We start from the raw sequence: 237,310 nt of genomic DNA on the forward strand, positions 1-237,310 counted from the left end.
AGTAGGGTCTTAGACAGATATTTGTCTATATTTGCCATGTTTATAGCAGCACTACTAGCAGTAGCCAAAAGGTAGAATCAACCCAAGGATCATTCGACAGATGAAAAGAAAAAATGGTGTATATATACAATGGATTATTATTCAGCCTTAAAAAAGGAATGAAATTCTGACATATGCCAAAGACGGATGAGCCTGGAGGACATTATGCTCAGTGAAATCAGCCAATCACAAAAAGACAAATACTGTTTGATTTCACTTAGATGAGGTCCAGAGTAGTCGAAACCGTAAAGATAGGGGCTGAGGAGGGAATGGGAGCAGCTGTTTAACGGGCACAGAGTTTTGTTTTGCAAGATGGGCAGATGGGGAAGAGTGGTGGTGATGGTTACACTTCACGCCACTGAACTTTGCATTTTAAAACGGTTGAGATGGTAAACCTTCCGTTATGTGTGCCTCCTGTGAGTGCCTTCCCCACGGCCAATCACTCCTTCCTTCCTCAGACACTTTATTTTTTTCAATGCCCCTGCCCTGGGTGAGAACCCCAGCCATACCAGCATTTGAGAGCTTCTTGTTTGCTTCTTTGGCTCTCCAGGGACCCTCGCTTGGTTCTCCAGCAGCCAGCAGTGTGGGCAGCAGCCATCAATTCTGACTCATCTCTGTGGGCTCCTATTCAAATCCTGGGTGTCAGCTTCAAGAAGTGAAGTGAAAGTCCCTCAGTCGTGTCCAGCTCTTTGCGACCCCATGGGCTACACAGTCCATGGAATTCTCCAGGCCAGAACAGTGGAGTGGGTAGCCTTTCCCTCCTCCAGGGTATCTTCCCAACCCAGGGAGCAAACCGAGGGCTCCCGCATTGCAGACGGATCCTTAACTAGCTTAGCCACAGGGCTGCCCCCAACTACAGCCGCCTCAGATACCCCAGACTAGGGCACTACTCCCTTCCCACCTCACCAGCCTCCCCTGGAGGCCCTCCCAGGACCAAGAATAGACCTGATGAGACCACAGGAGATTGAATACCCCAATAGTCTATGCTTATCCCCTTGATGTCTGAGAGTCAGCACCTACCTGTCTCAGACCTGACCCACAGTGGCTGTTTGTTGAATGAATGAATGCCCCCATGGAGGCAAGCTGAGTTTTCCTTTCCAAATGAGTATCCACCCTTTCAGATTACTCTCTCCCTCCCTTTCCAGCCCTGCCTGGCACTAAGCCTCCCCAGTGTTAAAGAAAAAAAATGTATTTATGGAACTTGTTAAAGATGGCAGGGCAGGCTCTATTCAGGACCATCACCAAAGGTGTGGGGATCGCTGCAATATGACTTGCAGGGAGGGAGACTGGCAAGTGGGAATTTATAACCAAGGATCAGGATGAGTGGGAGTCAGTGGAGGGAAAATTACTAAGACGAAACACCAAGGATAGAGGGAACTCTAGTTAAACTGACTGAGCTCTTGGTGAATTATGAACTAACCAGGATTCTTGCTGAAGGCAGGCCAGGGAGCTCAGACATCACCCAGAGGGTACGGTAGGATGAGCAACCTGATCCGATTTCAAGGTTCTGGTTAAACTGACTTAGCAGAGTTCTGGCTAAAACTAGATTTTACAGGGAAGTGCTCAGACGGGCCCAGGAGAGTTAGGAAACCTGACTCAAGTCTGATCAAGAGACTCTGTCTCAGTAACAGGGAAACTTACATTACCATATGTAAAACAGATAGGCAATGGGAATTTGCTGCAGGACTCAGGGAACTCAAACAGGGACTCTGTAGCAACCTAAAGCGGGGAGGGATGCAGAGGGAGATGGGAGAAAAGTTCAAGAGGGAGGGGACATATGTATACCTATGGCTGATTCATGGTGATATTTGGCAGAAAACAACAAAATTCTGTAAAGCAATTATCCTTCAATTAAAAAAATAAGTTAATTTAGGGGGAAAAAAGACTGCCTCCAGCCTCTCCTGGGGTTTGTGAATGAAATCTAATCAGCAGTGCTTACACATGAAACCTGCCATGAGGCCACTCTCTTTTTCACACACACACACACACAAAAAAACCCCTTTGGAAACATAGGCCCACATCCCCTCAAAACTTCTGTCTAAGCAATGTGAATGGTCACCTCTCCACCCACTTGTGTCCCCTGAAAACAAGTCACTGAAGTCCTGAAGATGCTCATCAGTTCTCACTAATGGCCACTAGATGGCGACATAGTGCAACTGTAGAAACAACACAGGCACTCTGTATAAAACAAAAAGTCGCCAAGAGCCAGACATGATTGAAGCGACTGAGCTCACAAAGAATAGGAGAAAGGAGAGGAAGTGAAAAGATAGGGACTTTGAATTCCAGCTCCCCCTCCCGCTATGTGGCTATATAATCTTGAACACGGCCTTTAATCTCCCGAGCTTCTGCACCTATAAAATGGAGCTAGTGGTGGTAGCTGCCCCTAAGGCAGTGATTAGAGTCCAGGGGTGCACATTAGGGTCTCCTGGGGAGCTTTAAAACATAGTGAAGTCCAGCCCCCATCCTGATCAATTGAATCAGAGTCTCTAAGGGTGTCTCGCCTCAAACCAGCACTCAGGACAGAAACAAGACAAAAGCTCCCCAGGTAACTGCGGTGTGCAGCCTGGGGAGAAGCACAGCTCAAGGGCGGCAGTTCTCAAGCTTGAGTGCAACAGGACCACTTGATGCTCTTGAATAACACAGGTCGCTGGGCCCCACCCCCAGAGTCTCTGATCTAGCAAGTCTGCCTGCGGCCAGAGAATCAGCTGGTGCTGCAGGGCAGAGCCTACTTTGTGAGAGCCTCTGCCAGGAAGAGTCAGCCAAAGCATCTACAGCACTGAGCACCACGCCTGGCACAAAGCAGACCTTCAGTGAACGTCGGGTACTCTTTTCCTTAACCCATTGCCATGCTCCAGGCTATCTGTGGGTCCCCCTGGCACCAATCTGGGCCCATATTTCAAGCTAGACATCCCGCCATCTACTCCCTATATGCCCAGGAAGGAACTGAGCCTCAACTTCACATCTGTAAAATGGGAGTTAAAGTTCCTGCCTTGCCAGGATGTGATGAGGAAAGAGAATACATCCGTGGCACATGGAAATCTCAAGACGGTGGGTAATCTTCATGACCTTGGGTGAGGCAATGGTTTCTTTGGTTTGATGCCAAAAGCACAATAAATAAAAGGAGAATATATATATTAATATAAACTGGACTTCATGAAAACTAAAAGCTATTGTATCTCAAAGGACACTATTAAGAAAGCAAGGGACTTCCCTGATGATCCAGTGACTCCACGCTCCCAACGCAAGTGACAGAGGTTCAAGCCCTGGTTGGGAAACTAAGATCCTGCAAATGACACAGCACAGCCCCCTTCCCCCCAAAAAGTGTAAAAACAACCCAGAGAATGGGAGAATACATTTGTCAACCACATATTGGATATGTGGGACATATTTGATAAGGAACTTACATCTGGACATACAAAAAACTTGCAACACAAAGAAAAAAAGGGCAAATAACCCAATTAAAAACCAGCAGATGATTTAAGCAAACATTTATCCAAAGAAAATACACAAATAGCCAATACACATGAAAAGAGGCTCAAAAACACTAGTCATTTAGGAAATACAAATCAAACCAGAAGGAGACACCACTTCACAGTCACTAGAATGACGAGACTCAAAAGGACAGATATTGACAAGCGTTGGTGAGAATGTGGAGAAATGAGAGCCCTTCTACATTGCTGGTGGAAATGCGGAAGGGCAGACCTGCTCTGGAGAGCAGTGGGACAATTCCTCAGAGATTAAATCCAGAGTTACCATGTGTGTACAGGTGTGTTTAGTTGCTCAGTCGTGTCCGACTCTTTGTGACCTTTGGACTGTAGCCCACCAGGCTCCTCTAACCATGGGATTTTTCAGGCAGAAATACTGTAGTGGGTTGTCACTTCCTCCTCCAGGGTATGTTCCCAACCCAGGGATCAAATCCGTGTCTCCTGTGTCTCCTGCACTGCAGGCGGATTCTTTACCTGCTGAGCCATCGCAGAAGACCAAAGTTACCATATGACCCAGAAATTCTATTCCCAAATACATACCCCAAGAGAATTCAAAACATTTTCACACAAGGACGTAATCAAACTCACAAGCTATCGCACAGCAAAGAAAACTTTAAACAAAAAAAGAGACCGCCCACAGACTGGGAGAAAATATCTGCAAACAATGCAACTAACAAGGGATTAATCTCCAAAATAAACAAACAGCACATACAACTCAGTATCAAAAAGCAAATAACCTAATAAAAAAAAATGGGCAGAAGACCTAAATAGACATTTCTCCAAAGCAGACAAACAGATGGCCAACAAGCACATGAAAAGATGTCCAACACCACTAACTAACTGTTGGAGAAATACAGTCAAAACTGCAACAAGGCTCACCTCATACATGTCAGGACGGCGAGCATCGAAAAGTCTACGGTAATGCTGGAGAAAAGGGAATCCTGCTTCACTGTTGGTGAGAATTAATGCAAACTGGCACAGCCACTATTGAAAACAGTAGGGAGGTTCCTCAAAAAACTAAAAGTAGAGTTATAATATCAGTCAGCAATCCCACACCTGGACATATATCCAGAAAAGATAAAACTCTCAATTCAAAAAGATACGTGCATCTCTACGTTCAGAGCAGCACCATTAACAATAGCCAAGATGTGGAAGCAACCTAAGTGTCCATCAACAGATGGATAAAGAAGATGCGGTATACATACACAAAGGAATATGACTCAGCCATAAAAGGGAATGAAATAATGCCATCTACAGCAACGTGAATGGCCCTAGAGATTGTCATATTAAGTAAGTCAGACAGAGAAGGACAAAACATTATTTCATTTATATGTGGAATCTAAAAAAATGGTACAAATGAATTTATTTACAAAACAGAAATAGACTCAGAGATATAGAAGACAAATTTCTGGTTATCAACGGGGAAGAGGGAGGATAAATTAGAAGTAAAAGATTAACAGATTAATTATCTATATATGTGTGTATATGTGTGTATGTGCTTAGTCGCTGAGTCATATCTGACTCTTTGTGACCTCACGGACTGTAGCCCACCAGGTTTCTCTGTCCATGGGATTCTCCAGGCAAGAATACTGGAGTGGGTTGCCATGCCCTCCTCCAGGGGATCTTCCCAACCCAGTGGAAGGGAACAGGGATTAAACCCAGGTCTCCTGCATTGCTGGTGGATTCTTTACTGTCTGAGCCACCAGGGAAGCCCATGAATACTAGAGTCGGTAGCCTATCCCTTCTCCAGGGGATCTTCCCGACCCAAGAATCAAACCAGGGTCTCCTGCATTGCAGGCAGACTCTTTACCAGCTGAGCTACCAGGGAAGCCCACATATGTGTGTGTATATTTATATCCAAATCATGTTGCTAAACACCTGAAACTTATACGTTATTGTAAATCAACTGTATTTCATTTTTTTCAAATCTTTACACAAAAGCTTATGCACAGAAGTCTTATTCATAGTGCCCAAAAAAGCAGAAACAACCCAAATGTCCACCAACTGATGAATGGACAAACAAATGCAGATATCTACACACTGGAATACTACTCAGTCATAAAAAATAACAAAGTACTGATACATACTACAACATGGATGAACATTAAAAACATGAAGCTAAGTGAAAGAATTCAGCCATGGAAAGACCACATGTTGTGTGATTCCATTTACATAAAATGTCCAGGAAGGGCAAACCCACAGAGATAGTAGATTCTTGGGCTAGGGGAAAGGGGAACTGGGAGTGACTGCTAATGGGGTACTGGATTTCCTTTGGGGTGATGCAAATGTTCTCGGAATAGATAATGGTGACTGATAACACAACTTTGTGAATATATCAATACTAAAAAAAAAAAAAAAAACACTAAGTAAAGGTTCTTATATATATAAGTGTCCTAGAAAAACGCCAACAAATCTAAACCCTCAGAATCCAAACCAAACAGGTGTCTGAGGAGAGGAGACAAGCAGGGAGTGCGAAAGGGCCTAAGACAAGCTTCAGGAGCGATAAACATGCTCAGTATTCTGACTGTGGGGATGTTTCCACCATCACGTACATATGTCAAATACTGCCAGACTGTATACCTAAAATGTATGCAATTTATTGTGCATTAATTACTCCTCAATAAAACTTTAAAAAAAAAAAAAAAACAAAGCTCAGTAAAGCTGTTTTGATTTTTCAAAGAAAAGGAAACTATTGTTGTTTGTCATGGAGAAGATGAAGTTCGGATTGAGTTTCAGGGAGCTGGAAGATCTCGAGGTGCTTTGGGAGGTGGAATTCCACGGGGCTGGCACACGCCAAGGTCCTGTGGCCTGACAGAGCGCTGCGCTTGCCGAGGGCCAGAGCTGCAGGGTGAGGAGCAGGGCAGGCGGGGGCGGCAGGGCCTTAAATACCAGGCTGAGGCGCTTGGACCTTGTCCCAAAGAGCAAAAGATGGTGGTGGTTAAGCAGGAACTAGCACCAAACAGCTGACTAGTGAGAACGGAGCGTGATGTGGTAAGACTGTGTGTGCCCTCCCGCGTCACAGTGAGGGAGGGCCCGCGGGACCGTCCCAGAGCCGAGCCCTGCAGCCGGCCCACGCGGTGGGCAGGGGCAGCCCACCCAGCCTCCCTCGTCGCCAGGAGTCTGGACCCCTCCCCAGACCTCACCACCCTGACTCCAGTCTTCCTTCTCTCCAGCCATATGTTTCCTGTGAGTGACCCCAGCCGGGACTCACAAACGGAAGGAAACTTTTCCAGAAGTACAAATAGACTGGGAGGAGCTGTTCTCAGAGGTGGTTCCTCAGCCCAGGGCAGGGAAGCCCTGATGATGGCCCGATACTCAGACACAAGGGGGTACAGAAACAGCCTGAGCCTTTGAAGAGTCGTCCACACAGACCAAAAGATCCCCAGTTTCCTCCTCTCCGCTGGCAGGATTGCCACAGCGCCGCCCTGCCTTTCCCACCAGCATCCTTGTTAGAACTGTATGTAAACTGAGCCCTTAGGCTCAGAGATACCCCTGTGGGTGCCAGTTTGACCCAGGAGCTGGGGAGGGTTGCTTTGGGCTGGTAGAGCTTCTCTTGGTTCTCTCGTAGTTCTCAGTGGCATGGCAGGTGGGTGAGGCTGTGGGACCCCCAAGACCTCCACCAGCTGCCTCAGTTTCACCCAATCTGCCTTGAACTCTTCCGGGCAGACTCCTTCCCCAGAGCCAGCCCAGATTCCTCATCCCCTGGCTGGACTGGGCCCACAAGGGCCGCCTCAAGCCACAAGGGGTGGGGTCTGGAGATGGCTAAGGGGTCTGGAGATGGCTGAGGGGCCTGGAGACCGGCCGGACCAGCGCAGGCAGGAGGCAGACATCCCAGGCTGGCTAGGTTCTGGTCCTGCCGCCACATTGCCTGAGGCTGTGGCCTGAGCCGGGTCTGTTTACCCCATCAAGAGGCAGCCCCTGACCCACCTTCCTGCCCCGCAGAAGGCAAATCCTCTGACCCATTGTTCTCTGGGACAGTTGGTGGAGGGCGCAAGGAATGTGGGGCCCAGAGGCAGGAAGTCCTGGCTTCCGCGGGGGCGAGCTCTCTGCCAGACTCAGGCCTGCCCTCCAATCAGGGAGGAAGGGCCCTTGGTCCCATCCTGCCACTCCCAGCTCGCTGGGCCACCCTGGAGCAAAGCCTTGAGCTCTCTGGGCCTCTGCAGGAGACGAGGGTGCAGAAGGCTTGGTCAACAGGGTAATAGAAGCAGATGATTTCCAGTTAATAGAGGAGGAAGAGGCTGGCCCCAGGAATGGCCCTCCTTCAGCCCAGCTGTGCCCCTTGGCCCACTCATGCACATAAACACACATGTCACACTGATGTGGATGCCTAACACTGTCCACACGAGCTCTGGCACGTGCACATTAGCCACAGAGCGGCCAAACCAACGCCGTGCACATGCTCACACCTCACCCGTGCACATGTGCAGCTTCACCATCAACCTCTCTGCAGCATCACTGTCATGCCAACACTTATTGAACACCTACTGTATGCCAGAGGCAGCTTTACTCGAATCTTCTTAATGACTCCTTCCAGCAACCCCACAAGGAAGGCATGTGGTCGCTCCCATTTTACAGAAGGGGAAGCTGGGGCACTGGAGGCTTGTCCAGGATCAGCGGGACAGTAAGCAGCAGGTATGCCTGGAACATGACCACAGGCATCACTCTGAACCCTCACGTCGGGGTCAGGCGGCTGCTCCTGGGTACCCTTCAGCCCCAAGTGTGAACACAGCTTCCTAAGAGCCTGCCCGGATATGGTGAAAGAAAAGTGAGAAACAGCTGGGAAAGTGCTGTGCGGATGACCCATTGTTCTCACTGTCGGGAATTCAGTGCCTGCTCCAGTGGTCCCTTCCTAGCCAAGGCCTCACTTAGTCCAGCTCTAGCGACTGTACACAAAGCGGCCACGGCTCGTGGCTCACCAGCTAGGCCACAGACCATCAGACTAGCTGGGCGATTTGCCTGGCATTCAGTTTCTCAGAGGCCCTGCCTGAGTTCCCTCGTGCAGCTCATGAGGCTTCGGCCGCCTGGCTTCACCCCAGCCAGTCCTTGAATCCCCCTCCCAACAGTTCAACCCTTGCCCCTGGGGGAATGGCTTCTCCTTCCCAAACAGGCAGGAGACACCGGTTGGATTCTTGGGTCAGGAAGATGCTCTGGAGAAGCGATAAGCTACCCACTCCAGTATTCTTGGGCTTCCCTGGTGGCTCAGAGGGCAAAGAATCTGCCTGCAATGTGGAAGACCTGGGTTCAATCCATGGGTTGGGAAGATCTCCTGGAGAAGGGAATGGCTACCCAGTCCTGTATTCTGGCCTGGAGAATCCCATGGACTGTATAGTCCATGGGGTCACAAAGTCGGACATAACTGAGCAACTTTCACTTTTCACTTCCCAAACAGGCCTCCCTGCTTGGACCTTGCCCTTCTCTGTGGCTGGTCAATCTTTCCTCTTGCCTGCCCCTCCTTTCAGAGCAGCCTGGGCACCCTGTCCTCTGGCAGCTCCCCAGGCTACCTCCTCCAGGCACCCCCAGCACAGGGCACACACCTCTGTCACCAACCTGACCCCACCCAGTGCTGCTCACCCTGGCCTGACACGTCAAAAGCAGGGAACCCGGCCTGGGTGACGTCTGCGTCCTCATCCCCTCCCCCCTGCCCCCTACCCCCGGCTTAGAGCAAGGCAAAGCCTGTATATCATTAAGTGTATTTTTAAAATAATATACAAGCACAAAACATTGTCAAACAATGACACGTTGTCCAGATAGAGTGAACACTCAACTGGGAACCAGAAGACGAGGGTTGGAATCCTGCCCCTGCTACTCAGGAGCTGTGTGACCTTGAGCAAGTTACTCAGCCTCTCTGAGGCTCGGCTCCCTCCTCAGGGAGAGAGGAATATGGATAGTATCTACACTTTTCAGGGTTGTAGTAAGGAATCATTATGTAAGAGGGGAGGAGCCTGGCAGGCTTTGGAACTGAATGAATGGGGTGCAGGCAGGGTGGGAGCTTCCACGTGCAAAGATGCTTTCCAGAATGGGAATCTGGAAGGGCTGGGTGGAGGGGTGGTGCGCTGGAGCTGGGAGTGCAGGAGGATCGGGCTGGTGGAGGTAGGAAGGAAGAGCACTCTGGGTGCAAGGACAGCACAGGGAAAGGCCTGGAGGCAGGCGGCTGCAGCAGCTCAGCCCGAGCTGCCCTGCGGTGTCCAGTGGGGCTCAGCACCCTCACGGGAGCCCTGGCTTGAGGTGGGCAGTGCACTGGGTTAGTACTCAGCGCTGTCAGAGGGACAGAGTCAAATGACCTTTCAAGGTCACCCCAGGTATTAAAAATAAGGCACAGATCCTGGGACGGGTTAGACACGTACTGGGTTGCTGGCTGTAACCCAGGCCACCCAGTCTCAGCGTCTATCCAGGGACTGTCTCTTCCACTTCCGGGGTCCTCACCTGCAGCTGGCACAGAGCTGGGCACCCAGCAGGCTGAGAGGCCGCCTGGCTGACTGTGCCCTATGTGCTGGAAGGTACCGTGGACCCCAGGTACACGGGCCCGACGCCCGTGTCTGCCTCCACGCGCCAGGGACTCATGCACACACTCGTCCATGCATTCTTTCATTCAACGACCCAGCTCTGTGCCCACCCTGAACTCTGCTCTGAGCACCCAGAGGTGAGCCTAGCCCAGTCCCTGTTGGAAGTGGCTCTCCCTGGTCCTTGTGGAGCCGCAGCTGAGGGTGAGACCCCTCCCCCGCTCCTGAGACCCTGCAGCCTCCCTATGCTGACCCTTTGTTTGTTTCTGTGAAGGTTGTGTTCACTCCCCTTTCCACAGCCACGCCGCCAAAGGCTTTCCTTTCATCCAAACCTCTCAGCAGGCGACTCACATTGCACCCTGCGCTCCATTCCCTCTCCCACCCACTCCACCCCATCAGGCAGCCTGGGAGCCCCATGAACTCAACTGTCCCCTCTGACCCACCCCCTCAGCCCAGAGAAAGTCTGAGCCTCAGGTCCCCACACTCTTTCTGAGCCACAGATTTCAAGCAATTATCTAGAGAAAAAAGGAAGGGATTGAAAACTATTTCAGCAGACAAATCAAGCTACAGACAGGATCTCGGCATACATCCCAGGAACTTCTCCCAAGAGCATGCTAACTTCATCCCTTCCTCGTGCTCTGTGCTCACAGGCACTGTGCTCACATGCTCACTCAGGGCTTTGCCTACTGGTCCGGGCCACCACGCACTCCCAAAGGCCCTGCAGAAGGCGCAGGTCTGATCCGCAGCGGGCTGACTGCCCTTCCACGAGTCCACAGTTTCAACTCCACGTGAGCAAAGTGCTCACCCTGTGCTGGACGCCCACCAGGGACTGACAGGCACAGGAGACCCCATCACAGCGCAGGGAGGGGAGAGGAGCAGATGGGCGGGGCAGCAGGCGGTGAAGGGGGTCCATGGAAAAGGTCTCAGGAGCCCAGAGGAGGCAGAGGAGAGAGGACAGGGCAGAGGAGACAGCTCCAGATGGAGCAGGGGGTTTCGGGGGGCAGGGGGGAGGGGTCCATAGGCAGGCAGGCGAGGAGGCAGTCCAGTGAGCAGACCTGAGCACGGGCAAAGGCCCAGTGGTCTGGCTTCCCTGTGCCCTCCTTGGGTCTCCCACACTGTGGGGAAGAACGAACAGGATCGCCTCTTGATAAGCCCCTTTTGTGCACCAGACCCAGACGGACAGGAAAGCTTGGTGGGTGAGGAGACAGCCTCTGGAAACACAGGCTTGGCTGGGAATTTCCCATGTGCCACTAACGGGCTCTGTGATCCTGGGAACACTCGGTTCCCAGGCTCTGTTTCTCCATCTGTGTAGTGGGAATAACAATAGAAGCCCCCCACCCACCCCCTCCCCACCCCCCCACCCCTCCCCCCCCACCCCCCCCCAACAGCTGCAATCCTCGTAGTTATCCTGAGGATGAAGAGGGAACCTTATGGAGGGAGAGCTCCTAGGGCATGGCCCTCCAGTGTGAGTGTGCAAACACAGGGCCTGGAAGCCACAGATGCATAGGTCTCGGGGTTCCGTTGGCAGCCATTCTGCCTCCACTGCCCTGGGGTGGGGCCCAGAAGGGTGCATTTTCAATACATGCTTTTCCAGTGATTCTGAGACAGGTGGCCACACTCGGAGAAATACCTGTTCAACGAACGCGTGCTATTACCATCATTTATTTTCGTTGTCTCATCTGCTGCTCAGACAGCCCTGCAAAGTCTGAACTGGTAACTCAGATCACAGGTAAGGAAAGAGATTCAGAGAGGCAAGTCTGCTGGCCCAGGTCACACAGCCAGCAAGGGGCCCGCTCAGGATCTGAACCGGGTCTGTGCGCCCCCAAGCCTGAACCTCTCACAGCAGGATGTCGTGGGGCCACCTCCCTGGTCAGCATTTGTCCTGGCAGAGGCAGGGGGGTGTCCCCAGGCCTTGCTGTCACACTCCCCAGCCCAGCCCCACCACCTCCACTGTTGCTTTCCTCTCCAGATACTAATCAGGCCTCGCAGACCATCTTGTTTCCTGCAGGTCGACTGGCTGCCTCCTTTGCTCCTGATGGTACCTTCCTGGCCTGTGCCTTCCGTCACCTCCTCTGCCTCCAGAGGGGATTGGAATCGCGGTTGGGCAGTGGCAGAAATCACGCAGAAGACCCTCAGAGGTACCAGCCTCCCTCCTGTGGCCGGGACCACCACTGTGTGGGGGCCCCAGGCCCGCCCCAGGGGCACATGCCCAGTCAGCCCTTCCCTTGTTTACAGACACCAGAACAGTGGGTTTCAGGGCAGTCAACATCCCTACCACTGAGAGCACAGGGGGTCCTGGTGGGTGGAGTCAGGACAGACACCATCTCTGTCTGCCCCCAGCAGGAAGTGGACACCAGGACCTGGCCCGACCTCACGGGCACGTCAACCACGAGGGCAGGCAGCAGGCACGGCGGGGGTGAGGAGCACTCAGGCTGGGGCACCAGGGGCGGAGCCCTGGCTGGCCCTGGCTCCTCTGTGGCCACCCCACCCCCGGCAGGAGAAGGCAGAGTTAATCCTGTTGGAAAAGGAAGTGCGGAGCCTTTGTTTGTGCATCCCACAAACAGGGAGCGAATGGGCTGCATCCTCCCGCACAGAGGCCCGCCTCGGACCAGCCTCTCTCCAGCGAAGTCTGCCTTCCCTTCCCTGCCACTGGAGTCCCCTCTGCGCACAAACAGGCCAGCAGAGCTTTAAAACCAAACCTAAAAGCCTCCCATCTCTCCGTGCCATTCACTGCAAGTCTGGAGGAAGGAGCGGTGACCGCACGCCCCCACTTCCTGGTCCCCCACGCCAGTCCCCTCGGTCCATCATGCCTTCTCCTTTCCCTGGGTCTGCTCTGGTCACATCCATCAATGACCTCAAATGTCCAGTGGTCAAGTTTCAGGCCTCACCTTTCCCGGGCTGACACAGCCGACACCATCCTTCTTCCCTCCTGGCTTCAGACACACCTCCTGGCTTCCCTCTTCCTTCCCTGGACTCTCTCCTAACGAACCTACAGATCTCAGAGGCCGGGGCCTCCCCCTCTGTAAGCTCATCCACCACCACTGCCTCCGCTGCCAGCCATAATAAGCTCAGGGCTTCCAGACCTCACTTCAGGGCGGACTGCATCTACCTGTATCCAGCTACCCACCTCTCTCTCCAACTGCCAATCTGACCTGGCCACTTGCGGGTCTAAAAGCCATCTCGAACAGGCCTGAACAGAGAAATCTTTATCTCCCCCTCCCCTATCTCCACACCAGTGGCCGCTGACTTAGTGCCCCTGGGCAAGGCTCTCCCCCTCTGAGGTCTCATGTTTGTCCAGCTGTATAAGGGATCCCGTGCGGGACTTCCCAGCCATTCATCCATCCATGGAAAAATAGGGGCAACTATTCACAGATTCCCACTACCTGCCCTGGGAGATTCCAAAGTCAGCTGCACTGGTGTGGGGCCCCGGTCTCTGCACTTGGTAAAATCTCCCCCTATGACTCTCACGACTGACAGACTCTGAGCACCTCCTGCCCCCCGCTTCCTGGTTCTAAAAGTCCCTGGTCCTGCCTTCAGTTTCCCTTGTCTTCCACATCATGTTGGACTCAATAGCCGTGTGAGGCTGAATTTCTGATTATCCCCATTTTACAGCAGAGAAAACTGAGGTTGGGGTGGAGGTGCATGACAGGCCCACGGTCAGCTCAAAAGTGGAGTCAAGGAACTTGACTCCACTCGGTATTCCTAAACCCAAACAGGCTGGCACCTCACAGCTGGAGCCCAGGTCCACCTTCACCGGAAGAAGCCGATTCAGGGCACACAGCCAAGGGTTGCGGTCTGTTTCCTTTCTCCCACCACCCCCGGCCCCCGCCTCTGAGGCTCCCCCCAGGCCTCCCCAGCACCTTTGCAGTCGGCCCTCCCCCAGCATGTCATGGGGTCACCTGGGAAAATCTGGTCTGTGTCCTGAGCTATAAAAGGCAGGTGATGCCACCTGCCCTCGGGGTTACAAGGAGCTCATATGAAGGCCCTCGGCAGGTGCTGGGCTCAAAGCTCCAGGGCTGAGGCCTGGGGATGGGGTCCGAGTTACATATCCAAGGCCAAATCTCAGACTAGGCCTCCATGGGGCAGCCCGCCTGGGCAGGCCCATTGCGGGGACTGCCTCCCTGCAGCCAGCTCGGCCCTCACAAATGAACAATAACAGGAAACCATCCTGGTGGGGGCGGGGGGTGGCGGGGGGGACATGGGCTGGGGCCAGTTGGAAAACCTGCAGGGGCGGCGGCCAGGCCTCCCTTGCCGCTGGGTGGGGCTCCCCTCCAGAGGCTATCGGCCGAGCTCTGCAGCGCTCCACGGCACGCTCAGCCCCAGCCAGCCAGAGAGACAGAACAGACACACTGTGAGCCCACGGACACGGTGAGTGAGGGGCCTCGGCCTCCCCTTCTGCAGAATGGTCATCAGCGACTCCCCCAGGAAGAGCAGCTCCTGAGGTGGCCTGCGTCTCCTGGTAGAGCGGGGCAGGGAAGGGACGCCTGGTGGTGGTGTGGTGGGCACAGACGGATGTTCTTGGGGAGGGGGAAGCTCGGCTCTCCCACGGGTAGACTCCCAGACTTGAGGGCCCACGGGCATCTGTGGGTGCCGAGCTCCGATGCTCAGAGGACAGGATTCCACCTGAGTCTCCCGGCACACCAGGGGCAGCAGGCTGGCACCCAGGCGACGCCCCTACTCCCGTGAGAGAGGGCTTATCCAGGCTGGCATCCCCTCTCCGGAAGGCTCTGCGCTGGGAGTGGGTGAGGAGCCCTGAAAGGGGAGCTCAGAGCCTCGGCCCCCTCCCGGCCAGCCCCTGCCCCCATTTTCAGAACAGGCACGCTGAGGCTTGGCTCTGGGTGCTCAAGGCCCTGCCTGTGGAATCCTGTCTCCTCCCTCCCCAGACCGCGGGAGCTGTGGATTCTCCCCCCAACACCCAGGTACCCGTAGATCGGTTGCCAAGAGACCTGGAAGCCCTCGTATTTTAGAGAAGTTCTCCCAAAAGACTTGAAGGCAGGAGGTCTAAGGTGAGAGCCTGGCTTGGAGACCGTCTTCCTGGGTACAAGCCCCAGCTCGACCATCCGCTTCTGTGATTTTGGTTAAGTTACTCAGCGTCTCCCAAACTCAGTTTGCGTGTCAGAACAATGGAGATGGTGGTTCTTTCGTGAGAATTCATTGTGAGGGCTGAAGATGAGGGCCACAGAAGGCTCTGAGGCACTGGAGCCCGTTACTGTATATCACACCAGCAAGCTGATGAGTTAGACACAGCCCTTCTCCATTTCTCAGTCAAGGCAACTGAGATACGAAGCGAGATCTTGTACCCCAAAGCCCAGGTTCTTCCCAGAACCACACAGCTTCTCACGTGCCAGCCTCCTCATCTGTAAACTGGAAGAAAGGGTCTTCTCATGAGTCAAGGGGGGTGATATATACACTGGCACTAGGAATGGATCATAGGAGAGATGCTTTGAGAAATCACAGATGAATTTACCTTCCACCTGAACTGACCATGGCTAGAATGTCTTTAAGGTTATGACCCCTGGGGTTGGTCAGTCCCCAGCAGGTGAGGGATGCATCAGCTCGTCTTCCAGCGGGCACTCTGGGCAGCGACTCCGTGCCAAGCACTGTGTCTGTTCCCCACCCCCCACCCCGTGGATGTTTCTGCCATGGGTGGGGGGTAGATAGGATCCTAACAGGAGATGAAGGGCATTCCAGGGGAGGCAGGGAGCCTGGGCAGCTTGACGGATCTGGAGAAGCCAATGTGGCCAGAAGGTTTGAAGAGCAGGGAGTGGTGGGAGGGCAAATGACGCTGAGGACCAGGGGTGAGTACCAGGACTGAGAGCCCTGGTTCATCTTCAGGCATTGGGGAGCAGTAGGACCCTCCCGATGACCTGAGTCCAGCCACGTGTGGCTCCCAGCCTGGAGGGCAACAGGACATCAAGGGGACCAGGAGCTGCTGTGCCCCCAGGCAGCCCCGCTAATTCTGGCTTACCGTGGTGAGGGGGTAGGCGAGGCGCCCACCGGCCTGGCAGGGGTTAAGCTGCCCGCCCCACAGTCTGGACCTGAGCGATTGTGCTGCTGAACAAGGGCCGGACACGGGGGCAGGAAGCCGGAGGGGCCATGCTTTCTTCTCCCAAAGCTGGATGACTCACAGCTCTGCTGCTACCCCGAGGACGCAACGGACACAATGGCCACTAGCTCAGGGAAAAATCTTTGAGCCCCCTTGCTGATGGAACCCATCCCTGCTACTTCCACCACCTCTCTGCACCTCCGTGGTATCTGTGAAGCTACTAAAAGAATTCCCAGTTGAGAGACAGAACCACAGAGGCTGAGAGAAACGGAGCAGCCAGTCCAAGGTCACACGATTACTATGAAGTAAAAGCAGGATATGAATGAGGCCAGCCCCTTCTGACCCCATTGCCCTGCCACACTCCATAGGGAAGCCTGGAGGGGGAGAAGCCGGGGTGAGGATTGAACTGGACAGTTCAAACCACAGAATCAGGCACCAGACTGAGCCAGGAGCCCAGAGATCCTGGAGAAGGAATGTTCTAGGAGACAACTGCTGCCCTGAGTAACCGGCTTCTTGCTGGAGAGATACTGGCAAGCCCGTCCTAATCCAGCTCCAAGCTGATGTTGGGTAGAGAAAGCACAGAAGAGTTCCTGGAGGAAGAGCAGGAGCCCCAGAAGGTGCTGGAAGGTCTTGGGTGTGCTCTCTGAGCTTCAGTCTTCTCGTTTCTCTAGGGCAGGGAATGGACTGCATGGTCCCTAAACTCACATGAGGACCACTAGACCGTGCGCCACGGCATAAAGGTCGGATTCTGGCAGGTGCCGACACTGAGAGGAGGGCACAGTAGGGCCCGTGGAGCTGGGGCAGGAAGGCGGTGAATGAGATTTCCTCGCCCAGGCAAACAGAAAGGAGCAGCAGATGAGCCCAGGGCCGAACCAGGAAATGAGGTCAGACGTGAGTGCCCAGGGCAGAACCAGGAAATGAGGTCACACCCACAGCTGCCAGGCCAGGCTGAGTGGGTAAGGTGAGAGTTGGGACACCCACACACTTACTAAGCACCTACTGTGTGCCGAGCTCGGCAGCCATGATCTCATCAACTCTCCATTAGAGATGAGGAAGCTAGAGTTCAGAGAAGGCAAGGAATGGGCCTAAGGCTACAGAGCCCATGAGCAAAGAGGCAAGTGTGTAATACTTGTTGCCCCCACTGACTGCCTCAGAGCCCCAGGCAAAGTCAGAAATCCCAGAGGAGGAAAAGGCTCTCCCACGGGTGGGTTTTCTCTCCTTGAAGCTTGGAGCTGCCCCTTTAGGATATATCGGGGTGACCCAGAGACCCTAGCATACATTTGTTTCAAATCACAAACTAGTTCTGATGAATTGGTAGTCTCTAGCTCCAAGACTGTACTGAGGATTCAGGAGCTGAGTTCGAGTTCAGCAGGAATGAACACTGTGATTTATCACCGATGTCTGCCATGAGTATGAAAAAGGCTGAGTGGCAACCCAGGACTTCTGTTTTGTCAGTCCTGCCTTCAGAGGTGCCCTGCACACGGGTATATGGTCATCAGGGACCCATAAGAAGGATAATCTGATTGTCCTCAAAGGGTTGTGTGTCTGACAAAGCGGTGGGCTATCAGAGATGCTATTTGGGGACGGGGAGGAGCTTCTCTGAGTTGTTTCAACTATTGTACCTGCTCTGAGCACCCAAGGTGTTGTCTGCAGATGCGCAGATTTGTTTGAAATTCTGTGAGTAAGGAGGGAAGGAGACCAAGGCGGGCTCACAGGCAGTGGTGGGGATACTGGCTCCTCAAGGTCCTCCGGGCCTCTACTTCACACAGCTAGATGCTGAGATGAAGGGGACACTGGCCCAGGACGTGCCTGGTCAGAGACACTTGGGAGTCCGTCAGAAGATGTCGTGGAGGATACGGACTGGGGCTTGAAAAGAAGCAGAGCATTCACCCTGGGGCCACAGCAAGGAAAGGCATTCCAGGCAGAGGGAACAGCCTGGGCAAAAAGCCTGTTAAAGAGAGGAAGAGCACTGTGTACTGCAGAAACATCCAGTTCTCCTCTTGGCTGGGAGGGGCAGGGAGGGGAAGGAGAGGAGAGCCAGAGGGTGGGCAGGGATGCTCAGGGGCAGGGCCTCGTCCTGCTGGCAGTGGGGAGCCAGGGAGGAGCAGTCAGCAGGGGAGCGGCGTGGGCATCTCTGAGGGGAGCCGAGACAGGCGGGCTGTTGGCAGAATCCCGAGGGGAGGGGATCAGGTCTGGGACCCTCTGGAGCGGGTCATGGGGCCGAACAGAGCTCCAGTTCAGGATGAGGCCTCAAGGGGCCAGCTCACAGCTGCCCAGCCCCACACCCAACACTTCCCATCCCTGTGGCTCCCGGGGCCTCACCCTTCATCCTCCCAGTGTGGGTGACTGCCAAGGCCCAGCTGTAAATGCTGGGGCTCAAGGAGACAATTTGGGAATCCCTGAATGAGTTTGGGGATCACTGGCTCCAAACTCTGCCCTAGACTGAGGCTTGAGGTGGTGAGAGGGTGGTGGGGAGGGTGGTCCAGGGCCACACAGGCAGCAGGGGCTCCAGCGCCCCACCCCGCAGGCACACCTCCTGCAGGCTCTGGGCCTCTCCTCCCACCTCCCAGCCCCTCACCCTTGCCCCAGGGTCCCCGGGCAGGAGCCCAGAGCCTGCAGGAGGCTGGGCTGGGGTGGAGTGTCCAGTGTACCCTCCGAGGCTGTGCCTGGGGCTGGGCTCTGCCGCCAGGTCTTGTCCCAGATCACAGAGGTGTGAGGACAGGAGAGGGGCCAGCCCTGCAGAGAGAAGACTCTTCGGGGGACACAAGTGTGTGCTTGCATAGGCAGCACATGTCTGTGTCCATGTGGCCTGAGGATGTCGTGTGTGTTATCCCTGACCTGGAGTCTTTCTCTAGCCCACACCCAAGGGCCCTGCGGTCTGCTCAATAACCCCCTAAACCCAGACCCAACCCCTGAAACCTAAGGCTTGAACAGGTCAGGGCAGAACTAGCCTGGGCCTTTGCCAGGCTGTCTGCCGAGCAGCTCCCAGCTGGTCCAGGCTTCCTAGGGTCAGTTCAGCTACATAAAGCACAGCCTCTGCCTGCCCCATCTCTTCCTATATCCCCACCTTGTAAAGAGCACAGAGCTGAGCAGACCTCACAGCCCCTCCAAAGCCAAACCCTAGTGACAGATGGAGGCCTGTCACAAAGAGAAAGAGACCAAAAGGAGTTGTGCCTGCTGTCCCACAGCGGGTCAGAGAGAGGCGGGGTCACTCCTGGGCTGAGACCCTCCGAGGAATCAGGGGCCCCCACCTCCGCCCTCTCACAGCTTCCTCTCCTCCTCCATCACACCACACACCACAACCTGAAACCGTGTTTCTCATCAAATGGTCAGTGTGTCTACACGAGGGTGCAGGCTGTGTTTGCTGTCCATGTGTAGGTCAGTGCCTGGCATGTAGCAGATGCTTGATAAACGTTTGCTCAATGACTATATAACCCCTGGGCTCTACAGAGGGCTTCAGAGAGGTGGTGACATGTGACCCAAATCTAGGCAGAGGCGAGAGAACATCAAGGACAAAGGGGACTGTGACTAAGCCTGAGGGCCGTCACTGTTCTCCAGGCTGTGGCTACTCTTGGAGTACTTGGTGAGTACTCTTGGAGTACTCTTGAGTACTCACCAAGCACCCTCGAGGCCCACACAGGGAACTGGAGAGGGGCAGAGGCACCCCGCCACCCCACCACCCCCGAGCCCAACCTCCACCAACACGGCTCAGCCCTCAGAGCCACACCTCTGTCCTCGCCTAGGCATCCAGGTTCTGAGCTCAGTGGCCCCACACACTGTGGACACACCCAGACCTGGGGATTCTCCAAGGCCGTGACCTCCCATCCGAGCATGCCTGAGCCCAGCTGGCCCCCACATGCTCCCGGGTTCCCCTACCCCTTCTCCTGGGCTCCATATACCTGCTACGAGGGGGCCCCCTGGGCCTTCCCAGACTGACCGAGGGCACAGAGGGCCTGCCTTTGCCCATCAGTCCATTGGAAGCTGCCCCTAAAGCCTCTGTCACAGCTCCAGGGATGGAGCATCATCACAGATCCTGGATTAACAGGGACAGAGGCCGGCCCCTGGCTCCTGGGTGCCCAGCAGGCACCTCTGAGTAGCCAAGCAAATCCCCCATTCCCAAGGCTGTCATCAGGCAAGCTCCCAGGCTGCTTGGTGGGCATTTCTCAGCACAGACATCACTTCCAAACTCCTCAGTCTCTCTGCATATCTATGGTACCCAAACCCAGCCAGCAGCAGCCTGATCTCTCCAAAAACTTGTGAGAACCACCAAGAGACATGACTTCTGCTTACAGGAAAGGAAAGGGCTAAAATAAGCCTGACCCCAGCTGTGCGCTGACCGCACCTCCAGAGGTACAGGCCAGGGCAATTCTGTTTCCAGCTGTGGGTCCAACAAATCCTGCCGGCTGACTTCCTCTCCAACTGGAGGACGAGGAGGAAAAATTTCTTGACAAACCCTTCCCCTCAGAAACCCATTTAGGTAAATTTCTAACCGAAAAGACAAAAGACAGAAACACATGGGGTTTTTCAAAAGGAAAAGTCCCTCAGGGCCCTCTGAGATTGGGTGTGAAGCCCAGGCCTTAGAAAAAAAGACAGATCTGCATGAGGGTTCCAGATGTACGACTTACAAGTTGTTATCTGAGCCTCACTTTCTTCCTCTGTGAAGTGGGGGTGATAACTCCTGCATGCTGGGGATAGTGTGAAGACTACGCGAGATAGAATCTATGAAAGCCAGCATGGAGAACAGCTTCTTCTTATTACTATTATTATTACTACTATTATGATGATGATGATTATTACAGGATAGAGACAGAGTGTCATGAGGGAAAAACACTACTTGGGGTGAAAGGTAGCCTACTTCATATCTTGGCTCCACCGCTTGCTGCTGTGTGACCCAGGAGGACTCCCTCTACCTCTCTGAGCTTATCTGCAAAACAGGATTACTGACAACTATCTCACAATTTGCAAGGTTTAAGTGAGATGAAGTTTCAGTATGCCACTGAGGGGGTGTTCAGGAATGATGCCCCCGGCAAAAAGGGCAGATCTGGGCAAGCACGCCAGGGTCCAGCAGAGGAGTGAGATGGGGCATGTGGTCCTCCTCTCCCGAAGGCCCCACCTTCAGAGTCCTGGCCCCTCACTCACTGCTCAGAGAGCTGAGCATGCAGAGCCCAGCAAGGGACACTCCAGCGACATGAGGTGACTCTACAGGAGCAAGCACCAGTCCTGGGTGCCAAGGGATTTCTCTCCAGGGCTCACAGCAGAGAGTGATTCCTCTTCTAGACACATAATAGGATCCAAGGGGCTTTTCTGCACATTCAGAGGACATTTCAGGGCTGGGGGCCAGCCAAAGCCACCGAGAGGATGATGTCTCCCGTGAGCCATGCGGCCGTAGCCTGTGACGAGCAGCCTCTGCTGTACTGCAGGCCAGTGTGGTTATTTGTTTGTTTGGCTGTCACCTACTGGCAGCCCCAGGACCACTGCCCTATCCAAGAGGCTGCCACAGAGAGAAAGCCGCATCCGCTTCACTGTATCAGGTGGAGTCTCAGCTGGAAACATCAGCTACCCCTGTCATTCCAAAGAAGAGACTTTATAAAGGAAACATAGAGCTGTGAGCTTAATCATAGGAACAAATGGGATGTTGAGGCCTGTAGAGACAGGAAGCAGGCTATCCCAGGACCAAGGGGACTAAGAAGAGGGGAGGGTGTTTCCAGAACCCAGTGAGGGACTGATGAGAGTAAAGAGGCCCGCAGGATGGAGAGATGCAGCCACAGGAGGAAATAGGAACCAGAGCAGAGAGCAGTGGAGAAGAAGTTCCTGACTTCTCTCCTCCTATCCTCAAGACGCCCGCTGCAGACCCTACTGGCCAAATATCTGAAGCTCAAGCAAGAAGGCCCAGGGTCAGTCCCCTTGACACAGAGCAGAGGTCAGGGGAGGGGCAAGGGGAGTGGATCCAGCAGGGTGGGAACAAAGCCCCCAGCCAAGTGGCTGAGTTCTAAGGAGCAAAAGTGGTAAGCTGACTACTCAGTGGAGCAGAACAGAGCATCAGCAAGGATTCATATACACTTAGTTTCTTACCTACTCTTTTGGCCATGTTACGATTTTTTTTTTTTTTTAATTCAGGCCTGAAAACAACTCTGAGAGGCAGATACTAGTGTTCCCATTGTACAGATAATGAGACTGAGGCTCAGAGAGGTGAAGTGTCATGTGTACGGTCACACAATGACAAAGCGGCGCAACTGAAGTTCTCTGAAGCATAGAGCCTGCAGTCACAACCATCACCCTGCTCCACGTCACCCCACAGAGGGGAGAGCCATGCGCCATGTGTGACTGGGCCTTGGGGAGCAGTGAGGATGGGCACAGGGCAGGTGGAAAGCTCTTCTTCAGGAAGGGAAGGAAGCTGTGATTTGAGCCCAGCAGTGGGAACTGGTCCCCAGCCCTGGGACCAACCCCAGGTGATGATGTACTGGAAGATGCCCACGGATGCAGGAGGTGCAGGGTGGAGACCAGAGATGGCTCCCCAGAGGAGTCTGTTTGGGCTCAAAATTCCAGATGAGGAGCTCACCAGACAGAGAAAAGAGGAAAGACCTGTGGGGCTGTCCTGGGCCACTTCTGCTCCCTGGTCTCCTTCACGTTCCAGCCTCCCAGTCTGAGCACCAGCCACACGATACGACTGTCTGCAGCTGCTCCAGCCCCAATTTCTCTCCCACTCCAGATCAGGTCTCTGGCAGCTCCTGGCCACGGCCACAGAGATTTCTCATAGCAACTCCAACCTGACACAGCCCACACAGCCCTTGTGGCGCCATCACCCACCCATCTTCCAAATCTCAGCAAAAGCCCTGACCTGCAACTGCTCAGGCCAAAGACTGGGGAGCCGGCCTCGATTCCACACTCCTTGGCCTGGGGCCCTGTATCTCTTCAAGCTCTGTTTCCATCATCACATCTGCTTTTTTCTCGTTCTGATCTTCCTGCCTTCAACTTCTTAAGGACACTGTGATTGTACTGGGTCTATCCACATAATCCAGGATAACCTTCCTATCTCAAGATCCTTAACTTGACCCTATCTGCTACAAGTCCTCTGCCATGGAAGGCAGCTGGGGAGGGGGGCATGGACATCCCTGAGGCGCCACCGTGCACCCTGCCACCCTGACCCGTCACCTCTCTGGAGCCCCACAGATTACTCATTTCTCTCTGACCCAAGGGCCTTCTCTTTTGTTTCTTCAGACAACTGAACCATTTTCTTCTACCTCGGGGCCTTTGCACTTGCTGGTCCTTCTGCCAGGGATTCTCTCCCTTCCCCTGGTATTCCAAGGGCTGACACTCCGACGTTGGCCCAGCAGTCATCTCTTTTGAGAGGCCTTCCCTGGCTTTAGGAGTCTCAGCCAGCTGCCCCCTCGCCCGCTATGCCCCCCAGCGTAATTCCCTGAGGGCCTCTGATCAGCAGCTGATGCTTTTCCTCATGTCCTTACTTTCCTGGGGTTCCCACAACAATGTGCACTCCCCAAGGACATGTCCTGTCTGCTCTGCTCACCGCTCACCAAGCACACAGCAGAGGCTCCATTCACACTCGCTCAGGGCTTGGCCTCAGGACTTAGTCCTGCCCAGGGGCCTGAGAATTCTCTCTTCCCCTTTCTCAGTTTCACTTCTGTTTGTTTCACTTTTTTATTTTTTAAAAAAACTTTTCATTTTTATTGGAGTATGGCTGGTTAACAATGTTGTTATCGTTTCAAGTGGACAGCAGAGCGACTCAGCCATATGTATACATGTATTCATTTTCCCCCAAACTCCCCTCCCATCCATGCTGCCACATAGCATTGAACAGAGTTCCCTGTGCTATACAGTAGGTCCTTGTTGGTAATCCATCTATTTATTTTTGATTTTATTTATTTATTTAGGCTGTGCTGGGTCTTTGTTGCTGCCCAGGCTTTTCTCCAGTTGCAGTGCACAGGATTCTCACTGCAGTGGCTTCTCTTGTTGCTGAACACGGGCTCTAGAGCGCAGGGCTTCAGTGGTTCTGGTTCCTGGGCTCTAGAGCACAGGGCTTCAGCGGCTCTGGTTCCTGGGCTCTAGGGCGCAGGCTCAATAGTTGTGGCACATGGGCTTAGTTGCTCCGCGGCATGTGGGATCCTCCCGGATCAGGGACTGAACCAGTGTCCCCTGCCTTGGCAGGCTGATTCTTTACCACTGAGCCACAGGAAAGCCCGGTAATCCATTTTAAACATAGCAATGTGTATACGTCAATCCCAAACTCCCTAACTATCCCTTCCCCCCACCCTTTCCTACTTTTTCATTCTTGAGTCACTTCTCACTTGAGGGATACAGAAAGCAGCAAGACATGCAGGTCATTTCCAGGCAAAGAAGGAAATGACCTACCGGGCCTGAACCCCATGAGGCTGGCCAGGGGTCACAGCTGCGCTGCCTCTGAGTTAGGACGGCTTCCCGGCAGGACTCTCAGCTCCCCGTGCCTTTGTTCACTGCCTTCCTCCTGCCTGGAACAGCTGCCCTTTTCACAGCCCACCTCGAAGGGCATCGGGTCTCTTTCGGTCCAACTGCCCCATTTAGGACTGAGGAAACGGACACAAAAGCCTTCCCAGGCACACAGCACTTGCTCTCCAGGCACTGTCCCACCTCAGCCCTGCAAGCCCTCTTCCTCCCCGGCCGGCAGCAGGGGCCACAGGGATGCTGGGTGCTAAGATCAGCAGGCCCAGGAGCCAGTCTACAGACACCCTTGGCCCTCACTGAGGACAGCCTGGCGCCACCGTCTCAGAGAAAATGTTACTAGAGTTTAGAAACTTCCTGTGCTGTGCAGAATCCAGCCCCTCCCTCCAGCCAGAGCAGGGGACGGCCAGGGTGGCAGCCTCCCACCCAGCACCCAGTGGGTGCCTCCTCTCCAGATGGGAGCCCTGGTTCTCCCACACAGCACCCCTCTTCCTCTGAACCCTCCCAGGAGCTACAGGTCAGTGACATGGGTCCCAGCATGGGTATAGGCTGAGGGGTCAGGGCTGAGAGGGCACAGTGACACCCGCCGTGGGTCAGTGAGAAAATCCCCCTTCCTTCTAGAACTCAGGGTGAAGCCAGGCCCTCTCTCTGCGTGACCCCAGGTTCCCCATCCAGGGTAACCCCACACCCCAAGGGTTGCCTCGTGCTGGGTTTCATGTTCTTCTGTCTCCGTCCTTAAATTCTTAATAACTTTTGTAAAAAGGACCCCATGTTTCCACTATGTACTGGACCCCACACACTATGAAGCTGGTCCTGTGAGCCCAGCCTCTCAACACTCCCACCCCACCCCACCCCTGCTCTCGTGACAGCTCCTAAGCTGATCACCAACTGTGAGCTCGGGGTCTGGTGAGGGCCTGACCCGCTGGGTTAAGACATCCCGCTTTCTTAAGAGCCTTCTGAAGACAGCATCAAAGCAGCGCTGCTACAGGGGTTCTTGGGCCGGCCAGGGGGCATATTTGCTCAGACAAGCCTTTAAATCCCACCCCACAGCAGGTGCTAGGACAAGAGAGGGCAGAAAGAAAAAGCAGGAACTTTGGGGCCAGGCCAATTCAGTTTGAGTTTGACTCTGCAGCTTAGAGTCTGGGTGAGCTGGGAAATGTTACTAAACCTCTCTTTTCCTCAGCTCATCTATAAAGTGAGGACTACACACACCCACCTCCAGGGTTATTGGGAGGATTAAGTGAGATACAATATATAAAGTTGATATTTATCATTCTGGTGACATTTTTATTTTTTTACGACATTTATTGATAAGTGTCGGCTGAGGTCAGACAACTGTGCTCTAGTCCCAGTCCCACCATTTACTCCAGTGTGAAGGTCATATGTCTGTGCCTTGGGTTTCCCCCATGTAAAGCGAGGATAAGCTGGGCGTCCCCTGCACAAGGGGGGAGCTCTCGCTCATGGCAGCATCACCCTCTCCTCCAGCAAATCTCTCCTACAGCTCTCCTTTGGGCTCCCCATCACCCACACTTGCTTCCCCGCCAGCACATGCGACCCTTAAGAAGGAGTTGTTTCCATGTCCTTCCTCCCCTCTTGGACTGGGAGCTCTGTGGGGGCAGGAACAGGCCCTGGTTCTGCTGGGCTGAGTAGAGTGGAGGACGAAGGGTTAAATAGGTCAGTGCTCCCTGGGAGATGCTCGCACCCCACATGACCTGACGGTGTATCCCCTCCTCCCTCAGACCCGAGCCTCCCTCCTGGGAAGATGCAGGCACTCGTGATGCTGCTGGCCACGGGGGCCACCTACTACCTGGGCCTGCTGGCAGCAGCTGCAGCAGCCATCAACCCTGGCCGACCCAACACCCCCGGCTCGCTGCCCGCTCACCGGCGCCAGAAGAGAGACTGGATCTGGAATCAGATGCACATCGACGAAGAGAGAAATGACTCGCTGCCCCATTACGTGGGCAAGGTAAGCCTCAGACCCCGGAGCAAGAGAAGCCTCGGCGGCAGGCGGCCCACAGCGTTGGTGGTGATGGGAAAGACTCTGATGGTGGGGGGGGGTGGCTGTAGGGTTAGAGATGATGGCTGCGAGGGTGATGGTCATAGTGGGAGAGATGGTGGAGGTGGCGGTGGCGGTGACTAGGAGAAAGGAGACAAGGAGAAAGTGGTGGTGGTGGTGGTGGTCGGGAAGGGGAGGTGGCGGGGGCGATGATGCTGATCGTGGAGGTGGTGGTGGCAGTGGTGATGACGGCGGTGGTGGAAGTAATGCTGTGCACAAGGGTTCGTTTTTCTCCCAGACTTTGGTCCGTGGCCTGAATATCACTGGCAGAAGGACCACCCCATGCACAGTTAAGGAGGCCAGTATAGTCTGAGGGTTCAGGGCTTAGGGTGGGACCAGTAAGTTCAGTTCAGTTCAGTCACTCAGTCATGTCCGACTCTTCGCGACCCTATGAATTGCAGCACGCCAGGCCTCCCTGTCCATCACCAACTCCTGGAATTTACTCAAACTCATCGAGGCAGTGATGCCATCCAGCCATCTCATCCTCTGTCGTCCCCTTCTCCTCCTGCCCCCAACCCCTCCCAGCATCAGAGTCTTTTCCAATGACTCAACTCTTCGCATGAGGTGGCCAAAGTACTGGAGTTTCCGCTTTAGCATCAGTCCTTCCAAAGAACACCCAGGACTGATCTCCTTTAGAATGGACTGGTTGGATCTCCTTGCAGTCCAAGGGACTCTCAAGAGTCTTCTCCAACACCACAGTTCAAAAGCATCAATTCTTCGGTGTTCAGCTTTCTTCATAGTCCAACTCTCACATCCATACATGACCACTGGAAAAACCATAGCCTTGACTACATGGACCTTTGTTGGCAAAATAATGTCTATGCTTTTGAATATGCTGTCTAGGTTGGTCATAACTTTCCTTCCAAGGAGTAAGCGTCTTTTAATTTCATGGCCGCAGTCACCATCTGCAGTGATTTTGGAGCCCAAAAAGATAAAGTCTAACACTGTTTCCCCATCTATTTCCCATGAAGTGAAGGCTGCTTTAAATCTGCCCATCTGAGAGGTCTTCAGGACCTGAGCAGATGTCTACAAAATTGTGCTGGTGACAAAGCTCATCATCCAGGCCACAGTTTGCCATTTCTAGTCAAGACCTTTGGACTTCCTCAAAAACCCCTTTCTCTCAGACCACCCATTCTGAGTGGTCTGAGATTCTAAGACAGCCATAACAAGGTGCCTGACCCAAGCCTGCCCTCCAGGGCAGTGTCTATGACTCTAACCCTCACTTCACCCCTTTGCAAACACGTCCATCCTCAGTCACCTTCCTAGGGTTTGGAGCTACACTGAGTGACTAATGAACGATCTTTCTGTGTCAAAGGACTGCTGATGTCAAAACCACTACTGAACCTCTAAAAAAGGTTCAAAAACTAAAAAATCTCTATTGAAAGGAGAGGCTCTAATGGTAGAATTTCACACATGACAACAGGGAGATGGGTTAGGCATTCCAACAGTTTTCACTGAGGAGAAAAACTCCATTCAAGTGCTTTAAAATCTCACCATGTCAATTTCCTGGAAGCTAAGCAGGGTCAGCTAAAGAAAGATCAGTGCCCTGGAGAGAGGAGGGGTGGTCCCAAGCACAGACTGGGCTCTAGAAGATAACGGGGGGCAAAGACAGACATGATCCTCACTATCACGGAGCTTGTGATCTAAAACAGGGTTGGCCACATGTCAACCAGTAAAGTTAGGACACTCCCTCACATCACACTCAAAATGATTTATTACAGACTTAAATATAAGACATGACACCATAAAACTCCGAGAAGAGAACATAGGCAAAACATTCTCTGACATAAATCACAGGAATGTTTTCTTAGGTCAGTCTCCCAAGGCAAAAGAAATAAAAGCAAAAATAAACAAAAGGGACCTAATCAAACTTACAAGCTTTTGCGCAGCAAAGGAAACCATAAGTAAACAAAAAGACAACATATAGACTGGGAGAAAATATCTGCAAAAGATGTGACAGACAGGGGCTTAATTTCCCAAATACATAAACAGCTCATATAGCACAATATAAAAAAAAAAAAAAAAGCTAATCAAAAAACAGGCAGATGACCTAAATAGACACTTCTCCAAAGAAGACATACAGATAGCCGACAGGCACATGAAAAGATACTCAACATCGCTAATTATTAGAGAAATACAAATCAAAACTACAATGAGGTACCACCTCATAGCAGTCAGAGAGGTCATCAGCAAAAAGTCTACAAACAATAAATGCTGGAGATAGTGTGGTGAAAGGGAGCCTCCCTTTCCCTGTGGTGAAAGGGAGCGTAAAATGGTGCAACCAGTATGGAGAACAGCATGAAGGTTCCCTGAAAGGCTCAGAACAGAGTTACTATATGAGCCAACAGTCCCACTTCTGGGCATATATCCAGAAAATATGACAACTCTATTTCAAAAAGATACATCCAACCCAAAGTTCACAGCAGCACTGTTTACAATAGCCAAGACCTGGAAGCAACTTAACTGTCCATCAACAGATGGATAAAGAAGATGTGGAGACATGCATGTATATGGGGGGTGTGTATACGCCATACAAAGAATGAAGCACTGCCGTTTGCAGCAACATGGATGAACCTAGAGGTTAGCATGCTCTGTGAAGTCAGACAGAGTAAGACAAACATCATGTGACATCACTTATATGTTAAGTCTAAAAACATGATATAAATGAACTTAATTACAAAACAGAAACAGACTTATATAGAAAACAAACTTATGACTACCAAAGGGGAAAGAGGGGAGGAATAAATTAGGAGTCTGGGGTGAGCAGATACAAGCTATCATATATAAAACAGACAAACAAAAAAGTCCTACTGTATAGCACAAGGAACTATATTCAGTAGTGTGTAATAACCTATAATGGAAAAGAATTTGAAAAAGTGTGTGTGTGTGTATATATGTATGTATGTATCACTCTGCTGTACACTGGAAACTCACACAGCATTGTAACTCAGCTCTATTCCAATTAAACAAATATGTGCATAAATAGGGGCTGAGAGAACTGCCCCACCACGCGGTTTTGAAAGGGAAGGTGTGGTTGCCTTCATGCTACAATGGCAGATTTGAGTAACTGTCCAAAGACCATATGACCCACAAAGTCAAAAATTTTTACTATCTGGCCCTTCACAGGAACAGTTTGCCCACCCTGGTCTATAAGGGCAGCATGTATTAGATAAAGAGCCCCACACATGGCAGATGGGGGCTCCCTGAGATTATAGAGAAATGGGCCAGAAAGGATCCTTAAATGGGGGAGGGTTCAGTTGGCCCTGGTACCAGAAATGCCACCGAAGGAGGCAGTGGGGGCCAGCTGGGGCATCTCCACTCGCAGCCCTGCCCAAGGCCAGCTCCCTGGGCCCAGGCCTCCTCTGGCCACAAAGAATGGCTGGGAAATTTAGATCTTTCAGTCTGCCTTCAGAGGGGAAGAAGCTTGCCCCAGGGTCACACAGGGAAACCAAAAGAGCTCCAGGAAAGCGTAGGGCTCCTGACTCCCCACACTAGAGGAAAATGTCATCAGACCACCTACTCCTCCGCAGTGGGATGACTGGGCCATGAATCAGCTTCCAAAGAGGATGGCTGCCCCCAAGAAATAATGTTGAGCTGAGTCAGGGACAGTCAGCAGAAAGCGGGGCTACGAGCAGCCCTGACAGATTCTAAACAGCTCACCCGAGATTCTTGGCCCAGCAGGAAGAGCGTCAGGCCTGCTAGTCACCTGCCATCAGCACGCACTTGGCACATGGCATGGAGCACAGGGCAGGGAGGGAGCCCCGTGCAATCCCCACTCTGAGAAGCAGCAAGGCTGCCTGGAAAAGGCAAGGACAGGGCTCCATGGCTCACCTCCTCACTCCAAAGACGTCATCTGAGGGAAGGAAGTCCCTGTTTATCAAGATCAGAGCCATGGAGCCTTTGTTTACAGAGCTGTTTGCTGGACAATGGGAATGAGACCTGAACGGCCTTCTGAATCCACAAATATGGGTCAGCATAGCTTTCGGCATTGAGATGTTACATCCAAATATAGGGATAATATTAAAAAGGGGAGGACCCCCCAAAACCTATAACCTCAGTCTGTTTAATCATGAGCAAAACAGACTCCAATAGGGAGGCATCTGACAAAACACCCAAGCAGCAGTCCTCAGAACTCTCAAGGTCATCAAAACCAAGAAGAGTATCATAGAGAAAATAAGCTTTTGTTACCAAAGAGGAAAGTGGGGTAGGTGTGGGGGAGATTACTTAGGAGTTTGGAATTAATATCTACACACCAAGATATATAAAACAGGCGAACAACAAAGCCTTACTGTATAGCAACAGGGAACCATACTCAACCTCTTGTAAAAAACCTACAATGGTTTGAAAATAATCTGAAATAATCTGAAAAAGAATATGTATGTATGTATAACTGAATCACTTGGCTGTACACTTGAAACTAACACGACATTGTAAATTAACTATGCTTCAATTGAAAAAAAAAAAAAAAAAAGGACAGTCTGAGAAACTATCCCAGCCTAGAGGAATTTAAAGAAACATAACAACCATTAATAGATGTAACGTGGTATCCTAGGTGGGATCGTAGAACAGAAAAAGCACATTAGGTAAAAGCTAAGGAAATCTGCACAAACTACAGGCTTTAGTTAATAATAATATATAAATATTGGTCCATTAATTACAACAAATGTACCATACTAATGTAAGATGTTAACAACAGGGAAACTGGAAGCAGGATGTATGGGAACCCTCTGTACTATCATCTCAGTTTTTCTATAAATCTAGAACTGTTCTAATATATAAAGTCTACCTAAGAAAAGTTGGAGGGAAGGAAAACAGAAACTTACCTCCACAGGATATCTTTTTTAACGCTACTGATTTGATAATATTGAAAAATTTTTACCAAAGTTGTTGAAGTATGAGTCAGATACAACTGTCAACTGAAAAAAAAAAAAAAGGCACAATCTAAAAGTTGAGAGTCCTGTTTTTTTGGTAGACATTCTGAGGACTTCAAGCCTGGGAGACAGGACTCTCAAGTCCCTCTAAGGGACGTCTGCAAAGAGGCAAGGTGGGGAGCCAGGATCTACAGGAGCTTTTGCAACAAAGATCAGGTAGTCGGAACTTCAAAAGATTACTCTTAATTAAAGAAAAACAGACATCTCAAAGAACTTAGCCCTTTTTCTGTGTATGAGAAGATGCCAAGGTCAGGGTTCACTGAAATCATTCCTTTGATGCACAGCTCAGCTCTCTGGGGTCAGTATCCTGTGCTTTCTCATCCTGAGTCTCCTCGGGTGCACCATCTGCTGGGAGGCGGGGCGGGGGGAGCTGTAATATGATGGCTTGATGGCTGTAACATCTCTTGTTTACTAATATGGCAGCCAAAATTTTTTCCACTGGCACAATCTTAGAATTCCAATGACGCATCCAAGCAGACTCACGCCCCCCTGGTTACACCTGGGTCCTAATGCACCCACGCAGCCAGGTTTGGAACGACCATCCTATCCGAACCTTGAGTAACTCACAGGGCCCACACTGTCCCTCCTCCTTGATCCCCACTGCCCCCTGCCCAGGCCACAGGCTCCAGAGTAGGCACACCACTTCCTGCCTCCAGTCCATCCATTCATTACATGTCCTGGCTGCTGGGTTTAGGGGCCTCCCCATGAACCGCCTGCCCCCTGAACACCGTGCTCTAAGATGCTTCACCACATCTAGCTACAGCCCCACTTCTCCATCTCTCCAGCCCCCAAAGGGGAGGAGCCTCACTCCCAGTTCCCCCTTCCTCACCTCTGAGACTCTTTTCTAAAAGCCTTGTCAGCCAGCTTCTCAGTCCACCACCCTAATGCTGCTCTCCCCAAGGGCTCTGATGACTGCATCATTGCTAAGCCTAAGGATGCTTTCCAGACCTCATGGGACTTGACCATGCCCATCTTCATGCCACCTCTTCTGTCCTGAGACCCCTCTCTCTCTCCGGTCCTCCGCCAGCCTTTCTGATGTGACACCTTCACTTACGGTTCTCATTCCAACTGACCCTTAAATGCTGCCCATCCTCAAAATCTCCTCTGCAGCTTCAAATCAGGCTCTGAGAGCAAGAGCACAGTCTGCGCTATCTCTATGCTCCCAAGCTGGCACTTCGTAGGGATTGGATTATTTTTTTTTCTTTTACTGAATTGAACTTTGTTTTTTGAACATCCTAACCATCCATTAGAGAAGCATTCGACATGTATGAAATATCATTTGTTTATGCTCCTAGGAATTTCTGTTTCTAAGATTCTATAAATGAAATGTTCAGCAATTCTAATCTTCTAATATCCTTGAACACATGGCTCTAGCATGAGTAACAACTAGCATTTATTGACAGCCTGAGCAAATTCCTTTACATACATTATTTGCCAAACCTTATTCCTAAGGACACTAACAAGACGCGTTACAAAGGAAAAGGATTCAGTGGTCTAACGAGTATGGGAAATTCTGAGCTAAACAAAGCTTGCTGGAGTTCTTTTCTGCAGGACTAAATATTGAAAATATCCAAGAGAACATTTTTTTTTTCAAGAAGAGAACATTTTACGTATCGTTCCAAAACTAAATGGCTGGGGCCCAGTGATGTGCTGATAAACAGTTGACAACTGGCTTTTGAAGGGAAAAGACCCTGTTTATAGCCTTTGCCAATTTCCTTGGTGTAAATACTTTCCCTGTATCTGTTTCAAGCTACCAGCTCGAAGGCAGAGTGGGAAAGAGATGTGCATGAACACACCATTAGCTAGGATTTCCGTGATTAGACAGGACCAGCATAAAAACTCAAGAACATGGTGAAATGCAGTAAAACTACTAGGAAGCAATACATTTTGAGGTAATTACCTTCATTTTTAATACAATTCATTTAACTGTACGCTTATATAAGTGATTTTTCAACAATCCCATACACCCACACAGGCACACACAGCAGCACTGCCGTCTCCAGCTCATGGTGCCTCTCCTCCTACAGATTAAATCGAGTGTGGACCCCAAGAAGACCGAGTACCAGCTCAGAGGAGAGTCTGCCGGCAAGGTGTTCCGGGTCGACAAGAACACAGGCGATGTGTATGCCTTAGAGAGGCTGGACAGGGAGAAGATCTCCGAGTACCACCTCACTGCCCTTGTGGTGGACAAGGACTCCAAGAAGAACCTGGAGTCTCCTTCTAGCTTCACCATCAAAGTTCACGATGTCAACGATAACTGGCCTGTGTTTACCCACCGGGTGTTCAATGCCTCTGTGCCCGAGATGTCAGGGATAGGTATGTGCCTGGTCTGTCCCTCTCCCTCTCCCCTCACACATCCCTGATCCAGAGGCACCTCTCCCATCAGCAGCTTCGCTGCCTGGAGCAGGATTCAGTGAGTTCCAAGCAGCGATGAGGATGCGTGTAGTGCCACTTGCTGTGACTTGAAAGGAACTCTGGTCCCTAAAGACTAAATTCTGACCTGGTCCCAGGCAGAGCCCTGATCGTCACACACACACACCACACACACCACACACCCCACCCCACACACACCACACACACCACACACACACACCCCTCCGTACACACCCCACCCCGCACACACCACATACACACACACCACACACACCACATACACACACATCACACACACCACACCACACACACACACCACACACCACACACACACCACACTCCACCCCACCCACACACACACCACACACACACACCCCACCCCGCACACACACCACACCCCACACACACACCACACACACACACCCCACCCTGCACACACACCACACACACACACCCCACCCCGCACACACACCACACCCCACACACACACCACACACACACACCCCACCCCGCACACACACCACACACACACCCCCCACCCCGCACACACACCACACACACCACACACACACATCCACACACCCCACACCACATACCCCACCTCACACACACACCACACACACACCCCCCACCCCACACACACACCACACACACCCCACCCCACACACACCACACACACACACACACACACCCCACACCACACATCCTACACCACACACCCCACCCCACACACACCACACACACACATACCACACACATCACACCACACACACACCACACACACCACCCCCACACACACACCACTCACACACACCACACACACACACACCACACCACACACACACCACACACACCCCACCCCACCCACACACCCACACACACACCACACCCCACACACACACATACACCCCACACACACACACTACACCCCCCACACACACCACACCCCACATACACCCCACACACACACCACACCCCACCCCACACACACCCACACACCACACACCCCACCCCACACACACACCACACACACACATACCCCACACCTGACACACACACCACACCCCACACACATACCACACACACACACACATACACACATCACACACACACACACACACCACACACACACACACACACACACCACACACACACACCACACACCACACACACACCTTGTTACTCTTTGAAGCCAACCCCACCCACTGCTCTGACTCTCAGGGCTGGCAGGCCGAGAGCATAGACTTCACATATGAAGGAGGCCAACTCTGCCACCAAGATAAGGGGTCACCTTTAGGGTCCATGCAGGAGTCGGGGGGAGGTGGGTAGAAAGGGACATACCTCATCCCCAGGTATGTCACCAGCCTAGACCCTAGGCCCCCAGAGGAGACTATTTCTTCCTCAGTTCTACTCCCAGCCTCCAGGGGATGCAAGAAAAGAGCTCCCATCCCCACCCCTTCATCCAGGCTCTCTGGTCAGGGCTCAAGACCAGACCTTCTTGTTAAGCCTGGGGAGCCTGGAGTTCAAGGGGAAAGAGATGTGACACCCAGTCTTTTGGGACCCTTCCTATTCTCTTGTCCTCATGCTTCCAGGAGCAAAAATAAAGCAGCTTTTCCTCTGTTTCTCCCCATGACTGCAGACACTCGCCCCTTCCCTCATTTCCCCCATAAATGAAAACCACCGCTCTCTTCACCCTTCATGTTTGACTGGCTGGGCCTCCGCCACTGCCAGCACATCAGTGCCAGGCAGGCTCCTCAGAAAACGGGACCCAGGGGAGGGGGTTCAGGGGACAGCCTGAGCCCCATCTGCCCTCATCTGGGAATGGGGTGAGGGGCTGGTAGTCAGCAGGCAGCCACCCTGGATTCTCTCCCGCAGGGACCTCGGTTATCCAGGTGACAGCGGTGGATGCAGATGACCCCACGGTGGCAGACCATGCTTCTGTCGTGTACCAGCTCACAAAGGGAAAAGAAAATTTCGACATCCGTGGTTCTGGTCTGTGTGACTAACCCCCCTGGGCAGCACTGGCTTGGAGCGGGTGGAGGTGCAGGCACAGAGGGAAGTCTGACAGGTGTTACCAACCACTGACTTGCACTTTCCTGAGGAGGCGGTCAGTACCACGCATCAAGACAAGGGGGCTGGTGAGGGCAGGAGGAGGCAGACCGGTGCCCAGGACGTGAACTCAAGTCCAGGGGACAAAAATCCACCCAAGCAGTGACATGAGAGGCGGACGAGAAGGCTGGTTAGCAGCTCTGGCTGTGGAACCACACAGATCTGGTTTCCAACCCCATCTCTGCTGCTCACCGCTTCTAAAGACCTTGGGCAAATCAACCAACCTCTGAGCACTGGCGAGTCCTCATGGTGAAAATAGGGAAGGTTATATGCATGCACCCCATACAGGAGCTGTGAAATCTGAATTAGATGACGTATAAAGAGCATGTGGCTCGTTGTCATTAGCCATCACATGTGACCTAAAAAACTGTGAGGACTGAGTCTTTGGAGAAAGACAGAAGAACAAGTGGTCAGGCCTGGGGCATGCCACCATTCAGAACAATGGCAAATACACAAGGTGTGCGGCACTGAGGCATAACCATCACAGCACTGTGCTCACTCTGAGCCTAGATGCGGCCTCAGGCTCTTTCTCGGCCCATAGTGGACACAAGTGTTTGTGTGGCTTTGGCCTAACAGTGCAGGGCGTGGAGATGGGTGGTGGATCTCCCCTTGCTCTTGGCCCTGGCTGCACAGGGAAGTCACCCAGGAGCTCTGAAGTCACGGCTCTCTGGGTAGCATCTGGGCACCCATATTTTTTTAAAAGTTCCTCAGGTAACATGGTTCCTGACAGGACACATTTTGCAGGACTCATTGTCACCATGAACAAACACCTGGACCGAGAGACGCAGGACAAGTACGAGGTTGTGGTGGAAGCAAAAGATGCCCAGGGCCGCAGGGGGGAGTCAGGCACAGCCACCGTGTTCATCACGCTGCGGGACGTCAACGACAACTTCCCCATCTTCACCCAGAGTGAGTCCATCTCCCTGGGCCCTGGTGGAGGGCGGGGGCAGCTCTCAGGGAGGAGCCTGGCGTCCATCTACCTCTCCCTCCACCCCAGAGTGAGCCTGCATCAGAGATGGCTTCCCGGTGCTCCCCGTCTCTGCACACACTCCAGGGCTGCACACTTGGCCTGCCAGGGTGCCCTCTTGGGCCAGCAGCAGCTCACACTCCTGGTTGTGTCCCATGTGCCCAGAGTCCCACTACCAGACAGGACCAGTTTCACCCAGTTCCCATGAGCTCAGGAAAACCCACGAGCTGGGGAGCCGGGGTTCAGCAGAGCGCCAGAGCCAGGGCTGGGCCCTGACCCACCCACAGACTGATTCTCCCCACAGGAAAATATCCAACAAGAGCTCTTCACACGCGCTGGGCGGGCTGGGGAGGAAGGTCAGATAGATGGCTCACCATCTGCACCTCCAAGGCTGATGTCCCTCAGAGGCTCAGCCACTGCAAGGACAGGCCAGTGTACCCTGAAGTGACCTCACTGTACATGGTGAAAGCCCCGCAAAGGCAGGGCTTCTCTCTTGGCACTTGACAGATCCCCTAGCAAAGTGCCTGACACACAGGGGGTGCTTAATAACTATTTGTCAGATGGATGAAGGGATGAAAGGATACACAGAGTGGAACCTCTGTGCCTTGAGACCCAAAATTTCAGAGGAATTACTACTACTGCTGCTGCTACTTTACTGTGCCTGTTGCTTGTATCAAAATATACTGGGATAGTATATGCAACAATTACCTTGTCTATCTCATTAACCCAATGCCCTTTGGGGCGCCCCTTCTGCATCAGACAGGTATACATTTTCTGTGCCAGAAGACATCCGTGTGGGCAGCCCCCTGGGCTCTCTGTTTGTTGAGGACCCAGACGAGCCCCAAAACCGGAAGACCAAGTACAGCTTCGTGCAGGGAGAGTACAGGGACACCTTCACCATCGATACGGACCCCAGCCACAACGAGGGCATCATCAAGCCCATAAAGGTTGGCAGGCCTGCAGCAGTGGCATCAGATGGGGGGTTGGGGGCTCCTGGCATGCTCAGGACTCATCCAGGGGCTGCTCCCAGGTCAGAGGCCACCAAAGGTCCACGTTTGGGCCAGGTGGAGCAGGCCATGTGCTCGTGGATCCTGTGACCCCTGGAGCTGGGATGTGGAGCCACGAGAGAAGGGTCAGTCCCTTGGGCTGGGCTACCCCAGAACCAGACCTTGAGGCAAGGACTTAGGTGTATACAGCTTATTTGGGGGGTGATCTCAGGAAGCCCCCAGGAGCAGTGATATGTAAAAGGGAGGAGAGTTAAGTCAGGCTCCTTAGTGAGCAGGTGATCGCTGTGGATGAGTGGGATACGGTCCCACTGGGAACATCTGGGCAACTGTGTGCGATATGCTTCTGAGTCGCAGCAGTTGTGGGCTGCCTGAGGGCTCCTGGGGGCTCACTTCCTGGCACTTTCTGATCTGCCCTGGGTGCTGGCCAGGAGAGCCCTGGTAAATTACAAGTGCTTTCAGCCAAAAGCCGTCAGTGTGTAAGGACACAGTGAACACCATGAGGACGGGGTGTGCATTGGCAGTGGCTGCTGCAGAGACAGCAGTCAAACCAGCTGAATCTAGAAGAGGAGAGAAGGTCTGCCAGGGGCACAAACTGCCTCCAGAATGGCCATACCGAGGACTAGGGGGGCCAGGCCAGGGATCTCCTCCTCGGAGGGGACACTCAAACCTGTGTACCTGAGCCAGACCACTCCTCCAGCAGACCTCTCTGGAGTCCTTCTCTGATCCAGCCCTGTGCTGGGAACTGGATATGCCCAGGGGAGTCAGACAGCTCCCATGGTAGCAAGGCTCTCGGCCAGTAGGGAGGACACACACATCCCCACCAAAGGGACCCAGGCAGGGAGCAGAACTACTGTGTCAGGAGGGGCAGGAACAGGCTCTATGAGCACATCTGGTTACGTTTGGACAGACTCCTTGATGGGGTGAGGAGGAGTGTGGCAAGCAGGCAAGAGACCTGAGCTAAGGCACACAGAAAAGGCATGGCTTTGAGGAGCTGTGGGAAGAACCACTAGTCTGTGCTCCCCTTATAGCAAGAGTATGGCTGATCTGCTTGGTGTTCCCAGTACTCAGAATAGAGCCGAGGTCAGGACGAAGCTGAAGACAGCCAGGCCACGGGCCCCTCATCTGTTCAACAGGTGTCATCCCAGCACTACCGTGCAGGGCCTGGTTCAGAGCAGGAGCTCACCACACTTTCCTCCCACAGCCCCTGGACTATGAACGCATCCGGCAATACAGCTTCACCATCGAGGCCACAGACCCCACCATTGACCTCCGCTACCTGGGCAGCACCTCCCCCAAGAACATCGCCCGTGTCATTATCAACGTCACAGACGTGGATGAGCCCCCCATCTTCCAGCAACCTTTTTACCACTTCCAGCTGCAGGAGAACCAGAAGAAGCCTCTGATTGGCTCAGTGCTGGCCAAGGACCCTGATGCTGCTCAGCGGGACATCAGGTAAGGGGGTGGAGGTTGTGAGGACGCGGATGATCAGGGCCACACCCTGGCACCGAGGTTCTTACATCAGCTGGGCTGAGCCAGGACGCCAAGGGGGAAACTGGCTGCTCCCAGCATGGACACTGGGCGTGGGCAGGGGCAGGACAAAAAGCCCGAGCTCTTCCACTATACCCACGTGGCCAGGTATAATCTCGTCCTGCCCAGGTACCCACCTAACCTGGTCCTGGCCATTACAGCCGCCCATTGTCTGCTCTACCTTGAAGGGGAGGCACAGATTTCCACAGGTCCCATCTAGGGAGAGCTGATAGTCAATAAGACAACCAACTTGACATATGTGAAATCCCTTCACTAAATATGTTTCATTACCTGTGTCTTCCCAAAACCACAAAAGGGAAAAGTTTATTTCACACAATGAAACAACACAAAGATCTACAAAGAAAGCATCAGTAACCCTGACTTCCGGACAACTCATGTCCATGGTGTGCTACGATCCTATCACGCCTCTCTTCACGACCACACAAACACCCACAGACATTTATGGTGGATTTGTCCTTTGTTTCAGGGCTCTGATCGTTTTAAATTTTTTCTGGATCATAGTATGCCCATTTCAGCTTCCCTAGTTTCTCAGGGGTAAAGAATCCGCCTCCTAATGCAGAAGATGGAAGTTCAATCCCTGGGTTGGGAAGATCCCCTGGAGAAGGAAATAGCAGCCCACTCCAGTATTCTTGCCTGGGGATCCCATGGAGAGTGGAGTTTGGTGGGCTACAGTCCATAGTGCCAAGAGTTGGATGTGAATTAGCAACTAAACAACAATTATGACCATTTCATCACTACTTGTTCCTCCATCTCAACTAGGCACCTCTACCCTCTGTGACAAAAGATGCAGTTCCAGCCCATACTTTCTAGGGCCACATAACATTTGAGAGCATGGAGTTCACGCAGTCTCATTTTATTCCAGAGCTGGTAGCCAACTGTGCCGGCACCATTAATCAAATAAGTCATCATTTTCCACCTTTGTTGCATACTGAGTTCCTGTATATCCCTGAATCTATTTTTGAATCCTTTGTTCTGTAGCAAAGTCATTCTGTTTTATTGTCGCTGTTTTATGGTCGCAGTTTTATACTAAAACTTGGTGTGTATAAGGCAAGTCCCTCCCCCAAGTATTTTTTCACTTTATATAACTTTAATGCATTCTCAAACATCCATTCTTTCTTGTGAACCATAAAACTCGAGTTTTATAAAAAGCATTAGAATTCTAATGAGAATTGTATTTGCATGTCAGTTTGGGGAGAGTTAACGCTCTATTAAGGACAAATGTGTACCTCCTTTCTGACCACATCTTGTAAGTTTGGGGATGACTGTTTTCATAGCCATTCTATTTTAAATAGTCTATAATGATCATTTTTATTTCTTCACTGATCCAATGGTTTATTTAAGAGATTTTTTTTCATTTACAAGTGGTAGGGCGTTTTTTGGTTTTAACATGTTCTGTGGTGTAACGCAACTCTGCTTTTGTCCATTTTCCTCTGTAATATCTAAACTTTTGCTTTATGTATTTAAAATTTTTCTATTCAGTTAACAAAGGTTTATAATTATTTTACCTTCATTATGACGTGTCTCTTTCATCCTCACGACATTACCCAGTCTGTCCTGCTTAAGTATTCTGTCCTCCACTCCACGTTGCCTGACGTCAGGTTGGTCAATCCTGCTTTCATGTTACTGAGATTCGCCTGAATTTCCGACCTTTGCTCTTTTCATAGACAATTTTATTTATTCATTTGGCTGTGCTGTGTGTTCACTGCTGCACAGGCTTTTCTCTAGTTGTGGCCAGCAGGGGCCACTCTCGAGCTGCTGTGCGCGGGCCTCTCAGTGCAGTGGTTTCCCTCGTTGCGTGCAGAGCACAAGCTCTGGAGCTTGAGGGCTTCAGCAGTCAGTTCCCAGGCCCTAGAGCACAGGCTCAGAGTTGCGCACATGGGCTTAGTTGTTTTGCAGCATGTGGGATCTTCCCAGACCAGGGATCAAACCCATGTCTCTTACATTGGCAGGCAGATTCTTTACCACTGAGCCATCAAGCCCCAATCTTTACTTTTAATATTTCTAGGTCATTTGGCATTTAAGTTGTCTCCTGAAACTGGAATGCAGATGGCTTTGCTTTTCAATCAAAACTGAGAGGTGTCATGTTTAACCTATTTACATTTTTCCTCATAAATGATGAGTTTGATCTTATTTCTTTTAGCCTGTTTTACATTGGCTATTTCTCAAAACTCATGACTTTTTTCTCTTCCCCATCTTTGTTGTAGTCTATTTTTTTCATATTTATTCTCCTAGGTATTTGGATGGAATATATGCATTTTTACTTCTGCCAGTGACATTTATTTCTATCTGTAAAACTTAAACTGGTTTCCCAGACCAATATTTTCTACTTATAAATCTCTCTCTCTCTCATACACACACACCACCACCACCTCCACTGCTTTCCTATATATGATAAAGAAATCAACAATTTCCATTTAATTCCTCCCAAGCCAGATTTTTTACTTTATTTTGAGACATTTCTTAGATGAAGTGAGTTTTCACAAAAAGTTTTTCAGGACCCATCTTGTGGGTGATATACTTCCTGAGTTCTTTCATATTTACAAATCAAAAATATTATCAATGTGTTCTAGCACTTAACATTGTGCAAATGTCTAGGATTAAGTCTGATTTCTCTTTCTTTATAAGGATGTATTTTTTCTGTGTGGACTCTCTTCAATTTCTTTTCATACCCCTGAAATTCCCAAGTATCATCAGAATATAGCTAAATATTGATCTTTTTTCCACTATGCCTGATATCAATGATCTCTTTTAATATATAAACTTGGCTCTTTCTTCAGAGCAAGAAGTTTTCTTTTATTACATTGTTTGTTATTTCTTCTGTTCTCTTTGTTCTGGAATTTTCCTTAGTATTAGAAAAAATATATCTGGAACATTATGGATTTTTTTCATCTCTCTTCTCTTCATGCCTTTTTCTTAAGAACTTTTCACATTTTTACTTCACAAATTTAATTTCCTTTCAATCACTTCTTACCTCTTCTGGTTCCTTTTTTTATTTCTTCCTGGCTCTTACTCAACTATCTTTTCATTAATCACAAAATCCAATTCAAGCTGAAGTAAAGCTGGCTACAGTGCCACCTGCCTCGACTCAGAAGATACCACTGATGGAGTCTCAGGGTCCACCCTCATCTCAGTGATTGCAACAGTGCCCAGATCAAAGAGATTATCTCACTACCCTGACTCTCTCTGGGCGGTCGGGTGCAATGAGCAGTGAGCGAAGGGTGGGGGATGATGCAGGGGGACAGATCCTAAAGGGCCTCGTCTGTCCTTCTGGGCAGTCTGGACTCTGCAAAGAACAATGGAAAGCCATGGAATCCCTTGAACTCTTTCCCCTGGACAGGTACTCCATCCGCAGGACCAGTGACAAGGGCCAGTTCTTCGGAATAACCAAGAAAGGGGGCATTTACAACGACAAAGAACTGGACAGAGAAGTGTACCCTTGGTACAACCTGACAGTGGAGGCCAAAGAGGTGGATCTGAGTGGTGAGTGGCCCTTTTGCCAGAGGACCTGGGCTCTTCTCTTTTCCCCATTCTTTTAAAATTGGCATAAGCTGTCATTTGAGGCCTCCAGAGGTACTATAAGCGCTGCTGATGCACCACTTGGCTGGGATGCTACAGTGCCTCCATCCCCAAGTGTAGATGGACCAGCTGTATCCACGTCACCAGAGACTTTGTTAGAAGGCAAAACAGCAGGCCCCAACCCCAGACTGAGTCAGAATCTCATGCACACTACAGTTTAAGAAGCACTGTTCCAAAACAGGCTGCCATATGTCCCTGTGATGGGAATCACATGAGTCACCTCTTAAACACAGAGCTTCTCAGATGCCTTTCTGGAGGTCCTAGTCCAGAGAGTCAGAAACAGCAGGGAATGTGCACTGAACAAGTGCCGTGTGATTTTTATTATCATGGACATTTGGGAAAGGCTGCTTTGGAGACTTTATGTGCCAGTTAGTGGGTTGAATTCAAAATCTGAAGCACTTGCCAACTCCAAGATTGTTAGAGTCTCCAGAAAGTAGGGTAACTATTGCCAGAAGGAAAGGCAGGTGTTGGAGCTTTGCATTCTTAGCCTATATGAGAAAAACCCAACTGCTCTCCAGGAGAAGGATCAACATTCCCCGCCCTTCCCAGAAACCAACGGGGCCCAGAACAAAGGGTGACTTGGCCAAAGTCCCACTGGTCCTACCCAGGAGGGTCCCTGCCTCCTGCAGGCAGCATGTCCCCTACATGGCAGCCAGGCCAACTTCAATAGACTTCTGAGTGCCTTCCAGATCAATCTTTGCCCCTTTCTTACCCATCTAATCTCACTCATACAATTTTTAAATCTTACAGCAATAGCTTACTGTGCATTTTAAAATACAGAAAATAAAAAAAAGAAGAAGAAAAGTATCCCCCCCGCCATAACCCCACCAAACAGCAATAATTACCGTTAGCACTCTAGTGTGTTTCCTCTGGTCTTTTTTCTGCCATTTCATACAAGTGAAATCATAATTTCCTGAATTTTTACTTAACCTTATTCCAGAATTATTTTCTCATGGTACTAAAATGTCTTTATTAAAGAGATTACAACTTTAAAATGTAATTTACATGGGCATTGCCAACAGCCACATGATCCATTCTTTTAAACTGGCCGTGTTTATTAAAGCAATTTCACACAGACTGTTTATCTTTTCAACTGTTCTGTAGTGAATTTATTTAAATTGGTTTGATTACTTAAATTACTGCATTGACTTAATAATTACTTAATTGATTTAATGAAAACCTTTAAAAATACACTTATGCTGTTTCTCTTTTTGATTCTTACAAGTAATTCTCCAGCAAATATCCTTATGCATGAGGCTTTACCCCCGCTTCCTCTTCTGCTCCTTTCATTCAGAACGCCATCCTTGGCCTTCCTTCTAAATGTCCACAGCCCCCTCTTCCAGAAAAAAGAGCACCCCTCCAAGACTCCCACCAACACACCTTCTAATCTCAGGGCTGACATCTGCTAAGTCCACTGTAGTGACGAGTCCTTTCTCCTGCAGGGACTCCCACGGGCAAAGAATCCATTGTGCAGGTCCACATTGAAGTTATGGATGAGAATGACAATGCCCCAGAGTTCGCCAAGCCTTATGAGCCCAAAGTGTGTGAGAACGCCCCCCAGGGCAAGGTGAGTCTGGCTCAGGTGGGGGGTGAGGCAGCGCCTGCCGGGGTCAGACCAAAGGGGCAGCACCTCCCGGTCACAGTCAGCTGGCACTTCATGAGCTTAATGTAACCTGTACAACAGCCTTGAGGAAAGATGACATTCCCCCTACAGATGGTGAAACTGAGGCTCAGAGACAATGTGTAGTGAGCAGATTGGTGAGGAGGCGGGTGGTAGAAAGAGGGACTTTTTGGAGACCATTAAGATTAGTGTTACAGGTGAGAGGCAGCCACAGTCAGGTCTAAACGCAAAGTCCTTCACCATCACTGAAACCCCAGCCAGTTCAACACCACCACTGACCATCCCCCATCTTCCACCCTCCAGCTGGTCGTGCAAATCTCGGCAACAGACAAGGATATAACACCACGAGACGTGAAGTTCAAGTTCTCCCTGAGCACTGAGGACAGCAACTTCACCCTCATTGATAATCACGGTGCGCCTTGAAGCAGTCAGCCTGGCTCTTGGAGTGGGCGGGGTTGGGGGGAGGTGGCGGTCAGAGATGGAGTTATTTGAGTCTTGAGATGCCAGGGTCAAGGACTAAGCCAATGAATCAGGTGCCCTCCCTGGGGCTATCAAGTTCCAAGATATTGTATACAATTCCCACCACATACCTTATTGGTCTGTGCAATGGTCACAGCCACCCTGGCCACACTGCCAAGTCCACATGGCCTTGCCTTTTCTCTTAAGATGCCCAGGTCACTGAATAGGCACAGAATAGATATGGGGTGTAGACAGCCTGGTTCACAAACTAACTAAGGGACTCCTTCTCATGGGACCTCTGTGGTCAGTACAACTGCAAATTACTCTATGACATGGAACTTTGAGGTTGCTCCCAAAGAGCCAAAATGGGACATTTGAAACCAAAATACCAAGAATATAGTGTTTTGATTTGGCCACAATGACTACTTAACACTCGGTGTCCTCAGGACGGGATCTGGTCCACCAGTCCCGCCCCAGAGTCCTGCGATGTCAGCAGTGGCCAATCAGAGCTTCTGATGAGCATGTGCTTCCCGGAGTGATGAGGCTGAGTGGGCTGGATTCCAGCCAAAAACAGGCTTCCATGCTCTCTGCACCTTCCTCAGAAAAAAACCTAGAATATCCACCTTGAGTCTAAAGAGAGCAATCCTTCCTCCAGAATGGGGAGGAATCCCTGCCCACCCCTAACCAGCAACGTGGTGGTTGGTGAGGCTCCCACCATAGACACAGCCACTGCCACCTCTGAGGAAGGTCAGGGACTGGGATCCCTGAGAGTGAGGGGGAGACCCAGGGGACCAGCCACAGACTCCTCCTGAGGGATGGGGATGGTGGCCAGGGCACGCTGACAGTCAGTGCCAACCATTCAACACTCCGCTGTCTTTAATAGTAAATAATGTGGGAAAAGCACCTGTCACAACCATCCCCAGTGCCCGCTTCAAACCCACCTCACAGGAGGTCAGCAATGGAGTGAAAAGCTTAAGTGTCACCCCAAATACCCCCCAGTATGTGATCAGGAGATAAGCCTGTTGGTCTCAGACTCACTTATAACATGAATGTCCTGCTACAATATTAAATGAGTATAGCGAGAAATCTCATTTCTCTCATACAGCCTCAGTGGCCATACTGCTATTATTTTCTATCACAGTAGATATGGCTACTTAATAATGAAATGTAATTGGCTTCAATTTGAAATCTATAAGATGGCCTCCTTTGCTTTTGGCTTCCTGAGTGTGCCAACCCCGCCCATGTAGCTACATAAAGCCTAGAGTAGGGAGTCCCTGTACCTTTGACCATCATAACCTCCCAGGAGCCAGTAAAAGACACATTTTCCAGCCTTTGCCCAGGGCCACTGAATCAGAAATTCAGGAAAGGAGAGGGGGTGAAAGAAGGAAAGAGGAGTAGACGGGAGGTGGGTAGGAGTGGGGTCTGAAAATTAACATGTTCAAAAATCTCCCTGGGGAATTCTTACATGGACTGATTGGGTCTGAGAGGGAGAGCCAATATTTGGGCCAAAGCACAGTCCCAATTCCAGCCTGCCCAGGGAATCCTCAATTACAACTGTAATCATTCCCCCAGTGCCCCAGGGGACCTGTGCATTGTTCTTACTTTCTAATGCATTCTCAGGCATGGCAAAAACAGCCTTAGAAGTTAGCCTGATGCTAAGAGATTTTTTTGGAGAAGGCAATGGCACCCCACTCCAGTACTCTTGCCTGGAAAATCCCATGGACGGAGGAGCGTAGTAGGCGCCAGTCCATGGGGTCGCTAAGAGTCAGGCACGACTGAGTGACTTCACTTTCACTTTTCACTTTCACGCGTTGGAGAAGGAAATGGCAACCCACTCCAGTGTTCTTGCCTGGAGAATCCCAGGGACAGAGGAGCCTAGTGGGCTGCCATCTATGGGGTCACACAGAGTTGGACACGACTGAAGCGACTTAGCAGCAGCAGCAAGAGACTTTTTAATTTTGTTTTCCCCTGATTGTTCATAAAAGCTTGAAACAATGCATTAATTAACTGCAAGTTCCCTCTTACTGAAATAGGGTTAGGGGTCAGGTATTTCAGTTACCCATAGAAACAAAAAAGCAAGGATTTTAAGTACTGGCCAAATCCTTCTTAGAGGCCAAATCGAAGCAGCTGCCCACAATATCTCCTCTCTGGAGGAACAGACCTGTCCTCAGATGGCTAAAACACGAGGCAGGGGTATAAAAGGCAGACACATGGCCCAGGCAGCATATGAGCTGGCACAGTTACGAGGGCTTCTGGAGGAGGCGGCCACACTGTCGGTGGTGATGAGAGAATGCGCACTCCAACAGCAGAGCCTGACTCCGAGGCCTTGGCGTTTCTAGATAACACAGCCAACATCATAGTCAAGTACGGGTATTTTGACCGGGAGCGCGCCAAGGTCCACCACCTGCCCGTGCTCATCTCGGACAACGGGAGGCCAAGCCTCACGGGCACCAGCACGCTGCACGTGACCGTGTGCAAGTGCAACGAGCACGGCGAGTTCACCCTGTGCGAGGAGGCGGCCGCCCAGGTGGGCATCAGCATCCAGGCGCTCGTCGCCATTTTCCTCTGCATCCTCACCTTCACAGGTCAGTGCCTAGAAGGGTGGCAGGGGACGGCGAGGGGAGGCTGGGGACCCGGGCCCAACCCCGAGGCTTGCAGCCCAAAGCGCGGACCCTGTGCCCGTGTCAGGTCCACCTCCCCGGGTGCTGAAGGGTGGGGGGTGGATGACAGCGGAGGAGGAGGAGGCACGGCTCGAGACCCTTCCCCAGTTTAAAATACTTTACATAACATTCATTCATTCAACTGACATATTTTGAGCACTAACTGTGTGCCAGGCGCTGTTCCAGGCACTTATTTATATAAAATCTCTTTTGGAAAAAAGAGGATCCAGTCCCTCTTTTGGAGAGAAATGGAAAGTATAAAATTTCTAGTTTAAATTATCACCGGGGTCGGGGGGGGGGGTTCTTTCCTTTTTTAAGATTTCTCCAGCCTTGATCTCTCTCTCCCTGCCACCCCCCTCTTGTTTGGGCCTCAGAAATTTTAGAGGCATTTTAGACCTAACCTCAGTGTAGGTTCTCCAGGAAGTAGACCCTGGGAAAAGGATTGGGGTACACGTGATTTATTTGAGAAGTGGTCCCAGGAAGGCCCAGAAGGAAGAGTGGGAGCTTTGACAGGGAAAGGAAGCAGCTGGTGAAGGGCAAGTTGTCACACAAGTTGCCACCTCGGGCCACTGGAGCTTCTTCTCCCTGGGGACTGGGCGGCAGCACTCAATCATGTTCACCCACCAACGCCCACCAGCAGATGGCCAGGGTGGTCATCTGCTCCTGCTCTTTACGTGGGGCAGGAGCCAGCCGTGCAGAGGAGGCCCTTGGGTGGTCAGAGGTCACCCTGCGCACTCCAGTGACAGGGCCGGGGACACAGTGAGGCTCCAGGCCTTTCCTGCCAGTGGCTCCCCTGAGAGGCCCCCTGGCAGAGCCCCCCGTCTGTGGCCAAGAGTCCAGACTGAGATTCCCCTCTCAATAAAAATCTGTAATAATGATGACACTGGCATCCCCACCACACACAGAATTGCACCTAACCTCGCAGCCACTGTATCCGATGTAAACAGCAGAGGCGTCATCACTGGCATTTTACAGACAAGGAAACAGACTCAGAGGCCCATCCTGGCTTCCTATTAACAGTTTAAGTGACTCCAGGCTAGAAGGACAGAATCTAGGGATGTTCTGGGCCTACTTCCAGGAGCTCTCTGCCCCACACAGTCCACCCCTCCTAGGGCTGGCAACCCTTATGCAGTCATACCCCTCAGAGCTCTGAGCAGGGCCAACATCACACCACTGTCTGATCACGGGACTCTGGGCAAGTGACTCAGCTTCTCTGAGATCAGTCCACTTACGTAAAATGGGATAATAGTACCAGATGAGATGGTTGGATGGCATCATCGACTCGATGGACATGGGTCTGGGTGGACCCCAGGCGTTGGTGATGGACAGGGAGGCCTGGTGTGCTGCAGTTCACGGGGTCGCAAAGAGTTGGACACGACTGAGCGACTGAACTGAACTGAGTAAAAGAACATGAAAACGTGCCACCACCATGCCAGCATGTAGCACACAGTAGGTGTGCTCAAGAGTGGCTGCTGCTGCTGCAACAGGAGCCATGTCCACCAGCACCATCATGACCCACCATCATCATCATGGCTCAGAATCTTGGCACCCCAAATTCCAACTCCATCTTTTCCCCTCTTCTGCCCCAACCTCTGGCCTCCTGGCCTTTGCAGATGACAGAGAATCTGTCACAGTGCTAAGACGTAGGAGGAATTGAGGATGCAGTTAGATGGGAAGGAGAGTGGCAGGAGAAAATGAACTTGAGAGAACGTCCACTGTGTTCCTCTCCTCCCACCCCTACTGTGGCCAGTAACACCAACAAAGATCATACCCTGGGGTGGGGGTGGGATGGACATGACTCTGGGCTGGGAGTGAGGGTGCTGAGGGTGGACCCACCATGAGACCAGAGGGAACCAAAGCTTCTGTGTTGGCCCACGTGCCACCGGGAGCTGGGCTGGCCCAGGGATGCCCAGGGAGGAGAGGAGGGAGCAGGTGGACCTGGGAGGTAGAAGGGACCGGGGGGAAGCCTCCGCCCAGCCTGACCAACTCTGGCTCACTGACCGCAGTGATCACCCTCCTCATCATTCTGCGGAGGCGGCTCCGGAAGCAGGCCCGCGCCCATGGCAAGAGCGTGCCGGAGATCCACGAGCAGCTGGTCACCTACGATGAGGAGGGCGGTGGCGAGATGGACACCACCAGCTACGACGTGTCAGTGCTCAACTCTGCGCGCCATGGCGGGGCCAAGCCCCCACGCCCGGCGCTGGACGCGCGGCCGTCTCTTTACGCTCAGGTGCAGAAGCCACCCCGGCAAGCGCCCGGGGCGCATGCGCCCGGGGAAATGGCCGCCATGATCGGGGTGAAGAAGGACGAGGCGGACCACGACGGCGGCGGCCCACCCTATGACACGCTGCACATCTACGGCTACGAGGGCGCCGAGTCCATTGCCGAGTCCCTCAGCTCCCTGGGCACGGATTCATCGGACTCGGACATTGATTACGACTTTCTCAATGACTGGGGACCGAGGTTCAAGATGCTGGCCGAGCTGTATGGCTCAGACCCCCAGGAGGAGCTGGTGTATTAGGGGTCACAGGCCTCTGGGCCTGGGACCCAGACCACTTGCAGCTCAGGCTAGTCGGACACGAGGCATTGAGGCCTCCAGTTGTAACACTCCTGTCCCAGCCTAACAGCCCTTCCTTGCAGGTCACAGAGACTTCACCACCTTGGTTGGCAAAATCCAAGTTCCTGAAACGTCCCAGAACATATTTCAGCTATGGGTACTCCCCAAATGCTGGAAAATCAAGGCTGGTATGCTGTCTGGGTTAAGACATCCATATAACCCTGTCATCTGGAATCACGGGTCCAACTCAAAGATTCTCTCTGGCTCTTCAAAGCAGCTTATGCTCAGTTGCCGCAGGGGTTGGGGTGGGGGTCTTCCCTTGAGGTCCCTGAACCCCCTGGGGAGGCTGGGGAGCCCTGGTGCCTGTCAGCCTGGAAGCAAAAGGCTGGACAGCATGACCATGGGGCAAGACTCTCTGTAGCCCTGTCCTACTAGAAACTGGGACCACCCATCATGCTTGTCCCACCTCAGCTTCCTCACACGCTCCCAAGTACCCCCGCATTCCTCAGCCTCTCCCCAGGCCTGTCAAGAGAGAGAGGAAGGGCCCCTTGACATCTCCCAGCCTTGGGTCCCAAGGTGACCTCACTGGCCCGCTGTGCCTGTAACTATGCTGTACTGTGTATTGAAAATCCAGCCAAGGTCAGGGAAGTGGCTTGTTGAACTCTGAAGCAACTGTGAATTCTCCCTGGAGGAGCAGTGGAGACCACGTGTGACACCAGATCATAGGGTGAGGGCCACCTTCACACCCACTCCCTCCGGAAGGGGCTGGGGGTCACTGTGACCCCAATTTGAGACTCATGACACCCCTCCAGTTTTGCCTGGGAAGCAGGGCAGGTGTTCCCAGAGTGAAAGACCTCTCCCCATATCTCCTGGTGACTCGTTCATGCTCTTTTTTTCTTTCTTTCCATCTACTCTTGATCTCTTGGCATAGTGGCACTTAGGATGTGACCCATGACTACACAACAGAGCCGTGTCATTTGTCTTCACACCTCATTGCTGCCACATCTCAGGGAACCCCAGCAGGGCCCCCTCCCTGCACAAGGCAAGGCCCCTGCTCAAGTCCTGTGGTCGCCTGTGTCTCTTCCACTTTCAGCCACATATGGAACTTTCCACTGCACCACATCTTGGGGAAGGGGCATCACTCAACAGGAGAGGGGAGAGGAGAAAGGAGGCAAATCCTCCAATTCACCCTCTGTCATGGACCAAGGCTCCTGCTGTGGGCAAGGCCCCTCAATTCAGGGGACTGTAGATAATACTGACTTTAAATCCTTAACTAATATCTAGGTTTTTTATATTTTTTATACTAATAATACTTAACACATTTCTAGCTCTCATAGACATATAGAATAAGGGTATTTGCATAATTAGCAGGTTTCTATTTAGGTTAACAATTTTATTTCAGGTTTTTTAGTTGGATCAAGAAATTCCTGTAACCATCTGTTTCCTATCATTGTAGTAACTGCTCTACTAATAATGACTATATATATATATATATATAGGCTACACTGGTGCATGGAACATACTGTATTTTTTTAATAACTAAATAAAGAAAAATCTTGAAATACGTCTCTTTCTAGAGCTAAGTGAGCTCATGAGAAATCGAAGCACATACATGCCACCACCAGCACTGCCACCACCATCAGAGGAACCCAGAGTGCAAGGTGACACTTGCAGGCAGGATTTCAGACACATACTGTAGGAAAGTGACTGCAGCGGAGAATGACAAGGGACACCTCATCCATCCTGGTCTCCTCCCAGAGGTCCATGCCTTCCCTCAGCCTGCACATGCCCCCCAACCCCCCCTGACTCTACACAACAGGCAGGGCCTCTAGCAGCTGAGCTGCCACACCTTTTGCAAGTGGCAAATGGACCAGGTAGGTGAGATAAATCAGCAGTGAGGGAGGAAATCAATCTCTAATTAGCTGGCTGACAACAGTGACTGAGCAGCTGGCACTTCACTCGGGTGTGTGAACCCCAACATTGAGGTCCTGCCTGGAAATCAAAAATGAGAATAGGAAGCAATCAAAAATGAGAGTAGGAGGCCTCCCTGACAGACTTAGGACATGAATTGGGGAGGTGAGAGATGAAACTCACTTCAGCAAGGCCCCTGGCTCCTTTACCCCTGCCAGCAGGGTTTCCTGGGCAGTGTCTCTCTCAGGGATGGCATTTTGCAAACTGTGCTCTGAATAAACACTACTTCTTGGAGCTCTCAGGGGTCAATATGTCCTAATTCCAATTTTGCTCTAATTTCCCTTGTGATTTCTTGATCCATCGGTTATTTGAAATGTATTGTTTAATTTCCAAATATTAGGGAATTTCCCAATTTCCTTCCGTTATTGATTTCTAATTTCATTCCACTGTGGTCAGAGAATTTTTATGATTTAAATCCTTGTAAAGTTTATGATTTAAACTAGTAAATTTATAGTAGTTTTATACCCTAACATATAGTTTATCCTGGAGAATGTTCCACGTGCACTGGAGAGGAGTATGTATTCTACTGTTGTGATGGAGTGTTCCATAGTGGTATGTTAGGGTTGTTCAAGTCTTTTGTTTCCACACTGATCTTCTTTCTCGCTAGTATATAAATTTTATTGAAAGTTTAGTGCTAAAATCTCCAATTAGCACTGCTGAATTGTATACATCTCCCTTTGATTCTGTCAGTTTTTGCTGCATGCATTTTGGGTCTCTGTTGTTAGAGGCATATAGGCTTACAATTGTTATGTCTTCTTCTTGATGGACTGACCCTTTTAGCATTATAAAATGTACCTCTTTGTATGTAGTCATGATTTTTAAGTCTGATTTGTCTGATATTAGTAGAGTCACTCCAGCTGTCTTTTGGTTACTGTTTACATGGTATATCTTTCCTACCCTTTCCTTTTCAACCTACTTGTGTCTTTTAATATAAAGTATCTTCTGTAAATAAAATATAGTTGGATCGTGGCAGATTATCCATCCTACCAGTCTCTGAAATGTTGTCTTTTACTATAAAGCGTGTCTTCCGTGAACAAAACATAGTTGGATCATGGCAGTTTATCCATCCCTACCAGTCTCTGCTATTGAAGTATTTAATCCTTTTACATGTAATGTGATTACTAGTAAGGCAGGATTTATGTCTGTCATTTTCCTGTTTGTTTTCTATGTCTTGTCTTTTTTGTTCCTCTGTTATCCCGTTATTGCCTCTTTTAAGTTAATCAGATATCTTTTAGTGTACTATTTTAATTCTCCTGCAATTTCTTTTACTGTATTGTTATTTTCTTAGTGGTTCTCCTAATGATTATACTTAAAATCTTAACTCTTAGAACAATCCAGGTAAAATTTGTCCCAACTCAATTTAAGTTGTGTACAAAGCCTTGCCCCTAATACCTCCACTTCCTCCCGCCTCCTCTGTGGTGTCACTGCTGTGCGTATCACAGTGCTATAGCTTGTATGCCCAACCACACAGATGTGTGTTTATTGCTTTATGCAGTTGTCTCTTAAATCGTATAGGAGGGGAAAAGAGAATTTCAAGCTACATATATACTGTCTTTTGTATCTACCTATATAGTTACTTTTATCACTGATCTTTATTTCTTCATGTGAATTCAAGTTACTGTCTACCGTCTATCACTTCAGCCTGAATGATCCCTTTAGTATTATTCCGTAGGGAGAGTCTTCTAGTGAGGAATCTCTCCATTTCATCTGGGAAGACTTGATTTCACGTTTATTTTTTTGTAGGGTAGTTTTGCTAGCTACAGAATTAATAGTTGATATACCTTTTCTTTCAGCCCTTTGAATTTCATCCCACAGCCTTCTGACCGCCCTGGCTTCTGATGAGAAGTTGACTGTTAATCTTATTGAGGAAAATTTTATGTGATAAATTATTTCTCTCTTGCTGCTATCAATAGTCCCTGACTCTGTGATTTTCAACAGTCTCATTATGATGTGCCTAGGATAGGTTCTAGAGTTGATCTTACTTGGAATCCACTGAACTTCTTGAATGTATATATTAATATTTTTATAAAATTTGAGAAGTTTGGGGCCATGATTTTTTCAAATATTCTATCGCACTCTCTCCTGTCCTCTGTGTGTGTTAGTCGCTCAGTTGTATCCGACTCTTTGAGACCCCGTGGATTGGAGCCCACCAGACTCCTCTGTCCATGGAATTCTCCAGGCAAGAATACTGGAGTGGGTTGCCAATTCCTTCTCTAGCGGATTTCCCGACCCAGGTATCGAACCCAGGTCTCCTGCATTGCAGGTGGATTCTTTACCATCTGAGCTATTAGAGAAGCCCTCCCCTCCTCTGGGACTCCCATTATGCATTTGTTAATATACTGCTAATTTCCTATGGACATCTAGATTTCTATTCATTTCTTTCTTCTTTCTGTTCCTCAGACTAGATTATCTCATTTTACCTATCTTCAAGTTGGCTGACCCTTTCTTCAGCCAACTCACATTTGCTCTTGAGCTCGTCAAGTGAATTTTTATTTCACTTACTGTACTTTCAACTCCAGAATTTCTATTTGGTTCTTTTTAAAGCCTCTTTATTGACATCCCCTATTTGATGACACATCGATCTCATACTTCTCTTTCATTCTTTAGACATGGTTTCATTTAGTTCTTTGGACATATTTTAAATAACTGGCTTAAAGTATTTGTCTAATAAGACCAACATTTGGGTTTCTTTAGGGATAGTTTCTGTTGATTGCTTGTTTTCCTGTCAATGGGCCATTTTTCTTATTTCTTGGCATGCGTCATAATTTTTGTAGAAAATTAGCATTTAAATAATACAATATGGCAACTGTGGAAACCAGAGTTTGTTGTTGCTAGGTTTTCTTGGTGCTACAGCTTGTATTGACTTTCGTTTGTTGTGTGTAGCTACTGAAGTCTCTCTTTGACTGTTGTTGTTCAGTTGGTAAGTCATGTCTGACTCTTTGTGACCCCATGGACTGCAGCACACCAGGCTTCCCTGTCATCCACTATTACCCAGTCTGCTGAAATTCACGTCCATTCAGTTGGTGATGCCATCTAACCATCTCATCCTCTACTGCCCACTTCTTATGCCTTCAATCTCTCCAAGCATCAGGGTCTTTTCCAATGAGTTGGCTCTTCACATCAAGTGGCCAAAGTATTGGAGCTTCAGCTTCAGCAATAGCCCTTGAATATTCAGGATTGATTTCCTTTAGGTATGACTGGTTGATCTTCTTGAAGTCTAAGGGACTCTCAAGAGTCTTCTCCAGCACCAAAATTCAAAAGCATCAATTCTTTGGCACTCAGCCTTCTTTATGGTCCAACTCTCACATCCGTACATGACTACTGGAAAACCCACAGCTTTGACTAGATGGACCTTGTCAGCAAAGTGATGTCTCTGCTTTTTAACATGTTATCTAGGTTTGCCATCGCTTTCCTTCCAAGGAGCAAGTGTCTTTTAATTTCTTGGCTGCAGTCACCGTCCACATGCTACTCTCTTTGGTAGTAGTCAGTTAGTGACTAGACAGAGTCCCTTAAACGCCTGGAAGGAAGAAGTCTCTCAGCATTTGCCAAGGGTTCTTTGCGTGTGTTGGGGAACTTCTGCTCAGGCAGACAGTTTACAAGTCTGTCTTAGCCTTTACTTTCTGTTGCACAGAGTTTCAAGATGAGCCAGAGGTGAGAGCTTAGGGCCTTCCCAGGTTTTCCCTGAGAATGTGCACAGCTCTACACATATGAGTGGCCTTTTAGATTCCTAGGATATGCCAAAGTTTTTCAAAGCCCTCTGTAGACAGTTTATTCCTTAAGTTTTCCTTTAAAATTTTTGGTCGGCTTCTTATTTGCCTTGCCTGTTATCACTGCCTAAGGCAACTGTGACGTTAAAAGACTCTCACCAATCATTTTCAACAAATGCTCTGCAGGGGGGTGGGGGAAGAAACGCTTGTTTGCATTAAGCAAGCTTTAAGTTGGGTCAAATAAACACAGCCTTTCAAGGGAGCTCACCTTAGGAAGCACCAGATAGGTCAAAAGACACCAGGTATCTAGGAACTGAGCTTTGGAGGAGTTTACATTCTGTTCTGCTCCTTCCAGTGGTTGCCAGGCTGCTGGTTTCCACTACCACTGTGGAGCTACTGGGTGTCAAGGTGACTACTGGGCTAGAGAGAAGTGGAGGGACTAAGGCAAGTGAAAACAAAGCTTTAACTGCAAAGTTAACTATTCGTACCACAACTTAGCCATTTGGTCTTTGCCGCTTCCTTTTTTGTTTCGTTGTTGATGTTTGTTCTTGTTTGCCATGCCAAGCAGCTTGTGGGATCTTGGCTCACTGGGCAGTTCCTGGCCCTTGGCAGTGAAAGCGCTGAGTCCTAACCACTCCTAACCACTGGACTGCCAGGGAATTCCCTTAGCTATTTGTTTTCGATGAATACTCCTTGGATTGTTTCAAGCCTTTGGGTAATTTCCAAAGTTCTGAAAAGGTTGATTTTGATCATTTTTCCAGTGTTCTCATTGCTTTTATGGAAGAGAGGATTTCCTTATTCTGCCATTCCTGCTGATGTCACCCCCTCAGATTGGTTTTTGAACTCTATTTTCCTGTTTGAAGTGTCTGCCCTCTGAACTCACGGTTGTCCAACCCCTGAAGCCCATGAGATCTGTGTACGACCTTCAGCTCCAAGAAGTCTCCCAGGCACTCCCAAATCACGGAGTCCCTATCCCTCCAGCCTTCCAGAGGGGCCTGGCTCTGAGCACGATGCCACCCTGGCCACATTCTCTCTGACTCCTGTTTACCCTAAGGTGGCAGGAGTGATCCTCATGAAACCAGAGAGCTCATCTCTCAATTAGCAGCCTTTAGTGGATGCCATGAAAGGGCAAAAATCCATGCTCCCTGGAATCTGCTTGCCACACTGCACGCACCTGCTCCAGCCAACTCTGGGACCCCCACCAGGGCAAGGTGGGCAGAAGCTAAAGAGGTTCTGAGCCCTTCCTCAAGCCAAACGAGGCCAGCATCACTTTCCTCATTTCACAGATGACTAAAGTGAGGCCCTGGAGCAGGGAATGGCAACCACTCCCGTATTCTTGCTTGGAGAATTCCATGGACAGAGGAGCCTGGCGGGCTACAGTCCATGGGGTCACAAAGAGTCGGACATGACTGAGCACACATGCATGCAAAATGAGACCCAGAGAGGGATCTTTCCGGAACTCTATCTTTCTTGGAAGGCCCTAAGCTCTCCACTCTGGCTGACCTGAAGGTTCTGTGAAATAAAAAGTGGCCAGAGTCACACAGCAAGTTAAGAGAGAGTTGGGAGTAGCACATGCCTTTGGCTCCCAGGAAAGTATGGCTCTGCAAGAGATTTCCCTAGATCTGGGGGCTTAGAGGCTGCCGGAAACTTCATCCATGCCCATTGTGCTAGTAATGGAGAAAGTGACCACTAGGGGGCACAGGGCCTCAACACATGCTCAGGACTCTCCAGCATCCCTGAGATGGAACACCTGGGTATCCTAACGTACACCTCTGGTTCTGAGGGGCCTGGACCTTGAAGGAACCTAGATCAGACAGGGGGCTACAGGGTCCAGCCCCACAACTTGCTCTGCATCTCCCCTCATGCCAGTCTCTAATGGGAACAGAAAGGCAAGTACTTGGTTCCCCACCTTCTCAAGTAGATGGGTTACCTGTGACCTCCAGTAGCTCTGATGACATGGAGAATCTCAACTAGCGGGAGCAGCTGGCCCTGGATGTGCACCCCATTATCCCTTCATGCATCAGGAGCCTCTCCCTCCACACTCAGCCCTCCAGCTCTGTGGCACCCCACTTTTGGCAAGTCAATCCTAGAGCACTGATTCTTAGGCCAGAAAGAACAGCCATCCTTGAGCACCCTGGTTCCAGGTATCTTCCAGGTTAAGAATCCTTACCATAAATTCTACTGTCCTCAAAATGGCAGGCTGAATCTCTGATCTCTACAACCAAAACCACAGACCACACACAGTGTTAATTTCACATATATATACAGTAAAAAATAGAAAACAACAGAAATGCCCAACAATAAAAGACTAGTAAGGTAAATTATGGCAGATCCATAAAACAATACTGGGCAGCCATTATATCATGTGACATGGTCATCTTGAGCTGAATTCAAGGTCAAACCAAAAAGCTGAACCCAGTGCATTATTAACAGTCAGATCTCAACATTTTTACTTGCAGATATCCATCTCCAGGTTTGGAAATTATAAATAATTTTTCTTAATTCTGTGTTTTCTAACTTTCTTTAATTAGCATGCATTATATTTATAAGTAGAAAAGAATGGTAACTTGTAAACACTTTCTTCTCATTGAAAAATAGTAAATTTGATAAGCAAAGTTTATCCCCAATATCATTTAAAGTTTAATCTTAAAAAAAAGTTTTTTCGTTTACTATCTACTAATGCAATGGATAGCTTTTTAAAGTAATTGCTTCTGAACTCAGTAAAATGGTTGTTGCTGTTTTTAATCATTCCTTTTGGCAACCCACTCCAGAATTCTTGCCTGGAAAATCCCATGGACGGAGGATCCTGGTAGGCTACAGTCCATGGGATCACAAAGAGTCAGACACAACTGAGTGACCACTTTTCAATCATTCCTTTGAACTTTGTCCTGTGGGACCTGCATCTTTGGAGCTGTTTAACCCCAAATTTCCAGCAACTTTCTGGATCTGAACTATTATAATCTGTGGGATGAAGCAAACATGGTTTTCTAACCAAGTGACCCCACAGGATTCTGCAATGCATAGAAAATCTGACATTACTCTTATACTACATTATTCAAAGATATAAGAGAAAAGGCTGAGACCAATTTCCACAGTCCAACCAAAGACGATCTGGATGTGTCTGGGAAAGTTGAGTGTCTACCAACTCTCAGGGACTTCACAGGACTTTGCAATATGCTATTGTAGCATAAGGTGTAGGAAGTGCAGTTAACCTCTGATGCTCCTGAGTAACAGTTGCTGGTGGGATGTTTGATGATGTTACACAGGAAGCTGTGCAAGGAGGGGCAGGGGGGCGGGGGTTGTTTTCATATGGGACTCTAAGCAGGAAATGAGTCCTCACATCAAAGAAAGCAAGCAAAACTCTATCTTTGAGCCTAGGAAACCAACCAGAAAAGGCTTTTCCTGACTGAGCACAGGGAGACCTATAGACACAAGGTGTTCAGCAAGAAACAGAAATGCCCTGCCTGGGGTATCGCATAAAAAGTCAACACTTTGCAGAGTGTAGAGAATAATGAAAAGTGATCTGGGGCATTTTTTTAAAAAACATACATGTGGTACAGCCATACAATTAAATACTACCTAGCAATAAAAAGGAAACACTGATACATGCAAAAACTTGAATGAATCTCAAGTGCACTATGCTAGGCAAAAGAAGGCAGACTTAAAAGGCTGCTACGTGTGTATGCGTCTGTGTGTGTTAGTCACCCAGTCCTGTGGGACTCCTTGCAACTGCATGGGCTGGAGCCCACGAGGCTCCTCTGTCCATGGCAGCCCACTCCAGGATTCTTGCCATGCCCTTCTCCAGCTACATACCACATGATTCCATTTATACAACATTCTGAAAAAGGCAAACGGTCTGTCTAGTCAAGGCTATGGTTTTTCCTGTGGTCATGTATGGATGTGAGAGTTGGACTGTGAAGAAGGCTGAGCACCGAAGAATTGATGCTTTTGAACTGTGGTGTTGGAGAAGACTCTTGAGAGTCCCTTGGACTGCAAGGAGGTCCAACCGGTCCATCCTAAAGGAGATCAGTCCTGGGTGTTCTTTGGAAGGAATGATGCTAAAGCTGAAACTCCAGTACTTTGGCCACCTCATGCGAAGAGTTGACTCATTGGAAAAGACTCTGATGCTGGGAGGGATTGTGGGCAGGAGGAGAAGGGGATGACAGAGGATGAGATGGCTGGATGGCATCACCGACTCGATGGACAAGAGTTTGAGTAAACGCCGGGAGTTGGTGATGGACAGGTAGGCGTGCTGCGATTCATGAGGTCGCAAAGAGTCGGACATGACTGAGCGACTGAACTGACTGACTGATACCAGCAGAAAACAGATCAGGGTTTCTAGGAGTTGCAGGGGAGGAATGGCTTAACAAAGAGAAGCTCCACAAGAAGGACTTTTCATTATCTTAACTGTGGTAGTGGTTATACAATTCTACGCATTTGTCAAAATCATAGAACATATACTCCAAAAAAGTAAGCATTAATTTTTTTAATTATCAAAAAAATTTTAATGGAGAAATATTTTATCAGGGTCTCACTCTATAAGCAGTTAATTTATTGGTTACTTCACTGGTGCACAAGGTGCCTCTGGAACACATACTCATTCCTTCTTTCTCTCTGAACTATCTGTCGAACAATAACTCCCTCGATTCTAGTCTTGACACCTCTTGAAGCCCTCTCCTCCCCTTCTCTACTGTTCCAACCTTAGTTGGAACCCACTTTGTTCTCTGTACTATGGTACCCCCAACATTTCCCAATTGTTCTTCCTATCTCTAGCCTAAACCCCTGCCAGCCATTCTCCTGCTAATACCGAAATGATTTTTCTGAAGTGCAGATATGATCTTACACTTCTTTGCTGAACAGTCCTCAATAGAATTTTTCAAACCTGCCATGGCTCTCCACTGCCAGACATAAGAGTCCAAAGCCTTCAGCCTGGTACTCAAGGCCATGCATGATCTGGCTTCTCCTTAAAATTTATTTTCTTAGTTACACTCATATTGGACATTCCAGTCATATTAAGCTACTTTTCCTCAGACCATACGGTAGGTTGCCTTTTCAGTCAAAATATGCACTGCCCTTCTCTGTGGGAGGTCTACCCATCCCTAACCCACTGATGTCAAATTTGGCCAGGTGATGCATTCTCCCAAATGAGAGTGGAAGAGACATTTGCCTCTTTGGAGCAGTTCATGGTTCTACCATCTCTCCTCTTTGCCACCAGCAATGAACACATAACTTGAGTGAAAAATACACCTTAAGGGACTTCCCTGGTGGTCCAATGCTTAAGACTCCACCTGCCAATGCAGGGGACAGGGGTTCGATCCCTAGTCTGGGAATATCCCACATGCCATGGAGCAACTCAGCCTGTGCACAACTATTGAAGCCCGAGCCTAGAGCCAGCGCTACACAATAAGAGAAGCCACTTCAGTGAGAAGCCTGCTCACCACAACAAAGAGCAGCCCTCACTTACCACGACTAGAGAAAGCCCCAGAGCAGGAAAGAAAACCCAGTGCAGCCAAAAATAAACAAGCAAATAAAAATTAATAAATAAACCTTGACTGTAGTAAACCACTAAGATTTGGGGGTTGTCACCAAAGCATAATTTAGCCTAAAGTAACTAAAACTCTCCATGTAAGGTCCATAATTGTTCACTTTGAAATCTCTATGCATAGTACAGACACATAGCTGGTATTCAATACATATTTGTTGAATGAATAAATATAATAAGTGAATGAATAAACAGATGGCCCCTGAGTCTTGGCACATGATACTCTCTCTACAAAGAGTGACCATCTCTGCTTCTTTATTGCTCAACTCCTCCTCCAATCAAACCTCAAAGATATCCTCCTCCAAGAAGGCTTCCCTACCATCCCTCCCTCCTCCCTAAGGCACTATGTGTATTTGTGCTCTCATAATAACTGTGCAGCTCCCCACCCTGGCTGTGAGGCCCTTAGGCAAGGCCAGATCCGCCTCACCTCGGTGGCCCCGTTCCCAGGAAAGCCGGCCCAGAACAAACAGGTAGATGAATGAATGAAGGAGTGAGGTGTGGGGAGTCTTCTATCTCTTCGCTAGCCACAGGCTTTCTGCACTCCAGGCCCTTGCACGGGCTGTTCCCCTGGATGGAACATGAGTTCCTTCCCTGTTTGTCGGCCTAACTCTTCTAAATCCTTTAGCATCACCTGCCCCATCCAATGCACATCCTTGTCACAATTAAGTCACTCCCTCTCCCTTGTTCCCACAAACTTAATATATCCCTTCAACAGAGCCCTCGTCACATGGTGCTGAGGTCTTCTATGGCTTGCCTCCCTTATTCCTCACCCCCTCCAGCACTCTAGGGCAGGGCTTAAGTTGTATTCATCCCTAGGTCCTCATACTTAATGACAGCAATAACCAAAATAACAACAAAAACGAACCAGGCCTTACTCTGTTCAAATAAATGGGCAGATGAAAATTTGAGTGAATAAACTAGGTGACTGGATTCTAGGATGTTCCTCCATCATTCCTCAAAAAGCCCAGTATTGACTGAAAGTGCTGTGATTGAATGTGCTACGGCTGAGCTGACTGGCACTTTGGTACCACAGCTGCCTCCTCTCCCAGGCCTCTGCCCTTGTCCCTAACTTCATGGGCCACACAGCCCATCACTGGTGAGTAGCAGGGGGGCTATAAGGCTCAGCACATGGTCCCCCTACGCTATACGCCAGCCAGTCCCTGAGCAGACTTGGCAAAGGTGTCCCAGAGAGCATGACTCCAGGAAAGTGTGTGCACAGGTGTGCCAGTCCTAAAGCCTCCTCCTCTCATCTCTTATCAACAAGGACAACTGGGCGAGGGGAGATGTGCAGAGAAGGAGGAGGAGCAAGGAGTCTGTGCCATCCCAAGGTCAATGTGCATGGTTAACTATATAATTGACTGCAGATGTGATTGGGAACTCTGACTATGATGGTAACCACCCAAGGTCAAGAAACACTGGTCACCTCCACAGAATGGCTTCTTCCCCTGACTCCTGCTCCAGAGAAGCCCAAGAGAATCAAGCAGAATGATAAGGGAAAGGAAAAAGAAGCACTTATCTAGAACTCATCCTGACCACACACCTCCAGGACCTTCAATCACCTGGAAACCAACCAGAAGCAAAGGAAATGCTTCTATGTAACTGATCGGTACTCCTCAGAGATGCCAAGTTCATAAAAGCAAGGAAAGAAATCAGGAACTGTTATAGACCAGAAGAGTCTGAGGAGACACAACTGCAAGCAAGTTGGGATCCTGAAGCAGATATTGAAACAGAAAAGGAACATTAGGTAAAAATTAGAGAATTTCACATAATATACAATAAAAATATTCTACCCATGTTACTTTCCTGGTTTTGATCATTGTACTATGGCTGTATAACTCGTTATCACTAGGGGAATCTGAGTGAAGGATATACATGAACTCTTATGTTTGCAATTCTTCTGTAAGTCTAAAATTATTTTTTAAATAAAAAAGAGTACACTTTGTTTGACTTCCAAAGGACTGCTATGCAGTTAGCAATGTCCTGGTAAGAATGCAGTCCTTCTTACCAAACCTGGTTTGTGAATATAGCATAGTCCTGTTCTCTCAAGAAAGCTACAGCTCTTCTGTGAAGCTTATAACTATCAAATGGAAGGAGGAGGAAAGCTAGAAGAGATATCCTGAGAAGCGACAGGGAGGGAAAAGGACTAGAACAACACGAGAGCAGACAGGATGCTCAAGGCAGTCCCCTGTTTCAGCACAGCTGAGGGTATCTTTATGCTCCAACTCCACTGGTGCAACAAAGGCTTATGGAGCCCTTGGCCAGATCCTGAGCTGGGGACACAGGACTGAGTAACTCCTGCTCTTCCCCTCCAAAGGCTCATAAATAGGGTGGAATGTATGTACAAACACAAAAGAAAACCTTACACAATTTCAATCACTTTGAAATGTGAAGTGTGTTGTGGGGCCCCAGATGAAGGAAATATTAATTCAACCTGAGGGAAAATAAAGCCAGAGAAGCCGCTACAAAGGGGGCTTTCAGATGCTGGAGATGGGTGGAGCCCAGTGGGTGAGGGGGAAAGTGACTGAAGTAGAACCTAGAGAGGCAGGCAGGGACCAGATCAGAAAGGATCTTGACTGTCTTTTCTAATGTGGACCTGGCCCTATAGCAATGGGAAACTACTGAAGGGCTTAAGCTAGGGTGTGGTTTGATCTAAGGAAGTGCCAGCGCTGCAGTGGAGGGGTGTCCTTTCTTCCAGACCGAGCTGAAAAAAGCTGATATTGAGGGCAGCACGTGCCCTACTTATGCGATGCTTGTAGCACATTGTTCAGTTCAGTTCAGTCCCTCAGTCGTGTCCGACTCTTTGCGACCCCATGGACTGAAGCACACCAGGCCTCCCTGTCCATCACCAACTCCCGGAGTTCACCCAAACTCATGTCCATTGAGTCAGTGATGCCATCCAACCACCTCATCCTCTGTTGTCCCCTTCTTCTCCTGCCTTCAATCTTTCCCAGCATCAGAGTCTTTTCAAATGAGTCAGCTCTTCATATCAGGTGGCCAAAGCATTGGAGTTTCAGCTTCAGCATCAGTCCTTCCAATGAACACCCAGGACTGATCTCCTTTAGGATGGACTGGTTGGATCTCCTTGCAGTCCAAGGGACTCTCAAGAGTCTTCTCCAACACCACAGTTCAAAAACATCAATTCTTCGGTGCTCAGCTTTCTTTATAGTCCAACTCTCACATCCATACATGACCACTGGAAAAAGCATAGCCTTGACTAGACGAACATTTGTTGGCAAAGTAATGTCTCTGCTTTTTAATATGTTATCTAGGTTGGTCATAACCTTCCTGCCAAGGAGCAAGCATCTTTTAATTTCATGCTGCAGTCACCATCTGCAGCGATTTTGGAGCCCAAAAAATTAAAGTCTGCCACTGTTTCCACATCTATTTGCCATGAAGTGATGGGACCAGATGCCATGATCTTAGTTTTCTGAATGCTGAACTTTAAGCCAACTTTTTCACTCTCCTCTTTCACTCTCATCAAGAGGCTCTTTAGTTCTTCACTTTTAGCCATAAGGGTGGTAATATCTGCATGTCTGAGGTTACTGATATTTCTTCTGGCAATCTTGATTCCAGTTTGTGCTTCATCCAGCCCAGCGTTTCTCATGATGCTGTTAAAAGGAACAAGGCAATACAGTCCAAACAGAGAGGCTAAGAAACAGCTTATTCCCCAGAGGGTCAAATTCACAAGACTCTGCAGGATTTCTGCCCTACGTCCCCCAAGGGCAAAGGCTCAGCTAATCCAGGCTGGGGGTATACATCTTTCTGTACTGCATTTGGGGAACATGCTTAACATACTTCTGGGAGATGAGTTCTCCTAGCAGCATTTCAAGTCCACTCTGGTCAGCTCAAAGCAAAGAGCAGACAGACTCCTCAAATGAGAGGGCAAGAGAGGGGTCCGGGCTGTGTCTGCCTGCCTGCTCCCCTAGGCTCCTGAGCTACTGAGCTTGCTTAAGGGGAGCAGGCGCAGGTGCACTGAAGCACCCCCAGCCATCTTGCTGGGTTCCACAACTGCCTGTTCTTCTGAGTCCTATGAATGTGAATAGGTGGCACTGAGCGTTCCCAAGTTACCAAGAGTCCCCAGGAACTCTGGTGGAGAAAGCCAAGATAGAAAGAGGAGGCAGGGTTAAGAGTCCCCTTCAGAACCCTCATACACTGTTGGTGGGAATGTAAGCTGGTGCAACCACTGTGGAAAACAGTATGGAGGCTCCTCGGAAAACTAAATATAGAATTACCATATGAGCCAGCAATCCCACTCCTGGGCAAATATCCGGACAAAACTCTAATTCAAAAAAACACATGCACCCCTACGTTCACAACAGCACTATTCCCAACAGTCAAGACATGGGAACAACATAATTTATTCAATTTATTCATCAATAGATGAATAAAGAAGATGTGGTGCATATACATACAATGGAATACTACTCAGTCCCTTGGACTACAAGGAGATCCAACCAGTCAATCCTAAAGGAAATCAGTCCTGAATATTCATTGAAAGGACTGACGCTGAAGCTGAAGCTCCAATACTTTAGCCACCTGATGCGAAGAACTGACTCACTGGAAAAGACTCTGACGCTGGGAAGGATTGAAGGCAAGAGGTAAAGGGGACAACAGAGGATGAGACGGTTGGATGGCATCACCAACTCGATGAACATGAATTTGAGAAAGCTCCAGGGGTTGGTGATGGACAGGGAAGCCTGGTGTGCTGCAGTCCATGGGGTCACAAAGAGTCAGACACAACTGAATGACTGAACTGATATAAAAGAATGAAACAATGCCCTTAGCAGCAACATGGATGCAGAGATTATCCTACTAAGTGAAGTAAGTCAAGAAAGACAAATGCCATATGATCACTTGCCTGTGGACTCCAAAATATGACACAAACGAACCTATTTATGAGACGCAGAGAACAGACTTCTGGTTGCCAAGGGGAAGTGGGCTGCGGGAGGGATGAAGTGGGGGTGGGGTTAGCTGATGTAAGCTTTTATATACAGAATGGATAAACGACAGGGTCCTACTGTATGGCACTGAGAACTATACTCACTAGCCTAGGATAAACCATAATGGAAAAGAATATTAGATCACAGAGATCCATCAAGCCTTTTTAGATCACACATCTTCAAGATGACCACCCAGGCAAAGAAAAAAAAAAAAAAAGAATGTGTATAGGTATAATTGAATCACTCTTCTGCACAGCAGTAATTAACACAACATTGTCAATCAACAATGTTGTTTTTTCAGTCACTAAGTTGTGTCCAACTCTTTACAACCCCATAGACTGTAGCCCGCCATGCCCCCTGTCCATAGGATTTCCCAGGTAAGAATACTGGAGTGCATTGCCATTTCCTTCTCCAGGGGATCTTCCTGACCCAGGGGTTGAACCCAGGTCTCTCGCATTGGCAAATGGGTTCTCTACCACACACCAACTAGGGAAGCCCATAAAGTCAACTGTATTTCAACTAAAAAAAAAAAGAGTTCCCTTCATATTTGGTTGCTGCTCCAGGGGAGGGACCACAGTCTGGACAGGAGACTCAGGCCCCAGGCAGTGCCTGATGGAGACCTTCTGCTGGACAAAGTTTCTTAAAGGACAGGGATTTGTCCCAGGATCACAGCCCATGAAAAAGAGAGTGAATGGAACCCAGATTTTCTGGCTCCAAGTCCAGAGCTCCTGAACCAGGCCGGAGTGAACTTCTCTCTGCTTTCTGGCAGTTGGAGAAAGCAGAGGCCCCATGTGATCCTCTGTGTTCCATCCTTGCCCCGCTGGCCAATGCCTCACCAGTGTATTGCGTACCTCCTATGTGCCAAGTCAGCCCCTCCAAACCACACTCTTCCCCTGTAACATCCTCTGAAATAAGCGGTGGAAATGCTCAACACACGTAAGGTTGCTATCCATGTTTTCTGCACTGGTTTGTTTATTTCTACACCATTTTTCTCCAAAAAGAATCAAAGCCACTAAAAGGCACACATATACTGGGACTTCCCTGGTGATCCAGCGGTTAAGACTCTACACTTTAAATGCAGGGACCTCAGGTTCAATCCCTGGTTGTGGAACGAAGAACCCACATGATACACAGCACGACTGAATTTTAAAAAAGAAAAAAAAAAAAAGACACACACATACAATCACGTTTTCTCTAACAAATGAGTAACTAGGGGTAAAGGAAACACAAACCTCAACTTCTAAAAAATAAGTGAGTGAATCTGGACAAAGGAAACACATGCATTACAATTTTTTAAAACAAATAAGTGAATTGGGAAGGGAAAAACAAAGACAGGAAATAAAAAACTCAGGATGACATCTAAAGATACAATTCCTGCAATTCCTTGCCAGAGGCTGACCCCAAAACTTTCAGTAGCAGCCACTGCAGAGGAAAGCACCCCCTGTAGCAACATTTACGATATTCAAGAGATATTTTAAAATAAACAAAAAGAGAAAATTATTGTTCAGAAGACGTGAAACTCTTTTTGTTACTGAGCCTCAAAACAAAGTTCTCCACGGACAGAATAAATACGACTTCCCTTCCCTTTATCCCCCTGCCTGGAAATCTAGTTCCTTCTCAGTCACCAAGTAGGGAGCCTGCCTCTCCTGCCTGGGCTGTGCAGGTACAGAAAGAAGGGGCACTCTATCAGTTTTTAAAACTTTTTTTATCAAACTATATCAAGCATACATTAAAATGCACACAAGTGTGCTGTCCAGTAAAATTTTACAAAATGTACCTGTGTACCCAGCACTCAGCTCAAGAAACAGCATTACCAACATGCCTGGAGCCCCCTCCCAGCCAATGCCTTTCCGAAGGCAAACACTGCCCAGACTTATAATACCATAGATGTGCTTTTCCTGTTTTGGAACTCATATAAATAGAATCATTCAGTGTCTGGCTTCCTTCACTCAACCCTGTGTGTGTGAGTTGCCCATACATAGCTTGCGGTTGAAGTGTGTTCATCTTCATTGCAGAATTCTGTCGTGTGGCTATACCACAACTTAAGTCTCCTGCAGATGGGCAGATCTGTCCATTCTTGGTCAGGAAAATAAAGACAATCACACGTTGCACATGGGTATTTTTAACTTAGCTAACTCTTAATGATTTAAGTGCCTGCATTCAGAAGATGCCAGTGTTATTTTATTTGCCAGTTATTCCTAAACTTTTAATTCTGACATCTGAAAACTATCAGTCTGGCAGCTGACATTACTTGGATCAATAAAATCTATTTTTTGTAACCAAACATGGCTCAGTCCTGTAGCCAAGCGACCAAAAGACATATAGGAAAAAAATGTAAGAATTTGGCTCACTCTTTTTCAATTAGACTCAATACTTATAGACAACATTTACTGAAACATTATTGTGAGTTACAAACTGCACTAAATATTTTGCCTGTATTATTTCTTTCAACCCTGACAAACACCTCAACAGGACCTTACAGCTTTGTCCTAAGCACCTAGCATAGGATCTAAGAAACCACACCCTAAAAAAGTGCTTATTAAATAAGGCAATGAATGAATAATAGCAGATACCATTCATAGGGCTCAAAGTATATGCCAGGAACTGTGCCAACTGCCTACATTCATTATCATATTTAGTCTTCTCAACACACCTGAGATAACCTAGGAGACAACTTTGGAGGTGCTGCCCACCTCACAAGTCTCCACTCTCTCTGAAAATCACCCCCTGCTTCAGGCAGGGTCTTGGTCGACAACCAGACTAGGGACCAACCGCACCAAGCAGACCACCCACGGCTATCAGCTTGCCACAGCAGAAGGCCCCGCACCTAGAGTAATCAGCTCTGTGCCCAGAGGGCAGTGTGCTAATGGGACACACAGGACGTCTTGTACAAAAGGCCACTTCACCAACGTCAGGAAGCATAGCCAACTACAGACACACAGAAGTAAAAACAGCAGCTTAGGCAACATGAGCTGACAGAGGAACATGTCCCACAGGAAGGAACAATAAAACCTCAGGAGAAGAACCAAGTGAGGTAGAGACAGGCAACCTGTCCAATAAAGAGTTCAAGGTAATGATTATTAAGATGATCAAAGAACTCAGGAAAAGAGTGGACAATAAACAGAGTGAGAAGCAAGAAGTTTTTAACAGAGTTAGAAAATATATAAAGAAGAACTAAAGAGAGATGAAGAATATAATAATTGAAACGAAAAATACAGTAGATGGTATCAACAGTACATTAAATTATACTGAGGAATGAATCCATGAGCTGGACAAAAATGGAAATCACTGAAGCTGAACAGGAAAAAAAAAAAAGGACAAAAATCAATGAGGACAGTTTAAGAGACCTCTGGGACAACATCAGGCACACTAACACTCATATCGTAAGAGCCTGAAAGAGAAGACAGAAAGAACCGGGCAGAGAACATATCTGAAGACATAATACCTGAAAACTTCCCTAACCAAGGAAAGGAAACAGACATCCAGATTTAGGAAGCACGGTGTCCCAAATAGGATCAGCCCAAAGAAGACAGCACCAAGACACACTGTAATTAAAGTGGTAAAAATGTTTTAAAAAGAGAAAATACTAAAAGGTCACAAGGGCATGATATACTTAGAGTGATAAAAGGGGGAAACATACCACCTAGAAAACTGGACCCAGCATGGCTTTCATTCAGGTTTGATGGAGAGATAAAGTTTTACATACAGGCAAAAGCTGAAGTTTACCACCACCAAACCAGCTTTACAAGAAACGTTAAAGGGATTTCTAACTGAAAAAGAAAAGGCCACAACCAGAAACATGAAAATTATAAAAGGAAAAAGCTCATCAGTAAAGGCAAATATACAGCAAAGGCAGTAAATCAATCATGTACAAACCTGTGGTCCTAGTGTAATTAGATTAACTAGTTTTCTGTGAGTATGGTTTCAGTGTGTCTGCCCTGTGATGCCCTCTTGCAACACCTACCGTCTTACTTGGGTTTCTCTTACCTTGGGCATGGGTATCTCTTCACGGCTGCTCCAGCAAAGCACAGCCAATGCTCCTTACCTTGGACGAGGGGTATCTCCTCACCACCGCCCTTCCTGACCTTCAACGTGGGATAGCTCCTCTAGGCCCTCCTGTGCCCGCTCAGCCATGGCATGGGGTAGCTCCTCCCGCCCGCCGCCCCTGGCCTCGGGCTTAGTGGGGTGGGGTAACTCCTCCCGGCCGCCGCCCCTGGCCTCGGGCTTAAGGGCGTGGGGTATCTCCTCTCAGCCGCGCCCCCGACCTCGGACATGGGGTAGCTCCTCTCGGCCGTTCCTGCGCCGTCGCAGTCTGACACTCTCGGCCGCTGCCCCTGACCTTGGACACGGGGTAACTCCTCTCGTCGCTGCCCCTGACCTCGGACGCTGGGGATCTCCTCTTGGCCTCTCCCCCTGGCCTCGGGCGTGGGGTTGCTCCTCCCAGCCGCCGCCCCTGGCCTCAGGCATGGGGGCGTGGGGTAGCTCCTCCCCCCCGCCGCCCCTGGCCTCGGGCTTAAGGGCGTGGGGTATCTCCTCTCAGCCGCCCGCCCTGACCTCGGACGTGGGGTAACTCCTCTTGGCCACCACCCTTAGGGCATGGGGTCCTCGCGGCTTCTGCCCCTGACCTCGGACGTGGGGTAGCTCCTCTCGGGCTGCGCTTAGCGCACCCATCGCAGCCGCCTGCCCTGTAGCGCACCTGTTGGCATCACTGACTCGATGGACATGAGTCTGAGTGAACTCCGGGAGTTGGTGATGGACAGGGAGGCCTGGTGTGCTGCAGTTCGTGGGGTCACAAAGAGTTGGACACGACTGAGCTACTGATCTGTACAAAGCTAGTGAGAAGGCTAAAAGGCAAAAATAGCAAAATCATCTATAGCTACAATAACCAGCTAAGGGATACACAAAACAAAAAGATGTAAAATACGATGTCAAAAACAGTAATCATGAGGGGAGGAGAGTTTAAAAATTCAGGGATATTAAAATGCATTTGAAATTCGGAGATCAGCATCTTAAAACAATCATAGGTAGATAGATAGATAGAACTCATGGTAACCACAGACTAAAAATCTATCAGAAATACACATACCAAAAAAAGAGAGATAGAGAGAAAGGAATCCAAAGAAAGAAAAGAAAGTCTCGCTCAGTTGTATCCGATTTGTTGGGATCCCATAGATTGTAGCTTGCCCCACTACTCTGTCCATGGAATTCTCCAGGCAAGAGTACTGGAGGGGGTTGTCATTTCCTTCTCCAGGGGATCTTCCCTACCCTGGGTCTCCTGAATTGCAGGCAGATTCTTTATCAACTGAGCCACTAAGGAAGCCAAAGGAATCCAAACATAACACTAAAGATAGTCATCAATTCACAAGGAAAGAGAACAAAAGAAGAAAAACTCAACAAAAAAGAACCTACAGAAACAAGCCCAAAACAGTGAACAAAATGGCAATAAGAATATCACCTATCAATGACTTCTTTAAATGTAAATGGGCTAAATGCTGTAATCAAAAGACACAGATTGGCTGAAGGAATACAAAAACGAAACCCATATATATGGTGGTTATAAGAGAATCACTTCAGATCTTAAGACACATACAGACTAAAAGTGAGGGAATGGAAAAAGGTATTCTATGCAAACGGAAGTCAAAAGAAAGCCAGGGTAGCAATACTTGTATCAGACAAAATAGACTTTAAAACAAAGACTGTAACAAGAGATAAAGAAGGACATTACAAAATGATCCAAGGATCAATCTGAGAAAAAGATATAACAATTGTAAATATATATGCATCCAACACAGGAGCACATCAGAAAGAATAAAATCAGATCAGATCAGATTAGTCACTCAGTCATGTCCGACTCTTTGCGACCCCATGAATCGCAGCACGCCAGGCCTCCCTGTCCATCACCAACTCCTGGAGTTCACCCAGACTCACGTCCATCGAGTCAGTGATGCCATCCAGCCATCTCATCCTCTGTCATCCCCTTCTCCTCCTGCCCCCAATCCCTCCCAGCATCAGAGTCTTTTCTAATGAGTCAACTCTTCGCATGAGGTGGCCAAAGTACTGGAGTTTCAGCTTTAGCATCATTCCTTCCAAAGAAATCCCAGGGCTGATCTCCTTCAGAATGGACTGGTTGGATCTCCTTGCAGTCCAAGGGACTCTCCAAAAAAAGATGTCCTTTTCATTATAGGGGACTGAAATGCAAAAGTAGGAAGTCAAGAAACACCTGGAGTAACAGGCAAATTTGGCCTTGGAATACGGAATGAAGCAGGGCAAAGACTAATAGAATTTTGCCAAGAAAATGCACTGGTCATAACAAACACCCTCTTCCAACAACACAAGAGAAGACTCTATACATGGACATCACCAGATGGTCAACACCGAAATCAGATTGACTATATTCTTTGCAGCCAAAGATGGAGAAGCTCTATACAGTCAGCAAAAAACAAGACCAGGAGCTGACTGTGGCTCAGACCATGAACTCCTTATTGCCAAATTCAGACTTAAATTGAAGAAAGTATGGAAAACCACTAGACCATTCAGATATGACCTAAATCAAATCCCTTATGATTATACAGTGGAAGTGAGAAATAGATTTAAGGGCCTAGATCTGATAGATAGAGTGCCTGATGAGCTATGGAATGAGGTTTGTGACATTGTACAGGAGACAGGGATCAAGACCATTCCCATAGAAAAGAATAAAATACCTAGGAATAAATATAACTAAATGGAGAAGGCAATGGCACCCCCACTCCAGTACTCTTGCCTGGAAAATCCCATGGACAGTGGAGCCTGGAAGGCTGCAGTCCATGGAGTCGCTGAGGGTCGGACACGACTGAGCGACTTCGCTTTCACTTTCCACTTTCATGCATTGGAGAAGGAAATGGCAACCCACTCCAGTGTTCTTGCCTGGAGAATCCCAGGGACGGGGAAGCCTGGTGGGCTGCCATCTGTGGGATCACACAGAGTCGGACACGACTGAAGCGACTTAGCAGCAAATATAACTAAAAAGGTAAAAGACATGTCTCTCATGCGTGCTCAGTCATGTCCAACTCTTGAGACCCCATAGACTGTAGTCTGCCAGACTCCTCTGTCTGTGGAATTTCCCAGGCAAGAATACTGGAGTGAGTTGCCATTTTCTCCTCCAGGGGATCTTCCCGACCCAGGGACTGAACCTGTGTCTCCTGCTTGGTAGGTGGATTCTCTACCACTGAGCCACCTGGGAAGTCCCAAAGGATATATACTCAGAAACTAAAAGACACTGTGGATAGAAACTGAAGACTACACAGACAGAAAGATGGGAATCCATCTTCATGGACTGGAAGAATGTTGTTAAAATGACCATATTACCCAAGGCAACTTACAGATTCAGTGCAATCTCTATCAAAATACCAAAGGCATTTTTCACAGAAGTGGAACAAATAATCTTAAAATTTATATAGAAACACAAAAGATACAGAATAGCCAAAATCATCTTGAGAAAGAAGAATAGAGCTGGAGGTGTCACATTTCCTGACTTCAGACTGTATGATAATCAAAACAGTATGGTACGGACACAAGAAACAGACACACAGAGGAATGGATCAAAATAGAGGCCCCAGAAATAACCCCCACACTTATGGTCAATTAATCTACAACAAAGGAGGCAAAAATATACAATGGGGAAAATACCGTGTCTTCAGTACTGGTGCTGGGGACACTGGAGAGCTACACGTGAAAGAACGAAAATATCGTCTCATACTATATACAAAAATAAACCCAAAATATATTAAAGACCTAAATGTAAGGCTGGGAACCATAAGACTCATAGAAGAAATCATCTGCAGAACACTCTTTGATACAAATTACAGCAAAAAAAACTTTGGACCTGAGTCATAAGGCAAAAGAAATAAAAGGAAAAAATAAACAAATGGGATCTAATTAAACTTAAAAGCTTTTGCATAACACAGGAAACCTCAACAAAATACAAAGATAACCAATGGAAAGGAAAAACATATTTGATGGGAGAAAACACTGGTCAAACGATAATGACCAATACGGGCTTAATATTCAGAATATATATGCAGCTCATACAATTCAATATAAAAAACAATTAAAAATGCACAGAAGACTTGAATAGACATTTTTCCAAAGAAGACATACAGATGTGCTGCTGCTGCTGCTGCTAAGTCGAGTCAGTCATGTCCGACTCTGTGCGATCCCATAGACGGCAGCCCACCAGTCTCCTCTGTCCCTGGGATTCTCCAGGCAAGAACACTGGAGTGGGACAGATGTGCTAGCAGTCACCAAAAAAGATGCTCAATGTTATTAGTTATCAGAGAAACGCAAATCAAAGCCACAATGAGATATTCCCTCACACCTGTCAGAATGGCCATCACCAAAAAGACCACGAATAACAAATGTTGGTAAGGATGTGGACAAAAGGGAATCTGAGTTCACTGTTGGTGGGAATGTAAACTGAAGCCACTACTGAAAACAGTATGGAGGGTTCTTTAAAAACTAAAAATAAAACTACTATATGATCCAGCAATTCCACTCCTGGATATATATCCGAAGAAAACAAAAACATTAATTCCAAAAGGTACATACACCCCAATGTTCACAGAGGCACTGTTTACTATAGTCAAGATACGGAAGCAACCTAAGTGTCCATCAACAGCTGAATAGATGGAGAAGACGTGCTTCATAGACACAATGGAATATTACTCAACCATAAAAAGAAGAAAATTCTGCCATTTGCAACAGCATGGATCAACCTGGATGATACTGTGTTTAGTAAAGTAAGTCAGAGAAAGAAAAATACTGTATGTTATCATTCATTTGTGGAATCTTAAAAATAAAAACAAATGGAAGAATGTAACAAAACATAAACAGACTCACAGGTAATTGAGGACAAACTAGTGGTGACTAGTGAGGACAGGAGAAGGGAGAAGGAACAATACACAGGTAGAAGATTAAGAGGAACAAACTACTATGTTTAAAGTAAGTAAACTACGAGGATATCTTGTACAGCAAATGCAATACAGTCAATTTTTGTAATAACTTCAAAAGGAGTATAAACTATAAAAATGTTGAATCACTATGCTGTACACCTGAAACTAATATATTAACAACACTGTAAATCAACTGTACCTCAATAAACAAAAAACTACCCCCTGCTTATGCATATGTCCACCAGCTGCCACATCTGTGCTACATGCTCCCTCCCCAACCCCATCACAGCTGACTAGATCAGATGTGAACACCTAATACAACTCAGCCAACCAGATTATCTCTTGGGTATTTGGACTTTCGTCTGAAACAGGGTCAGTCAGATCTGCTTGCAGTTAAAATGAGCTGCTCTGAACTCACTCCTAAGCTGCAGTGTGGATTTTTTATACGGAATAATGGAGAAAGAGGGTCTGCAAGGTGAGAAAAATTAGGACAGTGAGCAGACAGATGCAGAGACAAAGAGGCAAAGACTCATCAAGGTTCCCATCTACTTCTCTGGTCTCCACTCCACTCCACTCAAAAAGCCCAGACTTGGGTTCTAGTAAATTTCCTTTCCGGCTTCAAATGACTCAAGTTGGTTCTCATCAGTTGTATTAGTTGCTACCTAAAAAAATCCAGACTAAGATAAGATAAATATTATTTTTCCCTTACTACATATGAAGAAATTGAAGCTCAGAGGAAATGAAGTGACTTCCCTAAGGACACAATCCAGTGAATGGTAAAGACACAAACGCAAGTCCACCCAATTCTGCAACCTGAGCTGTTTCTCATTCCATATGCTGGTGTTTCTTGGCCCAAATCAACGGGACCCCCAGAACAGTCTTTCATCCCACTGGCAAGTTTTTTGAGGGCTAAGGCCATGTCTGACTCCCAGTAGTAGCTCTGCTGCTGCTGCTGCTGCTAAGTCACTTCAGTCGTGTCCGACTCTGTGCGACCCCATAGACGGCAGCCCACCAGGCTCCACCATCCCTGGGATTTTCCAGGCAAGAACACTGGAGTGGGTTGCCATTTCCTTCTCCAATGCATGAAAGTGAAAAGTGAAAGGGAAGTCACTCAGTCGTGTCCGACTCTTAGTGACCCCATGGACTGCAGCCTACCAGGCTCCCCCATCCCTGGGATTTTCCAGGCAAGAGTACTGGAGTGGGGTGCCATTGCCTTCTCCGATTAGTAGCTCTGCTGCTGCAGTCAAAGTGAAGTCGCCCAGTCGTGTCTGACTCTTCGAGACCCCATGGACTGCAGCCTACCAGGCTCCTCCGTCCATGGGATTTTCCAGGCAAGAGTACTGGAGTGGGGTGCCATCGCTTTCTCCAAGTAGTAGCTCTACTTGGGCTAAACACTGTCAGGTGTCACTAGCAAGCCTGGTGGGATGGAGATTTCATGGGACCAGAGGAAACATCATGGTGTGACTGATGGGAAGTTAATAGATTTTGTGGATGTAAATTGTAGAGGCAAAAAAGAGAGGCATGGAACTGAGATCCTAGTAACCTTGACAGATCAGCCAGTGAGCAATTCACAAAAGTCCATGGCAGCTCTAAGCTGGAGATGGACTACATTAAGACTGGTGGGGAGTTATGCATGCCACCCTCGAAAATGCAGAACATCTAAATCTTCCTCATGCCACAAGCCTCAGCCTGGCTACCTTGACTTCAGCCTTGGCAGAGTAAGTGGAATGAGAATCAGGTTTGGGGCCAGGCCAAACATGGTGGTTAGGCCAACCTCGAGGGCTGGATCAAGAGCCCATCATGGGCAAAGTCCTCATTCTACACAGACTGGACCATCTGATGTCCTGAGCACAAATTACAGCAAAAAAATTACACATACCCAACCCCATCTTCTACAAGGTAGCCAGAGAGATCTTTTTAAAACACATACCTGACAATTTCACTCCCTCCATAAAGCTCTTACATACCCCCCAAGGACCTCAGCCTGTTATTCAAGGCGTTAGTCTGTCATCCAAGGCCTTTATTACCTGCTGCAGTATAACGAGAAATATATTTGGTCTCTATCCTGGCTTCCTGGCACAGAGCAAGTGAAAACCACATAATTTCTTGAATGTGAAGGGTGATATGAGCATGTTTTGTTATAATACTTGGTTTTTATATAGAACCCCTAAGACTCTTGAAATTTCCTAAATGATAGGAGTGTCTTTTATTAATCATACTAAGCCTTTAGATCACACCTGAGATTTTGCTAGTAGGGTGACTTCGAGTAGGGCCCTAACACAGCTCAGGATGGCTAGGGCACCAGAAATATCAAGTGATTACAGGGATGGAACTTCCAGCCCTACTCACTGTCCTATAGGAAGGGGATGGAGTGGATGGGGGCTGGAGATTCAGCTGAATAACAATGAGACTTGATGAACTTCCTGGTGGGCAAACACACAAAGGTGCAGGGAGGTGGTACCCCAGAGAGCTTACAGGGGTTTCACACACCACTCCACACCTTCACACCTTGCCCTATACATCTCTCCCTTTGGCTGTTCCTGAGTTGTATATTCTGTAAGAAACTGATAAACCTAAGTAAAGTGTTTCCCTGAGTTCTTCAAGCCATTCTCGCAAACTACTGAACCCAAGGAAAGGATCATGGGAACTTTATCTTTATAATCAAAGGGTAGTTTTGCAACTGATAACTAAAGTGGGGAGCAGTTTTACTGTGCTGTGCCTTTAAGCTATGGGATCTGTGCTAACTCTGGGGAGTTGAAGAATTGAACCAAGTTGTTGGATATCCACTTGATGTCTGGAGAGTTGGAGAATCAATTTTCGGTGTGGGAAACACTCCAGACCTGCATTCCAATCTTCTCAAATAGTACATGAGTCATTCACACTCAACTGTGCTCCCAATATTCCAAATTACCTGTGTTTCTTGAATTACCTTGGTCTCTTGACAGCTATACCACCATTGCACACGCAAGCTACTCTCTTTCCTGGAACATCACCCAACCCTGTCCATCTTGCAAAATCTTAATTAAACTTTAAGCTCAATTCAAAGAGCACAGTGCAGGCGTTTCTAACTTCCTCACATTGGGTTAAATGCCCTTTCTCTGGGCACATGTGGCACAGAAAATATATTGTTCTGTGACCACTGCCCTGCCTCTCCTGATGGATTGTAGGCTCCTTAAGAGCAGGGAACTGGTTTTCTATATTATTTGTTTCAACATGTTGGGCCTGGAGGAGGCAACAGTAAGTATGGATGGATGGGTGCAAATGAGGTAAACAGATGAATAGATAGATGAATAAATAGAGTCTGTGAGAATAAATGGATGGGTAAATGGACATGAGGGAAAATAAGTGCATGTGTGGGAGGTGGATCGATGACAGGAAGGTTAGATGGATGGATAGATGTCAAAGATTTCATTTAACTCATGAATACACGTCAATGATTTTATTTAACTCATTAACTAATGAGGGAACCAGTAAGACATGATACACAATTTAAAGTCAAATCTAAAGTGCAGCCACAGCTACAGCTTTTAGCCCACCCACTCCCAACAAGATACCAACTGGCCTCACCTAAAGAAACTCACTTGCATCACATGGGCCACAATAGTTTTCATCACAATCAGTTTTCTACTATTTTCAAAATAACAAAACAGCTCAGAGACCATGAAAACTACAAATTCCTACAGAAACATAACCATGTGACAGGTTAACACCCAAAAGTCAATGAGAAGGACATCTGGTAATCTTTTCTGCCTATTTCAAAGTGTCTCATCATCTTACCTGGCATGGCTTAACCAGGTGTGCATCTCTGGAAAACCACTTCATTTCAGAGGGCCTCAGTCTCCTCATCAGCAAAGTGGGATGAGAGCACAAACCCCTCCATGCTTTTAGCAGAGAACAGCTTCAGAAGGTCTTGCTCTAGGTTTAATAGGTATTTCTCCACCTTCTGAGCTTCCTCCCTCTATCTACTTCAGCACCGCCTCTGAGCCTATTGGCCTTAGGAGGGCCCTGCCACTGTCCCCACACCTCAACAAGCATGAACCAAGGCCTCTTACTTCATCTCTCCTTAACACTACCAAGACATGTTCAGGGGATGGATGGGTAGATGGACTGGAAGACAGGAGTCGGGAGAGGTGGAACAGTGAGAGGGCAGATGGGCAAACGAGGGCATCAACAGATGACCGCAGGATGGGAGAAAGAACACATGAATTCATGGGAGGATAGATGAGTGGATGGATAGATGGATGAATCAATCAATTCTAATGCCTGCACATCTAAGTCTTTAGGGTATCCTTCCATCTGGACTCCTCTCAGAGTTCTGCTGCATGCCAGCAACTACTGAAATTCAACATGTATAAAATCAAACTCATATTATTCTTCCCCAAACTTGATTCCCTTCCAGTGTTCCACTCCTCAGTGAATCTATCGACCCTGCTGCACCAAACAGAAATCTAGGCATCATCCTGACTCCACCTGCTCCCTCAACCCCCACACCCAAGACATCACCAAGTCTTACTGATTTTACCTTCCATATCTATCTCCAACCCATCTATCTCTCTCCACCTCCAGGGGCACCATAACTCCTCTCCTGGGCTAGTGTGATCACCACTTCTCAGCCTCCTTGCCTCCATTCTGTCGTGCCCCCAACCGTCTCAGCACTACCAGTAAAACTCTTCTCAAAACGCAGGTCTGATTATGCTACCACCACTCATCCAAGCAGAGACATCACTTTGCCGACAAAGGTCTGCCTAATCAAAGCTATGGTTTTTCCAGTAGTCATGTACATATGTGAGAGAGCTGGACCATAAAAAAGCCTGAGCACCAAAGATTGATGTTTTTGAATTGTGGCGCTAGAGAAGACTCTTGAGAATCCCTCAGACTGCAAGGAGATCAAAACAGTCAATCTTAAAGGAAATCAACCCTGAATATTCATTAAAGGACTGATGCTGAAGCTCCAATACTTTGCCCACCTGATGCAAAGAGCCAACTCACTGGAAAAGATCTGAATGCTGGAAAAGATTGAGGGCAGGAGCAGAAGGGCCCAACAGAGGATGAGACGGTTGGATGGCATCACCAACTCAATGGACATGAGTTTGAGCAAACTCCAGAAGGCAGGGAAAGACAGGGAAGGGAAGCCTGGCATGCTACAGTCCATGGGGTCGCAAAGAGTCAGACACGATTTAGTGACTGAACAACCACAACAATAAGTCCAATGTTGTTTAAAACACTCTTATGCCCTCCACAGCTCTCAAGATCAAAAGCAGTCCTGGCCCCAGCCCGCTTCTCCTGTCTCCTGACAAGGTCAGACCTCTTATAACACTCACTCACATGCTTCCCAAACTTGTGGCATGTCTCATGGCGGCAAGTTTACATTTATCTGCCACTCCTTGGTTGATGTCTGACACCTCCTCTACACAGTGAGCCCCACAAAGGAGAGACCATGACTATTCTGGCTTTGTCTTGGGATCAAGCAGATCGTGTGTAAATCTGGGTTCTGCCTCTAATTAGCCATGTGACAATGAGCAAGTTATTCAGCCTCCATAAACTCCTTGCTGCACAAAGAAAAATAGAGAAAGTTATCACCCCCTCTACAGGATACCATGAGGATGGAAATAAACAATGCACGTAGAGTGGTTGACAGAGGGTTTGGTCGCTGGGAGGACACATCATGACTGGTTGGAAACAGCAGCAGAAAGGTTTGCATACAGACCCTGCTCACCTCTCAACCAGCTGACCCTGAAATAAACCCTGTCCCGAATACAGATCTTCAAGCAGGCCTAGAAGTAGGCTCCCCTAGATAGGCCTCTAGGGACCTCTCCCAGGGTCCTGAAAGGGTGGCCTCCCTGCTAACAGGGGACAGTGAGGGGCAGCCTGCCCCAGCCGTCCACCTGGAGAAAGGCGTAGGGGCCGGAAGGGTTTAGGAACCCTGAGGCCAGCCCTCTTAATAGGTCCATTTCGTCAAGTCCCCTCCTCCCTCAAGAGTCACAGTGGCTCCCCGCTGCCTAGAGCATCAGAGGCAGCCTCCTTTACCTGGAATCTCATCTCCATTCTCCATCTGGCACCTGGCTCCCCAGAGCCCACCCTTCATCCAGAAAGGCCTCCATACCCCTTCCCAACTGCAGGCCCTGCCACCCCGCATTTTGGAAAGCCTTCAGTCTTCAGGTGTTCCTCTCTAAATCCTTCCCCACCCCTCATACTCCATCTTCCAGAAAGCCCTCTAACACTCACCCAGCCCACACTAACTTCCTTCTCTTCTGAGGGCCTTGGGTCTGAAATCTCCAAAGAAAGGCTAAGCTCTGATGTAAAACAGACCCATCTGGATACAGTTGCAAGCTTACTACTGTTTGCATTTCTTAAAAAATAAAATCATGACTGTTACACAAATATAAAATGAACTGCACCCATCAAAGATTTCATTTTTAACTCATTAATTAACGAGGGAAAAATAAGACATTTTACACAATTTAAAGGAAAATCTGAAGCACAGCCACAAGCATCGCTTAGCCTCCTCTCACAAGATCTCCATTGACCTCACCTGATAAAATGTATTTGCATCTCAAGAGACAGCAACAGTTTCCCATCAGAGTCAGGTTCCTACAACTTCCAAAGTAATTAAACAGCTCAGAGACCATGAAAGCTACAAATTCCTATTGCTGTTTGTTGTTGTTTAGTCGCTAAGTCTTTGTGTTCCCATGGACTAGCCCACCAGGCTCCTCTGTCCATGGGATTTTCCGGACAAGAATATAGGAGCAGGTGGCTATTTCCTTCTCCAGGGGACCTTCCCAAGCCAGGGATCAAACCCACATTTCCTCCTCGGCGGGTGGATTCTTCACCACTGAGCCACCAGGGAAGCCCTAGAGAAACAGACAATCATGTTCCAGGTAACACCTAAGAGTCAATTAGAAGGACACCTGGTGATCTTTTCTGCTGTTTTAAAGTGTCTCATCATCTTACCTGGCACGGCTTAACCAAGTGTGCATCTCTGGAAAATCACTTACATTTGGTGGTTCTCAGTCTCCTCACCCGTAAAGTGGAGTGTGAGCACAAAACCCTCCATGCTCTCAGCAGAGAGCAGCTCCAGGAAGCGCTGCCTAGGGCTCCACAGGTGTTTCTGTGCCCGGCCCCGCCACAGCTTCCACCCTCTGCATTAGCACTTCTGAGCTAGTCAGCCTTGGGGGCGCTGCACTCCTGGGCCCCACACCCCACCAAGCAAGAACCAAGCCCTCTTCTTTTCCTTCATCTCCCTTAACATGTTCAAGGAGACTATGAGCAAAATCAGAGGGAGAGAAAAAGGTCTTTTTAAAGCTGGTGGTGGAGAAGGCAATGGCACCCCACTCCAGTACTCTTGCCTGGAAAATCCCATGGATGGAGGAGCCTGGAAGGCTGCAGGCCATGGGGTCGCTGAGGGTCGGACACGACTGAGCAACTTCGCTTTCACTTTTCACTTTCATGCATTGGAGAAGGAAATGGCAACCCACTCCAGTGTTCTTACCTGGAGAATCCCAGAGATGGGGAAGCCTGGTGGGCTGCTGTCTATGGGGTCGCACAGAGTCAGACACGACTGAAGTGACTTAGCACTTAGCAAAGCTGGTGGCAGGGGTGGCGGGGGAGGGGGCTGCTTCCCTAGTGGCTCAGTAGTAAAGAATCTGCCTGCCAATGCAAGAGACACGGGTTCCATCCATGATCCAGGAAGATCCCACATGCCTCGAAGCAACTAAGCCTGTGTGCCACAACTACTGAGCCTGTGACTTTGGGAGTTGGTGATGGACAGGGAGGCCTGGTGTGCTGAAGTCCATGGGGTTGCAAAGAGTTGGACATGACTGAGGGGCTGAACTGAACTGACCCTTAGTATTAAATATCAGAAGACTCCTCCCAACATTAGAATTGGTAGGTTGACCAAACCTAGGAGTGACAGGGATAAGAGAGCACACTCTAAGGCAGGTCCCCACAGCCTGGCACTGGACTCTCGGGGCACCTCACTGTCCTGAGATGGAACTACATGACCCCTCCCAGCTCCCTCCTCCAGCCTCGCTACTTTCCCTTTGGTGTAACAGACACTGAACATTAGTGTGCTTCCCTGGTGTCCAGAAGATGTCCCTCCTATGACTCTGACCCCATACAGAAGAAAGCCTCAATAATATATGGACATACCCACTGAAGTCAGAATAATCACAGACCCGCACAAACTTACCCACGAGCATGTTCACTGCAGTGTTGTGTGAAAGTGTGAAAATCTCAAAACTGAACACCCAGCAGTAGAGAACTGATTAAATACTGGATTGGTATTTCCGTAACATCTTATAGGAAAACCCAAGTGAACCTTTTGGACAACCCAATAAAATACAGTAAAGCCATCTGACACAGTGCTAGGCAGCCATGAAAACCGTGATGTAGGAGAAGAGGGTGAGCAAGCTCACTCCATTAAGGACACTTGTAGAGTTGTGAGATTAAAAAGGAAGAAAAAGAAACCTCAACATTAATAGTGATCAGTATTTGTGTTCTTTTTTCACTTTTTCAACTAATATGTGTGTGGATAGATACATAGGCAGATCAACATAAGCCTGAAGCTAAACCCCAACACCACATGCCCAGTGGAAACCATTCTGCAATCCAGTGCAAAGAACAAGTCAGATCTGTCAGCTCAGCAACGTTCAAATAGGGTGGAAGGGAGTGAACTCTTTTTCAGCTAGGGCCTTCCACAAGGACCCCACAAAATACACATATACACAGTCTTGCCAATGGGAGAAAGAAATGGCAACCCACTCCAGTTTTCTTGCCTAGAGAATCCCGTGGACAGAGGAGCCTGGTGGGCTGCTGTCCATAGGGTCACACAGAGTCGGAAACAACTGAAGTGACTTAGCATGCATGCATGCATTGGAAAAGGAAATGGCAACCCACTCCAGTGTTCTTGCCTGGAGAATGCCAGGGACGGGGGAGCCTGGTGGGCTGCCGTCTGTGGGGTCGCACAGAGTCGGACACGACTGAAGCGACTTAGCAGCAGCAGCAGCACAGTCTCACCAAAGGGGACAGATTAAAGGTAAAACCACTCAACAACCAGAATATCCATCCTGCACAGATCAGCAGGTGTCTGCTCAAGAAGGTCAAGGTCACCTTTAGCAGAGTGGTGCAGGGGGCAGAGCCCTGGCCTGGGAGCCCTAGAACCACCAACCCTAGCTGGTCTGTCCCCTCCTTTATCTAGTCCTTTAATTGTTCATCCATAAAATAAATGTGTGAGGTTGGACAAAAGACCTCTCAGGTTCCATTTCTTAGGACTGAGAGATGTTTCCCTATATTCTGGCCCCATCCCCGACACAGTTCATGTGCCCCACCCCACCCCCAACAGTTCTGGATGGAGGTGGAATCCTCCAGCCGGGGTCCCTTCATCTCCTTCAGTCTAGGGCGATAAGGTAGACAGTGCAGGAGGCAGAGCCCAGAATAAACAGCTAGCAAAGAGAGCTGGGAAGAGCCTCACTCACCAAGCAAGGCTCTAGACCATGCAGGTCCGCCTCCACCCAGGGAAGCCCAAGATATGGTGATTGGCAGAGCTGGGGTGGAGGGAGGTTTGTTTTCTCAACCAGAGCCTGCTCTGCCCCTATCCTCCACTCAGTGCCAATGGCTGCCTGGCCTCTCCTCCATCCCATCCCTCTGGCTCCTCTCCTTCCCCACATTTTATCATCAGCATGTGCAGCTCCTTATCCTCATGTTTTATTTTTGGTAACATGACCATCAAGGAAATGGGGGTTAGGAGAAATGTCAATAAAGTATTTCATCAATTAATTCATCAAATTTAGAGTGCATGCTCTGGGCAGGCCCCCAAGGGTCTCCCTCTGAGGCTCCCAGTTAACTGTGTGAGTGCTGTCACTTCAGTCATGTCCAACACTTTGCGACCCCATGGACTGCAGCCCACCAGGCTTTTTTGTCCATAGAATTCTACAGGCAAAAATACTGGGTTGCCATGCCCTCCTCCAGGGGATCTTCCCCACCCAAGAATCGAACCTGTATCTCCTGCATCTCCTGCACTGCAGGCAGGTTCTTTGCCCACTGAACCACCTGGGAAGCCCTCCCAGCTAAGTAGAGATTAAATGATTCCACAAATAACTGGGAAGCACCAAGACTAGCAGGGGTGCACTAATGAGGAGAGGAGGTCTGGGGGACGCGGCTGGTCCACGGCCCCTAAGTAGAGTTGGGACAGAGCAGGAAAGCCAGGAGCCTCTCCCTGAGTCAGGCACCAGGGTCGGCGTCAAGCTCTATGCCTAAGGTTTGGGTATGGCGGGGTGAGAGGGCACAGGGTTGGGCAAGGGGAATAGGAAATAGGCAAGCTGGTCACTCAGGAGAGGAACGCTTCAGCCAGGCCTAACCGACATTCCGGAACACCCAAGAATCACCGGCGGGCAATTGGGAGCAGGAGGCTCTGCCAGGCTTGTCTGCTTCGCCCAGTGGCCATGACAGGGGTCCCCTTGCCCGGTGCCCAGGCTGGCCTCTGAAAAACCTGTCTGGATGTTCCTCCCTGCTCATATTGGCTGTCTACTCTCTTTTGCAGGTTTGTATGTCTGCGCCTCTGCTCCCGCCTGTCTGTATGTCACACTCTACACATGCCTGTCCGTCTGTCCTCACACGTCTAGCTGGCGCGCTGGCCTCCAGCTTCTCTCGGCCTCCTGGCCGTGCGCCCCGCCTGCCGCTGTGTGGGTGTCGGGCTGGCAGTGCGCAGAGGGGCGCGGCTCGGCCCTCCCCCTCCTCCGCTTCCCCCCAGCTCGGGAATGACCCGGGCGGCGGCCCGGCGCTGCTGAGGCTCCGGAGTCGCGGCGCAGGGCGGCGGGAGCGGGCGGCCGTGGCGTGGGCGGCTGCGCGGGGCCGGAGGAGGGCCGGGCGGGGCTGCGGCAGGGCAGGGCCGGCACCGGGAAACTGCTGCCGCCGCCGCCGCCTCGGCCGGGGATCGCGGGCCCCTGGTCGGCTCGGCCGGGCCCCGCCCCGCCCCGCCCCGCCCCTGCACGCCGAGCAGGCCGTGGCGGAAAAGCGCGCCCCCCGCGACGCCCGAGCCCGAGCCAGAGCGCAGCGGCATCCGAGCGGGAACTGGAACGCTAGCGGGAGCGGAGCCAGAGCGGGAACCCGAGCTGGAGCCGAAGCTGGAGCCGGCAGTGCGGCGCACCGAGCGGAGCGAGGCAGCCAAGCCGAGTAAGGGGCGTGGGGCCGGGGGCGGCGCTGGGGAGGGGCGGGGAGGGGGTCCTGGCCCCCTCCCCCGCGCTCTGCGGCGGCCCCAGCGCACGCACACATTCCGGGGGCGCTCGACGCTGTCCCGGGGCGGAACCGCAGCGCGCTTCGAACGGGATCCCCGCTCTCCCGCGGATCCCTGCCCCGACCCCCGCGCCCCCGGGCGGGCCACCGGGACCCGCGCGGACCGTGGCTGTCCCTAAACATGCCATCGGGCCCCGGGATGGAGAGCACTCCCCGATTCTTGCCTGACTGGAGTCCCACACGAACATCCACCCTATGTAGGGGGCATGTCCACGACCCCGCGCTCTTGGTTTCCCAGACACCTAACAACTCACCCAAGAAGGGGGAACCAGGACGCACTTATGGCTGGGGTGGAAGAGGAAAGGGGCCCCGGACTTGAAGAGTTTGAAGCTAGAAGCCAGCCTCGACCCTCGAGCAGGGAAGTTTGACCCTCCAACGGGCGGGTCACCAGAGCCATGCCCCCGCTTCAGTGCCTGCCTGCCGCGCTGGTCTATCTCAGTACCATCGGTGGGGGAGGAGGTGTCCACACTGCATCTTCTCCAGCTCTGGGTCAGACTTTCCCTGGCGCGGTAAGTGAGGCTGAGTCCGAGGCGGCTGCTCTGGCCGGCTGCGCAGCGCCGAGCGGTATAGCCGCCCCTCCCCACGCGCCCTCGGAAGTTGGTTAGTGCCCATTCGCTCCACGGCTGACTCGCACAGCCGTTCCCCTCTCCCCATCGGCCAGGTGGTCCTGAGGCTGGCTCGAAGAGGATCCAGGGCTGCCCTCCTGATCCCGCGCGCCGTGCCGGGGGAAGGGGGGGAGGAGGGCGGGGCGGGGGGAGATAGCCAGGCCAGGCTGGGAAGGGGAGGGCACGAGTGACAGGTGTCAGCCGCGGAGGCTCCAGAAGCTTGGTCCTTGGTCTTGATTTCACACAGTCCCACAGGCGCCTGCCTTTGAGCAAGCCCTTCCTGACTCTCCTCAAACATCCTGACTGCTCACTGGAACAAGTGGCTTCACGTCTTTGTGCCTCAGTTGCTCTACTGACATGTAGGTAGGATTCTGTTGTGAGCAACGTGTTAAAGGGCTTCCGAACCAGAGGGTGGGCTTGGCTGACTTTCTAGCTGTGTGGCGTTAGGCGAGATGCTTAACCTCTCTGAGCCTCAGTTTCCCTATCTGAAACGGGGAAGGTGGGTGGGTTGGAGGGAATAAATGAGGCGATGCCTGGGGACGGGGGCAGGGCTAGCCTGATGCTTGGCACACAGCTAGCACTCAGTTCAGGCTAACTACAGGTGACATTCTGTGAAGTGTCCAGCCCCAGTGGATGCTAAGGCAGAGCAAGGTCCTCTGAGGGGGGAGGGACACCACCCCTTCTCAACCCCGTTCTGAGGAAGTCCTGAATCCCCTAAGGCCTTCTTGACATATACTGCAATAGCAGAACCCTCTCCTTAGGGCCAGCCCTTTCTCACTGTTCCCTCCTCCCTGGGCGTTCTGCTTCCCAGGCGCTGGCCTCCCCCTACCTATCATCTCCATCCCCGTTGAGAAAGACTATCTAACCCACTCTTTCTTTGGCCCTAGATTGATGTCTGTTGCCCAGGCAGAGGGCTCCCCATGTCCTTCTCACACTCTGTATGAGGGAATTCACACCTCCCTCCACTCCTGGGTTTGGGCCTAGGGAAGATTGCTTTCCCTAAGGAGCAATCAGACAGGTGGCTTGGATGTTCCAGTGGAGACAGTTCAGACAGGCAGCGAAAAGCAACAGAGGGAGCAGCTACTAGGGCAAGGAGACAGCGCGAAGTCGGAGGGGGTCCCAACCCTGAAGCTGTGTGGACTGTATGTTCATCCAGGCGACTGAGCCACGAGGCACCAGAAATGATGAGCCTTGGGGAGGAAGTGGGGCCCGTGAATGACTTTGAGCGGTTAGAAGTTCAGAGCTGGAAGGTCCCCAGGAAGAGATCTGCCCAGTCTGTGCAGTGGAGGCTTCAGACCCAGAGCAGAAGCCGGGAGGCCCAGGAGCTAGGGGAGAACGCTGGAATCCTTGGAGTGGCATGGCAGCTTAAAGGTGCCCCAGGTGTTGGGAAGAAAACAAATTCCACCACTTGTGGACACCTGTATTAGTCCTACTCACCTGTGCCGCAGCTGCCACAACAGAAGGGAATGTGGGGGGTTGCGGGGCAGTCTGTCCACATGTTGCCTGGTGGGACACACAGAATGGGCTGCCTCCTCGAAGTTCTTTCTACACAGAAACCCCCTCTGTCCTCTTCTTCCTCTGCAGCCTACTCCCCTCCCCCATTCACCCATCAGGGTGTCACACCCTTGCATTTTCCATAACTCTCACCTCTTCTTCCCAAAGGAGTTGATCAGAAACTAATTAGGAGGTTTGTGTCTCCTAGTTCACACAGTATTTGGAACACAGCCAGGCATCAACGTGATGGGGATACAGGCACTTCCTTCAGTCTTGGAGAATCATTAGTTAGACACATTCAGACACCTATTACCTGAAGCCTGTGCCCTGGAAGTGCTCAGAGCACAAGGTGTGGGAAGGTGGCAGTCGGCTCTCAGCCTCCTAAAAGGAGAGGGCTTTCACCCTGCTGAAGCTTCTTGGAAACCATGCGGGCTTCTGAAGCCCATTGGCACAAAGAATTGTGTCTGAGAGCACAGCTTCTTGTAGCTGGACTACCTGGTTTTATGGCACGTGATTCTAGGCAGGAGATTCACCCTTCAGCGCCTCCACTTCTCTTGAAAATGGGAACAAATACTCCACACCTCCCAGTATATTTGTGAGGACTGAAGAAAAATATATAGGAATCACACAGCAGTGTCGAACAGACCCCTTGCAATGGCCTTGCTATGTCTGCATTAAGAACATGCATTGAACACATGCTGTTTCCCAAGCATAAGTATTTTTTCTTTGGATTCTGACAATAGCCCTCTGATCTACGTACTATAATTGTCCTTATTTTACAGATGAGAACACTGAGGCTTAGAAAGGTTAAGAACTAACTTTGCTAGGTATAGGAAACTTAAAACATCACTATGACTCATCATAATTTTATGAGTTGGTAAAATTGATAATTAGCACACTGTATTTTAGATGATATGTTAGATGGAATGTTTCCTCCATGGGTATCTCCAATCATTGGACATCTGTGTTAATTGCCCATGGGCAATTTTTTGAGACACCTTCATGTTTTTCTATTCAAACAGTATCAAACTGATTTAAAAGAGCAGCGTCCCCCACTTATTCCCTATCCTTCCTCTCCATTTTTCTCCATAGCCCTATCACCCCCAACATTTATACATCTTATTCATCTGTTTATTGTCTGCCCTCATCCATATAATGTAAACTCCCCAACAGCAGGGACTTTTAACCATTTGCTAACTCTCATATCCCCAGAGACAAAAGCAACAACCAGCACTTCATATGCTTTGCAAATTATAAAGTGTTTTACAAACATAAGGTCTATTATTGTTATTATTTTTGCCAAGTGTATAGCTTGCCTGAAAATAAAACCTTAAGGTTCATGGCAGAAACTTCCCTCAAAATTCTGGCAAATAGGACCTGCTCAAGTGCCAGGGAAAATGTGATGAAGGTTAAAACCAGTTGGAGATTACTTTCCTAACATGTTAATAAAGCTCCTTATCAGTAAGTTGAAAGACAAGTTAATTTTTGTTAATCTTTGCAACAACAAATGGCAGGCTCAAAGGCAATTAAATTAGCATTTAAAATTTCCAATGAGTTAACTATCACTGATTTATTCACTTACTCTTTATTTTGTTATGGAAAATCATTTGTAAAAAACAAAAGAACATAACAAGCCTCCTCAATCCCACCACTGCCCAGAGTGTGGATACCCACATGACTGGATACTTCAGTCTATTTCCTTTTCATTTTTTTCTGTGTGTGAATATTTTCTCTCATTTTTTTCCTTAGAAAATAAGGGATCATGTTGTCAGCAGAGTTATATAACCAGCTTACTTGGTGACATCCCCCCACCATTGACATTAAAGTGAAAGTCTTTACATTATTAAAATTTCTTTAAAACATTACTCTATGGCTATATAATATTCCATTATAAGCATATGCCAAAATTTTCTCAGCCTGTCCTCTGTTATTGGACACTGGGGTCGCTGCTGTAATGATGTTTTTCTATCCTTACTGGTGTTGTCTAGGCCTTGAATGAGTCTTCTTCTACATCCTTGGTCATGACCTACTTGCTGGTTTGCAAATGGACTGGTTTACGTAGTTAGTAAATCCATTCTTAGAGGTTGGGCGCTGGTGGCAGTGGGGACAGCAACTGATCCAACAGAGCGCTGCTCCAGGTAAACTAAGGCAACACGGAGACCCAGTAAGCTCCAGGCATTTCCTGACCAACCCAGGATAGCACACATGTGGCCAGATGCTGCATGGGGGCAGAAGGCCTCTTTGCTGCCGCGGCTGCCAAACATCCTGGATCCCTTTCCTAAAATCAGTACCAAGTGACTTGCTTGCAAATCTGTGTGTCCTCTGCCAGCCTCTCTGCTATCATCCTCTCACTCTTTTTGTCCTCCGCTCCTGAGTTCATCTCTGTCTTCATTTGATCACATGACAAATGTTTACAGGCACACCTTGTTTTATGGCTCTTCACAGATATTGCTTATTTTTACCAACTGAAGGTTTGGGACAGTCTTGAACCAAGCAAGTCTGTCAGCGCCATTTTCCCAACTGCATTCGCTCACTTCATGTCTCTTGTGTCACATTTTGGTAATTCTCACATTTCAAAATTTTTTTCTTGTTGTTATATTTGCTATAGTGACCTGTGATCAGTGGTTTTTGATGTTGCTATTGCAATAAGGGGCTTCCCAGATGGCGCAGTGGTAAAGAATCTGTCAGCCAACGCAGGAGACACAAAGGACATGGATTCGATCTCTGGGTGGGGAAGATGCCCTGGAGGAGGAAATGGCAACCCACTCCAGTATTCTTGCCTGGAAGATTCCATAGACAAAGGAGCCTGGCGAGCTACAATCCCTGTTGCAAACAGTCAGACACCACTGAGTGAGCATACATCACAGTAAGATTACCACTCACTGACGGCTCAAAGGATGGTTACCATTGTTTAGCAATAACGTATTTTTAAAGTAAGGTATGTACACTGTATTTTACACAAACGGCTACTGCAACCTTCATAGAGTGCAGGATAATGTAAACCTAATTTTGATATGCACTGGGACACCAAAAAAACCTGAATGACTCGCTTTACTGTGGTGGTCTGGAATCTCGCGGACCACCAAACCACAGTTAGCTCTGAGGTATTACCTGTAATGACATCTATCTGCACTTGCCATGGGATTTTTTTCGCCGTTAGAGGGACCATCAGCTGGTTCTCACACTTCAAGACCAGCCTCCCTCATTTCTGAGACTCCTTTCTGTGTAAAATGGGGATTTGTTTTGCGATCCAGTGGTTTGAGCACGCATCGCAAAGACGTGGCCCATCCCCCACGCCAGCCACTGTGCGGCCCTGCCCACTTCACCACGGACCCTTGTGAAACGCAACCCTCCAGTATGGCTGCCTCTGCTGCGCATGCGCGAACCATCCTGTCTCGCGCAGTTACCCGGCTGCTTCTGCCCGGGATACGGAGCCGGTCCCCTTAACCACAGGCTCACTGATCGAGATCGGAGTGTCACGGTGAGCCACGGAGCGGAGGGATTCTGGGAGCAGAGACGCGAAGCGAAGTGGGAGTGACGTGGACTTGCCGCCCACCATTCGGCCACTTCAGAACCTGGAAAACTGCAGTCTGCCGGCCGCCCGCCTGCCCGCAATCCAGTCGGAGATGAGTCACAGGCAGGGACGCGCCTCGTCTCAGATGCTGGGCGCTGAGTGAGACGGGCGAGAGGGAAGACGTGACCTGGGTGTCAGATCTGTGGTGTGGGGTGTCCCTGGCAGTAACCGCGAGGTAACAAGGTCCCTCTCTGCATTTCTCTCTCTCCATCTCTTCTCTGTGACTTTGGGTGGGTTATGTCACGAGCCTATGAGTTTTTCTTATTTGCAATATGAAAATGTTACCTACTTCAGGAGACCTGTTGCTGTAATTTCGGTGATATTAACTGGCACATGGAGGCGCCTAGTGAACAGGAGCCACCCTGAAAGCTTGAGTGCCCAGATTATCTCCATTTAGGGAAATGTCTACTTGACCGGTGGCCAAACCTGCTAGCCCCCTGCCAATCTCCTAGCCACCTGGGAACTTACACAATCTCCACCACCCACCCAAACTGACCATGGAAAACCATATGTAATGCAGGGATTCTTTGTGGCCCCTGCCCTGGGAGTTCATCTCCCACCTCCCCGTGCCCTGCGAAAACCCATCTTAATCTCAGAATCACAATGCCCAGTGAGAGGAAAGGGGGGGTACAGGGGGCCTCTAATAGAAGTGTGACCTTGGGGACGATTTCTTGAAGCATTGGGGGTAGTCAGCACCCTTTGTGACATCATACAGGATAGCCATATAGGATGTATACATTCGTTGTGCATTTACTAACTGCCTACTCTATGCCAGCTCACTAGAAAGGGAAATGGAGGCTGCACCTGTGGAGGCTGGGGCAGAAGCTTGGGCATTTTCCCGAGGGTACTGGGAGCTACCAAAGACATTTCAGCAAATGACCTGATCCATTTTGCCTCTCTGGAAGTGGCACAAGAGATGACCTGTCAGAGCACTGTATCCTCCTCCCAACTCACACGCAGCCACAGTGCACACCCACAGAAACGAACACAGACACACGTACACACATGTATTTTTAGAAAGCACAGATCCCAGGCCCTGAGATGCTCTGTGAATTTTCTGGTGTGAAATCACAGTTCCCCAAGCAGCCTGCCATGCCAGTTCTAGAGGCCTGGGGAGATCACATCTACCTTCACTTCCCCCATCAGAACTCTTGACTTGGTTTCTATGGGGACTGGGAGTGGGTGTCAGGCCAGCATGGGGTTCACACCAGGACAGGCTGAGCTAGAAGAAGTCACCTGGAGAGGGATTCCGAGGTCAGCAGCAGTGATGGCCACTCCCTCCCACCCGCCTCAGGCAGCAGAATGAACATTTTGCAGCCACATACCTCATGCCAGGGACTGTCTGTACATAAACCCAGTCCTCACGGCAGGTAAAGTGTTCTTACTCTGCTTTCCCCAGGAAGACACTGAAGTTCAGAAAGGTGAAGTGCTTTGCCCAAAGCTACACTGCCAGGAAGTGGGAGAGTCAATATTAGCACTCAGGAACTGGATTTCTGAGCTTGGGCTCTCCAAAGATAGGTGTTTGTTTACTAAGTAAAAAAAATGAATTCTTAGTATAGTTTGGCCAACTGGCTCCATCAAAACATGGGACCCATTTAGAGGATATATACATATATATAATAAAAAGGATCCCTGGAGAAGACAAAAGTGGGAACCTTTGGAACTGCCTCTTACGGAAAAGCTCTGTCCACAATGATATCATCCCCGGGATCAGGGAAGCCTGCTCCCCCTGGGATGTAGAGGGGCCAGGCACTCTGCCCATTGGCTTGCGACCGGCAGCTTCCCTTGCAAGTGCCTGCTGGGCTCCACATCCATCCAAAGGCATGGTTTGGTTTCTCCCAAGTCGAGTGACCACACTCCCTAGGAAATAAGAACTCTAACTCCCTAATATTCCCATGGCCTCCTATCACTTGGGGACCTACCAGGAGAGACTGAATCAGCTCAGATCTCCAGCAGCATGAGAGGATGAATTACTTTCTGAAAATGTTTCCTCCATTGCAAACAGGTACTAGAGTGATGTGGCAGTCTTTTACTGCACGGACATCTTGACACCTGAATATTCACGTGGGGGTGTGTGTGTGGGGGTAGGTGTTGGTAAAGAGAAAATTGTAATCTCTAGCTCTTTATTTATGAATTGGTAATTTAATCTAGTAGGCACCTTCTAAGGAAGTGTGCTGGCTTACAGTGTGGGCTTTGGAGTCACACAAACCTGGGTTCCAGTCCCATCCTGTAATTAGAAGTTGTGTGACCCTGGAAAGCTTCATAACCTCCCTGAGCCTCAACTGCCTTATTTATAAAATAAGAATGAAAAAAGCATCTTTCTCTTAAAACTGTTGTGATGATAATGATGATAATAATAATGTTTGAGCTAGGCATCTATGAATACCCTTCCAGAGCCAGCTGTGGGACTTTGAACTAGTTTCTCGCTTTCTCCAGGTCTCACTTTCCCCTTCTGTGAAATGAGGACATTGAGCTGATCTGTAAGGGTCTTTTCAGCCCTAACAGTTACAGGATTCTCAGAGGTCAACCCAGGAGAGATATTCGCCCCCTTCCACTGACCACTGAGATGCCAGCACACATTTGTGCCACCTCTGCCCTGGAACCCTCATACTCCACAGCCCAGAGCCCCCCAGCACACCCCCGCCCCCACGGACTAGGACTATCAAAGTCACAATCCTCTCCCCAGAGGTTGACAGCCCAGGGTACACAAGCCCCCAGCCTGCAGGGTCAGCAGGTGCCATGTGGGCGCCCCCATCACCTGCCTGTTTGTGTCTCTGCAGGTGAGCGGAGGGTCCTTCTCTGCAAGAAGTCAGAGCTCTACACGTGGGCAGGCTGGCTCCACTATTCTGCTCCAAGGATTACATGTCCTTCAAACGCCCCTGCCCCTGTAAGTCTCCTCCCCACCTCCTTCCATGGACCGGGGCCAGCATGGCAGAGTCAGGATGCAGAGAATGTTTTTAGGATGTTTGGCCAAAGAGCTCCAGGGGTCTGATTGGGGTTCGATGTGATATGACGGATGGGGGAGGGCAACACAGAAGACCCCTGACCATCTGCAAGAGATGTCTCACCTTGCCAGTCCCTCCATATCAGTACTTCCCAGAGTGTGGGTCAGGGTTCTTCCAAGGGATATTAATGAGGTTACTTTTTTTTAAATTCCATAGTCAAATGAGTGTGGGAAATGCTGAGTGACATAAGTCAAGTCAGTTTTGCTGGACTCTTCAGAGCCTTTAAGGTGGTGCTGTGTAGTGAGGCTCCATAGGAAAGAGAAAGCCCAGGGGTCTACCCAAACTTATCTGACAACAAGGAATGTCTCATGAGATGGGTGCTTCACAGAACACACTCCTTGGGGTTCAGTGTCTGAGGAAACCCTTCCTAGAGCAGCCTCACCAGGCAGTCCCTTGTTTGCTATTAATAATTCATTTTTTCATCTAATGAAGCCACTAGATGATTTTGCCTGTAACATTCTTCTCATGGCTCCCTGATGCCCATGCATCTAGACGATGGACTCAATCAGGTATACCCTGGGGCTCAAGGCTGCAGCCCCTGTGGCTTACTCCCCTACTCATCGTCAACCCTGCCTTCATGACTCATGCTGCCACCCTGACCCCAGAGTTGCCTCTCTCCCTGGCAGCCACCTGCTTCCTCCCATGATGTCCCCTGAGCCCCCTCCAAGCCACCTTCATTTGCTGCATTTTTGGAGGACGTGCATAACCTCCCCATCCCTTCTCCCTGGTGAGGTTGGGACTGTGAGTCTGTGTGAGATCGGGGCCCCCAGCTGAGGCTCCCTGTCTACCTGTCAACTTCCCTCACCCTGCTCACCAGTGTCTGTTCAAATCTGTACCACTGGTTACATGTCCTACCTCCTAGGGTTGGGGAACCTCTCCTGCAGAGAGTCAAATCGCCAACTGTCAACTCTGCAAGCATCAAGGGGCTGCTGTAGTGGAGGTAGGGAGAGCTGGCCTATCCTGTCCGGGAGCGACCACGCCAGGCGTGCCAGGGGGGTAAGGTGGCAGTGCGTTCACTGTGCAGGGATTGGTTTTCAGGAGGCAGGAGAGCGCAGCCTGGCTGCTGGCTGCCATGGGTACCGAGGAGGGCATAGGTCAAGAGCAATAAGCTTTCTGATACATAGGACAAGCTCAGTAAATTACTGTTACTGTTACCACCATGTCTGCTGTTGTGGAATGATCAGCTATCAAAGCCTCAGGCCAGGTGAGAAGGCTGCCATGGGAGCAGGTAAGAGCCCAGGGACACCTGCCCCACAGAGGGTCTGGGTGGTTGTGTTGTCACCCCCAGGAGCAGCTGGCAATGCAGAAGGCTGGGGCTGCTGAGTGTGGAGGACTTTCCAGAACCTTCCGGGGTTGAGCCAGGCCCTTTGGAGCCCTGCCGTCTGCACTAACAGGGGACATCACCCCAGGACAAGGCTCTGTGCGAGCAGCTCCTGAGGACTCCAGGGTGTGGTCACGGGTATCCTGGGCTGGTCAGGAGCAGTTACTGAGCTTCTCTGAATCCCCCTCTCCCCACACAGGCTCAGTGCCTGGCAGGCAGTAGGCACTCAGTAAATGTTTGCTGAATGAATAAATGCAGTCCAACACTGTGGATGAGGCCCTGGAGGGGGAGAAGCTGAAGCTCCTGACTCTGCCACCAGACTCTCTCCGTGGCTCTAGCCAGCCCATCCTCATCTCTAAAATGAAGCAGTTATCTGAAGCCAGTGGGTTCCAGGAGCTCAGAGCAGCTGTGAGGCTCCTTGGAGGGTGAGAGGAGACCAGGTGGGCAGAACCCAGATGCCCCACCACCCTCTGCTTCAGCCAGAGCAGCTCTGCTTACATCTCTGGGTTGGGGGTCTGTTCAGATTTCACTTAAAGAAAGAGGTCCCAGGCCAGGTCCCATGAGGGTATCCAGGCCCACCTCTTCCTCTATCGTCTCTTCTCTGCAGGATTCTTCTCTTCTCCTCACAGTGTCCAGTCAGACTCTTTACTTTTTTTCTGAGCTAAGAAGTGCTCACCATCCTCCCTTTCAGCACCCCTCGTCTGCTTCAACCTGGCTCCTGCGCCCTCACCCCAATATGACATCAGCGGCTGTGTCACTAAGTCCATCCCAGAGTTTTCAGTTCTCAGCTGCATCTGACCCTGTTGGTCACATCAACTCTGCTGGTGGCTCCTCCACCGGGTTCTGGACTTTGAACCCTGGGGTTTTCCTCCAGCCCCTCTGGCTCTCTGGGCTCTGATCATCCATTCATGGTCTCCTTTGGTGCAAGAGGAGGGTGCATTCTTCTCACACCTGCCCAGGGATGCTGGGTCCCCCAGGACTCCAACCCCCCTGGCCTTTTCGCCCTGTACACCCCAGACCATTTCATCCTCACTCTTCTCTCAACTGCAGCCTATAGGCCAGCAGTTCCCACGACTCTCTTCCACTCCGGTTTCTGCCTGAGCTGATTCCTTCTGCCTTCCACTGTCTGGCTCCCCTGGGAAGCCCCACCTCCACTGCTCAAGTATAGCCCGTCCCACTCTGAACTCCTTGCCCTCCCCTCCATGCCAGCTTGCTTGATTTTGCTGTCTTGGTTTAGGGTACCACCATCACCACCAGCCCTCCAAGTGACCCTCAGTTTCCCTCCAACACCTGCATCACTACCAGCTGCCCAGGGAGACCCTGGGGTCTCCAAAGTAGGTCAACAGATCTCTCTCCTGACTTCCCCACCCCCGTCCAACTCCCTCCTCAGACCCCATCCTGGAAATTGCTGCCTCAGTAGATATTCATGGAACCAGACAAGCGAACAAACAGAGTGAAGCAGACTCCTCATGGTTGGCCTCCTGAGCTTACGGACCAGAGGCCCTCAGGTGGTTTTCAGGAGGGATGCAGAACCACAAGAGCCCCTGATGCCCTGATTCACCTGGCCTGGGAACACTGAGGGGCAAGGCCGGAAGTCAGGCTTCATCATCTGGCCACAGACACACACACTCTCTTTTAGCACCTCCTCTCCTGCTCTGTGAATTTAGACGCCTAATAGGGAATCGCTTGAACCGTCTTGGCTCACAAAATTATCTTGCTTGGTACATGTGAAGATGCCAAAGCCCACTGAAATCTGGAAAACTTAGAACAGGAACCATAGCTTGTTCCTGTTTGGGTTTCCACACCCTTACATCCTGCCAATTGAGAGGGGCAAAGAGGAAAGTCACCAGAAGGAAAAACAAGCACCAAAGTTTCCCTAGCAAGACCTGGCTGCTAGGAGTTAAGAGTTCAGGGAAGTCAGGGAGAGTCAACAGGGAATGTGAACCTGGGGCAGGGCAGTGGGCACAGGTCTGGCTGGCATCCACAGCTCTGGACACCAGGTGAAGTGGGACCATCCACTGGTCTCTCAGGAGCTGGGCAGCCCTGGATCAGACCAGGCGGGGCCGACTTCTCCCAGGCCCTGCCCACATCCTGGGCTCCCCCAACCCCTGTTACATCGCAAGGATCTTAGCTCATCTCAGCCTCTCACAGAGACAGCCCCAACAAACCTCCACGTCCCTCCCTCTCAGTTAGGCAGATGGAAAAACTAAGGCAGGAAGAGGAGGCAAGAACAGGAGAGGGGAAGCCCTGAGGGATTTGGCTACAAGGCTGCAGGAGGGAAATCTGGTCTCCTCCCTGCAAGTGCAGGCCTGTGAGCCATTTCCAGCCTTAAGCACTGAGTAAGAAGGACCAGCACGGCTCCTGGGAGAGGCTGGGCGTGTGGGAGCCTCCTCCATCTGGCCCCAGCTGGGAAGGGCAGCCCAGGATTCCCCCAGGATCCAGGCTTCAAGAACAGATGCTTTGTAACTACTTCACCACGAGCACATCACATCGCAGCTCCACAGAGCTTCCTAGGCTGTGAAGTGGGGGTGGCCTCAAGGGACAGACCTTGGGGAGGAGGGGCTTTGGGGCCCCAGGGGAGACTGAGCATGCAGCGAAGCAGGGCTAAGAGTAGAGGGTAGCAACCACTGGTCCACAGGGGAATTGGATGGGGCTTGTCTCTGCTAAGTTCACAGGCTGCCAGCAGGCCAGAAGGAATCATAGCCTGGAAAAGCCTCTGGGTGGGCTTGGGCCTCCCTCAGAGTTGTGTGATGTGGTCAACAATGCTTGGGTTCAAGGACAACATAGCATTGACACTTGCCAGCTGTGAGATCTAGAGCAAGCTTCTTCACATCTAGAAACCTCAATCTGCTCATCTGTAAAATGTAAACAGTCATAATAGCCTTTTGGTTTGATGCCCACATTTGACATGCCACAAGGAGAATCTAGCTTGGTGCCAGACACTGAGAAGATGCTTGAGAAACTTGAAAGTCATAGCCTTTTGACCACCCTCTCTCTACAATGCTTAACATGACCCAAGTCTTTGGCAACAGATTGGTGAAAATGGAGAGAGATTGGGACTCTGGAGATGAACCCGAGGTGTGGACCAGATATTGTTTTCTGCTCTGCTTACTGTGTATTATCCCTGAGAGACTTCACTGTCAACAGAAGGAAGAACTTGAAAGCTAGCTCCTGAACCCCCAGCCCTTAAATGGAAAGTCCACTCTGTGGCCCCATGAATATCCTGGCTACCCCTCCTCTGAGTTCTCTGGTCGATCCCCGAGTCTGACAGTAGCAAGTGCTCAGCATCTGACAGCTAATCTCAGTTTTAAGTGCACAATCATTTTATATTAATATTAGAGTCCTTGACAAGAGGGCATCAGCCTCAGCTTGAGCGCTTAATATAGTACTGCTAACAGCAGCACTACCCCAGCCTTTGCAGAGCGCTCCCAGCTGGCAGAGTTTTTGTATCTCCCCCTCCCCTGGCAGTGGGCTCTCAGGGTGACCTCATCCACCTCATGGTACCGAGACATTTCCATACACTGTCAGTCCCAAAATTTACGTCTCCAGCTCCAGACTCTCCCTGAACTCCAGACTCATATATTCAACTGTCCACCCCGTATCTTCACTCAGATGTCCACTCAGGTGTCTACAGAGCATCTCAGATGGAACAAGTCAAAACCTTAAATCTTGACTTCTAGTCCCCCACCCAAGCTACCCATCATCTTCCCCATCTCAGTTAATGGCAGCTCACTTCTTCCATGTACTCAAGCCCCACACTTTCTGAGTTTCTACTGCTCTCCTTTCTCATCTACTCCAAACCAATTAATCTGAAAATCCTAACAGTTTCACTTTGAAATCTGACTCCATCTTGCCATCCCCACCACTAAGCCCCAGGACCAAGGACACCATTGTCATCACCTGGACCACTGTTCTGCCCTCCTAACTGACCTCTCTGCCACCCTCTTGCCCCACTCCAGCCTATTCTGCCACAACCCTGGGAGTGTGGGAAACGGAAGGATCTAGAGACTGAGCCTTAAGTTGGTTTCTGTATCTAGAAATCTTGCCAAGCAAGCATGATCCCTGGAGTTGTCACCCACGGCGCCCCAAAGCCAAGTACACTGGGGAGGATTTACCTGCAAACAGGAATGAGTAAGGACACTGCCATTTCTCTGCCAAGGACTACACTACATTAGCCACCCTCCTGTATCTGGAGCCATGCCTAGGATGATTAGGAAAGGCTGGTCACCCTCTGTGACATCACCACAGAAGTGTGCAGAGCACGTGCTTCCCAGTCAGGAGAGAGAGGCCCCAAGAGAGAAGTCACATGCCCTGTGGGCCCAGGGACCGCTAGAGGAGGTGGCAGCATCTGAAAGCAGAAACTTCCAGGCCCAAGCTCAGGGCACTGGCCACACCAGTCCCTCTGATAGCCTGATACATTTTCACCTCCTAGAGTTCCTTCTATCTGCTTCTCTCTGCATTTAAAGTACCATGTCCTCTATTAGCCCTGGTTTCATCAGCTTCTAAGGGCTGCTCCCTCTTCCCACCTGGACTCCTTATCTGTAGGTGACCTCCAGGCCTTGTTTGAAAAAGAGTCATTCCAGAGCTTTCCTCTGCCCATCCACCAGGCCCTTCAGCCCCCAGATAATACTTGTCTCCCCTAGGAATGGGGCTAGGGCTAGAGATATAGCCAATTACAGTAAAAACAGCAAGAGCTGAATGATACAGGTTCAAAAACCACTGAAGCAAATGTATTTAAATCATCCAAGCCTCTGTTATTCAGCTATGAAATGAGATCATGAGACCCACTTTCCAGGGTGATTGAGAGTGTAGTGAGCACACAGTCAGTCAAGAAGGGTTTGTTCTATCCTTCTCCTCTGGCTCCTCTATCCCACAGTGAGAGGAGGTCTTCCTGCAGGGTCTTCCCTGCAGGGTCCTCCCAAGACTGTTCCAAGGGGAGATCACGTCTTCCCTCTCCGTTACCAACTGGGCATGCAGACACAGCATGGCATACTGGGCCATACTTCATCTGACAGGCTCTCATCAGGGGCTAGCCAGGTGCCAGCCTTTCATCAGACCCCATCACAGGCACATAATGAGACAATGCAAGAAAATGGGTTCTCTCTACCTTCTAGACTGGATGTAAGAGATCCTCTGCTGACCCTACGGGACTTACCCGGAGACTCTACCCCAACTGCCTCTCACTAGAGATGCAGAAACTGGGATGCATACTGGGGACCGGACCAGGTCGCCTAGCGTGTTTGCAGCTGAAACACTGATGCTCCCAGCATGACTCCACATGAAGCGCTCTTTCCACAAGGAGCCTGCTCTCCTCTGTCCTCAGGGAAGACAAAGAAAAAGAGCATAACTATGATCCAAGCCATGTCTTTAAAAAAAAAAAAAATGAAGACCTTATTTCCACATGGGGAGGGAAATCCTGAGATGGAGCAGCTGTAGGGCCTCAGTTTCAGTGGTCAGAGATGAACATCACTGAGGACCCATGTTCTTTCCATCTTCTTGCTCCACTGTAAGGTGGCCATTGTAAGATGGCTCCATTGTAAGATGGCCAACATCAACCCAGGCAGTGACACAACTTTTCCCAGAAGTTCCCCAGCATGAAGTTCCCAGAAGACCACCCTCATGTCTTACTGGCCAGTATTTAGTTGCATGTCCACCCCTAAGCCAATCATAGTTCAGTTCAGTCGCTCAGTCGTGTCCGACTCTTTGTGACCCCATGAATTGCAGCACGCCAGGCCTCCCTGTCCATCAGGGAATGGTAATACCAGGACTGGCTTACCAAGCTAGTCTTTAAAAGGACAAAGGCTGTTAGAACCTGGTGCCCCCTCAGTCTAAAATGGAGGCAGTGGACAGTCAGGCCAACAAAACCTTCCCCTTTTGCCTGCTCAGTCCTTGTTCTCTGGGCCTCAAGTCTTCAGGAGGACCTCTAAATATCTGAAGTGAGAAATGAACTGAACTGAGGAGTCCTTTTTATGGGGATTCTATAGGGTTAGTTTTTTTTGTTTGTCTGTTTGTGTAGTGGAGAAATACCAGCTCACAAGAGTGAGTAGCTAAATATTCAGGAGATTAATGACCCATTTAATCATTGGTAGCCAGCCTGAAATCCATCATGATGGGAGTTTTACACCGTAGAAATTGGCAAACAACACTACAAATCAGGAATTTTTTTTCCTGAAAAGCTGGTTTGCCAGCACACCACTGTATAAAACACACATACAGAAATACGCACAGATCATTAGTGTACAGCTGAATCCACAAACGCAGCACACTCAGATCGAGAAATACATCATGAGCTGCAGCCCACAGCTCTGGCCATGTGCCCTTCCAGCCCCTGCGCCATGCCCAGCTCAACCACTGTCTTGACACCTGTCACTATAAATTAGCTTTTCTAGGTTTTGACCTTTATATGTTTGGAATCATACAGGATATTCTCTTTTGGTCTGGCTTCTTGTGCTCAATATTCTGTCATGAGATTCAATGACAGTATTGTGTATAAATGTAGATCACTTATTCTCATCACATTGTGTACACTGACACAATGGACTGTGTAATATTCCGTTGTGTCAATATACCACAAATAACTTATCCATTCTACTTTAGTGGACATCTGAGTACTCTTCAGGTTGAGGCGATGAATAGTGAACGTTCTAGTAGAATGCTGTCCAACAGAGCTTTCCGCAATAATGAAATGTTCTACATCTTCACTGCCCAGTATGATAGCCACTAGCCACTTGCAGCCACTGAGCCCTTGAAATGTGGCTAGTGCAACTGAAGACTAAATTTTTAACTGAAGTACAGCTGATTTACAATACAGGTAGTTTCAGGTGTACAGCACACTAACTCAGCATTTTTGCAGTTTATACTCTATTATAGGTTATTACAAGATAATGGGTACAATTCCCTGTGTTATACAGTATATCCTTGTTGCTGATCTATCTTATGTACGGTGGTTTGTATCTATTAATCCCACATCCCTAATTTGTTCCTTCCTTCTCCCCTTTGGTAACCACAAGTTTGTTCTCTATATCTGTGAGTCTGTTTCTGTTTTGTATATACATTCCTTTGTATCATTTTTAAGATTCTACATATAAGTGACTTCATATAGTATTTGGCTTCCTTGTCTTATTTCACTAAGAATAATATTCTATAGGTCCCACCCATGTTGCTACAAGTGGCATTATTTCATTCCTTTTGTATTCCATTCAATATATATATATATGGAATATATATGGAGTCACACCTTTTAATCCAACTGTTTGTTGATGGGTTGTTTGGGTTGCTTCCATATCTTGGTAATAGTGCGTAGTGCTGCTGTGAACATTGGGGAGCTTCCCTGATAGCTCATTTGGTAAAGAAGCTGCTTGCAATGCAGGAGACCCCAGTTTGATTCCTGAGTTGGGAAGATCCACTGGAGAAAGGATAGGCTACCCACTCCAGTATTCTTGGGCTTCCCTTGTGGCTCAGCTGGTAAACAATCTGCCTGCAATGTGGAAGACCTGGGTTCAATACCTGGGTTGGGAAGATCCCCTGGAGAAGGGAAAGGCTATTCTGGCCTAGAGAAATCCATGGAGTATATAGTCCATGGGGTCTTTGGGGTGCATGTATCTCTTATAATTAGTGTTTTCATTTTCGTCAGATATATACCTAGAAGTGGAATCATATGGTAGTTTTATTTGTGGTTTTTTTGCTGGATCATATGGTAGTTTTATTTGTAGTTTCTTAAGGACTCTCCATACTGTCTTCCACAGTGCCTGCACCAATTTACATGCCCACCAGCACTGAACTAGAGTTCCTTTTCTCCAAATCCTCTCCAATATTAGTTATTTGAGTTTCCTTTTGATGACAGCCATTCTGACAAGTGTGAGGTGATACTTCATTGTGGTTTTGATTTGCATTTCTCTAATAATTAGCAATGTGGAGCATCTTTTCATGTGCCTGTTAGCCATGTGTATGTCTTCTTTGGATAAATGTCTATTCAAGTCTTCTGACCATTTTTCGATTTTTTTTTTTTTTTTTTTTTTTGAGCAGTGTGAGCTGTTTATATATTTTGAACAGTAATCTCTTGTTGGGCTCATCATTTGAAAATGTTTTCTCCCATTATGTAGGCTGTTTTTTCGTTTTGTTGATGGTTTCTTTTGCTGTACAAAAGCTTTTAAGTTTAATTAGGTCCCATTTATTTATTTTTGCTTTTATTTCTTTTGCTTTAGGAGACTGAGCCAAGGAAATATTGCTACAATTTATGTCAAAAAGTGTTCTGCCTATGTTCTCTTCCGGGAGTTTTATGGTTTCAGGTCTTACCTTTAGATCTTTAAACTCTTTTAAAGTTTATTTTTGTATATGGTGTGAAGGAATATTCTAATCTCATTGTTTTACAAGAAACTATCTAGTTTTCCCAGCACCACTTGTTGAAGAGACTGTCTCTTCTCCTTTGTATATTCTTGCCTCCTTTGTTGTAGATTAATTGACCATAGGTGCAGGGGTTTACTTCTAGGTTCTCTATTCTGTTTCATGGATCTATGTATCTGTTTTTGTCCCAATACCATACTACTTTGCTTACTATAACTTTGTAGGATAGTCTGAATTTGGCAGAGTTATACTTCCAGCTTTGTTCTGTATTTACTGGAGTATAGTTGGTTTACAATGTTCTGTTAGTCTCAGGTGTAAAGCGATTCAATTATACACATACATTCATCCTTCTTCAGAGCCTTTTCTCATATAGATTATCCCAGAACACTCAGCAGTTCCTTGTGCTATACAGTAGGTCCCTTCAGTTATCTGTCTTATACATAGTACTGTGTGCACTGCCGGCTTTGTTCTTTCTCCTCAGGACTGTTTTGGCAATTTAGGGTCTTTTGTGGTCCCATATAAATATTAGGTTTATTTGTTCTAGTTCTACAAAAAATATCATGGCTATTTTGGTATGGAATACACTAAATCTATAGATTGCTCTGGATACTACGGCATTTTAATGATATTATTTCTTCCAATCTAGGAGCATGGGACATCTTTCAGTTTCTTTGAATCATCTCCAATTTTGAGGAATTGAATTTTTAATTTAATTTTCATTAATTTAAGCAGCTACGTGTGGCTAGTGACTACCATATTGGACAGCACTGTTCTAGTATGTGAACATATTGACGCATTTCTGTTGGAGGATTCGTTCTGCCCAGGAGTGGAATTTCTGGGTTATAGGACATCCATATGTTTGGCTTTAATAGATAGGGCTAAACAGTTTTCCAGAAAGGCAGTACCAGTCCACTCTCCTGTCATCAATATATGAGTTCTAATTGCCCTCCATCCTCACCAGTGCTTGCTCTGAATTTTTTCACTTCAGCCATTCTGGAAAATAGTAGAAATATCACCTGGTGGTTTTCCTTTGAATTTCTCTAGTTATTAAGTACAGTGTACTAGCACCCTGGATATCCTCTTTTGTGAAGTGATTATTTAAGCCTTTGGCCCACTTTTTTTTTAATTGGGTCTTTTTAGTATTAATTTCTAGGCAGTCTTTATATATTCTGAATACCAGACCTGTGTTGGATATATTATTGCAAAAATCTTCTTCCTCTTTGTGGAGTGCTTTATTTTTTTAAGACTTTTTTTAACACAGGCCATTTTTTAAGTCTTTATTGAATCTGTTCCTATATTACTTCTGTTTTATGTTTAGTGTTTTTGGCTGAGAAGCATGTGGGATCTTAGCTGCCCAACCAGGGTCAAACCCGCACCCCCCAGCATTGGAAGGTAAAGTCCACTGGACCGCCAGGGACGTCCCTGGAAGATTTTTTGACTCTTATAACCATGTCTTTGCATTCAAAGATATTCTCAAATTTTTATATAGAGAGTATTTATCAAGTCTTATATATAACTGTTTGCTTTATTGGTATTTAACTTTAAAATTTACAGAAAATAAAATGATATGGAGCATACAGTTAGGGGATACCCTCTTGGACTTCTTAGGAGCAGAGGATCCTGCTGATGCACTTCAAATAATACATTTTTATAAATGTAAAAGCCAAGGTGGGCACCTTTTAAGTTGGATGGCAGTCTTATTAAAGAGTTTTTGTCTATTATTGAAATTTTAGGTGTTAGGCTAAATGAAATTTAAAGAGACTGCTTGTGAAATAACTTAAACTTTTAAATTTCTTTCTTATTTTTTCCAAGATACAAAAGTACCTCTAAAACTAAAATAATGACTGTGATCCCAACAGTTTAAGGACAATTTCAGTACACATGGCTATATACTTGCACAGTAAGTCACCAACACTCTCTAAACAATAAGAACAGTCACACTGGGGCACGGCTCTCACATTATCCTTGCCAGACAGCACAATGATCAATTACACCTGAGCGATGCTAGCACACTGCCATATCTACTAAGCGTAAAATCCAATTATCTAGGACAACATAACTATCAAATTCCCAGCCAGTATGGAATTTCCGAGTCCATATATTCAGAAACCTATGGAGTGTTCCTTAAATTCTTTTAAAATAGGAATTACACTGAGCATTAAAAACAATAAACTAAACAGCTCAACCACCACAGTGGCTGAAATTCAGTGTCTGATTTAACAAATGTTTACCTATCGTTTCAAAATCAATTTCTGCTCAATCCTAGCACAGCCAGCACTTCTCCTGCAGTGCCATTTATTTTTAAGTGCTCAAGAATGAAAGGCCCAGCTATACACCATAGTCTTATTACAAGAGCCATGGGGAGGGCGCGCCCATGGAACACACACAAGAGGAGAAAGACATGCACGGCATCATCCCTTTGTTCAACACTGGCTTTGATTTAGAGAAGAGGAGAATGCAAAAACATATCATAAAAACTGAATGAAGATCATGTTTAGTAGGTAAGAAACTAAAGTGTTTCCAAGTTTAGTGGGTAATCAAGAGTTATACTTCCACTGCAAAAATCTTTACAGGATTGAAAGTACTAAAGCGACACTAATACTGAAACACAGGTAATCAGAGGTGGCAAAGGCACTGGCGACATGAGTCACCATCAAAAGACAGCCCGGGTACATATCGCACATTCCCTGTCAGCTGCTGCAAGGACTTGCATTTTCGAACTGAAAAGGAATCCTGTGGGGCTTTTTACTTATCACTGACTTGAAGAAAGGCTGTTTTAGGTCCCCTCATTGAACATGAGACCAAGGTTTCCAAATGAGTTTTCCTCTATCATCACAAGAAGCATTATACTCAGTTACTACTGTTTGACACTGAACTCCTGTAAGTGACAGTGTGGCTACTCTCTTGAGTATTAGAGTGAAAGAGCTAATTATGCAAAAATGGAGGCTCCCATAAGAATGTGAAGAGGAGCCTTCTATGTCTTGGGATCTATTATCTGGTTCCAGGCACCTGTACAGACAGGTTCCTCCCTGAGAAGCATTCACCAGTGTCCCAGGGCAGGTTACAAATTATTTAGAAACTCTTTCAAAATCTTCCCCTTGCTCTAGCCATGTCCTTGATCCTGTTCACATCTCAGTCCCCATGCCCCTTGCCCACCTTGAAGCCCAAACTCCCACCAAAGATCTTTATTTTAATATAGTACAACTTACCCATTGTTTCAGTCAGTATTAATACCTTTGTATCCTGTTTAAGAAATTCAAGATCATAAAGATGTTCTACAGTGTCTTCCTATTGAAGCTCTACCGTTTGCCTTTCATATTTAGCACTATGTCTAGGGAATGTTTTGTTAAGATTTTAAGGTTTAATTGTCAAATATTGAGCACCTACTGTGTTCCAAGCATCCTGCTAAGCAGTGTGCTTTAATTAGCTCAAAGAAATTGCTGTTCCCATTTTGCAATTGAAGTGCTAGAAGCTCAGAGGGGTAAACTTCCCAGAGACCACCTGCAAGAGGCAGGGCCAAGATCTGAACCCAGGACTCTCTGACTTGGCAAGGTCCGAGGACCAGATGCATGTCAGCTTTGGTGGAGGAGCTCTGGGGTTTCCCCCCACACCACCACTGCCCTGAGGAAGATGGCTGAGGAGTGACCCTTCTCCCAGAGGACACTAGGGCCATTCACCTCAGACACTGAATGCTGGTGAATAAAAGGCATTAGGACTAGGGCTGGGGTGCCCCAGCTCAGGGCTGCAGAGCAACCTTGGGGACTGAGGGGATTCAGGACTTCTCCACAAACACTCCATGTTTTTAGAAATCTATGTTCCATGAGCTACACGCTGAGAAACTACTCCAAAGCTCCATGGTTCAGTGTGATGCTGTCAGCATTTGAGATCATTCGTATCTAATGTGGCCAAGAAGTACGTATCTTTGCCTGGTCTAGTAGTTTCTCTCATTCTACCTCTTGAAGTGACATGTTACGTTAATAGATTTCGTGGTCTTAAACCATTCTTGCATTCCTGGAATAGGTCTTTTCTCCTCATACTGTATTATTTTTAATACACTGCTGCCCTGGTGGCTTCCCACATGCCCTTATAATTCTAGTTGAGGGAACTTCAGTGGAGCAGGGGACAAAGTCCCGTGATATGTTCCAGAATCAGAACCCACAAAAGCAAAAGGCCAGAACAAAACTAAGAATGATGATAGTACTTGGGGTGGGGGCTCAGCCATTGTGGCCCAAGAACACATCTCTAGGCTGGCCCAGCTTGGGGGACAGTTGATGATAATTTGAAGCATTCATGAATTTAACATTTTATGTATCAATTAATTATTCATGAACTTCCTGGAAAGACCAAATTGTAGTAAATGGTCATTTTCTGAAGCCATGATTTTGAGGCTCATAATGCAAATGAGGGAGAGAGAAATGGCAACCCACTCCAGTATTCTTGCCTGGAGAATCCCATGGATAGAGGAGCCTGGTGGGCTATAGTCCATGGGGTCGCAAAGAGTCGGACACGACTAAGCACAGCACAATGCAGATGGGGATGTGACAGCTAATGCCCCAGCTGATGGGTGGGCCAAGCCAGCCCCCAGCTGCCATCCAGCTGCTTCCCCACACAGTGCCCCTATTTCCTACACATCAAGCAGGCACAGTGACTGCTGGTGTTATAAAAGCCTGTGTCCTCCGCGGAAAGCAGCCGAAAAGCCAACTCTAGGTGATGGTGGAAGAGTAGAGACAATGAGTTCAAGGCCACTGATGACTCTAGCAAGAAAATGAGAGATTGGTGGTGTGGGTTCAAGTTGAAAGTCTCATTCCGCTGTGGTTGGATTTTGTAATGTCAGCCAGTTCACCACTTCCTCTGCAGAAACAGGGAAAAGTGGTCTGTGAGTTCTCCAGCCAACAAATAAATTGTTCATCAAACTGGAGATAAAACCTTAGTGAATGATGACAGGATGGTAAGCTATGGAGTTTGGATACATAAAAGTACATGTGAGTTAATTTTGGTGAGTTTATTTAAGTGGCAGAATCTATCTTAATAGTGGAATAAATCATTTTCATCTTATATTTATAGAGTCATGAACGGCCTGTGGGTGGTCACTTTTATTTTCCCAGTTATATTTTAATGCAGTGGCTAAAGTTCTTAAACATGGCAGTGGAGCACTCTCCTATTAACTCTGATGTATAAACAGAGAGAAGCAGGGCTACTCTGCATAACATGAGAGCAGAGAACTCCATGATCTACCAAGACTTTCCCCCTGAGCACTGGGGTATTTGTGCTTTCTACAGTTTGAGAGGTTCATTTTAGCTGACTCACATACATGTTCCTAGCACCTCGCATGTATCCAGGCAGAGAAGCACTTAGTGAGGACTGGTGGGTGGATGGATGATTGATATATGGATGGATGCATGGATGATCAAGTGGATCCTGAGTAGATGCCTAGGTACATAAATACATGGGAGGGTGGATAATCGGTTGGTTGAGTGAATTAATGGAGGGGTGGATGACTTCACATTCTAATCCTCAGTTTCCACTATAACCTGCCCTACTTGTAATGCCTCAGACAGTGAAGTAAAACCTGTCAGGGCCTTGACATCTTGCAGAGGTACATTTCCATTGTAAGAAGAATCCTGAACACCAAGCAGCCATTTCCCCAGCCTCATAATCCCAGTGTTCACGTGGCAGCCCACAGCCTCACCCCAGCAGCACCTCCTTCCCTGAGCTCTTCTGTGACCTCACCCTTCTGTACTCCTGCCCAGGCCCCTTCCTCCCTCCCTGGCTCTTGTTCTGCTGGTTCATCCTGCAAGACCCGGCCCCTATGTGGATGTTTTTGACCTGCCCCCAGTGCCCTAATCTCTCTCCATCACAGTCTTCTGGTGACAAGAGGATAGGTATCGACAGGTGACAAGTGGGCTGGGAAGTTGCCCCCAAAAAGAAGGGGACAGGACTCAGAAGTGCCCACGTGTAGTGAGCCTGCCCTGCCGTGTCCCCCTACCCTAGTCCCAGCTGGGAGGCTGGGACCAGCCATTGGTGAGCAAAGAAAAGACTGAGCCTGAATCCTCTTCCCCAGATTTTATCCAATGACTTCACAGCCTCACCCTGGTGGCTCCAGCAGTGGAGAAGAAGTGCACTGCTGAGGCCAGACTTAGGGAAGCGGACCCGTGACAAATGCGTTCAGAATTTTCTGTGATGGGGACCATCAGTCAGATCTCTGTCCGCAGCCCCCTTCTTCCTCCAGCCAGCATCTCTGAAGATAAGGGCAGGACTGGAGAACTAAAGACGGTGGCTCAGCACCTTCGGTGCCTCGGTGCCCTTCCTTTACCAGTGGTCCTAGGTGGCTTCAGGCTGCAAAGAGCAATCTTCTGATCTCACTGCCTCCCCCATTGCATTCACCGGGCTCCCACCTCCTCCCTACTCCTTTACCCACCCTTCAGGAAGAACGATTCAGGATCCAAGAATAAACATCTTTCAGACAAACAGTGAGAAGGTCCAGAGAAGGCAGAGAACATGCCCAAGGTCACACAGAGAGTAAGTGGCAGAACCAGGAATGTAGCCCAGTTCTCCCAACTCCGCCTCTGCCTTGGGCCACAAGTTCATGCAGTATTAGACACACCCGGGTTCAAATCCCAGCTCTGCCACAAAACCAGGTGGCCAAACTTCAACCCACCAAGATTCAGTGTCCTGTAAATGGGAGTGGCCATGTTTTCACACAGAGAGGAGGCAAGCGCCAGACCCGGCCCCAACCCCAAGCCGGGGTCACTGAGGGCCTGACTCACCAGTGGTTCCCAGTCACAGTCTGAAGCAGAAGTCCGAAGGCGCAAGCGCTGGCTTCTGCCTGGCCCGGCGGCGGCCCACGGACCCAGGCACCATCCCCGCCCCGACAGGAGCCTCAGGACCCCATGCGCAGCGTCGGGAGAGCACCAGGGCTGTGTCTGCGGCGTGCTCACAGGACTTCAGCTTGGCGCGGCGGAGGAACTCTCTCAGGAACAGCTCACCGTCAAGAGCTTTCAGTTGAGCCTGGCTCCACTCAGAGCCCGGGAGCCGGGGCTTCGGCCTCCTCCACGCTCCACCCACGCTCCACGCACGCCCCATGCTCCACCTACACGCCACGCACGCCCCACGCTCGCCCACTCACGTTCCACGCTCCACGCATGCCCTTTGGTCTATGCACCGCTCCACCCTCGCTCCACGCTCACGTGGAGCCTGGCAGCAGCCTTCGTGTGTTTATGATATATCCCTTTCTTGGGAAGATTCCTTGGAGAAGGAAATGGCAACCCACTCCAGTACTCTTTCCTGGAGAATTCCATGGACAGAGGTGGCAAAGAGCCACGACTGAGCGACTAACATACACATACACTATCCCTTTCTTCAGCCAGAAGGCGCCCCTAGAACACTTGGACCAGGCCCCTGGAAGTCTCCTCTTTGCCCTTGAATTAAAGGACAGCCTTTTCACCTAATTTAGATGTGCTTGGTCTTAGTTGCCGCACATGAAATCTTCAGTTGTGTTATCTGGGATCTAGTTCCTGACCAGGGATGGATTCTGGGCCCCTGCATTGGGAGCATGGAGTCTTAACTACTGGACACCAGGGGAAACCCAAGAACGGTCTTTTGATTTTTCTAGATTTTAATAGTGGACCTCTGCCAGCCCCTCAAAACTTAGCAATATATGTGCTCAGTCGTGTCTGACTCTGCAACACCATGAACTGTAGCCTGCCAGGCTTCCCTGTCCATGGGATTTTCCAGGCAAGAATACTGGAGTGGGTTGCCATTTCCTTCTCCAGGGAATCTTCCTGACCCAGGGATGTTTAGCTGTTTAAAGGCTTAGTTTAGCTAAACATGACATGCAATGTTTAGCTGTTGATATACTTTCACCCTGAATAAGACTTAGGTCATGGTCTACGTTGCTACATATAAGGTGGTCAGGAGGAAGCAAAGCTCAATTTTAGGGAGAGGAAATTTTCACTTTAGCAAGATCCTGAAAACATGAGTTCTATCTCACAGTGCCTGTTAGCCACAGACTAGCATCTTGCCTAAGAGCACAGGGCTTTGGCTGCCCACTGACTTGGGTCCCTCTTTGTGGGCTGTGTGACATTGGACAAATCACTTAATCTCTCTGAGGCCCAGTTTCTCTACCTGTTAATTGGAGTTCCCATCATGGGCCATCATAAGAATTAAATGAACTAGTACATGAAAAGTACCAAGCATGGTGCAGGACACATAGTAGGTGCTCAGCAGAAGTTAGCTCATCATGCTGGTGTGTGGAGGAAGGGCCACATCTCAGGGTACAATTTCCTCTTGGTCATCAGCACCTTTGTAGAGGCTACTTGGGAAGAAAATCAGGCTAGAGGCAAAGCTTGCCTCATTTTCTGTCCTTGTTGCAGCTGGTATGGGGGACATGGAGGCAAAGGGGTGGGAAGGGGTGTTAGCATCATGTCGTTTTTCTGCAGTCATTTTTATCTCGTTGATGAAGTGGACCCTGCATTTGGAAATTGGAAGAATTTCCCTCATAATTTAAAGCAGCGCCTACCTCCGCCGGTCACAGTGACTGGAAGATTAATTTCTCACCAGCCATACAGGCGGATGCCTGCCCAAACTGGCTTCATATGCAGGTGCGGTGTTGCCATCTCCACGCCTGGCTGGTAATGAGCCCAGCATTGCCAGGAGGGTGAGGCTCCCCTTAGCAGCTGAAGCAGGTGGCAGCAAGTCATCTTCAAGGTGACCCCATGGGACTGGCACCTTGGCAGAAGGTACTGCATGCCGAGCAGGGCAGGCACGCACTCACACACATCCTGCCCTAGGTTTTTATTCTGGGAACCCACAACCTTGCCTTGGCCAGCTTTCTAAGTAGCCCATCTGCCTTGGATCATGGGGTGGCCAGAGTGTCCCAAGCCATCGCAGCAGCTGGGACATACTGAACCAGTTGAGTGTGGACTCCATACGCTCCTATGCTCCCCAAGGAGGACTGACTGTCTCTGACAGTCCCAAGTCCTACCATTGGCTTCTAAGGGGAGAGGCCACATGGTAGATGGGAAGACGGTGACATTGGTTGGATGGCCAGTTGGCTTGTGCTTTATTAGAGAGAATATGGTAACAGAGTGGCCCCTGGTTCAGACCTAGTAAAAGCCAAAGCCTGGTCATTGGCTCAGAAGTGGCAGCACTGTGGACTAGATGAGCGGTGGCCACAAGCTTCGCTTCATGACCAGGGTAATCACTGTGTGAAGTGCTATGTTGGAAAGGATGTTTTAAAAAAGGAAAGGATGCTGAGGCTGGATCCTGGGCCAAACAGAAAGAGAATGGTTATCAATTAGCTGTATACTGGCTATATGATTGCGGTGGGTCATTTAATATTTTTGAGCCTCAGTATCCTCACCTCTAAAATGGGGAGAACATAGCTTCAGGGATGAAGTGAGCTCTTTAAACAGAGCCTACACATAGCAGGGGCTCTCAAAACAGTGGTGTGCGTTTGGCCCCCAAAGAATCCCAGAAATTCACATACCCTGACATTCTCATATCACGGGGTCAAGAAGCACACATGCCCAGCCAAAGCCAAGGGTCTCTCCCTCTCCCCAGTGAATGCACCTGCAGGAGAGCAGCTTACAATGAACTTCAGCAGGCAAAGGCTTGGCTCTCAGGTAGGATGATATACTGGCCCAGAAAGTAAGGATTTCAAGCCAGCCGCTTCTAATGAATGTCAGTAGGTTTCAAGAGCTACCAGCATGGGCAGAACTGCTGGCCGGGCATCTTCACAGCTCAGGCAGCAACCCCAAGTTCCTGCTTCACCTCCCTGTCCCTGCCATGGGCTGAATGTGGGAGAGGCTTTTGGACATGGTGCTAGAAAGGGATAAGAAGGAACAGGTGGCCACAGCTGAGCTTCCAGCTTCTGATTTGCCTAAGTCCAGGCCTTCACCTGGGAACAGGGCCCTCCTACAGCATTCTCAGTACAGTATCCTCAGACACCCAAGACAGAGACCTCATTCCCGCGAGGGAGTTCAGGGCCTCCCTGCCACTTCTTCATCTGGTCTCAAGGCTGGAGCCACCCATTCAATATATGCCTTGGGCACCTTTGGTGAACTTGGACCCAGGGCTGAGCTTGAGGACACAGAGGGCACTCAGACACAAGCCCTGGAAACCATGCATAATCATACATGACAGATGCAGAACAGGGCCTAGGACCTCGGCTCTGGGAGGGCAGACAGAAGGACCCCTTTCAGAACAGGGCCCAGGAATGCTTGCCCTGCCCCTGTGGCTCACCGAGTGTCTGCGGCTCACTCGCTCTGGGGAGGTGGGACCAGCATGCCAGGGATGGGGACACAGAGTGCAGTGAGCTCTGGACTTGGAAGTTTGGGCTTGAGTTCTTGCTTGACTTGACCACGGAGTAACAGAATGACCGTTGGCTTGTCACTTACCAGTCCTGAGTATCAGTTCACACATCTGTAAAAGAGGAAATCCACACCCCAGCCCAGCTGAGTGGGAGGGAATTAAGGAGCAGTCACAGAGACTCACTAATGAGGTGCTGGTTCTCCCTGGGCAGAGGCCCGTGGATGCTCTTGGCTGATTCTAACCCCTCCCTGGTGCTCCAGCCCCCAGGGCTCCATCATCTTATCCATCGGGAGGACAAAGCCATCATGGCTCCCAGAAGCTTCCTTTAGTAGGGCTCTCAGGGACCCAGCTGTTGGTCCTAGACAAGGTTCTTTCGTCTTCCCATACTCCTGCCATGTCACACCCCTTCCTAGAAGCCCCTTCGTACCTCTCTGCACCTTTGCCCTTGCTCTTCCCCTGCCTGGAATACCTCCAAATTTCACCTTCTCCGAGAAGTCCTCCCTGATCAGATCCAGCCCCCTGACTTGACTGGGTCAGTTACTGCCCGCAGGCCCAGGCCCGCCTGATTTCCCTGGTGTCCCCTGGGTAGGATTCACCCCCAAAGCAGGAGACCAGTATGGTTTGTCCTCAAACTCCAATGCACGAGTATCCTCCATCCATTCCTAAGACCTTGGCAAAGTCACACTGACCTTCCAACCTCGTGCTTTGGTGGAGGAGAGTCCTGGTCTAGCACTGGATCTTGGGTTCAAGCCTCAGCTCTGCCACTAATTTGCTGTGTGACCTTGAGCAAGTCCGTTGCCCTCTCTGAGCTTCCTTTTTCCCTATCTTTGAGTTGGCTGAGCTCCCAGGGCAGAGGCTTCAGGGGAGAGGAGAAGAGGTCAATCCTCACTAGTAGAGGCTCCTGTAGATGTGGGGGTGGGGGGTAGGATGTGGGCAAGGCACTCCTCCCTTCCTCCCTAGCAGAAGCAGTCAGGATAAAGTCCATGGGCCACAGTAGCCTCCATTTACTTAGGAATGAGGGCTTCCCAGGCGGCACTAATCTCCTGGAGGAGGGCACAGCCACCCACTCCAGTTTCCAGCCTGGAAAATCCCACAGACAGAGGAGCCTGGTGGGCTATGGTCCGTAGGGTCGCAAAGAGTTGGACACGACTGGAGTCACTTAACACGCACACCGAGGGAGGGATAACTCGCAGGGCAGCAGGGAGGCAGGAGGAAGGTGTGGGGCAGGATCTCTGTTCAGTGTCTCTCTCTGTCCACAGTAGCTCGGTACAACCGCACCAGTTACTTCTATCCCACGTTCTCGGAGAGCTCGGAGCACAGCCACCTGCTCGTGTCCCCCGTGCTGGTGGCGAGCGCGGTCATAGGCGTGGTCATCATCCTCTCCTGCATTACCATCATCGTGGGCAGCATCCGCAGGGACAGGCAAGCCCGGCTCCAGCGCCAGCGCCAGCGCCACCGCCGCCACCACCGCCGCCGCCACCGCCGCCGCCGGCGCCATCGAGAGTACGAGCAGGGCTACGGTGAGCTGCTGCCCATCCCTGGGCACCCCCAGGCCCCCTGTCCGATTGTCACCCAGGCGGCAGCAGGGAGGTGGTGGCTCTACCGTGGGTGGGACAGGGTGGTCAGGCTGCCTCATAGAGGTCCTGAGTGATCAGGAAGAGCCCAGAGGCACTCACCATAATGCCTCAGTGGTGTGGGAAGCCCAGCTGTCTGCCAAGGATGAGGCTGAAGGTCAAAGAGTGGGTGTAGGGCTTCTCCCCAGCCCCAGCCTTCGTGAGACCAACCTGCCTGTTCCTGCCCTTGAAGCACCAGCCTGACCCTTGAGGAGCACAAGGCTCCTGCCCAGAGCGTGCCCACCTCCCCCCAACAAGGAGCCCAGTACCACCCTCAACCTCTCCCACCCCAGGATGGAGCCAGTCAGGCCCAGGATGGCCAGCCTGCCCACCTCACAGAGCCCGACCCTTGCCCTCTACCCCTCCTGCTCCCCCACCCAAGGCGCCTCCTTCCTGCTCCCTCCCACCTCCGCATCTGCATGCGCTCTTCCCTGTGCCTAGAATGCCATTCCCCACCACCTCCCCATCTGACAGAAGCCTGCTTGTCCTTCCAGACCTGGCACCAATGCCTCCTCCTTTTAGAGCCTCTCTGCCCCTCCTCATGCCCTCCTCTCAGGCAGGGGTGATCCCCACTCCAGGACTTCCTGAGCACTGCACCCACCCCCAGCAGTGCCTGACGCTGGGCAGCTGTAGCTCTCCTCGCACTAAGCTCACAGCCCAGCACGGGCCTAGCCCAGAGGGACCTGCTCCACAGCAGAGGAAGTCACTACCCCATCCCATTTTCCCAGCGAGAGCTGTGGTAGCCCATTTTAAAGACCAGGAGCTAGAGGGACTTGTTGAGTGGCTTGAATGTACCCGAGCCTGAGCCTGGGACTTAGAGCTCAGGAGAGAGGGCCAAGGGAATTTCCAAGATTGAGTGGAGAGGTCGACCTTGGCCTTGAGGAAAGAGAGAGGCCTCGGGCAGGCTAGTCTGCCCTGAGTGCGTGGTGGGGCCATGGGGCCAGTGTCACATGAGCAAGCCCCCAGCTCTGACTTCGGAGCAGGTGGGGTGAGTGCAGGCCACCGCCAGGCTGCATCTGGGCTCAGGCCTTTGCTGCCTGATGCTGACTCACTGCAGCCCCGTGGCCCCGTCGCCTTGGAGACCCTGCTGTGGGGCTCCCGCCTCCCTGCCCTCGCCTCTGTTCTCAGCTCTGGCTTTGGCATCTCGTTGGGGCCTCAGCAGGAGGCCTGGAGGTGCTGATGCCCCCATGCCATCCCCCAGCCTTCAGGGGGTACACCAGGGACTGCCAGGAGGCTTGAAAAGAAGCCAGGGGAGAGGGGACACAAGAGCCACCACGCTCCGACGAGCAGCAGCCTCCTGGCCATGGGGGACCCTCTGTCCTTCAGACACCCTCCCTGGCTCCGGTGACTCAGCCTCTCCAGGCTCTCTCCCATCACTCTGGTGGCTTCTTCTCAGACTTGCCGGTAGATTCCTGAGAAGAGGAATCTCAAGGTTCCTCAGAGCCCCACCCTGAGCCCTGGGTCCTCTCAGGAGGACCCACCCCTGCTCAATCTCAGGCACCCTCCAGCTCCGGGCCCCACCCATCCTCCTCACCCGATGCCCCAAGGCTCTTACATCTCAGAGGCACCTCGGACCCAGGGTCCACAGCAGCCTTCATCTCCACTTCTTACCAAGCAGCCTCAGGAAAGTCACTCAGCTCTGTGAGTCATCTATACAATGGGTACATGGGGACCTGCCCCAAAGTTATTGTCAGGTCTAAAATAGCACAGTGCCTGGTTTATGAGTAAGTGCCCAGTTCCTGTTAACTATTTTCATTATCTCTCCCCCTTGAGATAACTAATGCTGCAGCCCCTACAGCTGCCAGCCGCTGGCCTGGTGCCCCCAAGGCCTTCTCCATGGAACAAGCACCACGATTGAACTGTAGCCTCTGCTCAGTGCCACGCAATGGCTCCCCGGTGCCCTCGGAGCAAAGTCAGTCCTCCCCTGCCTGCCCTCAGGGCCCTTCTGCAGGCTGGTCAGGTGCAGAGAGAGGCGCCAGTGAATGTTTGAGAATGAGTGAAGGAGTGAGTGAATGAAGGAATGAGTCAGAGAGACTAGGGAAGAAAAAAGGAAGGAAAGAAGGAAGAAGAGAAAGAGAAAGAAATTTGTTCTCTTTCCATAAGATGGAAAGGTCTTGAGTTTGAGCTTTAGGAGATGGATCTGGCCCTCTCTCACTTGCTGGAGGTTTAGAGCAAGTGACTTGACATCTCTGTTTCTTCATCTGCGAGAAGAAGGCACCCACTGTGTCCCTCTCTTAAATCCCTGTGAGGGTGAATAAGATCCTGAGGCTACTGCACAGTGACACTTATGGATGCAAGTTCCTCCTCCCCACTCTCTGGAGCCTGTGTAAGGTTGCTAACCTTGGACTGGGGCTGAATAATGAAAGAGGTATACCTTAACTTGGGTAAATAAGGGAAGAGAGAGATTTGGGTCTCCCTGGACTATCTGAGTGCATGCTGATGAGGGTAGAGGAGAAAGGAATTTGGGAAGTTCAGACTGGGGGAGTGGAGTTTCTTTCCAGCTGTTCCTTGAGAGCTCTGCCCACCTGGATGTCTGGGGCTGACCTGAGTCATCACAGGACTGTGGTCTGGGCTAGGTGAATGCCTCAGGGTGGCCTCAGTTTCCCTAAGATGCTCAGCCTGTGGGGGGCCCAAGGAAAGTAACCACAGGGAGACAGAGGTGAAGAGCAGCGTCAGCTCTCAGGCCTGCCCACCAGGAAAGAGCCTCAGTTTTCCCGAGGTCCAGACAGCCCTGGCTGCCCCCTACCCCAGCACACAGTGGACGGGGCCCTGCCCGCCAACACTGGTGGGAATGGGACCCAGCACCGGAGCCCAGGGCCAGCCACTGCAGCTCTTCTGTTCTCACCCAGTCATTTCATGTTTTCCTCTCTCCTCAGCTTCTTCCCCAACTTCTTCCCCAAATTCTCATTCTTCAGCTGGTGACCTAAAAGGAAACAAATCTCATTTCAGCATCTTCTCAGCATGTTATTGGAGTCCTTTTTCCTAGGAGAAGCGTAATGTGTGATCACTGTGGAAAACCTTTAAAATACAGAAAACATAAAAAATTAAGGGTTCTGTTCCTGTCCTCCAAACAGAGCCACTGTTTGGAATATTTTCTTCTAAGAGCTTTCGTGATGTCTGTAGATAATCCTGGGATTGTACCCACAGATGGAGTTTTGTATCCAGATTTTTCCACTCACCAATGTGTCAAGAATGGGAAAGAGAGTTTGGGGAATGCAAGGAGCAGTCTTTGGGGTTGTACAGACTATGCGTGAATTCCAGCTGCACACTCTACCAGCTACAGGACCCTGAGCTCCTGGCTATACAATGGGAAGGGCAACCCAACAGTGGTGTTGACCTCAAAGAAAGGTCGCAAGTCTCACCCAAAGCAGACAAGCCCCGCCCACTTCAGGCCCCACCCTCCGAGGGGAGGGGCCACCTGGGAGGCCAGGGCAGTCCGGAGACCTCATGTCTCAGCCATCTTTGTAGCTCCCACGGTCCTCCAGCCTCTGCCAGACCTGTTGGAAACTGGGAGGTGGAGAGCTTCTAGGGTTAGGAGCCAGGACATCCAGTCACCCTGTGGCCCTACCAGTAATTTGCTGTGTGGCCTCTGTCAAGTCACTGATCCTCTCTGAATCCCAGCTGTAGAATGAGAAGACTACTCCGTCGGCATTCCCTAAGCAGTGTTACTAGGTCTAAGAAAATAAGATTCTGTTGGTAGATGCTGCACAAGCACAGTTAAATATGTTTCTCAGCTTCAGGACATTTCAAGAGTCTTTGATGTACTTGTGCGATAAAAACAACAACAGAAGACAGTGTCGTCTGTCAAGTCACCAGGATTCATCATAGAAGCCCCGTTTTCTCCCCGGGAAACCTAAAGGGCGGGAGACCTAACCTCAGAGACCTCTGCAGTCCTCATTCCCCGACACTTCCTCCCCGTTTGTCATGCCCCAGCCCTTCTCCACAGCTCAAAGCATCCTGTTCACACTACAGTCTTCTTTCTCATCTCCCCGCACCCCCACCGCCCTTGACCTGAGCTGTTCTGTTCCCTCTGCCAGGCTTGCCCCTCTTATCGTGGCTGATTTCTAGACAAGATTCAGTTCTGAGAGCCTTTCCTCCAGGAAGCCCTCCCTCACCTCCAGGCTGGGTCAGGCCCTTCTCTGCTCCCACAGCCCTAGTACGACACCTGTCAAAGCTCATGATGTGCTTGCTCACGACCTGGCTGTTCCCAGGACAGGCTGCTCAGCACCCTGGGAGCCCCACCAGGCCCGAGCCAGCTCTGCTTCCTCTCTGTGACCACCCCCAACACACACTCAGCAGAGCACTGGCACTCATGTTCTGGGGCTCACTGAGGGGATGAAGGCAGCTGTGCATGGTGAGGGAGGGGCAGGATAGTGACAGGACTGTGGCCGCAGGCAGACTCCCTGGCGCCAGCCTGAGACCCAGGCCGAATGTCCGTCCATTCCCTGCAGTGTCCGACGGGCACATATACGGCCGCCCGAGCCACAGGATGCGCTACGCCTGCAGCCCCGCCGAGGACTGGCCTCCGCCCTTGGACCTTAGCTCTGATGGGGACGTGGATGCCACGGTGCTCCAAGAGCTGTACCCAGACTCTCCACCCGGGTAAGGAGGCCACGCAGGGGCGGCAGGAGGGCCTGAGAGGGCGGGGCTCCAGACAGGAAGCCCCGCCCCCACAGGGACTGGCAACACCCCAGATGGTACAAAGGCAGAACACATCTGCTCAGTGGGCGCGGCCATCTCCTCACCCTCCTGACCAAGTGAGGTGGGGCGTTACTCAGCAGATGTCACCGAGACACACTCCAAAAGGTGAAAAGAAGAAAAGTTCAGTTGCTTCAGGATGGGTGAGGAGCGAGGTGGAGGGTCCAGGCCCGAGCCCCTTGGTTGTTGTTCAGCTGCCCAGTCCTGTCCGATTCTTTGCGACCCCATGGACTACATCACACCCTGCAGCACACCGAGCTTCCCTGGCCTTCACTATCTCCCGGAGTTGGCTGAAATTCATGTGCACTGTGCTGGTGATCCATCCAGCCATCTCATCCTCTGTCACCCTTAGTATGAGCCCCTGAAGTCCAGATCACACCCACTGGGACAGGTGTCACTGTCTCCAGTTGCGCTCATGCCCACCAGGTGGCCCTGTCTTGGGGGGATTCTCTTCTGGGTCCTGTCCTGGCAGCCACTCTCAGGCACCTTACCCACCACTTAGGACCTGGAAAGAGAAGTCAGGACACCAGCACTTCCCATCCAGGGGACCCCCTTGCACCCTGCACACAGCCCCATCCTCCCCATCACCTTTTTACTCTTTACCACCACCCCCTCCCCAGGGTCACTGGGAGGGATGGACTTTCCCGGAGGATGGGTGATTTTCTGCCCTGTAGCTTCAGGTTCAGAGGGGCCCCCAGGAAGTCCTCCCTAACCCTTGAAGGAGCACTTTGGGGTGACCTGAGACCAAGGAGTGTCTGGCTGCCCCCACCAGTGCTCCCCACACTGGGACCCCCACCTGGAGATGCTAAGGCAGTAGCGGCTGCTGTTCTAAGAGATCTGGGACCCAGCATTCGGTGACTTGGTCACTTGTGTTCACAGGGACACCCAGGCTGAGTCAGGGCCAGAATCCAGGTCTCAGTGTGCTTGGTGCCCCTCCCCAGGGAGTGGAGGGGTCTCACTGGAGTCAGTGGGACTAAGGCCTGGCCTGCTCCACTCCAGGGCAGCCTGTCACTGTGGCTAGGCCTCTAGCCCTGGGCAGGTGGGGCGGGGGAGGAGGGGGGGCAGCCCGCTACCTGCCACTGAGGCCAGCTCACACAGGGCCTGAGGGAGCTTCTTCTCTTGCAGTTACGAGGAGTGTGTGGGACCGGGCGCCACTCAGCTGTACATCCCTACGGATGCCCCGCCCCCCTACTCACTGACCGACTCCTGCCCCGAGCTGGATGTGGGCAATGGCCACAGCCCTGGCCGACACCAGCAGGCGCAGAGGCCGCAGGGCCAGAGTGGCCTCCGCACTGTCTCCATGGACACCCTGCCCCCTTATGAGGCTGTGTGTGGGGCCAGCCCTCCATCAGGCCGGCTGCCACTGCCTGGACCGCAACCAGGCCCGCAGAGTTCCCAGGGCCCGCCCACCCCAACCCAGGCCCCGGCCTTGGGCCCAGAGCAGATCATGTGAGCGACCTGGTGGTCAGGTCCTGCTGGCCCCTCAGGGCTGAATCACATCTTTCAGGCACACAGAGGCGTGTACACACACACACACACACACACACACACGGATGCTCACATGGCACCCCCACATGCACACATATACACACAACTTGGACAGACACACACTGACACACCCATGTGCACACATACATCCAGACATGTCCCTCACGTGTACAGGCGTGCACACACACACACAGGCCTCCCCCCCCCCCACCAGATACACAATCCCACCTGCGAAGGTTTCATTGCAGACGAAGCTCTCCTGACCTCCAGTCTCCTCCCCAGCCTGCCAGTGATACCCCTGGAGCCAGTGCTAGGAGAAAGAAGGCAGAGAAGGGGCTGGGGTTCACTCTGCCCTCTCCCCAGGCTGTCTGCCCTGCCCTCACTGGAAAGCCTGGACCCCAACGCTGACTCTGCCCCCCAGAAGCTGCTCAGCCACCCCAGGTCAGCTTCCTGCCCAAACTCACCCCCAACCCCCAGGAGGCAGCTGGTCCTCCCAGTTGGTGGGACAGGCCTCAGTGAGGCTCAGCTCCACGCTGTCTCTATGTCCCCACCCCAGGGCAGAAGAGCCACAACACCTGCCACTTATAGAGTGAGGGACACGGGACTGGGGGCCCAGGCACAACCTGGAAACCCTTGCCACACCCTGCCCCATCCCTAGCCCAGCACCCTCCGTCTGGTGGTGGTAGCGGAGTTATCTCCAAAGCCCCCACTCCAAGCCCCAAGTGATGGACAGGGCCCTCAGCGGGCGTGCGGTGGTGGTGGTGGGGTGGTGGTTAGTGGGTCACGGCGGTGCCCATGCCCATTCAACCACTGCCTGGGACTGAGGGGCTTCAAAGAAGATGGGGTGGGGCCTTGCTGGGGACAGGCGCTGAGGCAGAGGAGCAGCCCCTCACTAGGGGCATGCCCTGCCGGCCATTCATGGCCTAAGCTCGAGTGGGCTGGAGACGGACCCCAGGAGCAGTGCTGGCGCTCTAGGTGGGGGCTCAGGGTTGGGAGTTGGGAGCCAGCACCTTCTGGTCTGCCCTCCATGGTGCTGGCGCAAATGAAATCAAGGGGATGTGGGCCCTACTGTGCCACCGCGAGAGGACCAGTGGTTGCATCTCAGCCTTGCTGCTGGGGCTACCGCAGAAAGGAGTACATGGGCCTCGTTGTAAACAGACTTAGACCTTGGCCCCTGAATCCCAGCAATTTCCATCAGAGACCACGCAGGTAACAGAGCTGATGCCTGCAGACCCAGCCTGCACGAGGGTGGCAGCCCAGCGCCCATAAAGAGCATCCCCACCAGCATCACCAGCGGCAGTCCTCCAACCCACCCCGCCTCCCTCCCCACCCGCTCCTTAAACTGCAGCACCCCCAACCAGCCTCTCCCCTACATTTCCATTCCTCCAATAAAGGGCTAAGACAATTTAGTAATCCCTTTCTTAAGAAGAGAGGTGGCGAGGAAGGCAATCGTGAATCTTATTTTCTGTAGAAATAGCATTTCTTCTGGTGCAGAACTGAAAGGAATCCACCCAGAGGTTCTGTAGCATCCTGGCGCCCCTGACTCTGCCCGGGGAAGGGACCTTGTTTACACGCAGTTCTGTCCACCTTTGTGGTGTACTGTTTTCTAGGCAAAAAAATAATCTCTTGTCTGTTGTACTGTATAGCTTTTAAAATGCACTCCAGGGCTGAGGTTCTTTTAAGAAACACATCTTGCTTCTGCAACCCTAGAGAGTGCCGGTGTTGGGGGGGAGATAAAAACCCCCACATGCTCATCAGTGTTGAAGGGATGGAGCCAAGCAGCTTTTCTTGTCCCTGGATTAAGCGCTAAATAAGCAACAATGTATCTTTTCTGTGTTCAAAATAAATATATCAATAAAAAATGTTGTAAGAAGTAACCTGAATAAGGAGCCCATGGTGGGGTTGGCACCATCTGACACTTGTAAGGAAAGAGTTAAATCAGCAAACTGAAAATATGTTACTTTTCTCAAAGTCAGCAGTCACTGAAACCTTGTTATTCTTCTAGGACAGGGACATTTTGGGTAGTCTGTGATTTACACCAGTTACTTTGTTGTTGTTGTTTAGTTGGTTAAGTTGTATCTGACTCTTGGGCACCGGAGGACCAGCAGCCTGCCAAGCCCCTCTGTCCATGGGATTTTCCAGAAAGGAATCCTGGAGTGGGTTGCCATGTCCTCCTCCAGGGGATCTTCCCTGAACCAAGGATTGAATCCACATTTCCTGCTTAGCAAGTAGATTCTTAGTGGATTCTTTAGCCACCTGGGAAGCCGTAATTTTTTTTTAAACCTCTCTAAAACATGGCATCGATTCTCCAAGACTTGGCCAGTGTAACTGCCACCAAGACAAGCCATAAATTTGCAGGACTTGACTCCAGGAACACCAGAAGACTGGCATTTCACTCCACACTCTGACAGCTTTGACTATCAGGAAGCAGTGGGGAAGGTGTGGGGGAGGAAATCAGGCTGAAATGACTGAAGTAAGTCATTTTCTCCCCCTCTGCAGAAATTCTTTTGTCTCTGCTTTCTATAAGACTTTGGCTTTGGTTGTTGATCCCTTGTCTGATAGGTTCCCTTTCTCTGTCAATCTTCCCTCCTACTGGAATTCAGGTAGAGTCCATGAGCATAGTCCTAAACCCATAAGTGCCCTGAAAGTGGGGTGTGATCCTGAAGGACGGTACAGCCCTGTCCTGGGTCCCACTGCAAGCCCACACTGCCACCTGCTGGCTGCCTTCCACCACTGTTGAAAGCCAGTGAGCCCCTGAAAGACGCAAATTCCCTTCTCCCAGTTTCTAACCCACTGCCTGCGGACACTCATAGTTGTAACGGAACTTGTTTTGGTCCTGGTCTTGTCCTCCACCCTCGGGATGTTCCATGAGGTTTAAACCGTTCAAGCATTCCATGTACAGGAATCATTCCTGCCGCCCCCCTCCCCACCCCAACCCCGCAGCACCTCTCTAGGCACAGCCAGATAGCTCAGCACCTCTCATGGTATACAAAATAACCACTCCCCTGTCCTAAACACCACGGTGCACAGCTCAGGTGCCACCTCTGTACTCTGAGGCCCCTTCTGGGAACGAATATGGCAGCCTTCATGGTGGTGCTGCCCAGCTCACCTGGTACCCATGGCAATTCCAACCGGAACGACCCCACACCCATGCTGCTGCTGCTGCTAAGTCGCTTCAGTCGTGTCCAACTCTGTGCGACCCCATAGACAGCAGCCCACCAGGCTCCCCCATCTCTGGGATTCTCCAGGCAAAAACACTGGAGTGGGTTGCCATTTCCTTCTCCAATGCATGAAAGTGAAAAGTGAAAGTGAAGTCACTCAGTCGTGTCCGACTCTTAGCGACCCCATGGACTGCAGCCTACCAGGCTCCTCCGTCCATGGGATTTTCCAGGCAAGAGTACTGGAGTGGGGTGCCATTGCCTTCTCCGCCCCACACCCATACCCTGTTCCAAAAGCAAACAAACGCAGGATCCCACAGCCCCCCCAGGGGCTATCAAGCTCAGTGTTCTCCACCTCCTCCATTCGCAACATGCCTTGTGTCCACTCTGACACACTATGGCGTGTTCACCTATGACGCCACATCCAAGTTCCTCACACTCCTAGGAGACTGGATGCCTCTCTCTGCCAGGGGGCCCTGAGGGGTTGGGCCCACATGAGCACTGGGCAGTGGGGCTCATCGAGGCCCCAAGAAGATGGGAAGTGAAGCTAAATTCCCAGGACGGTGGGACGGGAGGAGGGGCAGGACCAGCCCTGGGACAGGATGGGGGGTGCAAGAGGTTGATGAGGAAGGTGACCCCAGGAACAGCACCAGGGAGTGGAAAGTGAAACTGGGAAGGGTGGAAAGTGCAGGCAGGGTGTTGTCGAGCTGGTCTCCGCTGTGGGCAACTGCGCTCCGTCCCCCTGGCAACTCCAAGAGCCAGAGTGGAGCTTGCCTCAGGGCTAGTCAGCCAATGGGGAGGGAGGTGGATTAATCACACACGGCTCTCAGATTCTCAAGGATCATTGTCTGAGGCTGCCCTTCAGCCAAGCTGCTCCACCTTGCGCAGCTGAGCAGCTCCTCTGGCCCAGGTCTTCAGACTGGAGACCTTCAGCTGGGGCCATCATCCTGGTCTGCGTGGGCTGCCACCGGGCCATCAAGCATGGGCACAGTGCCCTCCACGTCCTCCAGATGGGCATACGGGAGCAGCAGGAATCCCTTGAGAGAGGGAGGAACAGGGCGGATACCAAGCACGGTCGACCACAGTGGCCCCTTGGGACACCCGCTAGCTTGCACCAGCCAAGCCCACCCATGTATGCATACACAGGGGTCTCTCATATCAACTTCCTAGAGACTCTCAGGCACACACTTGTGTGCAGCATCACTCAGTTCACACTACCTGCGGCACACACAGCTCACACACACACACTGTGCCCCTCACACTCAGAGCTCACACACCCAGAGGTCCCACCCCAAGGCCACCCACACTCACGCTCAGGTATCACCATCAGTGTCCCCCAAAGACTGACCAGGCTGGGGACACAAGCAGTGGAAGGACCCACAGCGTCATCACCCGAGAGAGCGAATGCCCCATCCAGGGTTTGGCTCTGCTGACCTCACAGGGCTCCTCCCCAAGCCCAGGTGAGCTCTCTCGATTGGGACCAATTGCCTGGGGCAGGCCTGGTGTTTCTGGGCTGGGGGGCTGAGCACAGGGGTTGCAGCCCACCTGTGCCTGTTCAGCATCTCTTCAAGGACTCCCAGGTCTGCAGGCCTCAGGCCCTGAGGTCACAGCCTCAGCCAGACCACAACAAGGCATCCATCCAGCCTGCCTCCTGGGACCTTTGAGCCAGTCCCTGTCCTTTCGGTCTCAGGGCCCACGCCCCACCAGCCTACCCTAAATCAGAGCAGAATGTCAAACCTCCACTAGCACTCTCCCACCCATGCTGACCTACGTCTCCTACCCAGAAGGATGATCAGATGTGACCTGGGCCAGTTACCTAATCTCGCCGAGGTTCAGGATCGGTGAACTACTGTGTGTCGGAGACTAGCATCCCCACCAGTGGACCTCAGATGATGGATTCAGACCAGCCGAGAGACCCATTCCCAAGTAGCCCTCCCATTGGGAAGTAAGTTCCTAATGGGAGGGGTAGGAATGCTCTGGCCACTGAGCTCAGAAAAGGTGGCAGGAGAGCCGGGGGCTGGGAGCAACAAGACCCTGGGTGCGGGCAGCCCAGGTCTGAGGCTGCTCTGAGGCCAAGCACCCAGCAGATCAGATGCCCTTCCTGGTTACTGGAGGGGCAGGAGGCCAGCAGAGCCTCCCAGAAAGCCAACAATGGTCAAGAACCAGCTTTTCCTCGGCTGTGTGACTACCAGGTCACAGCCAGTTCATGTAGAGCCACCGCACCTTCCAACAGGCTCTCCAGACAGCGAGCCACTGAGGCCAGGCTCCCATCTGCCTCGGAAGCTACAACCCTCCCCGTCCCTGCCCCAGGCCAGTGTGGAAGGACATGGGCCTCTGGCAGTACTACCCCTAGCACCAGGAGAGAGCCTTGAAAGGACCCAGGGCCTGAGAAGTCAGGGAACAGCACACAGGTTGCCCCTCCTGGGAACTCACACCCCTTAGGAAAGGTCCTGATGCCAAGAAGCCAGGGGATCTTATTTAGTCCAGCAGTTCCCAAATGCATTTGGCCACAGGAAATTTTCACTCATGGAAGATAGATTAAGAGCACCCAGACAAGTGCTCTTCCGTGGAGCACACTTTGAGAAATGCAGACCCATGTGGAAGGAAGGAGTGAGTCACCGAGCGACTGAATGAATGAATGAATCATCACTGAATTAAGAAGTAGGTGAATGGAAGAAAGGAAGGAAGGAAGGAAAAAAGGGGGAGGGAAGGAGGGAGGGGAGGGAAGGAGGGAAGGGATGAACGCTAGATGAGAGTGCATAGGTGACTGGTCCATCTCAACCCCCTCAAAAACCTGTGCCTGATTCAACCTCTGGGTCTAAGTAGTTTCTGTGGGAGGTGATCCCAGGAAGCACAGTGAAGGAACCGGGAACTAAGACAAGGGAGGGAGCTGAATCAACAGGGACGAACTTATGAGGAGGTTGTTGCTGTAGACAACTGGGGTGGTCCCACAGGGGACCCTCTCAGAGACAGGGTAGAACATACCTCAGAACCATCCCACCCATGGGATGCACCCACAAAGCCTCCTTGCTTGGCCGCAGCCCTGGCCAGCTCCAGGATGAGGAGTACCGACAGATGGCACAAGGCCCTGCTTTCTCTTTTGCTAACACAACTTCCTCCTGGGCTTCCTGATTGAGCCGTGGGGCGGGACAGAGGCAGGCCGGCCTAGGCGGCCACGGGACTCTGGTCTGCATCCAACTCCTCACAGCCGCCATGAGCTGGCCCAGGGCCCCGGGCCCCAAAGAGGACACTCCTGAGACCCTTCTAGAAGACCTCATCAGTTTCTACCTGGAGGGGGCAGGAGAGGGCCGGCTCCGGGTCTGCAGGCAAGCTACTCTCACCAGCAGGGCCCAGCAGCTGCTGGACACAGGGCCCCCTCTTCAACTCTACCTGCCTGAGGAGGTGGCCCCTGACTCGGGGGCTCCCTGCTTTGCCCAGCATATCGACCACAAACTGGTGCGGGCACTGGAGTTCCTGGAATTGGTCTCTATCCACCTGCTCCTGTTTCCCTGGAGGAAGGAAATCAGGTCCCTGAAGGTAGGTGTCGCCACTACCCTGGGAGAGAGGGTCTTGGGGAGGGGCCAGGGCCCTGCCTCGGGGTTGGGGAGGAAACAATGTGTCTGTCATGCCCACTGACATTGGTCCCATTTTACAGTTGGGGAAACTGAGGGCTAAAGAGTTTAATACCACTGATGTGTAGTCTGAGTTGCTTCAGTTGTGACCAACTCTTTTCCATCCTCCGGCCCTGAGCCCACCAGCCTTCTCTATCCATGGGATTCTCCAGGCAAGGATACTGGAGTCGGTGCCCATTTCCTTCTCCAGGGGATCTTCCCAACCCAGGGATCGAACCTTGAGTCTCTGATGCCTCCTGCATTGGCAGGCAGGCTCCTTACCACTAGCGCCACCTGGAAACTGCTCTGTGGTCACCAGCTAATACACAGCCCAGACGGGACTCAGACTCAGTGCCACTCCAAACCACCAGGCTCTCCTGCTTCTCTAAAGAACAGGCAACAAGGAGGCCACAGGAAGCCAGGCAAAGACCTGTGCTGTGGAAAGCCATTGGAAAGCTTTCGTCGCTTCTGGCTCCAGGCCAGGGCACCAGCTGGCTCCTTCTTCTGCTGAGTGGCTTGAGACAAAAGTCCTGCCTCTGGGCCTCGGTGTGTCCTTCTGTAAAATGGGACCGGGGTGACATGCCTGTGGGCCAGGTTTCCTTATGGCCCCATGCCCTGGCCCTCCTGCTTCTCAGGAGCCTCCGTGCCAGTCTTTGGTCCTTCCCCTCACAGCCACTCTGCTCTTGCGTGTGCCACCCTAACGAGCACCCCTGTTTGTTCCAGACATACACGGGGAGCTTTGCCTACTGGGTGCGGCCTGTGCTTTCAGAACACACCCTGCACACCCTCCTGGGCCGGCTAGGCTATATGGCCACCTCCGAGGTCGAGTTTTCCCTGGTCCAGGCTATCAGCGAGGAGGACACCAAACAGATGGTGTTTGAGATCTTCCTGACAAGAGTCGCATGTGAGGCCGTTCTCAGGACCCCGGGCAGGCAGCTCCTCGGGCCAGGCAGAGAGAGAGTGGCGGGGCCCCACCATAGACCTGGCTCAGAGATGGGGCTGCAGGAGGCCCTGTGGGAGGCCCAGCCTGGCCTGGATCCCTCAGCAGGGGTGGGAGCCAAGAGCGCCCTGGCCGAACACCCTGATGCTCGCTGCTCTCTGCCTGTGGCCTTGAACCAGCCTGAGGTCTCAACAGCCCCCCATGGACTCCTGACTGGCCCCCTGTTCCCCTTGGGCTCCCTGCGCCATGCCAGCACATGCTCCGACAGTGAGGAGTTCCTGACCTGCTACAGCGACCTCGCGCTGCACCGGACACCCTTGCTCCCCTGGGACCAGCCCTGGAGCAGCCTGGAAGGGAAGCAACTCCAGGGCCCAGGCCCTGGGCCCAGCCCAGCGCCGGGGGAGGTGGCCGCCGCCTCGGGTAGCAGTGGTGAGCAGCCCTGGGTCCCCGACGGGGCTTCTGAGTGTAAAGGGGCCACCGTCCCCAGCCAGCTCCGGCAGAGGCCCAGGTCCTGTCTGTCAGAGAATTCCTTGGCCCCAAAGCCAGATGCTCTGCCAGATCCAGCTGCCCTTGGCATGGACACTGAGCCTCCAAGCACTTCCTCGGAGATGGAAGAGCTCTGTGAGCACTTCACCCACCTCCTCAGAACCTCAACTCCAGCGGGCTACCTGAGGGACACCCCTAGTCCCAGGGTTGAGGAGGAGGGACAATCGGAGCCTCTCGTGGGGCCAGAGCCAGCCAGCAAAGGCGGCAGCCCGGACGGTAAAGTTGCTCTGCTCTGGAGGTCTCCGCAGGCCTCCACTTCATGGACAAGAGCCCCCAGTGCTTACTACGTCCCCCTTAAGGGGCTGGAGGAGCCAGTTCCCACACGGAGATCCTACACAAGCCACAGCTGAGCATGTCACTCCGACTTGAAGAAATGATGGGTCTGGAACCACAGTGGGGACACCAGCCAAATCCCCAGCATGTCAGCCACGAGGACATGTCAGCCTACTCATCCCAGCTGGCCTCAGGTACTAGCCCTGCCACCTACAGACTGTGTGACTCTGGGCCACTCCCCCCACCTCTCTGAGCCATGCTTCCTTGTCTGCAAAGTGGAGGTGAGGTCAGATCTGCCTCACAGGGAGCTGAGATGGGTTAGGAGGTGTGTGCACACTGCCGACCTCAGAAGTGGGGGCGCTTCCTGTGCCCTTCACATCCCAGCTCAGCATGTGACCTTGGGAGCACCATCACCCTTCATCTCTGACCAGCAGCCTCCCTTGGCATCCTTCAGGCACCTGTCACAGGGAAGATTATATGACAGCTGTGTAGACAAGCAGACATGTAAACCACCCTCCATCTGTTCAGTGTCGTCTGTCAGCCACCCTTTTCTCTAACTTCAGCTAACTTCTGGTTGACAGAGAGCAAGGCCACAGTTGGGAGCCCAGGATGAGCTCACAGGCCTGCTGTGCATCCAGGGTTGGGGGCTCCATCACCCAGGCTGTGAGGAGTGGGGGTGCCCTCCACCAGCCTTTCCTGCCCCGACATATGCATGCATACATGCACACAAGTGGGTGCATCCAGGCACGTGTCCACACATGCACACGGGCATTCCTCACGGTGGCCCAAGAGACAGTGGTCTCCCTCTCCAGCCAAGAGCCTCTCTATGGAGGGGCAGGTGCCACCCACCCAGGACCCGCCCCTTGGCTTTGCTTCTGTCCAGTGGGGAGGACAACACCTACCCCTGAGAGTGGTGGTGAACAGGAAAGTTTACTAATAAAGGGGGTGCTAAAGGCCCCTTCTGGGGCTCCCCAAGTGGCTCAGTGGTAAAGAATCTGCCTGCCAATTTAGGAAATGTGAGTTCAATCCCTGGGTCAGGAAGATCCCTGGAGGAGGGCATGCCAACCACTCCAGTATTATTGCCTGGAGAATCTTATGGACAGAGGAGCCTGGCGGGCTGCAGTCCACGGGGATCACGTAGAGTCGAACACAACTAAGTGACTGACCATACATGCAAAGGCCCCTTCTGGGTATACAGCAGGTGCTTAATAAATGTTGGTGCCTGCCTTGTTGTCCCCAGAGCCGAACATATGACTCTACCATTTTCAGTCCCCAAATCAAGGGGGACCACAGGAGGGAAGGATTTAAGGAACACTGGCCCCAGCTCCCTCCCAACCCCACAGCTGGTCAGGCCCTACACAGACTTTGAGACAAATCAGAAAGCAGTCTGCACTGGGGGAAAAGAGGCATACTGGTCAGGGATCCATCCATCCATCCTTCCTCCACGCCACTCATGCCAATTACTCTGCATAGCACCCAGCCGTCAACACCCAAACCGGTGAGCTGTCAGTGTCTGGAGCCAGTGGAGGTGAGACTGGTGGTTTTGGAGCAGACCCCAGCCATAAGCCTCCATCCTAGGGAAGAAGAACATCAGGGCCAGGCTGGGAACAGGCTGGGCTGGACACAAAGAGGATCAGGAACCTCAGGAGAAGGGATGGGGCGGGAGCAGGGATGGACCCGGGAACCACAGCCACCAGGGCACCCAGTCCTGGGTCTGATTCACAGCCCCTGTCCATTCTCTATTCATTATTTTCTGATTATTAACATAATAAATAGGCTCAGTCCCAAACCACAGCAGAACTTTTGCTCTCTCCACAGGCTCCTGCCCCCAGTATTCCCCACTTACTGGAAAGCTGAAGCCCAAGGTAGACATCCTTCTTGATTTCTCTCTTTCTCACATCTTTCATCCAACAATAGTTCTGTCACAACAAGAACCACATCTGACCACGTCCCTCCTCCTTCCGCAGAAGGCTGATCCCCTGACTGAGCTACCAAGGCCTCCCACTCAGATCCCTGGAGGACACCAGTCCCCTCCCTGGTCTCCCAGCCGCCACCCTCATCCCCTGCAGTCAGCTCCATCCAGCTGCTGAGGATTCTGCGAAAACCTAGATTCCATCATGACCCTCGGGTGTTCCACTCCTTCCCGGGGCTCCCAAGGCCATACCAAGCCCCATAGGCAGGGCACGTCCTACCCTTCTGACATCCTCTCATGCCCCCCACAACCCCCTGCAGCCGAGCTACCCAGACTTCTTCTGGGCTCTTGAACAAGCTAAACCCACCCCTACCTCACAGCCTCTGTGAAGACTGTTCCCTCTGCCCTCTCCCCACTGCATGCTGCTTCCCATCTTCTCTTTCTTGTTGGTCACATCTCACCTTATACGTCACCTTCTCACAAAGGCCTTCCCTGGCCACCAATCACATCAGCTTAGTTCAGTTTTCTGCACAAAGGTATCTTCAGTGTATTTATTCACTTTCCCTTTCATGCAGTAGGATATAAACTCCATGAGGGAGACACTTGTCTCATTCACCGGTGTTTCCAAGTCTCCAACAAATGAAACCATCAAATGGGTAGAAAACACAGAGAAGACGGATGAATGTGAAAACAAAAGCAAAAATGACCATAATCTCCACCGTTTGAAGATGCCCAATGTCACGCTGTGGATGCACTTCCTTTCAGTCTGTTTTTCTACACATGCGTATATTAAAACTGGGGGATTATAATGTTTATAGTAGTGTTCTGTTTACATTTCCCGTGAAAGGAGTCATTTTAAGGTAATTTTAGACTTAGAAAAAAGTTGCAAAATAGCACAAAGAATTTCCTTCTCTCCCTCACCTGGCTCCCCCTGAAACTGTCATTGTACATAACTACAGTATGAGCCTCAAGAACAGGAAATTGATGTTGATACAATTATTATCAAACTATGTTGTTGTTTAGTCACTAAGTCATGTCCAACTCTTTTGCGACTCCCTGGACTATAGATAGCCAGGCTCCTCTGTGCATGGAATTTTCTAGGCAAGAATACTGGAGTGAGTTGCCATTTCCTTCTCCAGGGGATCTTCTCAACTTAGATCCAGCCTGTACTGCTTGTGTCTCCTTCATTGGCAGGTGGATTCTTTACCACTGAGCCAAACTCTATTTAAATTACACCGGTTTTCCCATTAATATCCTTCTCTATTCCAGGATCCTCTCCAGGATCCCACATGACATTTGTGACTTTTCATCCCCTCCAATCTGTAATAGTTGCTCAGTCTTTTTCTTGTCTTTGATGATCTTACACTTTTGATCAGAACTGCATACTATTCAGTTATTTTGTTGAATGTCCCTCAGTTTGTCTGGTGTGTTTGTGGCTGGAGTGAGGTTAGACATTTGGGCAGGAATACCACCATTAAAAAAAAGGATGCTGTGTCCTCTGTGCATCTCATCAAAGGATTATGATGTCTGTGGATCTTGTTACTGGAGATATTTACCTGCTCATCCCTGGAATAAACCACTAGGATCTCTGGTTCCTTATATTAGAGAATGATGTTCAGAGACCACGATCTAAGTGCCCGGTCTTCACATTGTTACTGGTTGTCACTGCCTCTAAGCCCCCTCACGGGGCAGAGATAGGAAGCACACGTATGTATACTAACCCATGCATATGCACACACAGCTATATTTCCATATCTAGCTATATGTAATTTTAATCATGGGTTCACACTGAGACCTCTGATTCTAATCCAGTACCACAGGGTTTATTCTACCCTTCCTCTTATTTATAGACATATCTTTCTCTAACAGTGAGAAACACAGCTCTCAGAATCTACAGCTTATTTGTTTTAGTCTACCGAGTCTACTAAATTGATCCTAGTATAGTTTCAGAATTGCTAAATATATCCCTATGAGAAATACTTCTAATAACTGTATTTCAGCACTTACGTGAAGTAACTTTTACCTTTACTCCTTTTGTGTCCAACCTAGATACAGTTTTCCAGGGTTACTTCAGCTAGTTCTTCCCAGCACCTTCAGTGTGGTCAGCACTCGCTTGTGCTTGATCTGTGTTTTCCACCTTCCATTCCCGCTATGTCCTAGTCAGCTGTTTATTTGGGGTGGGGTGGTATGTGAGACATTACTATGGTTCTCAAGTCAGAGTTACCCAAAATGGTTTATTCACTGAGTACATTCCCCTCTCATCCAAGCAACCCTGAACCCATTCAATTTTCCTTCTTCCAGGCTTTTCCCACTAATCTGCTTATTTTCTGGATTATCTTTCCTGTCCGCCCTATACATCTGTGTATTTTCCTTAGGCTAGCATACTCTAGATACTCATTTGGACACTACTTTCTTCCCTGAACAGTATGTCCTGGAAATCTGTGTCACATCTGTTCAGAGAGACCCTTCTCATTCTACTTCACAGCTGCATGCTGCTCCACTGTATGGGTGTACCATGCTTTATTTAACCACTCTCTTCTATATGAGTCTTTCGGTTGTCTTCAATATTCTGCAGTTACAATGTTGCAGTAAATAACCTTGAGCATATATTTTTTCACGTCCTAGAAGTAGGGTTGCTGATCACAATCAAGATGTAGATACATATGTAGTTTGTCAGGTGTTGTCAAAATTTCCCTCTAGAAGGGTTGTACAAACTTGCATACTCACCAGTAATGTATGAGTGTTTCCCCACAGCCTCAACAACAGAACGTGTTGAGATGTGTATTTTTTTTTTCTGCCAGTCTAGTAAGTATCTCGGTATTCTTTTAATTGCTGTCTTAGTCTGTTCAGGCTGCTATAACAAAATACCAAAGGCCGAGGGCCTTAGAAACAACAGACATTTAAATCTCAGGGTTCTGGGAGGCTGGAAGCCCAAGATCATGGTGCCAGCATGGCTGGGTTCTGGTGAAGGTCCTCTTCCGGACTGCAGATTGCCTATGCCCCCCGTTCCCTCGTATGGTGGAAGGGGCTTGGGACCTCTGTGGGGGTCTCTTACCAGAGCACTAATCCCAACTGAGAGGGGTCCACCTTCATGACCTAGTCATCCTGCTCCTAAAGTCCCTCTTCCTCACACCATCACCTTAGACATTAGGTTTTCAATATATGAATTTGGGGGAGACACAAATATTTAGACCATAGCATCCATATTTCTCTAATTGAGTGAATTTGAGTATTTTTCCTACCTTTCAGTGCCATTTTAATATTTTTGTAAATTGTCTGTTTGGATAGTTTTCTCATTTTTCTATTGGAGTTTTGGTTCTTTGCCTATTTTTAAGAACTCTTCAAGAATATTAATCCTTTGTGATACATGTTTTGAATATCTTCTCCCATGTCGTCAGATGTCTTTTGACTGTTTTCTCATGGCTTTTGTCATATACATTTTTTAGCCAGATTTATCAATCTTATTATTGCTGGATTTGGAATCATAGTTACAAAGTTCTCCTACCTTGAGGTTTCAAAGAATTCATTCTTATAGTATGTGCATGGTTTCATTTTTTTACACGTAGATCCCTAAACCACTTGGAGTTTATTCTTGGGTATGGTGTAACATATGAATCATCTTTTTACAAATGATGACTCAGTCATCTCAGCACCATTTATTTAAAAATCCATCTTTACCCCCAATAATCACTGAGATGCCACCTGTATCACGTACTTACATCTACTTCTGGGCTTCCTAGTCTATCCCACAGGTCTATTCATGCACCAGTACCACACTGTTTTAATTATAGACGTTTTATAGTATGTTTCAACATCTAGATCCCCAAGGGTAAGATTTATTTAAAACTTAGCACTTGCCCATGCTCTGGGCCCCTTCCACACATCAGGCCAGTTATCCTCTCAACACTAGAAGTGAGCAATGCTCCCATTTAACAGATAAGATAAACCAGCACTCACAAGAGATTCAGTGACACGTCAAGTTTTCATGGGAATTCCTGGAGGTCCACTTCTAGAAAACCTGAAGCTACGAGAAGTGGTCCCCAAAGCGTGCTTCCTGACCAGCAGCCTCATCATCACCTCGATAGCCATTAAATTCTCAGGCACATCCCAGATCTGCTGTATTAGAAACTCTGGGGGCAGGCCCTGCAGACCATGCCTTAACATGCCCATCAGAGGATTCAGACGGCCTAAAGTTAGAGAACCAGGAGCTACAGCATCTCAAAGGGCCCAGAACTGGGAGTCATCAGCAGCTGCAGGTACCCTAAAACAGCGCTTACCGACATGCGTTCCAAGGGACACTCACACCTGGAAGTTAATAACCCCCTAAATGAGGGGTTCTACTGTCAAATGAGTCTGAGAGTCCCTGACTAAAGCAAATTTCAGAAGGCATTTTTATTTCAAGACTTCCTGACTTTACCTAGGCTAACGTACTTTGTGCAGCTCAGAGAGTACCCAGATGGTGAATCTCAAATTTGCTGGACTACAAAACCCTCTTTTCCCAGAGTACCTATTACTATGACCCCAGACACATGTGTTCCGTGAACCTGTCTTGGAGAAGAAAAAGCCAAAAGATGCAAAAATTCAAGAGGACAGCATTAAGTACCAATACCCATTCTGATCCCACAAGCTTGGCTTTGTCCTAGCTTCTGTTTAATGACAGCTTTGGCCAAGTTCACCATCTTATGGAAACTAGAGGAACACAGAGTTTACCCCAGCCTCAGGGGGGCCACGGGGTTGGGGTTATTAAGAAAAAAAAATTGTGTTCATTGACCCTGGCCTTTGGTAAGTGAGTAATCCACTGCCGAAGCCCACTGGGTGCAATATAATTGTTGTGAGATTCTCAACGGTGGAGGCCTGACATTTCCAAGAGCTTGTCCATTATTTTAATAACTGTTAACTCTTCAGGGTGCAGAGGCCAAGGGAACAAGTGTTACTCGTTCCGCAGATAATATAAGCATTTGACGTGAGCTCCCCCACCTGGCTCCAGGAAAACAAGGGTGATGCAGATTCAATAGCACCCAAGGGTAGATAGGTTTTGAAAACACCTTCTACCTGCTCTCAGAGCAATAAATACCTCAATCCTGCCTTCCCCAGGTGGGACGCTGGGAGTCTGCAGGAATCCCAGGAAGTGTCTCGACCACGCACTCCCCAGGCAGGGGGGCACTTCTCATCTAGGTGAGAGGTTCTGGTGGAAAGGAGGCAGGAATGGGAAAAACAGGCTGGGTGACATCATTTCCCAGAGTCCACGTTTAGCAAGGGGCTCCTGAGACCTCCACTGTGGGAGCCCACTGGCCAGTGCTGAGGACATCACAACACCAGGTGGTGAGGGTTGGGTGATGTGAAAGCAGAAGGGAGGGGAGGAGGGGCCCAGAGGCACCACGGAACTGAAACCAGGCTGTGTGTCCAGCCTTCCCGCTTGCCTGTCCCCCACCGCCGAGGTCTCTAGCAAAATCCAGTTAGAACGTTCCAGCTTATCTTAGTTGTGCAAAAGTCACCATCCACATCTGAATTTAGGTGTGAATGGTGGGGGAGACAGGGCAGTGTGCCTGATGCCAACACTAGACAGAACAGGAGCTCCAGAGCCATCTGGACGGTAAGGCCCTTGGAGGAAGAAAGCCTCAAACCAGGAAGTCAATCTGGGGACAGAAAGGCAGAAAGAGGCTGGGACCCGATGGTCTTGAGCCACCACACCAGCCCTGGACCACCCACAGCTGCACTTCTATGTGAAGGAGATACACACTTCTATCTTTTTGGGGTTTTTTTAATCACATTTCCCCCCAGTACAGATTCTCAAATTGAGCTGTGGGGAAAACTGGACCATTTGTCTGCAAAGTCCCAAAGCTGGTCCCAGCATGTCCAGGTGCCTGGTAGCAGCGGTTGCGCTTCCTGCTGGTCCATCACTGGCGTCTAGGCTGAGACACATCCCCGCCTGTGCAACTGGCCCAGGATCAGTCCCTCCAGGAAGGGCCAGGAGCCAGAGTGCTGCCCTCCAGGCGCTGCCTCTGGGCCCGGTTGCCCTCTGGGCGCTGCCTCTGAGCCCGGTTGCCCTCCGGGCGCTGCCTCTGGGCCCGGTTGCCCTCTGGGCGCTGCCTCTGGGCCCGGTTGCCCTCCAGGCGCTGCCTCTGAGCCCGGTTGCCCTCCGGGCGCTGCCTCTGGGCCGGGGCCACCTGTCACCAATTTCCATCAGCAAGTTGCGTGCACCGGTGCCTCACTCACACGGAGGCTGAGACGAGGCCTTCCAACCTTCAGGCACACCGACCGCCACTCGGGAGAGGCTGAGGCCTGTTCCCCCAAGTTCATAATCAATCCGTACCCCCACGTCCGCACTCAGCCTTCTGGAAGCTCTCTCCACCCACCTCCGAAGTTCAGGAGCTCCAGTACTCCAAGAGCCTTTGCTTGCAAGCCCCATCCTTCCTGTCCAGATTGTCCTCGGAGAGAATGTTCTTCCTGTCTCTTGCTGCTACTTGACTCAGGAGACAGCTGTGCCTTTAATGCACTGTTACAGCTGAACACAGCTAAGACAGTCTCTGAGCTAATAAAGATAGTTCACGCTCTGTGGCCCGCAGTGTCCCCTTGGATGGAAAAACATTTCAAAAAGACTTAAGGCCACTGGTGTCTCTCCCCTGGGCCACAAACTCTGAGGAACTCCAAGGATAAAGCTCATCATGCAAGCCACTAAGGAGGGAGGGAGCCTCAGAAGCCAGGCTGGCAGCCCCTTGCCCCAGCGTGGCACTGGGCACACCAGCCTGGGGGGCCACAAGCCACTGCCCTGACAGGTCATCAGCAGCTGCTCAGGCATGACCTCTGTCACCAAGGAGACCGAGCACCATTCAGGAGCCAGTGCATAGCTCTCCTAAGTCGGGGAAGTCCTGATGAGGTGTTAAGTACCATATTAGCCTCACGCTAGAGAATGGATGAACGCTGGGCTCAAGCCAAACGTGGCACAATTTTGTGAAAGTCAAATGCCAACTGCCCTCAAGGACGGCTCAAACCATGAGAAAGTGATGATGCCAGCTGCACACACAGTTGGCCCTCCCCATGCACGTCTGAGGGTCTCCAGAAGGCAAGGCGGGGCTCTGGGATGAGGCAGGCTGGGGCAAGAGATGGGCTGGGAGTCCCCAGAAGTCTGAATGGTGCTGACTCCACTGTCACTGGCCGTGTGACCCCAGAGAGTCTCTTAGTCTGTGTGAGCTTCAACTTCCTCCCCTGGGATGGAAGACCATTACCTCGCCCTCCTGGATGACCTGAAGGGCTAGAGACCATGAGCCCAGCACAAGTCAGGTGGAACTTCCCTAGCTTAGAAGGACCCAGCGGTGGGAAACCACCAGAAGAAGCACCAGGGGAACGCAAGGCTGTGCCACCAGAGGGCATGGCAAACCCACTGGTCCCATTTACCCACGAGGCCCAGGATCCCAGGATGAAGACACTGGGAAAGGAGAGAAGGCCAGAAGGAAGACAACTGTGGGCAGACACAAAGCCCTCCTGAGAGTGGAGCTTTCCAAACTGCTCCTAAAAGCTAGCTTGGCAGCAGCAGGCATTTCTCGGGCATGATCTTTCCTATCCTATGGACCAAGCTTCCGATTCTCCAGAGTTAGGATTCGGTGCCGGTTTTGTTCAAAGAGTTCTAACATTTTCTGCATGTTGTGGTCGGCCTCGATCACCTGGAAATGAAACACAGGGGTCACAGGGCTGCACCTGACATCAGCGTCCTCCTCCCTTCACAGGAGAGAGACAGAGGCAGGCAGGACGAGGCAGGGAAGGGCACGCAAGCCCACGGTCACAGGCAGGAGGACAGGGAGGTCAGAGCCAAGCCACAACCAGTTCTAGGTCAATCCACATTCTCAACTGTATTTTCACTTAAGAAACCAGGACAGTCGTCCGCGAATGCATTTTTTTCTCATCATTTTTTATCACCTACTTTTCTATAAAGAGGGGAAAAAATAAACTCTCTAGAAAACTCCAGTAGAGTAAGATCTCACTTTCCAGCAACCTCACTGCCTGGAAGAGCCGTGAGCGCAGTGTGTGAGCAGCCCAGACAGATATCCCCAAGGCCAGGCACACTAGTTGGTGCACAGGCCCCCCTCAGTTCCCACGCTGCACACACACTCCTAACAGTTCACGGGACCCATCTGCCCGCCTGGAGAAACTCTGAGCAGGAGCAAATCAGAAAATGAGGGAGAGGGAAGAAGGGAAACACTGGGCAGAAGCATCGAACAGTTAGAAACGGTGAGTGTCAGCAGGAGAAGGTGCATACAGGGAAAGCACAGGGGCCCAAAGGCATTAGCAGTCGGGGGCACACAGTCCTACACACCTCAGCACCTCCTAAGGGCATCACTGTGTGACGGACCAGAACAGCAACTGACGTTCCTTCGGATGCCCTGGGTCACCATGAAAAGGTGCAATGAGGTTCTGGGCCAGCCACCCCCTGGGGGACGGACAGGTGCTTCAGGACGACCACCATCCCAAGCAGTTAAGGCCAAAACCCAGGTCCAGGGGCTCCGGCCATCTGGAATATTCCTCCAGGGACGATGCTGGGTAAGTGAGACGCTACTGTGTCACGGGTGTGGTGGCACGGGGACACGTCACCTTCTCCCAGGTGTGTTCAGCTCACTGAGACTCAATCCAGAAAGGGAACTGAGAGACAGGGTTCCTTCCACCCTCCCTGCTTCCTTCTCTCAAATTCTCCAGCTCGGAGGGACTTGGTCCTTGCTTCCCCAGACTGCAGACTGGCCGGCACGCCCGCGGGTCATTTCTCCTTCTAGAGAATTTTTTTGCCCCCTCAGGGGAACTTACCAGAACGGGGGCTGCCACGGGGAAAAGGCTCCCTTTGATGAGCCACTCCTCGTACAGGTGGTGAATAGCATCCAGGTACTCCTGTGGGGGGTGGGGAACACAAGAGCTGTCAGGAGCAGGGAGGGGGCAAACCTCTCCCCTTTCGGGGCTCAGGGAGGTGAGGGAGGGTCAGTGAACACGGAGCACCAGCCTGGACAAAGGAGCCTGCGACAGCCAGCCTGACTCAGGTGGGCCAGCATGATTGCAGCCAAGCTCCCCGCCGGCCAGCCCCGACGGCACAAGTCCACAGTGTCCCTCCAGGGGCTTCCCTGGTGGTCTAATGGTTAAGAATCTGCCTTGCAATGCGGGGGACACCGGTTTGATCCTTGGTCGGGGGAAGATCCCACATGCCGCAGGACAACTAAGCCCGTGCGCCACAGCTACTGAGCTCACATGTTACAACTACTGGAGCCCACATGCTGCAACTACTGAAATCCACGAGCCCTAGAACCCATGTTCCCAACAAGAGCAGCCACTGTATGGAGAAGCCCACACACCACAACTCGAGAGCAGCCCCCACACACTGCCACTAGAGAAAGCCTGCTTGCAGCAACACAGAGACCCAGAACAGCCAAAAATAAGTAATTAATTAAAAAAAAAGAAGTTATTTAAAAAGAAAAAAAATGCCACCCTCCAGCATACTCGGCTCCACTGGCGCTTCAGACACACCTTCCTACCTAGCTTATTTTCTGCCACTTCCCCGTCAACAGGGCCATCATGACTTCATGGGGGCCTGGGAAGCCTCTGAACCCTCCCTCCATCCATCCCACCAAGAGGACTGCAGCGGCCCTCACTGGCCCAGGAGCCCTGCTCGGCTGCTCCCATCCCAACAGGCAACTCGTAACCTATGGATCCTCGAAGCCATCAGGACCAACTTCAGCTGGCAGACAAGGTGAGACCCAAGGGAAAAGAGGCCCAGCCCTGCCTCAAAGGCAACCACAGCAGGACTGAGTGGCACACTGAAAGCGAAAGTGAAAGCCGCTCAGTCGTGTCCGACTCTGTCACCATGCCCATGTCCATGGAATTCTCCAGGCCAGCATACTGGGGTGGGGAGCCTTTCCCTTCTCCAGGGGATCTTCCCAACCCAGGGATCAAACCAGTTCTCCCGCACTCTCCTGCAGGTGGATTCTTTACCAGCTGAGCCACAAGAGAAGCTCAAGAATACTGGAGTGGGTAGCCTATCCCTTCTCCAGTGGATCTTCCTGACCCAGGAACCGAATTGGGGTCTCCTTCACTGCAGGCGGATTCTTCACCAAATGAGCTATCAGGGAAGCCCACGCTGCTGCTGCTGCTAAGTCACTTCAGTCGTTTCCGACTCTGTGCGACCCCACAGACGGCAGCCCACCAGGCTCCCCTGTCCCTGGGATGGGTTGCCATTGCCTTCTCTGGAAGCCCATGCTTGTTGCCAGCAAACACCTCCTCCTCCCAGCCCCGAGGCTCTCAGGTAAAATGCACTGCTGCCTCTTTATCCACTCACGGGTTCTCTCTTGGCAGCAACAGACATGTCTACAGACCTTGTCAAAACCATTAAGACAATGTTCTGGATAATGACTTGGAAGGACTCCAGCCTTGTCATTTCTTCCAAACATCTGGGTCACCACACAGAGCTGCCATGCCCTGGCCGGCACAGTCCAGCCCCACCACGTTACACCCTCCCTCTAGCACTCCTGTCTCCAGATTGCAGAGAAGCTGCTCAGACCAAGGCTTGGGACTTCATGGCCGGGATCTACCCTCCTGGTGCCCAGGCAGGTCTCTGGAGCTGCACTGGCTGTCTAGACCCCAGTCTAGCTCCCCCTGAGCTCAGACTCCCATATCATCCCAGGAAATGCTTGCCCAGCCTGTCTGTTCACCTCCAGTGGCATTCACACAGGACATTCAGTTCAATATTAACTGAGCAACCCCTAGGTGCCAAGCTCTGGGACACATGGTAGGGATGCAGAAGGGGTAAGATCTAACCTGAAAAGGTTCGTGGCAGCTTTGTAAGGGATGGGGAGCAAACACATAAACAGTTTCAGAGTATCTGTCCTAAGGGCTGTGACCATAATGAAGCACAGAGGCTGGGGAAGCATAACAAAGGGAAGGTCAGGGAAGGCTTCCTGCAGGAGGTGATACCTGAGCTGAACCTGGAAGTCAAAAGAAACGGCTATGCAAAGACACATGTGTGTAACTCATAGTAGGGGGCTTCCCTGGTGGCTCAGCTGGTAAACACTCTGCCTGCAACACAGGAGACCTGAGTTTGATCCCTGGGTTGGGAAGATCCCCTGGAGAAGGGAACAGCTACCCACTCTAGTATTCTGGCCTGAAGAATTCCACGGACTGTATAATCTATGGGGTTGTAAAGAGTCAGACACAACTGAGCCACTTTCACATGGTAGGCAGTAGGGAAAGAGAGTGTGTGTGTGTGTGTGTGTGTGTGTGTGCGTGCGTGTGTGCGTGCGTGTGTGCGTGCATGCGTGCAGTAGGGAAAGAGTGTGTGTGTGTGTGTGTGTGTGTGTGTGTGTGCAGTAGGGAAAGTGTGTGTGTGTGTGTGTGTGTGTGTGTGTGTGTGTGTGTGTGTAACCACAACTAGTTCTTTACAGCCAGAGCATGAAAAGGCGGGGAGTGGAAGGGGATGAAGCCAATCACGCAGGATCGGGATGGCACGCTACAAGTGAGGACTGTATCCTAGAGAGTGGCGAGGCACTGAGGGGGTGGGGTTAGGGAACCGCATGCGTGGTGTTCTGTATTGGACACCTCGCTGAGCAGCCGTACTGGGGCTGGATTTCTGGGGGATGTGAACAGTGAGGGACCAGGCCAGGAGAGCGGTGCAAGCCGGTTTGCGACAGCCTGACTAGAGTTGACGTGGCCCTGAACCAGTACCCGGAAGGGCAAGGCACTGGACAAATACCAGTGAGTTCCACCTCCTTGCCGGGCACAGTGACAAGCCCTGGAGATGCAGAAGTGAGCAGGCGGGTCTGGGGGTGAGAGGGCACAAAGGCGTGCCATCTTCAGGAAGTGGACTGGAAAAGCCCTGGGGACACCCAGGCAGGAACTGGAGAAGGGACAGCTCTGAGCGTGGCGGTGCCCACCACTGAGTCCGGGGCCACAAGAAGTGAAGCGGACTCGAACATGCACAGGGTCTCCGGCCTCAGAAGAAGTCAGAGTTCACCCTCCCACATGCTCAGTTCCTGTTTCTCTTCCTGAGAGGAGGGCACGATGACCTCGCAGAGGGTGGGGTCAGACTGGGATGCAGCCCCTTTCCCAGGGTAGGGGGCTCTCACCAGTGGGATGACCTTCTCCTCCTCCCTGCATCTCATCTTCAGCCTCTGGTAACAGGTCTCAGGAGTGGTCCGGAGATAAACTGAGATTTAAAAATATATATACATGTGGTTTTCACTGCTCCATTCAAAGCTTGGAAGTGAAAGTGAAGGGTGGGAGGAAGGAAGGCACAGGGGCAGTGCATGCAGAGAAGCATCTGCCCGCAGCGCTCAGCAGGGGATGCAGAGCAGCTGTGCGGCCAGACAGGCATCTGACCCTCGAGGCGACTTCCGTTGTCTTCCTGTGTCACAAGCCCCACAGGGTCACTGTAAGGCTGAATCAAGTCCTGTGTGTAGACAAGAGCTTAGCACAGGGCCCGGCTCCTGGCTGGTCTCAGTAACTGTTCAGGTTCCGTCCCTCCTCTCTTGTGAACTAAGAAAAACCCATCACATCACAGAGGACCCAGGGGAAAGCAGTTTGAGAAACGTAGGCTTCTCCAGGAGGAACCAGAAGCCCGGTTCTGTGTGCCCTTGGGGAGAAGGCTGAGTTAACACAGGAAAGAATCACCTATAGAGAGGGCCCCACCCACCACCCCTGCTGGTTGGGGGCCCAGCCAAGCATATCCTCGGTGGGCCCAGGGGAGGGAGGCCGGGGAGGGGCCATCTCACCTATCAAGTCGATGGACACGTCGATGTTCCTCACAATCCAGTCAAACCATTCCGACAGGACCACATAGTCCACTTTGGGCATTTTCCCACTGTAACGAGAGTTGCGAGGGTTTTATTCTCCTACGAGATAGCTCCTGGACTACGTCACTCCCCCCAAAACATCTGGGCATGGCTTCTGCTGAAAGGGCACTGCCAGGGGCACCAAAGCAGAGTGTGATCACAGGACACTGGGCAGGTAGTGACAACAGGGACCCTAAACACCTCCAACCTCCTGCTCCCCGGGACGGTTTGTGGTACCAGGCTGGCCAATAAGTTTGTTTCCATAACACCTCGTGAAAAACCCAAACAAGCTTTCTGGTCAACTCAATAAAATGCAGCAAGTGTCATGGCACTGCTTGAGGGGAGAAATTCAGGCTTTGAACTCTAAGCCAAGGAAGGGGCTATAAAGCCTGTCCCCAAAGCACAGGGACAGCGCCCAGGCTGGGAGGTGGAGTAGCAAACCCGTCTCACCTTTAGAAATGTATTTTACGGAAATGATAGTGGATGCCCACTGTAGCATTCTTTGAAAGACAATGAAAAACTACATCATGGTACATCTATGTAACAGAAAAACCATGCAGTCACTGAAAGACGATGCTATAAAATAATACTTTATGACACGGAAAACGCTCACAATCAAGTGCTCATCATTCAGTGAAAACAGCAGGATATAAAACTGTTGTATATGGCTTGACCCAACCATATTGTCAAGGGTATTCATCCACACATTCTGAAAGAAGGCGGGAAAGAAAACCACCAGAACGTTAACACAGCTTTTCTTTGAACAGTAGGACTATTGGAAACGTTTCTTTATCCCTTTCTGTGTTTTCTAAAACTTAACAGCATAGTAGCTCTCAAATCGCGACTTCACTTTCATTTTCACTTTCACGCATTAGAGAAGGAAATGGCAACCCACTCCAGTGTTCTTGCCTGGAGAATCCCAGGGACGGGGGAGCCTGGCGGGCTGCCATCTGTGGGGTCGTGCAGAGTCAGACACGACTGAAGCGACTTAGCAGCAGCAGCAGCAGCTCTCAAATCAGGGAACAGAATGGGGGTAAGAATTACTGCATATTTAATATGGTAACTGGAAAAGAAAGAAAGGAAGGGACTTCCCAGGCGGTCTAGTGGTTAAGGCTCTGTGCTTTCAATGCAGGGGGCATGGGTTTGATCCCTGGTCAGGGAACTAAGTTCCCACATGCCACACTATTCAACCAAAAAAATTAAAAAGTCATAGTAATAATTAAAAAAATAAAATGCTATGCTAAGAAAGAATGCCTGAGAGAGAGACAGACCCAGCGTCTCTCCTCTGCCCTGGTGGAAATGAGCATGGAAGAGGTGGAGGTAGGGGCAGCAGCTGGAGGAAACAGACCAAGGGAGGAATTCAGCCTTTCAACATCCTCCACCAGTCTTGAATATCATCCTGAATGGACCCAAACTGGAGATGACAAGGCCAGCTATGGGGGAGTAGCGGTGCCTGAGCTGTGTGTAGCTGGGGGAGCTTCTCACTGTGTGTAGCTGGGGGAAGTGGGAGAAGAGCCTGGGAGAGAGGGTGGTCTGCAGCAGCCTGCCCAACTCCCCACCCGCTGCCCTGCTGCCAGGTGCTGGGAACTGCCTCCCACCTGGGGCGGGGGGCAGGGTGGGCATGGAGAGAGGCACTCTGGGGATGACAGGCTTGAGCAGCCTTGCCCGGGGGCCCAAGTGACAGAGCACAGCAGAGACTGGGCAGGGACTCCTCCTCTAGTGCTCGAGTCCAGCCGATGCCATCAGGGTGAAAGAGCTGTGCCTGGCCAAGCAGCAGAAAAATATGCACTGCCGGGGGTGGGGGGTGGGGTACCAGTGGGCTCCCCTGGTGGCTCAGATGGCAAAGAATCCACCTGCAAGGCGGGAGACCTGTATTTGATCCCTGGGCTGGGAAGATCCCCTTGAGGAAGAGATGGCAACCCACTCCAGTATTCCTGCCTGGAGAATCCCCATGGACAGAGGAGCCTGGTGGGCTACAGTCCATGGGGAGGCAAATTCGGACACAACTGAGCGACTGAGGACAGCACAGCACCAAGCAGACTAGTATGTGAGGACCCCCACTCTGAATGAGTGGGGGAGGCTTCAAAGGGGAGTGGGGAGGAGGAAGTCCTGGGACACTGCAGAGGGGACTAAAAGTCAGGTAGTAAAGGTACCAACTTTGTGATCACAGGCTCTCTTCCAAGACTGCCAGGCTGGCATGGTTGCCCATTCCCCAATTCTTTTTTCCTATCTCCTTGGGCTTCCCTGGTGGCTCAGAGGTTAAGTGTCTGCCTGCAATGCGGGAGATCTGGGTTCGATCCCTGGGTCAGGAAGAGATCCCCTAGAGAAGGAAATGGCAACCCACTCCAGTATTCTTGCCTGGAGAATCCCATGGACAGAGGAGCCGGGTGGGCTACAGTCCATGGGGTCACAAAGAGTCGGACATGACTGAGCGACTTCACTTTTCACTTTAAAAGTAGCCCAGGATCTATTCAGGGTCCATCCCACAGGCCTGAGTGTTTACCTTCAGGGCAGACCAACTGGTCTCAGAGACATGCTCTCCCCTGGCCAAAGTGAGCTGATGGATGTAGGTCACAGGGGCCCAACCTGAGCAGTGAGACAGGAGGGTTTGCTGGGGTTTATGATAACCAGGCTTCCTCACTCTTAGAGGAAAGCACTGACGAGATACCCACCCTGTGGCCAGCAGATGAGAAGCCCGGTTCCGCAACAGCCATTTTGTCACCAAGAGGGAATCACATATTGACACAAACCAGATAGAGAGTGCTGAAACAGAGAACAGCACTTTGCTGTTGTTGTTCAGTCACTAAGTCGTGCCTGAATCTTTGTGACCCCGTGAACTGCAGCACGCCAGGCTCCTCTGTCCTTTACTATCTCCTGGAGTTTGCTCAAATTCATGTCCATTGAGTCAGCGATACTATCTAACCATCTCATCCTCTGCTGCCCCCTTCTCCTTTTGCCTTCAGTCTTTCCCAGCGTCAGGGTCTTTTCCAATGAGTCAGCTCTTTGCAACAGGTGGCCAAAGTATTGGAGATTCAGCTTTAGCATCTGTGCTTCCAACTGAAACAGCACGAGGGCCACTGAATAAAACCGACCCCCAAGTCTAATGTTAAGACAGCCGGTAACAACCTCAATGTTCACGCTACTCGAGCTGGGCTGCAGCTAGCTGCAGCTTAGAGTATTTGATATTCAAAACACCACACCCCTCTTCTTGACATGTTTTCCTTCTTGGGAGCAAAGCTGACTCCAAGCACATGAGGATTTGCAAAAAGGAAGCTGCTGATCAGCTCCACCCCCTCCACCAAACACATGGCCTGGGGGACACAGCACAGACTGGCAACTCAAGGGTGGGGGCAGTGGGCAGCATGGAGGAAGGCTGCCCCACAGTCTCCACATTACTGACACTGGACAGTGTGGTGTCAGACTGCCCGAGGACGTCACCGCTGTCTGCGAGGCTCTGTCAAATCCCACAGCTGGGAGGATCCCCTTAGCTGTGACCACCAAACTGAGTCACAATTCAGGACACACGTAGCACAGTGCTAACTAAAACCAAACCGATCGACACCACAGAAGTGTCACGTGTGCAGCGAGGCACACGGAGATACAGGGATGGGGTTCATTCCTGAGGGGGCCTGAGAGCTGTTGCTCCAGGGGGTCTCAGGACACTTCCTGGGTTGCCCAGGAGAACCCAGGGCTGAGGGCAGACAGAGAAAGCAGGACTTCCTTTCCGGAAACTCTCCTTGGAGGTCCTCCGTGCAGGTGGTTCCAGGGCAGCCTCCCTGAGGGCAAGATCCGGAAACTCTTCCAAGATTGCCAGGAGCCATTTGCTGAGGGCTCCAGGACTTCGTGGCTTGCCTGGTGGCTCAGAGGTTAAAGCGTCTGCCTGCAACGCGGGAGACCTGGGTTTGATCCCTCGTTGGGAAGATCCCCTGGAGAAGGAAATGGCAACCCACTCCAGTACTCTTGCCTGGAGAATCCCATGGAGGGAAGAGCCTGGTAGGCTACAGTCCACGGGGTCGCAAAGAGTCGGACATGACTGAGCTACTTCACTTCACTTCACTTCCAGGACCACTGGCTGCTGGCTGAGCTGAGTGAGGAAATGGGAGCTGGCTCCCATGATTCTGGGGGATTTCAGGCAGCAGGCATTGTTTTACCTGTATCTAGTTTTCCTCCTGGGACTCTGCCCAGCTCCTCCTGTGTCTGCCTCAGGAATGGGGTGCCCTGAACCACTCCCAAGGCACTGCTTTTATTTCCGCAGAACACACAGAAGGGGGAAACCTCTCTGCAGACCCACCTACTGGTGAGCTGAAGGGGTTTTACCATGCCTTCCCCTGATCCCAAGGAGTAAAATTTGAGGTCCTGGGTCCACAGGAATCCTGCTGACTGGTCTGTTTGGCACAGTTTGTTGCCACCTTCCCCCTGAGGTCCAGAGAGCCCCTGGTTTGCACAGCACAGGTTAAATCAAAAATCACAGACTCAAATGCCAGCCTCCTGTACACATTACTTTCTTCACAAGACCTTGTGCGGTCAATGTCCGCCCCAATTTATAGATGAGGATAACTGAGGCCCAGAGAAGACTGGCCTAACTCTGTCTGAGAAAGCCTGGCTCACCATGGCCCCCAAACCCATACGTCCCCAGTTGCATCACTCGCCCCCATCTCCCATGTCCCAGGGCATATCCAGAGTCTCTCTGGCCCCGGCCTGAGGAAAGCCACAGCTCTCAGGCCTGTGACTCAGGCAGTGAGTGCCCACTCGGGACTGAGTAAGGAGGAGCCCAAGCCCAGGACCCACTGGGGTGGTGGGACGACCTGCCTGCTGTTCCCAACGCCGGGCCGTAATGGATGTCCCTGGCCCCAGCCCCAGGTGAGCCAGTGTGTCATCTCCCCAGCTGGGCCCCACTCAGGCCCCCTCCTTCTACTCTTAGAAAACGCCAACCAGGCAATCCTGTAAAACCTGTGTGCTCAATGATTCCGCCCACGGGGCCGGGCCATACAACGGCCTGCGTGGCCGCCTTAACTTCCGAGTCTTCCTCTCCACCTTCAGCTGTTCATTCCAGCACAGTTGCCCACACCTCAGTTCTTTAGGTCCTTTAAGTTTTTAAGGAGACTGTGGAACCAGAATCTTCCTCGTTGCCAATTAACCCCTGGTGGCATAATTGCACGTTCTGCCCACCCCAAAGCCGCTGGGATGGGGATGCGGGCCCAAGAGGTGGGTCTCTCCGCAGAGAAGCTCCTCAATTGTCCCAGGCTCAAAAGTTAAGAAAGGCCCTCCAGACATTTTGCTTTAGGGGTTAGAATTCCAGTATGTGGGCTTCTCTGGGCACTCAGGCCTGCAACTGTAATCAGCAAGGCCAGGCCTGTCCTACTTCCTTCCATCCCAGTCCCTCCAGACTCCAAGCCAAGGCTGCCAGGGCTTTGAAGAAAGGGATCAACCCCAAGGCTGAAGGGGCAGCAGTAAGGGTCGTCCCCACACAAGCTCCCAGGTAGGAGCCAACATCCCACACAAGCCATCTTGTGGTTCCCAGCACCCAGTCGAACTCCCCCGGCGGGGGGGAACCGCAACATCCTATTCTGGGTACGAGCAAAGGATCCAGTCAAACCCAGCCCTAGATGACACTTGATTTAGGCTCACGGTGATAGCAGTCTGTATTTGCGAGGAGCCGAAACCTCTCCAAACGTCTGCTCTCACAGTACCAATTCACTGGGAAGGCCCGCTGCACGGAGAGTAACTGGGTTTCCACCCTTCCTCCCTATCATCACTTCTTTAGCTCTGGCCAGAACACTGTTGACCAAGCCTGCAGAAAGAAAACCCTGAGCGCGGATGACATCCAGAGACCCTGAGCACAAAGGGACTACAACAAAACCCCCAGCAACCAAAATCTGAAGCCACAAACATGAAATGAAGAAACCGCAGGTGGTGCAGGCAAATGAGGAAACCCTGCCCCATGAAGAACTTTGATCTTGGCAGGCCGCCTCCCCCCACGCCAAAGACAGCCGCTCACAGGACTGGGCTCTTGCTTTCACCACCCCAAAGGTCCAGGTGAGGCCCCGAGGAAGCCACAGGGGCAAAACTCCCAGGGACCACCAAACGCTCCCCTGCCCCCAGCGACATCTGTGTGGGGGAGTCTGCTCTCGTGAGGGCAGGAGACGAGTAAAACCGCAACAAGGGGCCACTGGAGGGGCTCCCTCGTCCTCCTCGCTCCTCTCCTCTGCCCATCCTCCCTGTGGCAGAGGCACTAATGAGCAGGCGCAGAACAGAGCAGAGAGCTGTGTAAATCTAGCAGTGGACACCCCTGCTCCACGGACAGCCAGGCAGCCAAGGCACACACGCGGCTCCAGCATCAGAAACGCCGCCTGCCGGAAGGGTAGAGCCCACAAGAAAGTTCGGAGGACTAAGGACAAAGCCAGTCAGGACTTGGCCTGGCTGCCCACCCTGACCCCACAGCACTGAGGAGGCCGGAGGGGATGGATCCTTGGCAGCTCGGGACCCAGGGAGAAGCCTTTATGGACCCCTCAGAGGAAGGGGTGAGAAACGGCTGGGGGACAAGTCTGGCTGGAGAGCAAAGACCTGCCTCAGGCCCCGACACCCAGCAGGAGTTAACAAGTGTCACCCAGGTGCCAGCTCTGTGCTGGGTCCCAGCTAGGCCAGCAGACCAGACATGCTCCTTGTCTTCAAGGAGCTTACGCTCCAGTTGGTGGGGCATGTGACAGACAAGAAGTACATGTATTTAAGCTAAGCTGCATGAAACTGCCATTTTCAGAGGTCACAATTGGTCAAGTTTTAACAATTTCATATGGTTCAACCTAATCAGAAGTTGTCTTAAATACTATGAAGGAAACCAATAGAAAGAAGTGATTTTCCCTGGTGGTCCAGTGGCTAAGACTCCATGCTCCCAATGCAGGGGGCCTGGGTTCAATCCCTGGTCAGGGAACTAGATCCCATATGCTGCAACCAAAGATTCTACATGCCATCAATTAATCAATTTAAAAAAAGAAAAGAGTAACAGACTCAACCCATCTAGACAAGGGGGTTGGGGCGGCTGGGGAGAGGTGATACGTAGGACCATAGTTGTAGATGGGAGAACCAGGGAACTGGGGTGTACAGAGTGGAAGCAAGATACTGGGACCAGCTCTGAGAGGGATGAAGTTCAAGGCAGCAGGAGGCAGTGACGTGGGGGAGATGGCAAGGAGAAGGGAGCAGGCACACAGCTACCAGGAAGGGAAGGGCGGGGAAGAAGCTCAAACTTCAGACCCCAGCCTGCAGCCCATTTCCCCCAAGACCCCCAAACATCAGCAAACAACTGAGCACAGGAGCGGAGGGCCCCACACCTCTGAGGCTGCAGCACTGAGGGTGCCCAGCCATGTCTGTGTGGTGGAGTCTGCTCCCACGAGGACAGAAGACATCCTCGAGTGAAATCGCAACAAGCACCATGCACGCTGTGCTGGACTGACGGCTCTACTCGCTGCACGTCTTGTCCCACTCTGCCACGTAACCCACAAGGGCCCTGCCCCCTCTCAGACTGGGGTCAGCTGGTGTGACCTGCTTTGGCCAATGGAGGTCAGCCAACATGAAGCCGAGACCTGAGAAAAAACTAGCACTTCTGCCCTCTGGCCACCGCCACGGGAAGTGAACGCCCAGGCCAGCTCACCAGTCCCAGGAGAGGATCAGCAAGCAGACGAGAGATGAGTCACCCCAGTCACCCTCCCCGGGCCACCCCAGACCTGCCAAACCCTGGATGCGTCATCAAGCCCAGCCAAGGTCAGCAGAGCTGCCAGGCTGCCCACCCTGGACAGTCGAGCCATCAATATGGTTGGTTGCTATACCATGTATCTGTCAACTAGTAAATGAGTTCCAATTTTATTTCTAAAAATTTAATGGTTGAATAAATTATCGATTGTGCAAACTACGATACCTTCTGTACAAGTTTTCTACAAAAACGTATCTTGCACTGTAAATTGACCGCTCCATCAACCGTACAGGCAACGTCTAAAAGAAAACAAATGTTATTTACTAAACTCGGGCAGGAAGGTCAGGAAGCCTGGAACAATAACTGTTGCTCCCCTGCCTCTGGTCTATGCTGAATACAGAACTGAGATGCCACCGGGGAGGGGTCGGGGGGGGGGGGGGGGTGGGACAAAGAACCACATGTCCAGCCTCCTTGGCCCTGGACCCTCCCTACGCCCTGAGGCTCGGTGGTCAGTGCAGCAAGGCAGGGCGGAGAGCCTGTCGGTTGCAGCCTCTTTCCCGGGAGGGGTGCGGCTCCACTGGACTATGGGTTTGGGGAGTGCTAGAAAAACTGCTAAGTGACGCCCGGGAAAGTGGCGGCAAGTGCGAAGTGCTGTAACTATTAATGACCCAGCAGGTGCGTCCACTGAAGCAGAGGCAGAGCTTTGAGGGGACAGGGTGTGGCTTTCTGCAACCCCAGCAGCAGGCCCACCAACACCTGCCTTCACTCAGGGCTGCTGGGGATCATGCAGTCCTTCCTAACTGTAAAGACCACGCCCCACAGCGGGGGGAGGACAACACTGACGGCGCCACTCTCCGCCAGCAGGCTCACACCCTCCAGAGGCCTTCCCTTCTTCCACGGTGCCCCATTGGGAAGGGCGAGGTGCCCTGACTCCAGACACTTGAATGGGTAAACACTGCTCTCGCTCAGCCTGCCCATGGCACCCACTGGGACCTGGACCCACAAATCAGAGGCCGATTCAAAGCCACAACCTGAGTCAAAGCCATGTCCTCTCTCTCCTATCTGTCCATCCATCTTCCTTTCTATTCTTCCATCCTCTCCTTACTTCCAACTCTCTCCTACCCATCTTTTGTAGCTCCCCATTTATCCCTCTTTTATCCTCTTTCCTAGTCTGTCCATCTCTCTCTCTCTCTGCCTCCTTCCTGATACATTTCATTAAACAAAGGAACACACATATGGCCCATTATATGTAGATATACTGGACACAATTTCTGTTTGCAACTGAGTGCCCATTCAGGAAAAAGTAAGGTGAGTGCCAGCCTCAGATCCTCTGACATGTAACTTTTAGACAGATCTTTGGGCTTCCCTTGTAGCTCAGCTGGTAAAGAATCCGCCTGTAATGCGGGAGACCTGGGTTCGATCCCTGGGTTGGGAAGATCCCCTGGAGAAGGGAAAGGCTACCCACTCCAGTATCTTGGCCTGGAGAATTCCATGGACTGTGTATAGTTCATGGGGTCGCAAAAAGACGGACATGACTAAGCGACTTTCACTCACTCACTTGGGGAGATAGAAATTCAAACAGTTCTGCTTGTATCTTTTTTCATTTTAAAAAACACACAGATTTGTAGAAGGATGAGAGCTATGGCTGCAAGTGCCCAGCCCTGCATCAAACCAAGTGGCTATGTCAAGAGACACTGGCCGGTGGATGTCCCGTCTCCTGTAAGGAGAGCCTCCAAAGCCAGTCTCTCATGCTGGGCTGCCATTCTGAACCCCAGGTGCCAATCTGGATCTCCTCAGAGCCCCTGTTCATACCCTCCGGCTGATGAAAGGGGCCAAAGCAGCCATCTTTGTGCCCAGGCGATCTTCCCCAATACCTGATTGGCCCAGGGCTGGACACCTGACCCAAGCTGAGCCAATCAGGTTCTTTCTCTCAAGAATCTGAACCAAGAACGTGAACAGGCCTCCTAAAGGTTAGGTCCACGGTTCTCATGCAAACAAACACGGCATGCATTAAAATCACCTGGAGGGCAGGATAAAACCCAGATTGCTGGACCTCATCTCCAGAATTTCTGATTCAGCGGGTCCAGGATGGGGTCAGAAAATGTCGTTTCTAACAAGTCTCCAGGTGCTGCTGCAGCTCCTAGTCTGGGGACCACACTTTTGAGAACTGAGTTAAAGGGCATTGAGCCCAGGAGCCAGCAGGTCATGAAGACTTGGGCTCACGTGGCATCGTAGCAAGTCCTTGGCTAGCTGAGGGTGGGGCTGGGGGGCCTGGAGCCTGGTCCTCAGAGAGCGGCGGGACTAGAGACCTGGACTCCAGAGACAGAGAAGGCTGAGCAGCTCCTTGTAAGGTTTCCCTTCCTGGCAACCGAATGCCCCTCATCTGATGAAAATTGAAACCAAGCATCTGAGACGTACCTGCGGACGAGTGTGCTGGTCGAGCATGGTGAGCTGCACGTACGTCTGCAGCGTGAAGCCCCATCGACAGGCATCCTGGTACATCAGACCCTGCGGGGTGGTGGGGGTTGGGGGGAGAATGCAGTGCTGTATCTGCAGGACTCCCTGACTGTGGACCCAGACCCCACCCATCCCTTTCTAGCAGCCAGAGCTGAGCCTTCTGGCCGGGAAGGAGGTGGAAGGAGCACAGGCACATTATAGCCCCTGCTTGCTGGGTCCATCCTTGGCAAAATGCATGGGGTAGCTTCAGAGGGAGCCTGGGGCATAGCCAAGTGCAAACCCCAACTGGAGGTTTACCAGGGAACCTGCAAGGAGACCTGGGTTTCTTCTAGGAGAGGGGTCGGGGTAGAATGAGCAGCTGGAGACTACTCCCCAACCCCTACCCCACGGAGCTGGGCGAAGCACTTGCGAGAGTTTGGGAGCACTGACAGGAGGGCTCTAGGCTCCCTACGCGCCCAGCCAGGCCTCAAAGAACCTGGACCTCAGAACACCAACCTGCCACCGTTTTCCCTCTGTCCCCTCGCCCGGTGCAGGGCGGGGACACACCTCATGCACTAGCACCGCCGTTCCCGTACACTTGAGAAGCTGGTGGTTCACACAGGAAACCGCACACTCACCAGCGGATTATGGCCTCGGACATTTCTCCACTTGGGCACAGGCTCTGTTAACACCTGCCAGGAGAAAAGACGTCAGAGAGCTGCTGCTCCTCAGTTCTGAGCTCCATGAAGGCAGATGAGTGTTAGGGGTGGGATGGGGACAGAGTCAAGACCTGGGCACCCAGGCTGGGCTAAAATAGTGGAGCAACCCTCCCTGCAAGGTCAGAGCTCCATCTAGACATGGCTCCTGGTGTGACTTCCAGAAAGGATCTAAGACCCACCCTGTCCACCCTGTATACAAGTATACACACGTATCCCCTCCTCTACTGCCATGGGGGCTCCTTGGGGGCAAGGGGAGTTCTCCCAATCACCCCTCCTGTTTTCCATCCTGTCCCTTACTGCCCACCACAGAGGGCAGGCAGGGAGGTGAGAGAAGCCAGGAGGGAGGCTGCTTCATGCAGCTTGAGCCCAGCTTCTGGTTCGGGGGCTCTGCCGTGACCCTGGCAGTGAGCTCTGCCTCCATTTCCTCCCTCTGATCTCTGCACTGGACACACCGATGGGCAAAGGATCATGTTTCTTTTAGTAGCTTCCCTAAACTGTGCAGGTGAGTTCTGGAAAGGATTTAAACGGTGTTCTTGGAGCCAAGACTTTAGAATATATGGGGATATTTGGGGATCTTCAAGTGCATGTGAGCAGGTGCCACAGGTCACAAGAGAGCAAAGGAAAGCAACGCATGGGACCCTTGAGGAGGAGCCCCCGCCTTCCCGCTTTGTGCCTTCGCTCATGCTGCTGTTCTGCCCAGTATGCCGCCTCAACTTATTTCACCCCAACTTTCATTACGTGGAAAGCTCATGCATACCCTTCAAAAGCCAGCTTATATCTCTTCCTCTGTGAATCATTCCCAGCCCCCTCCCAACCTTCCTCTCCTTCTTCTGGGTCTTCATTCCATTCCTATCCTGTGAGGAGCAAATGCTGTACCACTCAGGCTCACCAGAGGCTGAGACAGAGGCAGCCTTGACTTGCGCCCCATCTGTGGGACAGTCATTCAACACACACTGAGCATCTCCCGTGTCAAGTACCACACTAGGTACCAAGGATACAGCAAGAGCAAAACACCCCAGCCCTGCCTTCACGCAACTTTAAACCGGCTAGGGAAGCAAACATTAATCAGATCATCACAGAAAGTTAGCACGTATTTTCAAACCCTGAGAAGTAGTATAACATAAGGATACAGAGGGGCCAGAAGAACCTACACCAGGGAGGGTAACCTAGCTGGGGAGGTCAGAGAGCAGAGCTGAGATCTGAAGGGTGGTTTTCTGAAAGCCAAAACATTTTTGTATTCTGTGGAGCCAAACGAGGGCACAGGCCCTGGAGCAGACAGCCTGGGCTGGGACACAGCACCACAGGCACTAGCCGGGCGACTCTGGCCGAGCCATGTGACCTCACTGAGCCTGTTTCCTCCTTTGCAAATGAAGCGATAGTAGGACCTGCATCACAGGGACCACTCTTGGAAGGATGAAATCAATTAGATGATAATGAAGCCTCAACACAGTGCCTGGCATAGAGTACCACCCTCATTAGCTGTTAACCCTCACTGCTGATGGTGGTGGTGTTCATTGGCTCCAAGGTCTTCAGTGAGAACAAAAGTGCTTCTAAAGCCAGGGTGCAGGGGGCAGGAATTTCCCTGGTCCAGTGGTTAAGACTCTGCACTTCCACTACAGAGGCAGGGGTTCGATCCCTGGTCAGGGAATTAAGTTGCCACATGCCACTCGGCTGGGCTGAAAAAAAAATAGAGTGCCAGTGAGAGTTACATTGCTCAGGACAGGTGTGTCAGGAGCCCCCCAGAGCCCCACCTCCCTGGGTCTGAGGATTCATGAGGAGGACTCATAGGATCCAGCACATAGTCATACTCACAGCTAACTACAGTGGGAGGTTACAAAGTATAATCAGCCAAGGAAAAAGGTGTATGGAGCAAAGTCTGAGGAAACCAGGCCCAAGCTTCCAAGGGGCCCCTCCCTCCTCTCACACGGGATATTCTCAATTCCCCCAGCAGCATTTCTGCTGGGTAGGGCTGGTTTGCACCCCTTATGAATCCACCAAGCTTTTGCAGGTCGCTTCAAACCTAGTATGGAAGCCGTACCTCGATGTCTGTTGAGTTGGAGAAGAACTCCAGGCATGTTGTCTTCCCACTGGCAATATTGCCCTCCACACAGACCTAGCAAAAGACAAATGCATGTTAGGACCAGAAAGTGAGTGCCTGGGGGAGTATCAGGACGAGTTTCTAGGGAAGCGCTCAGGTGAACAGCATAACTTGTTCAGTCCAAGACCCCAGTGTGTACACAAAACCTCCACAGGAAACCCCAAGGTCCAGTTATTAGCAATTAACAACTCAATTCTTCCCACTACTGGCAGGCTCCAGACCCACCAGGCCACCACCCTCCAGGACAGATGCTCCCTTACGTCAACCCACAGACCCCACAACTTGTCCTCGGCCACCCTAGCTCTGCCCTTCCCTAGCTCAATCCCTCAGACTCTTAGATTTTAGGCCAAATGGGATATTACTCAGCCATTAAAAAAAGAATGAAACTGGGTCATTTGTAGTGCTATGGATGGACCTAGAGTCTAACATACACATTAAGTAAGTCAGAAAGAGAAAAACAAATGTCATATATTAATGCATATGTATGGAATCTAGAAAGATGACGCAGATGGGTCTGTTTGCAGGGCGGGAACAGAAATGCAGACATACAGAACAAACGTGTGGACACAGGATGGGGCAGGTATGGGTGAGATGAACTGAGAGAGTGGTACTGACATATAACCTACAGTCTGTAAAACAGATAGCTAGTAGGAAGCTGCTGCATAGCACAGGGAGCTCAGCCTGATGCTCCGTGACGACCTAGAGGGGTGGGATTGGGGGTCTTGCATCTGCTCCCTGAAGCCTTTCCATGGGCCAGGCACTGTGGACTCAGGAGCCAGTCCCAGCTCCCACTGAGCTCATAGGTGTGAGGATGGGGAGGAAAGTAAAAGGGAATTACAAGAAAAGATGCTCACAGTGCCATGGGAGCACAAGGCCAGCCAGCACTGCTCTGGAGAATGTGCCAAAGTTTACCTCCCGCTTCCTCTGCTGTTAGGCCTTCATTCCAACTTCCCATGATTGTAACTGACGCTGTGATGTGCCATCTATCCTTATTTTTTATTGGGGGGGCGGGGGGATGTTGCACAGCTTGTGGGATGTTACCTCCCTGACCAGGGATTAAACCTGTGCCTCCTGCATGGGTTGGAAGCACAGAGTTTTAACCACTGGACCACCAGGGGATTCCCTATCCTTATTTTTAAATAATAACATTTCATCTTTTCTGAAAACAGATTTTAAGCATTCTCACAATAAGAAATACAGGGAACTGACAAAAAAAAAAAAAAAAAATCACTCCTAATTCCAGAGATAACCATTATTTAAATGTTTAATCAGAATCAAACTTTTCAGAGGCAAACAAGTTTGAGCCCCAAAGCCCCCACCGGAAGAATCAAAATGTATATTATCCTATTAAAGACCCTGAGAAATCTGCCATAAGAAAGGAACTTGCTCAGATGTCCAACCAAGTGGGATCCATGCACTTGAGGGAGCAATATCACCATTCAGCAATAAACAGAAATGAAGTGCTGACAAACGCAATAACGTGGATGCACCTCAAAACATACGAAAAATGAAAGCAGCTAGTCACAAGACCAAATGCTGTACGATTCCATTTCATAGAAAATGTCCTGAAAAAGCAAATCCTCAGAGACAGGAAGCAGAGTAGTGGTTGCCTGGCTCTAGGGGAGTGACTGTAAATGGGCAACAGGTTTCTTTTCTGAGTGATGGAAATGTTCTAAAATTAGATTGTGATGTTGCACAACTCCATCAATTTACTAAGAAATCATTAAGCTGTAAATTTAAAACAAGTCAATTTGGGGGTATGTACATAACTTAATAAAGCCATTCTTTAAAAAAAAAAAAAAAAAAGGAACACAGTTTAATTTTAATCTAACAGTCAAAAAATTAAGACTTTTCACTCTCACCCCTCAAATTCTCTCTCCCTCTCCCTCATACATACCCACTGTTACGACTTCCCAACTTTCCTTTAACCAGACTAACAATTTCTTTCCTTCTTTACCCCCAGACAGTTCACATATTATTTCATTTGGATCATACTTTATATATTTTTATCCTCTTCTTTTTTATCTCTTACAAAGTAAGTACTTTCCTAGGTCGTTAAGTATTTTCAAAAATGTGATTCTGGATGGCTGAATAATATTTCATCACATAAGATATACCATGAATTATTGAAATCCCTACTGTTGAATGTTACATTCTCTCCAGTTGCTTTTATTATAAAATTGTGTTGTGATATTTTTGATACGATAAACTGTGCTGTAGTGATCCTTCTTGTACATAAATCCTTGTCACTGGCTCCAATTATTTCCCTTCAATAGACTTTTAGGAGTATAATCAATGCATCCAAGGATACGTGAGTTTTTATGACTGTTGATGATGATGCCAAATTACCCTCTAAAATGCTGTCCCAATTCACACCCTTTTTTTCTAAATGAAAAAGATGGATGGAAGAGCATGTGCCTTTTACCATACTGTGCCAATACTGGGCATATCCCCTCCTCAATCTTCATTCATTATGAATAATAATGTCTGTCACCAGGCAGTGTTAGCCCCTGTGGGTTCTGTACTTTGCCAACACTGTCACAGTGATCCCTGAAACAGTCACAGCTAAGAATTATTTGCATAGATGGGGAAACTCAGGCTCTGAGAGGTTAAGGACTTGTCTACCTCTACTAAAGAGCATAACTGGGGTTTGAACCACATTGTCTGATCCACGCTTTCCTTACTCCATTTCCAAAAGCATTTTTTTTCTGTTAGGGAGGTGGAGCACTTTCTTCTGTTTATTAGCTATTAACAAATTCCCTCAGGAAAACTCCGTTCATATTTTGTTCACTTGAAAACGTTAGTCACTTCTTTTTAACTCAATTTTGGAATTTATTTTGCAATTCTGGGCAGTGACTCACTCCCCAGCTGTAGCTCAGCCCAGATGTTCCCTGTCTAGTTCAATCCCATTGGAGAAGGCAATGGCACCCCACTCCAGTACTCTTGCCTGGAAAATAACATGGGTGGAGGAGCCTGGTAGGCTGTAGTCCATGGGGTCGCTAAGAGTCGGACACAACTGAGCGACTTGACTTTCACTTTTCACTTTCATGCGTTGGAGAAGGAAATGGCAACCCACTCCAGTGTTCTTGCCTGGAGAATCCCAGGGACAGAGGAGCCTAGTGGGCTGCTGTCTATGGGATCGCACAGAGTCGGACATGACTGAAATGACTTAGCAGCAGCAGCAGCAGCAGCAGTTCAATCCCATGGGATGTCCCATGGGCACCTGAATTCATCACTCCCCCAATACCCATTTACAGCTTCTGTTTCCATTCCTGTCTTCAGGAAAGGCTACACCATCTACCCAGACATTCAGGGCCTTCTTACCTCACCCATCAACTCATAACACCTCTCCAACCCTTCTTGTGGGAGCAGCCTTCCTGCTGGCCTTTCTGCCTCCAGTCCGGCCCAGCCAGGCCCCCTATTCCCTATCTATGGTCCACCACCTCTTCCTGAGAGGTAAACCAGATCACATCCAGTAAAGTCTTTCAGTGGCTGCGGGTGCTGGGATCTGCCTCCAGGCCCTGTGCCGGACCAAAGGCTCTCCCCAGCCACCTCTCTGGGACGACCACAAGCCTCAGGCTCTCATCCCTCTGTGACTCGTCCCTGCAGTTCTCGCTGCTCCAACACTCCAGCCTTGTCTTGTCCTCTTTCTCCCAGGAGGCCTCGAAACTCCCCAAGGCTACCCTCAGTCATCCTCGAGAAGCTCTGCCCCTACTCCCTTCGGCTCTAGATCCACCATTGTCCTGTTCACACTGTCTCCCCCATCAGACCAAAGGCTCACCAACAACACAGGCTGCTGGAGTCCCAGGTCCACACGGGAACTCAGAGGATTTGTATAATTAAGAGCCTCTCTGGACCAGACTGCAAGCTCCACACCACTTCCTATGGACCACTTACTGTGTGTCTGGGGGATATCAGACCACACCCAGAAAGCACCAAGGATAGGCCTGGCTCACAAAAATGCTAGCTCAATAATTAATAGCATCAATACCCACCTGGCTCGACTTACCAACCCCTCCCCCAGCTGTGGTGCCTGTCGCCATACCCTACCGCATGTTTAGTTTCAACAAACTTCCATAAATCTCAAGCATTTTCATCACCAGCCCTCTCCATGTGACTGCTCTCCGTCCCAGGCCCTCTCCATCACCTCAAATACCCCCAGGGGGCCTGCCCACACCTTCCACCCTCTACAGACCCCAGCCAAGGTACTCCTGCCCACACCCACCAAGTAACTCCCTCTCCATCCATTATCTACCAATCTGCAGCTCCCTGAGCCTCTGGGCCAATGGTGACCAAAATACTGCTCCACCACAACCAGCTAAAGGTTTAAACACCATGGGCATGTCCAGTTTGACCCTCCTTTGACCTTCAACCTCATACCAGGCACAATCCCACCCCAGAGCTGGCATCTCGAAGTCACTGCACTGGCGGAACCCATGTCTGTGGACCCCCATGAATTCTTCGTCTCCTCCCACTCACCTACCCTTCTCAGCATCAGTGGTCTGGGGGCAGCAGTCAGAAGACCTGCCTTCACGGTCAGGTTGTCAGCTGCTAGCAGTCAAACTAACCTTCCACTTTACAAATCCTTTTGTAATCATTCATCTATTCAAGTTAATAGTCCAAATTCACCCAGAGGCTATGAATACAGGTATTCTCCTACCTGTGCGGATTCTTAGCAAAGACACACCAGAAACTGTTAACAGAGGTGGTCTCTGGGGAGGGAGCCTGGGGCCCAGGAGTGGACAGCTCTTTATCCCTGGAGATGCCCTTGTATTTGCTGTTTGGTTTTTTTTAATGTGCACATATTCCTTCACGCTTCTCCTCAAAATATGTATTTTGTGTGTGTGTGTGTGTACTACTACTACTACTACTAAGTCACTTAAGTCGTGTCCGACTCTGTGTGACCCCCTAGACGGCAGCCCACCAGGCTCCCCCGTCCCTGGGATTCTCCAGGCAAGAACACTGGAGTGGGTTGCCATTTCCTTCTCCAATGCAGGAAAGTGAAAACTCAAAGTGAAGTCGCTCAGTCGTGTCGGACCCTCAGCGACTCCATGGACTGCAGCCTTCCAGGCTCCTCCGTCTGTGGGATTTTCCAGGCAAGAGTACTGGAGTGGGGTGCCATTGACTTCTCCCGTGTGTGTACTACACATATATGATCCTACACTGGAGAGAGCGCACGTTAGAGAGAGACTTACCACTGATTTTTTCTCTTTTTCATTTTCTCTATCTTTATCTAGAAAAGAAAGGAAACCAATTTTTAAACGCGATTTTAAATAGCTCACTCTTCGGTCATTGTTATGCTTGCTCCCTGGCCTAGAAATGTTTTCCAGTAACACCTGGGACACTCCCTCAGTGGAGGGAGGCAGACTGGTGTCTATGCCTTGAAACCGAAACTGCCGCCCGGATGCTGTTGGCATGTCTAGGCCACCAATGTGCTCAGCTTTGTTCACCGAGTATATTGTGCTTTCCATTTTCTACACATTTTATATTTATGACCCTCACTGATGGGTGTCCAGCCAGTTAAAACGCAGAGTGGCCTCCACTCGAAGCTCCCGGGTAGGAGAGGTCGGTGGGTATGGACTTCGGCACAGGACTCAAGTTTCTCCTGCAGGCCCCGGGGCTGACATCGCGGCCCACCCAGCCCACGGCGGGTTCTGAGGTGCCACTGAACTCCAGAACTTGGCTACAACGGGGGCTCTCATTTCTGAAGGGCAGGGTCTCCAGTCCCAATGGAAAAGGGAGGGCATTGAACCTAACCGACTCCCCCATCCCCCGCTTGCTGGCACCTCCCCCAAGGCCAAAAGAATGGACCCAGGAATGGCACCGGAAACCTTCGGGGAGGAGGTTCTTTCCACTCTTTAGAGGGTTCCGCAGCTCCGAACAGGAGACGGGCCCAAAGCCCCACCCGCTACTGCCGGCCAGGGTCCGGGGCACCTACCACCGACCGCCCCGCCCCTTCCCCAGGCCGCCCAAGGAACTCCCGGGGCCCGGAAGGAGGGGTTTCGGGTTCACGCAGGTTCCGCGAGCCAAGGGCGGGGAGTGGGGCTGATAGCCGCATCCGGGATGCCTGCAAGGGAAACTGAGCGACGCGTTACCCCGAGGCCACGCCCAACGCTGCGCCCCTTGCGACCCTGGGCAGGAAGCGGGGCTCCCGGGCCCATCGCGGCGCAGCACCCGGAAAGCCCAGCTCCGCAGCGGCCGCAGCAGCAGAGCCCGGCTGCCGGATGCCACAGGCCCAGCCATTCTTCCTGCGCGGGCCTGCGCGAGCGCAGCCGGGAGACAGGGCCCGCTCCGCGCGCAGCCCGAAGCCCTAGCCTGCCCCGCCGCGCCCCGCCCCGTCGACTCTTAAAGAGACCTCATCTCATTTCACCCTCCTGGCAGCCTGGAAATCTCCCCGCCAAACAGAGGCTGGCAGAATGAACCCATGATTTGGCAAGATTCGGGGCTTGGGTGGCCAATAACACCAGCGACTGGTTTGTTAATTAACTATTGAAAGTAGAAGTCGCTCAGTCGTGTCCGACTCTTTGCCACCCCATGGACTACACATGAAATTCTCCAGGCCAGAATAATGAGTGGGTAGCTTTTCCCTTCTTAGGGGATCTTACCAACCCAGGAATCGAACCCAGGTCTCCCGTATTGCAGGCGGATTCTTAACAGCTGAGCCACAAGGGAATCCCTAATTAACTGTTGGAGGTTGCTTAACTGAGCATCTGTTGTATCCAGGAACCAGTGACAACTCACACGCTGTTATTTATTCTTCCCAACAAGCTGGGTGCTGTCACTCCCATTCTCCCAGCCGAGCTGATCCTTGGAAACAGGTAACTTTTAAAAAGTAAACCGAAGCATTCATTAAGGGGTGGAGCTGAAATTCAAGCCCATCTATCTTGCTTCACAGCCAGCGCTGTTTTCTCTGAACTTTGACATTTCCAGGATCCGGACTGTAATATGCTAGATCCTTCTGGAAGCTATTAAAAAACTAGACAACAGGACCCAAAGGACTCGCTTATGCTAAGCCCCACTCACCAACCAAGACTTAATTATAGTTTTGGCTCTCCAGTCAATCAGGCATCATCTGATCAGCACTAGTTAAGTCTGCGGTCCCCATCCTTTTTTGGCACCTGGGACTGGTTTTGTTGAAGACCTCCCCCCTACCCCGCCCCGGGGGAGGAAGGGAAGGAGACGGTTTCAGGATAATTGAAGTGCGTTACACTTATTTTTTACTTTATTTGTATTATTGTAATATTGTGCACTTTATTTGTATTATTATGACATCTGCCTCACCTCAGATTGAATCATCAGGCATTAGATCCCAGAGGCTGGGAACCTCTGAGTTAGGTAACCTAATAAACCACCTGCCATCCCCTAGGAAAGTAATCTTGCAATAACCAATTTCCTTGTTGCCGCTCCCTTCTGCCTTTAAGTCTTTGATTTTGTACACCTCTTCAGAGCGCCTTTCTGTTAGACTGGATCGCCGCCCTATTTGAATCATTTTTTTTGTTGTTCAAATAAAATCTTAAAAATTTTAATATGACTGTTTATCTTTTATCAAATGTACAATCAATATGTGGTCGTCTGGACAGACAACTAGGGAGTGGAGAGAAGTTGGCCTTCGTAGCTCCCCTGTAGGTTAGCGGAAACGCAGAGTGCGAACTGAACCCGGCTTTCCGGCTTTCCGGCTTTCCGCAGAACGGGAGCCTGTGGCAGGGAGTGGGGGACCTGGCGTGCACCCAAGTGCCGCTGCAGTAACTTGCGCATGCACGCGCCAGGGCGGGAAGCCTAGAAGCGCTGCACGTGGCCGGGGTGGCCGTTGCAGACTTGGCGCAGGGCCTGGCAGAGAGGTGCGCTGAATAGGGGGACCCGCGGGAAAGTGCTGCTGCTGGGTCTGCAGGGGAAATGCAGACCCTGAAACCGAAACCAAAGGCTCGCCCCTTCTGCTTAAGCGTGAAAGGCCACGTGAAGCTGCTGCGATTGGTGAGGGCTGGGCCGGAGGACTGGGGGGCGGAGTCCCAGCTCACTCCCCTGCTGGGAGATAAAGCTACCGAGTAAGAAGCTTCTGCTCCCTTCTCTCCTCTCTCGACTTTGTTTCTATCAAGGCCTTCTTAAAGGGAAGGCATTTCGCCTTACACCCTGGGGGCGAAAGTGAAAGTCGCTCAGTCGTGTCCTGCTCTTTGCGACTCCATGGGCGGCATAGTCCATGGAATTCTCCAGGTCAGAATACTGGAGTGGGTAGCCTTTCCCTTCTCCAGGGGATCTTTCCGACCCAGGGATCGAACCCAGGTCTCCCATATTGCAGGCGGATTCTTTACCAGCTGAACCACAAGGGAAGGGTAGAAGGAGAGAAATAGGACAACTGTCGTCTTCATCAGGGACTTTCTGTACCCAGTAGTAGTAGCAAGGGTTAGTCGCTCAGTCATGTCCCACTCTTTGAGACCCCATGGACTGTAGCCCGCCAGGCTCCTCGGCCCATGGGATTCTCTAGGCAAGCGTACTGGAAGTGGGTTGCCATGCCCTTCTCCAGAGAATCTTTCCTGGTAGCTCAGACGGAAAAGGATCTGCCTGCAATGCAGAAGACCCGGGCTCGATCCCTGGGTCGGGAAGATCCCCTGGAGAAGGGCAAGACTACCCACTCCAGTATGCTTGCCTGGAGAATCCCATGGACAGAGGACTGTGGCAGGCTACAATCCATGGGGTCTCAAAGAGTTGAACACAACTAAGCGACTGACACTTCACAGACCCACTCATAAAGCAAGCTCTGCACACCTGCATGAATGGCCTACACTTGGACCCCCAAACCAGTTTACCCAGGTTACCATGTGAGGCTGCTGCAGTTGTACCATTCAGACGCCAATGAGATTAAAACCAAAAACAAAAAAATGCACTGAGGTGTTTCGGAGAATGCTGTGTTTACTTACTATAACTCACAAGTTTTTTGTTTTTGTTTTTCCCAAGCTTTATTGAGACATTTCATATATGATAAAACTTACTGATTTAAAGGGTACAACTAAATGTTTTTAGTACACTCATAGGTGTGTAGTGATATCTCACTGTGTTTTTTTAATCAATTTATTTTTTAATTGAAGGATAATTGCTTTACAGAATTTTGTTGTTTTCTGTCAAACCTCAACATGAATCAGTCATCAGTTCAGTTCAGTTTAGTTCAATCGCTCAGTCGTGTCCGACTCTGCGACCCCATGAACTGCAGCACGCCAGGCCTCCCTGTCCATCACCAACTCCCAGAGTTCACTCAAACTCATGACTCATGTTCATCGAGTCGGTAATGCCATCCAGCCATCTCATCTTCTGTCATCCCCTTCTCCTCCTGCCGCCAATCCCTCCCAGCATCAGGGTCTTTTCCAATGAGTCAACTCTTCGCATGAGGTGGCCAAAGTATTGGAGTTTCAGCTTTAGCATCGGTCCTTCCAATGAACACCCAGGACTGATCTCCTTTATGATGGATTGGTTGGATCTCCTTGCAGTCCAAGGGACTCTCAAGAGTATTCTCCAACACCACAGTTCAAAAGCATCAATTCTTCCGCGCTCAGCTTTCTTCACAGTCCAACTCTCACATCCATACATGACCACTGGAAAAACCATAGCCTTGATTAGATGGACCTTTGTTGGCAAAGTAATATCTCTGCTTTTGAATATGCTGTCTAGGTTGGTCATAACTTTCCTTCCAGGGAGTAAGCATCTTTTAATTTCATGGCTGCAGTCACCATCTGCAGTGATTTTGGAGCCCAAAAAAATAAAGTCTGACACTGTTTCTACTGTTTCCCCATCTATTTCCCATGAAGTGATGGGACTAGATGCCATGATCTTCGTTTTCTGAATGTTGAGCTTTAAGCCAACTTTTTCACTCTCCTCTTTCACTTTCATCAAGAGGCTTTTGAGTTCCTCTTCACTTTCTGCCTGTATACATACATCCTTCCTCCCTTTTGAACCTCCCTCTCATCTCCATCCCCATCTCACCCCTCTAAAACGGATACAGAGCCCCTGTTTGAGTTTCCTGAGCCATACAGCAAATTCCCTTTGGCTATGTACTTTACATATGATAATGTAAGTTTCCATGCTACTCTTTCCATACATCTCACCCTCTCCTCCCCTCTCCCCATGTCCATAAGTCTATTCTCTATGTCTGTTTCTCCACTGCTGCCCTGTAAATAAATTCTTCAGTACCATTTTTCTAGATTCCGTATATATGTGTCAGAATACGATATTTCCTTTCTCTTTCTGACTTACCTCTGTATAATAGGCTCTGGGTTCATCCACCTCATTAGAACTGACTCAAATGTGTTCCTTTTTATGGTTGAGTAATATTCCATTGTGCATATGTACCACAACTTCTTTATCCATTCATCTGTCGATAGACATCTAGGTTGCTTCCATGTTCTAGCTATTGTAAATAGTGCTGCAATGAACAATGGGATACATGTGTCTTTTTCAATTTTGGTTTCCTCAGGATATATGCCTAGGATTGGGATTGCTGGGTCATATGGTGGTTTTATTCCTAGTTTTTTAAGGAATCTCCATACCATCTTCCATAGTGGCTGTATCAATTTAAATTCCCACCAACAGTGCAAAAGTGTTCCCTTTTCTCCACACCCTCTCCAGAATTTATTGTTTGTAGATTTTTTTATGATGGCAGTTCTGACTGGTGTGAGGTGATATCTCATTGTAGTTTTGATTGGCATTTCTCTAATAATGCACAACATTGAGCATCTTTTCATGTGTTTGTTAGACAGCTGTATGTCTTCTTTGGAGAAATGTCTGTTTAGGTCTTTTCCCCACTTTTTGATTGGGTTGTTTTTCTGGTATTGAGTTGTATGAGCTGCTTGTATATTTTGGAAATTAATCCTTTGTCAGTTGTTTCATTTGCTATTATTTTCTCCCATTCTGAGGATTGTCTTTTCGCCTTTCTCATAGTTTTCTTTGCTGTATAAAAGCTTTTAAGTTTATTCAGGTCCCACTTGTTTGCTTTTGTTTTTATTTCCATTAACCTAGGAGGTGGGTCATAGAGGATCTTGCTTTGGTTTATGTCATCGAGTGTTCTGCCTATGTTTTCCTCTAAGAGTTTTATAGTTTCTGGTCTTACATTTAGGTCTTTAATCCATTTTGAGTTTATCTTTGTGTATGGTGTTAGGAAGTGTTCTAATTTCATTCTTTTACATGTAGCTGTCCAGTTTTCCCAGCAACATTTATTGAAGAGGCTGTCTTTGCCCCATTGTATATTCTTGCCTCTTTTGTCAAAAATAAGGTACTCATAGGTGCATGGGTTTATTTTTTGGCTTTCTATCTTGTTCCATTGGTCTATATTTCTGTTTTTGTGCCAGTACCATACTGTCTTGATGACTGTAGCTTTGTAGTATAATCTGAAGTTAGGAAGGTTGATTCCTCTAGCTCCATTCTTCTTTTTCAAGACTGCTTTGGCTATTTGGGGTCTTTTGTGTTTCCGTACGAATTGTGAAATTTTTTGTTCTAGATCTGTGAAAAATGCCATTGGTAATTTGATAGGGATCTCATTGAATCTGTAGATTGCATTTGGTAGTATAGTCATTTTCACAATATTGATTCCTCCTACCCAGGAACATGGAATATCTCTCCATCTGTTTGTGTCATCTTTGATTTCTTTCATCAGTGTCTTATAATTTTCTGTGCAGAGTTCTTTAATCTCCTTAGGTAAGTTTATTCCTAGATATTTTATTCTTTTTGTTGCAATGGTGAATGGGATTGATTCTTTCATTTCTTTTTCAGATTTTTCATTGTTAGTATATAGAAATGCAAGTGATTTCTATGTATTGATTTTGTATCCTGCAACTTTGCTAAATTCACTGATTAGCTCTAGTAATTTTCTGACACTATCTTTAGGGTTTTCTATGTACAGTATCGTTCATCTGCAAATAGTGAGAGCTTTACTTCTTCTTTTCTGATCTGGATTCCTTTTATTTCTTTTTCTTCTCTGGTTGCTGTAGCTAGGACTTCCAGAACTATGTTGAATAATAGTGGTGAAAGTGGACACCCTTGTCTTGTTCCTGATCTTAGGGGGAATGCTTTCAGTTTTTCACCATTGAGTATAATGTTTGCTGTAGGCTTATCATATATGGCCTTTACTATGTTAAGCCGGGTTCCTTCTATGCCCATTTTTTGAAGAATTTTAATCATAAATGGGTGCTGAATTTTGTCAAAGGCTTTTTCTGCGTCTATTGAGATTATCATGTGGTTTTTCTCTTTCAATTTGTTAATATGGTGTATCACATTGATTGATTTGCATATATTGAAGAATCCTTACATTCCAGGAATAAACTCAACTTGATCATGGTGTATGAGCTTTATGATGTGCTGCTGAATTCTGTTTGCTAAAATTTTGTTGAGGATTTTTGCACCTGTGTTCATCAGTGATATTGGCCTGTAGTTTTCTTTTTTTGTGTTGTCTTTGTCTGGTTTTGGTATCAGAGTGATAGTGGCCTCATAGAATGAGTTTGGAAGTATTCCTTCCTCTGCAATTTTTTGAAAGAGTTTTAGAAGCATAGGCATTAGCTCTTCTCTAAATGTTTGATAGAATTCTCCTGTGAAGCCATCTGGACTGGGCTTTTGTTTTGGGGGAGATTTTTGATCACAGCTTCAATTTCATTGCTTGTAATTGGATTGTTCATAACTTCTATCTCTTCCTGGTTCAGTCTTGGAAGATTGAACTTTTCTAAGAATCTGTCCATTTCTTCCAGGTTATCCATTTTATTGCCATATAATTGTTCATAATAGTCTCTTATAATCCTTTGTATTTCTGCATTGCCTATTGTAACCTCTCCTTTTTCATTTCTAATTCTATTGATTTGATTCTTCTCTCTTTTTTTCTTGATGGGTCTGCCAAAGGTTTGTCAATTTTGTTTATCTTCTCAAAGAACCAGCTTTTAGCTTTATTAATCTTTATCATTGTTTCTTTCATTTTTTTCATTTACTTCTGCTCTGATCTTTATGATTTCTTCCCTTCTAATAATTTTGAGGGTTTTTTGTTGTTCTTTTTCTAGTTGATTTAGGTGTAAAGTTAGGTTGCCTATTCAATGTTTTCCTTGTTTCTTGAGGTAGGATTGTATTGGTATAAACTTACCTCTTAGAACTGCTTTTACTGCATCCCATAGGCTTTGAGTTGTTGTATTTTCATTATCATTTGTTTCTAGCAGGTTTTTTATTTCCCTTTTGATTTCTTCAGTAACCTGTTGGTTATTTAGAAACGTTGTTTAATCTTCATGTGCTTGTGTTTTTTACAGTATAACTCACAAGTTTTGATCTGAGTGAGCTCAAGGCTGATAGAGCCCAGAGCAAGGACAGTGGAACTGTGCATTTCCGGGGTGTCAGACCTTCCAAGACATTGCAGCCAGTTATGGATAGAGGTTTGGGAGAGAATGGACTGTTATTTGGAGGATGGTGACCTGGCTAGTTAGAGAAGTGGAGATTATCATAGGAGAGTATGTTGAAGAATTTTAAGAAAAGGGGAAGGAAAAAAAATAATTCTTAAATTTTAAAGAGGTGACCTATAAGAAGAGGGGATAGAAAGTTAAAACTTACAAGGAAACAGCCCCGCTTAATAAGAGAAAGAGTTTTCTATTGGGAAAGTGCCAAAATAAGTGGCCACTTGGGAAGGCAGTACATTCCCAGACAGAAGAGGTACGAGGTGCAGGCAAGTACCTGGTGAGCCTGTTGTAATGGCACCTCAAACTCCAGGTGAGTGGGCAGGACAAACTGCATGCACAGCCCTTCTACACCAAAGTCTGTGATTCTGAAAAATATAACATACTGCAAGTCAGAAGGCCAAAGGGAGGTTTAGAAAACTACTCGAGTTCAAAGGGCTTCCCTGGTGGCTCAGAATCCCTCGAAAAGAATCTGCCTGCAGTGCAGGAGACCTGGGTTCGATCCCTGGGTAAGGAAGATCCCCTGGTAAAGGAAATGGCAACCTACTCCAGTATTCTTGCCTGGAGAATTCCACAGACAGAGGAACCTGGCTACAATCCACAGGGTTGAAAAGAGTCAGACATGACTGGGTGACTAACACACTTTCACTTCAAAGAACAGAGAAATTCCTTTGGGTTGGGAGTAAATAATCAGGAAAGAAGTGACTGGAAGGTCTGGGGTTCTGAAAGCTCTGGAACACTGGAGTTGAAACAGAATTTTGTGAGAAAGTTTTGATTTTTGACATACGAATTTCCTCCACAAACATTTTGAATATTTCCTGTCTTCTCAGCCCTGAGTTAGGACTTGAAACAACAGACATCCAAGACAAAAGTCCCTGACTCATGGGGTCTTTCAGTTTAGACAGAGTCAGACACACAAGCAGATAGTTTTGGTTTGATAAGATGAAATTAGGGCACAGAATGAGGCATTTAATCAAGGAGGTATCAGGAAGCTTCCTAGGGGGACATGGGTAGGGTTTAAGGGACAGTCACCTGAGTAAAGGCTTGGAGGCAAAAAAAAAAAAAGCATGATTTATAAGAATCCATAACAAGTTGAGTGCTACCTTATTTTTTTCCATTCAACAATATTTATTGAAAGCCTGCCATGTGCGAGGCACTGTTTCTGGCTCTTGGGAAGTATCAGGGAACAAAGCAAAGATCCTTGTACTCATGGAGTTTATGTATTGGGGTGGGAGGGAGGGAAAAAAAGCAACAAACAGAAAAAATAAATAAATGGTGTACTATTCTAGAAGGGGGTAGGTGCTATGGAACAAGGGAAAACTAAAGCCAGGTAAGAGAGTGCAAGAGAAGGAAGTGTTGGAGAGGACGGTTGCAGGTTGCAAGACTAGAATGGTCAGATTAGGCCCTGTTGAGATGACTTCTGAGTGAAGCGTTAAGTGAGATGAGAGAGTTAACTATGAATACATTGGGTTAGCCAAAAAGATTGCTCATTTTTTTCCATAAGATGTTACAGAAAACCCCAAACAAATTTTTGGCCAACCCAAGATGAAGGAAGATGTGTTTTAGGCAAAGGAACGCCTAGTACAACGGCCCTACGGCAGGAATGTACCTGAAGTGTTCAAGGAGAAGCGAGAAAACCAGTGGAGCGGGGGTGGAGTGACATGGGGACAGTGGGAGATGAAGGTTTTGAATAAAGTTTTATATGATCTGACTAACATTTTAAAAAGTGCACCAGCTGCTATGGTGACAGTAGACTGGGGGCTGGGGGTTTGGGGGACGGGAGGATTCCTGCAGAGGCAAGGGTAGAAAAAAAGATGATCAGTTAGAGCTATTGCAGTAATCTGGGCAAGAGATGACTGTGGCTCAGACCAGGCCTCTAGCAGACTAGGTTATAAGAAATGGTCACATTTGGGATATATGTTGAAAGTAGCCCCAACAAGATTTGCTGATGAACCAGGTGTGGTATGAAAAAGAGAGAGGAGTCCGAGATCCCACCAAAGTTTTTGGCCTAAGCAGCTGGAAGAATGGAACTGCCATCCACTGAAAGCCTGTGGTCTGTAAAGCAGATGTAGCCAGAAAAACAGAAGCTCAACTTTGGATTTCACTGTTAGAGATGTCTATTAGACATTCAAGTGGAAATACTGAATAGGCATTTGGATTGTAGGAGAGATTGGCACTGCAGAAATGTGTGCTAAGTCCCTTCAGTCATGTCCGACTCTGTGCAACCCTATGGACTGTAGCCCACCAGGCTCCTCCGTCCATGGGATTCTCCAGGCACGAATATTAGAGTGGGTAGCCGTGTTTTCCTCCATGGGATCTTCCCGACTCAGGGATCGAACCCAAATCTCCTGCAACTCCTGCATTGCAGGCATATTCTTTATCACTGAGCCACCAGGAAGCCACTGCAGAAATAGAGGTATTTAAAATCACAAGATTGATGAGATCATCAGGAGGTGATTGTACATAGAGTGGAGAAGAGGACCATGGATTGAGCCCTGGAACACTTTAACATTAAGAGGTTGGGGAGAGAAGGAAGAACCAGCAAAGAAGAATGAAAGTGAAAGTTGCTGAATCATGTCCGATTCTTTGTGACCCCATGGACTGTAGCCTGCCAGGCTCCTCTGTCCATAGAACTCTCCAGACCAGAATACTGGAGTGGGAAGCCATTCCCTTCCCAGGTGATTTTCCCAACCTGGGGATCAAACCCAGGTCTCCTGCATTGCAGGCAGATTCTTTACTATCTGAGCCACCAGAGAAAACCAAAGAAGAATGAGAGAGAGAGCAATTAGGGAAGTGAGAGGAACCAAGAGTACGGTGTCCTAGAAGCCAAATGAAGAAAATTCTCAAGAGAATGATCAACTGTGACAAATACTGATGACAGTTCAAATAAGATGAGGACTGAGAATTGAACACTGGAATTATCCTGTAGATAAATTGTTAACAGCTCTTTGCTAAAGTAGACAGGAGCTGAGTCATGGAAGATTTGGACCCCATGGTGAAGGGAGGCTCTATTCTGAAAACCATGGGGAGCCACGGAAGGGTTTTAAACAGGTGGAGCGTTGCACAGATCTTCATCTTAGAAATTTCACTGTAGTACCTTTGTCAGGTTAGTTCAAGGAAAAGATACTGAAGAGCAGTAATTGGAGTGACTAAGTGGATTCCCAAAATGTTTAGGCATTAAGTCAGCAGGACCTGATGACTGGTCTGTTGTGGGCAGTGAGTTGGAGCAGTGATCTTAGGTTTCCAGGGCAGGTGAAAAGATAGCTGGTCGCATCACCAATTAAGATAGTGAATACAGGAGCAAGGGACAAGGTGACATCAGTTTTGCCCACGGGGAACTGAAGATTCCTGTAGGTTATTCAGATGTTCTAAATGGCTGTTTATGTGTGAGATGTTGAAGATACACCTGGGATAGAGACTCAGATTTGTTGAGCGGGTTGTGGATAGAATCTAAACAAATGTCAGGATTTTAAAGTGATGCGTAAAAGGAAAGCCCACCAAGGCTGAATAGTTTCAGAGGAATAAGAACTCAAAGAGGTGACATGGGAGTCAAGGAGTAGAAAAGTAGGAAAAAGCCAATAGCAAGTAAGTCATGGGGGTCCAGTAACATAAGGATTGAAAAATGTTTGTTAAATTTAGTAATTTTGAAATCATTGATGATCTTGGCAAAAGCAGTCTACATAGAGAGATGAAATGTTTGAGATATTAGTGAAATGTTGAAAAATTAACTGAAAACGAAGGCCAGGAGACAGGAAAATTATAAGAGCTGTAAGTATGAATTGGGGGAGAACCCAGGGTGATTGAAATCATGGGAAATGTGCCCAATTCTGAGGTTACAGATGATGCGGACTGAAAAAGTGACCCTTGATTTCATAACCCATGAACTCAAGACCTTATTTGGTTCAGTAGAGTAAATGAAGTGATTTGAGATATGTTGCTGATAGTAATTATATTAATTATAAAGAACACATTATTTAGTAACTAGTTACATTTACTGTAAAAAAAACTGACCAATTTAGAAGTTTCAACGTAAGCTACTTTTACACTAACAAAGTAACTGATAGAATTATAAATAAGTAGCCTACACAGATCCAAGGTTAAAAAGAGAATGTGGATGCTGACAGATTGATCATAAAAGTCTAGTCAGCAAAGACTCCTGCCAAAATCATTTTCCAAGTACACAGAGACTTCGGATAAAGCTGTATCTCCTGTAAGAACATCACAACATCAACAGACTCTCAGGGACTGACCAGCTTATTTTTTCCTTTAAGTCACTTATCATTTCTCTTTTCTATATCTTCATTTGGAAATGAGGAAATTAGATTAATTATCTTGGGTTTTTTTTCACTTACGTTTTTGTTCATTCTGATTGCATTATGTTTAGATAAGAGAAAATATGTTAAAAAGTGATGTATCAGATTTTTTTTTCCCTTTTCTTCTCCAAAGGGTTCTTCAGAGAATTGTTTTTCTCTGACACTTTGTTTTAAACTTTCCTTCCCAGTATTTTTCTTTAAAAAAAAATCATTTTTATTTTTGACTGTGCTGGATGTTCGTCGCCACATGAGCTTTTCTCTAGTTTCGGCAAGCAGGGACTACTCTCTAGGTGCAGTGCACAGGCTTCTCACTGTGGCGGCTTCTCCTGTTGCAGGGCACGGGCTCTAGAGCTCGTGGGCTTCAGAAGTTATAGCACGTGGGCTCAGCAGCTGTGGCTCCCGGGCTCTAGAGCACAGGCTCAATAGTTGTGGTGCTCAGGCTTAGTTGCTCCGTAGCATGTGGGATCCTCCCAGACCAGGGATCAAACCTGTATCTTCTGCATTGGTAGATGGATTCTTCACCACTTAGCCACCAGAGAAGCACCCCCAGTGTTTTTCATAGCAACATTCTAAGTTTAAATTTGACGGTAGAGTCCAGATTTTTGTTACAAGTTAAGGAGTGATGAAGAGGATAAGGAATTATAACAGCCAGTACACAGGCTTTTTTTGAGAAGCATTATAGGGAGAAGTAGAAAAATGGGAATTTCTGTGGGGAGCAGATGAAAGGAAGGGGTGTGTATGTTTTAAGAGAAGATAACTTAGAGACTTCCCTGGCAGTCCAGTGGCTAAGGCTCCATGCTCCTAATGCAGGTGACCCGGTTTCATTCCCTGGGCAGGGAACTAGATCCCACATGCAGCGAGTAAGACTCAGCACAGCCAAATAAATAAATAAATATTGTTTAAAAAGAGAGAGAGAAGATAACTTAGATATGTTGATAAGATGATGAGGAAAGGAGCTAGGGCAGGAGGAGAGAGTGAAGGTGTGAGAGGGAAACCGAGCTACTTAGTGGGAAAAGATCAAGGGCATGGCTGTGGGAAGTGATGGCATTAGGCATACAAGTGGAGAAATTAATTAAACAAAACAGGAAGGGATACCTAGTTCTCTTTAAATGAGAAGAGAAGTTGACACCCGTACATTTCAGTCTGCCTCGTTTAGATGTGTGTGTGTATAAAGAAGAAACCCGTTTATTTTGACATTTTAGAATCGATCATTTTTACAGCTTAAACTTGTTCAATCATCACTGAAGAGGTCGTGTTTTTTTCCCCTCTAGGCACTAGCTGCGACATCTATGACCCTTTTCATCCTAGCACAAGCGCCAGAGCCGTACATTGTCGTCACTGGATTTGAAGTCGCTTCTACTTTCTTTTTCATACTTTTATATATACTCAGACTTGATCGATTAATTAGCTGTTTATTTTGGCCTTTACTTGTAAGTGTTCAGTTTCGTTGTTAACTACTTTTTCCTGCCATAGAGAGACATTTTAATAAACTCTGTTGTTTTTCGTAAACCTTTAAGGAATCTCTAACAGGCTTAGGAAGGAGGATCTCTATCCACTGCTAATGTGCTCTGGGGAGATCCTCAGCGAACCAGAGCAACCGCTGAGCATGGATTCTCCTCGGAGCTCCATCTATTGGTAGATAACGGCTGATGTTTCTGTTAGGGAAATTCACTTAGGGGTAGATCATCAAAATAAATTTAAATTTAAGATCATGGTCAAATAAAGTCATAGCGCATTCTTAATCTTTACCTCCCTTTGAAGTTCATGTTGATATGACCTCAAAATTAGGGAACAGAGACGGAGCCAGATACACAAGTATCTACATCTTACATATCCCTGATCACTAAATGGAAAATCAAAATAATTTAGAGGCTGAATAAAGCACAATGTTATCTTACTTTAAAATGTCTGTCATTATTGATGATAAATAATTTTTAACTCATCTTGTAGAACCTTATTCAGTAGCATAGGGACTTTACCTGTCATACTCACAGCTTTAGGAACAGCTGCCCAGTGGAGTGCCCAAATGGTCCAGAAACTCTTGAAATAGGCAATTGAAGATATTAGCTAAGATTCTTGGCCTGTCAGCCTGGACCATAAGCTGGTTCTAGGAAAACCGGAGCAACTTCACACTCCTTTTTCAAGTCTTAGCCCCAGAATCTTGTGTCCTTAGGTCTCCTTTCTGAGACCTGTGCTGGCTTTCCACCCTTTGGCCAGACAGGTAGCTGCACTGGTCTCATCCTTTTGAGTTCCAGAGCACTCGTATCCAAGCTGATAACCCTGTATTAGAGGACTTGCCTGGTGGCTCAGCAGGTAAAGAATCCTCCTGCAATGCAGGTGACCCAAGAGCCTCGGCTTCAATCCCTGGGTCAGAGGAAGATCCCCTGGAGTAGGAAATGGCAACCCACTCCAGTATGCTTGCCTGGAAAACCCCATGGACAGAGGAGCCTGGTGGGCTATAGTCCATGGGGTCGCCGGGAACTGGACACTGAGCAACTAACACTTCACTTCAACCTGTATTAAGGAAGAGAGGACTTTAGAGCTATTCTCAAACCATAAACATGCCTTAAGGTGGCACCTTCTGGAACCACTTTTGAAAGCCAATGATAAGCATTTCAGGCTAATCACAAGCTGAGAAAGTCCCCAAAGTGGAGAGCTGGGGGAAGGATAGGATCTCTGAGGCATCTCTCCACTGTGGAGCTGGACCTGACTGCAGTAAGGTCTGGACAGGAGATGACAAAGCCTTCCTTAGGTGGTCCTGTAACATCATTTAGTGGCAGAAAGGACTCAGCTAAATTATCCCAAAGAGATGATGAACATGGTCACATCCTGTTCATCTTACACCCTAAAAGTTATATAGTGCTCTTCACACTCTGCTTTTCCAAGGTTAATAAAACTAGCACATTTTAGCATTTATTTTTTTCCCCAAACTGTAATAATCCTCGGGAGCTTCTTACATGTCCCAGTAATAAACTTGGAAAATAAATTTCACAGAATACACAGAGAGGGAGCATGGACTATGTGCAGCATACTGAAAAGTAGTCTCCAAATCTCTGAGACTCAGCCTGGGCTGATTCTGTACTCTGAGAAACGATGCTATCTGGCCAACTCAGTTATCACTCCATCATGAAACCCAGACTCCTCTCTGCTCTTGAGCCCATGAAATCATTTATTCAGCAAATATTAAGTATCTGCTAATCCCAGGTTCTATTCTAGGCTCTTTGAGAAAACAAAACACAAATCTTGCACCCAACAGACTTTCCATATAGCCAGGAAGAAAGACCGATGAGCAATTCAGTATAATATTAATAGGTGCTCCCTGGATGGTGTGGAGGTTCCCAGGAGGAGAAGGAAACCAAATCATAATAGGCTTGCCTGAGGAAAACTACACCTGAGTTGAGGCCTGGAGGATGAAAAGTAGTCAGCTGACTGATAACAGGGCTGAGCGTTCTCCCAGTACAGGGAACAATGTGTCTGTGAGGTTCTAGGTGGAGAAAAAGCTGGGCCCTCAAGGACCTGCAGGAGTTCTGAGTGGCCACAAAGCAGAGAGGGGGCAAGAGTAGAGGCTTGAGAATGGGCTGCCGTCTATGGGGTCGCACAGAGTCGGACACGACTGAAGCAACTTAGCAGCAGCAGCAGCAGCAGGAGGTCAGAGCATGCAAGAATTCGAGTGCCCTGGGTTTTAACCCAAAAGCCACTGGAAGCTTTGGGAGATTTTTAAGTAGAGTGACACAATTAGCTTATATTTGAGGAGATCGCTGGTAGCAATGTCAATAATGGCCTGAAGAGGGACAAAACCAGAGGTGAGTCTCATAGACCCCTTAAAAGTCTGTTATCATAATCCAGACATGAAAATGAGAAAGGCCTAAATCAAGGTTAAAACTGTACCTGGAGAGAAAGAGTGTTGATGAAAACTGATAGGATTGGGTAACAGAAAAAAATCAAGGAGAGCTGCCATTTAAAGAACCGTCTTAAGAGGGTAACAAGACAGGAAGTTTAGGAGGAAGAATAGGTTTATTTGAGGGGAGAGGTGGATAATGAGTTTAGCTTGAGAAATAGAAGGTTTTAGTGCCTTATGGGACATTCAGATGGAAATGTTCAGGTCTGAGGCTTAGGAGAGAAGTTAGAGCTGCAACTTTGGGGGAGTTATCACCTCATGATGGGAAAATGGCTCCTAGGGAGAGTAGAGCAAGATGAAGGCAAGACTGGGAAATATCAATGTCTGGTGTGAAAGGAAGGAGCGAATAGGCAGAGAAGGACAGGAGAGGACCCAAGCGAGACCCGTGTCCCAGAAGTCAAGAGAGGAGAGCATTTCGAGAAGAAAGGAGAGGTGACTAATGTTACAAGTAAGGCGAGAAAGCCCAGAAAAAATTTATATATATATATATATATTCACTGTATTAATAGAGGCCTCCAGTGTGGACCAGTGACAGTAAAGTGGTGGGGATAGTTAGACTGAGCAGGGAAGGAGACGGCTGTGGGCAGAGGGTCAGCACTGAGTTGAAGAAACCTGGCCAGGGACCAAGGAGGGTAACGAACAGAGCGAGGTCCCTGCAGAGTGGCCGACAGGAGCGAGGCCGGAGCACAGCTGGGGATAATGCCTGTAACATAAGCGAAGGACACCAAGACGGCAGAAGATTCCAGTTAATCTACGGGGGGTGAAGGAAGGGGGAAGGCAACCTGTCAATACTTCTATCAATGGCCACTGTCTTCACTGATTAGGAAAGGGCTTGGTCGCCTGCACAACAGGTCTGTGATGCATGTCACTGTCCCAGAGGTGTAGTACCTAGCACAGTCCATAGAGCAGGTGTCCTCTGACTGGTCCCCTCAAGTGCTCCAGCGACAGGACACACACAGTGAGGCAACCCAGGTTTTTGTGGTGATATGTAAGAACAGGCTCAAAATTTCTATGAAACCTCCATTTTTGTAATTAAATTTATAGTCTACTCCATGGCATACTGATGTTCGGTTTTTAATAGAAAAACAAGGCTTGAAACCACTATTAAGGATCACTGATATTCTGGGGCAGAAGCATCCTTCCCTCCCCACTACCCCATCCCCAGCCATTATTCTCTGCCCTTCCTAGAACATCATTTTTTATCTGAAGCCATTTATATACACTTACTCAAATTACTACCAGGAGGCCGGCTATCTGTCTGGAGCAGAGGTGTGGTCTGTTGCCCTGAAACAGCTAAATACCCAGCAGAGAGGAGCATTAACCTAGGACAGCTAGTCTCAATATCTCCTGCAGACGAGGACTCTTTTTCTGCCTAAGTGTATCATCTACTCTTGCCCTGTCCCCGTTGAATCTCTTCCTGTTTTCCTTGTAATAACTACTTTTCTAAGTTACCAGGGTTTGGAAGATTTCTGTGTTAAATATTCCAGAATAAAGATGACTTACCTTTTCCACAGTATACATCCATTCCAAATGTAAGTTGCACCTCTTAAAGCCACAGTTCAGAAATGCTTCATTTCAAGAAATTATTACATGAATGAGCTACATCATCAGAAATGATTGCATAAGTTGGCCAGCTGTTGCATACAGATGTGTGGGAGTTTTTTTTTTTTTCCTGAAAATTAAGTTTATCCTGCTCCAAGTGTTATTAATTGCATTTGGAGTAACATTATAAAGTTGTTTTATGGTGTAGACCACTCCACACTTATTAAAACTAAGCATTCTGACTTCTACTTTAAACCTTCCACATAAGACATACCCAGTCCTAACCAGATGAGTTCTCTCTCCAACTACCTTTCAACAAGAAACAAGTAAGCCCTAATAAGGAATTAATGATTAGTGTGTCATACATTAAGATACCCATTAGACATAATTGTAGACCAAACACAATATACGTGTCATTTTACAATAGCAGTTTGACTTCCTAAAACTAATTTATTTAAACTAAATAAATTTGTTTTAAAAAACGGAATTTTCAAAATCTTTAGGGAGCATATTCATTCTGTTGGTGATCTTCATGCAATGCTGATCTTTCTATTCTGTGTTTTCAGGATATTATCAACTCAGTGGTAGCAGCAGTATTCATGATAGTTGTATCTGTGTTGGCACTGATCCCAGAAACCACAACATATACAGTCCTTGGAGGGGTAAGTGGAGGCTCTTTCCAGTTTCTCCCTTCAGGTTCGATCAGAATTCAAATTTACTTGAAAAATAGATAGAGGAACAGAAAACTAGATCATTTTCATCCTTGAGGCTCCTATCCCAGTACACAGTACCTCGTGGCTTAATATTTTTGTGCATGAACACATGCCCTGATTAATGTCAAGGAATACGATTTCACACTAAATTTGAAGTTAACCAAATAAAGAGGTTACTCTGTATTTCTCACAGATATACAGGGTTAGACTAAATGGAGAACCTACAGTTTAGGAATAAGTTACAATACTAAGCTCTCAGAAACCTGATATCAAGCAAAAATAACAAATGGTGGATGAATTTCATAGCTATCCCCTTTCAAGAAAATGATACATCCTGCTTGTTAAGGAAAGACACACAGTTCTGAGCTCAGTTATTTCTTGTCCAGATCCTGCTACAGATGGAATAAACATGTGTCATGTAAGGGAATGGGTGGTAGGAAGACTTGTAACAAAAGGATTATCTTGAACACTGCTTGAAGAAAAGCTAATCAGTTTAATTTGGAAGGCAAGGAGAGTCAAGTAATTTAGTTACAGTTTCATCTGATATTCTTCTGAGATTTCTTAGAGGGGGTTCAAAATCATGACTTTTCTAGGTTCCAATTTAGACAAGTGAATTAGAAAGTTCTTCTTAAATAAATCTCCCTCCAACTTCCTTATCTTTTCTTAGTATGGGCCACTTGGGAGAAGTGGCCACATATGTCAGAATCCAGTCCATGTAGTCAAAGCTATGCTTTTTCAGTAGTCATGCATAGATGTGAGAATTGGATCATTAAGAAGGCTGAGTGCCAAAGAACTGATGCTTTCAAACTGTGGTGCTGGAGAAGACTCTTGAAAATCTCTTAGACTGCAAGGAGATCAAACCAGTCAATCCTAAAGGAAATCAACCTTGAATACTCATTGGAAGGACTGATGCTGAAGCTGAATCTCCAATATTTTGGCCACCTGATGTGAAGAGCCGTCTCACTAGAAAAGACCCTGATCTTGGGAAAGATTGAAGGCAGGAGTAGAAGGTGATGACAAAGGATAAGATGGTTGGATGGCATCACCGACTCAATGGACATGAGTTTGAGCAAACTCCAGGAGATGGTGAAGGACAGGGAAGCCTGGCGTGTTGCAGTCCATGGCGTTCCAAAGAGTCAGACACGACTTAATGACTGAACAACAACAAAGGCTTTTCCACTTCACTAGGCCGAAAGCAATTTGATAAGGGATGAGAATTACCCTAGAAATGAGATAGTGCTGTAACAGCAATTTCTCCTGCTGCTGCTGCTAAGTCGCTTCAGTCGTGTCCGACTCTGTGTGACCCCATAGACGGCAGCCCACCAGGCTCCCCCGTCCCTGGGATTCTCCAGGCAAGAACACTGGAGTGGGTTGCCATTTCCTTCTCCAATGCATGAAAGTGAAAAGTGAAAGTGAAGTCGCTCAGTCGTGTCCGACTCTTAGCGACCCCATGGACTGCAGCCTACCAGGCTCCTCTGCCCATGAGATTTTCCAGGCAAAAGTACTGGAGTGGGGTGCCATCGCCTTCTCCGAGCAATTTCTCCTAGCTATCTTTAAAGATTGTTTTATCCCTCAACTTGGGAGAAAGAAGGAGGAGGCACAGAATTTACTTTCATTTCCTCATTAATTCATTGATTCATTCTTTAAGTGCACTTTGGTAGGTGCTGACAAAGTATAGAGCCATAAGCCACAAGTGGCTGAGCACTGGAAATGTGGCTGATCTGAACTGAGATGAGCTGCACATGTAAAATACACATTGGATTTCAAAGACTTACTACTCCCCCCAGAGAATGTCAAATATTTCACTTATAATTTTATTATAATATGGATATGTTGAAATTATATTATTTTGGATATATCAGGCTGCTGCTGCTGCTGCTAAGTCACATCAGTTGTGTCCGACTCTGTGCGACCCCATAGACGACAGCCCACCAGGCTCCTCTGTCCCTGGGATTCTCCAGGCAAGAATACTGGAGTAGGTTGCCATTTCCTTCTCCTATATCAGGCTAAATAAAATATATTATTAAAATTAATTTCACTTGTTTTTTCTTTACTTTTTAATGTGGAAATTAGAAATTTTTAGATCAATTATGTGGTTTACATTGGTAACTCGTATTTCTTTTGGATGTCTCTGGACTTAAATGTGACCCCTAACCTCAAGTTGCTTAAAGCCTAATACAGGAGACAAAAGTGCAAACAGCTGTATTTAAGTTGTTGGTGGAATACTATGGACACAAGAAAAAGGAAGCAGCTACCTCTCTCTGGCAGGCTTCCCAGGTGGCTCAGTGATAAAGAATACACCTGCCAATGTAGGAGACTCAAGTTCCATCTTTGGGTCAGGAAGATCCCCTGGAGAAGGAAATGGCAACTCATTCCATTATTTTTCCCTGGAAAATTCCATAGACAGAAGAGCCCAGTGGGTTACAGTCCATGGGGTCACAAAAGTCTGACATGACACAGCAACTAAGCAACAGCAGCGGGGCCTCTCTCTGGAATCACAGTTTGCCAGGAATAAAGGGGAAGAGAGGCAGATGCTTACTGGTGGCGGAACCAGCAGCATGCTGTAGCAGAGTCATGAAAGCATCTATAGTAAGTGTTGGGTTGGCCAACCGGTTGGTTCAGGTTTTCCTGTGACATCTTATGGAAGAACCCGAATGACTTTTTTGGGCAACCAAATACTTAGCATGGTCAGAACCTAGGAAGCTGTGTTTGAGATTCAGGATGGGAAAGGGACAGAGTCTGAAGCCAGACCTCCTGGGCAGTTGGATGGAGCCGGTGATAGCACTGACAGCCCTTTCTGCAGCCCGGGTGCCAGTTCTCAGATAGCCATCAGAGAACCTAAAGACCATGTTCCAGTTAATTCCCTTTGCTCAGTTTTTCCTGAGGCTTATTTAGAATCTCACCCCCTATACGGATGTGGCCCAGCCTTGGAGAGGTCACTTTGGATCATCTCATCACTCCAGTTCTCCGAAGTTCTTATCACAGCTTAAATCTTGAGCTGATGGTAACCCTGATTTTTTCTCTGGTACAGTTTGCAATAGAAAAATGGAACAGTTGAACACTGGGTATAGAAATGTTGATTAGTAACTAAATATTATCAGTAGGGCTTTAAACAGTAATATCGGGGAGCAAGAGATCCAGACAAGTATTTGCTTCAGAGCCCACACCACTTCAGTTTTGGTTTCTGCTCACTTAAATGATCTTTCCCTTTCTCTAGGAAGGTACTGGGGAAACTTGAGAATGCAAATAAAATGATCTCTGAAATCTCTTCCCATTCTAGTATTAGATGACAGCATAGGGAACCCTAACAGGAGAGAAAGCTAGCAGGCAGACCACTTAAAACCTGTGTGACCGTGGCCACAAGCAGTGACACTGCGTCTCTGTTTCAGGTGTTTGGACTCGCGGCCTCGGTGTTCTGTATTGCCGATGGGGCACTTATTTACCGGAAGCTGCTGTTTAATCCAGGTGGTCCTTATCAGAAAACTGATGCTCATGACAAACTATGAGTTTTGTAAATTTATATTCTTTTTAGTCGATGCTAAAGTATTAAACATATCTCTTTTTCTAACACACACTTTCTGCAGTTCTCATTTTCATCTCAATATGGGAGCTGGAAGAAGAGATTTAGGAACTGTGCGCCCAGCGCTCACTGGCACTGTAACTTCCAAGGAAGCGCTGGGAATCCGGCCTGAATCGGATCGGATCCCTTTTCCTACTCCTGGGCCCAAGGGGTTGGGGGGTGGGGAGGCAGAAGGAGAAAGCGCCCGGACGGCCCGAAATGGTCCCCAGAGCCCACTCCCCTCGGCTGGCTGGCAAGACGGAGGTGGCGGCATTGCGGGGATCTCGAGTTCCCCGGCGTCACATCCTGGTGGCTACGAGGGTGCCTGGGGGGCTGGGTTTATCCGCGGGGAGCCACAGCTGCGTGCGCCCGCGAGGGAGAGGCGGTGCGCAGCCGTTGGGGCGAGACGCTGGTTCCCAGGGAAGGGCTGGCCGCCGCCGTGCAAGGTTCAGAGCCACAGGGCCCGTCGGACACCACCAGGCCCAGGGGTCCACCATGGATGCTGAAAAGGAAAACCCACCTTCGAGGGCCTCGAAATCCGGGAGGCCTCCCGCGCGCTCTGTACGCATCGCAGAGGGGCCGCATCCCGAGCGCTCGAGTGGATCCACACTCTCCGAGCACGGCGTCAGCGCGGCGCCCTCAGCATACATACTCAAGCAGCCTTCAACCCCCGCGACCCTCAGCCAAGAAGAGAAGGAGGCCATCCAAAAGCGCGCTGAGGGCCGGGCCAAAGTCCCGCCCAAATTCAGGGACAGCATCAAGCGTTTTTTCTTCTCGCCCACAGGAGCCTTGAAGATCATTAGGCTGGTGAGCAGAGAGCGCTGGTGACCCACTGGGCGGATGCGAGGGTGGAGGCAGGCCGACTTCGGCCTCCGGGAATGAGTGATTCCCAGGGGTGCGCCACCTCGGGGGAAGCGGCCCTAATTCCCTCTGCCAGTCTTTACCTTTCTTCCCCCTCTCCCCTGACTCCTCCCACGCACTCAACCCTTGCTACTAAATTTGGCACGCTACCCACCCACCCCCAATCCCTCACTTTCCTATTTCTCAGGTTTTCCCTCACAAAGGGAATTAGGGAAGCAATGAAGATAACAGCAGGAAAGTGTAAGTTAGCAAACAAAACTAATAGAATTGACCAATAAAACGGATAAACCACTGGTCCATATAACAGGAAAAAGGGGGGTGGGGTGGGGGAGGACATGTATTTAAAGTTAGAAACCAGAAAGGGAAAATACTGTAAAAGGGGAAGGATTTACAGGATGCTGTAAACTGAAAGGATTCACAAGAGTTACTTTGCAAAACAAATATGAATAATTGGGTCAAAGAGTTGATTTTCTAGGAAAATATAAGTTACCAAAACTGATCCCAGAATAGAGAAAAATCAAAACAGACCAATATAAACACAGGGATGAAAATGAGTGTATCTTTCAAAAATGTATCAGGCCCAGAAGATTGAGAGCAAGAGAAGGGGGTGACAGGATGAGCTGGTTGGATGGCATCACCAACTCAATGGACATGAGTTTGGGCAAACTCTGGGAGATAGTGAAGGACAGAGAAGCCTGGTGTGCTGCACTTCATGGGATGCAGAGTCAGACAGGACTTAGCAACTGAATAACAACAACTATCAGGCCTAGACTTTTTTGCAGGTTAACCCTTTCAAACCTTCATAGGATGCAATTCTGATATTATTCAAATGTTTTCAAGGAATAGAGAAAAAAGAAACACTTCTAAACTGTTTTTATAAAGTCAGTGTAACATTGATCTCAAACCTGACCAAGTTCAGAAAAAGAAAAGTAAATATTCAGTAGAAATCTTACTAGTATCAAAGCAACAATATTAGCATGTTAACAGAAAACATTCATTAGTACTTCTAAAAAACACATCATGAAGAAGAAACATACGGATAATTCGATATTAGGACTCTGTTAGACAAATCCACCATAAGTAAAAGGAGAAAAAATTAAGACACTCTATCAAAGAGGGTATAGAACACATTTGACAAAATTCAACATTCATCTCTGATTGCAAAAAAAGTGAGCAAGGGAAGAAGAGAGAATAAACCCCAAAATCAGTATCATATATATTAAACCTCAGAAGTATTCCCATTAAAATGCAAGATGTATTCCCATTAAAAACAAAGAGGATGCCCACTATCAATGCTGTTATTCAGTGTTTTGCTGGAAACACTAGTCGTCACAATCAGACAGGAAAAAGGAATAAGTAAGACTATTTGAAAAGGCAAAATATATCATTTCTTACAGCTGATCTGATCAAAGATCTAAAAATAAAATCAACTGGGAAACACTCTAGAACACAATAATTTCTACTAACTCAGTAGAAATGAGCAAACAAGCACTTAGAAGAAAATATTTCTCTTTACAACAACAATCAAGATGGTAAAATATCTAATAAGATTAAATGAAATAAATTTGAAAGACCTATACAAAGAAAACTAAAACTCTACTGAGAGATATTTTAAAAGCCACTAAAATAACTGGAAAGACATACTTTGTTCTTGAAGGGTCAGACTAAATTTTGTAATCTTTCCATATTATAAGTTAAAGGAAATTCCAAATAAAATACCAACAGGCTTAGTTTGGGGAACTTGATCAAGACAAAAATAAGAAACATAAACAACCTGAGAATGAGTACTGAAAGGGGGTCCAAGTCAGACAAAAATACAACATGAAATAAGTTGCTTGTAATTTCAAAAGTACTAGAAAAGAAGTCAGCAACTCAATAGACGAAAAGAGTTTCAAAATCAAATACATATGATAATTTAGTATATGATAAAGTTGGATTTCAGATCAGTGGTGTTTCCCAACAAATGTTGGGATAATCAGCAAGGGTTCGGAAAAAAAGAAAAGTGGGACTTTAATCTCACTCTTTCTATCAAAATCAATATGTATTTACTTCACTTGGCCTGTATATAGGAGAAGGCAATGGCACCCCACTCCAGTACTCTTGCCTGGAAAATCCCATGGACAGAGGAGCCTGGTAGGCTGCAGTCCATGGGGTCGCTAAGAGTCGGACACGACTGAGCGACTTGACTTTCACTTTTCACCCTCATGCATTGGAGAAGGAAATGGCAACCCACTCCAGTGCTCTTGCCTGGAGAATCCCAGGGACGGCGGAGCCTGGTGGGCTGCCGTCTATGGGGTCACACAGAGTCGGACACGACTGAAGCGACTTAGCAGCAGCAGCAGCAGGCCTGTATATACACAGTTCTTTCTGGCATGAAATATACACAGTTAACAGTGATTACTTTTAAGGAGATACACTAGGGTTGGGACAAGGGAGGAGAAAGAAGCTTCTGTACTGTGTGCATTTTTTATTTGTGTGTATTATTTCATTTCTTTAAAAACATAAGGAATTTTAAAACTAACATGTATGTGCCAAACAATACAGGCCGTTGCAATATAATCAGATTTGCGTTCTGACCATTTATGGTTTTGCTCTGTTTTTTGTTTTTTTGTTTTTTTTAATAGCACATTTGCATTAAAACAAATCCTGTTTGTTTGTTTACCGCAGGGCCTTCTCATAGGGGCATTCATTTTTTTCATCATTGCCGAAGCCCCAGAGTCCTACATAGCAATCACCATTCTGGAAACCTGCATCGTTGTTTTTTTCATTCTAATATATATGCTAACCCTTCACCACTTGATGACTTATTTACATTGGCCCTTACTTGTAAGTGTTCCTTTTCATAATTTGCATATAAACTTTGCCCTCAGCCCCAGGGTAAAGGCTGTCCTCCACTGAGCACAATAGAGGGATCTCTCTTGGACGAGGACAAAACTGAGCTGTGACAGTGTTGCCCTAATCCCAGAGAAGAAGCTAGCCTAAGTCCAGAAAGATTCCTGGAACCCCTCTGTCTATAGTACAACCAATACACACACCTGCTTCCATCTGATTATGGCCGTGAACATGTGGTACTTTTCAGCTGGTCCTAAAGAAAATTTTACTTAGTATATTCAGTAATATCCCTTTCTCCTCTCCGTGCATGCTCAGTCATGTCGGACTCTTTGCAACCCCCATGACTATAGCCCACCAGGCTCCTCCGGCAAGAATACTGGAGTGAGTAGCCATTTCCTCCTCCAGGGGATCTTCCCGACCCAGGGATTGAACCCGCGTGTCTCTTGCATTGGCAATCTCATTCTTGACCACTGTGCCACCTGGGAAGCCCATATTCAGTAATATATTGCTTTATGAAATAGCACATGCTTGTCCTTCTTTTCAAACAGTGCCCTCTCTAACAAATTACAAACATCCCTCTTAAAAGCGTGTTTCTACAACATGGCAAAGTTTAGGAAACTGTCATGTGTGCTCTGAAAGATTGCAAGAGTCAACTTTTTCATGTGTGCTAAGGGTCCCTCTTCCCAAAGGAGTGCCATATAGTGGGGAATTCAGGAAGAGACATTGCATAGCCTTCTTCAGTAGTTTTTTCCCCCAAATCTCATCATTTTTACCAGCTGAGAAATTCCCGAAGATAATTCCTGAGGTCTCAGAAAAATAGTATTTATTTCAGAGCCTGAGGCTGCGCATCCTCACAGACTAGAGACGTAGCATGGTTTTGGTCCAAATACAGACACAGACCCAGTTCCTGGCGCTGCCACATTCCTAGCTGTGAAAAGTTTAGCCTCAAGTTTCCCCATCTAGGAAATTCAAGGAAGGGAAAGATGATGATAGAATGATGATGATAGAAACTGTCTAATAGGGTTCCTGTAAGTTTAAAGGTGGTTAAAGCAAAGATCACAAAAGGCTTGCCACAAAACCAAACATTCACTACAAAGCGTCCGTGGACCCCAGGAGGCAGTTGGGTGGCTTTTACCCTTTTATCCTCTGCACCTTGAACCATCCTAACTCAGAACGAGCTCACACCTCTTCCACATTCCACTTCGTTATGGTGCCTTTTTCTAACCATAAAGTAGGATTGGTTGTGTCGACTTAAAAAAATTGCACAACGTGTGAGTTGTGAGTTAAATTTTATTTGGGGCCAAATAAGGGCTGCAGCTTGGGAGACAGCATCTCAGGTAGCTCTGAGAAACTACTCCAAAGAGGCAGGGGGGAAGGTCATGTGACTCTGGTGAAGGGGAAGTACATGCCATCAAGCACATATTTTTCCAGACAGTTTCTATTAGTCTCATGACGCTTTTGCTAGTCACGAGGAAGAGTCGTCACTGTGAAGGATTTCAGTGCTTTTCCAGATATGAAGAGGAACAAGAATTGGATTCATATAATCAGCTCCTGAAAATATCTATCTGAGGACCTGTCCTGCCAGTTTTTCCCTGAGTACAGAGGGCCTCATTTCTGCTCTCCACCCTGAACTCCTTCCAGGAGGTGTTGAAAATCAGCAGCTGCATGATTTAATCCTTGTAGAGGCAGACGGCAAGTGCCAATTTGTAGCTGATGGTTGCTATTGAATTGAAACTCAAAGTACTTTCTTCGAGTATCTGAGGGATTTTCTAAAAAGGCCGCTGAGCTCTCTCTGTCCAACAGAGTGCTGAGCAGCAGGAAGCAGAACAAGCAAACTGTGAGCAGTTTTAATTGGACACGTGGAAAAGCCTCTCAGTTATGGAGACCTATAACCATGGAGAGGTTTCTGAGGGGAAACGAAAATCTCTGTCCATGGAATTTTCAAGAACGGAAGGTAAAGTCATGGTTTTTGAGTAGATCCCACGTACCAGGTACTTCTTCATACAGATTGCCTTATTTCATCCTCACAACAATCCGGTGAGGTTGTGATCACCGCCCCGCCCCCCACCACCACCTCCACTGCCCGCTTAACGGATGAGAAAATTAGATTAAAGAGACCATTAATATGATCATTGCCCATGGTCATACGTAGGCACATGGAAACTCAGATTTGAGCCCAGGTCTGTCTGACTCTAAAGCCCAGACTCTTTCCAGGCTTTATACCCTTATTGCCTTGTGCTGTTTTCTCTCAAACCTTTTTCCTATGTCTTCGCCCTCCTCACATTTTCTAAATTTTATCTTCTCTGAAGATAGAAAGAACCCAGTTCTCTCATGGTTCCTTAAGATGTGGAGCAAACTATGAACTGGTTATTCTGGGGTGGAGGGCAGGGTACACATTTTGGGGGGTCGGCAAATGAGGGCTCCACAGCACCAAGGTCAGCAGCTGTGGTCAAGGAGGACTAGAGGCCTCTTAGAAAAAGGTCTACAGCCATAATGCTGAAGAGAGCCCCAAGGCCCTGTGCTTTCCTGGGGGGTCCAAGGCGGGTGTCCAGGAAGAGTCTCAGGGAGAGGCAGGAGCAGGGTCTCCTCAGCACGGAAAGGAAGGTCTCATGAGAGGAGCTGTTTCCACAGTTGTGGGCAGCTCAGGCCAGCCTGTGTAGGGTTGCAGGCCTTCAGTCAACCCTGGTAAAGCCAGGCCCCCTTTTGCTACTTCACTCCTTAGAGGAGAACTTTCTCTTTTCTTTGGATAGCTATGGGACCCCAGAGTGTGATGCAGAGCCCCCAGGGGGTGGGCCAGGCCCAGCTTTCCTCAACCTACCTGTGTTGGAGTCACTATCTTCTCTGTTAGATTTCATTATCAACTTAACCCACCCTTGTCCAGTGTCATCTATCAGTAAACCCAAGAAAAGTATGAATTATAATCACTGTCTTCTAAATAGCCCATATTTTAACACTTCTATTTCTGCTTTATTGACTATGCCAAAGCTTTTGACTGTGTGGATCACAATAAACTGTGGAAAATTCTGAAAAAGATGGGAATACCAAACCACCTCACCTGCCTCTTGAAACAACAGTTAGAACTGGACATGGAACTACAGACTGGTTCCAAATAGGAAAAAGAGTACGTCAAGGCTGTATATTGTCACCCTGCTTATTTAGCTTATTTGCAGAGTACATCATGAGAAATGCTGGGCTGGATGAAGCACAAGCTGGAATCAAGATTGCCAGGTAAAATATCAATAAGCTCAGACATGCAAATGACACCACCCTTATGGCAGAAAGTGAAGAAGAACTAAAGAGCCTCTTAATGAGAGTGAAAGAGGACAGAGAAAAAGTTGGCTTAAAGCTCAACATTCAGAAAACGAAGATCATGGCATCCAGTCCCATCACTTCATGGCAACTAGATAGGGAAACAGTGGCTGACTTTATTTTTCTGGGCTCCAAAATCACTGCAGATGGTGATTGCAGCCATGAAATTAAAAGATGCTTACTCCTTAGAAGGAAAGTTATGACCAACCTAGACAGCATATTAAAAAGCAGAGACATTATATTGTCAACAAAGGTCCATCTAGTCAAGGCTATGGTTTTTCCAGTCGTCATGTATGGATGTGAGAGTTGGACTGTGAAGAAAGCTGAGCACTGAAGAATTGATGCTTTTGAACTGTGGTGTTAGAGAAGACTCTTGAGAGTCCCTTGGACTGCAAGGAGATCCAACCAATCCATCGTAAAGGAGATCAGCCCTGTGTGTTCATTGGAAGGACTGATGTTGAAGCTGAAACTCCAGTACTTTGGCTACCTGATATGAAGAGCTGACTCATTTGAAAAGACCCTGATGCTGGGAAAGATTGAGGGCAGGAGGAGAAGGGGACAACAGAGGATGAGATGGCTGGATGGCATCACCGACTCGATGGACATGGGTTTGGGTGAACTCTGGGAGTTGGTGATGGACAGGGAGGCCTGGCATGCTACGGTTCATGGGGTCGAAAAGAGTCGGACACAACTGAGCGAATGAACTGAACTGATTCGAACTAACACTTCTACATTGTAAAAAATATATATATTTCCTGACACAGTCAGAGAAACTGAATTCTGGTCAAGTTGGGTTTTTTTTTCCAATAGAAAACAATTTAGAAAAAAACATAATAAAACATATTTACTTAAAACTCTATCAAAGGGATGATTCCAAAACTCTCAGCAATATCTTTATAAGTAAAAGAATGTCCCCTTCAAATTAATGAAAAACAATTGTGGTGATGTCTGATTAGGTTCTGCCATGTGTCTGGAGAGCTCCAAGGCACAAATGGAACCAATGAAAGTTGTTGTTAGTCAAATACCATGTACTGTTTATTGCATATACATTCTTGTTAACAAATACCACATTTCGTGAAACAAATTGTAAGATGTTTGACTCCTTCCTAATATTCAGTGATTAAAAAAAAAAATAACCGTTCACCATCAAAGCATCTTTTTTCCCAATTTTAATTTAACACAATTTTGTTATCTCTGGGAACAGTTTGGGCACTTTATGGAAAAATAATAGTCAAGTCACAAACCTATCATTTCATCAGAGGCAACTCTTTGAGTCAATAAGGTAATTTAGTCAAAGAGAGAAAGAGAAAGATGATGAGTAAGGATGGTATTTATGGGGAAACTAGAAGTGCTTTTGCACGTGGTAAGATTCAGCTGAAGTTTTACTCCATCTGAGAAGACATACTTTTCTCTCTGTCAAACACGAGGCCAACTTAGAGGGTCTGTGTCTAAGGCAAAAGGGAGTGGGGTTAGTCAGGAGAAGGCCCTTGGAGTGAGGAGGACCATAGCCACTTACTGGCTGAGCAACCCCAGGCAAGTCGCTTACCCATCAGTAAACTGGGGATGATAAGAGTCTACTGTGAGAATCAAATGAGATCACATATGAACACCCTGGCACAGTATGCAACACATAGCAAGTGCTCACGAGATGTGAGCTATGATAGAAATGTTCCACACAAAGCAAGCACTACCACCAAGAGACAGTTCGGGACAGCACTTCCTGGCAAGAGTCCAAAAGTCCAATGAGGAGATGGAATTCTGATGAGGCAGTCAATGATTGACTAGGGAGATCAAGTCTGCATTTATTATTATTATTAATGCACCTTCATCCAAATTCTCAATGATGGAGACAACAGTTAATTATTATTTTTAAAAGTTCACACTCTGCTTCAATGTCCCTGTTCACATCTTTGAATATCTTGGTTTATACAATCCTCAGGTGCTACGTATGCTTCCTGCAAAGTTGCAAACCATTGTACCTGCCCAACTGTGGGCAGACCTCTCACTCAGCCTACAGAACTCAAGTGGAACTGACGTCCATCCCTCACCAGCCCTGCACCAGTGTGCCCCCACCAGTGTTACCTCTCATGTGCCCAAATAGCAAACATTAGTGCCTTTCTAAGAAGCAAGTCCCATTCCACAATAGGGCTCTTTGCTCACCAATCTCAACAGGAAGAACACCTGGAGTTCACGGAATATTTACTCTCTGTGCACATTTTGAGGGCAGATTATCAGGAATCTGCACTTTGATGCATTCCCACTATCAACTAGATGCCAGGTACCTCATCTGATGCTTTCAGATTCATTATGCCATTTAATCCTCAGATGAAGTCAATGAATCCCAATCATTATCCCCATATTCACCATGAGCCTGTTGGGAGACTTCCCTGGCGGCTCAGTGTTTAAGACTCCGTACTTCCTTTGCTGGGGGCATGGGTTGGATCACTAGTCGGGGAACTAAGATCCCACATGCAGCATAGCTGAAAAAAAAATTAGCCTGTTGGCACAGAGGGGCAATAAAACATGCCCCAGGTCATACATCTTGTACTTGGTAGGCCAAAAGAGTTGATCAACAAAAAAACTCCCTCACCTTGCTTGCCCCATGGCACTTTGACCCTCCATTACTCATTCCACAGAAAATGCCAAAGACAGGTGCTGCACTTCCAACCTAGGGGGACAGGTCATTTCCTCCTCATTTGGGTGTCCCTGATGAAGGGCAATAGTGAGTTGAGTTCTGATTCGACTCCTTGGCAGATATTCAATCATCGGCAATTTAATGATCTTCTCTAAGCCTCTGTTACATCCTCTTAAAATGAGGATTCTAACAGTACTGGCTTTGTGGAGGGTGAGGGTTAAATGAGATAATGACAGGAAAATGCTCAGCACACCATGGAGCTCCACTTAGACCCAATATGATTAGACGGCAGGGCTCCAGTACTGACATCCAAAAAGAAGGACAAAAATAGCCTATAGATGTCAGGACAAATCAATTCTGGCCATGTTTTAGGAAAGAGAGAAAGTCAATTTCACTCCAGAATACCAGGTCAGCTCCTCAGATGGGTTCCTGTCTTGGGATGTGTGATCCTACAGAATAAATACAATCCAACTTCCAAAGTTTCAGTTCTAGTGATCTGCAGATTTGGGAGTGGAATTAAATCAGTCGAATGTTAATTTAAATTTTTATTTTTATATTAAAACAAACGTATTATGGAATAGAATGCAGAATTTACATTAAGTTAAAATACAAAACTTCAATAAGATTGTATTTATGGCAGGTCAGTCTGGGTCAGGCCCTCAGACCCCTGGGTTTTTTTTCTTGCCCATTTTCCTATGCACTTTAAAAAGCCTGATGGAAAAAATGTTATAAAAAGAGTATTCTTTAATGAAGAATTTAAACCCCTTTCTGTTGACAGTCCTATCCAGGACCTTATAATCACATAAACTCACATCTCTGGAAGATATAAGAATTATGCTGCTGAGGGTTCATTCCTGTTAATATTAACCAAAGGGAAAGTTTTTAAAAGGCATTCATCCTTAGATACGTAACTGACTACTTTAAAGACTTTATGAAATGACATTTTCATGTAAACTTGACAATTTTCAATTCTGTGTCGCAGGATCTTATCAACAGTTTCATTACTGCGGTGTTCCTTTTAATAGTTGCCATCTTGGCGATACAAGAAAAGGAAAGAAGGCATTTGTTCTATATTGGAGGGGTAAGTTGAAGCCTTCATGACTCCATTTAAGATCAGTATTTCAAGATTCTTTGAAAAGGGAAACTAGCAGACCATCATTATTTCATTTATAGAACACCCCCCACCAACCACCCCTGCTCTTTCTTGTGCTGATTTCTTCAGAGACTTGAAGTTGCACAAGCTCTAAGCTCATGAAAATCTTCATTCTAATACTCATTCTCCATATAAGTACAAAAACAAGTCTATGGAAACTTTTCTGAAAATCATACACACTACTTTTTTAAACGTTGCCAAAACGTATTCCAAAAAAAATGATTGTAGAGGAAAAAAAGTGCATTGCCAAAGTGAGCAAGGAAGATATTCCCACACTAGGCTAGGCATCTTCTGTCTTAATCTTTACAACTCTCATTTTTACAGATAAGGGAATGGAGGTTAAATACCTTACCCTGGGTCTCAAGGCTGGGACAAATCCTCATTGTATGAAGAGCACAAGAAATGGCAGATTAAATGCTTAGAAGATAGGAGATGGGGAATAGGGTGGTGAGACTTTGACTCAAGAAGTTAAGTGATGGGAATAGAAATTAATCCAGAAAACAAAAACCAAAAAAACTGTAAGTTCTTCAAATTCATCCTATGATCTGTGAATATTTGTCAATCCCATTGGACTGTGCCAGGCCTGAGCTCAGTGTTGGGGATTGAGTCCTTTCCCACTTAGGGAGCTCAAGATTAGTTACAACAAGACCTACCTAGGAAAAGTTCATGAAAGTAGCCAGGGATTAAGTGACCACAAAGAGAAACTGGCAAGCTATAGTCCGTGGGGTCACAGAATTAGACACGATTTATCCACTCCTCAACAAAGAGAAACATGCGCTTCCCAAGTGGTGCATGTGGTAAAGAACCTGCCTGCCAATGCAGGAGATGTAAGAGATGAGGGTTCCACCCCTGGGTCAGGAAGATCCCCTTAAGGAGCGCTGGCAACCCACTCCAATATTCTTCCCTGGAGAATCTCATGGACTGAGGAGCCTGGTGGGCTACAGTCCATGGGGTTGCACAGAATTGGACAGGACTGAATCGACTTAGCAACCCACACACAGAAAGAGAAACATACAAGGCAGACAGGAACTGAGGAGTACTTGGAATCTTGGGTGTTATAGGCCATGATCCGTATCTGTTAACTCAGCCATCACGCCTTCTCAGGAGTTCCCACCCCCAGGTCTCCATCAATACTTACCTGGAGGGTCGGAACAACCCCACCCCTACCCCAAGCCCCTCAACACAGACACTGGTCTCCCTGCCTCAAGCCCTGTTCACTCTCCATTCATCTTGGAACAAATGGGCTTCCTGAATCTGGAACCTCCCCTCCCCTCTTGATGAAGTCCCAGATCCTGCACCTCCCCAGCCTCAACTCTGCCCCCTCCCTCACCAGCTCCACAGGTCTCAGCCACACCAGATGGAGACCCCATTTGGGTACCTGGAATTCTCTTCCTCCCAGTTTGTCTCTTTGGAAACAACCATCTGCCCTTTCAAATATAGCCCAAGAGTCCTTTCCATCCAGGGGCCTTCTCAGGACTCCACCGCCACCTGGAGCCCCTTAGGATCAGTGCCCTTTTCTCCTCCTAGGGCCTCAGGCCTTAGGCAAGGTCATCCCTGGTGGTAAAGCCCATGTCCAAAAACCCTTTTTCTGGGAATGCCCCAATGGGCTTGCAGCAGCCAAGTGGGCAGACACCAAGGAGATAGTGGAGGGTCAGTGGGGGACAAGGGGCCACCCACAGGCCCCTCCCCACACTCTCCCACACGCCAGGATAAGGAACACAGGTTGCTGCGGAGCTGCAAAATAACCCCATCTTTCCTTCCTGCATCTGGTCTTGTGTCTGCCAGGCCCTATGTCTCACAGCAGCAACCGTGTGTGTCATCGATGCAACTCTGGTCACCAAGACGATGAGGAATAACTTGAAAAAAGCCCTGGGAATCAAAATGATAACCAGTGGACCCTTGGCCCCGGAACCCACCCCACCCACAAGGACACCCACAAGGGGAGGCCCAAACGCACCTACAAGGGCAACTGTGAAGCAACGCAGCCAGTGGCAGCCATCCTCGAAAGCAACCTCGCAGAGGAACCCTGGTGGACGCCTATGAAAAAAAACCCGGCCAACTCCTTCCTCCGGCGGCTCTCGCCGCTGAGCTCTCACGCTGTCACCCATTTCGGCCCACATGTGATCATAAAATCGGGACTGCTAAACCTGTAGTATTTCTGCTTGTTCATGCCGCCTTGCGTAAAAGTCGCGTTACGTTTGCCGGGGTAAACTTACAGCCCTGGGCCGCCTCCAGAGGCCTCGTGAGGTCGAAGTTGCGAGGGGAGTTCAGCGCGGCAGCTGAACTACCACCACCACCTGAGCCGGAGTTGGGGCGGCGGCTTCCGCGCAAGGGGTGGGCGGCCGGGAGATGGAGATGCTAGCGGTGCCCGGAGATGCGCGCGGTGCTCCTGGCGGGTCCCGCCCGCCGGAGGGCGGGGGCCGGGGGCCGGGGGCCAGGGGCGGGTGGAGGGGACTCGCGTGGCGAGACCAGGCGCGTGCCAGGAGGGTGCCAGGCGTTGGCTTTTCGCTCCTCCTCCCTGGCAGTTGGCTGAGCGCGGCCTCTAAGTAGGTCGGTGGGCATCTGGCTCGCGCAAAGGCCGAGCCTGGCCAGGGACGGCAGAAGTTGGGCAGGCCGTGAGAACCTGAGAACTTCACGGTCAGATGGCTGATAAAAAGGGCAAACCCGGGGAAGCTGAAGCGCCACCGCCGCAGAAGGGCGAGAAAGACCCAGAGGAGCCCAAGAAAAAGTCAGAGCAGCCCAAGGATGAAGTGGGAACGAGGAAGGGGTGTCGCCGTTACAAGTGGGAATTCAAGGACAGCAATAAAGAGTTCTGGAGTGTGGGGCACGCTGAGGTCAAGCTCATTAGCTTGGTAAGTTGGGCCTGTATCCCTGGGTGGGAGCGGGATGTCCAAAGATGGGAGGAAGGAGAAGGAGTTGGCTCCCTGGGGCTCCTGTGGCCTGAGCCCTTTGCCATGGCTCAAAGGGCATGTCTCCCGGCAGGCCTGCCTAATAGGTTCGCTGGTAATGTTCACGGGGAGCACTGTACACCCCCTCCTGACACTCATCATCACCATGGAGATATCCATCTTCATCTTCTTCTTCATTATCTACACCTTCGCCATCCAGAGATACCTGCCCTTCATCCTGTGGCCCATTTCTGTAAGTGAGGGGTGGTGGGGAGTGGCTGAGCCTGGTGTGACATCCACGCGTGTATCTTGGCACTTGAAAAGTGACTGAACAAAGAGATACACCTCATCTCTCTTATTGTGTTCCAGGCATGGGCTTAGCACCTTCAGGCAGGGCCAGAGCAGGGGCAGCTGAAGTTAGGTAGAAAAGGCTTCCAAAAAGCTCAGCTTAAGGGTGGAGGGCCCCTTCCCTACCTGGTGGTCAAAGAAAGAAGTCTGCTTTCCTGAAGCTTTGCTCTCCTTGGCAGCAAGGGGGGTGTAGCAGCCAGTGGTTCCTGCCAACCCCTATGCCAGCACACTTGACTGAAAAGATCACTTCAAAGGTACCCTGTCGCCTGAAATCCAAGAAAGAAATCAATCATATAAAATGAGAATTAAAAAGAAAAATCACTTCTAAAGTACCACCAGATCTCCAGTGACTATCCTTGTAAAGGGATGTTAAGCCCAGAAATATGTTCAGCCCAAAGCAATCATTCACTGGAATGGGACTGAGCTGGGCAAGTTACCACTCCCAGACTCTGTTTCTTCATCTGTAACATGAAGACAGTAATAATCTTGTATTAGATTGTTCCTAGAGAGGAAAAATAAAGTGCCTGATGCGAAGACTCATGGAGTTGAACCTTTGCCCATTGGGTAATCGCAAAACTTACCTACCTAACTTCCAACTAACCCAAGGTCCCTTGTTCATTGCTCGATCACAGCATGTCTCTAGAGTCCTATGCTCACTGTTTTCACTCACTTTATACACGAAATGGGTTCAGAATGGCCAAGCAACTTGCCCCCAGGTAATTCAGGTAGTAAGTGGCAGAAAAAGGATTCAAACCCAGCTTTATCAGTGGAGTCCGAGTCCCTAACTGCAATCTGTCCTGCCTACTTATTAAAAGTTTTTAGAGTCCAGGGACCCACAGGTCTGGAGAAAGGAAAAGAGGGCCATATAAGGCTCTTGGGAAAGGGATAAGCAGAGGACACATTTCCAGCCAAAGTCCTTGAGAAGATACTGGTAGTTCCCACAAGATGAAAAATCACTGAACCCTGAAAATCCTCCTGCTGTACTTACATAAAACTATTAGGGGGGGAATGTAAACACTATTGATTTAACTGAATGGCTGAGTTGGCAAAAGGAAAAAAAGGGGGAAACACACAGATGCCAGAAATGGGAAACAGGAGCAGGGATCTAATCAGCTGCTTCAGTGTGGGTGGAGATGGCCCGTGAAGTGTTAGCCCAGGAGCTCTGAACATGGATTCTCACATATTCTCAAGTTAAGAGATGCGGCCTTGGTCCTAGGCAAAGTGGAGATTTAGAACCAAGAATCCCACATAAGGCCAGTATCCTGCAAAGATTGTACCCTGAGGGAAAAGACAGAGGAGACACCTTTTCCTTATACAGAGGAACAAGAAAGCATACTCATCTCTACCTAAGTTTTCAGTGAGGAGAAACCAAAAAAGACCTTGAGAAATATGAACCTTGAGCCTACACTTTGTATGTGTGTGTACCTGCTAAGGCACTTCAGTCATGTCTGATTCTGTGTGACCCTATGGACTGTAGCCTGCCAGGCTCCTTTGTTTATGCGATTCTCCAGGCAAGAATACTGGAGTGAGTTGCCATGTCCCCCTCCAGGGGATCTTCCTGATCCAGGGATTGAACCCTCATCTCTTATGTCACCGGCATTGGCAGGTGAGTTCTTTACCACTAGCACCACCTGGGAAGCCCTTTGTATACATTTGGTTTAAGTTTTTCCTGCCTTCAGCTTGGAAACCTTCATGAAGTTTAGAAAACACAGTGCCTGGGAACTGGCATAAAAATCAATCCCAATTTGATAGTATTCTAAAGAAATCCATGGGATTCCTGACAAACAAGTGCAAAATCATAATCAAAGCATAAACAGATATCACAAGACAGGTTACATTCAGTTCAGTCGCCCAGTCATGTCAGACTCTTTGTAACTCCATGGACTGCAACACGCCAGGCCTCCCTGTCCATCACCAACTCCTGGAGCTTACCTACACTCATGTCCATTGAGTCGGTGAAGCCATCCAACCATCTCATCCTCTGTCATCCCCTTCTCCTCCCACCTTCAATCTTTCCTAGCATCAGGGACTTTTCAAATGAGTCAGCTCTTTGCATCAGGTGGCCAAAGTATTGGAGTTTCAGCTTCAACATCAGTCCTTCCAATGAATATTCAGGACTGATCTCCTTTAGGATGAACTGGTTGGATCTCCTTGCAGTCCAAGGGACTCTCAAGAGTCTTCTTCAACACCACAGTTCAAAAGCATCAATTCTTCAGTGCTCAGCTTTCTTTATAGTCCAACTCTCACATCCATACATGACCACTGGAAAAACCATAGCCTTGACTAGATGGACCTTTATTGGCAAAGTAATGTCTCTGCTTTTTAAAATGTTCTCTAGGTTGGTCATAACTTTCCTTCCAAGGAGTAAGCATCTTTTAATTTCTTGGCTGCAATCACCATCTGCAGTGATTTTGGAGCCCAAGAAAATAAAGTCAGCCACTGTTTCCTCGGTTTCCCCATTTAGTTGCCATGAAGTGATGGGACCGGATGCCATGATCTTCGTTTTCTGAATGTTGAGCTTTAAGCCAACTTTTTCTCTGTCCTCTTTCACTCTCATCAAGAGGCTCTTTAGTTCTTCTTCACTTTCTGCCATAAGGGTGGTGTCATCTGCATATCTGAGGTTATTGATATTTCTCCCGGCAATCTTGATTCCAGCTTGTGCTTCATCCAGCCCAGCGTTTCTCATGATGTACTCTGCATATAAGCTAAATAAGCAGGGTGACAATATACAGCCTTGACGTATTCATTTTCCTATTTGGAACCAGTCTGTTGTTCCATGTCCAGTTCTAACTGTTGCTTCCTGACCTGCATACAGATTTCTCAGGAAGCAGGTCAAGTGGTCTCGTATTCCCATCTCTTGAAGAATTTTCCACAGTTTGTTGTGATCCACACAGTTAAAGGCTTTAGCATAGTCAATAAAGCAGAAATAGATGTTTTTCTGGAACTCTCTTACTTTTTAGATGATCCAGCAGATGTTGGCAATTTGATCTCTGGTTCCTCTGCCTTTTCTAAATCCATCTTGAACATCTGGAAGTTCACAGTTCATGTATTGGTGAAACCTGGCTTGGAGAATTTTGAGCATTGCTTTACTAGCGTGTGAGATGAGTACAATTGTGCGGTAGTTTGAGCATTCTTTGGCATTGCCTTTCTTTGGGATTGGAATGAAAACTGACCTTTTCCAGTCCTGTGGCCACTGCTGAGGTTTCCAAATTTGCTGGCATATTGAGTGCAGCACTTTCACAGCATCATCTTTTAGGGTTTGAAATAGCTCAACTGGAACTCCATCATCTCCACTAGCTTTGTTCATAGTGATGCTTCCTAAGACCCACTTGACTTCATATTCCAGGATGTCTGGCTCTAGGTAAGGGATCACACCATCATGATTATCTGGGTCATGAAGATCTTTTTTGTACAGTTCTTCTGTGTATTCTTGCCATCTCTTCTTAATATCTTCTGTTAGGTCCATACCATTTCTGTCCTTTATTGAGCCCATTTTGCATGAAATGTTCCCATTGTGTCTCTAAGTTTCTTAAAGAGATCTCTAGTCTTTCCTATTCTATTGTTTTCCTCTATTTCTTTGTACTGATCACTGAGGAAGGCTTTCTTATCTCTCCTTGCTATTCTTTGGAACTCTGCATTCAAATAGGTATATCTTTCCTTTTCTCCTTTGTTTTTCGCTTCTCTTCTTTTCACAGCTGTTTGTAAGGCCTCCTCAGACAGCCATTTTGCTTTTTTGCATTTCTTTTTCTTGGGGAGGGTCTTGATCCCTGTCTCCTGTACAATGTCATGAACCTCTGTCCATAGTTCATCGGGCACTCTATCTATCAGGTCTAGTCACTTAAATCTATTTCTCACTTCCACTGTATAATCATAAGGGATTTGATTTAGGTCATACCTGAATGGTCTAGTGGTTTTCCCTACTTTCTTCAATTTCAGTCTGAATTTGGCAATAAGGAGTTCATGATCTGAGCCACAGTCAGCTCCCAGCCTTGTTTTGCTGACTGTATAGAGCTTCTCCATCTTTGGCTGCAAAGAATATAATCAGTCCGATTTCAGTGTTGGCCATCTGGTGATGTCTATTTGTAGAGTCTTATCTTGTGTTGTTGGAAGAAGGTGTTTGCTATGACCAGTGCCTTCTCTTGGCAAAACTCTATTACCTTTGCCCTGCTTCATTCTGTACTCCAAGGCCAAATTTGCCTATTACTCCAGGTGTTTCTTTATTTCCTACTTTTGCATTCCAGTCCCCTATAATGAAAAGGGTGTTGGGGGGGGGGGGCAATCAAAAATGAATTCACAGTTCAAAACTACAAAACTCATGACTAAGAATCAAGAACCAGCAAAAATAACAAATGGGAGGATTGGAACCCTTAGAATATGAGATAAAAAAAGAACTGTCTGAAAATAATTTATAATACATTTAAATTATAAATAGAAGGCAATGGCACCCCACTCCGGTACTCTTGCCTGGAAAATCCCATGGACAGAGGAGCCTGGTAGGCTGCAGTCCATGGGGTCGCTAAGAGTCGGAACCCGACTGAGCGACTTCACTTTCACTTTTCACTTTCATGCATTGGAGGAGGAAATGGCAACCCACTCCAGTGTTCTTGCCTAGAGAATCCCAGGGACGGCGGGGCCTGGTGGGCTGCCGTCTATGGGGTTGCACAGAGTCGGACACGACTGAAGCGACTTAGCAGCAGTAAATTATAAATACATAAATAAAAGCCTGAAGAAAAGAATAAGATATTAAGAGGTCAGAATAGACAGATTTTTTAAAAATTACAAGATATAATGTCTAGAACCTGAACATATGGTTATAGAAATAAAAATGTCAATAAATTGGTTAAAAAATAAGACAAAAGCTGGGGAAGCAATGAGCCTAAGAATGTGGGAAAATTACCCAGAATATATTACTGATGGATAAAGAGAGGAAAATATGAAGAGAGAAGTTGAAACATAGAATATGGAATGAGAAAGTCCATCATAAACCTAATAGGAATTCCAGAAGGAGACACACAAGAGAATAGAGAATATTCAAAGTGATAGTAACTGAGACCCCTCCAGATTTAATGAGTGACATCACTAAAATTGGCAGAGTAGGACTTTCCCTGGAAGTCCAGTGATTGACTTTGCACTTCCAATGCAGGGGGTGCAGGTTCAATCCCCTGAGATCCCACATGCTGTGCAGCCAAAAAAAACCAAAAGGACAGAGTAGGGAATTCCAAATCTCTGTCCTTCCACTACAGCAATGATTAGGCTTTCAAAAACTGTCAGAACCAACTTTTTCAGAGCTCTGAAATCTAATTAAAAACAAAATGCTTAATGGAGAAAGAAGTTATTGAATTTGGGTAAGAGAATTTTGTAGCCTTATAACTTAACCTGCCTGCCATCCCTCAATCCCCAGCTTGTCAGTGGACATGAAGATAGCCCACATTCCTGACCATATTCCTTGCTGGTGGCAGAGGGAACAATACAAATCTTGTTCCCAAAGAATTAAGTTGTGTGCTTGACCTATCTGGTGGCTCTCTGAAGGACTGGCCAGGGATTTGCCTTTGTGTCACCTGCCTCAGAGTTTTCTCAAGGCTGAAGCAGCCTCCTAGATAACATTTGTTAATAGCATTTAAAGGCATATGTACTAATATAAACCTGGGGCAAGGTTTTCCAAGAAGTAGACAGATCAGAAGTTTGGGAAGGAGATGCATGGGAGAAATAAGAGCTTTGAAAAGCCTCCACCTCTACCAGGTAATCTAGGACAGCACATGCCCAGAAAAAAAAAAAAAAGAAGAACTAAGCTTTCGTCTTTGCCTGACCTTTAGGCTCTACACAAGCGGCAAGTAAAAACTAAGAGATCTAAACAGCTTGGAGAGATATTAAAGGAGTGCCCTAATATAAAGCCAATTTGCAAAGACTTGTTTGTTTCCAATATTTAAGGAAATACCCATCAAATAATCTCCTGATTATTAAGCTGATGAAAGACAAAGACATCGGTGGCCACACAAGAGAAAGAATACAATCTTTTAAAACATAGTTTAGGAAAAAACATTAAACATACAAATGACTTTTAACTCACAACAAACAGCAGCAACAAACTCTAGAGGCAATATGGTTTCCAGAGTAACTATATTATTATATTCAAAATGCACAGTTTTCAAAGAATTATAAGGCATGCAAAAAAAGTTTGGCCCATTCACAGAAAATATATATATATATTAATAGAGACTGCTGTTGAAGAAACCTAGATATTGGTCTTACTAGACAAAGACTTTAAATGTCTTTAAAATGCTCAAGGAACTAAAGGAAACCAAGAGAACAATCATGGACCAAATATATAATGTCAGTAAAGAGAAGTTTAAAAAGAAACCAGATAGAAATTCTGGAGCTGAAAACTAATATAACTGAAGTGAAAAATTCACTAGAGCTTTTTAAACAGCAGATTTGAACAGGCAGAAGAATGAATCAGTGAGCCTGAAGACAGGTCAATTGAGACCATTCAGTTTGAGAAACAGAAAAAAGAATGAAGAAAAAATGAACAGAGTTTAACAGACCCATGGGACACCATCAAGCATACTAACATAGGCAGAGTCCCAAAAGGGGAAAAACGAGAGAAAGGGACAGAAAGAATATTCAAAGAAATAATGCCAAAATCTTTCCAAATTTGGTAAAAGATAGGAATCTATGCATCCAAAAGGAGCCAAGTAGGATAAACTCAAAGTGATCCACTCTGAGACACATTATAATCAAACTGTCTAAAGATGAAGACAGGAGAAAGTCTTGAAAGTTATGAGAGAAGTAACTCATCTTGTACAAGGGACCCTTAATAAGATTAACAACTAATTTCTCATCAGACACCATGGAGACCTGAGGGAGTGGAATGATGTATTTACAGTCCTTAAAGGGGGGAAGAAAAAAAAAAAAAAACTATCCACCAAAAATTCCATCTTTTAAATGTGCTGTCTGTTATGGGTTGAATTATGTACCCCCCAAATATGGTGATGTCTTAACTCCCGGTTCCTGTAAACATGATTTCATTATTTCCAAACATTATTTCCAAATAAGGTCTTTGCCGATGGTCAAATAAAGATGAGGTTATCAGAGTGGACCTAATCCAATATGACTAGTGTCTTTGTAAAAGGGAGGAACTTGGACACAGATACAGATATAAACAGAAAGAAGACAATGTGAAGAGACACAGGAAGAAGATAGGAAGGCAAGACAAGACAAGGAATGCCTCAAGCTACAAGAAGCTGGAGGAGAAGCCCAAAACAGATAATTACTCAAGCATCTTTAGAGGAAGCAGGGCCCTGCATACCTGTCTATTTCAGATTTCTGGCTTCCACAGCTGAAACATTAAATTTTGTTGTTCTAACCCATGTAGGTAGTAGTACTCTGTTTTTGCAACCTCAAGAAATGAATACAATAACCTTCAAATTTAAAGTTGCCCTTCAAAAATTACCATTCAGAAATGAAGGAGAACCTTTAAAAATAAATAGAAATGAAGGAGAAATGATGATATTCCCATGTAAACAAAAATTGATGGAATTTGTTGCTGATATACCTGCTCTACAAGAAATGCTTCAGGCCAAAATGAAAGGACACCAGACAATAATTTGAAGCCATAAAATAAAGGTAACTACATAGGAAATATAAAAGCCAGTATTCTTGTATTTTGGGTTTGTAACTCTTCTTTCTTTTCTGATATGATTTGAAAAACAAATGCATAAAGCCATTTAAATCTATGTTAATGGACCACAGTGTATAAAGGTACAATTTGTGACAATAATAATGAGTTTCTGTGTACTACTGAAGCTCAGCTGGTATCAATGCAAATGAGATTGTTATAAATTTAAGATACCAATAATAATCCCAAGGTGACCACTAAGGAATTAACTAAAATATATAGACATAAAGGAAATAAGAGAATAAAATTGGCACATTTCAAAAAATTAAATACAAAAGAAAGCAATAATGGAGACACTGAGGAACAAAGAAATATGAAATATAGAGAATAAATAGCAAAATTACAGAAATAAGTCATCAGTAACTCTTGAGAGTCCCTTGGACTGCAAGGAGATCCAACCAGTCCATCCTAAAGGAGACCAGTCCTGGGTGTTCATTGGAAGGACTGATGCTGAGGCTGAAACTCCAATACTTTGGCCACCTCATGCAAAGAGTTGACTCATTGGAAAAGACCCTGATGCTGGGAAGGATTGGGGGCAGGAGGAGAAGGGGACGACAGAGGATGAGATGGCTGGATGGCATCACTGACTCGATGGATGTGAGTCTGGGTGAACTCCAGGAGTTGGTGATGGACAGGGAGGCCTGGCGTGCTGTGATTCATGGGGTCGCAAAGAGTCAGACATGACTGAGCAACTGAACTGAACTGAATTACTTTAAGTGTTCATAGATTAAACTCTTCAGTTGAAAAGTAAAGATTATCAGAATAGATTATATTAAAAAAAAAATGTAATTCTACTATATGAGGATCACAGGAGAATTCCTTTAAATCCAAATATACAAATAGGTTGAAAGTGAAAATGGAAAAAGATACTCTATGAAAAGAATAACCAAAAAAAAACTGAGTGGCATATTAATATTAGATTTAATGAGAGACATGAATTCTCAAAGAGGGACCAAGAAGAATAAATAAAAATAAAGCCATACCTAGACATGTCATAGAGGCACAGCTGATCATCAGAGGCAAAGAAAAAAGCAAATCAAACCAACAGAAAAGACAATTTACCTTAAAAAAGACAGCTCGAACTATTAGACTAACTTCATATTTTTCAACAGCAACAAAGTGGCCAAAAAGCAATGGAATAATTTCTTTAAGAGACTGAGGTGAAAAGAGTAAAAGACACAATTAGAATGAGGAAAAAATGTTTCCCTTTCATTGACCCTCACTGAAGGATCTAGTAAAAAACTTCAGGAAGAATGAAATTACACCCAAAAGAAATGTTTGCAGTGTAAAAAAGGAACAGTAAACAAATAACCTAGTAAGCTTGTGGATTGACTTTAAACATTTTGACCAAGGTTGCTTGGTTTTTAAGAACTTATTAATAGCTTTATCGGAGAGAACACTAAACCAAGGTGGATCTAAAGTAGCAGCAACACAATAACATGTAAGTCTATAGTGGTGGCAGATGATAAACGAAAGTCCTTTATTGGGAGTAGCGGTAGACTTGGTAATAATATTAATATTAACATATTGCTATGCTAAGTCACTTCAGTCGTGTCCGACTCTGTGTGACCCCATAGACGGCAGCCCACCAGGCTCCCCGTCCCTGGGATTCTCCAGGCAAGAACACTGGAGTAGGCTGCCATTTCCCTCTCCAGTGCATGAAAGTGGAAAGTGAAGTGAAGTCGCTCAGTTGTGTCCGACTCTTTGCGACCCCGTGGACTGCAGCCTACCAGGCTCCTCCGTCCATGGGATTTTCCAGGCCAGAGTACTGGAGTGGGGTGCCATTGCCTTCTCCATTAACATATTAAAACATAATATTATTTTGCTAAAGAATAGAATTCCAGGATATATGTGTATGTGTGTGTTAAGTCGCTTCAGTAGTATCCGACTCTTTGCAACCCCATGGACTGTAGCCTTCCAGGTTCCTCTGTCTATGGGATTTCCCAGGCAAGAATACTGGAGTGGATAGCCATTCCCTTCTCCAGGGGATTTTCCCTGACTCAGGGAGAGAACCTGGGTCTCCTACATTGCAGGTCAGATTCTTTACCATTTGAGCCACCAGAGAAGCTGCAGAATCCCAGGATATATAACATCCAACCTGTTGAAACGAAAGGGTAAAAAGAGAATCGAGGGACATGACTCAATAGAAGGTAAAAAGGGGAAAATAAAAAGGAATGTGTTCAGTTCAGTTGCTCAGTCGTGTCTGACTCTTTGCAACCTCATTAACCACAGCACGCCAGGCCTCCCTGTCCATCATCAACTCCCAGAGTTCACTCAAACTCACATCCATCAAGTCGGTGATGCCATCTAGCCATTTCATCCTCTGTCATCTCCTTCTCCTCCTGCCCCCGATCCCTCCCAGCATCAGGGTCTTTTCCAGTGAGTCAGCACTTTGCATGAGGTGGCCAAAGTACTGGAGTTTCAGCTTTAGCATCATTCCTTCCAAAGAAATCCCAGGGCTGATCTCCTTTAGAATGGACTGGTTGGATCTCCTTGCAGTCCAAGGGACTCTTAAGAGTTCTCCAACACCACAGTTCAAAAGCATCAATTCTTCGGCGCTCAGCTTTCTTCACAGTCCAGCTCTCACATCCATACATGACCACTGGAAAAACCATAGCCTTGGCTAGACGGACCTTTGTTGGCAAAGTAATGTCTCTGCTTTTGAATATGCTATCTAGGTTGGTCATAACTTTCCTTCCAAGGAGTAAGCGTCTTTTAATTTCATGGCTGCAGTCACCATCTGCAGTGAATTTGGAATGTGTATTATATGTTAAATAGAAAAAAATAAAATGGTGGACGTGCATCCAAATATATCATAAATGATGGCAAATATAAATGGACTATATCATTCATTTAAAAGAGAAAGGACCCTAAGAATAGATTTTTTACATCCAACAATGTACAAAGCATGTGGAGAAAGGTTGTAAGAGATAGAAAAAAATTAGAGGAAAATACTAACTAAAAAAAAACTAATGTAACTTTACCATTGTAGTAAACAAATTTTATGTTTTAAAAACTAAGTATGTCAAGAGGATCACTACATATAGCAATTCTGAACTTGTATGTACCTAACAATGCCTGTGTGCTCACTCAGTCATATCTGACTCCGTGACCCTATGGACTGTAAGCCCACCAGACTCCTCTGTCCATGGGACTTTTCTGGCAAGAATACTGGAGGAGGTTGCCATTTCCTCCTGCAAGGGATCTTTCCAACCCAGGGATCAAACCCACACCATCTTTTGCACTGTGCTCTGCGTTGAGACGTTGTCTTCTGTCTTTAGCGCTGAGCCACTGGGAAAGCCCGTATACCTAACAATATAGCTCCCTAAATATAAAAGACAAAAATGAACTTAATTATAACCATAGTGGGAGATTTTAACATGTCTCCTTCAGTAATTGATAGCTTGATCCACTGCTATATATATCAATAGGACATATAGAACCCTGCACCCCAGAGTAACAGGCTATACATTCTTTCAGGCGTACTTGGAACAATCACAAAAGTTATCCTCAATGACACCACAATGCAAAAATAAACAAATAACAAGGAACTGATACGATATAGACCACATTCTCTAACTTCAATGCAATATAATTAGAAATAAATCAGTAAAATTTAAATCTTTATGTATTTGGGGGAAATTTAATGGTTTTCCCCAAACACATAGGGATTTAGTTACATGTAGTATTAGCAAATACTATCTGTAGAATGCAGTTAAGCAATCCAAATTCAAGTCTATATACTGAGAAAAGAACAATGAAAATTAACAATTCACATATCTATATGTGACAAGACAAACCAAAAAAGAATTATGAAGGCAGTGTCAAAGAGCTAAAATTAATGAAATAGGAAACAAAGGTCCTATTATTAGTGAGGACTAATAAAACCAAAATCTATTTCTTTGAAAAGACTAATAAAGGAGATAAACCATAAACCTCAAGAAAAAAAGAGGACAAAGAAAAATATTAGTATAAAGAAGAGGTTTTAAAGATCATAGGGAAAATATGAACCTTTATGCCAATAAATTGGAATATAGAGTTAATTTCTCAGAAAATATATGATGTATGTCATGGTCCAGGTGCGGGTTGGAAAAGAATTTCCAGACATGAGACAGAATGAGAGGGAATGGGGAGGGAGGTGGGAGGGGGGTTCAGGATGGAGATCACGTGTACACCTGTGGGGGATTCATGTTGATGTATGGCAAAACCAATACCATATTGTAAAGTAATTAGCCTCCAATTAAAGTAAATAAATTTATATTTAAAAAATAAATAAAATAAAAGATTTAAAAAAAATTTATTAGAGTGGGAGATGCTGTTAGAACAGTGGACCAGCTCAAGGGAGAACCGACATTGAACAGGAATCCTTAGTCCACTTTTATACCCAGGGTACCAGGAGTGGGATAGGGGTCTTGCGGGTCATTTGCTGATTGGATGAGGCACGTATACTGGTGGAGTAAGAGTAAGGTAGATACCTTCTCCATGTGTGGGATAGGAGGGGAGACAGGTTACACTGCTCAGGAGGACCTGAAATCCGTTAATAGTTACAACATGGGGGAGGGAAGGACGATAAGAGTCTGGTTTTTCCGTTCCTGCGTTCCAAGACCCTCCTTGGTTTTAGATAAAACCAAGCAGATGCTCTTTGGTCCTTGGGTCACCACAGTGTACAAAAATTGACTCAAAAAGAAATAGAAAAATAGGTCATAAAGCAATTCACCCCTGTTTTCATCTGGCACTTATTAAATCTTTTGATTTATGTGGAATCGTTTGGCAGATGGTGTGAACCATGGCTCCAGCTTGGTATCCTGATGGCTTGCCAACTATTTCACCCTGTCACTCAGTTGATTCATTTATTGAACAGTACAACTTGCCCCTCTGCTGATTTGAAATGGCATTTTTGTTAAATGCTAAAATCCCATATGAGGGACTCCTTTGGTGGTCCAGTGGTTAAGAATCCATGCTTCCACTGCAGGGTGCATGGTTTTGATCTTGTCAGAGAACTAAGATCCTATATGCCACATGTAGCCAAAAATAAATTTTTTTAATCCCATATGCAGTTGATTTCTAGACTTCATATTCAGTTCCACTGGTCTGTCCCTTTTTTCTCTTTAAAAAATGGGGGGGGGGGGGGAGGTTTATAATATATTGTACCATCTGGTAAGGCTTTGATCTTAAAACCAGACATGATAAAGAAAGTAAACTATAGGCATATATTATTTGAGTATAGCAATAAAAATTCTCAATAAAACACTAGCAAACTAAATCAAGCAATACATAAGCAAGTAGTGCACCATGACATCATTAACAAGCAGGGCATCTGCCAGGAATATAAAGGTGGTTTCATCTCAAAGTTCTGTTAACATAATTCACCATCTTTGATTTAAAGGAGAAAACCATTTAATCATCTCATAAGCTGCAGAAAAATTATTGAGTAATATTCAACACTACTTTTTGAAAGCCACTTAGTAAACCAGGAAAAAGGGGAACTTCCTTAACTTAATAATAAATACCTACCCAAGCCTAAAATGAACGTTGTATTTCATGGTGAAACCTTAGAAGCATTTCCTTAGAGATGCCTACTATCCCCACTTCTATTCAACATTGTGCTGAAGATCTTAGTACAATATGACAAGAAGAACAAATGGTATATGGATTGGGAAGGAGAAAAAAACTAGCATTACTCACTGATAATATGATTCTCTACACTGAAAATCCAGGAGAAGGCAATGGCACCCCATTCCAGTACTCTTGCTTGGAAAATCCCATGGACGGAGGAGCCTGGAAGGCTGCAGTCCATGGGGTCGCTAAGAATTGGCACGACCAAGCGACTTTCACTTTTCACTTTCATGCATTGGAGAAGGAAATGGCAACCCACTCCAGTGTTCTTGCCTGAAGAATCCCAGAGACAGGGGAGCCTGGTGGGCTGCCGTCTATGGGGTCACACAGAGTCGGACAGGACTGAAGCGACTTAAATAAGAAGACACTGAAAATCCAAGAGACTCAAATTACTAGAACTGATTGAGTTCCACAAGGTAATCAGAAACAAATAGTGTTCCTGAATACCAGCAACAAATAATGAGAAAATGTGGTTTTTCAAAGAACGCATTTAAAGCAGTAACAGAAACTATGGGTGTCTGAGAATAATAAACCCGTTCAAAGACTGTAAAACTTCATGTGGAGATAACAACATTTTGTTACTGGACATAACAAAAAAAATCTAAGTAAGAGAAGAAATATACCACAGTCACAGATGTGAAGAGTTACTCTCATAAAGATGTCAATTTCATTCCAAAGCAGTGTCCACATTAAATGAAATTTCAACCTAACAGAGGTTGTTTGTGGAACTTTTCAAGATGATTCTTACGGAAGAATAAAGAGAATTACAAGGATGGACCCACCCAAGGAGATATTGGAGTAAAGCTTTGGTACTAGCTCAGGGGTTGACAAAAAGACTAACCAAATTGTAATGGATTGAATGTATGTGTACCCCAAAAATTCTAATGCTAAAATCCTAATCCTCAATGTGCCTATACTTGCAGATGGGGCCTTCAGAGTGGTAATTAAGATTAAATGAGGGGCTTCCCTGGTGGCTCAGTGGTAAAGAATCTGCCTGCCAATACAGGAGACCCAGGTTTGATCCCTGGTCTGGGAAGATCCCATATGCTGCAGAGCAAATAAACCTGTGCACAAGAACTATTGATCCTGTGCTCTAGAGTCCACGAGCCACAATTACTGAGTCCACGTGCTGCAACTACTGAAGCCCACGTGCCCTAGAGCTCCACAACAAGAGAAGCCATCACAATGAAAGCCCACGCATCACAACTAGGGAGAGTAGCCCCCACTCACTGCAACTAGAGAAAAGCCCACGCAGCAATGAAGACTCAGCAGAGCCAAAAATAAATGTCAGTCAGTTCAGTCGCTCAGTCATGTCCGACTCTTTGTGACCCCATGAATCACAGCACGCCAGGCCTCCCTGTCCATCACCAACTCCCAGAGTTCACCCAAACCCATGTCCATCGAGTCAGTGATGCCATCCAGCCATCTCATCCTCTGTTGTCCCCTTCTCCTCCTGCCCCCAAACCTTCCCAGCATCAGGGTCTTTTCAAATGAGTCAACTCTTCGCATGAGGTGGCCAAAGTACTGGAGTTTCAGCTTTAACATCAGTCCTTCCAATGAACACCCAGGACTGATCTCCTTTAGGATGGACTGGTTGGACCTCCTTGCAGTCCAAGGGACTCTCAAGAGTCTTCTCCAACACCACAGTTCAAAAGCATCAATTCTTCGGCGCTCAGCCTTCTTCACAGTCCAACTCTCACATCCATACATGACCACTGGAAAAACCATAGCCTTGACTAGACGGACCTTTGTTGGCAAAGTATAAAACTATTTTTAAAAAATAGATTAAATGAGATCCTAAGCATGGAATCCTGATCTGATAGGATTAGTGTCCCTATAAGAAAAGATAACCAAGACCTTGTTTCTTTCCCTTCCTCTCCCCTGCCCTCTTCCCACTTCCTCTCCACCCCTACCTTGCCCACCACAGAAAGGCCACCTGAGAAAATGGTGAAAAGGCAGCCATCTGCAAACCAGGAAGAGTCCTCACCAGAAACTGACTTTGATAGCACTTTGATCATAGACTTCTAGCCTCTGGAAGTGTAGGAAAATAAATGTCTGATGCTTAAGCCACCCAGTCTGTGGCATTTTGTTATATGGCAACATGAGCAGACTAATACAGGTATTAAAAAGAGAGAGAGAGAGAACCCAGAAATATACCTATATACATATGGCAACTTTGCATATGACACAGGTGGCATAACACAGCTGAATGGAGTATTTAATAAATGTTCATTCTTGCCTGGGAAATCCCATGGACAGAGGAGCCTGGCAGGCTGCAGTCCAAGGGATCACAAAGAGTTGGACACAACACGACTGAACACACACGCACTTGGGACCATGAGAAAAAGAGAAAAAACATGTATATCATTAAAATTAAAACTTTTACAAAAGAGGACATCATAAAAATTTAAAAATAAGCCCATAGAAAAATGGGGCAAGGGATATGAATAGACAGGAAACTCCAATGTCTAAAACAAGTTTTTAAAAACACTTCATTGGTAACCAGCGATCTGAAAGGTAAAACAACAGGGTACCATTTCAACTCATCAGATGGGCAAAGAAAAATAAGACTGGTAATCCTAGGCCTTGGCAAGGACATGGGAAACAGGAACCCCTATATGTTTGTGGGCATAAGTGAACACTGACACAGGTCTTTTAGAGAAAAGCTTGACAGCACCTCAACAAGGAAAAAATGTTCATCAGAGGCACAGACAAAAGTGTTCACTGCAGGCATATGAAGGCAATGGCAACCCACTCCAGTACTCTTGCCTGGAAAATCCCATGGATGGAGGAGCCTGGTAGACTGCAATCCATGGGGTCGCTGGGAGTCGGATACGACTGAGCGTCTTCACTTTCACTTTTCACTTTCATGCATTGGAGAAGGAAATGGCAACCCACTCCAGTGTTCTTGCCTGGAGAATCCCAGGGATGGGGGAGCCTCGTGGGCTTCCATCTATGGGGTCGCACAGAGTTGGACACGACTGAAGCAACTAAGCAGCAGCAGCAAAAGGCAGAAGTACCCTAATGTCTCTAGTTTGGTTTATTCATACATTAGCTAAAATTAATGAATTCAGCCTCATTCATCTCAATCTCATCTATTTCTCAAGATGGGTAAATCTCAAAAATTCAGTTTAAAAAGGACATGCTATAAGATACATCTTTTATTGAAATTTGAAACACAAAATACTATATATTTTTTATGAATATATAATATGATGGTAATCCAAGTCTATGCCCGACCAGTAATGCTGAAGAAGCTGAAGTTGAATGGGTATATGAAGACCTACAAGACCTTTTAGAACTAACACCCAAAAAAGATATCTTTTTCATTATAGGGGACTGGAATGCAAAAGTAGGAAGTCAAGAAACACCTGGAGTAACAGGCAAATTTAGCCTTGGAGTACAGAATGAGCAGGGCCAAAGTAATAGAGTTTTGCCAAGAGAACGTGCTGGTCATAGCAAACACCCCCTTCCAAAAACACAAGATAAGACTACACATGGACTGCGCCAGATGGTCAACACTGAAATCAGATTGATTATATTTTTTGCAGCCAAAGATGGAGAAGCTCTATACAGTCAGCAAAACAAGGCTGGGAGCTGACTGTGGCTCAGATCATGAACTCCTTATTGCCAAATGCAGACTTACATTGAAAAAAGAAGGGAAAACCACTAGACCATTCAGGTATGATCTATTCAAATCCCTTATGATTATACAGTGGAAGTGGGAAATAGATTTAAGGGACTAGATCTGATAGACAGAGTGATGAACTCTGAACAGAGGTTGGTGACATTGTACAGGAGACAAGGAATCAAGACCCTCCCCAAGAAAAAGAAATGCAAAAAAGCAAAATGGCTGTCTGAGGAGGCCTTACAAATAGCTATGAAAAGAAGAGAAGTGAAAAACAAAGGAGAAAAGGAAAGATATACCCATTTGAATGTAGAGTTCCAAAGAATAGCAAAGAGAGATAAGAAAGCCTTCCTCAGTGATCAGTGCAAAGAAATAGAGGAAAACAATAGAATGGGAAAGACTAGAGATCTCTTTAAGAAAATTAGAGATACCAAGGGAACATTTCATGCAAAATGGGCTCAATAAAGGACAGAAATGGTATGGATCTAACAGAAGCAGAAGATATTAAGAAGAGGTGGCAAGAATACACAGAAGAACTGTACAAAAAAGATCTTCATGACCCAGATAATCACGATGGTGTGATCCCTCACCTAGGGCCAGACATCCTGGAATATGAAGTCAAGTGGGCCTTAGGAAGCATCACTATGAACAAAGCTAGTGGAGATGATGGAGTTCCAGTTGAGCTATTTCAAACCCTAAAAGATGATGCTGTGAAAGTGCTGCACTCAATATGCCAGCAAATTTGGAAACCTCAGCAGTGGCCACAGGACTGGAAAAGGTCAGTTTTCATTCCAATCCCAAAGAAAGGCAATGCCAAAGAATGCTCAAACTACCGCACAATTGTACTCATCTCACACGCTAGTAAAGCAATGCTCAAAATTCTCCAAGCCAGGTTTCACCAATACATGAACTGTGAACTTCCAGATGTTCAAGATGGATTTAGAAAAGGCAGAGGAACCAGAGATCAAATTGCCAACATCTGCTGGATCATCTAAAAAGTAAGAGAGTTCCAGAAAAACATCTATTTCTGCTTTATTGACTATGCCAAAGCCTTTAACTGTGTGGATCACAACAAACTGTGGAAAATTCTTCAAGAGATGGGAATACGAGACCACTTGACCTGCTTCCTGAGAAATCTGTATGCAGGTCAGGAAGCAACAGTTAGAACTGGACATGGAACAACAGACTGGTTCCAAATAGGAAAATGAATACGTCAAGGCTGTATATTGTCACCCTGCTTATTTAGCTTATATGCAGAGTACATCATGAGAAACGCTGGGCTGGATGAAGCACAAGCTGGAATCAAGATTGCCGGGAGAAATATCAATAACCTCAGATATGCAGATGACACCACCCTTATGGCAGAAAGTGAAGAACTAAAGAACCTCTTCAGAGAAGGCAATGGCACCCGACTCCAGCACTCTTGCCTGGAAAATCCCATGGATGGAGGTCGCTAAGAGTCGGACACGACTTCACTTTCACTTTCACTTTTCACTTTCATGTATTGGAGAAGGAAATGGCAACCCACTCCAGTGTTCGCGCCTGGAGAATCCCAGGGACCGGGGAGCGTGGTGGGCTGCCATTTATGGGGTCGCACAGAGTCAGACACGACTGAAGCGACTTAGCAGCAGCAGCAAAGAGCCTCTTGATGAAAGTCAAAGAGGAGAGTGAAAAAGTTGGCTTAAAGCTCAACATTCAGAAAACTAAGATCATGGCATCGGTCCCATTACTTCATGGCAACTAGATGGGGAAACAGAGGAAACAGTGTCAGACTTTATTTTTCTGGGCTCCAAAATCACTGCAGATGGTGACTGCAGCCAAGAAATTAAAAGACGCTTACTCCTTGGAAGTAAAGTTATGACCAACCTAGACAGCATTTTAAAAAGCAGAGACATTACTTTGTCAACAAAGGTCCATCTAGTCAAGGCTATGGTTTTTCCAGTAGTCATGTATGGATGTGAGAGTTGGACTATAAAGAAAGCTGAGTGCTGAAGAGTTGATGCTTTTGAACAGTGGTGTTGGAGAAGACTCTTAAGAATCCCTTGGACTGCAAGGAGATCCAACCAGTCCATCCTAAAGGAGATCAGTCCTGAATGTTCATTGGAAGGACTGATGTTGAAGCTGAAACTCCAAAACTTTGGCCACCTGATGCAAAGAGCTGACTCATTTGAAAAGACCCTGATGCTGGGAAGGGTTGGGGGCAGGAGAAGGGGGCAACAGAGGATGAGATGGTTGGATGGCATCACCGACTCAATGGATATGAGTCTGGGTAAGCTCCATGAGTTGGTGATGGACAGGGAGGCCTGGCATGCTGCAGTCCATGGAGTCGCTATACGACTGAGTCACTGAACTGAACTGAGCTGAATAGAGAGGAAAATACTGCTATACATCTGGGAAGACTACCCATAGACTTGGAAGTCATGCAAAACGCAGGGACAGGTATGGAATGGTGAGACTGGCTCATCCCACAAAGCTTTTTTGCTTAGGGTTTGTTTTTTTTTCTTTTTGTTTTGAGGGCCATGAGGCAAATACTGCAAGACATTAACATCTGTTTAATCTCAGTGGATCATGGCCGGTGGAGGTGGGAGCAGGGTTGGGCTGTCCTATAATTTTCTGTATGTTTGCAATGTATTAAAATCCACAACATTGAAGAGGGAAAAAAAAGGCCTGAGACAAGGTGGCCAGGGAAGGACAACCCACAGAAAATGGCATCAGAGAAATCAAGGGGAAAGATGGCACTGCCCAACTCTGCAGGGTCAGCCCCTGCCCACGGGGTTAAAAGGACGCACAAGCTCTGGGCCTCAGGAGTGATGGGGGAGAAAGCCAACTTGCTGTGGCCCTGGTTCGGCCAACTCTGAGTTAAATCTGGCTGTGCCAGGGAGCCACAGTGGGTGGTACTTGAGGGGAAGACAGCATAGGAGGCAGCCCTTTTGCTCAAACTGGCAACATCTGGACCTTGTCAGGATAGGGTCATGGAAACAGATATGAAGCAAGGGCAGGACTGCAGCCACAAGGGGTGGGAAGGAGGGTGGATGATGAGGAAGTGACCTGGCCTTACAAAGGCTCAGGGAAGGAGTGGGCAGAGGGTGAAGACGTCGCTGCCAGGCTTCCAGCCGCAGGATCAGAGTCCAACAGAACCTCCTGTGAGCAACCCAGCCCACCCTTTATTCAGAAAGAGGCACTGGCCCGGAGAGTGGAAAGACGTCGTGTGTTGCAAATTTATTTAAGTGAGCATTGGAAGTGGGGAAAAGCATAGCTAAAAACATAGCCACCAAATGTGTGATTTCACAGGATAGCAGCCAAGGCAGCTCATAATGGCAGTTAAGCATCCTGGACTTTGTGTCTCAACTCAGAGTCCAGCAACTCAGAGTCCAGCTGTTGAACTACAGATATGTCCCCCTAACCCACTATACATTCATCTTCCTATATACCTTCCTATATCATCTGACCCTGGTGGCTCAGGTGGTAAAGACTCTGCCTGCAGTGCAAGAGACCATCTACAATGCAGGGGATGATGTGGGTTCGATCCCTGGATCAGGAAGATCCCCTGGAGAAGGGCATGGCAATCCACTGTAGTACTCTTGCCTGGGAAATCCCATGGACAGAGGAGCCTGGTGGCCTACAGTCCATGGGGTCTCAGAGTCGGATACCACTGGGCGACTAACACACACACATTTTAGATGTGGCAGAAGTTTGGAAACCATTCCCTTTGGCGGAAGCGCGGCCATTTTAAAAACCATTCCCCTTGGCGGAAGCTAGACCAGCAGGTGTTGAAGGGGCCTCAGCCCTGTTGAGAGCTGACTTATCTCTCCCATGCTTTCAGGATCTTCTCAACGACCTGTTTTGCTGTGGTTTCCTCGTGGGGGCCGCGGTCTTTGCTCTCAGAAGTCGGCAAACAGTGCCAACGAACTACCTTGCCGCTGTGGTGAGTCTTGCACATTGGGCTGTTTATTTGCTCAGAAATCAGCACTTCGGGAGAACAGTTATTTTCCCCGAAGGAAAAGACCCTGTTTTCACAAAATTTTGCCATCCAAGCAAAGTCTGAATGTAAAGTTGGTGTTTCTCGTGGAAAAGCCATTTAAATAAAGATGATGTCCAGGGAGCCCACCTAGCTAATGGTTTCCTCTTCAAAGCAGCCTGCGGACCCCAGAGCAAAGGGCCCCACCCAGGCCGGGTCTGCAGAGAAAAAGAAAATGCGCTGAGGTGACCGACAGAAGGGATGGGGCTCAGCTGAGGAAGCTGAAGCCAGCGAGTGGCGGATAGAGGGGCAAACCGGAAGTCTGTCTGGGATCTGGCAGCGTGAGGGGTTGAGGGGAGGGTTAAGCATCAGCGACTGATCATGGAAGCCAGGAAGGAACTCTGACATTTGGAAGGAAAAGCCCCCAAGTAACGAGGATTCTTTTGTTTCCCAGGTCTTTTTATGTGTGGCCGCCCTTTTTGCTTTAGTCGACGTTTGTCTTCAAAAGAAACACTTCAAAGGCAAGAAGATCAAAAGGAATGTGCTGGTTCCTCCACCACCAAAGGAGCCTGAAAAGCCAGTGGCTGAAGTAAAACCAGTGGATGCAGAGAAAAAAAAAGAGGCAGGAAAACCAAAGGAAGCCAAGGCAAAGGGGGCAGCAGGGGCAAAGGGAGGCAAGAAGTGAGGCGGAGGCACACGTTGTCACAAGTGGCTGGGCGTCTCACCACAGAATGTTTCCATTGTCTGGCCTGTCTTCTCTCTAGAATGGTCTTCTTATCCATTTCAACCACCATCTCTGATTGGAAAAGAAATCTCTTCTTAAATGGGTTTTGAAAACCTTAAAGTTGACGTAATGGTTATTTACATAACTGTTCAACATTCATTCAACAGGAGTAGCCAAACGTTTTGGTATGGAGGGCAAGGCTGGAGGGGGGCCCAAGGATTTGGGGGACCTGAAGTGTGGGTGGCACCCACTGTCCACACAGCCAGCCAGAGTGGCCAAAAGAAAAGCAGAGACTGGAAAACAAAAGGCTGCAGTTTGTTCACAGTGACCTTTTCATGTCACATTTCTATGCATTTCAGGAACAGGGAAAAACAGAATCAACTCTGCAGGGTCTCTGCCCAGAGAGGAAATAGAAAGCAAGAGGCATTGGCAGAAAGTGGTTAAAACCTCTGGAGGTGGTTCTTGCTTTCCCTGTGTCAAAATATTATCAGGCAACACAAGATGGTAAAGCAACTATCCTCAAATTAAAAATAGATTATCAGTAAATCCAGACTAAAAGAAGAATAAGATTGTCAAGGGCAAAATAAAAATAACCTGATTTTTTAGGACTTGAAACTATAACTAAAGCGCAAGTGCCTGGAAGGAGATGAAAATGGCAGAGAAGGACCCTGAGCTCATCTCCCACTAAGAATACATCAAACACACATCTATAGGTGGAGCAGTCCTCACTGAAAACAAGCTGGAGACTGGCAAAAAAGATTCTTCTATAACCAAAGCCGTAGAATAGATCCACACAGTGTTGGCTAGAAGGGAACAGAAGCAATGGGGTCAGGACCCATACTCCTGGGAGGAGACACAGAAGAGGGAGGAGAGTTACATGGGCTCAGAGGTTCTCTCTGAGGGATGAGCAGTTCAAACCACATATGGGGGCACCCCAACCCTGGGGTCTGATACCAGGAGTCCCTATTGTTGTTCAGTTGCACAGTCGTGTTTGACTCTTTGTGACTCCATGGACTGCAGCATGCCAGGCTTCCCTATCTTTCACCATCTGCTGGAGTTTGCTCAAATGTATGTCCATTGAATTGGTGATGCCATCCAACCATCTCATCCTCTGTTGCCCCCTTCTCCTCCTGCCCTCAACCTTTCCCAGCATCGGGTCTTTTCCAATGAATTGGCTCTTCACATCAGGTGGCCAAAGTATGGGAACTTCAGCTTCAGCATCAGTCCTTCCAATGAGTATTCAGGGTTGATTTCCTTTAGGATTGACTGGGAATCTCTATAGCAGGTTTGAAAACTACTGAGACTAACAGAAAGACTAAGTAGGGGCTTCCCAGGTGGCTCAGTGGTAAAGAATCTGCCTGCAATGCGGGATACCTGGGCTAAATCCCTGAATTGGGAAGATCCCCTCGAGGAAGGCATGGCAACCCACTCCAATACTCTTGCCTGGAGAATCCTATGGACAGAGAAGCCTGGCGGGCTACAGTCCATGGGGCCACAAAGAGTCACACACGACTGAAGTAACTGAGCATACACACGCACTTGAGAACCTAGACCCCACTGGTGAAGAGCACACGCATGCTCGCTTACTCCCAGGAGCAAGGCAAAGGAAGCAGACTGAAACTGCCCAGAGCTCTAGCTGGGTCCCCACAACCATCCTTGTGTGTGCCCCCACCCACGATGAGCCCCTACTCCTGCCCCTCTTGCTTCAACACTCCTCCCCTCTGGGATGAAGGTGTCAATACTGGGATGAGAGAGACGGTACCCTTAAAGGGCACCTGAACTTCAGGGCTTCTACTCTAGTACCTTGGGACCCTCTCCGACCCCCGAGTAGGGCAGTGTCAGCCACTGAGCAGAGAAGCACTGGCTTAGAGTGGGCTCTGGCTCTGGCCCCTGCATGTCCAGCCTCATCTTCCACCAGGATGACAGCTGACAGCACACCCTGGGGAAAGACAGGCCCTGTGCTCATTTCAAACCCAGCTCTCCCGTCAAAGCCACTGGGCACACAGAGTTTGCATAGGGATGCTCCTACACAAGGACACTCCTTCAAGATCAGAATGAGTAACTGTTTCACCTAATTTCATAGAGACAGAGAAACTTAAGCAAATGAGAGACAGAGGAATTTGTTTCAAGTGAATAAGGGGAAAAAAACTCTGCTGTAATAGCACAATAGCACAGGAAATTCTACTCAATACTCTGTAATAGCCTATCTATATGGGAAAAGAAGCTTTAAAAAAGTGGGTATATGAATATGTATAACTAATTCACTTTACTGTATACCAGAAACTAACACATTGTCAATCAACTATACTCCCATAAAATTAAAAAAAAAAAAAAAAACTAATGACACAAGGATAACTTACCACCTAAAGAGTTCAATGCATTTGTTTTTTCAAAGCATTTGTATTAAGAGTGCTATCTGAATCAGGGAAAAGAATATATGAATGCAGAACTGTTAACAAGCAACTAGAAAATATAAAGAACCAGTTAGAGCTGAAGAGTAAAATAACTGAAATGAAAAACACACTAGAAGGAATTAACAGCATGTAGGTGATACAGAGGGACACATACGTGGTCTGGAAGGTAGAAAAATGGAAATAACCAGAATAGCAAAAATAAAATTTTTTAAAAGATGAGAATAAGGGACCTCTGGGATAAGATCAAGCATGCTAATATTCACAGGAGGAGAAGAGAAAAAAGGGTTAAAAAAAAAAAAGATGAAATTATGGCTAAAAACTTTCCAAACCTGAAGAAACAGATATCCAGGTTCAGGAATCACAGAGTTCCAACAAGATGAACCCAAAGAGACCAACACCAAGATATGTCACAATTAAAATGGCAAAAGTTAAAGACAGTTCTAAAGGCAGCAAGAGAAAAATAAAGACTCACACACAAAGAAACCCACTCAAAAGGCTACCAGCTAATTTTTCTATAGAAATATTGCAGCTCAAAAGGGAAGTGGCATGACATATCTAAAGAGCTGAAAAGGAAAAAAACCTACAATTTAGGATTCTCTATTGAGCAAGATATCATTCAGAATTGAAATTAGAGTATCTTCTTGCACCATATACAAAAGTAAACTCAAAGAGGACTTATCTGGTATCCCAGTGGTTAAGAATTTGCCTTGCAATGCAGAGGACATGGGTTTGGTTCCTGGTCGGAGAACTAAGGTCCCACATGCCACAAAGAAACTAAGCCCAGGCACTGCAACCACTCAAACTGCCTGCCTGCCTGCCTGCAAGGAGAGATCCTGAATGATACAATGAGGAGCTGCTTGCCACAGCTAAGACCAGACACAGGCAAATAAATATTTTAAACAATAGATAAACTCAAAATAGATTAAAGCCCTAAATGTAAGACTGGGAACCATAAAACTAGAAGAAAACATGTGCAGAACACTCTGACATAAATCATAGCCGTAATTTTTTTTTTTTTTTTGATCTGTCGCCTAAGGCAAAGGAAACAAAAGCAAAACCAAGTAACTGGAACCTAAAGCTTTTGCACAACAAAGGAAACCATCAACAAAATGAAAAAACAACTTACTGAATGGGAGAAAATATTTGCAAATGATATGATCAATAAGGGGTTAATATTTAAAGATATAGAAACAGCTCATACAACTCACTATCAAAAAAAACAACCTGATTTAAAAATGGGAAAGACTAGAGATCTCTTTAAGAAAACTAGAGATGCCAAGGAAACATTTCATGCAAAGATGAGCACAATAAAGGACAGAAATGCTATGAACCTAACAGAAGCAGAAGAGATTAAGAAGAGGTTGCAAGACTACACAGAAGAACTGTACAAAAAAGATCTTAATGACCCAGATAACCATGATGGTGTGATCACTCATCTAGACTAGACATCCTGAAGTGCAAAATCAAGTGGGTCTTAGGAAGCATCACTACTTTGTTAGCATCACTACTAACAAAGCTAACTGAGGTGATGGAATTCCAGCTGAGCTACTCCAAATCCTAAAAGATGATGCTGCGAAAGTGCTGCACTCAATGTGCCAGTAAATATGGAAAACTCAACAGTGGCTACAGGACTGGAAAAGGTCAGTTTTCATTTCAATCTCAAAGAAAGGCAATGCCAAAGAATGCTCAAACTACTGCACAATTGCACTCATCTCACATGCTAGCAAAGTAATGCTTGAAATTCTCCAAGCCAGGTTTCAACAAACAGTACATGAACAGGGAACTTCCAGATGTTCAAGCTGGACTTAGAAAAGGCAGAGGAACCAGAGATCAAATTGCCAACGTCTGCTGGATCATAGAAAAAGCAAGAGAATTCCAGAAAAACATCTGCTTCATTGACTACACTAAAGCTTTTGACTGTGTGGATCACAACAAACTGGAAAATTCTTCAAGAGATGGGAATATCAGGCCACCTGACCTGCCTCCTGAGAAATCTGTATGCAGGTCAGGAAGCAATAATTAGAACCGGAAATGTAACAATGGACTGGTTCCAAATTGGGAAAGGAGCACGTCAAGGCTGTATATTGTCACCCTGCTTATTTAACTTCTATGCAGAGTACTTCATGTGAAATGCCAGGCTGGATGAAGCACAAGCTGGACTCAAGAGTGCCGGGAGAAATATCAATAACTTCAAATATGCAGATACCACCACCCTTATGGCAGAAAGTGAAGAGGAACTAAAGAGCCTCTTGATGAAAGTGAAAGAGAGTGAAAAAGCTGGCTTAAAACTCAACATTCAGAAAACAAATCATGGCGTCTTGTCCCATCACTCCATGGCAAATAGATGGAGAAACAATGTAAACAGTGGCAGACTTTATTTTTGGGTGCTCCAAAATCACTGCAGATGATTACTACAGCCATGAAATTAAAAGACGCTTGCTCCTTGGAAGAAAAGCTAGGACCAACTAGACAACATATTAAAAAGCAGAGACATTACTTTGCCAAGAAAGGTCCATCTAGTCAAAGCTATGGTTTTTCCAGTAGTCATGGACGGATGTGAAAGCTGGACCATAAAAAAAAAAAAACTGAGTGCTAAAGAACTGATGGTTTTGAACTATGGTGTTGGCGAAGACTCTTGAGAGTCTCTTGGACAGCAAGGAGATCAAACCAGTCAATCCTAAACGAAATCAGTCCTGAATATTCTTTGGAAGGACTGATGCTGAAGCTGAAGTTCCAATACTTTGGCCACCTGATGGAAAGAATTGACTCATTGGAAAAGACCCTGATGCTGGGAAAGATTGAAAGCAGGAGGAGAAGGGGACGAGAGAGGATGAGATGATTGGATGGTACCACCGACTCAATGGACATGAGTTTGAGTAAGCTCTAGGAGTTGGTGATAGACAGGGAAGCCTGGCATGCTGCAGTCAATGGGGTCACAAAGAGTTGGACACAACTGTGTGACTCAACTGAAAAGATCTAAATAGACATTTATGTATACACACTCACTCACAGACACACACACACTCATATATATATATACACAATGGAATATTACTCAGCTATAAAAAGAATGAAATTTTGCTATTTGCAACAACGTAATGGATATCAGGGCTTCCTTGGTGGCTCAGACAGTAAAAAATCTGGCTGTAGTGTGGGAGACCTGTGCTTGATCCCTGGGTTGGGAAGATCCCTGGAGGAGGGCATGGCAATCCACTCCAGTATTCTTGCCTGGAGAATCCCACGGACAGAAGAACCTGGCAGGCTACAGTCCATGGGGTTGCAAAGAGACAGCTATCCTTCAATAAAAAAAATTAAAGAAAAAACAAAAGCGTCAGACAGGACTGAGTGAATAAGCACATAGCACAGTGGATATTGTGCTTAGTAAAATAAGTCAGAGAAAGACAAATACTGCATGTTATCACTTATCAGTGTAATTGAAAAAGTAAACAGGACTTCCCTGGTGGTACAGTGGATAAGAATCCACCTGCCAACTCAGGGGACACAGGTTTGATCCCTAGTCCAGGAAGAGTCCCCATGCCGAGGAGCAACTAAGCATGTGTACCACAACTGCTGAAGCCTGCACATTCCAAGGCCTTCAAGCCACAACTAGCCAGCCCTCGCTAGAGCCAGCAAGCGGCTGCTACTAGGTTCATGCCCCTGGAGCCTGTGCTCCGAAACAGGAAAAGCCACCGCGAGAAGCTCGTGCACCTCAACTAGAGCGTACCTCCCGCTGTCTGCAACTAGGGAAAGCCTGCAGAGCAACGAAGACTGAGCACAGCTGAAAGTACAGCAATTAATTAATTTAAAAAATTAAAAAATAAATTTCAAAATGAATGAATGTAACAAAACAGACTCCCAATAGAGAAAACAATGGTTACCACTGGGGTATGGGACATGGCAAGGGGCAAGATAGAGGTAGGGGATTTAAGCTTATAAAATAAATAAGCTACAAGGATATATTTTACAACAAAAGGGATACGGCCAATATTTTATAATAATTTTAAATGGAGTATAATCTATAAAAAGTCATTTAATACACACACCTGAAACTAATATAATATTGTAAGTCAACTAGACTTCAATAAAAAAAAGAATAAGGAAAAATATAGTGAAAGAAATGGAAACCACAGTTCCCTCAGGAGGTGGAGAATGGAGATAGATTACGAAGGGGCTGGAAGGAGCTTTTCGGAGCATGAGAAAGCTTTATCTTTTAATTGGAGGAACTGGTTACACAGGTGTATACATTTGTCAAAACATCCAACTATATACTCAAGATCTGTGTGTTTCATCATGGGTAAATTTTATCAAAAAGCATAAGCTAGGGACTTCCCTGGTGGTCCTGAGGCTAAGATTCCACACTCCCAATGCAAGGCGTCTGCGTTTGATCCCTGGTCAGGGAACTAGAGCCCACATGCCACAACCAAGACCCAGCTCAGCTAAATAAGTAAATATTATTTTAAAAGCATAAGATAAATACGAATGTGCTCATAATCCAATGGAAAAGGGTGGACCTTCCTAAACTTCTCTGTGTAGTCACTCCTCTCAACCCCTGGCAGTGGCTCTAGGAAGCAAGTTTTTCCACACCCAATCAGAGAAGGCGCAATACACTGGCAGCCACTTGTCATGCTGAAAAGAGGACCCCAAGTCAGGGATGTGGTCACCAGAGATTGCAGGAAGATGCCCCTTCAGAGCAAAACCACAGCAGGTGTCTGCCAGGAACAGCCTGGGAGTGCGCACATCACCCGTGGGACTAGTAGCGATGTCGATTCTGGAAAATCCCAACGAGTACATTCAGAATAAAAACGGGGACTTCCCCGGGGGGCCAGTGGCTAAGACTTGGAGCTCCCAATGCAGAGCGCTGGGATTCGATCCCTAGTCAGGGAACTAGATTCCATATTCTGCAACTAAGAGTTCGCATGCTGAAACTAAAGATCTTGCATGCCTCAACTAAGATCCAGCGCTGCCAAATATTAAAAAAAAAGAATAAAGATGGATGCTGTGTCCATAAAACAAAAACTGTAATGGGTATGAAAATCTGTTTTTTCCACCAAATATCTCAGTTGATAGAGTATTAATTTTTTGTACATTTTCCAAAGCATGTTAATGTTTATTGAGTATTTATAAAATACACAGAGAAGGGAATGGGTACCCGCTCCTGTATTCCTGCCTGGAGAATTCCATGGACAGAGGAGCCTGGTGGGCTACAGTCCATGGGAATGAAAAGCAACAGACACAACTGAGTGACTAACACTTCCACTTTTCATGCTGCTGCTGCTGCTGCTAAGTCGCTTCAGTCCTGTCCGACTCTGTGCTTCTTCTACCAGGCTTCTCCGTCCATGGGATTCTCCAGGCAAGAACATTGGAGTGGGTTGCCATTTCCTTCTCCAATGCATGAAAGTAGAAAGTGAAAGTGAAGTCACTCAGTCGTGTCTGACTCTTAGCGACCCCATGGACTGTGACCCACCAGGCTCCTCCATCCATGGGATTTTCCGGGCAACAGTACTGGAGTGGGGTGCCATTGCCTTCTCCCTTCACTTTTCATACTCCCCACAAAAAACTTCAGCAATTCCCCTCCTAAGCATATGTTCAACAGAAAATATTTATTTACCAAAAAGGCATTGACTAGCCTAATAACACAATTCATAATAGCCCCAAACAAGAGACTAGCCAAAACACTAGTAACATTAGAGTGAGTAATCTGTGGTCTAGTCACACGATGATTGCCATAAAGCATCAATAGCTGCAAGCAGTAATGATGAATCTCATGAAATGTTGGACAAAAGTTGCCAGATACAAAAAAGTACATACTGCATAATTCTAGTAACATAAAATTCAATAACTTGATGGAATTCAATTTTTAATAAAAAGAGTGTAAAAAGGGCAACAAGCTAACAGTAGTTTTTCTGGGGGGTGGGAGAAACATTTTTAAATTAAACACAAGGGTTGGATACAATGGAAAATCAGTGCTCTGGAAAAATTAAGTCCAGGAATTTCCCAGAAAGTAAAGCAAAAAAGCCAAAGAGATTATTTTTAAGAGAGACAGGGAGGATAGATTCAAGAGGTTCATCAGTCATCTAAAAGAGATACCAGAAGGTGTGAACAGGAAAAAAAAAAGGTGGGGGAGGAGAAAACAAAGAAACAATAGGAAACATTGTTATAGTAATAAAAAAGCTAGTCTTCTGATGTAAAGGGGCCACCTGGTGGTGAGCAAGTTTACTGGAGAAGGATCCTCACATCACATTTCTTGGTGAAATATGGGAACTCTAAAGATAAAGATGCTGGCCACCTGATGCAAAGAATTAACTATTGGAAAAAACCCTGATGCTAGGAAAGATTGAAGGCAGGAGGAGAAGGGGATGACAGAGGATGAGATGGTTGGATGGCATCATCAATTCAATGGACATGAGTTTGAACAAGCTCTGGGAGTTGGTGCTGGACAGGGAAGCCTGGTGTGCTACAGTCCATGGGGTTGCAAAGAGTTGGACATGACTGAGCAACTGAACTGAACTGACTGAAAGATAAAGAAAATCCTTCGAGTTTTGAGCGAGAGAAACAGTAAGTCTCTTGTTACTGACAAGAGGAAAATAGGAAATATCAAAGGTCACCCTGAATATTAGAAAACAATGAAGCAGTAGCTTCAAAATTGGAGGGAATTAGTACTCATGCCTGGAAAACCCCATGGATGGAGGAGCCTGGTAGGCTGCAGTCCATGGGATCACTGGGAGTCGGACACGACTGAGCGACTTCACTTTCACTTTCCACTTTCATGCATTGGAGAAGGAAATGGCAACACACTCCAGTGTTCTTGCCCGGAGAACCCCAGGGACGGGGGAGCCTGGTGGGCTGCCGTCTATGGGGTCGCACAGTGGGGTCACACACTTCAGTCGGACACGACTGAAGTGACTTAGCAGCAGCAGCAGCAGCAATTGAGAAAGCAAATAAAAATCTCCATCCCCTTCACCCCAGGTAATGACTCTAAGATTACCACTGACAAACATTTGCTAAAAAATTAATTAATTAATTAAAACATAGGACTTGCCTGGTGGTCCAGTGGTTGGGAATCCAACTGATACAGGGGACACAGATTCCATCCCTGGTCCAGAAAGAGTCCACATGCTGTGGATTCCACATGCTGTGCACATGCTAAGCCCATGCACCACAACTACCGAGCCCATGAGCCTTGGAGCCCATGAGCCTTGAAGCTCACGCTCTGCAACAAGAGAAGCCACCTAATGAGAGGCCTGCGCAACAACCGAAGTGTGGCCCCCAGTCGCTGCAACTAGAGAAAGCCCATGCACAGCGATGAGCAGCCAAAAATAAATAAATTTTTTAAAAATAAAAAGGATAATGCAACAAAAAAGTTTTCTTTAATTCTAAGAGAAATGTCTTTTGTCTAATCCTTTATTTGCTTATTAAAAAAAGCAAAAGAAGAAAATGAAAAAAGAACTGCACCTCAGCCTTAGACATATCAACTTAAAATCTATGGTAAAATACACATAAAATTTACCATTAGTGACATCTAGTATATTCACAGTGTTCTGCAACCATCAACACAGATCTAGTTGCAGAATGATTTCATCACTCCAAAAAGAAGCCCTATACCCATTAAGGCATCATTCCCCATTCTTTCCTCTTCCCAACCCATGGCAACCAGTAACTTCCTTTCTGTTTTTATGGATTTGACTACTTTGGGTATTTCACGTAAATGGAGTCATACAATATGTGACCTTTTGTGTCTGGCTTCTCTCACTTAGCATGTTTTCAACTTTTGTCAATGCATAGTATGTATCAGTACTGTTTCCTTTTTAAAAAGGAATATTTTAAAATTTTTATTGAGGTTAAGTTTATATCATATAAAATTAACCATTCTAAAGTGAACAATTCAGTGGCATTTGTTACATTCACATACTTGATGTATGAAGAACCGGACAATGTTGCATGAAGGAAAAGGCAATCAACAGATAATAATTCTAAGAATAACACAAATGTTAGGAGGATTAGACGGAGATTTTAGAGAGAACGTAACCGTGCTATAATAATACATGAAATAAATGGAAAGTCTTAGAGAAGAAATAGAAGATTTTTTTAAAAAAGAATCAAGAGGAAATTCTAAAACTTATAACAATAATCAAACTATGTAACTCACTGAATGGGCTTAATAGAAGATTGGAGGAGATGACAGAAGAGTCAGTGAACTTGAAAAAAGTTAGTAGAAATAATTGTGTCTCACAAAAGGGAGTAAAAAAATAAAAAGAAGAGTGTCTCAGGGATTTTAGAGATAATTCCAAAAGGTCTAACATTTGTATAAATAGGAGAAGAGAAAGTGAAGAGCCTCTTGATGAAAGTGAAAGAGGAGAGTGAAAAGGCTGGCTTAAAACCCAACATTCAAAATACCAAGATCATAGCATTCAGTCCCATCATTTCATGACAAACAGACATGAACAGAATTCATGTGACAGACTTTATTTTCTTGGGCTCCAAAATCACTGCAGATGGTGATTGCAGCCATGAAATTAAAAGACGCTTACTCCTTGGAAAAAAAGCTATGATCAACTCAGTTCAGTTCAGTTCAGTTCAGTCGCTCATTTGTGTCCGACTCTTTGCAACCCCATGAATCACAGCACACCAGGCCTCCCTGTCCATCACCAACTCCCAGAGTTCACTCAAACTCATGTCCATCATGTCGGTGATACCATCCAGCCATCTCATCCTCTGTCATCCCCTTCTCCTCCTGCTCCCAATCCCTCCCAGCATCAGGGTCTTTTCCAATGAGTCAACTCTTCGCATGAGGTGGCCAAAGTATTGGAGTTTCAATTTCAGCATCAGTCCTTCCAACTAGACAGCATATTAAAAAGCAGAGACATTACTTTGCCAACAAAGGTCTATGCAGTCAGCTATGGTTTTTCCAGTAGTCATGTATGGATGTGAAAGTTGCACCATAAAGAAAGCTGAGCACCAAAGAATTGATGGTTTTGAACTATGGTGTTGGAGAAGACTCTTGAGAGTCCCTTGGAAAGCAAGGAGATCAAACCAGTCAATCCTAAAGGAAATCAGTCCTGAATATTCATTGGAAGGACTGATGCAGAAGCTTGAAGCTCTGATATTGTGGCCACCTGGTGTGAAGAACTGACTCATTGGAAAAGACCAGCAGGAGAAGGGGATGACAGAGGATGAGCTAGTTGGATGGTGTCACCGACTTGATGGACATGAGTTTGAGCAAGTTCCGGTAATTGGTGATAGATAGGGAGGCCTGGTGTGCTGCAGTCCACGGGGTCACAAAGAGTCAGACATGACTGAGTGACTGAACTTAACTAAACTGAAGAGAAAGTGTGGCGGAAAAAATTGAAAAAGTGATGGCTGACAACTTCCCCAGATTGGCAAAAGACATAAATTTACAATTTCATGTTCAATACATTCCAAATAGAATAAAATTTTAAAATCCATGCCCAGATACATCATAACTTTTTTAAAACTAAAAATAAAGAAAAAAAAATCTTGAAAGCAGCCAGAGGGAAATGATGCATTACTTTTAGGAAAACAAGAATTTGAATGATTGAGGATTTCTCATCAAAGACCATGGAACCCAGAAGGAAGTGGAACATTTTTCAAGTGCTGAAAGAAATTAACTGTCAATCCAGAATACTATATCCAGTGAAATTATCTTTCATCAAGGAAGGCAAAATAAAGACATTCTCAAAAAGAGTAAAACTGGACTTTCCCATTGGTGCAGTGGATAAGAATCTGCCTGCCAATGCAGGGGGCACAGGTTCCATCCTTGGTCTGGGAAGACTCCATCTGCTGCAGAGCAACTAAGCCTGTGCACCACAACCACCGAGCCGTCACTTTCAAGGCGTGTGAGCTTCAACTATGTGTATGTATGTATACATATATCCCCTCCCTCTTGGGCTTCCCTCCCACCTTCACCGCCATCCCATCTTGTCTCACCATCCTAGCTCATCCAGCTCCTCATAGAGCACCGAGCTGAGCTCCTTGTGTTGTATAGCAGCTTCACACTAGCTCTGTTTTACACATAGTAGTGTATACACATCAGTGCTACTCTCTCAAGTCGTCCCACCTTTTCCTCCCTCCCTGCCGCTGGTCGTGGCCACAAGTCCATTCTCTGCATCTGTGTCTGTATTCAATATTCAGTCTTTTTAAATACTCATGGAACATTTACAAAAATTGACTATTAGGACACGAATACTAACAAATTCAAAAAACCAGAACATATAGAACTATTCTCTGAATAAAACAAATAAAATTAGAAACTAACCACAAAGTACAGTCCAAAATTTATCTAATTAAAAATACCTTTTAAAAGTTATTCTTGGATTGAAGAAGAACTTGAAATTGAAACAACCAGCTAGCTGGAAATGGATTGAAAACTAGAGCAATATACTGGGGATGTATCTGAAGTTATTCTCAGAGAAAAAAAATTATGGCTTTAAATCTCTTCATCAAGCAAAATGAAGGATAACACAAAAAATAAAATGAAACAAAAATTAGAGGTCAATTCTATTTATGAAAAATAGGCCAAAATCCCAAGTAAAGTACTAATAAAGTGAATCCAGCAGCTTATCAAAAGGGCAAAAACACCATGACTAAGAAAGGCACAGATGTAAAGATGGTGAGCATCAGGGAGCCTGCTACTGTCACTCACTACATTTATAGATTCAGGGAGAAAAACAGGTTCTAAAGGAAAAAAATCTGTGTGGCAAAAAAGCCAAGTAAAAGACAATTGACAAACCATGAAAGATACTCATAACTAATATTCAAGATTAATTTCCTGAATATATACACTCTTAGATATCAATTTTTTAAACCAGTAATTAATAGAAAAATATGCAAAGGATGTGAAAAGTTGGTTCTCAGAAAAGGAAATGCAAGTGGCTCTTACAACATGTAAAAAACTCAAGTTTGGTCCACTCATAACTAGAGAAATGCAAATTAAGACTGTCCCGAGAGATCTCGGTTGCTAAACACCATTCTCCACTAAAAATCACTTTTAGCTTCTTAGAAGAACAGTTGACCCTAGGGTTGGGATGGGGAGACTATAAAATGAAACTGAAGCATCTTATAGTGTCAGGAAATAAGAACATGGATGGGACTTCCCAGACAGTCCAGTGCTTAGGACTTCACACTTTCACTGCAGGGGGCACAGGTTAGATCCCTGGCAGGGCAACTAAGATCCACATGCTTCTCAACATGGCCAAAAAAAAAAAAAAGAGGAAGTAGGGGGGAAAATAGTTAGATATAGAGGCTCCCACCTGAAGGAGGTAGGTCCTGATGACCAAGGATGGAACTATGTAACCAACAAAATTAAGCATGATAGTATTTCATTATAACCCGAAGAATAAGTTAAGATAAATAAGGGAACGAGAAAATGTTCCTTACATAAAGAATATAAATGGAAAAGGGCCACCCCACTTCATTCCACAGCTGACATTTCTTAGTGCATCCTGTGTGACGGGTTCTGGGATGGGGCGGGCCGTGAGGACAGGCCCCCCGGGGAGCTCAGAGCCTGCCGGGCGGTGCACAGCGGTCACAGGTCACCTCACGCAGGGGCACCCAGCTGTCTCTGCTTGCCCTCTCCTGGGCCGTCTCAGCCACGCTACTCAGTCCCTATATTTTCTTTTTCCTCAGAACCCCTTCAGTATAAGAGATATAAATTACATGAAATCCTATGTGCCCATTTTAAGTGTACAGTTTGGTGTGTTTTGACAAATGTAAGTTCCTGTAAAACCATCACCCCCGTCAAAATAAAGAACATTTCCAGCACCCCAGAAAGCTTCCTCATGCCCCCAGGTAACCACAGATCTGACTTTTGTCACCATAGGTTCGTTTCACCTGTACTAAAATTTCACCAAAATGGATTCAAAAGTATCATCCCTTCAAGTCTGATTTTCTTAATTCAACACAATATTTGCAAAAGGCATCCATGTTGCGTGTGTCAATCATTTATTTCTTTTTATTGCTGAGAAGTATGCCACTGCATAAACATCCCATGGTTAGTTTATTCCTTTACCTGCTGATGGACCATGGGCGATTTCCAGTGGGAGCTACTAAAAATAGCCCTACTATAAACATCCGTCTACAAGCCTTTGTAGAGACGTGTGCTTTCATTTCTCTTGGGTAAATACCTAGGAATAAAATGGCTGGGTCATATGGTAGCTCTCTGTTTAACTTTTTTTTTAAGTTTTTTATTTAATTGAAAAAAGTTAATTTACAATGTTTTTCTGCTGTACAGGAAAGTGATTCAGTTATACACACACATATTTTTTTTCCATATTGGTTTCCATTATACTTTATTATTGAATATAATTCTCTGTGCTATACAGTTGGACCTTCTTGTTTATTTATTCTATATATAATAGTTTGCATCTGCTAATCCCAACCTCCCAATCCATCTCTCCTCCATCCCCTTGGCAACCACCAGCTTATTCTCTATGTCTGAGTCTTTTGTGTTTCATAA

The 237,310-nt window shown here is 48.1% G+C and overlaps 7 protein-coding genes across 30 annotated transcripts; 6 read left to right on the plus strand and 1 right to left on the minus strand.

Moving 5' to 3' along the window:
- Positions 1-14,233: 14,233 nt before the first annotated feature.
- CDH5 (cadherin 5) lies at positions 14,234-53,327 on the plus strand. Of its 2 annotated transcripts, none has more exons than XM_070770692.1 (12): positions 14,234-14,392; positions 26,243-26,469; positions 33,518-33,806; positions 35,739-35,855; positions 36,717-36,881; positions 37,699-37,886; positions 39,148-39,398; positions 42,832-42,974; positions 44,513-44,637; positions 44,995-45,103; positions 47,490-47,735; positions 49,817-53,327. In XM_070770692.1, exons 2-12 carry the CDS (start codon positions 26,266-26,268, stop codon positions 50,329-50,331), a joined length of 2,352 nt encoding a protein of 783 aa, XP_070626793.1. In that variant the 5' UTR covers positions 14,234-14,392; positions 26,243-26,265; the 3' UTR covers positions 50,332-53,327. The 2 variants fall into 2 exon arrangements, with proteins under 2 accessions (XP_070626793.1, XP_070626794.1); XM_070770693.1 differs by lacking the exon at positions 14,234-14,392 and adding an exon at positions 24,875-25,020.
- Positions 53,328-86,492: 33,165 nt separating this feature from the next.
- Positions 86,493-125,072, plus strand: BEAN1 (brain expressed associated with NEDD4 1). Of its 4 annotated transcripts, none has more exons than XM_070770704.1 (5): positions 86,493-86,623; positions 95,197-95,303; positions 116,656-116,916; positions 121,461-121,611; positions 122,833-125,072. In XM_070770704.1, the coding sequence occupies exons 2-5, from the start codon at positions 95,279-95,281 to the stop codon at positions 123,158-123,160; spliced, it is 765 nt and encodes a 254-aa protein (XP_070626805.1). In that variant the 5' UTR covers positions 86,493-86,623; positions 95,197-95,278; the 3' UTR covers positions 123,161-125,072. The 4 variants fall into 4 exon arrangements, with proteins under 4 accessions (XP_070626805.1, XP_070626807.1, XP_019835088.2 ...); XM_070770706.1 differs by having other exon boundaries at positions 116,659-116,916; XM_019979529.2 differs by lacking the exon at positions 86,493-86,623 and adding an exon at positions 87,884-92,591 and having other exon boundaries at positions 116,659-116,916.
- TK2 (thymidine kinase 2) lies at positions 104,731-165,800 on the minus strand. 15 transcript variants are annotated; one of them, XR_011561498.1, is made up of 10 exons: positions 164,565-165,187; positions 159,310-159,384; positions 157,191-157,244; positions 156,535-156,624; positions 154,342-154,415; positions 146,373-146,461; positions 145,728-145,807; positions 142,429-142,509; positions 119,855-119,932; positions 104,731-115,507 (listed from the first exon to the last, which is right to left on the minus strand). XR_011561498.1 is itself a non-coding variant. In XM_019979525.2 (10 exons), the coding sequence occupies exons 1-10, from the start codon at positions 165,610-165,612 to the stop codon at positions 141,198-141,200; spliced, it is 828 nt and encodes a 275-aa protein (XP_019835084.2). In that variant the 5' UTR covers positions 165,613-165,800; the 3' UTR covers positions 139,376-141,197. The 15 variants fall into 15 exon arrangements, 13 of the variants coding, with proteins under 13 accessions (XP_070626796.1, XP_070626797.1, XP_019835084.2 ...); XR_011561499.1 differs by lacking the exon at positions 104,731-115,507 and adding an exon at positions 117,445-118,682; XM_019979525.2 differs by lacking the exons at positions 104,731-115,507; positions 119,855-119,932 and adding exons at positions 139,376-141,296; positions 165,465-165,800 and having other exon boundaries at positions 164,565-164,602.
- LOC109572603 (uncharacterized) lies at positions 129,329-134,448 on the plus strand. 4 transcript variants are annotated; one of them, XR_011561496.1, is made up of 3 exons: positions 129,329-129,890; positions 130,688-133,588; positions 133,691-134,448. XR_011561496.1 is itself a non-coding variant. In XM_019979520.2 (2 exons), exons 1-2 carry the CDS (start codon positions 129,567-129,569, stop codon positions 131,798-131,800), a joined length of 1,437 nt encoding a protein of 478 aa, XP_019835079.2. In that variant the 5' UTR covers positions 129,329-129,566; the 3' UTR covers positions 131,801-134,448. The 4 variants fall into 4 exon arrangements, 1 of the variants encoding a protein (XP_019835079.2); XR_002182825.2 differs by having other exon boundaries at positions 134,211-134,448; XR_011561497.1 differs by having other exon boundaries at positions 134,214-134,448.
- A 1,256-nt stretch (positions 165,801-167,056) lies between the features above and the next one.
- Positions 167,057-186,797, plus strand: CKLF (chemokine like factor). The gene is made up of 4 exons (XM_070770707.1): positions 167,057-167,340; positions 178,357-178,515; positions 183,092-183,187; positions 186,628-186,797. Exons 1-4 carry the CDS (start codon positions 167,263-167,265, stop codon positions 186,742-186,744), a joined length of 450 nt encoding a protein of 149 aa, XP_070626808.1. The 5' UTR covers positions 167,057-167,262; the 3' UTR covers positions 186,745-186,797.
- A 361-nt stretch (positions 186,798-187,158) lies between these two features.
- Positions 187,159-199,753, plus strand: CMTM1 (CKLF like MARVEL transmembrane domain containing 1). 2 transcript variants are annotated; one of them, XM_070770702.1, is made up of 4 exons: positions 187,160-187,604; positions 190,326-190,484; positions 197,417-197,515; positions 199,373-199,753. In XM_070770702.1, exons 1-4 carry the CDS (start codon positions 187,293-187,295, stop codon positions 199,628-199,630), a joined length of 828 nt encoding a protein of 275 aa, XP_070626803.1. In that variant the 5' UTR covers positions 187,160-187,292; the 3' UTR covers positions 199,631-199,753. The 2 variants fall into 2 exon arrangements, with proteins under 2 accessions (XP_070626804.1, XP_070626803.1); XM_070770703.1 differs by lacking the exon at positions 190,326-190,484 and having other exon boundaries at positions 187,159-187,604.
- A 335-nt stretch (positions 199,754-200,088) lies between these two features.
- CMTM2 (CKLF like MARVEL transmembrane domain containing 2) lies at positions 200,089-222,539 on the plus strand. Of its 2 annotated transcripts, XM_070770708.1 has the most exons (5): positions 200,089-200,439; positions 200,570-200,728; positions 202,373-202,429; positions 221,566-221,667; positions 222,155-222,539. In XM_070770708.1, exons 1-5 carry the CDS (start codon positions 200,230-200,232, stop codon positions 222,383-222,385), a joined length of 759 nt encoding a protein of 252 aa, XP_070626809.1. In that variant the 5' UTR covers positions 200,089-200,229; the 3' UTR covers positions 222,386-222,539. The 2 variants fall into 2 exon arrangements, with proteins under 2 accessions (XP_070626809.1, XP_019834291.2); XM_019978732.2 differs by lacking the exon at positions 202,373-202,429 and having other exon boundaries at positions 200,093-200,439; positions 222,155-222,536.
- The last annotated feature ends 14,771 nt before the right edge of the window (positions 222,540-237,310 follow it).

This window comes from Bos indicus, chromosome 18 (genome assembly GCF_029378745.1).
Source record: "Bos indicus isolate NIAB-ARS_2022 breed Sahiwal x Tharparkar chromosome 18, NIAB-ARS_B.indTharparkar_mat_pri_1.0, whole genome shotgun sequence".
Classification (NCBI taxonomy): Eukaryota; Metazoa; Chordata; class Mammalia; order Artiodactyla; family Bovidae; genus Bos; species Bos indicus.

Excerpts from the sequence above, each read along its gene's own strand:
- CMTM2 (XM_070770708.1), top strand. The coding sequence starts at position 200,230 with ATGGCTGATAAAAAGGGCAAACCCGGGGAAGCTGAAGCGCCACCGCCG. Across the intron at positions 200,729-202,372 it reads TCATCCTGTGGCCCATTTCT|GGGATCTTCCTGATCCAGGG; the intron begins GTAAGTGAGGGG and ends GTCCCCCTCCAG. Across the intron at positions 202,430-221,565 it reads TATGTCACCGGCATTGGCAG|GATCTTCTCAACGACCTGTT; the intron begins GTGAGTTCTTTA and ends CCATGCTTTCAG.
- BEAN1 (XM_070770704.1), top strand. The coding sequence starts at position 95,279 with ATGTCCTTCAAACGCCCCTGCCCCT. Across the intron at positions 95,304-116,655 it reads CTTCAAACGCCCCTGCCCCT|TAGCTCGGTACAACCGCACC; the intron begins GTAAGTCTCCTC and ends CTCTGTCCACAG. Across the intron at positions 121,612-122,832 it reads TACCCAGACTCTCCACCCGG|TTACGAGGAGTGTGTGGGAC; the intron begins GTAAGGAGGCCA and ends CTTCTCTTGCAG.
- LOC109572603 (XM_019979520.2), top strand. The coding sequence starts at position 129,567 with ATGAGCTGGCCCAGGGCCCCGGGCCCCAAAGAGGACACTCCTGAGACC. Across the intron at positions 129,891-130,687 it reads AGGAAATCAGGTCCCTGAAG|ACATACACGGGGAGCTTTGC; the intron begins GTAGGTGTCGCC and ends TGTTTGTTCCAG.
- CDH5 (XM_070770692.1), top strand. The coding sequence starts at position 26,266 with ATGCAGGCACTCGTGATGCTGCTGGCCACGGGGGCCACCTACTACCTG. Across the intron at positions 35,856-36,716 it reads TTTCGACATCCGTGGTTCTG|GACTCATTGTCACCATGAAC; the intron begins GTCTGTGTGACT and ends CACATTTTGCAG. Across the intron at positions 45,104-47,489 it reads CACCCTCATTGATAATCACG|ATAACACAGCCAACATCATA; the intron begins GTGCGCCTTGAA and ends TGGCGTTTCTAG.
- CKLF (XM_070770707.1), top strand. The coding sequence starts at position 167,263 with ATGCAGACCCTGAAACCGAAACCAAAGGCTCGCCCCTTCTGCTTAAGC. Across the intron at positions 167,341-178,356 it reads ACGTGAAGCTGCTGCGATTG|GCACTAGCTGCGACATCTAT; the intron begins GTGAGGGCTGGG and ends TTTCCCCTCTAG. Across the intron at positions 183,188-186,627 it reads CATATACAGTCCTTGGAGGG|GTGTTTGGACTCGCGGCCTC; the intron begins GTAAGTGGAGGC and ends TCTCTGTTTCAG.
- CMTM1 (XM_070770702.1), top strand. The coding sequence starts at position 187,293 with ATGGATGCTGAAAAGGAAAACCCACCTTCGAGGGCCTCGAAATCCGGG. Across the intron at positions 187,605-190,325 it reads CCTTGAAGATCATTAGGCTG|GGCCTTCTCATAGGGGCATT; the intron begins GTGAGCAGAGAG and ends TGTTTACCGCAG. Across the intron at positions 190,485-197,416 it reads ATTTACATTGGCCCTTACTT|GATCTTATCAACAGTTTCAT; the intron begins GTAAGTGTTCCT and ends TCTGTGTCGCAG.
- TK2 (XM_019979521.2), bottom strand. The coding sequence starts at position 164,840 with ATGGAAAGCACAATATACTCGGTGAACAAAGCTGAGCACATTGGTGGC. Across the intron at positions 145,808-146,372 it reads CGTGTCCATCGACTTGATAG|TTTATCTCCGGACCACTCCT; the intron begins GTGAGATGGCCC and ends TTTAAATCTCAG. Across the intron at positions 141,297-142,428 it reads CCGTGGCAGCCCCCGTTCTG|GTGATCGAGGCCGACCACAA; the intron begins GTAAGTTCCCCT and ends TTTCATTTCCAG.